The sequence below is a fragment of the Tinamus guttatus genome, unplaced genomic scaffold (assembly GCF_059628265.1).
Source record: "Tinamus guttatus ecotype Peru unplaced genomic scaffold, ASM5962826v1 Tinamus_guttatus_pri_ptg000546l, whole genome shotgun sequence".
Taxonomy (NCBI): Eukaryota; Metazoa; Chordata; class Aves; order Tinamiformes; family Tinamidae; genus Tinamus; species Tinamus guttatus.
In genome coordinates, this window is record NW_028289080.1 from 3,064,880 (window position 1) to 3,350,545 (window position 285,666).

At 45.8% G+C, this 285,666-nt stretch overlaps 9 protein-coding genes, 1 non-coding gene and 4 pseudogenes across 11 annotated transcripts; 12 read left to right on the forward strand and 2 right to left on the reverse strand.

Moving 5' to 3' along the window:
- The first annotated feature begins 465 nt into the window (after positions 1 to 465).
- On the forward strand, positions 466 to 41,303 carry PRMT3 (protein arginine methyltransferase 3). The gene is made up of 15 exons (XM_088534181.1): positions 466 to 567; positions 1,229 to 1,311; positions 2,178 to 2,227; positions 3,290 to 3,392; positions 5,023 to 5,176; positions 7,100 to 7,241; positions 9,291 to 9,356; positions 13,515 to 13,636; positions 15,647 to 15,746; positions 20,415 to 20,493; positions 24,756 to 24,943; positions 28,247 to 28,333; positions 35,059 to 35,109; positions 35,312 to 35,399; positions 41,144 to 41,303. The coding sequence occupies exons 1-15, from the start codon at positions 479 to 481 to the stop codon at positions 41,251 to 41,253; spliced, it is 1,512 nt and encodes a 503-aa protein (XP_088390307.1). The 5' UTR covers positions 466 to 478; the 3' UTR covers positions 41,254 to 41,303.
- A 16,946-nt stretch (positions 41,304 to 58,249) lies between these two features.
- Positions 58,250 to 83,417, forward strand: SLC6A5 (solute carrier family 6 member 5). The gene is made up of 16 exons (XM_010215615.2): positions 58,250 to 58,435; positions 59,529 to 60,059; positions 60,598 to 60,736; positions 61,655 to 61,786; positions 62,042 to 62,215; positions 62,755 to 62,896; positions 63,290 to 63,422; positions 64,287 to 64,421; positions 66,239 to 66,342; positions 68,926 to 69,050; positions 73,374 to 73,486; positions 73,751 to 73,882; positions 74,987 to 75,086; positions 78,412 to 78,512; positions 81,281 to 81,448; positions 83,248 to 83,417. The coding sequence occupies exons 1-16, from the start codon at positions 58,433 to 58,435 to the stop codon at positions 83,401 to 83,403; spliced, it is 2,388 nt and encodes a 795-aa protein (XP_010213917.2). The 5' UTR covers positions 58,250 to 58,432; the 3' UTR covers positions 83,404 to 83,417.
- Positions 83,418 to 102,535: 19,118 nt separating this feature from the next.
- CCDC32 (coiled-coil domain containing 32) lies at positions 102,536 to 105,810 on the reverse strand. The gene is made up of 3 exons (XM_010215609.2): positions 105,567 to 105,810; positions 104,402 to 104,558; positions 102,536 to 103,982 (listed from the first exon to the last, which is right to left on the reverse strand). Exons 1-3 carry the CDS (start codon positions 105,808 to 105,810, stop codon positions 103,844 to 103,846), a joined length of 540 nt encoding a protein of 179 aa, XP_010213911.2. The 3' UTR covers positions 102,536 to 103,843.
- A 903-nt stretch (positions 105,811 to 106,713) lies between these two features.
- On the forward strand, positions 106,714 to 111,189 carry LOC104568712 (protein-L-isoaspartate(D-aspartate) O-methyltransferase). Of its 2 annotated transcripts, XM_010215611.2 has the most exons (8): positions 106,714 to 106,879; positions 107,781 to 107,885; positions 108,515 to 108,546; positions 109,058 to 109,162; positions 109,815 to 109,935; positions 110,317 to 110,402; positions 110,659 to 110,828; positions 111,109 to 111,189. In XM_010215611.2, the coding sequence occupies exons 1-8, from the start codon at positions 106,765 to 106,767 to the stop codon at positions 111,119 to 111,121; spliced, it is 747 nt and encodes a 248-aa protein (XP_010213913.1). In that variant the 5' UTR covers positions 106,714 to 106,764; the 3' UTR covers positions 111,122 to 111,189. The 2 variants fall into 2 exon arrangements, with proteins under 2 accessions (XP_010213913.1, XP_010213914.1); XM_010215612.2 differs by having other exon boundaries at positions 110,659 to 111,189.
- Positions 111,190 to 111,737: 548 nt separating this feature from the next.
- RPUSD2 (RNA pseudouridine synthase domain containing 2) lies at positions 111,738 to 114,371 on the forward strand. The gene is made up of 3 exons (XM_088534264.1): positions 111,738 to 112,106; positions 112,551 to 112,847; positions 113,586 to 114,371. The coding sequence occupies exons 1-3, from the start codon at positions 111,738 to 111,740 to the stop codon at positions 114,369 to 114,371; spliced, it is 1,452 nt and encodes a 483-aa protein (XP_088390390.1).
- A 2,117-nt stretch (positions 114,372 to 116,488) lies between these two features.
- On the reverse strand, positions 116,489 to 116,570 carry TRNAS-GCU (transfer RNA serine (anticodon GCU)). The gene has a single exon. It is a non-coding gene; the product is annotated as a tRNA-Ser (tRNA).
- A 1,584-nt stretch (positions 116,571 to 118,154) lies between these two features.
- On the forward strand, positions 118,155 to 134,881 carry KNL1 (kinetochore scaffold 1). Its single transcript, XM_010215613.2, has 25 exons — positions 118,155 to 118,215; positions 118,635 to 118,674; positions 119,588 to 119,647; positions 120,164 to 120,225; positions 120,491 to 120,546; positions 120,984 to 121,029; positions 121,681 to 121,724; positions 122,066 to 122,118; positions 122,831 to 125,842; positions 126,565 to 126,700; positions 127,378 to 127,445; positions 127,569 to 127,667; positions 128,155 to 128,270; positions 129,067 to 129,157; positions 129,463 to 129,579; positions 130,060 to 130,147; positions 130,883 to 130,960; positions 131,280 to 131,319; positions 131,447 to 131,551; positions 131,972 to 132,072; positions 132,374 to 132,442; positions 132,596 to 132,705; positions 133,258 to 133,376; positions 134,082 to 134,204; positions 134,317 to 134,881. Exons 1-25 carry the CDS (start codon positions 118,181 to 118,183, stop codon positions 134,420 to 134,422), a joined length of 4,974 nt encoding a protein of 1,657 aa, XP_010213915.2. The 5' UTR covers positions 118,155 to 118,180; the 3' UTR covers positions 134,423 to 134,881.
- A 1,603-nt stretch (positions 134,882 to 136,484) lies between these two features.
- RAD51 (RAD51 recombinase) lies at positions 136,485 to 141,808 on the forward strand. The gene is made up of 9 exons (XM_010215608.2): positions 136,485 to 136,571; positions 136,901 to 137,038; positions 137,808 to 137,925; positions 138,484 to 138,575; positions 138,801 to 138,895; positions 139,993 to 140,106; positions 140,409 to 140,538; positions 140,797 to 140,918; positions 141,220 to 141,808. Exons 1-9 carry the CDS (start codon positions 136,485 to 136,487, stop codon positions 141,341 to 141,343), a joined length of 1,020 nt encoding a protein of 339 aa, XP_010213910.1. The 3' UTR covers positions 141,344 to 141,808.
- Positions 141,809 to 152,253: 10,445 nt separating this feature from the next.
- On the forward strand, positions 152,254 to 157,172 carry LOC148592668 (uncharacterized). Its single transcript, XM_088534265.1, has 3 exons — positions 152,254 to 152,396; positions 153,087 to 153,567; positions 157,104 to 157,172. The coding sequence occupies exons 1-3, from the start codon at positions 152,254 to 152,256 to the stop codon at positions 157,170 to 157,172; spliced, it is 693 nt and encodes a 230-aa protein (XP_088390391.1).
- Positions 157,173 to 157,736: 564 nt separating this feature from the next.
- LOC148592669 (endogenous retrovirus group PABLB member 1 Env polyprotein-like) lies at positions 157,737 to 162,806 on the forward strand. The gene is made up of 3 exons (XM_088534266.1): positions 157,737 to 158,474; positions 162,415 to 162,466; positions 162,790 to 162,806. Exons 1-3 carry the CDS (start codon positions 157,737 to 157,739, stop codon positions 162,804 to 162,806), a joined length of 807 nt encoding a protein of 268 aa, XP_088390392.1.
- Positions 162,807 to 166,607: 3,801 nt separating this feature from the next.
- On the forward strand, positions 166,608 to 167,911 carry LOC148592670 (uncharacterized; annotated as a pseudogene).
- A 4,944-nt stretch (positions 167,912 to 172,855) lies between these two features.
- Positions 172,856 to 176,853, forward strand: LOC148592671 (olfactory receptor 6E1-like; annotated as a pseudogene).
- Positions 176,854 to 182,832: 5,979 nt separating this feature from the next.
- LOC148592672 (uncharacterized) lies at positions 182,833 to 217,220 on the forward strand (annotated as a pseudogene).
- Positions 217,221 to 236,297: 19,077 nt separating this feature from the next.
- LOC148592673 (ATPase family AAA domain-containing protein 2-like) lies at positions 236,298 to 259,728 on the forward strand (annotated as a pseudogene).
- Positions 259,729 to 285,666: the final 25,938 nt, after the last annotated feature.

Sequence of the window (285,666 nt, forward strand, 5' to 3'; positions counted from 1 at the left end):
CAAAATGGCGCCGCCAGGGAGCGCGGGGCCGCCGCAAGATGGCGCCGCCAGGGGGTGCCGGCCCGCGCCGCTTGGCCCCGCCCCGCCGCGCTCCGCCCGCGGTGACGAAAAGGGGCGGGGCGCCGGCCCGGAAGCGGCGCGCGGCCTTGTGGGTGTTGGAGGCGCACGTGGGGCGGCGGTGGGGGGCGATGGCCGAGCGGGGCCCGGCGGCTGCTCCTGCAGGTGGGTGCCCGCGTGACGTCACCAACGGTCGCCGCGCGGGTCCTGCGGGGACCTGGGCGCTTCCTCCCGCCTCTTCTGTCGTTAACGGTCCGTGTCCGACCCACTCCCTCCACGCCCCTGTCAGCAGCGGTCTTTGCCCGGCTCCCGAGGGTACCTGGGCGCTTCCCCCCGCGTCTTTTCCGTCGCTAACGTTCGCCTCCTGGGCTTGGCAGGGACCAGGCGGCCGCCTGCGGAGGAGGAAGACGAGGACGAGGAGATGCCTGAGCTGTCCGACGGCGAGGAGGCCTGGGAGGAGGAGGAGGGCTCCGCAGAGCGCCCGCAGGCTCGCTGCCTCTTCTGCGACCGGTGAGAACGGCGACGGGAGCCCTGAGGGACTCTCAGCCCCCAAAATATAGTCCGTATAAATGCTCGAGTTCGACCTGTAAAGGCTAAGCGAGGTAGAAAAGACATCTGTGGCTATCTTGAAGCTCTGTCCTCTTTTGTAGTCTTCAGGGTCAAAGCTCTAAAGATTCTGAGCACTTTAGGTGCTCCAAAGTCTGTTGAATCTAAATTAAAGGAGGGAGAAATGTTAAGAAGAAAAAGGAATTTCCCCTTCTGCATCCTGAAACAATATAGCAGCTTATCTCTTGATGTCTGTTGTTTTTTCTTATAGTCAATAAGTAGCAGAGAAGATTTACTTCAATGCTGGTAAACAAATTTGTGTGTGCAGTTTTTATATCTGGGGTGTAGCCTTTACTGTGAAGTATTCTGGGAGAGTTAAGAGGACCTCAATACTGTTAAACAAAATTAATGTGTTTCTTTATCATGTTTGGTCATTTTTTCTTTGGGGGAGGAGGGGGTTGTATGAATAGATAGACACCTGCTCATTCTTTTTCATAAATAAATAAATAAAAGTACTGTGAACTCCTTGCCAGCAAGTCAGAGCAGAGTATAATAAAACTTACAGGAAAGTTACAAATTCTAAATGCTGCCATATTAATGCTGTTTATTGAATAATTATTTACAGGTGGCTTAGTTCTGCTGAAGATGTATTCTGCCATTGCAAAATAGAACATCAGTTTGAAGTTGGTGATGTGATCAGGAAGAATGGTAAATTCCTTCTGTGATTTTCTGGGGTCTTTTTCACATGTGTATTGGCATCTTTTTTAAATAAATTATGAAGGAGAGGTTTTTTTAACAGTTTTTCTAGTTGTTGTGGCTGAGAAGTCAAAGATTGAAATGGCAAGTTATTATGGAAAAATGCTTATCTTTTTTTTTTTTATCAGAGTATAAAATACACAAGCAATGGCAAACAATCTCCACTATTGATAGGAGTGGTCTCTGCTGGCTTGTGCTGAGTCCCTGCCTTCTCTTAGATTTACCTGAGCCAGTCAAACATACAGGCCATAGAGGAAAACTGGGAGGTAGGAGAACAAAATTGGAATAGAAGAAATACTACTTCAGAAGTGTGCAGTAAAAAGGAGAGAGAGATGAGAGGATGGGAAGCACACAGAGGGTTTAGGGGAAAAAAAAAGTCTATATGTTTGTAAAGTTGGTCTGTTTCCAGTCTAAAATCCAATGGAAAATATTTTAAAGGTATGTGGTAGCTGCATGGTGGAGTGCTCGTTGCTGTTCTTGAGGAAAGTGCATATTTGAAAAAGTAAATTGATTCTACTTAAGTAGAAAGCTGAAAATATAAATGAAGATGCGCAACAGGAGAGCAGTGATTAAGGTTGCACTATAGTAGATGCATGTGGCTGTCTTGATGTAGAGTTGTTTGCTGAATAAAGGAGATGGCTGCCAAGTTTGCATGTGTTCAATTATTAATTTGTGACAAGTATATTCCTACTAACTGAAAATTTCGTGTTTAGAGCTAAAGAGAGAAAAGCCAGAAAAATGCCATGTAAAACATGTGGTTTCCTGTGACATAAGCTGCTTTTTTTTTTTTTTTTTTTTTTTTTTTCATTTCTTTCCAGGACTCGACTTTTATGGATACATTAAACTAATAAACTTTATTAGACTGAAGGTAGGTATGCCACATATTCCATGGTCTGCATTTGCAGAATGAGAAATCAAAATGCCCTGCTTTAAAATTACCTTTTTTTTTTCCTATGTAACTGCATGAAATTCTGTATTATACTTCTACATTTAAGAAATCAAGGAAACTTGTTTAAAGTAGTTGTTTGGTTTATAACTATTAAAGTAGTTGTTTGGTTAGTATTTTAGCTGTGAAATTGTTTTAAATGTATTCAATTACTGGAGGTTTTCTTGATTTCAAAAGAGCAATTTTCAGGCTTAGAAAAAGCCCACACTAGGTAATGTCATGTTGTTTTGTTAACTCATCTGTGACCTGTGACTTGCCCATCTGGTTCCAGCACTGGATTTGCTTCATGGCAGCTGAAGCTTCATAGCTCTTGTACGTGTCCTGGTACAGAAGAGTCTTCCTTCCCTGGGGGTCTAGGCAGGACAGAATCCTATAATCTTGGTGGAAGGGATGACACTTGGACCTTTAGATGACACGCGGTCCTTTGATGAACCTAAAATTTATCTTCAAGAATCAGGAGAGCAAGTGGGAACCTAAAGTTAGTTAGACCCGAGTGCACCTTGCGTATACTGCAGCTTTGAAATTTATTGTTCCTTAAATGTTTAGATTTAGACTGAATAGCATCTTACACTATTAAGTGTATGTACGCTATTTCCCATACTTAAACTTTCAAATAATTGTTTAAGGCATAACTTCAAAAAAAAAAAAAAAAAAAAAAAAGGCGGGGGGGGAGAAAAAAGAAGGTCCAGAATATGACTTCTCTCCCTAAAAAGTATTAACTGGGAGGACTCAGGGAAGTCCGGACTTTCCAAGTTTCTGCCTAAAGCACTGTTGTTTGAGAAGTTTGCACAGTTTGGATCTTGGCCTTATTGTTTCTGTCATGATCTACGGGCCTGCTGTAGTCACACACCTGAGCAACCTTGGTTCCCGATAGGAAGGTGGGCTTTACTTTCTAAGAGTCTGCTCTGCCTGACCTGAGCTTCTTGGTCTTTAGCTTCTCAGATGTCAGATTTTATTCACTTTTTGTTTTTTTGCTACATCTAGAAACCAACTGTGGCATATTTGAATTCGCTCAGCAGCCCACTCCCCTGGGAAGGAGAGGAATACTTAAAACCTGAGCTGGAAGATGATCTCCTACTTCAGTTTGGTAAAATGAATACTGCCATATGACTGTATTGTGGTATGGGTGTCAGCAGATTTCATGTTATACGTGATAAATAGTGATGCATTATAACTAATAATGTTAGATACATATTTAATGCTGTTAGTTACCGAAGTAATGATATTAAGTCACTTTCAAGGCACTTTTTGAAAATTTTGCCAGAAAATGACATGGTAGCTTTTAATGACTGATATTTCTGGAGTCCTGTGTTATTATTTGTGTTTGCTTAATATAAATGGGATGTTCATAATTAAGTTAAGCAGGTCAAAGAGGGACTTTATCCAAAATCAGTTGGAAGATTTTAGCTTAAACTTTTAGTAATCTACAATTAGGTATCAAAAGTCAGAGGCATTCAAGAGGCAGTAGTAAATAATTTGTCTTGTTGAAAGTGTCTTCATCTTTTAGGCAGGTTGTCTTTTGGACCAGCCAAGTATAACATTCCACTTCAGTAGCACTGAAAACTGTTTTTTTTTTGGGTGATTCTAATTATCTGCATAAACAACTTGACATTTTCTTTTGTGATAATTCCTCAGAAGAGTTTGAAGTCCTGAGAGAGTATAATACGACTTTTGTACTTGTTTTTGCTGCCCATGATCCTTCCACTTTCTTATGATTTGGCACTTGTTTGTGCATTCCACACACACCCCTTTCATGTAAAACAGTAGCCATTTAGGAGTGGAGGTTTCTTCTTGGTGCAGCTGGGAATGCGGTTTGGTCTTGCTGCATGGTAAAGCAGACAGATATTGCTGTTTGTTTACTGCAGGGATTTCATATTTCATTGTCCATTTACAGCTTAGACAAGCAATACACGCTAGAAATGCAGAGACATAATCTTAGGTGCTCGCTGCTTTCGGTTGCATTGGAAATTGCCAGGATTTGTAGATGCTCTCAAGATCATATTGTAAGCTTTAGTACTTTGTTTCTGTGCAGTGGGCGAAGTTGTCTTCCATTTAAGTGAATCCTTTTGCCTGGCATGCCCAAAGCAACTTCTTACTTGATCCAAAAGCACACTAATGCTATTTTCTAGTCCACTGGTTTCTGTTGAAATCGCTAGCCAAATTTAGCAAGAGATGAACTAGACTCAGTGTTGAGTCTGGATTTTGCTGATTAAAGGTGTTAGCTCAAGTAGAATGGAACTATGATGAAATCTTTCGTGTTTTTTGTGTTCAGAAGCTTTGTAATAGTCCAGGAAGTTGGTTTGAAAACCAAGAGTTAACATGAAATTACTAAGAAAGCTTGACTTTTTTTTTTTCCTCCTTGCATTTTACAATAAACATCCTTTTCAATCTTGGTACAGGGTAACTGGAGAAGTAGAACATAGTATCATATTTAGCTTAAACTCACCCTAGTATTTTAATCATCAATTGGGGCAAAGCTTATTAAAACTAGTCTCTGGGTTTATTCAGCTGTTAACTTTGAACTCACATCCAGAATACTTGGTTTTACCGAGCAATGTTGTACTCTGCAATTAGTTCTTTCAAATTCAGTAGTTTGTTCTAAAGCAGGCTACGCTGCAAAATGTCTGAAGACAAAAGCAGAAAAATGGCAATGTTATATATGAGCTGCTGTGGAGCATCACTATTAACTGGCAGGTATTTTTGTTCCATTTCATCAGATATAGATGATCTCTGTGAACCTGCAAATGTTTTGCGTTCTAATGGGTTAAACGATATCACAGTGCTCCTTGAACAGCTACGACATGCGGAACACAGAGCAAAACTTGCAGAAGAAGCCTTGGTTAGAGCCCAGGATGACCTTCAGAAAATGAAGTAAGTGCTAGAAGCTATTTCAGTTGAAAGATTTTAGAGGAGATGAAATGTTCGTGTCTAAAGACCATGTAGAAATTCAAACAAGTGGTAGAATTTGACTAAATAAAACCCTTGTCCTGTGTTGAGGCTGTCACTTTAATTTCTGTCTTGTAGATTTTTTTTTTATAAACCTACAAAACTATGCTTAGGAAAGCTTAATATGGTCCTAAATTTCAGTTTGTTGCTAGTAGCAGATTCCAATTTCAGCTTGGAGAAACCCTCAACAAAATTAATGAGTTGTCTTTCTATTTGTTGTTACTTCTGGTTTTAAGCATAGGTTCTTCAGTGTATTAAAAGCAGGAACATTATTATTAATGGAACATTAAAGCAGGAACATTATTATTATTATTATTATTAAGGATTATTAATGATGTACATAGATAAAAGGGGAGATTTAAATTTTTGGAGAATCACACAATATAGAATCCTTTCAAAACATGTTATTTCGTGATTATAGCCCCAGCAATCAGACACTGAAAATTTGTATTTAATAAACTTGGAAAAATGAGTTGTGTTCTTTTGTTGGAAGATAAAGCTGCAAAAGCTCGTTTTGTAAATTGGTGAGTCCATTGTATGTCTTGAGCGTGCCTACTTGTTATTAAGTAGGTATCCCAAACTCCAAAATCATATATTTGTGCAAATTCTGACAGCTATGAGCAGTTATGAATGTCAAGAATGGACAGTTTTGTCCAACTTGCCTAACTTTACAGCATATAGTACTGTTGTTATATAACTGTCTACCTTCTGCATTAATTCATTAGCATCAAGTGATAAGAATGGGAGAATTTTGCTGCTCTATTGGAAAACCTGTGTTGTTTTTGTTTTGTTTTTATTACTGTTTTATTGGTTTGTTTTATGTTGCTTGTTGTACTCTTGCACCCATAGCATTTAAAAAATATATGTATTTTCAAGCCATTGGCTGCAATTTTTTCTCAGGTCTCAAGGTTTCTTATGTCTTTGAGGATTAATTTTCCAAATTGTCAAGTTGTTGTGAAAGGGAATCTTTAATTATTCTTTATCAGCACAGGCTTCTAACTCCAGCAGAGGTGGGCTGGCAACAAAAGCAGGTAGATGTAGATCTGATGGAACAGCCCGAAATTAGGGGCAGAGGAAATAGTTGCATAGAGGTAGCCTACAGGCTGCCACTCATGGTGATACTCTCACCACCTTCTCTCTCCTATCCAAATGAGTTCAGTTCATATCTCCATATCTGCATGGCAGACTTGGGTATAGAATCGTTGTGGTTGGAAAAGACCTTCAAGAGGATCAAGTCCAACTGTAAGGCCATGGCCGCCCTGCTAAACCGTGTCCCTAAGGGCCTTGTCTGCGTGGTTCTTGAACGCTGCCGCAGATAGTGGCACCATCACTACCCTGGGCAGCCCATTCCAAGTCTTCACCACTCTTTCCTTGTGAAAATTTTTCCTGATGCCTAACCTGAACCTCCCTGACACAAGTTGTGGCCATTTCCTCCTGTTCTGTTTGGCCATTGTAAATTTTGATCACTGTAGTATGGCTTTTATAAAAGAAAGTTTGAAAGGGACCAATTTAACAAGCAGAACGAAGTCTGAATTGAGTAACTGGGTGGCACATAAATACCATGAATGCTTTGCTAGTGGTATTTAGTGCTTAAAATAAGAAAGAAATGTGTGTGGTGAGTAACACAGAGAGACTCATTGCGAGGGAATCATCCTGCAGCCGCTCTGGAAACCAGCAGAGGGAGATTCAGCACGTTTATCGCCTAGGCCAGCTCCGTTACCGTAAAAGCCCCCGCTGCAGTGGGAATTCCTTATCTTTTCAAGCCTCTTCCCACCCCTTACCCTCCTGCCTCTTCCTCTTCCTGGTGCCATGAATGTGTCTCGAGGGTGTGTTTCAAATTGATTACAGGCAATTTGCTCGGGATTTTGTGGTGAATGCAGATGTCAGAAGCGGCTCATCAGCCAGCGCCGTGGCAGACCTTCACGAGGATGAGGATGGTGTTTACTTCAGCTCCTATGGGCATTATGGGATACACGAAGAGATGCTGAAGGTTAGAAAGTGAGCTCAACCCCAACTTACTTGGGCTAAGCAGTAAAGATGGAACAAAGTGGGCTGCGTGCCCATGAATATACTGCAGAGCAGCTGCATTTTTAACCCTTTCTGTACTTAGTAGTTTTTATCCTAGGAGATGGGCTGATTTTTTTTCCAGATTCTATTTCCTTTGTTCCTAATACTTCCTGTAAAATATAAGTTGTTCACTGTACGCGAAACATTAGGAACACTTAATCATGTACTCTACAGATATTCTTGAAGGAAACATAGGAAAACACCAGTTTTATCGTGTGTACATTGCATTTTTAGCTGTGTTAGGTGTTCATTTTTAATGAGACCTGTTTTTATATAAATATAATGATTTGCTGCATGGAAAGCTTTACAAAAGAAGACCTGCCATCTGGATTTTGAATCTGTTTCTGACACTGTCTTGTTTCAACCCCCCCCCCTTTTTTTCTTATGCATGTTACTGGCAGAAACTTACAGTTTCTGTTGCTACAATTTTCAAATGTGGGGAGAAAATTGTAGACTAAATGGTTAGTGTTTCACTGCTTCTCTCTGAGGGCTTCTTGAATATCATCTTCATAAATTTCCTTACATTTTTCTCCTAAAACCAAAGGAAAAGCTTTGTATGGAAATGGTGAGGGAAGGGTATTGATGAATAGCGAGACCTCAAGTGAATGACTGAGGGCTGGCTTGAGCAGCAGTGCATAGAGTAGAGGCAGCAGTTGGAATTTTATTGATTAAGCTGGGGCAGCGCCAAGGCGATCAGAGTGGGCAGGGTGTAAGGTTGAAGGCTTTCCAGCTCACTGCCTTCTCGATTGATGCTGAACCTTCTGGGGTGTTTTGGTAGCTTCAGCAAATTCTATTATGTGCTGCAGCAGAGGTGAAGTGCTAAAAATAGTTGCTCTGAACATATCGTTATAGTAAACCTGTATAACTTTAAATGATTCAGGACATCTTGGGTCACACTTATTATGCATACTTCTGCAGTACAATTTTCTAAAATCACTTATACCTTTTTATTACAGCTTATGGGGAGATAATCCCCCCCAAATCTAATTTTGATTTTAGGATTTTAAAGCTGCAAAATAACTTGATTTCTTTCCATAATTTGTATGAACATGTCTTTTGTTCTCAATTTTTGATTTCTTTCTCCCTTTTTCTTTCTGGTGAGATAGACTTTGCTCTCCCTCACTAAAATAAGTATTTTTTTTAATACTTACTGTTTTTGTAACTTCTTACCTGCCGCATTATGCTAAGTTAAATATATGCTCTTGGTTTTTATACTTCAGAACTACTTGTAGATGACCTTTACGAGGTAGGAGTATCTAACACTTGATGTGCAGCAGGGATTCCAAAAGCTATAGTTGGCTGTCAATTTATGTACCTGCTGATATGTATTAAGAGGACCAGTTTATTACTGTGCTGGTGGATTGAGATATGCTGCTAGCTTTCATTTCCTAAGATACAACAAATGATTTGTCACACGCTTTTTTTTTTTTTTTTCTTTTAGTTTGGCTTCATAGGATGGGCTATACAGCTTCAACTACTAGCTTGTTTGTGATGTTGTAGTTTATGCAGAAATAGAGCAGGTTTTTGTGATCCATAGCTGTTTTGAAGGAAGCTCTGTGTCAGGCAATTAATATGTATTAAAATGATCAAAAAGATGTTGCAAACTCGTGACTCAAGTTGTTGCCATGATATAGAAGGCTGTTTTATGTAGCTGATGTAGTGTTGGCACTTTGCTGCTATTCCTGAGAGATTTAAATGCTTTGAAACATCCAAAATGAACTGCTGCAGGTTATAATGGTGTTAAGGTAATTTTTTTTCTTTCCTTCAGAGGCTTAACTGGCTTTATACACATAGATGAGAAATTCTAAAAGACTGAAAGTGTAGAATATGTCAGAGTTGCAGAATCCTTCTAAGTACAGTAGCCAGAAAATATCTACTTGGGTCAAGTTAAAAGCAGGTTTTCATCTTTTTTGAACTTGATTGTGTAGATAAATAAGCAAAGTGAGCTTTGTTTTTATTCTTTAATTCATAGGATAAAGTGCGTACAGAAAGCTATCGTGACTTCATATACCAAAACCCACATCTCTTCAAGGACAAGGTAGGTTAAAGAGGTCAAAATATCTAGTCATTTCTGCAGGTTTTTTTTTTTTTTTTCCCCTTTTTTCTTTTTTCTCAAGTGATAAAAATCCTTGAGGCTGGCTGCTCTGTGGTTTTGGGAGTGGACTATCACACTGACAAGATTTGATTTAACATCCCCTGGCTTTATGAGGTGGTAGAGTGCTGTTCCACTGCTGGAGGGTGCGAAGTGCTGATAACAGAAGTGCTGATCAATGCTGTCATTATTCTTTGTGCCATGTTGGGGTGGTCATTAATTATGGTGGCATGGTTAAGCCAAGCCTTTCTTGTCCAGTATTTTAAGCAGAACGTATTTCAGAGAGACTTTCCTGTGATCTATCTCAAATGATGTGAAATCAGGAGCTACTATTCCATGTACCATGGGGAGAGATGAGTGCTGTCTTTGTTCATGATATCGATGTGGCTATGACCCATACCCAGACAGGATTCTCCTCTTCTGTATTTCTCTTGGCTGTTTCTAATGAATTTGCTGTGTTCTGAGATGCACTCTGAAGCCTTCTGTTCTGTGTTTTCTTTTTCGTAGCTTTCCGCTGCTGGCTGCTTACTGTTTTTCAGCTTTGTGTAGATCATTTTAATGGGAAAACAGCATTTCATGTTTTACAGAAATAAATCACTCTGGGTTGTAGGCTTTTCTTTCTTTTTCCCTTAATGACCTGAAGTCTTTTTAATTCAAGACTTATGACAGTTTTGAAAGTAATACATATACACCAATTTGGTAGTTTCTGAGCTACTCATTCTCTTAGGCCTTTGCAGTAGGAGGTTTATACTTCATTTCATGGTAGATAGCTCTGTTTCTTTTGATTTTTGTGGGTTTTTTGATTTCCTGGCAACTAAAAAGGTATCAGGAAGGGAATTTTCTTAGCTTTTACTTCTGTCCTTGTCACAAGTGTATTTCTGTTAAGGATTGCCAAACTTCTGGTTCTAATGAGAGAACCAGCCAAAGCATTTCAGAAACATTATGCTGCCAGCCATGGAAAAACGTGAATGATGTCACAGCTGAGCTGGTTGTGCACCAAACTGCATAGGAGGCAGCAATGAGAAATGCAGAAAACTATCTTGACAGCAAGATAGTTTGAGATGCCCCTAAACCTATAGCTAGAGGTTTTCCCAGGACAAGGCTTAACTTGGAATGTACTATGGAATGGAATGGTAATTTTCTGAGTGTTGATTATTTCTCCTCTATTATGTGAACATTTTGATAGACATTCAAAACAAAGTGCAGGTGACCTGCTCTAAGCCCCAGCTATTCAGGTGTTTTGCTTAAGATATTTTACTTATGTGTAACATAAGGCTTTGCCAACCTTATTCATAAGTGAAACTTTGAAGTTGAAAAAATGGAAGAAGAGTATTCAAATGTGGGAATATATGGGATAACAGGTTAATAAAAGTGACCTGTTGAAGACTGCAAAACTAGGCATGAGGAACTGCTGATGAAGCAGAGGGAATTCACTTAAATCCAGGATTGTCACCATGTTGCAGGTGCTCCAGGATTGGTGGGCTGACATGTGAAGTCAATACCCAAACCCTGGACTTAATAAGGCCTTTGGCTGATGATCACTGGCCCCTGCTCTGTCAGTTACCCTACATTCAAATATTATGTTTCCTAGATTCCTGCAGTGTTTCATATGGGAGTTCCTAGAAGCCTGTATTGTATTTCTCCTTACAAAATACACAGTGGTTTTTTTCTTGTTGGTGTTTCCCAACCTATTCACAGCTGTTATTTTAGAGGGATATTTGAAAGAGGTTGGTAGATCTTACTAGCGTTTAATGAAAATTTACCCAGAGAACTCCAGTTGTGCAAAATGGATGACAACAGAGTATTAGATGTTTGTTCTATATATTTTATGCAGGACCAACTAACTTTTTTTTCTTTAGCTCTCAGCTTTCAAAATATATGATTAAAAACTGGAATAAATTCTGCTTGCTGCTTTTGTTACGAACCACTCAAATGTACTTAGGATGGCAAATATGACAATTTAGATTACTTAGCAAAAAAGGCTAAAGTGATCTTGCTCAGGAAAAAAAAACATAGCAAAAAAAAAGTTCAGATTTTTAAAAATGTATTTATCTATTTTGACTGGAAAGAATAATTGGTTAGGAAAACAATGTCGCTGTCTGAGTGTTTTTGTAATATAGAAGCCTGAGGTAGGCATCAATGCCATGTTGAGGGGAAAATATTTTTTCCGTATTAAAAGCTCGTGTATGGACTAGACTGATTTGGCTGAATTGCCCATCTCGTGCTTTACGCAGTTGCTGAAAGCAGCGTGCGAGTGTGGCCTTGCGGTGCTGCCGCGTCCCGTGGTGCAGCCAGCTCGGCAGCCCGGCTGCGCAGAGTGTGTGAGCTGCAGAGCTCTGTGCCTGGTTAGCTGGGAGTCCTTCTGCTTGGCTCTCCCTTTCTCAGAGGTGTGCCAGCTCGTGTGATTTTCCTCTCCTGCCTTTCTGGCCACCGGTGTCTCCTGGCTCAGGTTAGATGAGTTCCATCTGGGTTTTTAAGTGACTGGGGCAGCTGTCCAAAGTGGTGCCTGTTTTAATTTTTTTCTCATTTGTGGTGATTGCTCTGCTTTGTGCGACTGTACATCAAGACCGTTCTTTTGCAGAGGTTTATTTTTGGCTCTGACTTCCAGCTTTCATGGCTCAGCAGTTCTGTTAACTATCATGGGTAGGGTGTTAGAACAGATGATGCCGAGGGGGCACGAGATTTCAGCAGCTGCAAGAGCCCTGGCTTTTATTTTCTATTCCTGCCTCCAGCCTGGGAACTGCTGCTACACACTGAAATCTCAGTGCAAAAGGGTCAAAGAATTGACTCCTGCAGTGTAGCTGTGAAGTGTTCAAGTGGAACAAGTAGCTCCGTGTCTGGAACTTCTCATGTTTATGCCTTCTTGCAATGTGCAGAAAGAACATGTTACTTTTTAAAGCCTGATTCCAGATTGTAAAGTACTCTATGAACGCAGTCAACTTGCTGCTTTGTACCGGTGGCTTCTCCAGCACAATACAAGCCAGCATTGTGCTGCTGCTTTTAGGCTGGCTTGAGTGTTCTTGTGCTGTATCCATGATCAGAATGTTTGGGCTGCAGGTAAGCATGCCTAATGTGCAGAGCATTCAGGTACTTAGACTGATGCTGTGTGTCAGAGGAAATTTAAAAGTGAAGTGCATCTGCAAGTTCCTGTTGTGCCAAAGCAGGACTGCTAAATAACTCATAGGCTGGGGAGTTTTATCAGCTGGGTACATTATTGCCTGGGAATGTTTTGTCAAGTTTGGTTCTAACTGTCAGTGGTTTGTGGGTTTGATTCTACAGGGATCTGCCATTCACAGGGGCCTTGACAGGCTGGAGAAACAGGCAGGCAGGAAATCTAGGCAGTTCAGCAAAGGGAAATGCAAAGTCCTGCACCTAGGGAGGGGAAACCTTGTGTGCTGATACAGGACTGTGGCCAACTGTCTGGGAAGCAGCTCTGCAGACAAGGAGCCAAGGTCTGCGATGGACAAATTGGACAGGAGCCAACCATGTGTTCTTGTGGCCAAGAAAGCAAACAGCTTCCTATTTTCAAGTGTTAAAGCTCTCCAGGCCACTACTTTGAGATGCAATCATCGGATCCATGGCTGTTCTGGGGCACTGTGGCCATTTCTAACAGAGGGTTCCTGAATTCTTTACAAAGAACATAAAATGAAAATGTGTAGATTTTATTCATGAGCAGTAAATAGGAAGAAATGTTCCTCAGCCCTGTTCGCTTACAATTACTCCCACATAATAGTTTGTATTTAATTGTTAGCTTGAGTGATTCACTGGTACTATGAGTTTTTTTTCTGATCTCTGACTTGTGATCTTTCTTATACATATAACTTTTTAGTAGTTGCCCAAATAAATGCTTTTTTCTTCTGCATGTGAGTAAGTTCATGTGCAGCTAGAGCTAGTCTGCTTCATTTTTTTTATCTGTAAAAGGCAATAAAGTATTTGGAGTTATATATAGTTTGACTTGTGAATAGCTTTGGACATAATGGTAAGTTTTGCTGCTACCTTTTGTTTCTTCTGTTAGAATAGGGTATATCTCTGTATGAAAAGGTATGTAGAAAAACCTTAGGGAAATAAACAGCAGTAGAAATAAATCTGTGTTACTCTTTTCAGGTGGTTTTGGATGTTGGCTGTGGAACTGGAATACTCTCCATGTTTGCTGCAAAAGCAGGTGCAAAGCAAGTGATCGGAGTTGACCAGTCTGAAATCGTGTACCAGGCAATGGACATCATTAGGTGGGAAAGCTCAGAAAATATCATACTAAATGAATATTGCTTTAAATAGTTGGGTTTTTTAATAATGCTAGTTAGTGATCAGCTGACACTTCTTTTTGCTGGTGCTGTGTGAAACGATACATTCCCTAACACAGGTCTTGTTGAGCAGTCGTGTTGGATGCTGTACTGAGGGAGGCGATTTAAACAGGGCTCTAATTAAGACAAAATGTTTCCTTGTCCTTCCTTCTGATTCCTGTGTGCCAGCTGACGGAGCCGTGCTGCAGCAGCTCCAAGTGGCTGCTCCCAGGGCCTTTCTGTTCTTAGCCTTAGACATGTTCCTACTGGTAGAATTTAGAAGTGGAAATAAAGGTTGTAAATTTTGAGGCAACCAATTCACAATGCAGACTTATTCCTAGAAGAGGTGACTGAAACTTCAAGTTCTTATTAAGATGAATCCAGTGAAAGTTACTCAGTTTTCTAGATTTTTTGTAGGTCTCCGTGTTAGAATTGTGTATTTTAAGGTATTTTTCATTCTTATATTCATTTTTAAATGTAGCTTTGCTGACTGACAGGTTTTATAATTACATGGTATTAACTTCTAGAAAACCATTTCCTAGTCTAGTTTCTGAACACTGTTCTGTTTAAGGGATTCTCTCTTTGCTTACGCCTGTATTTTGTTTCTTTAATAGAGAAAGAAACATACTGTCAATTTGCATGCTAGTTGGAAAGTGATTGCCATTGCACAGTAGTGTTTTTGTGCATTAAAAAAAAATGTAAGCATGTGAATATGCACGCGCACACATGCACAAGCATGAACACACATTCCGCAGAGTCATTGAGAAAAGTCATTTCCAGGAGAATTCCGAACTCCCATGCTGCACACCATGTACTCCTCGTAGTAAAAAGGCTCCTCTGCACAGCGCTAAATATGCTAGTGCTGAATTGTTCCTGCTTTAACAGAGGACTGTTGTGTGTAGGGAATATTTAATTGATCTTTCCAGTAGCCCACATGTTCAGGTGGCCCTTTGACCCTTTCCATCCCCTCCCCTCATTCTGATCTTTCTGCTGTTGTCTCTGAGATTGCATGTTTAATGGGGTGACTGGTCTGCACTGCGAGTCAGGCAGGTTGGGAGAGTAAGATATCAGGCTGGGAGAGAGGGGATAGCGATCAGAGCTTCAATGGAGAGAGAGATTTCTTTGGGAATGCTTCCTCTGCCCTCTCTCACAACAGCTATTGTGATAATGGTACGTGCAAAAAAGATTGATGTGGTTTATCGAGGGAGAATGGTTTCAAGGACTCGAGTATTCAGCGGTTTTGTTGTCATGTAGTTTTTATTTCCAAAACCATAATCGCATCATAGCGTCTTCCTCCTCATGCAGATATGCTCATACTGCATAAGAGGTTATACGGGATTGCTGCGGTTACCAGGCATTGCAGATGACTTTGGCTAGGTGCACAACAGGGAAGATGCCTTTATTATGGAATAACTGTAATATTGATCTAAGGGGAACGTTTGTTCTCTGTGACTTTGCAGCTGGTTTTGTTTAATAAAAAAACAAATCGTGCAAAACATCTTTGTAAGGAAGCTAATTTCCATTGCTATCCTAGTGTGATGAGTAGACTCTAATCACTATAGACTTGCTCTACAAGGGTCAGAGGAGGAGAACTGGGAACTAGCAACTCTAAAGAGGAGGAGAGTCATTTTAAATTGCCTTCTACCTTCACGTTCTACTGTCTACACATTTGCATGCACAGCGCATCAGAGAGGTACAGATCTGCTGTCTGCCACATTTCCCCGGCAGTTCATCTGCCGCAGCTTTTGGAAATGTGAGAATATTCCCTCTGAAATATAACTAAGAAATACTGTAGTGCTGTCTAGATTAGGGGGGTCTTTTCGTTGTTTTTGATTTTTCGTAGATTGTTTTTGAAAGAGGAAGCATTGGGGAAGGAGTGCAAATGTAAACATTAATATATCTCTCCTGACAGTAAAATGGAAATACAAACTAACTTGTTTAAATTGTGACTTTCAGGTTAAATAAACTCGAAAATATCATTACATTAGTCAAAGGAAGAATTGAAGAAGTAGATCTGCCTTTGGAAAAAGTGGATGTAATTATATCTGAATGGATGGTAAGATATATGAATATTCTTTTCAAAACAGTTACTTTCAGAGGAAAGAAAATGCAGTGCTGTATTTCATTTGAAAAATGATTCTTAAAGTGTTGCTACTTCTACCCGAAATTTGTTCTGCTTGCAGAAGCATTTTTGAAAACACGGGAGATGTGATGACAGTCCTGTAGATGATACTGCAGTGTAGTTTCTGTTCCCTCTTGTTCCTGTTGTTTCAAGTACGGGTAAGCTGTTCTGGGAACAGCTTTTTATCTCTGGAAGGTGGTACTTTTGGCTGAGCAGCTACAGGCTCTGGGGCGGCCTCCCCAGCGCCGAGCAGAGGGGCAGGATCCCTTCCCTCGCCCTGCTGGCAACGCTCCTGAGGCGGCCAGGAGCCCGTGGGCCTTGGCCACGAGGGCACAACTCTTCAAAACTCTTTGTTTTCATACTGGTTCCCACTGTTTGAACTTAAAGATTTTTTTTTTCTTATTTAAGATCAATAATGAAAACTTTCATTTGAAGTGGTGTGTTTTTTTTTTTTTTTTTTTTTTTTTGGTGAATTTGGGGTGTTCAACAATCTGGGACCCATTAGATACGGATTCCTAGTATCCAGTAAGTTGCCAGGCAAATATAGAACTACTTTTTTAGCTTCATTTCATCTATGATTTTTATATTACCTATTTCAGAAGTGTACTAATGTTATGCCTCAGTTGTCTAAAGCATCTTATTTGAAGCACGAGCTTGGTATCTACTCTTGAATTCAGCAGTTTCAAAGCAGGTTTCAGTCATTGACACTGGTTGTTTCAAAGCAGTGCATTGTGCTTGGGGATTTCAGAGAGCAGAGGCTTTTGGCTTTTGAAATGTAACTGCAATTCTTACAGAGAGTTTTCTCCTCAGTTGCCTAATGTGTGCACCAAGGATTATGTCCCCCAAAACATCTTTCTTATTCAGGAGCCCAAGATCTGACTTTAAAGCTTTTAAGAGCTTAAGATGCATTGTAAATCTGTGCCCCTCATGATGAAATAGAGGATTTTGAAAAGCAGCTCATGTAAAGAATGAAGTGTTTAACATTCCCTGTTTCCCATTTCTGTGCTAATTTACCTTTAAATATCTTAATTATATAGCCATGTACATTCAACTAAATTAGGACTTTTAAATATTAGGAATTATTAATTAGGACCGTTAGCATTTTTATAGGTTGCTGCAGTACAGAGATAAAGAGGACAATGCAACGGAGGTAAGATTGATAGTGGGACACTGTACAAACTATTCCAGCACAGCCCGAGCAAAGCCATATTTTTGTCTAGATGCAAATAATTTACCTTTGTCTGGGTTTCTAGTGCTGTCCATTTTCACTAGTGGGTGAATTTCCCTTTGTCTTTCCTTTCCTGTGTGATACGCACTGGAGTGAAATCGCTCGCTAATATGAGAAAGCGCACGCTTGAAAATTGGTTGATTACTTGGTTGAGTGTTGCAAGTGCTAAGTGTGGGCGCCAAGAACCACCCAACATTTGTCCCCTTTCAGTTCTTCATTTAGAACAACATTCAGTAGGTGATTTCTGAGGATCATCCTCCTGCTTCTGTGAGTGCCCTGCAGCTTCTATGGACCTCTCTTCTCCCTTTTCTTTGACCTTTTGATTTGTTATCTAAAAATATCCAGGAGTGGGAGAAGCATCTCCAATATCACGTAGTGTGTAAGTATGTGCAAGAATCTACATACACATACAAAGCCAAATCATACTTAAAACCTATATATGCTCTCTCAGTAGGTAATAACTATTTGAAAGATGAGGAAGATGTGATGAGCTGCAGGTGATTCTTTTTTGTATCTGAAAGGCTGACTGCTAAAGATTAAGGTCCCCTTTTTAGACTACAGAGCCACCACTACCTGGGGAGCCATGTTGCCTTAAAAAAAAGGAACACACGGAGGCTAAACTGCAGCCTGTTCTTCTGTTTTTAATAATAAAATACTTCTGCTTGCTTGTGTTGTGGGAAGTAAATCTTCCCTTTTTTTTATAATTCAAATTATAGAATTAAATGAGTTGTGTGTACAAGCCAAGGTACAAATAAAAAGAAACAAATATTTGTATACGCTGCCTAATGGCAATCTCATGCAAACACAGTTCTGAGTACACATCAGTAATTTGTTTTTTGCCTGTGTGTAATGAATAAAATCCTTTCTCGCATAGTGATCCAGTCTACAAATGCCTTGGAAGTGTGCAAAGGCTGGGATTTTGACTGGAATGCCATGTTACTTGTATGCTTAGTGGGCAAGTACTTATGTTAGCATGACTTGGGCATACAGTAGACTTGTTCACAGGCTTTTTCACACTTATGCCCCCTCCCTGGAGGTATAGAATTTAAAGAAGCAATGATGTTTTGCAGTAATTAAGCAATTCTACATCCAGTACTTAAGTGTGAACGGAGAGCTGCTCTGCAAAGTGCTAAAACAGGTGTTGAGTGAAATTATTCGATTTTTACCATGTCAGGAGAAAAACTGTAGCTCTCGGTGTACACCAAGGTGGTTGTTTTATCATGTATATGTTTTTTTCTAGAATGCTAGGTGTTTTTTCCTCTTATGTAGCTAAGAATATAAAACTTAGTTGAGTTTGCTTGAAAACAAACTCTTTTTTTTTTCCAATTGGATAATTTTGAAGTGGTATCTTCCAACCCTTCAGGATATTTCTGCTGCTCAGGAGTAGGAAATGAAAATGTGTGTGTGTGTGTGTGTGTGTAAAATAATGGCAAATCTTCCCTCCTTTCTCTCCTCCCTTCCTTACATATTTCCATGATGGATAGAATGCAGTGATGCTTTTTTAACACTTATTTGCTATTTTCCCTTCAGTCCTGACCTTCCATTAACATTTGGAGCTGCAGTTGATGTATTTTTATAACACAGTAAAATATTTTATCTAGGAATTGAGGTATTTCTGCTTTTTTAATGCTGCATAGAGAGCGTACTGAAGTAGCTGAATACATTAGTTTCTTTTCAGAAGAGTAAGGGAATTATCTTTCATTGCAGGAAAATATTCATACGTTACCATTCACTATGCAGACCAGTGGAGGCAGCAGCTTCATTTAAGGAATTTCACCCCATTTTGACGCGGGTGAGGGGCGATGCTGGTGCTTCTGGGGCGTGTGGTGGGTTTTGGTAAAGCTCGCAGTATGGGCCAGTTGTTTGCCAGCTGCCTTGCATCTTGCAGCGGATTCAATATTGTGCCTTACTGCACCTCAAGTACCAGGCCACATCCAGTTGTGTAGGAAGAAAAATATAATAAAATGTGATTGCTGAATTAGGTATGTATTGCTTCTTAGCTATATCCTTACATGCTAAAAATTGTGCTGGTTCTTCAGACTGTGAACATGCTATGTCCCTTTTTTTCTCTATGAAGAATAGTACGCTGAATACTGAAGTGCTCTTGTTAGAAGTTCTTCCTATATGTAGGTTTTGCTCTCTTTGTAAAATGTTTCTCCATGGTTTCTGAATTAAAATAGCAGTGCATGATATGAAGCCAGAGAAGCTTCGTGAACCTTTTACAATACTGTTAAAACACACAAAATACAGAAATAGGGATATGTAATGGTATTGGCATGCCTCTTGTCACTGGACTCATGGGTATTTTCTATCGCTTGTTCCGACTTCTGTGCATTTCTGTTATTCTTTGAATATGTTTACATGGTTTTTGGCAGCTGGAGTACACTCCCCATAGCCTAGACCTTGGAAAGGTAGAAGTAAGAAGCCTTTCGTTCCCTTTGTAGGGAGAAGCAGTTAGCTTTTTAGCAGCAGGCGCATCGCATGGTGGCGTGACCCTTGAGGCGCACTGCGCAGCGAGGCTGCCCTGAGGATGTGCTGCCTTCCAGGTGTTTAGTTTAGCCATTAGCGAGGTGGAGTTGGTAATGTTCTGCTGGCCGGTTTGTCTGGTGGCCTCTCTTGGCAGCAGCTAATTGTGAGGGTGCTGATGCACATGGAAGAAAACCCCCAACTCGGAGCAGCGTTGGTGGGAAGGTAAGAGAGCCCCATGGCCTAACGGGGGGCAAACATGAGGTGTAATTCTCCTTCCAGATGGCACCCCTACAGGTGAGGCAGTGGCCTGTGAAATTACATTCTGAATTACACTGCAGATGAGCACAGCACAGGGAGCAAAACGCTTTGGTGTAGGTAATAAATGACTTAATTCACTACCAACGACAGTTTATATAATTTACAGGAACGTTGCAGAGCACTGAGGGGAATGGAGGACTAAGGAGTGAAGAAAACCCACAGTGCCCCAGTGGAAAGGCTAGGGAAAGCGCAGGGATTTAAGCAGTGTTTCTGGTTAGAAGCTTTGTTTTTGAGCTATACTACTTCGATTGACAAACATGGTGGATGACAGGCATTTTAGGCAGGAAAATAAATAATCTTTAAGATATCACTTATTATCTGCTAATATTTTTTTAATATATTGTTTAATAGGGAGAATTATGCTTACGTAGCTGTGCATTGCAATTTGTTTTAGCAAATCCATTAGGCACTGGCTCTTATTAAGATTTACAGGCAAATAACTTCTTAAACTCTTACATTTAATTGTATGAAGCTTTTGAGACAAAAAAGTATGGATGAAGTTTACGTGTAGATTGATTAGATATACTGCATGGATTAAAAAAATACAATGATTTGTCAATTCTTTCTCTTTTATTGTTCTGTTACAGGGATATTTCCTTCTCTTTGAGTCTATGCTGGATTCCGTTATTTACGCAAAGGACAAGTACCTGGCAGAGGGAGGCTCAGGTTGGTGTGCCTAATTCTTTTTAATAAATTTAGCTCTGGGGGAAAACTAAATGAACAGAGAGACTTAGAATACGCTATGCATGGATGAGGAAGCTGCCAGTCTAAATGAAATACGTTTCCATTAGTGGGAGCTTCAAGGCATTAATTTGCTCTGTGGGTAATAGAAGAGCACTAGCTGGGGCATCAAGGTTTCAGGATGATGGTATTTTTCAGAATAAAGGATATCTTATTTATTTGGAACTGCCATCTAAATATCTTTCCTACTTCTTCCCACAGTTCTTTTTGCCGCTCCCTCCCGGCAAAGAAAAATCTCTAGCAGTAAATGGAGGAACTTCACATTTAAAAATAAATACTTATTTTCCAAGACATTGTTTTCCTTAATGATAGTAGTTAGGGTGTAAACTAAAAGTGTTATTACTCAATTTCCAGCTGGTAACATTTGGAATGCTGACTATATTCTTCCTAGATCCTCTTACCAGCTTGGAAAAGAGTGTGTCTTGCCTAGCTGGGCCCTTAAGGATTTCTGGAATTGTTTTAACCAAGGTGCAGTGCTGGTTTTCAAACCTTTCCAAATCTGCAGGACTGCACAGCAGCTCTCAAGAAAGCTTTAATTCCCCTTCACCCCCAAATCCCTGTCTCTGCTTTTTTAGCTCCCAATGCTTGAAATGGAGTTTTAGTATCGATTTTTAAAAATCAATTCAGAAAGCTAGCAAATAGCAAATACATGTATGAATCAGGTTAATGCCTTTGGCCAAAGGACTGAGCTGGGAGCAGTAGGAGCTGCGCTGCCCTTCGCAGTTGGTTTCACACCTCCTTACTGCGCATTTGTTCCGAAATGGCAGTACAACAACCCTCATTTCCCTCAGGCTTTCATTTACCCCACGGAGTGGTGTAACTTAGCAGTTCTTACACTTGGGTGCGTTTCCTGGCCTGCCTGCGTCTTCAGGATGCCTTGGCAGACTCGGGTGCCTTCAGGAAGCCAACCTCAGTCTTCGTTTCCTTTCTTCAAGCCCTGCATGTGCTTAGTGAAACATGTGTTGCCACCTGGTTGTGCAGCAGTCCGTGTGTGCACATCCAAAGTGTCATCCAGAGAACCCAGAAGAAAGTCTGAAGGACGGTTTGCATTGGCAAAGCATTGACATGGTGCTTGTGATCTTGGATTATATTGACAGAGTTCAAGTTAGTGGCGTATGGGGAGTGTCAATGCTTCAGAAGCAGCTTAAATGGAATTATGCACATGCTGAAATGGATCCAGATCTGTGTGTCGGGCTAGCTTGTTTCATTGCTGATGGTTACCAACGTTACATATGGCCTCCAAAATATATTGTTTCCCCCCCAAAGTATGTTTCTAAGCTAGTAAGCGGGGTAGTATACTTTATTTAGAATTACAATATAGATTTTGGCTTAACATATTGAACTGTGAATTCTAGTATTTCTTTCCAGTTCTGAAGTATTAAAGTGTTTCAACTTTTACTGAGCCTTTTGTGTATTCTGACTGGTGAGTGGTGGAAATGGGTATTGTTCAAGATAGGAGGAGGATCTTACCATTAAACAAAAAAAGTTGAGAGATCTGTTGAGATTTTTTAAATGTATTTTAAGGGTTGATAGAAAAAGGAATTTGAACTGCATACCTAATATTGCTGGCAAATAACTTCCCATAAAATCACTTGCATTGTAGATGGATGCTGTACCCTAACACATTGGGTTAGGAAAGGAAATATGTAAATGGCCAAAGAAGATAAAGGGGAAGGAAAAGCTGTCAACAGAAAGGAGAACAATTTTTATTCATTCCATCTCTGAGTAAGCTACTGCAGAGAGAGAAGACTGGGAAGGAAATGGGTTGGGTGCTTTGGACCTGGAGAGAAGATGCATGCGGAGGACACATGAATTCAAATGTGGGAAGCCCCGTTCCTTAACTAGGGCAGTGGCATTGCTGCCGCTCAGCGTGTTTGCTCTATCCCTGTGGGAATATAACCTTTCTCTGCATGGCCAGAGAAGTGAGGAAGAGGCTTTAACTCTGTAGCAGTGCGTTTTACCCTTAGGCAGCTTAGGTGGCTTCGTCTTAAGCAGTGCACGAAGGGCCGTAATTATTTATTACCTGCGTGATGCTGTTTTCCGCACTGCTTCTGCGTGGTTTTTCGTTTTGCTGTCAGTATTGTATTTCACGTGGACTTTTCCAGTCGCAGTCGTCAGGGTGTTTCTGCCTTCCTTTGTGCTAACCCTGCACGTAGTTAGCTTCGCTCGGCTGCCCTAACGCTGGGATGAAGTACCGCGTGCCCGCGCTCCACGGTGCTTCCCAGCGAGCGAGAACAGGAACTGTTTCACATTGGCTTGTAAAGAAGCCACATATGCAAGCAGGGTAGCACCGTTTGCATGCTAGAACCCTTAGAAAAGCCCTTGAGCAACATGATGGGAGTGTTTTGCTTTCAGCAGTTAGAATACTCCAGTCAGGTCTCGCATGCAGCTGTGGTGAGCCCTGCGTAGGGGTGTGCCTATCCCAGTGCAACAGTCACCCTGTGAGGTTGTAGGGAGGCATTTTATGTTTATTTCATTTTGTTTAGCTAGATTTTTTTTTAAACCTCTGTTGAAACTGACTGGAGCTTGTGCTTCTAGGGTCCACTGGCACCAGTGCAGGTTTGCTGGTGCTACAGAGGCATGAGCTAAGTTGTTTTTTTCTGGTTTGAATTCTCTGCTGGGGAGCAGCCTGCTGGCTCTGCAGCATATTTAACTGTTTGTGCTCTATGAATCATCTAATGCTTTATTTTTTCCCCCCACCTTTTTTTTTTTTTTTCCTCTTTTTCCCCTGCCCCTCTGCCCTTCCACAAAGCACACAGTCACTGTTTACCTGAGGTGCTGGCAGTTGCTACTTTTGTTCCAGCTTGCAGGGCAGGTAAATACCTGTCCCGGAGACTCCTGCCAGAATTGCCCAGGGATCAGTTGAAATTTAGTCAGACAGACGCTTTTAGGGTATATGTGAATAGCATCAGATCTGTGGGCATGCCCAGATCCTGCTGAGTCGGATGGAAAGCTCCTTCCGAGGTGAAGTCTGCCTCCTGCATCTGCTCTCAAGTTTCATGTTGTCACAAGCCACTTGGTACTGTCTCACAGTAGGGACCATTTAAAAGCTGAGCAAGTCGAGAGGAGCAGCCTTTCCCTGCGCAAACCTTTCAGGGACCGAGCTGGAAAGAGAACCTAAATACCCACGTTTGTGCCCCGTCCATCCTATCGTGGCTCCTGTGACTTAATCTATGACACAGTGACGTGGGTGATGCCAAACTGTGTAGCGTTATACCGTAAGCAGTATATAACAGTTTGATTTGGGAACATCAAACCTAACTGTTCTTGCTTGTTTGCATCAAAATATTGCCAATATTCACCTTGGAGTTATTTCTGTGCATCCAGAGGCTTGTTGAGTAAGCCTTTGGTCCTGAAGCCTGAGGCATTACGAAGGGGTAATGGGTTTCCCAGCTTATTCTGGTTACCACGTGAGCTGTTACTAGTGACAAACGATTTCTGGGCACTGAGTCGAGAAGGACACAGATGTCAAAACTGGGAATCGGTGAAAGCATGGCCGACTACCTGCTTTTGTCTAATCAGCATTTTCCTCATTTAACCCGTGAGGAGGAATAGTTACTGAATTACAGCTTTAGTCAGGGGTAAAAAAAAAAAAAAAGGTGACAAGTTTGTCAGGACAACAGTGTTGAAAGAACGGGGGGTGCTTTATTATTTCCCCCCCCCCCCCCAAAAAAAAAAATTACAAAATGCTTCTGTATTTAGATGGTTCTGACAGATACCTAGATCAACATATACATTCTAGTCAAAAATCAATATGATGTAGATGTCTAGATGCATTTGGGTCTATAAATGGAGAATTTGATACTCTGCTGGTTGTAGAAATCGCCTTTCTATCTCTGAAGTCAGAACAAGCTTTGGATTTTTTTTGCTGTTGATCAGTATTGATCCGGGGTATTTGTATTCGTGACACCTTCCGTGGTGACACCTTCTCATGAACAGTGATGCTGTTACCAGAGTAGAGGGCAGAAATTAAATTCCAGTGTCTACTCTTTTGTGGAACTCCACAACTAAAGAAAAATAAATAAAGAAAAATAAAGAAAATAATCGTCTTTTACCAGAGCAGAAATAAACTCTTTTATTTGTTCTTTTAAGACACTAATCACTTAAAAACAAGAAGAATAACTCTTAAATCTTTCCTTAGGTATGTCAAAAAGAAAAATTTGCTAATCTATTTCTTGTTGTTACAGTTTATCCTGACATGTGCACCATTAGTCTAGTAGCTGTGGGGGATATGAATAAACACATGGACAAGTTAGTTTTCTGGGAAGATGTATATGGCTTTGACATGTCTTGCATGAAGAAGGCAGTAATTCCAGAAGCTGTTGTGGAGGTGCTGGATCCAACCACGATTATCTCTACAGCCAGTGTCATTAAGGTACCATGCTTTTAAAACTGATAGTAGTAAGATTTTTTTAAAGTTTAATTTTTTTCCATTCCTTGTCTAAAATACATGCTTATTCAGTACAGAGAAAATGTATTTAACTTGAGCATCTTCCAAGTGAAAGAAATGTGATCAGGTACTCCATGTGAGTACTTTGACTTGTGTTTGTTACTTTTTAACCAAGGTTTAGTTCATAATGAAGTAGACTCTTTTCCTAACATGTCTCTTCTAGATTTTTTTTCTATCCAAAACCAGATTTACCTGTTTTTTAGTGACTGGAATGATGCATAGTTGAAACTCCTACAGGAAAAACTCTGGAGCATACAGTCTGCCCTCCTTTCCTTCCCCCTTCTCCTGAGCGAGAACGCTGAGTTACAGGAGAGCTTATGTATTTCTGTGTAAAGTTGGCTGATTTTTAGAGATCTGTTGCTGGAAGATCATTCACGTCCTTCCCATAGCTTCATCAAACAGAATGGCTTCTGGGACTGGAAAAACAGCAGTAATCACGGAGTTCGTTTTTATGCTGACTCTGTGTTGTCTTTCCATAGCAGTTCATCTTAGGCAAGAAGCTTTTCTCTGTGGCCAGGGTTTCTCTTTGTACACGAGTTTAAGAACACTGAAGTGATGAGATTCACATCCAGAGCACTGATTTCAAAGTCCTAAGAACTTTCCGCTTAGTAATGGCTGGAACAGTTCAGATCACATGAGAGATTGTATTTTCTCACCGTCAAAGTTATCCTCAGATATTTGAACTCTTAAAGCGATGTAAACTTATTCTATAATTTCTTTAACCTACAACTTCTGTAACCTGATTGGTTAAAATAATATGCCTGGAAATTGATGGTCATAATTACAGGAGTTGTCCTGTGAGTGTTAGTCTACTCAGGAGGAATTTGCTGGCATCTGCCAAGTTCTTAAATTAAGGTTGGATGGTAGAGCAGCAGTGGCTTAGTTTTGGCTCAGAGGTATTGTGCTGCAATGGCATTTTAGCTGTTCATATAGTTACCCTTCTGCATTAAGAAAGTTAGGGCTGTTGCCCTTCGGTGGGAACCGCTGCCTGTTAGGTCAAGATTTAGTTTGTGATTAGATTAATTCCTGTGCTATTGTGTAGAAGGAAACGGTGTGTCGTAGCTCGCTGCCCAACCCCACACCATTCTGAGGTAGGTCCCGTCTCCCAGTGCAGATGCTGCCTGTTGTGGTCGGTTATCACCCTGCCCGCAGGAGCAGCAGCAGCTCAAGTGCAGTTTTTTCTTAAAGCAGTCCGTCCTGATGCAAGTTACTGTTTAAGCTTTTCCAGTGGGTGATTGTGTTCCAGAAAAGAGTCAAAATGGTTATTGGAAGTCAAACATTCAAACATAAGAAATACACTGATATTTTCTTTATTTGGATAACCGATTTGGTTGTCTCAGGCATCTCTCATTTTTGGGGGGACTTTTTAATTCTTAAGTAAGGAATAAAGAATCCTAGACAACTTTTTCAGGATTCCTGAAAAAAATGGAGGATTTCTCAGGACCAAGATGTCTTTTAGTCTCACTTCCTGCGCATCGTTTAAAGTCTGAACGCGTATCTAGAATTTTTCTCTAAACTTCCATGGGCATCTGTCATTACCAGTGCTTTACATTTTATCATCCTAACGAGCTGATGAGACTTCCTTTGTGGTTAGTGGAAAGAAATGCATACTATGGGACTGGAAATATTAGGCCATAAAGAGCCCTGTTCCTATGAATGTATGGAATCTATACTTGCCAGGTAATGCTTTATGCCCCTTTTATAGGTGCATGCTGTTGTGGGCCCAGTGCAGGTATGTGTGCTCTGTCATCGTGGAGCAGTGCAACGACCTGCTGTGTTCGATGGTTTTGTACGTACTTGGTTTCAGTAACAATCATGTTTTAAAATAATCAAAAGCCAGCGCATCTTGCTCGGTTGTACTGTAACTCTAGCAAACTATGAAAATTAATGAGTGGAACAATAATAGTGTTATAGGGTAAACAGTTTTAATCAATAACTACTCCACATAACAAATGGGTTGTATTTTGAGGGAAACTTCTAATATGTTCCAATTTATCATCGGTTTGTGCAGAAGATAGTTGAGTGTGCTTGGTCAGATGAGATGCTCCTTGTTCTGAGTAGTCTGTGATGTAACTGCGGGATGTTATTCCCTAGAGAAAGAAAAGGCATCATAAATAAATGACAACATGTATACGATGTTTGCAGTGTTGTCTGTCAGTGCTTGAGCTGCAAAGATGCTTCATATTCTGACATACCAGAAGGTTGTGTCTGCCACCGAGGTACTTGGAAAGGCTGGAGAAACAGGAGACAGAAAACCTAGGCAGTTCAGCAAAGGGCAGCAGAGAGTCCAGCGCTTGGGGAGCAGAAGCTGCGTGCACTGATATGGGACCATGGCAAGTCGTGTGGGATGCAGCTCTGCAGAAGAGGAGTCAGGGTTTTTGAGGGACAAGCTGGCCACGAGGCAGCCATGCGTTCCTGCAGCAAGGAAGGCCAGCAGCCTCCTGGACTGCATTGGGAAGAGCATTGCCAGCAGATCTAAGGAGGCTGGTTCCTGTGCCGGGATCCCAGCTGGAGTGCTGCGTCCAAGCCCTGCGCTCTCCTGGCCATAGTGCAGGGAGCCCCGAGGAGGGCCGTGGATGTGAACGAGGGGTTGGATCATCTGGACGTGAGAAGAGGCTGCGAGATCTGGGGCTCTTCAGCCCAGGTCAAGGGGGATCCTCGCAGTGCGTCAGGAACTGCTGGTAGGATGTGAGCAGGACGGAACCAGACTCTTCTCAGTGGTGCCCAGTGTCAGGGAATAGGCACAAATGGAAATACACGAAACACATAGGAAAGAAATTCTGTTTAAACATAAGAAAACTTATGTTTAAACCCTGAGGGCAGTTAAATATAGGGAAAGTTTGCCCAGAGAGGTTGCAGAGTCTCCCTTTATGTATCTGTGTAAGACTTGAGTGGGCAGCAATCTGCTGTAGTTGACCACACTTTGAGTACGGGGCTGTGTGATCTTCAGAAAACTCTTTCAACCTGGCCCATTCTGTGACAAGTAACCATCTAACCTGGCGAATTAAAGAATCCACTATTGGAGTGTCTGCTTATTTGGGGATGAACCGTTTTGGGTGCCTGGTCGAATCATATTTAAGGCTCTTCTCCCCACTTTTGAAGGGCTGAATTGGTACTGCCTTGAAAAGTTTTTGTTGAATCTCAACAACTTAGGAAGCTTAACCAGCCAGAGATCTGAATTTTAATTTAGCAGTTTTATTGAGAGAATTGTATTATTCCTTTCAATAGCGTATCGACTGCAATGCTGCATCCATCCCCGATTTGGAATTCTCCGAGGAATTCACTCTAACAGTTACCACGAGCACAAGGTGTACGGTAAGGCAGTTGCTTTTATATATGATCAGCGTGACGTTGGACTAACAGACAGTGCTTTAATTAAGCTTCATTTATCATCAATCCTTTGCCTCGAAGTGCTTTTCTGCTTTACAGAGGTGTGCAAGCTTTTTTTGTAAAGACAAATGATTGTAAACCACCATAATAGTAGTATGATACAATACAGGTAGATGGGAAAGGGCCAAGGTCTTGCTGTTGGTGTTACTGTTGGTATTTTCCCTTGTTCTCTGTCCCAGTCTGAAATGCAAGTTTTTTGTTCAGACATATTTTATGCTTGCATTGCTCAGTTTGAATTTAGGTAAATACACACTCATGCTACTCTTTTTTTTTTTTTTTTTTTTTTTTTTTTCCCTGATTGTTCAGTATCTGGTAGCAATAAGAAACTAGAGAGGAATGTTGTTTTTTTGGATGAGTAGAAAGTTTCTTCTGTTTCTTTCTGCAAATGCCTATGCAATTTATATGGAATATTTTCTGTTTCCATTTCTGAAACATAAATCGCTGAGTGATGGAGGTTGGAGGGACCTTTGGAGATCATCTCCAGCTCCTCTGTTTGAGCAGTGTCACCTAGAGCAGGCCCAGGAGTGTCTGGACAGTTCTGAACACTTCCAAGGTCACTTCCGAAGTCACAATACTTCCTTTACCTCTTCTCCCCTCAAGACTGGAATTTTTCCAGCTGTTTTCTTGGGTAGTGTAGTAGGGCGAGTGGATTAAATGCCTCAATTTGTATGAAACTCCCTGGAGGAGCTATCACGCTTTTCCTTCCCGCTTGTACCAATCTGTCCTACATTTTACATATATGCTGTGTTTTAAGGACTTCTACCCATGGGCACTCATCCAAGGAAGCAGGTTGAATCTGGATAAACTATCTCAGTTACTTGAGGAAACATAAAAATATGGGCAAAATATATTGCTTTGTTTTTAAGGTCTGTAAGAATGTGGAGGATCTCTAAGCCACAGCGCAAATGTAACTTTGCAATTCAAAACCAGTGAAGCTTTTCTTCCATTTAATATCACTGTGGTCTTATTTTAAAAAAAAATGTAGATACATAATTAAGGAAAAAAGTATAAGGGGGTGAGGTACAGATGTCAGTCTGGTGGTGGGGGAGACCAAAATAATAATTTGGCACAATTTTTAACACTATATCCTAACATTAAGGGCAAGATGGCCTAATTTTACTAACTTTGATTGCACTAATTTGCTTTTACATTCAATACAAACTATAAATACTTTATGTCCACTGTTAAGAATATTGCCAAATTTGGGAAAAGCTTACATTAAGCTTTGAGATCTGTAACACAAAAAAGAGATTCTTTCTTAATTTGACCAATTCTGAACAGCTGATCAGTGAATGGAAAATGCCTGCAAAGTCTTGATAATGTCTTTGATGTTAAGGTAAAGGAGTCTGTAAGTATAAATTCCCCTAACACCGGACCTTTATTAACTTCTTGTTGGGGTTGTTTCTCTGATTATTATTATTATTATTACAATGTCATTGGTGTAACAAGTCCTAGCGGCATTTTACACCAGTGTGTGCGGAGTGCAGGTCCTCAGAGAACCTCCGACCTCGGGGACGGTTTTGCACTTGATCATTTAGGATTATTGACTCCTGGACTGAAACTTGCACTCTTTTTGATGATAGATTGCCCAAGTTTCGGTGGAGGTTGACGTTTCATCCATCATATCAGGCTGCCTAACCTTGCAGTAAATGAACAATAAAAGCCCATTATTTATATGGAGAATTTTTGATGAGATGCTCTCAGATTGCAATTCATCCTCTGGAAAAAATATTTGGTGTGTTTTTCTTCTTGGTTACACCTGTTTTTTTTACTGTGTTTTGTTGTTTTGTGTTTGTTTTGTTTTGTTATTTATTTATTAACAAAAAGAGAGAAGCTACTTATCTTTCCCCAAGACTTAACTTAGATGTATGCGACTGTGCTGATTTTTGCATTTTTAAAATAAACATTTAAAAATATTTTAGTTTTTTTAGAAAAAGAGTAGCCTTTCCCAAATACAGCGATTGGAAAACTCACCTTTATCTGCCAATATATGACAATTTGTTTAGTTCACAACTTCCCAGCCCAGACAGTGTGAAAAGACACTCGTCCCTCCATTCCCAAATGGTGCTGTTGAAGGAAAGCCGAGTTCAGAGCAGTCTTGCCGTCAGGAATTGGGCTCCATCCGTAAGTAGGAGAAGCCAACGGCAGTCTCGAGGGTGCTGGTGCCGGTACCGCTGCTGCCACGGGCCCGCTGGACCCTGCTGCACCTCTCCTGAGGTGTGCAGAGCAGTCCACAGCTGACCTTTTCCCTTAGAAACAGCGCCAAAGCCTGGGCGGCCTTGTCGTTACTGCTCACATTTGGGTTTTGGCTTAATAAAACCTGCCACTTCGTGAGAAATCATAGTGCAAGGGCTGGAATGTTTTCCTACATGCAGTCGCTGTCCCTGATCTCAGAAGGCCTCAGTGCCCACCTCATTATCAGCTCGTGTGCTAGTGGCAGCTAATTGCAGCGGAGCTGCCTTGGTGGAAGCCATCAAGGCAGTGGGCCGAACTGTTCCGGGCTTTAAATAAATGGAGCGAGTCGGAACAGAGGTGCCCACGGTTAGCAATGAGCTGGAGAGCACTGCTGGAACTGCAGTTCCCCGGACCCCGGTAGGAACTGGAGCGTATCGAGTGTGAGCCTGTCCTCTAGCCTGTAAATACATTCAAATTACTCAGAATTAAAAAAAAAAAAAAAAAGTGCATGCTACGTATATTGCAGATTATCCTGTGATGTGTTTTTCAGTCTCATCCTCCAAATAAAATGAGTTTAATCCTTTAGATGGTTTCCTTTTCAGGTTTTCAAGCCAAGTGATGAGTCTTCAAGAAAAAAAAATCCGAATTAACTGGAAAAATATGGAAAAATTAATGAAAATAAATATTTAAGCATATCTTACATATCTTGTATGTGCTGCTTAACTTTTAACTTCTTTTGGAGGAAAGCATTTCAGGCCTTTCCCCAGAGCAAGTAGTATTTCTGCTAATTCTATTTCCTCCTATGTCTCACCACTGAGTATTATCTTTTAGGATCTAGCTACTTTATTTAGCACTATAACTTCTGAAGATGGAAGATTTTAAAGTCGCAAAGCAGTTGCCTGGAGTCATTATATGAAGTTGACTCAAAGCAACTTTAAGGCAGGTTGTCTTGATTTCAGTCTTACGAAGAAAATGGCCAAAAATAAATGTAATTAGATTGCAAAAGTGCGTTTTCTGGGAGAGAACCGGGATTTGTCACTGCTGCTTTTAATGAGACATCTGGCTAATATCAGTTAGTAGATGCTGTTAGGAAAATATTCCATTAACTGTATTCTAAATTGATCACTGTGTGAGCTTTTGAGATAAAATATAATGGTGATTACCCTCGGTGTAAAAATCCATTGACAAATCTTCTCTTTTGTTTGCGAGCGTTTCCCGTGCGAGTCCATGGCGGTTCGTCCTTCCTAGCTGAATAGCAATATCCCACGGGAGGAACACGGCCGAATCCCGTCATTGCTCCCAGGAGGACGTGTCGAGGAGCAGGGGATGTCTATAAAAACGTGGGAGGGAGGAGGGGAGTGAGGGAAGGATAATGAACCACGGGCCGTGACTGAGGTATTAACATCTTGAGTAAGAGAAAAGAAATGGAGTTGTGCTGGAGAAGATTATTTTCATTAAAAAAAAAGCCCAAACTTTGCTTGTTAGAATCTTCTTACTTGCTAAACAGATTAATCTGTTGATTATTCCTTGCCTTTGGGAGCAGAATTTAGTTGTTAACGTGTGAGTATTTAGTTCCAACTTGAGGTGAGAAGCTAAATGTTGCTAGATAAAAGCTGGAAACCCAGCTCTGGGTATCGTGAAATATACCAGATTTCTACTTAAAGGCAAGACATGTTACAGAGCAGGATTTGCCCTTCTGATCTCTATAGTTATTTATAGCCTTCTCTACAGCAGTCTTCATATAGTGATTCTTTTTAAAAAAACAAAATTGTTAGTTTTTAATAACAATTTTTAATGTTATTCCACTGTGGGAGTACCCCGTTCCTCTGGTGCATGGATGACAAGCATTCCATCTCCATGCTTGGATAAACTCCATCAAAAGCACATTATCTTCCCACTTCTGGGGCCAGCTGTCTAATTGGATTTGCTGTAGCCACTCGCTGTTGGAACATGATCCTCGCAGAGCGCAGGAATGATGAATGACCCACCGTGGGTGATGGTGATGATGATAATTTTTAATTTCCTTATTCCTAAGTGAATCACTAGGTTAGCCTCTCCGAGTTCTCATAAGGGTTCAGGCAGGCTCATTTGTTTTGTCCTGTTAAGATGCTCCATGTACAGACAGCCATTTTCCTTAGCAAAAGCTTTAGTATTCAGATTCATTTGAATTAAAATCTAATTTCTTCTTACCATGTCATCTAAGGCCTCCGAGAGGAAGATTATAAATAAAGAATACATACTAATACTTGCTTATTACATACATGTTACAGCTTTTTGTGAACTTAATGTTTTTAGTACATATAACATTAATGACTGAAAATAATTTAGCCCCCAGGTAGTTTATTTATAATTTATTTAGGAGGGAAGAAAAATAGTTAGACACATCCTTTTGAGGAAGAGGGGAGCTGCAGTTGCAGCTTTTGATGTTTGCAGCAACACTACTAACCCTCCGTGATATTTTTATAGATACTGAGGATATTTTAAATGAACTGTTAATCAAAACCTGGATTTGACAAAGTCAGCTAGAGCCAGAACTTAACTTAGGTAAGCTGCAATTTAACTTCAGGAGTGTTTTATTCTTGCTGACGTTTAAAGGATGCTGCTTTGCAATCTGAATAACACAAATCTGTTCCTAATATATTTTTCTCCTCCTTTAATTAAACTTAGTTCCCTGGGTGAGTGTGAGGTATTTGTCCTGGGGTGGTGTTGGGGTTGTTTTTTCTGGCGGGGCTGGGAGACGACAGGATTTTTTGTCCTAGCAAGTCTGCTTTTCTCTAGGCAATTTATTTATTACCAGCAGGGAAAACAATATTGCTACAGTGTTCCATAATATATAACTTTTGAGGTTAGAGCAAGTGTTGGGCTAGAGTTCCTGTTATTTATTACTAGTTTAGAAGTCGTTATTTTTGTTCAAGTCATTCATAGTTTTCAAGGGGGTAGCACTTGGGGGAAAAAAAAAAAAAAAAAAAAAACACCTAGAGGAGGCTCTAATACCTGTGGATCAGTCCTGGGCGAAGCTCTGGATGAGCTGTCAGCGGAGGAGCAAATGGCAGCAGAAGAAACAACAGTGGTGTTATGCTTAAAACCAACAACCAAACATCCCATGACAGTAAAACGTCATCTTGGGATCCGGGGAGGGGGTTGTTTGCTTGTTCCTTTTCATTAGTTTGAATTCGCGTATGAAGATTGCTGCTTCAGCAAAGCTCTGACCAGCTCTGTTCCCTCTTGACATGCTGGTGTCCGCGTGGTGGCTTCCAGTGTGACCTTGTAGGGCGTCTCCTCTGCCCTCTTATTTTGCTGCTTAGCGTATGCGCTAGATTTTACGACAAGAAGGGAGGGCTTGGGCTATAAAACTTTGCTTTTTTTGTAGTATTGGATATTTAGGAACATCCCCTTCGGCTGTGTTTGCCTTTTCTCTTGCGTAATGGTGTCTGCACTTGGGGTTTGGGGCACTGATTCAGCTTTCTGGGATAAAATGTAGTTTGACTGCCTTGCTTTCTCGGGAAGCCAGTTTGCCCTCAACCCTTAATGTATTTTTAGTGTTTCAAGCTTGTCTTCCCTCTCCCCAGTAATCATATCCTAAGTCTTACTTGCAAGCAAATCAACAGTATTGACCTGCTGACTGGAAAGTGTTTTTGTGACTTAGATCTCTGACTAGTGTCCAGAAAAGATCGATAAAACTAGTCTGATGGGTCAATAAAACTCTGTCAAAACCTTCTCAATCTTAACTGCAAAAGGTGTATCAGAGGCAAGGCTGTAATTCGCTTGGGAATGGGATTCTCAGCATTGCGGGATGGGCCTTGCTTCAGGGATGCAGGAGCTGCTGTTGCAGCATGTGGTGCTCGCCCCTCATGAAGATCCATAGTGTGTCCGAGTGCCTGTTCCTCATTTTCTGAAGAATATTTTGCACCCTGCTGGAAGCTGGAGCTTTCCAGGCCTCTCTAGCATGCCAGGAGTTGAAAATAACACAGGTAGGAAAAACTAACACAGACTGATTTCCTCTAGGGCACCGTGTTCAGGATCATGTTACCAGTTCAGGTTTTAGACTAGCATGAAAAAAATACCAGCACCGTACTACATAATACCCCCGATAAAGCCACGTGCCATTCAGATGTTGTAATCTTATAAGCTTATTTAACATTTTTGTTCTCACAATCTGTCAACATGAAAAATGTGCTACAGAACTTGTTCTTTGTAACTGCTCAAAATAGCTGGTTTCATAGATTTAGTAATATAACAAAGATATAGCAGACTAAATATTTTTCTGAAAGTACTGCTTTTTTTGAGTAGGGCAAAGTCTATTTTTTTTTCTTTTTTTTAAATGTTTTCTAGCATACTTAAGAACACAGATCAAAGCACGTTCCAATAAGTAAAGGCTTAAAAAGGAAAAGAAGTCCCAGTAACTGTACTCATAATGGGCTTTTTCTTGCGTGTCACTGTTATTTATCATATTTCTGTTTTCCTTTTCACTATAGGCAATTGCTGGTTATTTTGATATATATTTTGAGAAGAACTGTTACAACAAGGTGAGTATTTTGGGCTGTGCATGTTAAAAATGGCTTTGAAAGCTATCTCTATTCATTTGGGGGGTTGGTTTTTCTGCCTCGATTTTCAGCAGCGAGTCTGTTTTGCCATTGCAAGAGCTTCATGTCTATTTGGTAATTAATTAATGTAATGTAGTATTAAGAATGTTGTTCTTAATCAAACTCTTGAACTCTTCCAATGCAGGTCCTGTTTTCGACTAGTCCATTTTGTACCAAAACACACTGGAAACAAACAGTTTTTCTCTTGGAGAAACCAATTCCTGTAGAAACAGGTATATTTCAATTAAGTTGTGGCACAGCATTAGATGTCCTGTGTTGCTCTTGCCATTAAATTTGACATTTAAATGTTTGAGTTATCTATATGTTAAAGTGGTTACTAAATAAATCCTCAAACTACCTTTTTTTTTTTTTTTTGGTCTAAGCAGGGCACGAGAAAATACCCATTTGTATTCTGTAAAAGGTTTCTGAAAAGTATTCATAAACCTCTGTGTACTTATAGGCAAGTAAGGAGGCATACATATGTACTTACATAGCTCCATACTGTAATTTGCTGAGAAGACTTGTGTTTTAACATATTTCTTTCTGAGGCAAGAAGATGCTATGAACCCTTTTTGTTTTAACGTTAATCACATTCTCAAGTGTTATATTGGTCTAGCGATTGCATAACATAGCTTAGATGTGGCACAAAAGCCTTATGTTTGTCATATCAAGCATGAATGCCTATTTGGATGTTGGATTTGATTTTAATGCTGTAGGCTCATTCAGTAAATAAGAAATAATTTCAAAGAATTTGCAAGCGAAGTGGTATTTGCTAGTAGTTTCAGCTACCTTTGCTTGATAAGTCTTGCAAATGGATTTCTGTGCAAGTAGTCAAATATTGCCTGCTTAATGGACACAAGATTAGAGAGGGTGGTCATGCAACAGGATGTTAACAGCAGGATGGGAATTGTAAGTCTTGCCCTTTTATTTCTGTAGAGCTACACTTTATCTATCTGGCTGTATCATACTACTTTAATCAAGACCAGTTAAAGCTAAGGAACTTTTAAGAGGATATTTTATGTTGTAGGAAGGACGGTTTGCTTCCTTGTCCATGGGCTAGGATGGTTCACTAAATATTAACTCACTCTTGTTGAACTCCTACCAACATGTGAATTAGGAATACTTTATCGTGCATGACAAGTTGTTGGGTTTTTTTTTTTTTTTGGCAAATTAGTAGGACCTAAGAACCAACTGGGAGTGAGGCTCCATTCTGCTTGTCACTTAATAAATGCACAGTAATAGATGCCCCCTTCCTGAAGAGTTTGTGTAAATAGAGCAGACGTGGTGGGGACAGTCGACTAAAGCCCATGAGGTGAAGAGGTTTGGAGGTGAGATGAAGTGTTGAGGCAGCAGGACACCGTGTGCTGTTGACAGCCCTAGTGACCAGCGTGTGGTGGTGGTGCTAGTGTCTGGGCCCCAGTTACGCTGCGCTGGTAGGTGCCACGATGGCGTTGAGCCAAGGCCTTCTTTCCTAGAGGCACTGTTGTCTGTGGTATTTCACAAATAGGATCTCCCTTTTTCATGGTTTGACTTCACAAGGACACGCTGGTTACGTTCTTGAGTCATTCTTATTTGTTCTTATATCCTGTGGCCACGTGGGCTACCCCTGAACGTTAGGGCCCTTGGGCTGGATTTGTCCTGGCCAGTTGCTCTCTCTAGATGAGGCTGGCTAAGGTCTCCTTGTTGCAGCTCATTCAATTTCAGTGTCATAGAGTACGAAGCAAGTTTTTTCAAGTGCAGTGGCATTTGTTAGAATGTGCCCGTTATTTAATATTCATTTGACATTTAGCATATGTCCGGAGTCACTGGGAGGTGTGCGGGGCCCCAGAGCTGCAGCCTGCCCTGCTCCGGGCAGGGAACCCCACTGAGATGACTTCAAGGTCACTCTGACCGTAACTCCTTCCTTTCGCTGTATTAGCTGCTATTTATTACAATTTTTCCCTTTCTTGATGCTATGCTTTTTTTACTATTATTATTATTTCTTTATTTTCTGCTTGGCTCCTTTTCTTCCTGATTGTTTAAGTTGCTTTTTTCCATCCTTTTGCCCATTCGGTCTATTTATATCTTCTATGAAATTGCCACTTCAGGATACTACCACTTTACTGTTGATCATGGTACTACCTATCATTTTAGCACAAAAGAAGGTTCTGAGAAAAGTCCTGAGGCTTTTTCTGGGTAATCCTAATGATGAGTTCTGGGGGGTGCAAGCCCGCCAGGGAGGAAGTTGTGTCCCGATACTGAAACAGGAGGGTTTGTTTTATTTCGGGTTTTGTGGGTGTTTTGGTTTGGTTTTGAACTGTTCTCTCTGACTTTGGTTCTTCATTGCTCAAAAAAAATCTTCTGTTCCCCTCAAACCATATTACTAGAAGTAACCCTATCTCTACATCTCAACTTTAACTTTTTTCATTTTTCTTTCAAAGTAATCACTTAATTATCATAGTAACCTGCAGCTAACTGTTTGATTTCTCCAGTTTTTAACTTCCAATTTAGCAGCTAAACAAGCTGCTCCAACAGCTCCTGCCGCATATCTAAAGTTGCACTTGCAGCTATTTCTATCTTTGACTTTAATAAAAATCAGTACTGTATGTTACCATTTTGCTTTGCACTATTTCTGCCCTGGCACAATGAACTGAACTGAACTTTAAGAACTTGGATTTTGATTTTTTTCCGAAAGGTCTTCTCTTGATGGAAGTTAACTGAAGAAAAGAGTAACTTTATTAATTTAAACACATTTGCATCAGTTGGTGACTTCATTCTTTATTCCTGTGCTTATCCATATTCAACTGGCCTTTTGCGTAAGCTCTTTGAATATGAAATGTTTATGTGGTATTGGAAGAGGCAAAAAAAGGAAAGAAAAAACCAACAGTGAGATATGACCAAATGTAGTATTTGAAGCAGAAGAAATTCTTTCACTGCTAAACGCAAGAAAATAAATGGAAAACAGTGTGTTTTGACACTTAAACCACCTGAGTCTGGTACAAATCTGATTTTAAGCTAGCATAGTGTCATAATTAAAGCAGTTAAGGAAAGCAGAAGAGGAGAAGTGACATAAAGAGCGTACTACTGGCTCCAACTTTAAATTTTGCTTAGTATTCGAAGCCAGTTTCATGACAGAGTTGCCCATTTAGGTATTTGGCCTCAACACTGACTAGTGTATCCATGATGGCATTTACTTGCTGTATATTTACAGGCTGTGATATAAAAAGTAGAATAAATATTTTTCTGCTTTGAAAATGTGTCTTTCGGATAGTTTTTTCCACTGAAAAAAAAATGATTCCTTCAGGGTACAACGATAAAACTGACTTTAAATTTCAAGTTTCTACCGGTTGTTTTATAGCTCTTGGGGATCTGCCTAACTTGCTTATAAAGCTAGTGAAAGCATCTGTACCTGTGGGCCTATACAACAGAAAAAGGCAGCTTTAAGCCATGTCAAAATTATTTTGCTCTGTTTTGTGAACTAAGAAATGTTTTCAGTTGTTTGGTGCCAGATTATTTGTTGTAAAGGAAGATATATTTATTTTCTGAAATAGAGTAAGTTAAGCCTTGTTAATATTTTTGATTTGCTGCTGGATTCCAACTCGATACGTGTCTGTGATAGACAACTTTGCATGGTATGACAGTGAATAATTTCTGTTGGTTAGGTTTAGATCTACCATGTCTCTGGAAAGCAATCTTCTAATATATTCTGAAAGGCTAGTTCTCCTCACAGGTTGTGAGCACAGACTGGAAACTGTTATAAAGTGAAATAAAACAACAGCATCAACAACACTTAGCAATGCAGGAGAACTAAAAACACTAGAGGAGGAAGCCAGGTGATGTGTTATTGTCTGCAAAACTGGTTTATCCTAGGCAGAAGAGTAGTGTGTTGCGGACACCCTGCAGAGTACAAGGCTTTACTTGGCAGCCCTTGCAATAACCTGAAAATGCCTTTATTTTGGAAATTGAAACTGAGATGCCAGGGTGCTATCGTTTTCTTTATTAATGGCTCAAACATAAACCTTTTGCTATTGCTGTTTTGTGATAGTATGCCTGCTAAACTTCACAAAAAGCAAATCAGGAACAGAGTATCTGCTCAGCTGTTCAGGCTCAAGAATTTACCCAATGAGTGTAATGATAACAAAATAATGTTAAAGGCCCCACACAGAATCTGTTCAGTAAAAGTGCGTCAAGCTAAAACCCAAATCTGTGTGCAAGCAAATGCTATCAGCCATAAAACAGCATATAGTCAGCGTTTTGTGTTTGTGATTATTTGCCTTGCTGTGGAAATAAAGCTTTAATTTGTTTTCCTTGGGGCTGAAGCGCTCTAGCGTTGCAGAACTGAAGCAGCGCTCGTACGGCCAAGCTCCTGTGAAAGCCTTGGTCGTCCTCAGCTCCCCAGTTCCCGTAACCGGGCATGCTAAACTGGATAGCTTAAAACCTGCAAAATGGTCATTTGTCCACCTAGTGAGTTTTGTTAGAATTGGGAAAAAACAGTGGTACAATTAGTCTGTTTTGATCGTATGTTGTAATACTGCTCCACTGTGCATCTCACTTGGGGAATTTAATTTGCAGATGAGATTTTAATGTCTGTTGAGCATGTCTGCGGTTGCAGCTTGGTGTCTCGGTAACACTGCTGCTTGCTTACTGCCGAGCGATGTCTCGAAATATACTCCCTTTACAAATTTATAACTGTTAAAATCTAAATTTTGAGGTAGGACTAAATGTCCCCTGTTTATGGTGTATCTTCTGAAATCTGCTATTTGAAATAATTCTGCAGGCGTTTCAGAACCCCCTGTCAGTGGGGCAGCACGCGAAGTGGCACGGCGCTGCTCCTTGCGCTGGCAGGTTTGTGCAGCGGTTGTGCTCCGTTATTCCCGTTATCTGGGCGAGGAGGGGAGCAAACTTGCAGACTCACCAAGGCATAGCAAAAAAGCTGGAACGGGCCTTAATGCATTCAGTTTTGTCCTAATCAAGCTGCAGTCGTACTGTGCTCGCGTCCATGTGAGCATGATAAGAGCAAGGTGACACAGCTGAGCCCCTCCTGCAGGCAGCTCCTAGGACCCTGGCGCTGCTGAACGGCACCACTCGTTTGATATCTGCGTGACATTGATTAATTGCTCAAAAGGGCCTTTCTGTTCCTCGGCTGCGCGGCTGTTGCTTGGTTCATCCCTCGGAAAACACTGTTTAGAAAGGCAGATTTCATGTGGATGTTGCGTCAGGAATAGCTGAAAAGGATTGCTTAGCTTCATGAAGTTTCTTTATAAACAAAATCTGGGTGTTCCATTCTATGAAGTCAGCTGGAAAATATTTATAAAGTTTTGTTTAGATTTGTGTTTGTTGCCTTGTGTTAAAATGTTTGAAATGGTGAGGCCTACAAATGCATAGAATGACTTGTGTAGTGTTAACGCTGCTGTTGTGAGCTTTACTTTTAGTCTTTATAATTTTAAAAACACTCAGTGTTATAGATTATCGTGATATATTTGACTGATTGGTTTTGCAATACAGTTCTGAAAATCAGTTCAAAATATGTTAAACTTCCTAACTGGAGAGAAGCTGCCTTTTCTTGTCCCTTTTTACCCAGCAAATCTGTCTCTGTTTAAACTATCCATGAAACCGTTACAGCAATTCTTTACAAATGGCATTGTATTGTATCAATCATTTGAGTCCTGATAATACAGCTGCACTGAAATGAAAATAAAGGAACACAATTTGAATCATTTTCAGATGGCAGGTAGAATCAGCATGCCAGGATGGATCAGTTGGGGGGTGACACTGTGACTTCGCTGAGCACCTCACCAGGTTGAACCACAATGACAGAAGTTCATTGTCAGGACAATTGGTTACTCCTTGGAAAACTAAGACACCTTCACAGACTTGCTTAATTCCACTTAACTGGGAGCAATTTCTCATGCAACATAAGGAGATTGAATGCATCCCTTATTGTTACTGTTTATAATTCAGTAATGTAAGCATAGTAATTTCCTTTTTATTCTTGCAGGAGAGGCCTTGAGAGGAAAGATAACTGTCTGCAAGAACAGAAAGGATCCACGGTCCCTCTTTATAACCCTCTCACTGAAGGGCACAAAACAGACCTACAGTCTTCAGTGAAAATACTGTGCATGTAACTTTGAGAAACGGCGGGTGTAAAGGTTTCAAGTAATGATTGATATACTTTTCTAGATATACAAAGATAGTAAAAGCTTGGATTTGTGGATGAGTGTGCATACCTGTAAGAAAAGTCTCTGACTGAGAGGTTGCTGCTTGGTTGGGTGGTTTTTTTGTTTTGGTATAGAGAGTGATGGCAAAACCAGACTCTGCTGTGTTCTGTGTGTGTGAGGAAGGATGGAAAAGCTCATCTGGGATCAGATGAAGCTGCAGCGGGTGAGAGCATCGGAGTGAGGGACAACAAATTCGATCTGTGCCAAGACAATTTGAGTAGTTGGAAAGTCCTAGCAGAATTGAATTTGGAATTTGGACTGCAGTATTGCAGCAGAAAGGACTTTATTTTTATAGCTAAAATGTTTTATCACATTTCAGTTATACTCATCTAAATAAAAGATCTTTTTGTGTTATATAATGTAGTTGGCTGGGGTTTTTGCTTTGTTTTGTTTCCTGTTTAACTGAAGATTTTTACAACTGTCCAGTGATGGCTCATTTATTTGTGGCTAAGTGGTTTTTTTTTTTTTTTTTTTTACTGTACTGGCCTGTTGGAAAATAAGTGGTTGCAAGGATGTATTTCAGCAATTTTAGGAGGAGGGGAAAAAAAGCTATTAAGAAACGGCAGTGATTGCTGCAACAGTGGATTTGGTTTGCCTCCTTAGAGACACTAGTTCTAAGCAGTCAAGGATTGACACGTGTGTCCTGATGTTTTAAACACATGAAACCAAATAGAATTTGATATCTGTAACCTTTTGAACTTGATGTGCCTGTATTATGTATATATTTGTTTTGAAAGTTGTTCCAAAATTCACTTCAACAAGCAAAGAAGGGAGTATTTGCCAGTAACCTCGGACCTTTTGCTAAAGCAGCGTGTTAATGCTCCTTCCCAAGGAGGACGCGAGTGACTGCTGTGCCAGAAAGCTGCAGAGGACTGGGCTGTCTGCAGATGCCTTTGAAGCCGTCTCCTGGCAGGGTGACACGCCGATGGACGCAGGAGGACGGGAACAGAGCCGTGTCCTTGCTTTCCTCCTGAGGAAAGCACAGGTGACAAGAACTTAGATACAGTCTGTTAGAGAAAGTGTTGCAAAACTTCCTGAATTAGGGGCACAAGGAATTTTAAAAAGCTAAATAAAATGTTATTGGGAATAATTTTTTAAAAAAAAGACTAAAACCTGAGAGGGTAATTCCTTCCTTTGAAATCTGCTCAAGGAAGTTTGCATAACTATATATTGTACCATGGCATGAAATGCTTTGTTCTTCTGCCTGTAACGAGAGGTTACTAGTACTGTACTTTTTTTTGCCTGTCTTCAGAGTTTGGCAGAGGAGTAGAAACTTGTATTTTGAAAGGTGAAACTTGCCTTTAATGTGGCACTATGTTTTCAGCTGTAAACCAACCCACAGGTTTGTGTTTCAGCTTGTGTCACCCCTTGTGGAATGATGTCACTTACTAATTCGCATCCAGATAATTTGTTAGCCTTTTTGCTGGATGGAGGGGCAGCCTTTCCCGTGTGAATGGCCTTGAATGAGCATTAGACCTTTAAGCGTCCTGATCACCATCTAGATATTCATGGGTCTGGTTCACATGGACTGCACGGTAGGAACGTTCTGGTGCTGAGCACTTCACCTGCTTCACTCGTTTTGATGGCCCGAGCGACTGCTGAAATGTTGGAAGGATCCAGACCCATATTGACACGCTGGCTGCTGTGTTCATCTAACTCCGAGTATGGATTGAGGGATGTAAGTGCTCCGGTTTTATGCAGGAGGCCTCACCGTTGAGAATTCTGTGTATTTTCAGAATTTGGTTTTCAGGGTAAACTCTGTTGTGAATAAGCAATAGCAAATGAGGTGACTGCATTAAAATGCCAAAGATGCAAGGTTTAGTTCGTAGCAGTACCTGACAAGGCTCTACAGCCATGCAGTTGATGTACAAGTCCCTGACTTTGTTTTCCTGGCTTAGTGTTGTGTCTTCCTTTCCACATTATGTTGATTAACTTGGGCTGGTAAAATGATCAAACCTGGTTATCTGAAACTCAAACTGTTTGTATAGAAATGGACCTTGCAGATAAGATGTGAGTAATGTGATTAATGCAGTTTGTGACGTGGTTATTAGTATATGTGCGGGCTGGTAGGAGGGCTGCTAATTTCACCCTTGGCAGGAAAACACTGCAGAAATATGAGGACAGGCTAAGAGGAATGGTGATATTCTCACGTTTGCAGGGCTGATCTCACTACTACAGTGAGCTGGAGCATCTGCATCCTGAGTCTAGCTACCTGATACGTATTTCCTGAGAGCCCCATGTGTCTTGAGCATAGCTGAGCATATTTGAAGATAGGATTGTTGAAGTAGATGATCTCTTGAGGTCCCTCCCAGCCTGGTTTTTGTTAAATCTGCTTCGGGTGCTTATATAGGTTCAAAGTTGAAAAGGAGAAAGCAGGAAGATGAACGGGCAAGGAAAGCAGTGTAAGGCACATACAGAGCTTGCAGAACAGAGGAGGATTAATGAAGAAATGGTAGAAAACCTGTAAAAGAAGAGAGGAAATTCTAGCTATAGTAAAGACAGTGAAACAAGAATAAGGGATGTGATAGATGCTTATATTTGCAGGAGAGAACAAGCAGGAGATGTAACAAGGAGAAAGGGAAGCCTGGATGATGGACTAACGCAATTAACATATATATGCACGAAACCAAGAGAAGCAATTAAGCCTGGCTAGGAATCCCTCTGGATAGAGAAGATCAATGATCAATGGCTGTGCTTCAGCAGAGCGGCATTGATATTTTTGATATCAATGTTTTTGATATTTGAATTCAATAAATCCAGATGTGAGGAGGTAAGAAAAACATCCACAACAAAAAACAAACCAGAAATGCCGCTTGCCAAGGCTGGACAAGGGGTGGGGAGAGGTGGAAGATGCTCGGGAAGCGGAATAGCGCTTCCTAGCCCATGGTGAGACTTGTGCGAGGGTTTGTATCGCAAGGAGGCGGAATGTGATTTTCGTGTCTCCTACCAGTACTCGCCTTTTAGACCAGCTGACACAATCCTTTTCACTGGCTTACACGGCTGCTTTCTCTCTCTTAATAGCGTCTCCTGTTTGTCCTAGCAGGACAAAATCTCTTCCCAGCTAAGGAATATGAGCTCCGCGTGTCCCGTGGGTTATCCCTGAAGTTCACGCCTGGCACTTGCTTACCTGGCTCCTGTTCCCTGAGGTCTTTTTTTCCTCCCATGCTGTCTCTCCTCCTTCCCGCACGCTCCGGTGTCCTGGAGCAAACCCCACCTGTGCTTGGCTGCTGCCCCGTTCATACCACCCATTGCTCCTCATGCATTTTTTGTCTGACACAACATGCAGATGTTTGCTCCTGCCTCACTTTCAGTGCATATCTCTCTGTTTTTCCTGGCCTTCATTCTGTCTTTTTTTTTTTGAGGTTGTTTTGAATTCATTGTGCCAGGTATTTCCTTATTTCTCTTCTCTGAAGGCTCTCACTTAGCTCAATGTCTCCTTACGCTGCTTAATGTGTTGTCAAATCCGCTGCTGGCTAGTGCTTTTGTCAGTTATTAAATGTAATTGGTATGTTTTAACATCTCTAGAGAATGGCTTGATATTTTTAAGCAAGATACTTGAGAAAATCATCATTAATGATGCTTGATGATTAGTTTGTAAGCTATTAACTCAAAAATGCTGTGGGTCATTAAGGATAGCAGATTGATAGCTATAGACCTGGAAGAAAGTTATCCTGTTATCTATAGTGTTCTACAATTGTACTTACTTTATGGAATGGGAAATCACTTGACAAAATCCTATTTTGGTATGAGTAACTATGGGTGAAAATAGTGAGGAATATTGAAAGCACAGCAGAAAGTACACATCTAATCCACTAGTGTCATCTTTTTCCAGGAAATATTTCAGATTGTGTAACTATACGATGTGAAGGTCTCTGCCCAAAGTCCGTGACTTTTGGCCTTTTTTTCCCCCCGTTCTGTAGTGTGTTTAAACATTTGCCCAGTTGAGCTATAAAAGTAATCTGGTTCTACCTATCAAGGGGTAACCAAAAAAGATTAAAATATGCATGGAAGCTCCAAGTCCTGGAGTCTCTAATAGGATTTTTAGAAATATATCAAAAGCTTGTTTTCTCCCTATGTTTCTACATTCTGTTCCCTGATGTGTATTAACCCGTACTGAATCTGGATCTCCTTGGCCACTTCTATAACAGAAATGAACTTTTATTCCTTCTGAAGGGCAAGAGTGTTGCTCTTTTTCTTTGATCACCTACTCATGCTTCCAGATTCACTTAATGCCTGGACTCTAGAACAAGACTTGTCCAACTGAGGGGAAAAAAAAAGTCCACATTCAACTTGCAGATTTATAACATTCCTATTGCTGTTCCTGTGATGATTAGCAAAGTAAAATAAATGACTCTTAATGACAGCAATAACAAATTAAAGAAGAATAAAGCTTACTCAACATGTTAATTCTATTTTCCACTTGGGTACTACTCAAAACATCCGTGGAAACAGAGTGAGAGCAAATATGTCCCATGGAAAACAAAACAAACCAAAAAAGTTAGCCTGTTACAGCGAAAGCTACAGCCCATGAAAAATTATTCTCATTGGGTTCGAATGACAGATACTAAAATCCTGACTTACATTGAGGTTGAGAGGTCTCTGATTTGTTTTCTTCCAAGAAGAGCTAAGCAAAACTGGAGGTGCCCGTTTTTCGTGTTTTTCATACTAATTTGGCATTTTGAAAGACGGTGCTTTTCTATACAAAGTAAGGACAGCAGTGTGACTTTCCTTAATCTGAACTGTACACCATAATAATGTGAAGTGAACAATATGGACAAGAACATGGGAGATTCAAGTGCTTGCAAGGAGTCTACATTTGGGAATAATACGATGTTACCAGAATATAATCCATGCTACGTTTGTTTCTCTATATTTCACCACACCTGGCTTAATTTTATTCGAGCAGATGGTATTCAGACTGCAGAAAGTATTGCTTGATACACTTAGATTTTAAAAAATGGAGCTGTAAATAAGAGAAAGCTTATCTAGAACTGCCCAAATAATTTACATTGCGCATATACACATTCTTCTTGCTCTTAAGTTCCCTTGCTCTTCAATACCGCTGTTGGCAACAGCTTCATTAAAAAAAAAGGAATTAACAGCTTCTTCTGCTTAATATTTCCCCTGGTGTTGCAGTCTGCCTGGCTGAAAGATGCAATCTGAGGATAGAAGAAAGAAAGGTCAGTTGGTAGAAGGATGCCCTGAAACTTGAGGCGCTCCATGTCATGTTCCATAAATTGAGAACGCTTGAAGGAGTGTTGCTCTGGTTTGGATAATGATAGCTCAGATAATTAAGCCTGAAACACAAGTAGGTTTCGGCAAGTAGAATTGAACTTTGATTAAACCTTCTGATGGGTTATGCAAAGAGAAGAGCTCTGAAGAGAGGGTATTTCCTAATAATATTGACTTATGTCACAACACTGGCCGGTGTTGACACGAAGTCTGCTCAGCTGGAAAATTGGATACGAGGAGAAGGAGCTCTCGGAGGGTTGATGCAGAGCCTTTCGCTGGAAAGAGAGGACAGAGCAAGGCCCCGTCTGGCTCGTGCCTGATACGCGGTGCTAGCTCTGCTGTCCATTGGGAAGCTCTGCGTGTTCAGAGCATTCACAGCGCTCAGGCCTTAAAATAAGCTTTGCTTAGAGAACACTAATACTTTGTGGGAGCAGAAGCAGGGGAGGAGGGAAGGACATTGAAAGGAGCCGTCTAGCTGGAGATTGGTGTCCCCTGTCTTGTCTGTCACTTAGAGAAGATCAGCATCTCTTGCGAAGCAGGTTTTCAAGGTTTTCAAAGCGCATTTTAAGCCATAATTTTGGACTTCTTGGTTGTTGAGAGGTAGATACGATATCTAGCTAAGAAATAGACCAGGGAGCACAGACGTGGTTCAGACTCTTCCTTAACTGCATTTCATCTTTTTCATACCTAGGTATTATTTGAAACAGATGCTTTTTTCCTGATTTATTCGTCCATTCAGTGGTTCATTGCTCTTCACCTAACCGTGTCAGTATTGAAGCAAGTGGGTGAGAGAGAGCTGTCAAAAGAAAAATCTTAGCAAAATCAACAGTCAGATCATGTTGTGGTTAGCCTTTATACTTGCCATCTGAAGCATTTGATTCAGTCACGGAGTAAGCAATGGCTGTGCTCCTGTGACTGTTCCACAGATGGGAAGGCTGTTTCTCTGTGCACCTGGATTTGTAACTCAGAAGAAATTGTCCTGATAGGCAACAGAGATGGGAAAAGGCATTCAGTACAGGGGAGTTTCATGGTGTTCCAATAAATTATTGCTCTTTCACATGCCTGTTAGTTGCTTTTGCTGAGTTCTACCATTGCTCCTCTGGGATCATTCTGTGCTTGAATGTTTTCAATAACTTTGCGTGTTTGTACATCTTGTTACAGCACTGCAAGCAAGGCAGAAGGCGTTTGCGTTAGTCAAAATGCCTTGTTAATGTATTACCAGTATTTCTAGTACCCATAGTACTAGGAAGTATATTTCAAGTAGGTCACTGCTACTCATTTTGTTTTTTAGCAAATTCTATTATAGCCGGCTGTGTTTTTTAAAGCACTGGAATGTACAGATTTTGTTTGTTTGTTTGTTTTGGCACAGGATTTACTAGCTGCCTCACCCAGTCACTCTGCGTGTTGTGTGCATTTTCACTCTTCATGCGTATGCATAGGCAAACCGGTTGCGGGAGGATATTTTGGGAAGGGGGCAGTATTTATCATACTTAAGCATATACTTAATCTGCTTACAAAGATGATGACGGGCAATTTAAAGGAAGGTTATAATGCTACGTGTTTGGTCCTATGAATATGATGAAATGGGACGTTGCAAGACCCCCAAGCTGAACATACTAATGAGACATCAAGAGACAATGATATATCTGGTTCCTGAACTCTGGGCTCACATAGGGTGATTAAAGGAGAGGTATTTGCTTGTGGAGAAAGGGAGGGAGGGAGGGTAGGGGCTAGGTATTTTGTTGTGTCTTTTTGTGCATAAAATACTTTAAATGTACCAGCACTGGCCCTTCACTCCAAGAAAGACATGGAGGCACTGGGAATATGTCCAAAGAAGGGCAACTACCTATAGGACAATAGGAGGAAAAGGCCTCAAGTTGCGCCAGGGGAGGTTCAGGTTAGATATTAGGAAAAAAATCCACATGGAAAGAGTGGTGAAGCCTTGGAACAGGCTCCCCCGGGAAGTGGTGGAGTCACCCTCCCTGGCAGCGTTCAAGAAACCTGTAGACAAGGCACTTGGGGATGCGGCTAAACAGATATGGGGCTGGCTTACGGTTGGCCTCAGTGATTTTGGAGGTCTTTACTAACCATAATGATTCTATGGTTCCCTTCCTTCTGAAAGAACATCATCTCAGATGGAGCTAGGGAAGTGCAATTTGCCCTTCCTCTAGAACTGAAGCTGATTTAAAGAAATAGATGCTTAGGCCAAGCTAGTAATCAGGGTATATATAGTAGAGAAGATAACAGGAGGCAATAAAATACTATGTGAAACTGAATATAGTAATTGCCCAAACTTAGAACTCTGGTTTGAGAAGATGCCAGCAGACTCTGTTTAGAGAGGCCTCTCCAAGTTGAATTTCTTTTTCTTCTCACTCCCAACCAACCTCTTATTAGCTTACACGGAAGAGTTATTTTTCACAGAAAGAAGCGTGGAAGCAAAAGTGAAGGCTGGAGATATCACCTGGAGGATCTTTACAGGGGTTTACCTGCGGGTCTGATGAACAGCCAGCTGTAGATTGTTTAGATGACACTTCATCTTCTTGAGGTATGTCCTGTGGGCTGCAGTTTGCCTTGGCTTGTCTCCCTGTGGTTGTGTTGGACTCTTCCAAGTGATATAAAAACCTGCCATAGGTATTAATAGTATTCTGTCTCTAGGTATAAGCTCACTAGGCTCAATACCTTCAGCACTAATCATGGAAAAAATAAAGATGCTGAGTGTTAACCTACTTATTCCTCTCTATTTTGCCTGGCACTTAGTGGCAGCTGTATGTGGGGTCTGAGTGCCTGTTGCCACAAAGCCTAAAGTATTTGCAGAGGCTCTTGATGATCCTAATGGGTCTAAAGGAGTATCAGATTTAGAGCTCTAAGTTATGAGCTTCTGGTAGCATCTAGATCATCTCTGCAGAAGGAGCAGCGCTGCCTTCTAGATCTGTTTGCTATCGTTCCTTGGGCTGCAAATGAATTTTCAGGCTGCAAGCCTCTGTTGTCTATTACTCCTGCACCTGAGCCACATGCTTCCAAATGTTACTTCTGTTGAAGTCAGTATGATGTTGAAGTGTGTGCTTGCACGCCTCTTCACTTTCCTTGGAGGTTCTTCAGCTTTCCTTGGCATAGGGGCTGTGACACCTGGAATCTGTCCCTCAGTATGCTACAGATCAGAAAGACTTGGGGTTTTTTTTGCCTGAAATGACATGGTTAATAATCAATAACTTCGGCAGGAAACCGGAGAAAAGAATGGTCACATTACATGAAACTCTCTTCAGGTTAAAGTTTCCTGAAATCAATTGAATTTGTCTTTCTAAATGTTATTGCTTGAAGTTGAGTAATGTTTGCTGCTTCAAGACACAGAAATTTCATAGAAAGAGGTAGGAACCTTCCTCTAGATAGTGATATGTTGTGTAATTATTTCTATAAAGAAAGGTCTACTGCTCTGATGCATTTCCTCTGCCATGGGAGAGATGAGAACACTGCCATTGAAGTAATGGGTTTGTTTGGGTGGATATAATTCATGATAATGCATACACCTGTGCAGATATGCATAGCTTCATATATACATCCACAGATACGTGTATATACTAGGGATTATATATATATATATATATATATATATATATATGCGTATCTAATCCCGGATCAGGGAGCAGGTGGCTCTCCCTACCAGTTGAGCCCCTAGCTGGAAAGCCTTGGTGGCCACGTCCTTTCAGACGATGGGAGGGTTGGTGGCAATGCAGCCTCCTCAGTCCTCCTGTACGTCTTCACATCCAGCAAATTCCACAGCTGTGCTGAGGTGGCGGAACTGAGCACAAACTGCCTGAGGAACAGAAATACCACGGTCCTATCAGTTACACAGTCATAACAAAGCAGGATACAGCTAAGGTGGTAAGAGAGAGATTATTGATACAACTGGAAGGAAAAAAGATACGTGAGGGACGTGAGAGAAGGTTTGGAATAATTTAGGCTACGTCTCAGGTGGCCAAAGCTGCAGTTCAGTCATAGAAGGAAGCGAGTAGCGTGTTTGTCATGGCAAAGGGGGCTCTCCTTTCAAAATGTCAGGTAACGTCCCCATTTTTTTCCAAATTTTCATCATAAAAACTAGTATGAAAGAACCCCAAGGAAACGATTGTGCCAGAGCTGTGGGAATGAGCTTGCCGTTTGGATTTCTCGGGGGCTTTCTAGTTAGGTCATAACTTTAAGTTTCAGACTAGTAAAAACCCCAACATATGGAGTCATGAGCTACCATGGTGCTAAATCATATTTTCATGATTGGTTTTAATCCATTTTGCTGGCGCTATTGCAAACCACCCCTTGACTAAGCTGAGAAATTAAAGACCACAAGAAGCAGCAGATAAGCAAACTGTATTTTTCCTGCTGCTAACACCTAATTTCAAATCTGGCAGTTTCTCCCTTTATTTCTAGTCCCAGGCAGGGTTTTGGAACTGCTTTTGGGCTGTAACAAACCTGTTTCCAGGATGAAGCCAGTCTTTCCTCCGCAGGGCCTTGCTGGCTTCATTGTAATTGTACGTGACGGGTAGAGTTGGACAGTTGCTCCCTTGGACCAAGGTGAGGGCCTCTGCCTCGTGCTTTGCACACAAGGCAACTGGTTAGCTGTTCTTGGGATCCTTAAAGAAGTGGCTGCGGGAATACTTGCGGTTTTGTTTTTGTTTTCCCTGTAACTGATAAATCTGATTTTGTTGGTTTTTATTTCTTCTTAGTGAAGTCCAACGGGATTTTATGGCAAAGGGAGAGAACTCTTAAATCCATATCAGTTTGTGATACATGCAAAGGACAAGAAATAAATGAATTGCCAGATTGGAAGGGACACTTTTAATACCAATGTGGTAAAATTGCTCAAGTTTTCCGGGGAGATTTCTAGCAGTGCGATGCGATTTGGAAAGCGCTGTAAGGATTATTAGTTAAACTATTGCACGGTGTCCTCACGACACTGTCATGCTGCAGTGTCCTATGACTAGAGATGATGAGATACGTAATGAGAACTGATTCATCCAGGCTGATCAAGTGGCACAACACCAGCATGAGGCCTTGGAGACAGACGTGTCCTCTCCAAGAAATGCGTTGCTGAACAGGAGGGGAGAGAAAGGCAGTTCCTGCCCGTGTTCACACAGGTTCTTCAGCAGTGACCAGCCCAGGGTCACCTGAAGGGTCTTGCTCCCTGGCAAGATTCCTCCCTCATCTGCTCTCATGCATGGGCTGTCCATACTGGACCCATTTACACCTCTTTCTTTAGCTAAAAAGACAGATTATATTTATCTGTGTTTTGTCACGTTTGGATGGAAGATTAATAATAATAACACTTGGGAGATATTAGTGCTTGACATATCATCTGTGGTGATCTTTTGTGTGCGCATGTATGTATCTCACCGTCTTAATGACATTTGAGTGTGGGAGTGAACTGAGGAGTTTAATGAGAAGGCAGTCCTGACACTGAAGTTATCAGGACATTTGAACATGAGCATTTAAAGAAAGTTTGTACCTTAGGAGAGCAGGGTCATGGTGGTTACTTTGAGATTATCCTCAAAGAAATGCTTGAACGCTTTCAATATGTAGAAGCTTTTTTTCTAAGTGTTTTAAAGCAGTTCAATGGCTTTGGTCCTAATCTAATACCCAAAACACAACACAGAGATTGTTCTGGAGAATCACAGAATCACAGAATGCTTAAGGTTGGAAGGGACCTCTAGAGGTCATCTAGTCCAACCCCCCTGCACACGCAGTCTGAATCTCTGTTTCAAATATTGTTAGAGTTCTCTCCCCAGAATTAAAGCGGAAAGTATACTACAATTCAAATGCAGTTCAGCCTAACCAAAAGTACAGTGGGATTGCGGAGCATAGGTCTGTGTTTAGTGAAGGGCAGACGTTACAGGATGGTAAAGCTTTGCCTATCAGCTGAGAAGGCTTTGAATAACAGCCACATGCACACAAGTTGCAAGCCAGAGTCTCTGCTGTGATGCCAGCCCCTTCGAGCCATCTGACAGTGCAATGGAGCTGAAAAGTGGCTCTGTGATATATCCCCGTCTGCATTTCCTCCTCCATGGGGTGGTTCCCAGCTGCTGCAGTGCTGGTGTATCAGCCTTGTTCTGACCCAAAGTTTTATGCCTCAGAACAGGGGTTGAGTCAGAATTAGATGCTAAGCCTGTTGAGGAGGGTGTAACTAGGTGCAGCACTTCCACTAGAGAGATCCCCATTGGGCTGTTGGGAAGGGTGCTGAAGCCAGTTCAGTTAGGAAGGAGGAGTTCCCTACTGCGTTCCCACAGCCAGCTGCACACAGGTGCCCACGGCTGCGACTGAAAATCCACCCTCATTGTTTACTCTTCAGCCAAATAAAGGAAAGCCAGATTTAACCCGGGACTTCGGGAGTTCCTTGGAACCTAGGGCCTTGCAAGGAGCTCAGTGCTCCTGTGAATGTCTTACAAACTAGGCACTGATTCAGATTTCATCTCAGCGTCGGGTTGGCTAATCAATGCTGTATAAACAAAGGGATGTATTCATTTTTCACTCTTTAAGATGAAATGTGGGTTTTTCACATGCTGGTAGAGGGATCAGAGTTGAGTCATTATGTCTGTGTGGTAATTATGGTCTAATCCAGTAATACAGTTGGAAAGACAAAAAGAAAAAGAACAGGAAGCATAAACTGGTTTAAGCAAACCCACTATCTGCTATGGGGGGAACAGAGAAAATGTAGGTGGAGGAGGATTAGGGTTATTTTCTTTTTCCAGACAGAAGTTAAAGGGTCCAAATGACTACCATGATGTGCCTAGTGAGACAGTGAACTACTCACGTTAGCGCAGTTGGAGTCTGCTTGTTTTAAAGGGGGACCATGTAGTAAATATTGCTGCTATGGGAGCATTCCCACAACAATCCTGACGAATATTCATGCCACTGTTTTTCATTCTTTATTTCTGAGTCAACAGGCATAAGTTATAGCAGTCATGAAGCGTTAAACTGAACTGGGAGACTGCTGGAATGGGCTGCAATCTCTCTGGGATGTTTGGCATCCTCCCATGATAGCTGAGCAGAAAATCTCTTTTTTTTTTTTTTTCTTCTCCTTTTCAGGGGCAGATATTTCCTCTCCACATTTCTGAACAGGAGTTCAGGCCTAAGTGTGACACATCCACATGGTAACTAGATCTAGAGCTTACTGTTGCACTAGAAAAACTATTCCTGACTTGATTGCACATGAATATATAAATGGGAATATACCTAGAGTTCTGGATACCTAATTAATTTTTTTATTAAACTTAAAAACAAAAGGGTTTTTTATCTGCTTTTTGGGGCCTTTTTTTCCCATGGCAAAGTGGAAAGTCAAACCTGTGTTAATTATGCCCTATATTGAGATTATGCCCTGTGGTTAAGGGAAATGTCTGACCAAATGAAGAAACGTGTATGTATGGGTTAAATAGCTGTTAGGAGTATAAATGCCTGGCCAGTGGGGCAGAAATTTCCTCCAGATGCTTCTGGGATTTTCCCCACCTGATCCCCCTTTTCCTTCATTTGCATTATTGCAGTGGCCTCCACTGAAGAAGTTAAATCTCCCTGGGAGCTGACTCTTATTTTTGCAGTTAGCGTGCCTGATTTTGATAATAATCGCCAAATCCAAGGCCATCCAGGGGGTCATCCAGATTAAAGCAGAGGGGGAGACAAGCACATCAGAAAATGTGCAGTGGAGCCAATAAACAGCCAGAGGCGTTTCACGGGAGGAAAATATACAGGTAATTATCACTTTAAAGATTTTTGCGCTCTCCATTATCTGGATATAATTGACTGAGAGGCAAAATATCACTGCCTGATCAGGTGGCTCTTTGGTTATATAAAGAGTCCATACTCTGCGTGGGAACATTCTGTTCAGGTAACTGAAGGCTATAAATATTCATATGCACTGCTAGAATGAAAGGAGCAAATACATATATATATATATGTATATATACACACACACATATATATATGAAGTGAGATGTTACTTTGCAAGAACTGGCTTTTCAGTATCTGCTTTTGGTTGGTTTTGTTATGTTGCAGCTGGATGACTGCAATGTTTTTCATACCTTTGCATTGAGCTTCGTTGTAGTCAAACGGTTATATCGGTTAAAACTATAAGATATATATATATATATATATAGTGCGTACAAATACTCAGTATTTCTGTGTTGCCCCAAGCTTCTCAGCAAGATCTCAAAGCCCTAGATGGGGTAGGTTTTTTATACGTATATACTGGGATTATTTCTATAGCGGGAGAATTCCTATGCCCGAGCACATCTGTGCACTCGCATCGATCAGGTCAGAGATGAGAGCAGGAAAGATTTTCTCACACTCGCTAAGGACTCGTTTAAATTCACCCCCCTCGATAGCCCCGCTAAGTCTAAAAGTCGAGTGCAAAGCACATTTGCGGGTCTTATCTGCAAAGCGCGCATAAAGATTAATCAATGTCTTTCATGTGCAGTATTTAAATGCATCTTCCTGACCTCTTTACTCTTAAAAAGAAAACTCGCAATGCTAACGGAGCGTTTGCGATAAGACAAGCGGTGACTCGAGAGCAGTGCGTTTGCGGGGGCAGTGAAAGCTGCTAAAAGCTGCGGCTGGGACTCCTGGGGAGGCGGCGCAAGTTTTGTGCCCGCATCTGTTTTAGCCCAACTTTGCAGAGGAAGGAAGGAGAAGGGAGGCAGGTTTAAACCCAGGAGTTCCACATCACCCCGCGGCAGGGAGGGAGCCGAGGGCGGGCGCTGCGGCGGGGGTGCCGCCGAGCTCTGCGCTTTTTTTAGAGCGCTTTCGCTGCTGGCTCGGGGGCTGACTCGGCTTGTCCTGGCTTTTTTCGCAGGAGGAGCGGGTTAGACGTAATCGGGGAAAGTGCGTGTTGCTGCGGGCGGGCAGCCCCTCCTTTCCCCCGCGTGGGCACCTTTGCGAAGGAGAGAGGACGGGGAAGGAGGAGGGGGGAAATCAATCGCTATTTTTCATCCTTGACAAAGTAATTAAGCCGGGGCTCGCTCGTTATCCGCTCCGCGGGGCTGCGGCGGCTCCTCGGAGCGGGAAAAGGAGCCGCGGGTCCCTCCGTCCGTCCGTGGGTACCGGGCAGGGCGAAGGGTCCCGCCGCTGCGCGGGAGGGAGCGGGGCGGGTGCGGGGGCAGCGGCAGCCTCGTCCTCTTTGCTCGAGCACCTCGGGGCGCTGCAGAAGCTCGCGGTGCCATAGACCCCTGGAAAGGGCTGGGAGAAACCCAGCAGAAGCTCAGAAAAAGCCGCGTTAACACGAGCTCACCGCTGACTGGGAGATCCACCTTTGTGGGCTTCGTTTTTGAAAAGAACAACACCTCAGAAAAGACAAAAAGAACGAAAAAAGAAAAAGAGTAACGGAGCGTAGCTTATTGCCGCTGGTATCAAGGGCAGGTGGTGCCGCCTGGGACCTCGTGTGTAACAAAGAGTCGGTTTGGAGGAAGGTTGGCTTTAGGGTCTCGATAGTATATCGGTATATTAGTAAAGGGGAGAACACTTGAAACCCGAGTTTCTGTGTTTCTTTGTGGGTTCTCCCCCGTGCCCTGGGCTGGAGCCTCTCCACGTCCCCCCCAGCGCGATCGGGCTGCGGCGAAGACTGGCATTCTGGGGTCTTGTGCAAGTAAAGGAGATAAATTCCTCTTTTCGAAAGGTGAAACCTTGATTTCACGTTTCCGTGCTGATCGGAAAGACCGTTGCTTGGACAGGAATGTGAGGGATGAATTTAGCCAGTTTTCATAATAATGTAATCCCTGACAATCCAGATGAGGCTTTAAGGGTCTTTCTGACCAAAATACTTATCGAATTCCTGCCTCGTCACTTTTAATTTGCCGCGTGCCTTTAGAGACGCAGGCTGAAAGGCAGCGTTAACTGCTAAGGACCCTGCTGCATCCGCTGGCTGTAAGCGGGTTGCCCTGGGCTAGGGTACGGCTAACAAAGAACCCTCGCAAAACACCGGCGATTACCCCACACCTGCCCCGATAAATATCTCTCTACACGTCTCGCCCTATTCCTGATAGTTAAAGGGCTGACGTATCGAAAAACACGGCAAGAAGAGGGTATTTGAAAAGAGAAACCCACAGCGATCCGTATATGGAAGTGCGCGTATGTAAAAATACATATATATATTATACGCAATATAATTATTTATCTAGAAAGAGAAGGTAGGCACACATGTTTGCCTGAATACGACTGAAACAACAACGGAAAAAAATAGCGTTAGCTGTGTTGTAAAAACGCCCTGAACCTCTGCTGTAAGGCAAAGACGTTTTACAGTCATGAGAGCCAGTGATCTTTTCGGAGAAACAAAAACAAACTCCCCAAACCAACAAGGACAAAAAGATTTTCTGTGTTCTGCTTTGCTTTAGAAGACTTTTTTTTTCCCCTCTTCCTCGCAGGTGCTTTCGATGCTTCTCTCCGCAGTGGCCAGGTGTAAGGCGAGGAGCGGGCGCCGGGCGCGCTCTGCAGCTACGCGCCGCGCCGCAGCCTGGCGCGGCCGGGACGCGCTCCCCGCCGCGGAGCGAAGCCCCTCGGTCACCTCGCGAGGGCAGCAGGCACCGGGGGGCTGCGTAGGAGTATCTAGGTGATTGGATTTATTATCGTTATTATTATGTGTTCTGTCCATTGAAACACGCTTTGGCAACCCCTAAGCTCAAAGACGTAGTAAGGAATGTGTTTGGTATTGGGGAGTTAAACATTTCGGACTTTCCCAACAGACTCTCACTTCATATTGTTTATGTTAAAATATCATTATATATATGTATATATATATTTATATACGCATATATACTATACGAGGAGAAGCTGACGCTAGTAGTGTGTGCGTGGAAGGACAGCAGCGCTTTGACGCTGAGACAACGGGAAGGTGAATTAGGGAGCATGCAGATTTGCCCATGGGTCTTTTCTTTCTTAAATGCGAACAAAGTTACCCTGTGCCCCAGAAATCTGCGGGAAAGTTCCTCCTGGCAAAGAGCGCTTCTGAAAGATCGTTATGGGTGGGTGGTTTCATTGCAAGAATGAGTCCAGTCAAATTAACGCCTGACTTTTAATGAGCATTTCCTCCCCGCTTCTCAGAGAAGAAGAACATCTGCCTTCATCTTTGCTCGCTCTTAGTGGTTCTTTGGATAACCTTGACGAAGGAGAAATTTGATTTATTTTGTGCATCACTTCGGTTTACTTACGATTGGGGTTCTCCATCGCAAACCACCTTAAAATGAAGATGTTAGCTTGGAGTGTGATGGTACAACTGGTGTCAGTCATAATTAAAATGTTTTTGTGTACTATCCTCGCATAGCGAAATACTTTATGCATGTATTTATTTGTTTTTATATATTAAGTATCCACTGTGCGCTGCAGAAATGCAGAGGTGACGCTACAGGGAGCTTAATCGCACAGCGTAATAAGGAAGGGGTGAGGTAGAGAGGTAGAAATGGAAGGTTTCTCCCCCCAGCTCTCTTGCCTTGGGTGCAGGAGGACGTGTTTCCCACATGTCCCCCGCCCTGCTTACCAGGGAGAAAGTTGTGCCGTGCTCTGGCGGGCTTGGTTTAGTAGTCAGCCCCCATATGAGTCACCCTGACCACGCAATCCCGCTCCCGCGCGACTGACAGCTCGGCAGCGCTCTGGCTTCTGGATGTCCCTTTAAAATCTGAATCCAGGGGTAATGATTTATCAAACTCTTATTATCACGAAAATGTCAAACGAAGGGCACCTTGCTATGCACTGACGCAAACCCAGTCTTTCCCAAGGAAGTATAGAAAGCTTAGCTCTGGAGTGAGCAAAATCCAGTCTGCCAACTGCCTCTACTGCTGTTTTTACCTCTACCCACCCAATCTGTTGCTATTTAAGGCATGGTAAGTGCTCGCTTTCCTTTCTTGGAGACTTAGAAAAGCTGTCGGGGAATGTGTGTGGAGGGGGAGTCCTTGTTTGATTAAAAAAAAAAAAAAACTTATTTTTGGGGTACGTTTTGGTGCGCTCTGGGGGAAGCGGCGCCGGGGGGAGCTGCCCGCGGTGCTGAGCGCGGAGCCGCTGCCCAGCGCGGGTGCGGAGGTGGCCGGGAGGTGGCACAAGTGGCTACCGAGCCCGTGTGAGCGGCTCCTACCCCCGGGACTGCGGCTGCGGAGGCTGAGGAGAAAACCTGCAGCAGCAGCAGCGAAGGGCAGTTTGTGTAGCCTCATCCCGGACAGGTTTGGAAAAAAGATAACTTTAAATTTATGAAAAAAATAAGGGACGAGGCTTCAGTAACTTATTTAACCTAAAAGGGAACGTTTACAAAATTTAGGATTTAGAGTTTTGGGGGTCGAAAATATGAGATAGGAGATAGTAAGGCAGCTATTAATTACTGTAATTCAGCCGTGGCGCTGCGGTTATTTCCTCTTCTCAGTGTCAGGTTTTAGCAGATAACAACTAGCTCAGAAATGCTCACTGGCACTATTTCGTGATTCTTTTTTTCTTTTCCTTTTTTTTTTTTCTTTTTTTTTTTAAAGCATCTTCGACTGCCTACAGGGCAGCTTGTCTGTCTATCGCCTATATGGAAGGAGGAAAAAAAAAAAAAAGCGCCAATGTGCATTGCTGAATGACAGAAAGGAAATGGGGCGTAAAATTAAAGATTCTTTCTACACTGGCGATAGGGAAGGGAGCATCCTGCAGCCGTGATGTGAAATCTAACGAGGTCTGGCGGCGCAGTGCCATAGGAACATTTATCTAAAACTCGAATTACGGCGTTGAAGCCACTCTTCCTTACTGTTTTCTGCCCCAGAAAATTAATGCTGAAAGAGGAGGCAAGGGGGCTGAGCCAGGGCACCTCGAAATTAGCCAACACTTTTCTATCCCCATTTCCTAGTGCAGGCGTTTTGCGCACAGGAAAATAAATTCGTAAAATCTATGCGGTCCTAACATATTTATTTATTTTTCTTTTCTAAAAAATATGTGACGTTGTTATTTTAGGATTACGCCGGTCAAAGGGATATGAACAAGCAGATTGTCAACAGCCCCGAAACAGTCGCTCCTGGACCAAACGAAGGTGCGGGAGTCGTAAGAATCAACCCCGAAAATGAGCCGCAGAGCGTCCCACCGCAAGCCCTGGCCGCGACGCTGCCCAGGCCGCCCTGCTCGCTCTCTAGCGACAACAAAACTCTCGCCTCTGAAGAAACCAAAGCAAACGATTTGGAGAGGACCAAAGTCGGGATCTGCAAGCTCAGCAGCACCCCGGTGCAAGCCAACTCCCCCCTCCGCAGGGAATCTCTAGAGACCTTTCCGTACCAGCTCGCCCCGGGGGCAGGAGCCGCCGGGCAGGCTATTATCCCTCACTGCAAAATTCCCGCTTTGCAAAGCACAGGCGGGGACGCTACTCTGAACCTTAGCAAGAACACGCTGGAGCAAAACGACGCCAAAGGCGCCTGGGCGACCTTGAGCCAGAGCACTGTGGTGCTGGGCGCAGATGGCAACACTTCTGTTCTCCCTGGCAGAGTCGAGGGGGTAAGTTGGCTCCTTATACTTTCTAATCCCCAATCCTCCATCTCGTGCAAACGAGAGATCCTTGCCATGCAGCACCCGTTTGTGGCTGAAACTCGAAAAAAAGTAGTAATTCCTGAGCGACCCCAGAGCAGGTCGATGCTGGGGTGGTTCGGTGGGGAGGGCGGAGGGGAGAAGAGGAGAGGATCATAGCTAAGGGGGGCGCTTGCTAATAGTGTAGTATCAGTATAAAAGCCGCTCAGGAGTTGCCGGCTCGTTGCTCCGCTCTCGCCCTCGTAGCTGGGGCTCGCTGGGCTCGGTGCGCATCAAGCCCTGGCGCTTGGATGCCTCGGAGCCTGTAACCAAACGCAAGGCGAAATCCCCGAGCCATTGCCCCTCACCCCGCTGCGAGCGCTGCCCTGGGGTCCCCAGCCGAGGCGGGGGGCGCGGAGGGGAGCCCCAGGCGGGTCCCCGGTGCAGAAGCTCCTGCCTGCCGCCCCCGCACGGTTTTGCAACCGCGGCCGTTTTGCGACCTTTCTTTTCTCCCCTCTCCCCGCTTTAGGAAGACGATGCAGGGGATGAAAATAAAGCCCGAGGGAACTGGTCCAGCAAGCTGGATTTCATCCTCTCCATGGTGGGTTATGCGGTGGGGCTGGGCAATGTCTGGAGATTCCCGTACCTGGCCTTTAAGAATGGGGGAGGTATGCCAGCTTTTTCCTGTCTCTCTTCCTGTGGTACCGCAAGGGGCCGAGCACAGGGAGGTGGAGAGGGAGATTCCAGGCGCCTCCAGCTAAACCCTCGCTGGGATTTCTGTTAAATAACAATGGTCAAATAGCACAGGGAAGTTGCGGAAAGAGAGAATTGGCAGATAGTGCTTTTCCTAAAAACATCTATGGGCTGGAGAGGGAGGAGCTCGAAGAGCTTCGGGGATGAAACCCAGCTCTTTCTCCCGCCAGCCGGTTTAAACGCAGTCGGGTCTGAAGCGCAAGTGGGGGAACGGGGGCAGCGGGAGGGAAGAGAGGGAGGGAAGCCGAAAGACTTTTGATCCGAGACGTGTGTTACTTTGAGCAATGGGGGGAATTTCTTCCTAACCTCGTCATGATAGACTGGGAAAAAATATCATTTGAAACAGAGCGGATTCTGCTCAGCAGAATAGAGGAGGAAAAAAGTTGTGAGAGGAGATGGGGCATTAATAGGTTACAGGCGGAAAGAAAAGAAAAGGAGAGAGAGGAAAAAAAAGGAATTTATTTGCAAAGAGCCTCTCAACATCGGCTCTCGTTAAACTTGTGACACGGGTGGGTGCGACCTCCTTGCGCCTTCTGCGGCAGGGAGACGCTGCGGGCATTTTAAGTAACAGTTGCGCAAGGACCGCGCCAGAGAGCTAGTGATTTACAAAAGGACTGGTCTTTTAAAAGGAAACAAATCAAACTAAAAACAAACAAACAAACAAAACAAAACAAAAAAAAACCCCAAAAAACAAACAAACAAAAAAAAACAAGCAGGTTGTCTTTTCTTATCGAAATACGAAACTACAAAGGGGGTGTTTTAGATACGGGGGACCGATGCGCGCAGCGCCGTAACTCAGGTCGTTCTCTCTCCTCTCGCCCTCCCGCCCCAAGGTGCCTTCCTCATCCCCTACTTGATGATGTTGGCCCTCGCGGGGATCCCCATCTTCTTCCTGGAAGTCTCCCTGGGGCAGTTTGCCAGCCAGGGGCCCGTGTCGGTCTGGAAAGCCATCCCCGCCTTGCAAGGTGAGCGGCGCTGCGGGCTCCGCGGCCGCGCAGCTGCGGCCCCTCACTGCGACCAGCGCTCGCCCTTCCTTTAACGTCCTTTTTTCTTTTTTTCTTTTTTCCCCCCTTCCCTTCCTTTCGGAAACACACTTTGTAACTGCCCCAAACAAAATCACTCCTTGGCGGCGGCCGTGACTCTCCGTCCAGAGCTCTCTGTGCAGCGATTAATTGCGTTCTTATCTCCCCTTCTCTCTTTTCTTTTCCCTCTCCCCGTAGGCTGTGGCATTGCGATGCTCATCATCTCTGTTCTGATAGCCATATATTACAATATTATCCTGTGCTACACTCTTTTCTATCTTTTTGCATCCTTTGTACCCGTGCTACCTTGGGCTTCCTGTAACAATCCCTGGAACACTCCGGATTGTAAAGATAAAAACAAACTTTTATTAGGTGAGTCGGGTTTTTTTTTTTTTTGCCGGGCGGAGGGGGGGGGGGGTGGGTCTCCCTCTGGAGCCGCCTTGACTGCCCTGCGCCAATGCGGAAAATCTACGGAAATCAGTCGGTTTTTATTAATCATCGTTCTCACCGAGGCTGAATATGACTTTAAAAATAAATAAATAAAAAAAAAAGAACGAAAACATGTTTTATGGCCCGTCAAAAGCGTATAATAAGCTGCAAATCGGCAAGTGAAAACGAGTGCTACGTCCTCCCCCCCTCCCGCCCCGCTTCGCTAAGGCCCTCGGGGAGGGGACTGGGGGGACCCCGGTTTCCCGCTCCCGGTTTCCCGTTCCCGGTTTCCCAGACTTTTTTGACCATGTGAAAGAGATTTCGCGGATTAGTGCTCTGAGCTGCTCGCAGCTTTTGCAAGAGAGGAGTTGCAGGACCTTAATGCAGAACAGCAGTTTAAGCGGATCTGCATTGCACAATGCTGTACACTATCATTTACCCGCAACCAGGTATTTTTCCTCTTTGCTTTATTTTCTTCTTAGATTCTTGCATTGTCGGTGATCACCCAAAGATACAGATCAAGAACTCCACTTTCTGTATGAGCGCCTATCCCAACTTGACCATGGTTAACTTCACCAGCCAAGGAAACAAGACATTTGTCAGCGGAAGTGAAGAATATTTCAAGTAAAATCTTGCTTTGTTTGGAGATGCCAGGCTACTTTTCCTTTAAAATCTGCAGTGATTGACACAGTACTTAGCCATTTGGAAGATTAGGAATACTTAATGATAGGATGCCTGTTTAGGCATAGGAACCTCAAAAGCTAAATTTCTAGAGATGTGTTATTTTTGTTCTTGTGCTTGGCACAGCTGGGGTGCTGGCCCAGGCTTGGCGTTTTTATCTACTACTGCAATGCAGATAAATAAAATAATACATGGTGCACTTCACTGGAAGCTTCTAGAGAAAGCACTCGGAGATATAAAGCAATGCACTGTCTCTACCACAGGAATTTGCAATGAACTGCCTGCAGTTTCTATCATTATTATTTTTTAATTTATTATTATTATTATTATTTCTAGGTATTTTGTATTGAAGATTTCAGCAGGAATTGAATATCCTGGTGAGATTAGATGGCCCTTGGCGCTGTCTCTTTTCCTAGCATGGGTGATTGTATATGCCTCTCTTGCTAAAGGAATCAAGTCATCAGGAAAAGTAAGAAAAACAGTTGCAATACTACTGAATATTTCAGATATTACTGAAATCCTTTCTGTACAAATATTGATCGGAGTAACTCCATGAAATGCCCCTTGAAGCAGCCAGGAGAAACCTGGGAAAGCAGTAGCAAAAGTCACTTAAACAATTTTGGTTGCTGTAAGACTGAGGCTAAGATATAACAGACTTTACAGGCTTGGGGTAGAGTGTCCTGCCTAACAGACGATAACTCTGCCATGGTGTCCAGCCTCAAAGATGGCTCTGTGTGAGCTTATTAACTAATCAATGTTAAACACATACCCTCATTAAGATGATTATTAGGTCTATCTGGATATTTTCAGAGCCTTTTTGCATTGTGCCCGTAATTGTTTTCATGGAACTACGTGATCATTAAGAAGTACAAACGAAGCCTAATGAGACCTCCACCGACTTAGTTAAGATAATGAATGAGTTAAGAAGAATGATACAGATAAAAACCAAACAAACAAAAACCTAAACTTCAACAAGTATAGTATGATGTTGCTCATTTCTAGCCGTTTTATCTTATTCTAGCTACTTAGCTCTAAATTCCTGCCATTTCTTCTCTTTTGCTTATTCTTTATGTATCTCTCTAGAATCTCATTTCTTTTTGCTGTGTCTGTTGACACACAAGAACAGCTGTGAACAATGTCAACTCTAACAAGTTTTTTAGGAAATAACCTTGCTGGCCAGCTGGTCTTAATCCCTAGCTCCTGCCTCTGATCATGGGTTATTGCCTTTTCCAGGCAAGAATGTAGCACTTGCATTCTTTTTTTTTTTCACTCTTCTTACAGATCCAAATAAGTGCTTTTGGTAACTATTTTTTTTCCTTTTTGGTTTGCTCAGGTGGTGTACTTTACAGCTACATTTCCCTATGTGGTTCTCATTATCCTGCTCATAAGAGGAGTAACCTTGCCAGGTGCTGGAGCTGGAATCTGGTACTTCATCACACCAAAGTGGGAGAAGCTAATTGATGCTATGGTGGGCTTATTACTGCTTTATAACTCTGATAGGGCAAATAAAAAATAAATGGGTTGTGAATTTGATTTAGTTTAATCTAACTCCTGCCAACAGCACTTATATAGACCAGCTGTGATGATTATCCTAGCTGTGCTATAAGAAATGACACCCATTTTTACATGGCAGCTAGCTCTGAGTTCTGGAAAACACTGTGATCCAGAATTTGAACTTTGCAGATTTCAGCCTATTTCTAAATAAAATTAAATGTTCCAGTTACCCCAGGAAAAAAAAAATGAAAATATGCATGGTTTTGTGGTTGTATGGTCATGAATCCACAAGGGTATCTCATGTTCATTCACCTGAGCACCTGTATGTCGTCCTCAGGGGTCCCTGGGCAGTATGATGGAGGCTGAATTGAAACCACAGCTGTCACCTTTGCTCCATTAACCTTTAGGAGAGAATTTTAGCAACATTCCAGGAAATAACTGACTTCTCCAATAAATTTCATCATCTAGCAGTAACAGTGTCATATCTCACCAGTAGTTTGAGAATTAGAGCTGGAAGGAGTTTCCTGGCTGAAATCTGCAGACCTTCATTTTCCTTAACATCTTTGCAAATACTGGGTATTTTAAGCTGTTAGTGCTTCAAGTATTAAATCTTTTGTAAGCAGCGCAGTAACTTATTTTGCATTTAAAATGGCTTTTGGGATCTCGTGTTGTGCAACGAAGGAGGTGAAGAATATTGCCTTTTAGCTAAATGGGGCTGCTTGAACATGTAAGTACCTATCTAACCCTGCGTATCTGCTTGATAATATACAGGTGAGCTTCTGGTTTTAATTTCCTTTGCAATATGACATGAATTAGCAGCTGTGTAGTGCTCAGTCAGATGAAACTATGGCTGCTTGGTGGCTCATGTACTTTAAAGTGGCCTTTAAGTAATGTCATTCCACCAGTTAATGTGGGTAGGAATGTCTAGGTATGTGTACACATATATATGCATCTCCATTTCTTCAGCATGGATTTTGTTTGGTTGAAAATCAAACTTTGCAGGACAGCTTGTAATTAGAAATACCCACGCTTGGAACATCTAGGAAGTTTCATATTATACAAGGCCAAGTTTTTTTTTTTAAAAATGCTCAGTTTTAGAAATGTTGTTTCTAAATGCATTTAAGGCTTTGAAGAACTGTGAATAGGTTACAGAACAAACAATACTTTTTTTTTTCCCCCCTCTCCTCTAAAAACACTAATTTTGCCTGTGGAGCAGACAAGTGAGGAAACTGGACATGGGTATCTAAATGGGCATAACTTAAACCATGTTGCTTGAGGTGCACCTTAGGAAGGAAATTTACTCAAATTTTAATGTAATCTCATAAGGTGTACCTCAAACAATGCCGAGTTTCTTGCTTTCATTAAGAATATTAGGTATTATTTTCGCCAGTGTTAGATAAACCATCAGTTTTTCTGGATATAGATTTTTTTTTTTTCGATTTGCATTTGCCGTGCTCAAAGTATTAAATTGGTGTGTATCAAACACCTTAGCTTGTTGAATATTTGTGGCTTCTGTATATGGCAAAAGTTATCTTGTCTTTTTTTAGACTGGCTGTATTGTATAAATATAATAATACTCTAAAGTCTAAATCAGTTAGAAATCAGTTAGCATTACATATTTCGGGGCAAGATTTTGCTCTTAAATTGTATTTTATTGCTCTATAGTTCTTTTGAGCTATTTATGTGTTAATTCCCTATAACAGTAATATATGCTTGATAGTGTTATTGATCTTTCTAAAGTTCTTCTCTGAAGCTGATAAGCTGATAGTATTTCCTCTCTCTTTTTTTAAGGTTTGGAAAGATGCTGCCACACAGATTTTTTTCTCCTTATCTGCGGCATGGGGAGGCTTAATTACTCTCTCTTCTTACAACAAATTCCATAATAATTGCTACAGGTATGTGAGAGTGAAATCCATCAATCTGATTAAAGTGGCCTTGACCAAAATCACAGTCATCTTTGAACTTGCAGAAATCTGTAAAAAGATAGAAAAGAGAACCTCTATTTTTTTCTTTTTTCTTCCCTGCATTCAAATCTTGTAGATGAGGCTTGGGCTTATTATTGTTGCTCGTGGCTATCCATTTTTAGAATCAGCAGTTTTAAGTTGAAAAGCATTATGTGAGGCTGTCAACAGCTGTGAAAAGCGTAATGAAATGGAGCCAGTTGGCAACCTCTGTGGAAGAACAACCCATGTGCAGAATGAGCTCAAATTTGTCATTGTGTGAGACAAGCAAGAGTGTAATCTGCAATTCCTGTGTGCATGATTCTTGTGTCTCCAAGGGAAAATATTGCTTTTGCAGTTGTACTTGTTCTGGTTTTGCATGCACAGAGCTATCTCTGGTTGTAATTTTTGAAATGACTTTATTTGAAATCAGCAAATGCGTTATTTCTGCAAGGAAAACCATTGTTCTGTTGGCATAGGATTTTTTTTTTTTTTTTTTTCAAAAAGTATGCAAAAGAACATTTGCAGGCAGGAAAAAAAAACAGAAGTTTTTCTGCTAATCTGCATGCTCCCTCCTCTTCCTTTGCTTCATTCATATATTGCCTTTAGAGCGGGCCTGGTACCTGCTGAAGATACTTTATGGCTTCCTGTAATGTCAACAGTTCCATTTGAGACAGTCTCCAGCACATGCAGTGACTGTCCCGCGGAAATGACTGCAAAACTTCCTTAATTTAAGACTTGGGAGAATGTTCTCCTTGGGTTTTGAACCTCTGTATCCTGTGAGGTTTTGAGTACTTGCATTTTTTGCCACTGTAGACAGAACAGATTTTGATATTGTTAGAAAATGTGGATCAGGATTTTACAAGAGAATCACTCAGACATTTCCGATTAGTTTTCAAAAGTCCTTTAATATAATTATCTAGAGATATGGATGAATGGATAGCAGTGCTGTGCCCTCAGTTATTCTTACCCTGCAGTCTTTTTTCTCCTACTTTTAAAAATGCTTGTCCTTTGTTTTGCTTGGTTGCTGACGAATGGAAACAGCTAGCCTAGGAAAATCTGTTTCAGAATATCAAGGCGGGAATAAAAAAAAAAAGGACAGTCATCATGCTACCTTTCTGCATTAATTTAGTAATGGTTTATGGGGCTTGGAGATGTTAATAGAATGTTTGAATGAAATACATGGTATTGAAGCATAAAAATCTTAAAGGTCTAAAACTAAATACCTTCCTTAAGTATAGTAGAGGCGAATTTGGGGGACTGAAGCAGAAATAATTAGAAAAGCTTAGTTGGTTCTGATTTGATTAATCTTACAAGACACCTTCCGTACTTAAATGAAGCACAATTATTTTCCTTTTCAATGTTTACATTCTTTACTTTCTAAGATTGCAGATATAATTCTGTTTGTTGTGTCCTTTTTAAACATAATGAAATAAATTATAATTAAAAGTTTTTTAATGAGTTCCTTTCCAATTATGCAGACGTGTGTGTATATGCATGTATATATGTGCAGGTACATATATGCATGTGTGCATATATATGTGGATATATGTGTGTATATGTATATGTAATTTAAAATTTAGCTGGATTTTGGAAGAAGATTAACACATGCTGATTGCAAACAGAACGTTGTCATTTCTTCTATAGATCTGAAGAATCAGGATGTCATAAGATGCTCCATTAGAGATTTCCAAAGCTCACAAATCTGTGAGGTTCTTGGCAGGTTTCTAGGTCGTATTTCATTCTGTCATTGACAAGAAAATCACAGTAAGAAGGTGCAAAATGCTGAAGATCTTTTAAACTAAGTGAATGGTTTGCTCCTCGGGCATTAGCAATTTAAGGGGAAGTCTTATGGCTTTTGGAGGACAAAATAAAAATCCCACCAAGACTGTAACAGTTATGGGCAAGGATCACAATAGCTTGTTTCTTCTGAAGTTACCCATGCCAAAACAATTTTAGCATGATATTCACGTAGGGCTTTCTTGAGGTTCCCATAATAATGACAGCTGAAAATGGTACCAGAGAATCCTTTATAGGAGGATTCCAGTTATACTGGAGGGTGCTAAAGGAATGCCACAGAGCGTAGAAAGCTTAACTATGAAAGGCTGCATAAATATAAGAAAGATACAGCAATTTTTGCCCTGTAACTGGGCTGTAGTGGTTAGCCTGCATGCCATACCATGAGCACCACAGGCAAAAAGCAGGATGGCCTGTTACAAATGGTGTCTTCACTGCTATCTTCTTTGGAAATGCCCAGCCTCCGGCTTGGCCTGATGGAAGCCTCTGTATGGTAAATGGGTGAAGGAGACCTGTACAGTGGGTTATTGCAGGTACGGTGAAGACCTGTCTGCTCAGATTATTGTGGAATGCACTTTAAATGTGTAAAAGGATGTGGTTTGGGATGGTGTACCTTCAGCTGCACTCCCATAGAGTGTGTGCCCTCGCTCGAGGGAGTCCTGAGGCAACTATGAAACCCTTCCTTGCATGTACTACAACAAAGTGATGAGGATTTGTTTTGTTTGTCTTGTTTTTTTCCAGGGACACATTGATAGTCACATGCACCAACAGTGCCACAAGCATATTTGCAGGCTTTGTCATCTTCTCGGTTATTGGCTTCATGGCGAATGAACTGAAAGTAAACATTGAAGCTGTAGCAGACCAAGGTACAGTATTCTGCCCTTTGGGTGCCTAGGACAGATTCTGAAGGGCCAGGTGAAGGTGCATGGTGGCACTTTCAGCTGATAACACTGGTGATGGAAATGGGAATAGTGGCTTCAAACTGGATTAGTAAATCTCTTGTCGGCATCTCTGTACTGCTGAATTGTTGTATAGCAATTACTGTCACTGTGAAGTCAAGAAGGCCTCACTTAATGCCTCCTTATCATTTGTTTGATAAGAGTAAGTAGCCAGTTGAGTGTGATTTCTATTTTCTATGTAAATGACTCACTGTTTTGGGGTGAAATCTCCCTTTCATATACTCCAGCAGTCACTGGGCCCTCTTTCTTGCCTCTGCTGCTGCCTTGTCACATCCACTTGAAGGTAAAAAGTGTCCTGAATGGTGAGAATCTTGGATGAAAAGGCTTTGAGATGTGGGCAAGGGGACGAAATGCAGTCTAAGTGGTGAAATGAGCTTCTGAGCTGTGGGAGCTAGGAGTTGCCTCAATAGGGAAACAAAAAAAGATGAGCAGAACTGCTATTGCAATCGTGCAGATTTGAAGATCCTGGTTGGCAAACTGAAACCGTTATAAGCGGGTTTGGTAAGGTCCTAACTGATAGAGCTGAATGTGAATGAAAAGAGTGTGACAGATGGATAAATTGGTGCTGTTACGTGGTATGAAGATGTGTGAGATGGAAAGGGAGGAGTTTTGGGGATAAGAGTTGGAGAAAACTAAAGAGTTAAAAAAAATCTGATGGGATAATTTCTGTAGTCCTGCCTTGTTCATAAAACCTATTGATGTAGAAACAGTAGCCAGTGATGCAGCTGAAGCTTCCTTCTCCTTCTTCCATGAGAGCGAGAGGGGGGAAAAAAGGCTCTTAATTCATGTTTGTCTGTTCCTTCTCCGAAAACTGAAATGTGCGTCAACAAATGGACTCTGCCGTGTGTCTCCTGACAAGAGAGATACCAATAAAGACATCAAGTCATATTTAATCCCAGTATCAACTGGGGTTGTTAAAGTGCAGCACAAATGCTGGTGAACTGCAGCTCAGCTCTAGGAAGTTAGTCAGGGTCCTGCTGTGCTGTGGACCCAGTTCAAGGGTTTGAGAGGCGAACTTCCTAGGATGGATGGATGGCAAACTGCTGCCTGTAACAAGTAGTTAGGGATACTGCCCTTGCAAGCCAAAATAATGTCACTTGAGTCTGACAAGGCAATTTTTTGGTCCAGAAGTCTGGTAAGTATGAATAGAAAAGGTTTTAGTGCAGTTTCTGACTTCACTAGGTAACATAAGTGTGCCTTGGTCCTTCTAGCATCCTCTTCCATCCATCCTTCCCATTTTCTAGCATCTTCTTCCCATGAATTTCCCTGCTCCCTAGGACAGTCTCCTGCAAAAGCTAAGAAGACATCAGCTGTTTTGGAGCCCTTTGTTTATGGCCTCTTTTCCTACTGGATGCTGTAATTGTCCTCAGAAAAATTATTTGGTGCCCTCCGAGTCATTAGGAATTATTTGGGCTACAATGACATGGATTCAAAAAAGCAGAGGCCATTCAAAGTACTAACTCTGCTTTTTGGTGTGGATTGTTGGACTATTAAATGTCAAGAAAAATCTGTAGTGTATTTCTAATTCAGACCTTCTTATTTTGATTCAACTCTCAAAACTGCTTGTATGCATATTCTCATTCACTCTATTGTGGTAGTTTCCCAGTCTTGATCCTTTCACTTTGGTGAAAGTGCTAGCAAAGTCCTTGCTATAAAATCAAGTGTGTTAGGAGTAATGTTTCCATTAATCTTTTTAGCCTTTGCTTCAGGCCTGAAGCAAAAAATCTCCCCACCACAAATCCAAACTGCATTGCGGTTACAGAAATTATTGTGCAGTAATTAATTATGTTAACTTCAAATTTAAAAAAGAAGAGGAAAAAAAAAAAGAAGCATGTGCTCAACTGAAGATATAATGGAAACTCCGAAGGGACTGATGGCATGAGGGATGGAGAATTGTAGCTGTTAGAGATGAGGTAGAAAACATCTTGTTAGGCTCATTCATCTCCCTGGCCATTTCAAGTGAGCCAAGTTCCATATTCTTCTCTGTGGATTGCTTGTTAGAGGCCTTTGAATAAGGGAGTGCTCACATGGTGGATCTCTGTTTCCAGTTGTTCTGGCAGTTATTCAAGAGTAAGAAATTGTAAGAAAAGCTCTCAGCAGACACATCTTACTGTGGGGCCGTTGCTGCAGTTGTATGACCCGTTTAAGCCATTTAAAAATGCCTCATTGGCTTTTTCAGTCCACTTCCACAGAGATAGGGGAATAAAAATTAGTCCCCTAATAGAAGAAAACTCTACACCAGGAGGACAGTGACAACTGGAAAAAATGTTGACTGCATTAGCATGTTGAAAATAAAATTAAAAAGTGGACACAGCAAGGGGGGAAAATGAGAAACTCCTTGTCCCCATCCTCCTGGCTTTATTTTAAGTTTTAGCCACTTTTTGATGAAAAGAAGAAAATAGCAAAACTAATGGCTATAGATAACCTAATTTATTAGTTATTACCATAACCAATTATTAACATATCCTCGTTTCCCAAACTTTGAGTGAAATAGTTAATAGAAATAGAGAAGTTTTTTCTTGTTGCTGTTGTTTTTTTTACCTACTTTTTCTAAAGTATAAATCAAAAAAAAATCTCATATTTTATATATATATATTTATCTTTTGGGAAACATTGTATACATTATAAAAAAGGACAATTTTAATGATGGGACAGACAGGAAAATCTATTTCTCTTCTATTCTAAATCTCATGTTTTGAATAAGGACCTACTGCTGTTGAAAGTTTCTCAAAATCTAGAATAAAAGTTTGAAGTAATTAGAATTTTCATTGCGGGACATGTAGAAGTCTTAGACAATTTCTCTGACTTTTACAGCCTTTTAGCAGAAGATTACACGCACCCTAATCTCCAAAAATGTTTATTTTGCAGAACTGTGCTTGCGCAGAGGGGTGAGGGCCAGGCAGGGAGCGGCTGGTGCCGGCTTGCCTGTGCTTGGATGTTGTGGGCATTAACTGGCACCGCCTGTTTTTGAGTTATGAGGGGTCAAGATGGAGAGATGTGCAATTTCATTTTGCATAATTAAACCATTCCGAAGGCTGTGATTACTGGCAACTGATTTAAGACTTGATTTAAACTTATAAATAAAGCTAGTGCCAGGAGAGCCCCTTTCTCTAACAGTCATGAAGATTTTTTTTCATGAAGAAATGAAAGATGTTTGTGAACAGGCAATATTTCCATATGAACCTGTCTATTCCAAAAAACTGTCCGCAGCAAATTTTAAAGACAGCAACATTGCTGAATCATGTATAGGTTTTTGCTTTTAACAGTAGTGCTAACCTGTGGTTGTCCTTATTCAGAAGGATTCCCGTGTGCTTTATGAATTACCTGTGGACAAGTTGCTAAAACTGTGTTTTCTTCTCAGTGCATGAGAAAGCAGCAGCCACCTCTTTAACAGAAACAACATGGGGAGCAGTAGGAAATGGGATTTTATAACCCAGATTAGCAGTGGCCAGGACAGTGCGATTTTGCACCTCCTCCCGTCAAAGAATTTAATTTAACTCGCATTTATGTCTCACCTGAGCCATTGTGGTTGGCATTACTTTAGCTGGTAAGAATAGGGAAGAAATGCCATCTGCTGTTATCTATCACCAAATTCTTGCAGCATCTTCCTCCCCAGCAGATCTAAGTATACTTGTGAAAAAAGCATAAATTCCATATCCTTTCTGCTGTGCATTAGTTTGGTATTTTTTGTGGTTTCATTTTAGATCCACAGCAGTTATTGCCACGTGCCTGAAATTAGCTCTGTGCCTTTGTTACCTGCTGTCCTACTTGTCTGGTTAGGTGCGGGTGAAGTGGAGTGCTTTCTTTTCCATTAATCTTTGTAGTACTGAGCTGTGGAGGGCTGCCACGTCCATCTGATGTCCAGGCTGCAAACAGGAGTGGACCATGGCGGGCTGGGGGCAATTGGACGACAGAGCAGGAAAGAAACGTGGGCCCAATGCAGAATTTCTGTTGGTTTTTCTTATTTGTATCAGCGTGGTAAGGGTAAACATGTATTTTGCTGCCTGGAAAGTAGGAGTGTATGAACACTGTGAAATTTACATCCAAAATAAAATGAATCATGTAAGGCTAAATTCTACAAATTTTGGAAGAAATAAAAGAACTTTTTTCAAGCACAGTGATATTGTATTCTATTTTAAAACATGACTCTTCTTATTTCTTTCTGTTCCACTTGGCTAACAATATTAATGTGAGGCAAGATACCCCAGCCTTTATTCTTATCATTTCTAGGTCCTGGAATTGCTTTTGTGGTTTACCCAGAAGCCTTAACAAGGCTCCCCCTTTCTCCCTTCTGGGCTATAATATTCTTTTTGATGCTTCTGACGCTTGGACTGGACACTATGGTAAGACTTTTCTTTCCCTTGTCTTTCCTCTCACTCTATCGATTTACTTGTCCTGAAGATCATGAGCTATGTGTTCAATCAGATGCTTCTGTCAACAGAAGAACGAAACGAAGCCACCAGTGTTTCGTTCCTTTAGATGAAGTTCAGCATTAGCATCCGAGCATTTAGTGTTTCAGTCTCTAAACTCTGTCTCATATTTCAATGTAACCAGTTAGACTATTCTGTGCATGTAATATGCATTGATTCTTTTATTTTGTCTTTCAGTTTGCCACTATTGAGACTATAGTGACCTCTGTTTCGGATGAGTTTCCCAAATACTTACGTACACACAAGGCACTGTTCACTCTTGGGTGCTGCGTTTCCTTTTTCATTATGGGTTTTCCTATGATTACTCAGGTAATTCCTCAGATTTTGCCTTTGAGCAACGCTGGCTGTCCCCAGTCCCCCTCTGGTGGCTGTCCTAGTCTTGTGTAAGAAACAGCTGCATAAGATTAAACCTCTTTAATGGCATTAAATGTGCATGGACAGTTTTGAAAGCTGTGTTTTTTTGCAGGTTCTGAGAGATTTGGCTGCTCAAATCTTTCTGAAAATTAGGCTGTTAACCAAGTATTCCCAAACTAGGCACATGAAATATCTATTCTCTGTGGTTTTATTTATTTAAGTTTATATAGTGTATAAAACTGTACAGCATTTCTGGGTGCCTTTTCATATATGTACAAATTGGATATACATTGATATTCCTAAAAAAAACTGTGGAGTTTGGCCTTCCCTTTAATCCTCACCCACAGGCTCTTGACCCGTGCTTCGTCCTCCCTTATGCCGACCTCCATACATTGCAGTTGTTCTCTCATGTGAAGTGCAGCTCCACCACCTCGCCTTCCTGGCCTGTCCTTCCTGAAAAGTGGAAAGCCATCCATGGCCACATACCAGTCATGAGAGCTGTCCCACCGTGTCCCAGTAATTGCAATGAGATCGTGGCCCTGCAATCGCACATGCATCTCCAGTTCCCCTTGCTGTGTGGTTGTCCTCGAGATGATCTGCTCAATAACTTTCCCCGATACCGACGTCAGGCTGACAGGCTGTAGATTCCTCGATCCTCCATTCGACCCTTCTTGTAGATGAGGGTTAGATTGGCAAATCTTCAGTCATCTGGGACCTCCCTGCTGACCAGGACTGCGGATAGATGATGGAGAGCGGCTCGGTGAGCGCTTCTGCCAGCTCCCTCCGCTCAGGTGGATCCCATCTGGCCCCAGAGACTTATGAGGGAAGATCTGGTTCCAGCTCATTCCCTGATCTGAAAAGACAGAAAACAATTTCTCCCACTAACTGAGACTAGCTATCAGATTAAGACATATCCTCTGCTTTTTGCTCCTGTTTGTTTTGCCTATCTCAGTGCTATTTGTGGGCTGGGGAAATTGTGGTATGTAGGTACCACAAGAAAAATGGCAGGTACATGCCCTGAATAATGGCTTTTTTTTTCTCTCCCTTTTTTTCCTTTAGGGTGGAATGTACATGTTACAGCTTGTGGACACTTATGCAGCTTCTTATTCTCTTGTCATCATTGCCATCTTTGAGCTTGTTGGAGTTTCCTATATATACGGTAAGAAAAAATACTGTTATCGGACAGCCCATGTAAAAGGGACACTTTCAAAAAGGGACGCTTTCATGTACAGCAATGTAGATGTTATCGTGAAAGTCTTAACAGGTAATATTAAAAAAAAAAAAACCCAAACACTAAGAAATAAGAATTCAGAAACATCTTTTTAAATTGATGAGTTATGAAACCGTATTACTATAGGGTTCCTCTAACTGTATGCATATTTAGCTTAATGTCCTTTTTCTACCTGTAGTTTAAAGCCAGTGTCTAGAGATGAGTATAAGAAAAGAGCAAACCATCTTCAGAGGCTTATTCGGAGGCTTCAACAGTTTCACGGCTCAGAGAGTTTCTGAACTGTCATCTTTGAAGTTAACACCTTTAAAAAATATATGTATATCTATATCCAGTTCTGTGCACAGAGTACAGAATTAGCTTGAATTTATGATCCTACCAAGCACTTCATGTCAGTCTGGTGCTTGTACTGACTTCCTAGCTTTGCTGAGATTGAGTGAATCTTTTTAAGAAATGATTTGAAGTACTCAAGAAGAGCATGGGTTTGGGTTCTATCTTTTCTTTTTTCTCATATATATATTTTCCCTCAGCACATGTGTGAACGGTGCTTGGTTAAAAGCATTGCATTATGTCACCTTTCCTTGCCAGCATTATCAATAGCATCACTAAGTCATCACTTGTGTATGTTTTTGAATGCACATGAAGGTTTACATGGAGAAAATACTGGATCTATTCCTCCTTTGAACACTGACTGGCAGAAGTGCCACAAACCTGCCTTTATGGAACATTTTATTGCACTTGTGAACAAAATTGCATTCATTTTCTTCCAACAAATTCATTATCCCTTTATATATATATATATATACATACATATATATATTCTTGAAAGAAACATAATAATGCAGAATAGTCAGAGTGTTAGTAAGAATTTGAATAGATGAGACAAATTTCTAGTTAGGACATTATTTTCATGTGATTAGGCTTGAAAAATATTGTTCCCCCCCCTGCCCCATGTTCTGTCTGTACCAAGCAATTGGTAAATCAAAGACTACCAGCAAATGTTGATTAAAAAAAAATAGAAATTATTCCCTAAAATCAACATTTTGTTAGACTAAATAGCATTCGTTCTTTCAGCACCAAAAATCAAGATTCGTCTTACAATCTTTATCTTACAACTCTTCTTTCTGTAATGCACTGCAGCTACTTTTTTGCATCAAGGCTACTTTTAGGAGGATTTTGTTCACAGGAGCGCAGATTGTGTATTTGCAATTTGCATGTTGCAATAGAAATGAAGCGGCTGTTCTTGTTAAGCTCCTGTGCTCCAGTGCTTAAAATGGTCTAATATATTTTTAGTCTCAGAGAATGGCTTAATTTGCATTCTGCAGACACTTTTCTCTGTATACTTGTGCTCTTCATAGCAAGCAGGCTGGCATAATACTAGTAGGTGCTTTTATGAGGAAATAAATCTGTTTTTAGTTCTTTTTACATATTCTGCTTGCCGAGTTTGTTGAGATTTTTTTTAAATTGGGGCACACTTAGTTATTTCCTTGCAAGCCCTTGTTCTTCATTAGAGCTTATGCTACGTAATCCAGTCAAATGCTGCCTCATGCTGGCCTAGATTTTTATTATCCAGTTGTTGAGATTATGATGCGTGATTTGTAAAGAATAATTTAGAGCTCTGGATACTAATGCAATCATCAGCCTAATTCCCAGTGGTGTATTCTGTAACATGAAGCCAGATCCATAGATAAATACAAAGATTCTTATGTTTGAGTAAAATATTGCACAAAACTATTTGAAATTAAAATGTATTGATGTATATTATCTTGACTTTTTTCACATTTTTTTTTAAGCGTAAATGACACTGATTTAACTTTGGGATTTTTGCCCAAGATGACTTACTCTGTTCTCACTGTCTGAGCTCAGCCTCATTTTTAATCCAGCCTAGCCTTTCTTTATTTTAGAAGTGACTATGTAACACAGATGCACCCAAAGAGAGGCAATATTGAACTACTGCTTTTTTTTATATGCTGGGCCATCTTTTCTCAATGTTGAGAGCAGACAGACATGTGGATAGATTAAATTCTCCTCCATATCAACAGAAAGGCTTCAAAATTAGGTGGATCAAGACTAGGGATTATCTCTTCTTTATGTTCAGCAGCTGTTGTGGTTGGTTTTAAGGACAATAAGCATAAAGCAGCTTATTACTCTTTTGCAAATTCTTCCCTCCTCACTCAGTTCCCTCCAGCATGTCAAGCCCCATCCTGTCTCCATATGGTGGCTGAGGAGGCAGCCCCAGGTTGGAGATATTCTCAGATATGGGCACAGATTCTTAGTGAGTCAAAATAGTGAACCTAGGTTAATTAATAAGACAGGGCCAGATGAATGAACTTGGTAATATGTTCACTTTTGCAATTACAGATCAATGCAAAATACAATGGGTGGTGGTAACCGGATTCGGCCACAGAGTATGGCTCCTCAACACTTAGGAGGTCCAAACATGATCTACATATTTTTGTTTAAAGCAAAAATAATGTCTTTGAGCTCCAAAAATAGAGTTCTATAAGAGTTGTATTTCTGTGACAAATAATGCAGGACTGAGTATTATCCATGGATGTTGTCATGGCACTGAGCTCACACAGAAGGAAGAAATAGCAGAAATATCTTTTTCGAATCTTGGGTTTTTTATTTATTCAGGTAACTATATAGGTGCAATCAATACAACAACCTGAAGAATGAACACTAACACATCTATCAATTTTGTTTGATCTGACTACATAAGATAAAAATCAAAATCTTTATAGGTGCTCTCTAATAATTCAAAGTACAGCTTATCTATCAATTGAAAAATAGCAGGACATTATCAGCTTCAATGCTAAAGGATATAGAGAAGCTCAGTTGCTGTCTATGTTGAAATAGGTATTCAGATGATAATCTTTAATGACCATGCATTGTGTTTTTAAGAAATATGATTACATTTATGAATAAAAGTTATCTTTATAGCAAAAAGCATCAAATAGGATCAGAATTGCAGCTAACCAATACATTCTATTAATACATTAATATGAAACACTGAATGCTTAATCTCTATGTAGCAGCTACATTTTTACAACCTTTACGAAGCAAGTATTTGATTGGAATTATTTCCACCATAATATTCTCACTTCTTGTTGTGTGGTGAGCACATCCACTGAAGTTTTCAAGAAGAAAGTCAGAGTTTGTTGTTATAACTAGACACTAGGGAGATCTCAATAGCCTTGTTACGAACTGTGGCTGGTTTCTTTCACCCCAACTGTATTTACGCTTGCTATTACAGGATTGCAAAGATTTTGTGAAGATATAGAAATGATGATTGGATTCCAGCCAAGCAAATTCTGGAGAGTCTGTTGGGCATTTGTGACCCCCACTATTTTAACAGTAAGCAGAAAATTTCCAAGTGTCACCTTCTAAGGTGTTTTTGCTCTTGTTAACATAATCAAAATTGTTTCTCAGGGAATCATGATGCTTCCAAACAGTAATCATTAGATCTTGGTTGTTGATCAACTAGATGCCTAGGCGTACACATACATGTGCATGTGTCCCTGCATGTGTAGGGTAGGTAAAATAGAGCTTAAGTAGTGGGATTTTGGCAGAGAGGGATGGTGTGTTTCCAAAGGTATTTGTCCCCTGCCTGTACAAAATGCTGGTACAGTATCCTGCTGCATACCAGTATGTTTTAACTGTTGTATATATGTGTGTTTGATCTGTGTATGTAAGAGAAAGAGAGGGAGAATTGTATGATTCTTCTGTCTGTTCTTACATTCAGTGAAATGTTTTTCTGCAGCTCAGCCCAAGAGACATATGCTTTAATGCTCTGGAAAGGCTTGAATGGAAATGTGAGTGACAAAGCTTTAGTTAGAAAGATGGAGATGTTATTGCAAAGGTTGAAATGGCTATGTCAACTTCTGCTTTTTAAGGAAAAAAAAAAAAAAAGTAACTTTGGTTTCCAGTTTTGGGCTGGCAGGGCCTGGAGGCTCTGCACCGCTCAGGACAGCCCTTTTCTCTCGTGATGTGGCCCCTGGTGGATGAATTTTACCAAGGAAACGGGCTTTGCGGGAGAGAAGCAAGGATTTTTTTCTGTCGAGGTTAATGGGGAAACAGGACTTCCCTGCACATTCATCATGTTTACAAAAAGAAAAGCAAAATTAATACTTTTAGAAACTGTTTTTTTTTTTCTCCCTCCTACCTGGAGTACTTTCGTGTTATGCTTCTAATCTAGTTCACTATTTCATTTAAAAAATCGAGTGCTCTCTGTCTTACAGTTGTTGAATGCACATGTGCACAGGTCAAAATGCTACTGCTATATCTAGGTTGAGCATCTGACTTTGAAACACCAAGTTTCCTTGGTAATTTAACCTAAATTTTACTGGGTGCTGTTGTCATGTTTTCACATAAAAATCAAATCGTTTATCCCAGTAAACTGAATAGCAGTCAGGACAGGAAGAATGGGCCTTCCTCAGCCAGGGCTGTGTGTTGAAGGGAATCTACTCTAGGGCTGAACGTTGGAGGTGGCAAAATTATCGGGATGTATTTTGGGATTTAACAGCTTATTATTTTACAGTAATACTAAATAGTTCACAGTAGTGTTTCTATCGGGAAGAATGGCTACTAGAATTTCTGAAAAGTCACACATTTTGAAGCAATGATAATATTGCCCAGGTAGGTGAAGAAGCTGTCTGTAGTCATTTTCAGTTTCTGCTTCTAGGGAAGTATCATTTCTGCTTACACCTGGACAAGCTCACATTTCTACTGATCCTTAGTAGATAACCTTGGTAAAGCTTTTTTGAATTTAATTTCTGAAAAAAACAAATGCAGCTTCCCAGATGAAGATGATTGGTAAACTCCTTTCAGCTGTTGTTATTTCATAAATTAGGCTTCTTTTTGTCCCCTGAAAATTGAAGAGGGTTTTTTTGTTTGTTTGTTTTGCAGATAGCAGTATATGTGTGGAGGAAGTAGCTAGTTTTGGTTAACTCAACAAAATCTTCAGTTTCAATGAGAAGAAATTGTCTAAGATGAAGGCAATTTCTCAAAAAAAAAAAAAAAAAAAAAGGCATAATGAAGATAGCTTACCTGCCTTCACAGATGTTCTTTACCAAATGCCTTAATTGAAATGTAGTATTTAACTGCATTTCAAAGCAGATAAACCTCTCCTGTTTAGCTAGTGGTAACTATTGTTTGGTTATGACAATATGTAGCTATGGTTGATAAATCCATTTTTGAAAAGTTAAAAGTAGTCCAGTTCAAACAATAGTAGCATGATGTATAAACAGGCCCATGTATTTTATCTTGAGGGCTATTTTTGAGGTCCTGTCATAGAACCACTGATACACTTCATGGAATTAAAACGCTTTTTTGCAAACAGCTTAATTTCTCTACTGATCAGACTTGCTACTAACAGTAATCAGAGCTAGGGAATAGGAAATTTTGGTCTCTTATGGAAAGCAAACCAGGTCATCTCCAATCTGCACGTTCTGTTGCTGCTCCCTCAAAACATCAGCTTATAGTGAGAAACCATTTGATGTTGTGATCAGTCATAATTCAGTTTTTACACAGTGGAAATAGACAAAGAAAAACCAAGTTTTTTTTTTTTTTTTTGTATTATTGTCCCTGCAAAGCTAGTATTTGTTACCTTTGAATAATCTAATATTAGGCTTTCAATTATTTCACATCTCTGGAAATAAAACTGTTTATTTTTGTATGTGCTTTCACCCAGCTATATTGCTATTCATCTTCCACAGGCAATTATTGCGAGCATAGGCATTTCCCAAAAGTTACTGAATTATGCACAAATGTAAGCAGATATATTGCTATTTATATGGCAAGTCAAATGGAATAAGTTATGATCACATTATGATCACACAAGCTGCCAATACACCGTGTAATAAAGCATACTACTCTAGGGGTGAGATTTTAATTTCAATTCTTCTGGCATAAATACAGTGATTTTGGTGGGGTTTTGCAAGTTTTACATGAAACTCAGTAGATTCTGACTCTGACCCGTTTATTACAGTTGTGTGAGGAATCTGCCTCAATGTTCATCCTTTTATTTTTCTTATATATGCACCAAACCTGTGGATACTTACCACTAGTTACACAGCAGGCTTGTATTGTTTGTTGCAGCATAACTTTTCCTTCTTTGTTTCCAGTTCATTCTCTGCTTCAGCTTTTACCAATGGGAACCAATGACTTACGGAGCTTACCACTATCCAGCCTGGTCCATGGTCCTTGGGTGGTTGATGCTGGCCTGCTCGGTTATTTGGATCCCAATAATGTTTGTAATAAAAATGCATCTAGCCCCTGGCAAATTTATTGAGGTAATTTTTCTGTCTTTTCTGCTTAGAAGTATGGTCACAGGAGGCTCTTTTACATTGATTTTTATAATATTGAATGGCTAATGGTGCTAAGACTACTTTCTGGTTAAATTGTTTTTATGTTGCAAAGATATACCTGAGTAATTTGAAACACAGCCCTTCTGTTCCCTGCTTCTCAACAAAATGCTCCTAAATTAAGTTAATGTTTTCATGAAAACAAGGAGGAGCTGCAGATCTCATAAGCCCTGGAATGGTGTCACAGCTAGAAAGTGTATTTTTCTAGCTCTATTGGCCCCTTTTGCAAAAGCAGCATGCAGAAGTCTCAAATGTTTGTGCATACCACACGTTAACAAGCCTGGTGAGCTGTGCAAGCTGAGTTAGCTGATTGCAAGAAGCCAGACCATCAGGTATCTGAGATGCCCTCAGTGGCTTCCAGAAAGTTTTGCCGCTTCATAAAGTTCAACAGTGAGAAATACAGAAAGGCCTCATTCTCAAGGTTGTAAAACTTAGCTGACGGTCTTTGCTTTCTCCCCTCTTCAAGTCTTTGTTTTTCTTAAACAAACTGGGCTTTAAAATGCCTTTTTTTTTTTTTTTTTTTTTTTTGTCTCTTGGTGTGTCACACTGCCTGTGCCTAAAGGAAAAGGCCACACTTCTCTGTTTCATATAGAGCAAAGGAGTTAACATTAAGTGGTAGGACATTGGCCCCAGGCAACGAGGCCACTTGTCTAAAGGACCATTCAGTCCTTGCACAGAGCGTGTTGGAGTGCACAGGTCAGTAGAGATAACTGCTCCTGATGGAAACAAGCTAATAAGAAATTAGACTCACTTGCTCTTCATCTCTTAATTTTCAGGTGATGTCTAGACCATGGGCCCTGCTTAGAAATAAGCCCTATTAGAGTTGGCCTTCTGTTTCTTTGTTTGCAAAGCAGCAATTCTAATTTATCTAGGTGGAATTAGGATGTCTTTTGCCTCAAAAAATAGGATGAACTTGCTACCGTTCCTCTGGCAGTGCACCCAAAGAAATGCCCAAAGGTTGGATCTATTCCAAAGGGGGTTTTGCTGAAGATATTTTGGTTATAGCCCAGTATTTCCAGACCACTGAGTCTGCTGCATAAGTTTATTATGGTTGATTTGGGAGGTAAAGATTGCAAACCAGTAATTAAGCAGAGATTAAAATAACTGATATAGAGGCCTGATTCAATTTTTTAGGTAATAAAAGTATAAATGTTCCCTCTCAAGCAGCCAGAAATATGCTTTCTTTCCTTTTTATCTACAAATGTTTCAGTCAAGTTATATATTTAACAAAGAAATCAGTGGAAATATTAGATGATTTTTGTTGTTTGCCAGGTTAACCTTCTCTTTTTTTCTTCTTCCTGTGGAAGTGAAGCATTTTATCGTATCCAAGTTAAAATGCTTTTTCATTCATAACAATGTGCCTCTTTGGTCAATTGTATACTTTTGGGAGATATACACTAAACAGCAATCCAAACAGTTTAGTGCAGTTACCCACTGCTTAGACAACTGGACTAAGTCACTGAGCACAAGTCCTGCAGAAAGCAAGGTAGGCAATCAGCAGAAGTGGAACTCAGTTCCTTCCCTTTGGTATGGGGAAGAATGTATAATGAAAACCAGGGCATCTTATCCGCTATTAATCTTGCAAATTTAGTGCGAAACAAGCACTCAGCGGTGGAGCACTGCAGGGCTGCCATCGATGAATACAAGAGAGCCCAACCTTGCTTCAGCACTGTGATTCCTCACTGTGATCTCCAATGAGACTCTCTCTTGTCTCCCCCACGTTGCAGCGGCTCAAGCTGGTGTGCTCTCCACAGCCCGACTGGGGTCCGTTTTTGGCCAAGCACCGTGGTGAACGTTACATGAACATGATGGATCCACTGGGAACCTCCTCCCTGGGACTTAAACTGCCAGTGAAGGATATAGAACTGGGGACCCAATGCTAACAATTACCACATCAGTGGCAATAACGTTGCCAACCTTTCTGGATACTTTTTTTTTTCCCTATTAATTTCCCAGCATTTTTTCTTTTCTTTCTCACAGTGCCTGAAAGTGGTTGCTTAGAAAGTAAAACTTGCCATTGCATGCTGTAATCAAGAACTAGCTAGACCACTTTCAGGGGTAAGTGATGCCCATGACATATTCCTGAGAAACAGCAAGAGCCTGTTGCAGAAGAAGGTACATCCCAGTTTTGGTCAGCTGGTGTAAAAACAAGCAAATAAATTCCCTTGAAATTTTTTGCTTGTTTAAAGGGGCAAGCAAAATTTGACCAATTTTACACAAGCCTCCTTGTACCAGAGGGCTATGGTGGGGCTAGGGTTATGTTGCCAGTATAAAAAAAGTGAAGTTCAGCCCTTGAATAGGGTGTAAGTGAGGAAAGTGTTGGGGGGGGTCCAGGCCAAGCGGGGGGCTCTGCAGCTCTGCTGTGAATCCTGAGCACGGGGGCTCTCTCAACACCCAGGAAGGCAGGACTTGGTTCCCAGGCCCTGGCGGCTTGTTTGGTTGAGCACAGATTATACCGAGCTTGAGGACTGGTTGCCTAAACAAGGAAAGCACCTTCCAGCCTCACCTTTGGACATAGCATGTGCACTTGGAACAGAAATGTAATACCTACGGGCTCTTTTTGAGTAGAGAAATGGAAGCAAATCTCAAAATAACCTTTTGAGATGGGAACCAAGCTGTGTCTGAGTCTGGAAATTGTTTTGAAATAGTGCCAGACTAGATGGGCATCACACTTTTAAGTACTTTCATCTGCCTCTATTAATCTGATATTTGATTTTTCAATTAAAAATGCCTCGGTTATACCAAGCATCTAAAACTTTGCCCCATTGGCAAACTACTTATGCATTAAGTGTAAGCACAGTTTAATATAGTTTTCCTTGTTTCTCTGCTTTTGTTACAGTATCTCCTCAAGAAGCCATCATATAATTTGTGCCTAATTTTGTATTCTTACAGTGGTAAGTGTAGTCTAGTTACCACCTGACACCATGTATTAGAAGCTAGACGTGCTGTTCAACTTTGTGACTCCCCAGCCATTCTCCTGTAAACATCTTTCTATAACATTTAGATGTATTCTTCTCTTTCAACCAGTAGGGAAATAACAGAACCCTGGTTGTCCATATATTATATATAGCACACAAATTCTACTAAGCAGTATTCTCTCTAGAATGAACATAGTTTAGCTTTTCTTTTTGCATTTAAAGCATTTTCATTAAAGAAAAAAAAAAAAAAAAGCCCGACAATTAACCAATGTAATCATCCACGTGGATGCATCATTGGATGTACAAAATGCGAAGGCTGGGGAAGAGGATGACTTGGTAAATGACCATCACATTGCAATAGGACTTTTTAAATCATTACCATTCAGATATATGTGTGGCAATTCAAGTGTTAGACTTAAATAGTTTTATTACCTATTGGGCAGGGTAAAAATAGAACTTTTAAGAATAAGTTTATTTAACTGAATAGAAAATTAGCCCAATTTATTGTAAATGCACTAGAATGAAGGAGAAAAATATATCATCAATAATTGGCAAAAATGTAACCTTTTATTATCTTGTTATATCCTATACATACATATATGATATTTTTAAAAGTGATCCGTGTTCACGTAGTGTGTACTAGTGATGTTCTATGCCCCTCTAAGTATCTTATTGATCTGTGTAGAGATGGTGAACTTATGGTAGTTTAGCTTGATTTTCCCCTTCCCCCCTGTCACTCTAGTAGTAGCCAATAAATGTTCTTTCCTTTCAGGGGACTGTTTCTACCCCGTTCTTTTATCTGTCTGTCTGCATATTACAGGGTCTCAGGTAACTCTTCAGTTCATGTGTGTCTGTAGATCAGTAGATGTGTTTTCATCCTGTCAAAGAGAGGAAAAAAAAAAAAAACCTTAATGTAACACTTCCACAGATTATTACCTTCCTTTCTCTATGTGTGTGTATATGTATGTATATTAAATATATTAATCATTTTGCTGAACTTCCTCTTCCACGGGGCACTCTGTGCTGCCAGCCACAGGCACTGCTGGAGATGTTTAATCCCAGGCAGGATGAGCGAGGGGCCCTGGCCGAAGCCAGGATGGACTCGGCCGCGTTGGCGCTGCTGCCCGGCCTGGTGCTCCGCTCCGCCGCCGGCTCCCAGCGGGAGCGGGACTGGGACCCTCCTTCCTGCTGCACCCGCTGGTTTCAGCCGCTGTTCTCCCTTCTTGCGGATTTTGGCTCTCCAGGCAGGGCAGGCTGGAGGCACCGCGCGTTGTTTGATGTCCTGAGGTTGGATACAGACAAGCTGAAGGTTGACGTCCGTGTCCCAGCGAGGGCGAGGGGACTGTGTTGCCCAGGGAAATGAATTCCAGGCGGCCTTTCTATCTGCAGAGGTCGAGAAAGGAACCTGAATCAGGGAGCACCATCTAGTGGGATTTGTGTATTTTGTCAGGATAAACAGCTTTAGGGGTCTCTCCACCACTATTATCTCAAGTCTTGGTTTGTTTTTTGGAAAGCAGTCCAGTTTCACTTAATTACTATTGTGATTAAAAATAAAAGAAAAACAAAGAAAAAAAACCAAAAAAAACCCAAAAAAACGCAAATGTCCATAGAGTTTGTTCTCAAAAAGCAAACCAGCAAAGAAAACCCTTACTTGCTTAATAATTCTCAATCCTTTCCCTTCCTAATTGGTTATGTCAAGACATGTATTTGAATTGGGATCAAATATTTGCAGTAAAATTGCCTTGGTGTAAGCACGTGTCAACTACTGCCTACTTTAAGTACAAAAGGGATATTATTTGGAGGACCACTGCTAAGTTATATCTTTCCTTTGGCTTGGGTAATGAGAACAGAATGCATGTGAAAAACTTGAATTGCTTTCTGTGATTTCTGTAATTAATCTGCTTGCAATTTCATGCCGATGTTGTGTCTGTAGAAGTCACTAGCACAAGATTTGGTTTGAATTTGAAACTCTGAAAATGGATGATGGTTTTAATTTTTAGTTGATTTTTATCTTCAGCTTTAACATCTAAAATGGGGCTTGCAAAGGCATTTGGAGCAAGAGAGAAATGAGTACAAAAATCACAGAAGAACTGAATTTTTTCACTGTAAATTAAAAGGAAAAAATTTCCTATTAGGCTTAAAAACATATATTTGAGTGGGCGAATCTGTATGTTGAGATTAAATTAACCAGCAGTGTCTTCTTTAAATGAGAAGTAACCTTGCAGCTTGGGAACGCACTTTATTTACGATATTCTAGAAAAGTTTGCATGTACTTTGATAACTTTCTAGAAATAAGCTTAGTATCTAATCAAATTCCAGTAAAGGTCTTTTTAAAAGAAGGAGAGGAAAAAGCCATATTAGTAGAATTGTGACATACGTACTTGCAGATCTATCTATCTTGAGTAAAAAAGATCAAATATGGTGAGAATTACTTCTGTTGCATATTTTTTCTTTGAAGTGAAATTGGATTTTGGGATGAGTAAGATGCACTATTGTATGCATTAAAAATTGCACTTAATGCAAATTCTTGCCATCTTCAAATTCTTCTGACTCTTCACAGCATTTTTAATACAGTGTTCAAAAAAATCTGTGTTTCAGCTAGTCACGGCAGCACTTGTTTCTAAAAGAAGAGTTTAACAAAATGATATTTAATTTGAGGAAGACTTGCATTGTCTTTATATGATGTTTCCATTTAGGCAAAGTGTTCTTCTGCTTACGCTCTGCTCTGTTGACCGCAGTAGACGTGCCTCAGCACCGAAGATCACCACCTCTCATGTGCTTTGGCTGCCTCTTGCCATCGTATTAGAATCTCAATGTGTTTTAAGTACCTATGGTCTTCATTTTGAGTATGTGTGCCGTTGTATAGATAACATTTCATACTGTCTGTGATGAAGCAATCACTTATTTGTGCCTGGTATTGCTTTCCTGTTGGTTTCTCATCCTGCAACGCCACTTCTTGCAATCAAGGCTGCAGGCAGGCTTGGAGGGGTTGGGGATTGCAGGCTGTGCAGCCATGGCAAGCGCTGGCCCACGTTTGTTAATGCCACGCTCGTGCCTGGCATGATTGAGACACTTCTTAGTTTGGTGTTAAATGTGCGCGTAAGGTTTCGGTGAACCGGTCAGAGCTTGAATCTTTGGAGGGGTGCAGGATGCTGGCTACAAGGTGAAAAATTGGAGCTTTGGGGTTTCTGCCTTTGCCACATTTTGGCAGGCTATCACCAAAGACAGGAGGTTTTCTTGACGGGTTGACTGTAAAATGTGAGAAATAGGCTGGACCTTATTGCTTGCAATATTATTATTTGCCCATAGCATTTTAAGGACATCTTCAGGTAGCCATTTGCCTTATAGGGACCTTCCATTGTTGGGAAAATACTGATGGACAAAAAAACATGCTGTTATCTGTCCTTTATATTATGTAGGGTACCTTGTAAGGTAGATGCTTAGCCGGTATAAATTGTCACAGCTTTGTCTGGAGCTGTGTCAATTTACACCAGCTGAGAATTTGTGCCCTGTGTCCTATGGCACTTTATTACAGACCCATCACTGATGGGTTAAATCTTAATTACTTGCGTAATGTCATATATAAATATATATATATTTACAGGCATTCTATGGGGTACTGCTGCCTATGGATAAAGATTTGTACCCTAACAAGGTCATTATATTTTTTTATCCATTAGCTATATGTGGAGAAGATATATTACATTACAAAGGATGCATCATATATATCTCATGTAGTGCATATTATAATGCTGTATGTGTTCATTTAAGAGGTCATTATTCTTGAGGCCCTACCTCAGATTTTGTATTTATGTGTACAAATGCAATTTATTGTATTATATATTTGCCTATTATATTTGGATGTGATAAATTAAAATTATCCAATAACATGTGGGCTCTACACACAGTAAATAAATGTCCAGTGCTTAAAACATAAAATAAGTTGAAAGCGCGTTTGTGACTAGAGTTTCTCTTTTCCCACCATCTCCTACCCTACCCAACGCATGCCATAAACATCGTTCTTAATGTACAGCCCTAAGGTATCTGCAGAACTGCTCTGCTTGACTGCTGGAAACCTTGAGCTGCAAGGGAAACATCCCTCTCAGGACCATGAGCTATTGCAGGGCTGCAGAAACAAATATCAGCTCAATGGTTGGGTTCTTAACCAGGAGACTGCCCATTTTGCTGCCTAGTGAGCCTAGGAAGACAGAGCCCAAATGCCTGTGCAGTTGAAGGCTTTCTGGGTCTTGTCAAGGCTGTCTTGTACAAGAAGAAAACTGAAGGGCATGACATGGAGCTCTGAGGTTAGGAGATTTTTCTTCTTTGTGTGTGTGTGTGTGTGTGTGTATATATGTATATGTATATATATGTATTTCCCTCTCCTTGTCTTAGTTTAGTGTAGGATATGTAGGTGTCCTCATTTTCCACTTCTATCTTTTGTTAATGAGTAATTTTCATGTTTTTTTTCCTGCTTTGATTTGGCCAGCAGTGAAGGTCAATGTGGGACAATGAAGGAAAATGGGAGGAGATGCAGATGCCTCTGAGAACTTCTCTCGAAGCTCCACAGTGAGCCAGAGCCCTGGAAAAGTTAAGTAGAGTGACAGAGGACACCAGGGTGTCTTTTCCCTATGATTTTGTATTTTCTGTGGATCGTAGTGCAGCGGGTCCTTGGATACGAGTGTTGCATGTATGTTGGGTGCAGCAAGGCAGCCCCGTCAGCAAGAGGGACAGTGGGAGGCTAGGCAGCTCCAGCTTGTCTCTGGCTCTGGATAGCCTGTGGTCTTGGTGTTTAGGAGCTGCTTTTTCTTTTGGTTGGCTCCTGATGTCGCTGGTGTTCATTGTTGTTTATTTTTGTTTTGTTTTGTTTTTTCCCCCCTGCTTGGTTCCAGCTTGAGCTCTTTTCTGGCCCACCCCTTCCTCAGGCTTTGGCCCTTGGCTGTCACAGGCAGTGGCATCTGGCTGTTTTCCAGAGCAATCCAGAGTGTCAGAGTTGCCCAGCTGTGGCTTTGTAGGCATTTCTGCTCCTTGGTGTCTCCCTTGGCTTAGGGCTACATAATCCTTTTTCCTGGGGCTTTTTCCTGCTCTTCCTGCTCTTGCTTTTGCAGAGGGCTGTGACTTGGGAAGGGTTTTGGCAAACTAGAATGTTGACAGTTAAGTTCTCCAGCAACATTTACTCCTGCCTTTGGACAAGAAAGGCTGTCTTTGTACAAGAAGCCCACTGAAGGGCATGATATGGAGCTGTGAGGTTAGGAGTTTTTTTTTTCTTTTTATGTTTATATTTTATTTCTCTCTCCTTGTGCTAGTAGTTTAGTGTAGGGTATGTTTGTGTCCTCAGTTTCCACTTGTATGATTTGTCAACGAGTAGTTTTCCTTTTTCCTTCTTCAATTTGGCTGGCAGTGAAGGTAAATGGAGGCGATCAAAGGAAAACTGGAGGAGATGCAGATGCCTCTGAGAACTTCTCCTGAAGCTCTGCAGGGATCCAGAGCCCTGGAAGATGGGAGGCTGGGCAGCTCCATCTTGTGTCTCTGGTTCTGGATAGCCTGTGGTCTGGGTGTTTCCGAGCTGGTTTTGGTTTTCGTTGACTCCTGAAGGGAGATGGTGGGGCTTCCCATGATTTCATGAGGTCTCTGTGTGCACAGGGGCAAGGGGGCCCTAGGGGCTTTCGTGTCGTCTCCCAGGTCCTCTGTAAAATGCCAGTGTTTCATATATATGTTTGTTTTTGTTGTTAGTGTAGCCTAGGAGTAATTTTGGTTTGTATCTTAACACTGTGAAGTTTAAAGCTTGGTTCCAGAAGACTTCAGAAGAACCTGCCTGCTTCAAACCAGCTATGTGGGGGATGTAAGCACGTTGTTTTCGAACTGTCATAGCAGTGGTGGTGGTTTAGTAAAATAAAGAAGCTAGACGTGCTGGAAACCAGAGCAGTCTCGTTGCTGAAGACAGATGCCCCGGGGGTGCCGAGGCGCATGGGCCGGATGCAGCCTGTGCCGCGCGTGCGGCCAAGGGGCCGATCGGGGCCCGCGCGCAGGGGGCTTCCCTGCTCGGCCTGGACGTGGCTGCCGTCGCAGAGGGCGGCGGCGCCGCGTGGACGCGTGCGCCGTGCGCCCCGAGCGCTCCCCATCGCCGTCCAGGCGCTCCGAGAGCGCTGCCGTGGGCAAGGCCCGCGCGGGCCACCGCTGCCCCTGCGCTCAGCGCGGCTCTTGCGTCCAAAAACGAGGACTGCGGACGGGTGGTGGGCATGCCCCTGTGTTCCCACCCCCACGTGCTGCACCTGCATGTCCAGAAAGGGAACCTGCACGGGAAGGTAATAAATTTATTACTGCGAGTAATAAATCTTTTTGTTCCCCCAAGAATTCTTTTCCTTGCTCTCTAATAATCTTATTCCTATTATCCCAATACTTCTCCTGAACTTCAGATAATAATTCTCCTTTTATTCCCTTCCTTGCCCATTAGCAAGTCCTTCTGTCTGCTCATAATACTTCTCATTCTCTCATGCTAATAATTTTATTCCTTTTTTCCTCAGAATTCTCTTTCACTCTAGGTAACAATTCTCTTATTACCCTAGGAATTCCCTTCCTCTCTTTCTCATTATTCCCTTCCTCTTCTGCTAATAATTCCCTTCGTAATTCTCCTAATTCCTAATGCAATTTTGATAAAGTTACCACTTCTTTGTTCCAGGTACATCTTTGAAATCGTTTCCACAATGAAAGGTAAGATGGACAGGCTCAACGTGTCAACAGTATCTGAATGTGTTTTCATAGCTCTTTCTGATGCTCCACAGGTACGTTTTCTTCTTTGTGCTGTTTTTGCTCATTTATTTGGCCACCCTGGCAGGCAGCATCACAATCCTTGTTGCCATTAGCACAGATACTCACTGGCACAACCCAATGTACTTCTTTGTCTGCAACCTCTCTCTCCTAGATATCTTATGCCCCACTGTAACTGTACCAAAGGTGATAGAGGCTTTGCTGTTTGAGAACAAGGTAATTTCATTCACTGGCTGCATGGTGCAGCTGTTCTTCCTCATTGGTGTTTGCACATGTGTATGGACTTCCTCCAGCTATTCAGCCAATCGGGACAGGATCATTTCCATGCTCTATGGGATCTTCACTGCCCTGCAAAACCCCATGACCTACAGCCTGAAGAATAAAGGAGTTAAAAGCACCCTAAGAATAATGGCCCAGCAGGTTAGAACTGCCTTAACAAGATGAGAACATCTCTCCCAGCTGTCTCCCCTGGAGACCAAGCAGTTGGGTAGGTTCTGCAATTTATGATTTCCTCCTGTGAGGTGATGGACTCATCTCCTCTAACTTTAGTTGCCATAAGCTTAGCTACCAGGATCAGAACTCCTTGCCTTTGCTTCCTTTCCATGTAAAGGTGTGTGCCTCTAAGTGTGGGTCTGTTGTCAAGGAACAGGGGCTAAAAGCTCATGGCCAATAGGATCTTTACTGAGTTACAATCTTATATTTATTTTATCCCAGGCAAGTAAGCATACCACTACCTGTGTCCTTCACGTGCCCCGATAGCCAATCCAGACCTGTCCAAGGTTTGCATAGATTGACATATCCAGACACAAAAAGGCCAGCTTTCATAATTTGCTCTTGTGACTGATCAGCAACCCACAGTCTAGTCACCAACCCCCCAAAACCGTCTCAGGATGGTTTTGTGGTTTTTTTTTGCTAGCTGGTACCTTTTTACCCTTTTGTCCTTTCCCCTACACTAAGCTTTTGTGGTATGGAGTCCATGGGTACCTTTAGAGCTGTTCTTTGGAACTGCAGTGCCTGTATGCACAAAGTAAAGGGGTTTTGATCAGAGTTTAGAAAAATGAGTGTTAAGTGCTCCAGGATAGCCCTGAAAGTGCACTCCCTTCATCTTTTTCACATTCAAATACTTTCACAGGTGGTGGTGTGATTCTGAAAGAGAATATTAAAGGGGTGTGTGTCTGGGGGAGAGGGAATAAATCTGATGGATTCTGGTAGTTGTCCTGGCTCTTTTGATGTCTCTCCCTTGTACCAATACTCTCATGTTCTTGCCACCTCTGTGATGGGTCTGCTGTGGTACTGTCTCCTTGATGAGAGAGGATGAGCAGCCCTGAGCGTGTAGAGACTGGAACTGTCACCTCAGCAAGGGTAACTCCGGTGGGTAAACACCTTGCTGCTAGCTGTGTGCTTCCTCCCTCATGTGAGGGAACAGCTCAGCGTATGCAGAAAAAGGGGTCAGGATTTAAACTTCATGAAAAGGGTTCCTTGTAAAATTACACTGTGTATAGATTTTCCTCTGGTTGTTGAGCAGAATTGCTCCATCATTTTTTGTGTGTATTCTCATACAGAAGGACCCCAAAAGCCAAGACAGTTGGATAATGAAGGGCCGGAGATGGGCACGAAATAAAGGCAAAAGGCATTGCTGGCATTGCAATAGATCTTTTGAGTTCAAGGGGAAATAAATAAATAAATAAATAAATAAAAAGGAAAAAAAAAAAAAAAAAAACCCAGCCCTGCCTCTGATATTTCCATGTGGCCAGCCCTGTGCTCTGCAGGAGCGCATCTAAGCAGCTGGGGTATAAAGACATGAGCTGCAACCTTGCATGCCTCCTTTCCTTCTCTTTTCTGTTGCCTGAAAAGGTTCTGCTATATTTGTTGAAGGCCCTGCTGTTCCCAAGAGTTAAAGCTATGTGGCATGTTTGTGTATGTGGAAAAGACCTGTTTCCTTTCTGGGTGAGCTCTGCTCTCCTACTTCCACCCTGCCTCCTATTTAACACAAGCTTCTCCTCTTGGGAAGAGACTTGGACACCTCCTGCCTAGCTCAAGGGAATCCCCTGAGCAGATAACTGAGCTGATTCCTGCATTAAACAGGGGCTCTAGGTTGCTGCTCTGCGCTGGTGATGCACCGTGCATCCAGGAGAATTTGCATAGGAAATTTTAAAAGACTAAGAGTAAGTTCTGCTAATGTGGTGGTGTATTCTAAGAATGTACTGCTTGATGGCAAAAATCTCCTGAAAGCAGATGTGAGCCCCTGCTGTGCCTGCGAGGAGCAGGCGGGGAAAATGCAGGTCTTTGAGAACCAGAGGGAATGTGAAAAGAAGCAGTTGTCCTGGGACTGGGACGCACTTTGATCCTGGACAAAAAGAGACCTCGGACCAAAGATCCCTGTAAAAACCTGAGAGCACCTGAAACCATCTCTGTACAGGGGATGCTGATGACTCCTTTTCTGTGCTTATTTTTTGGAAAGTTTTTTACATATATCCCTGAAAACACATTAAACAAGGTGGGGTTTTTTTGTTTTGTTTTGTTTTTTCAAAGAAGCTTCCTTGTGCATGCTTCTAGCTTCCTTATGTCAACAGGTCTTTAATGGTCTCCTCTGATTGCTCCTCGGGAAAAATGAATGCTATTGTTGTATTTCTTCAGGAAAAATAATAATATGGAACCGTTGCTTTCTTCGTGGTAGCACTTGAATGTCAAGTATTTGTTAAATCCCCTTCTTACTAACAGACAAATCGTTCTTTATGTTGGATGGTTTTGGTACATGAGAAACAAAACTTGAGAAGTATAAATGTTACTTGGAGACAGAATGAATCTCAGCAGTAGAACCCCCAGCCCAAAATAGACTTTGTTAAGAATGCCAATACTGTTTCTTTGCACTGTAATGCAAGAGCATCTTCTGAATGCATCTTGTTTGTTTATATGTCAGTGATGCATCTCTCCCTTAAAAAGCTGATTATTTGGTCATGCAACGCATTCACGCAACTAGGCGGTGTAAGATTAAATAGCCCTGAGCTTTCTGGACCATGGTTCATTAAGTCTGCCTGCTATTAAAGAAACTTTCCAATTTATTCTCCTGATTAACGTGTTAAAGTTGGGTGGAGTCAGGGTGTGCTGCACCTATTTGCTTTCTCTTTCCCCTGTGAGAATGACTGTCACTAAGCTTCATTTTTGGGTAGGATTTTATCATAGATGTCAGGAATTAAAAAAAAAGAAATCTGTAAATTCTTATGGGATAATTAATTCAGATTTAAAAATTAGTTTCTCTGAAGAGCACTAAATAGGAAAAGATGTAGAAATACGCTTTTAAGATTGTTTATTCAATATTGCTGGGAAAGCTATGTATTCAAAATGCATTCAAATTTGCTAATCCATCAGCAGAATGTTGCCTCAGCTTTCTGCTAACTCAAGAGTGATCAAGTTTATATAGTAAAATAATCAAATTGCTAGAGTGTCCAGTGAGTTAGCAGGTAGTTTGTGGTGTTAAGACATCATTTAGAGAAGATACGTTGTATTTTCTTACCCTTTCTCTTAGAATCCTAAAAATAGCCATTTCTGTGGAAATTCAGAGAGATAATATTGCAATTAAAATACAAGAGGGCATCAGAAAGGATGCTGAGGAAGGGTGAACGTGTTAGCTGCTTAGGAATAAAAAAGGTGCTTCATTACAGCGCAGCATCTTTATGAGCTCTCTCTTTCTATTAGGTAGGGTGGAATTGTGTGATCTGGTCTGTTTTACGGCGTGGAGGAACCTCCGGGTGCAGCCGGCGAGAGATCTCGTGTTGCCTGCGAGGGTCGCACGGGGCTGCCGAGCTGCTTCAGTGAGTCTGTAACCCGGCTCTTCCCGCTCCCTCCTCTACTTCCCCTCAGCTCTGCCTGTTGTGCCGCTCTCAGCGAGAGCTCCAGTGAGGAAACAGCTTCACCAAAGCTGTTTTGGGCCAGAGGATTCTCTCTTGTGTCTGGAGCCAGGAATCCAGTGGGCCGAAAAGCAACGTTTAATCGGAGGAAACTGAAGTTACCTCCCAGACTTCAGTACCCCTCAAGCAAAAATAGTTACAAAGCAGCCCAGGTGAGTACTTTTAAATCACTTTAGTGATGCAAGAATATATATATATATGTTTTAAATAAATACAGTATATATATATAGAGAGAGTATATATTAAATAAATACAGTTCTGAGCTGTTTTAAGATAGTTGTCAAACTGCAGAGAGTGTGTTTGGGTGCTCTTGGTGGCTCACTTAGATGCCCGCACGTGTGTTTAGGTCATGAACTGGCCCGAGTTCATATGACATGTGCAAAGCTGTTGCTCTCATGCCTTGCCAAGTGACAGTCAGACAGGGGAAGGAGGAAGAAATAGGAAAACTCAAAGCCGTTTGCCAAGAAAATGGTCTTTTTATCAGAGGAAAGATATTTTCTCTGCGAGGGCAAGTTAGGGACAGCCGAGCAGAGGGTTGCTTCTCCTTGGCTTTCTCCCAGGCCAGGAGTTAATGTGCGTTTTCCCGTTCATGCTGTGTCAGGGTGTTCACTGAGCTGGACCAGCTCCCATCGGCTGAGGCTGGGAGCAAGGAGGGCTCCTGGCCGGGATTTAAGGAAGGGGAATCCAGGGAAGCATGCCGAGTCTGGCAGTGCTCAGCTGCGCCGCTCGCGCTCTGCTCCCGCTGGTAAGCTGCGCTCGCGGGTACCGTTTCCTCACCTGTGGGTTTAGTTCCTCCTGTAACCTGGCGTGGGGGAACTGTAGGGTCCTGCAAGAGGAAACATAGGAGGCTTTGTTGTCACATGGATGGGAGGTCATATATTGACTTAGGAGACTCAAGTTGGCCTCACCAGAGCCAGAGTCAGGCCTTTGTCTGTTGCCCTTTGATCATGCACCATAACGCTAAAATTGTCTCTCGGCAGGGAGGACCGTCCCTTCAAGCTGCTAGGACTGCGCCGAAGCAAGCCAGTGAGGTGCTGCTTGTCACCAACGTCGGGGCTCCCTCTGCTGAGGTTGCAGAGCAGCGTCCGCCTGTTCCTGCCCGGAGCCGCCCGTACATCCAAGACTTCAGCTGCCCGTCAGGCAAAAATAGTTAAAAAGCAACCCAGGTAAGCACTTTTAAACCATTTTGGAGTTGCAAAAATGAGAGAGCAGTTGTTTGTTATTCAGATGTGTTCAGTAGAAGTCAATGGGAAAAATAAAAATGAAACATGCTCTAGAAATCTGCTGTTGTCTGACTCAAAGTGAGTTATTGCCCAAGACCATTTCTTGATGGATTGGCTTTCATGCTTTTACATATTCTAATTATGACTTTTTTTTTTCTTTCCTGAACTGTCATTTGTCATTAAATAACATAATTTATATAAAGATCAAGGTCAGTTGAGCTTCAGAGAGTAGCAAACCAAGTAAAGTTGGAATAGGGAGGATGTCCCCCTTGCGCGGTAATTTGACATATTGCTAACGTTTACGTTTGTTAAGCAGGAATGCTAATTGGGCTTCTTCTAAGGGGTTATGGCGAAGCGTTAGGCTTGGAAGGAGATTTCCCTTTTCAGTGAGAGACAAATTAGGGTTTAAGCAAGACTGAGGCACCAGGTCCCGGCCTAAGGGGAGGGTTTTGATAAGTGTATGAAATGCAACATTTGCCCTATGAGGAGAGGCTGAGGGAGCTGGGCCTGTTCAGCCTGGAGAAGAGAAGGCTGAGAAGGGACCTGATCAGTGTCTGTAAGTACCTCAAGGGAGGCAGTGAGCAGGATGGGGCTGGCTGCTTTTTAGTGGTGGCCACTAACAGAACTAGAGGTAGTGGCCACAAACTGAAACACCAAAAGTTCTACAGGAACTTAAGGAAAAATTTCTTGACAGTGAGGGCGACAGAGCACTGGACCAGGTTGCCCAGGGCGCCTGTGGAGTCTCCTTCTCCAGAGATCTTCAAAACCTGCTTGGACGCAGTCCTGTGCCACGTGCTGTAGGTGACCCTGCGTGTGCAGGGGGTTGGACTAGATGATCTCTAGAGGTCCCTTCCAACCTTAAGCATTCTGTGATTCTATCCCAAGCAGTCTACACTCCTTGGAAACCAGGAGGAAAAAAAGCTAGCCCAAATGCACAGAAGCAAGTTTTTAATCCAAATCACGTATTTGAACAGCTAGATGCTCATCCCAAAATGGCTTTCCATGGGCTTTCTGCAATTATTATTTCCCTGCAACAAAGGGGAGCAGGTGGAAAGAGACTGGAATTACCGTTGGGGTTCCAACTCAAGCGAGAAGTGTCCTTCCTGTATTGAAAAACCTGCAACGGGTTAGGGAGGTGCCAGCCTGTGCTTTTCCCGTTGCTGTGGGACCAGCGTGGTTGGTGCTGAAGTCAAGCCCAGAGTGCACTGCTTAAAACCCACCGGCATGATACGAGCTGACGGCCAACGGACGGCTCGACAAGGGCCCCTGTGAGAGACGTCTCTGGCTGCGGGGGTGTGGGGTGACCCAGCCATGGCTTTTACTAGACAGAGAAAAAAGGGAATTCAGCTGGTTTTATCAAAAGGAGAGGATAAAGCAGAAAGCGTCACTGGGGGGGGTGGGCACCCAAGCCCAATACTCCCGCGCGGCATCGCAAGCTCCGAGGCTTGGCAGCAGGTGCCCGCGATGCCATCGCTGGAGCACGGGGACAAGAGTAGCCTGGTCCTGCTCGGGGCGTGCGGAGGGACACGAGCGGCAAAGGCTGCGGGGATGCAGGAGCTACAAAGAGACTGAGGGTTGGGGTAGTGTGGGGCAGAGCGGAACTGACCCGAATTGTCCTGTGTCCCTCAGAGCACTGAGGGGACCAGGGACACAGAGACACAGATGGGGTCTGGGTGGGTGACAGGGGGTCACCTCTGCTAGCTCTGATGGCTAATTCGTGACCCCAGAGCCCTGATTTATGGCTCCCTTTGGCCTCTGGTTACCCCGAGGGCAAATTCGTGACCTCAGATGACTTTATAAGGCCTGATTTTGAGCTCCCTTGGACCTCTAGTAACCCCAAGGGCTAATTGGTGGCCCCAAGCGAGCTCAGAGGCCCTGATTTGTGGCTCCCTTTGACCTTTAAAAACCCCAAGGGATAATTGGTGACCTCAGATGACCCCAGAGGCTCTGATTTGTGGCTTCTTCTGATCTTTAGTAACCTGGAGGGCTAATTGGTGACCCTGAGTGACCGCAGAGGCCCAAATTTCTGACTGTTTTTGACCTCTAGTTATCCTGAGGGCTAATTGGTGACCTCAGGTGACCCCAAGACCCTGCTTTAGGTCTCCTTTTGACCTCTAGTAACCCCAAGGACTAATTGGTGAGCCCACGTGACCCCAGAGCCCCTGATTTGTGGCCTCTTTTGACTTCTAGAAAAACGAGGGCTAGTTTTTGATCCTAGGTGACCCCAAGACCCTGCTTTAGGTCTCCCTTTGACCTCTAGTGACCCCGAGGGCTAATTGGTGACCTCAGCTAACCCCAGAGGCCCTGATTTTTGGCTCCTTTTGACCTCTAGTAACCCCTTGGCTAAATGGTGACCTCAGGTGACCGCAGAAGCCCTGGATTGGGGCTCCTTTTGACCTCTAGTGACCCCGAGGATGAATTGGTGGCCTCAGGTGACCCCCAAGACCCTGCTTTAGGTCTCCCTGTGACCTCTAGTAACCCCGAGGGCTTAGACCCCGAGAGCTAATTGGTGACCTCAGACGACCCCAGAGCCCTGATTTGTGGCTCCTTTTGACCTCTAGTGACCCCGAGGGCTATTTGGTGACCTCAGGTGGCCCCAGAGGCCCTGATTTCTGGCTCCTTTTGACATTTAGCAACCCGGAGGTGTAACTGGTGACCCCCATTGAGTGTGAGGCCTTGCTTTGTGGCTCTCTTTGACATCTAGTAACCCCAAGGGCTAGTTGGAGAGCTCAGGTGACCATAGCGGCCTTACTTTAGGAGTCCCTTTGACCTCTAGTTACCTGAATCATAGAATCGTAGAATGCTTAGGGTTGGAAGGGACCTCTAGAGGTCATCTAGTCCAACCCCCCTGCACACGTAGGGTCACCTAGAGCACGTGGCACAGCACTGCATCCAAGCGGGTTTGGAAGATCTCCAGAGAAGGAGACTCCACAGGCGCCCTGGGCAGCCTGGTCCAGTGCTCTGGCACTCCAACTGTTAAGATTTTTTCCCTTAAGTTCCTGTGGAACTTTTGATCCTTCAGTTTCTGGCCGTTTCCTCTAGTTCTGTTGGTGGCCACCACTAAAAAGCAGCCAGCCCCATCCTCCTCACTGCCTCCCTTGAGGTACTTATAGACACTGATTAGATCCCCTCTCAGCCTTCTCTTCTCCAGCTGAACAGGCCCAGCTCCCTCAGCCTCTCCTCATAGGGCAGATGTTCCAGGCCCCTGATCATCCTTGTGGCCCTGCGCTGGACTCTCTCCAGCAGCTCCACATCCCTCTTGTACTGTGGGGCCCAGAACTGGACACAATACTCCAGATGCAGCCTCACCAGGGCTGAGTAGAGGGGCAGGATCACCTCCCTCGACCTGCTGGAGACGCTCTTCTTAACGCACCCCAGGATTCCATTGGCCTTCTTGGCCACAAGAGCACACTGCTGCCTCATGGTCAACTTGTTGTCCACCATGACACCCAGGTCCTTTCTCTGCAGAGCTGCTCTCCAGAAGGTCAGTCCCCAGCCTGTACTGGTGTCTGAGGTTATTCCTCCCCAGGTGCAGGACTTTGCACTTGGCCTTGTTGAATTTCACAAGGTTTTTTTACCGCCCAGTTGTCCAGTGTGTCCAGGTCCCTCTGGATGGCAGCGCAGCCCTCTGGGGTATCAGCTACTCCTCCCAGTTTCGTATCATCAGCAAACTTGCTGAGGCAGCACTCCGTCCCTTCATCCAGGTCACTGATGAATAAATTGAACAGGACTGGACCAAGGACTGACCCCTCGGGGACACTGCTAGCTACAGGCCTCCAAGGAGACTCTGTACCACCAGTCACCACTCTCTGGGCCCTGCCATCCAGCCAGTTCCTAATCCACCTCACTGTGCACTCATCTATCCCACACTTCTGGAGCTTGCCCAGGATGTTGTGAGGGACGGTGTCAAAAGCCTTGGTGAAGTCAAGATAGACGACATCCACTGCTCTCCCCTCATCTATCCAGCTGGTCATTCCATCACAGAAGGCTATCAGGTTAGTCAAGCATGCTGACTATGAGCACCTTCTGTCCTCCATGTGCCTGGAGACAACGGCCAGTATGAGCCGTTCCATCACTTTTCCGGGGACGGAGGTGAGGCTCACTGCCCTGTAGTTGCCTGGGTCCTCCTCCTTGCCGTTTTTGAAGACTGGTGTGACATTGGCTTTCTTAATGTTTCTTCCACACAGAGAGTCCGTTGATTAAAAAAGCAGGATGGAAGGGCAGAATATTATTAGCCTTATTATGCAGTGCTGCCAACACACTCTCTAATCAGGTTACCTTCATCTGAGCAAGTACACGGTGAACTGCCTCCTTTCCACGCATTAGTCCATAGCAGTTCTTGGGAAATAGTTATGGGAGACCTGGGGAAATTGCACGGCCAGTATATTTATCAGCACATGTCAAGCACAACAATCGCCCTTCGCTTCTCCTCCTTCCGTGCATTTCTTTCCTTTCCTAAAACGTGCCCTTTTGCATTTCACAGCAGAAATTGCCTTTGTGTAACAGGCTGAACACACTGTTTTCAGCCAGCACCACTGCAGACCAGCCCATGCCTACTGATAATTTGCTTTATTTCTCTGCTGTTCCCCAGTTATCAACTGCTCCTCTCTGCTGTTTTTGTTTAGCCTGGCACATCTCGCAGTGTGTATGTTATTCCCACATGCAGAAAGGCTGGTGTTGCTGTGCAAGCAAAAAGTCCCTAGTGGAAATGCTGCTTATGCCAGCAAGAGCTCTTTTGATTGACAGAAGCTAAACAGCTTTCTTTCCCTAAGAAAAAGAAAATCAAAAGGAAAAAAACAGTAATTGCTTAAAGTAATTTCTTTGCTGGAGTAACTACATCCAGCAGTCTTGCACCAAGACAGACCAACACGTGTACTAGCCCATACCAAGCCCAACAAAGCCTGAATGCATCACACCTTTTTTCCATATCCATGGATGCAGCCATCCCATCAGAGTTTTTAAGGGTTCGTAGGTGAATTCTCATCGCTCTTAGGACAATTTAATTATAGAGCAGCCCCAAGCCTACGCGTCCCAAGGGTGGACTTACATGAGTGAGTTACCTGCATCTGCCTTCAGAGCAAGACTCCAGAGAGGTAGGACTTCATGCAGTGCTTGCTTTGAGTGCAGTCTACAGTTAAATGCCAATCTCTAGATACTCAGGTTTTGGAAGGTTTAATTCTCTGAAGAAAATATATATATATATACATATATATATGTACATATGTACATATATACATATATGTATATATATATACATATATATATATGTATATATATATATATGTTCTGCAGTGCTTTAGGAGGTAATTTAATGTCTCATGCTGAGCTTGTTACTCGAAAGCCAGGAGCAGACAAAACTGGCCTTTCTTCCTCACTCATGTCCATCAGGACAGCTTCGCCAAAACAGTGTCTTACGCTCGCTTGGCTTTCAGTGTGGCACCAAAGCCAGGCTAAAAGCTGTTTAAAAAGATCTTCCAGCACAAGAAGATACCCAAAGGACAAAGTCTGACATTTTGGATAAATCTAAGCAGATGGCCTTCCCCTTTTTTCAAACAGAGATCTCACTGATTTGCGAAGGACCTACATATATCTTGACAGGGTATCAATGACAATGCAAAGGTCTCAGTTTTGTATTCCATATTGAGACAATTCTTCCCAACCATTTTTCTTCAGTTTTCAGAGCTGTTTTAACATGAGAGAGTCACTATTGCTTTCTCTAAACTCCCTTTTTCAAAGGCAGCAGAGGTTACGTGGCTCTAAAATGCTAAGTGTTTTGATAGTGTTATTTTGAAAAGTTTTTTTTTACCTCAGGCAATTTTAATGGGAAGAGACAAAATAGCATAAAGCATCTTCACATCCACTTATAATCACAAAGGGAAATGTGTTGACTAGAAAACAGCATGGTTACAGGAAAAAAAAAAAGAAATTGCATTTTTCTCTCTCTGCACATACTATTTCTGGTACATACTCAGAAGCGTCTTCATTACAGCTTGACAACGCAGTGGGGGCTAGGGTATATACAGCACTGTATTTGAACATACAACAAATCAGGAATCTTAGATAACTTAGCATGGACATTTAAAAGAAGATAAAAAAGCCCTCCGACAAGACAGAATGGCTGACATTCAGATGATTCATCATATTTCTCAAATCTCAAAGCATATATTTGCTCTAATGAAGAAATATACTTGGAGAACTATATGAGTATAATTTACTTTGTGAATAGTAAGGTTGAGGTAGGCAGTTACACTGATAAAGAAGATCATGGGGACAAGCACCAAGTCATAATGCTGAAAATCACAGGCAGAAGCGGCCATAGAGTCAGAGCAGTCAGTGAATGAGACAACAGCACTATCTGTGACTGCACAGAGACAGAAATCAGTGAAAACATATCAAGGAGCTAGTTTAAAAATGTATTTTCAAACAGTTATATATTGAATGAAATATCAGTCTAGTCCGCCTAAGCTACCAGAATTAGCCCTACAGGTTCTGTCTAAAGAGCTTTACCCACCAGAAGACGTAGGTTGCTTCCCTCTACTGACCCTTAGTGTCAATATTAAGAGGGAAAGCACAGCTTAAAAAAAGAGTCAGTCCTAGACCACTTTGTAATTACAGATCTTTTGATTAATAATGGGAACCCTCTGTAGAGGTAAACAGGATGACAAAGAAATATACATTGCTGCACATTTAAAGTCAGATAATTCTCTGCAAGCCTGTGTTGAAAGCAAGTTATTTGTAGTGCCTTTGGTTAACACATTTTTCTGAATACAGAATCTCATCTGTCCCTTTCTTAGAGAGACTGAAAGAGAAAAAAGCAACGGACAAAAAGTGACAAGCAATGCAAAATTACTCCCCCTCCAGTCTATTCTGTTACAGAGAATTTGGATGACCCGAGAAGTGGGATGTTCCAAGAGGATACGGTACAAAGAGAGGAATGTTCAATAGCCTTCTGTAGCCTTCAATAATAATACCTGTTCAATTATTACAATGATAGGTTCCTTTAAGACTCCACATTCAGACAGATGAAAAATACCTACCCTACTGCAGACAGCTCAGAGCCAGCCCAAACACAGATACTGAGTGCACCACTGTGTCCTCTGCAGGAAGGAAAAATGTGCCCAGTATCATAACAAAACAGGAGGAAAAACTAACTCCACAGTTTATCTGTTCTATTCTAGACCACAGTATTTTCTGATGCTTCTCAACAACTGCTTTTTTTTTTGTTCAATATTTCTCTTGCTGATTTACACACAATTCACATTGAGACTGGAATCATTAGGTTGCTACAGGCTTGGAGTAGATCAATGTAGGATTTCAGTTCAGTACACACTCTGTGTCACAGGCATTTCCCTCTTACAAATAACAACCATCAGTCACTAGCTCTGCAGGCCCACAGATTTTTTTTAACTGACCAATACTTGGCACTGTCCCTCAACCCCACCTTGTTTTTACTGTAACTGCAACAGGATTTGGACAAGAGGCAGCTGTGTGGCATGACTGGCGTGCACCTCACTGCTCTGCTGCTGGAGATTCTTCCTTGGTCTCCTGCTTCTCCACCTGTGATTCCGGAGGGATGAGGCACTGAACTTCTTCAGTATTGATCGCCACTTTATCAGGCTGCAGCCACCGCTTTAGGTGTTCCAGTGTGCTAAAAAAAAAAAAAAAAACAAAGACAAGGACATTGAACATAAAATAACTATAAAAACTTGCAGGAGCATTAAAAACAAAGTCAGAAGAATCCTTCAGATATACTTCTTTCAGTTTTGTAGACACTTCTATTGCCACACACTAGATGGACCATAAAATCATCTGTGTGCTGGAGAAGCAAGCAGGCACACAGAAGCCTCATGCTTGACATCTCCCTGCAACACTGTCAGCAACATATTTAAAAATCAGGACACTGCTCATAAAGAAAACATTTCCAAGTGTAGGAAGCATCTTGAAATAGAACTCAGACTGTTTTGTTGTAGCCTGGCTTTTCAGCTACAGTTGGAAATGTTTTATTTTCTCTTGCTGGTTTTCTTGATGAACACAGTGGTTGTCCTTTTTTGTTAATTTGCTTATTACCTCTCATCAGCTTCATGTTCCTCTACATAAAATTCAGACTCAAACTTCTCCTGCAGGAACCTGTCCCAGCATTCCTTCCTAGCCTGGGAAAGAGTACGCAGCATATCCTTGGAGGTCACCTCTTGAGACAAGCCTTTAATTGTCATCAGTCTTCTCTCTGCAAAGAAGCAAAGAAAGGGTCTTTTTTTTCCCCCGTTTTTCTGAGGGAAACTCAGAACTTTTCAATGGAAAAGGTTAAGTAAACTCTTCAAGATTAATTCATATTTAAAATTGAATTACTTTTGCAGAACTTCAGATCTGCATGCCTGTATTTCTTGTATACAGATATTTATATTAGGGACACATCTGAGGAAATAAGCCTTAGGCAGTCAATTCTCCCCAACTACTTCCTATTAACTTCTGCCTGAAAAACTCAGCTTCAATGAAAACACACAAAAGGGTAGAGAACTCCAAGGTTTAAAGTTCCCAGATTTCCATACAAACTGGCATGAAGTATAAACGACCCCAATAGTGGTGTAAAATCCAAATCATGTGCACACAGAGGGAAAAAAAATGCAGTGAGTACAATAGTGTTATTAACTGGATATCCCACAAGAGGAGCAACTGGCGTCATGTTGCTGTGGCACCTTTGATCTGATATTAAGAGCTCTACTTAGCACTCACTGAAATGACAGTCTAAGACAAAAACTGAAGCAAAATGGAAGCTTGGTAGAAATAAAAGCTTAGAAGACCACGTCTGACATCCCTTTCCTTGTTACCTGGGGCCTGCATGACTCTCTGCACAAACCAGTACAACCACACTGCAAAGGAGATTGTGAACTGACCCAAACTCAAAATAACTCCACAGGAGGGAAAGAAAAGGAGAAATAAAAGGGATGTAAAGATGGAGCATTGTCTTGCGAGTAGAGGGAGTGGCTGCCTTGTGTTACCCTCACACAGACTCAGTTACGTGGAGGTGTAAAACCCATAAGTTTTATAATTAGGAGTATAAAGGAGTTCACTTAGGAGCAAGGAGCTCACTTCTGTGCCTCAGCTGGAGATCAGAATCAACCACTGCTGCTGCTCCCACTTGCAGTAATGGACTCCAAGGTGTCCCCAGAGAGGAAGCACCATTGCAGCAGGCACCTCAGGAAGCGCGGAAACCAGAGCCTTCCCGGACACCTACCTAGAGAGGCCAAGTAGACCTGCGAGTCCTTCAGTGGGGCCCAGGGTTTGAGGCTGGCTCGGGAAGAGCTGCCGGACGATGCATCCCCCGGGCCTCCTGCTTCGGCGCAGGCGTCGGCAAAGGAGTCTGCGAAGGCGTCGTGAGTGCCCGTGTGCTCGGGGCTGGGCAGACACGAGCAGATTTGGGCCCAGAGGTCCTCGCTGGACGCAGCCGCCACAGGCTCGACGCTCTCGATCATTCTCATGGCAGAGCCCTGAGGGCAAGGAGAGAAACCGTCAGTGCCCCCAGGCCCGAGGGGAGGACGCGCCTTCCCCGCCCTTGGCCCTCCAGGCTTCCTAAGGGGCCCTTCGGGCCCTACCGCGGCGTCCTCTCTCGCCTGCCTGGATCGGGACCCTCCTCCACGGATACGCGGACCCGGACCTTCCTCCACGGATACGCGGACCCGGACCTTCAACCCGCGCTGTCAACACAGGAAACCGCCCTCACCACAGGCTCTCGCCGCGAGCTGATTGACGTCCAGGCGCGACCAATTGTCGCGCTCCACCGGCAACGGCGAAGCTGCCTATTAGCCGCTCCGCCCACTGGGGGCGGGCACACAGGACTGGGCAGGAGCGCTCTTGATTCCGTCAGGCACCATCTTGGAAAAGGGCGGAAGTGTTGCTGTGCAGCCGCTACCCGTAATAACGGCTCGCAGGGGCGGGTGGGGGCCCTCGTGCGGCTGCGCAGGTGAGGGCCGGGGGCGCGCGGGGCCCCTACCCGCCCTTCCCGGAGGGGTTGGTGGCTGCTTCGGGGAGGAGATCGGCGGGATCTCGCTCACGGTGGCCGGTCTCCCTGCCTGGGGCTTGCGTTGGCCTCGGGCCGTGTCCCTTCGGCCCTCCTGGGAGGTTTTCAGGGGGCTCCGGCTGGCCACGAAGTAGCTGCCTTGAACGTGGAGAGCTGCGGCTGGCTGGTAATCACCTCCGATCCCTGCGTGTAATTAAGATGAAAGTGCCGAATCCCCGGGGCTGATAAGGTGTCCCTTCTAGCGTGGTGAACGCTGGTGTTTTGGATAGCGCAACAGCTCCGAACTCAAGTGACTGCTGAGGAAAGGTGAGGCTTTGGGGTGTCTGTCAAGCCACAGCTTATCTATTTTCTGTATTTATTTTTGTAGTGCCTCTCTGTAATAGACAGGCCAGGCCTGGAAGGCCACGTGTGTGGGATGAGTTGTCTGCTGCACTGGGCCATCTTTGCGCTCATGGGACTGCTTTTTGCGAGAACGATGGCTTGGACTTCAAGTGGGAAGACGCACCCCGAGCTAGTCAACAACCTGTACAGTGAGTAGCAGCCTGAGGCTCTGTTCAGGGCAATGTTTAAAGCTGCTGATACTTTCTTGGTATTTATAAGGATATTTAATGTCACACGGTGGCGGATTATAATGCTGCTCCTCTGAAGCATCTGAGCTGGTATCACATGAATGTCAGTGCTTGTCCCAGTTTGAACTTATTCTATTTATAGTTGGAAACAAGATGTTATGCCAGAAATAGCAGGGAAGACTAACCATGGCCTTCCTTCCACTCCCCCTGAAATGATAAACGAATGACAACTCTTTAAAATGCTGCAGAACATCATTGTCAGCCTCCTGAGTTTCTCTGCAGTCTGTGTCACCTCTGTGTAGATGTCTTGAGACTGAAGCAGTGCTTGGTGCTACTGTAATGTTCTGAACAGCAGTCTGGAGCATACTTCAAAGTAGCTTTAAATTTCCTCTGCTGCTGAAGTCATGGTGGTTTTCCCCCTGCAAGAGTTCCCTCAAATCTGAGAAATAAAGGAACGATGAATATTTCTGTAGTCATTGATCTTAACTTCAGTTCCTTTATCCAAAGTGTTCTTTAAACCTGGACTGAAGCTTCCATGCTCAGGAGTGAAAGTGAGACTCTCTAGTTACTGTTCATTGCGTTGGGCAGTTGCAGAAATATTGTGGTTGCAACTAACCTTCCTCTGCAGGAGACTGTGCTAATGGTTGAGATTATCACATGATTTGATTCTGTTAACCACAAATTGAAAAACACACTGTTTTATTTGCAGTTTTCTGGGTTTCTCTTTTTTGTCTGTTTTCGAATCACTTATTTAGGGACTCTAAGTTTTACTGCCAGTTCCCTGAACTGTGTGCCCTTCTAGATCTCTTCATGCTATAATCCTCATGGCTTTGCCTTCTCTTTCTTTCTCTCTCTGCCACAGAAAAAGGCATAATTAAATCCCAGCAGGTTTTTGATGTATTGCTGGCTACTGACAGAGGTCACTACATCAAGTATTTCCCATACATGGATTCTCCTCAGTCTATTGGTGAGTAACTTAAGGCAGGACATATTCACTTTTAAGGTGTTTGCATTGACTGTGCTAGTCCCAGTAATATGGGGGCCTGAGATGGATTGTCAGGACTGAGTTGCTACATTTTCTCTCCTTAAAATAGTGGCCATGTTTTAACATGAGTCAAATAGATGAATGTCCCTTCCTGTTTTAGCAGTGCAACTGCCTTGGATCAACTTGTGATCTACTTCACTGGAGGAACTGAACATGCATCTGCCTGCTAAGGGCTGAACCTTGCACTGGATTCTTACCACTAGACAGCATTTCCATATTCAAAATCTTCACTGCTTGCTATGAATTATGCTTATGGAGCAGAAACAAAATGTAGGCTATGACAGACAGCTGAAGAGCATTTTGGTGAATGAGCCAGGAGGGCCCTGGAGATAGCAAGAATCAGCTGCCCTGCTCCCATTAGCAATCTGATGGGGGCAAATTCTAGGTCAGGGAAGTGGATTAGTGAGGTCAAAGAGTCTTCCGATACTTTTTTAGAGGCCTGGGGAACAGAATAAGATGCTTTTCACATTGGTGGTGATGATGATAATTAGTTGGATATTGTCACCTTCATTTCTTACCAGCATTTAACTTTGTCACTTGTTTCCTTTTAGGATACAAGGCTACAATCAGTGCACCACATATGGTGAGATGGCTCTTTCCACTTGTAGTGGAAATGGAGAAAATTGTTGTCATATATATATATATATATTTTTAACTTGAATATTACAGTATGAAGGCAAAACAGGTGGCCTGTGCATGATTATTGTGCTTATTTCTTTAGGTACTGTATATGTGAGGGATTTTAATTTTTTTTTTTTTTTTTGCTCAGACAACATTCTGTGTTACTGGTTAACCATTAACACTGTTGTGTTTTTGTGCAAGACCTTTCTTCTATTTCCTATTCAATTACTGAAATGCTTCCCAAATGCTCTTCTGCAACAGATGTTTCTGATTGAGCACTCAGGCTCTGAATTGTCAGACAAAATGCAGACCTGCTGTATTTAAATCTGAGCAGATAATGCTTAGTGTTCTAAGCATCTGAGTAACTAACAGTCTGGGGAGGAATAACGGTGTAAATTGCATTTACACAAAGCTATTTCTTTCTCACATACCCTGCAATGTTACACACTTGCTTGTCACTCTGGTCCATGCAGCATGCCCATGCATTGGAGCTGTTGAAGGACCAGCTCGTGGAAGGTGGTAAGGCACTGGATGTTGGATCTGGAAGTGGATATCTTACAGCTTGCTTTGCCAGGATGGTAAGTTGAGCACAGAGTATCCCTACTAATTAGTAGTGTAGGTCAGGATAGGTAGCTTGATCATGCTGTTAATTCTCCCCACACTCCCCTTTTTAAAACTTCTTCCTTCTTTTTGCGTGTGTGGTTAGCTCTTCTCTTCTCTGACCAGTATGCAGTAAAAACAAAGTCATTTTGGCATCTAAATGTCTGTTGTATCTGTTGAGGGATGTATATTAACAAAGTGTAGATTGAGAAGAGTCTGTTAATCTACTATGTGAGTTTGTAGGTTGAATTTCCTGTTTTGTTTCTAAAGTACTTGTAGTCTGTTCTCTAAACTTCTCTGTGTATTTTTGTAATGTCTTATTAAGCAGATTGAGTTATCCTTCTTAGGAGGCTGCTTGCTTAATCAAGAACTGGTCCTGCCAAGGAAGCTATAAGCTTTACTAAATTATTGCTTTGGAAATAAAGGATTACTAGGAATCCCCATAGGAAATGCTTGTGTATTCCATAAGTAGCTTGGGCTACTCGACCTTAAAGCCTAGGTAACACAGGATTTGCATCTTGGTCGGAAACTTGTTTCTTCCTGAATTCTCCAATACTTATGGTAGGTTGCCCTATAAAATGTGTTCCTGTACATATAGGATAATGTTTGTCTGCTCTTTCTTGTTTTCAGATGGGCCCAACAGGGAAAGCTGTGGGTGTTGAACACATTAAAGAGCTGGTACATGAATCCATCAGAAACGTCCAAGAAGATGATCCAACTTTGCTTAGCTCTGGCCGTGTAAAACTTGTGGGTGAGCATGTGTCTTCCCTTCTGTAAAGAATCATTAGCTGTGGCTGTCTGCACAACTCTGCTGCTGAAAGTGGTAGTTCTGTGTGTTAGGTCTGAGCTGCCCACCACAACGTTGCCAGAAACCTCTGGCTGAGTACTGGTCAAGAATGCTGTAAAATGAGCAAGACCTGTTTAATATTAAACCTCTGGCTGAGTACTGGTCAAGAATGCTGTAAAATGAGCAAGACCTGTTTAATCTTAAGGGTAATCTTGCTAAATATCTTATTGTGGAGTGAAGTGTGTAGTGACTGTCAATGCAGGAAGAGAATCCTCTTCAGGGGGTTATACTGTGTGTGGGTGTATCAGAACAGGGCTGATCCTGCCTGCTTTTTCCCACTCGTAGTTGGAGATGGCCGGCAGGGATACCCTGAAGAGGCTCCTTATGATGCCATTCATGTTGGAGCAGCGGCAGCGACTGTACCAAAGGAGGTGAGAATAATTGTGCCAGATGGCTGTTGTCATTGGCTGCCTTTATCAGTGGTTGCAGTTAAAACTGATAATTAGGGAGCCACAGGAATCTCCTTTTTCTGTCTGTGTGCCAGCTTTTTATGTGGAGCTGTCAACCTTGTGCCTTGGAAGGTGTTGTGACCTTAAAAACTTCCAGCTCATCTTACTTCTGTTGCCTCTGTTTTGCGGGGCAGGAAGGTGATTTTGTTGTGACTCTGCTGATTTCTCTATTTGGCAGTTGCTGAATGAATTGAAGCCGGGGGGCCGTCTAATACTGCCTGTTGGTCCTGAGGGTGCAAACCAAGTCCTGATGCAGTACGACAAAACCAGCGACGGGCAGATTGTTGAAACCCAACTGATGGGTGTCATCTACGTTCCTCTCACAGACAAGGAAAAGCAATGGCCTCGGTAAAAACTTCCTCCCTCGAGGAATGCGTCTCCTCCCGGCTATCCCTGTGACCTTGCTTTCCTTGACTCTCGGCATTACTGAAAGATTTCTGAAATCTTAGCAGATGCTGTTTGTAAGAGAAGGAAGAGGCTTGGCTGGTAAGGCCCAGAAGGAAAGTAGTTAGATAGGGATCACAGACTGACTGGAATCCACTTTCACAAGTGCTCTATCTGTGTCCATTTTTGTCACCGAGCCCCAGGCAAACCTGTGATAGTAACTCTTGGTTTTTCTTTGCCTCAGGGATGAAATCTGATGGATGGATATCTAGAGTCACCTCAGAAAGCTCATGAAAGGGACTTGAGACTGTAGATGCACGTGTGGGGTTTTTTTTGGGGGGGGGTTGTTTTTGGGGGGTTTTTGTTTGCTTTTCTGGAAAGTTTATCAGTCGGCATGCTGGCAAAGGCAAGTCCTGCTTTTAAAGAGCTGGTTGCAGAAGGATGGAGAGGGAGCGCTTGTCCCAAGCCCATGCCTGCTTCTACACAGCGAGTTGATTCGGGGAAGTCCAGAAATCCTCTTCTGATAAATTACTAGCAACAGCTCTTTGCAGAGAATTTCCAAACCAGACTGAAATACTTAAAACTTCAAAAAAAAATCTTTAAAATACTGACTGCTTCACCTAATGCTTGACGAAAAAAGACATAACCGATTTACCAAAACCGCCTTGCGAGAGCGTGTTTTATTCTCGGCCGCTTGAATCGCAGCGCGCGCCGGGATCCCAGTTCCTCCGGGATTTGGGAAAACCCGCCTTTCTCGGCCCCTCCCGCCACCTTCCCGCGCGCGCGCCGCGATGGGCGGAGCGTGCGGCGCGCGCTTGGTGCGTCACGGCGGCGCTCGGAGCCCATTGGCCGCGGCGAGGCCGCGCGCGCGGGATGGCGGCGCCGGCGCCGCGCGGCGGGGACGGAGAGGAAGAGGCGGCGGCGCCGCGGAGGAAGAAGCGGCGCGTGGCGGGCGGCGAGCGCCACGTGCCGCCGCCGCGGAGGCTGCGCAGCGGCGTGAGCTTCGGCCCGGAGCACTTCGCCGAGACGAGCTGCTACGTGGAGGGCGGCCTGCGCAAGGTGCGGCCCTACTACTTCGACTTCCGCACGTACTGCAAGGGCCGCTGGGTGGGCCGCAGCCTGGCGCACGTCCTGGGCGCCGAGTTCCGCGCGCGGCCCCTCGCCGCCTTCCGCGCTGCCGCCCGCGCCGGCCGCCTGCGCCTCAACGAGGAGCCCGTTCACGACCTGGACACCGTGCTCAAGGTGGGCGCCTCTTCCCCGGCACCTACCCGTGCTGGAGTGCCATAGGCCCCGCTCATTGACAGAAGGCCGTGATGTTTGAAAGGGAATCATGGTGGTTCCCCCCCCCCCCCCCCCCCCCCCACACACACAGTTTCCCTGTGTTCTACCCTATTGCACTATTGAGCTGGAGCCCCCCGTGGTTTCTTACTCGGCCCCTGGAGGACATGTCTGTCACAGGGTTGTCCCTTGAGGCAAGCTTCCAGTGCAATGATCGGCCTGGTTTAAATCATTGTTTCTAGGCTGTTCTGTCTTCTCTTTGCTCCATCACATCAAATGCCCATTGCATGTACCAAAGCATGGTTGTTAGGTTGACCAGATTCCCTCTAATCACAGAATGGTTGAGGTTGGAAGGGATTTCTAGAGATGATCTAGTCCAACTTGTCTCTTTCCTTCTTTTCCTCTCAGAATAATGACTTGATCAGGAATACAGTGCATCGCCATGAGCCTCCAGTGACTGCCCAGCCCATCCAAATTTTGGTGGAGAATGATGAGGTCGTGGTTGTTGACAAACCATCCTCCCTACCGGTGCATCCGTGCGGCAGGTTTCGTCACAATACCGTCATCTTCATCCTGGGCAAAGAGCATAACCTGAAAGAGCTGCATACAATTCACCGGCTGGATCGCATGACCTCCGGAGTGCTCATGTTTGCCAAGACCGCAGAGGTATCCAAGAGGATTGATGAGCAAGTTCGGCAGAGACAGGTGAGAACCGAAGGCTCCTGGGGTCTCTTTCATGACAGCTTCTTGAAACAGGTTTGGTCAAAGGTCAGTTAAATCCTTAATCTCAGCAAGACCAACTGTTCAGCAAGAACAGCCTCTGGTCATCTTCATGTTCTTGTTGCACAAGGTGTGAGAGGCCTCAGGATGGAAAGACTAGGCAAAAACTTGCTTTATTTTGGTACTGCTGAACTGAATGTGGCTCCCTTCCTAAAGGGATTATGCTATAGCAGTTGGAGATTAGTTTTACTTATTATCAGAAGCGTCAATCACTTTTTTCAATTTTTAAAAGATTTAGGAGTGCAGTGCTTCTCCCTATCCTCTCACTTTGCAGTTGTTCTTAATTGAAAAGAACTGTAACTGTTGGGAACTGTCCTCTAGGCTCCATTTCAAGGTAATGAAACAAAGATGACAATAAGACTGATGGAGATGAATCTTGAGTTGAAAGTGACAAAACAGGTCAGACCCTTATGTTTCCAAATTCTGTTTGGTTGGGGAACAAAGAAAAAATGTGGAGGGAGAAATGCTTAAACAGCTATTTTTCCTCCCTTCTGTTCAGCTCTAATAGATCTCTGGGAATAGCTTGCCTACATATGTGTCTCAGTGAAGAAAGAGACAACTCTCTAGCATGAGATAGGATGTAACTGAGGCAGAGCTGAGTTTCTGCTTTCTAAGGAGCTTGTTTGTTTGCTTTTAACATCTATTCTTCTTCTCTCCCCATAGCTGGAAAAAGAGTACGTCTGCCGTGTGGTGGGGAAGTTTCCAGAAGACGAAGTGGTCTGTGAAGAGCCTGTTCTGGTGGTTTCCTATAAAGTGGGAGTGTGTCGTGTAGACCCCAAAGGGAAGTCCTGCAAAACCATCTTCCAGAGGCTCAGTTACAATGGCGAGACCAGCGTGGTCAGGTGTCTTCCATACACGGGCCGCACACACCAGATCCGGGTGCATCTGCAGTACTTGGGGTATCCTATTGTCAATGACCCTATATATAATATGAAAGCATGGGGTCCTGAGAGGGGCAAAGGTGGCAAGATTGATAAAACTGATGACGAGCTCTTGGAAGCGCTAGTAGAGGAGCACCGTTCCAAGCAGAGCCTGGATGTCCTGGATATTTCGGAGGAGGACTGGGACCCCAGCACAGACAATAGAGAGTGTGGTAATTCAGGTGACTACAGGGAATCCGTTGACCCTGTGAACGGAAACTCCTGCCCTGCTGAGGATGCTAAGGATCCAGCGAGAGGTGAAATCCCTGCTGGTCTCCAGAGCTGCGCTACCAGGCTGGGAACCCTTGAAAGCAATAAACAAACTAGCTCATGTGAGGGCTTGGGTGGGTCAGTGGAAGAGGAAGGTGTGGAAGAGAAGGACCCTCTGTGCCTGGAGTGCCAGATAACCAGGCAGGACCCCTCTCCGAGGGAGCTGGTGATGTACCTGCACGCCCTGCGCTACAAGGGAGCCGGCTTCGAGTACTGCTCCAAGATGCCCCCGTGGGCCATGGAGGACTGGCAGGAATGAACAGAGGAGCTTTGGCCTCCCCGGACACTGTTGCAGCATGTCTGCAGAAGTATGTCTTCTAAAGAGCTAAGCTTGTTTGATGTGAAAAGCAATGGCCCTGTTTGACTTTTCAGTGTGGCTGAGGTGAACAAAATGCCTGTGACTTTGACGGGGGGTGGAAAAACTTGTGCTGCTGATGGGTACTTAAAAGATGAGCGGGAAGTCAGGGCTGCACCATGTTTCCAGGTGTTTCCCTTTAGTTAACCAACACTTCTGTGCAACACCTGGCTTGGCACAGGCAATTTGAAATCTTCACCTCAGTGTGTTCTGGGTCTGCTTTTGGTTCCACACAGATGCAGGGCAGGCACTTAAATTCAACAGCTTGCTTCTTTCCATCTTGTATTTAATGTTCTTTTATCATGGAATAAAACTGCTAAGATGATATCCAATATGTTAACATCTTATGCAGAGAAAAACTTCTCTTTTGATTTTTTTTTCGGGTTGGTTTAAACGCAAGGTATTAAAACTGAGAACAAAACGAGCTAAAACCCAAGCCATGTAGAGCTGATCCATGCCTGGTGAGATACTTTTTGTTACGCTCTATGTAACCATACACCTGTTCTTCTGTTAGTGTTTCCTCTTTTGATAGACTTTGCTTTGAAGTTACACTTGCAGAATTTCACACATTTGCTGAATTTAAGATTACTTAGTAACTGCAGGGTCCCTTCTGTGCTTCTGTGTGAGCAGTTTTAGCAAGAAACAAGCAGTTTTATAAATCAGATTTTTTTTTTAAAAAAAAAAAGGAATTTTGTTTTTTTAGTAAGAAAGGAATATAGTTACTCTTTTGGTCTATGTTTAGAGAGTTAGGGGCTAGGTTCAGCATTTCTAAAATGTCAAAGAAACATTTTTAAAGATGATGGAGGAAGGAGTCCACATTTGTTAAGAAGGTGTGACAGGAGCCTTGCCAGAGTGTGGGCTAGCTTGAGATGCTGTTTCTGTGCATTGCTGGGTCCTAGGGAGCTCTAGCCTTCTCTTAGCCCAGTTATATGGGTTTTTATGCATGTTTTCCACTGCCAGCTTGCAGTCAGTCTCATGCAGACCCCTGTAAAAGCTCGCCTGCCTTTGAGAGATGTCATGAAACTCAGTCCCTAGTTTTTTTTGTCTGCAGTTCATGTGTAGGGAAAGTTGGGCCAAGTAGGAACCTGGGGCCATTCAGAACATAAAGCTGTGTGCAGCTCTTACCAGTTCTAGGCACCAGAAATCGTGAGTTTTGAGGCAGATACTGCTTAAGTTAGGCTGTGAGGTACATGGTGATGCATCCTCAGCCATATTCTCTCTGTAGGGATCAAGTGTCTGGATAGGATTGAATCAGAATTATGCCACAAAACACAACCAGAACGTTAATAGGGTCATATTTGACAGCCTTATCTGACCAGACCATTTTAAGTATTTTAACCAGACCATGGCAATCATTTGCTTGGATAAAGAAGGGAGGTCTGAATGGGTTTTTAGTAAAAATCTAGTTTCTGCAAGGATTTAATTGCAGTTAAGACTGCCTGGAGGGCTTGCAGCACTGGTCCACTTAGTGGCATATGCAGAAGGCTCTTTTGAATAGCAGTAATTCTGTTTTGAACCTGTTGACCAGAGGAGTGTTGCAGGAGTTCTTTCATTCCTTTAAATTCTTGGTTGCAATTTTTAAGGAAATAACTATTGATGGATTATGTGATGAGGAAGAGCTGCTCTGCTCGATGAGATAGTCATTCCCTTTAAGTCTTCTTCATGTCAATAAAAATGAGGCCATCTGCAGTGTTTGCATAAACAAGCCTTGATGAGACTTCAGAGAGGAGCAGAGATTAATTTGTCTGGAACCCCCTCAACTCTTGATCTTGCAGACAGTATTTATTTGAGATCCTAGTAAGGACTAGGCTTACTGGGGGCTGCAGAAGAGACTTGTAAATTGTTTATTCCCCCTTCACTATTGCAATGTCAGTGTGGGGCAGGTTTCTCGGGGGCCAGTTTCTTAGAGTGGGGTCTGTTTAGTGTAGAAAACCCTGTCTGAAAGATTAAGCTGCTCAAGTAAATGCTTGAATTCTGGAGGGGAAAAAAAAATAGGGTATTGAAAGCAAAAAAAGTGATCCCGACGAGGATGGGATTCGAACCCACGCGTGCAGAGCACAATGGATTAGCAGTCCATCGCCTTAACCACTCGGCCACCTCGTCACGAGAACTCCCTTTCTCGCACAGGCTATAAGAAACAGCACCGGCTGCTCCTGCGCAGCGGCCCCGTGCCGTGCGGCAGCCCCGGCCGCTCGGCCTTCCGCGGGTACCTCGCGGGCTGGGGCTACCGCGCAGCGACTCAGCGGCCCCGCCGCCGCTGATCGCCGCCGCCGCGGCCCCTAGGTTTTGCTGAAATGGCAGAGGCAGGGCCTATACTGCGAAAGCCGCTACGTTGTACGGCGCGCTGGGGGGCGCCATGTTGTACGGCGGCCGTTTGGCGCGGGGCGCACGCGCGGGAAGCGGCGGTTGGGTTTGAATTGTGAGGCGGCGGCGCTCGATGGGAGCGGAGGGCTGGAGGGCGCTGAGGACGCGGAGTCGTGAGGGCCGGGGGTGAGCAGCCCGGAGGAAGAAGAGGCCGAGCTGTGGGGTGCGCGAGCGCGCGAATCGGCTGAGGCGACGATTACCGGTCGCCGCTGGTTAACGCTCGTTGACGGCTGTGGGGGCGAGAGACAAAGGGCGGGAGGGAAAAGCGCGGCCTGCTGGTGCAGAGGCCGGTGTGTGGCGGGCCGAGGTGAGGTCAGCATCGCCACAGGGAGCAGGAGGCTCCGGGTAAACCGGCTGATAAAGCCCCGTGTTGGCCAACACGAAAGATTTGTTCCTGGGCAAACACTGGCATAAGTACTGGGGGGCTGTTAACTAGTTTTGGCGGGTTGCTGAGGACTGTACCTCTTAGTGAGGTGTGTGTGTGTTTGTGTGTGTGTGTGGAGTATCCAGTGCAAGGAAGGGTGAAGAAAAATTGGGATCAAAACAGGAAAAAATATGTTGACTGTGTATAAAACCATCATAGACCTGTGCTCGTGTGCGGGTCATCCTCATCTCGAGGTGGCTACCAGAAATCCTTTTAACTGATCTAAATTTCTGCTATGCCTTTGGGAGTTATTTTGCAAAAATAACACAAAAGAAACAAACAAACAAAAATTGCTTTTGTCAAGCTAGCTTTGTGTTTACAAGTAAAGTATGGGCCTGGAAATTTTTCTTTGTTTCTATGACTATTATTATTTGCATGCTTAATACTGCCTTAGGTACAGTTCAAAATCTTATGGGAACAATGTCCTGAGCAACCTGTTCTAGTTGACCCTGCTTTGAGAAGGATGGGTTGGACTAGATGATCTCTAAAGGTCTCTTCCAACCTCAGGTATCTTGAGGTTTGTCTTTGAAAGGCAAAAGCTGAGAGATTCTGTGCAGAGATCTGTTTTCTGCAGGTTTACAACTCACTTTGTAAGGCCAGGATTCTTATGATGCTTTTTTTGCTGTGTAAAATAAGGTAATGATACATGCTATTGGTTTAGTGCCCCCACATAGGTATATTTTACATAGTGATAGAAGGGGAAATGCATATGGATCAATACATGCTGAAATCTAGGGAAAAAAAGCACATAAAACTGCATGTATTGATTTTTATAGTACTGATTCCATGATACTCTGGTTTTTTTTTTTTCCTGATTGTTTGTGAGACTAATATTCATCTATAATTTGTGCAGTTTTCTTACTAAGTTCATTAATATTTTTGTGTTTCAGTACTGTATGTTATAGGAAAGGCACGTCCTTCAGCAATGGACAATACTTATTTAGACCCTCACATGGAAAAGTAAGTTGAAAGTTTGTAAGATTCTTATGGTATAAATTCTGTTGTCTTTTAGAGGTGAAGTGTTGCTTAATCCAAATATACTCTTCAGCACCTCTGGAATGCAATGCATTGTCCTTTGTAAAGAAAAATAGCAGAAAGTTGCTTTTATTGTATATAGGAAATCTCTGAGAAAAAATTATAGCAGTGCTGGAGACTACCCAGCGTGAGGAATTGAGGGGAACCTGCTGAATTTTCCAAATCTTATTTGTTTGGAGTTAGTGCTGGACTTAACTATTCCAGGCAAGCTTGGCTATTTTTTTTTTTTTTTTTAATAATAGAGCAATCAGTTTACTTTTAAAAACGTGGCAATATTGTTCAAGAAACACATCTTGATGCACAGTTGTGGGTTAATATTCACTTCTGTTTTTTTTCTCCTACAGTGATAATACAGAGCGTATCAGAGGGAAAAGGCTTTCGTCTGTGAGTAGCTTGAGACATTTCCCTAAACAAATCCACGGGGGAGTTTGAGAAAAAGAAATGGAAGCTGTGAAGGCAGACTCAAAAATTTGTGAAGAAGACATGCTTTTATAGCATGATCTTTTAGTGTAATTTTTGGTAATGGGGGTCAAAATATTTTTACCAATTAACTTACAGCTGTGTTTTTTTTTTTTTTTTCTTAATCTCCCTTTCTAAATGTTTACCGTGCAGTTTCCCCTTTTAATGTTATCTGTTCATCCTCCCTCAAGACTGAATTCACTTTTCAGAGCTTACCACAGTGGAAAATTTTCTTTAGTTATTTAAAATTCGTTTATTTAAGGCTATCCTTCCCAAATAAGGCATAAGGCATAAACTCTGGGGTACATTGTTATTAAAAGTAGGAAAGAGGGTGGCCTCTCGTGCTCTTTTCCTTTTCTTTTGCCTTCCCACTGCAGTTTACCTCCCAAAATATGATGCAACATTCTGCCTCTCTCTCACTTGCTTCAGTTAAAATCTTTGTGGTAGAAAAGATTTTTCTGCAACACTTTGCCTGAGACTTCTCATTCTTTTATGTTAGAGCCCCCTTATCTGAGATGTCAAATCCAATATCTCTAATCTTTGACTGCTCCTATAACATCAGAAAAAGTTATAATTGCAACAGAATTTCTGTGTTTTGGTGCGAGGTTCGTGTGAGGTGAGATAAGTCTGGGACAAATGCCCAGTGGAAAAGCCTATTATAAGTCATGCCAGATGATGGGCAGTGGGTTTTTTTTTTTCTGCACAGGTGATACTTGAAATACTTATACTTGAACTCCCTGTAAGAAAACTGCAAATTACTATTTCATCTGCCTGGTGCTTGGTATTTTCTTTGGTGGCACTTACGACTCATGTTCTCAACTATTTCATTTCCTTTTAGATTTTAAAGGCTCCACGAAGTCCTCTTCATGATCTTGGAAGTGGGAATGAATTCACTCAGGTACACCTGTAAATCCTTCCTTGTTGATGCTCGTAACATTTTCAGCTTCTCAGTTGTTGCTGAGTAAATTGTGTCACTAGAACAACACAAGAAAAAACACTTGTAGTAATAACTTCCCATAGAATAATATTTGAGGTATTAAAGGTTACCAAAAATACACTGAGTAGTAATGTAACTAATGTTTTTGTTGTAACGAATACTCATAATGTGTTTTCTGCTAAGAAAAGAGGAATAACCAGATAATTTGCTTCTGCTACATTATAAAGCCATTATAAAAGATTTATAAGATGATTTTTTCTAGACCTTACTTCTGAGATGGCAATCTATAGAGCAGGAGGAGAGAAGCTGGGGAAATATAAAGTAGTTTAAGGAAGTTGGTAAATTAAAATATGTACTTGTTGGGCTCTGATGTGTATGTGCGCACATGCACTTTTTTAATGAAAAGCTGTGCCTGTTTTGGCTTGTGAAATAGTCTGATATACAAAGGACAGTTCCTATTTTGTTCCCTATTGTCAGGACATCAATGTGGAAAGACGTCGGAAAAACTCTCGACGTGTCAGCTTTGCAGACACCATAAAGTAAGTTTGTTCTAAAGCATGCAGATATACATCCTTTATTTAAGCATAAAGTGCAATTTATTGGTATTAACCTGGTGTCATCTCAAACTGCTGTTTACAAAAATGTGTGGGTATTCAAGGAAAGAAATTGTTAAATTATATTGAAATTCACATATTCTGAGTTCCAAGAGAGCCATAATTCATGTTTTTCTTCCTAGCTCTTTTTGTTTGTTTGTTTTTTAAAAAACTTTCTTTACTAATCACAACTGATTATTTTGTTTTTTAGCTTCAGAGTCTTCCAGAGAGATCATAAGACTGAAGTGGCAGAGAAAGAAAATACAGGTAAAACTCCTTCCCCTCCTCCTGAGGGGATGCACAGACTGTTGGCAACAGGATTTCAGCCTGAAATTAAGAAGTAGGCTTGTTGGTCACTGATAGGGAATGATTTGGTCCACTGCTTATGATGGACTGGTCAAGAAACTATTAGTTCCTAGTTCTGTAGAGATTGCATCTCAGAGCAGGAATTACAACTACAAATAGAAAAAAAAAAGTTATTTGGGGTTTTGTATCAAACAAGTGCTGAGCAGAATGGCATGATCCCTCCATCAGAGATTAGGTAGGAGGGATCTGAAAGGCCAATGCAGTTTCAACTGCTCTGCTTCTTAGGGTGATTCCTTGATAGAAAGGCATATCAACAGTAAGAACTGTAGAATTTTTGTTTGTTTTGTCTTTGGTTGTTTTGTGCTATTTTTCACATTCTAATGTCTATTTTTTATTAGATTTAGAGTGTGCAGCAGATACAAGGAAACAAGTCTTGCTTAATCAGTAAGTTTGGAAAAAGATTTCCCATGATTCTAGAGCTCTATCCTATAGATACATTTCTTCACCTGACCTGCAACTGTTAATGCTTTTCCTCAGAGAAACATGCAACAATTCCCTCAAATGCAACATAATTACCTTAGATATGAAATTGTTGAGTACTTTTAATTAGTGAGAGAAATAATACTTTAAAATCATATATGCATATATATATGTGTGTGTGTCACTCACAAAAAGGCAGAAATGTCTTAATAAAGGTGACAGTTAAGTTAGGCTGAAAGCCATTCAAGTTGGTCAGTATATGCAGCTTTTCATTTTACAAAGAAGCCAACTTTGACTTGAGGGGTCAGCTTCAGTTCCCCAAAGAGAAAGGAATAACCGACTGTGGAAGATTATAGTTTAAAAAAAATGCTACTGAAGAAGAAAATGTCAGCTATCATATTGATTGATGGCTTATAGAATACTAAGACAAGAGGATCTCCTAGGTCAGTAATATTGTAGCTTCAGCCAAAATATATTGCAGAGCTATTTGCAGTGTTTATTTTTGCCTAGTTGCTTAGGACCTATGCACCTGGATTTTCTGCCTTTCACTGTGCTATTAAAGCTCTCTGGTTGGAAGTCTCTTAACAACCCATTTACCTAACTCACCTTTTGCAGAAATGAAGAACAAGAACCTGAAGCTGTTGAGTGTGAGATCACTGGTGAGTTTTAAAATAGTTTAAATAACAAAATGATGATTTTTTTTTTATCCCAAAGTACTGACTCTTTTAGAATATTTTTAATAATCCTACTGTGGCAAGTGTTACATGAACACACTTTGTCTCATAAAGCTGTCTGCAAGCATTGTGTTGTAGAAGCGTGGGTAGTTTCTGCACATGCTCAATGGATTACTGAAAATGTATCTTGGGGTGCATTTGGTTTTAATTGTGCTTATTCTGCAGGTGATATTTATAAAATGAGCTCATAGGACTTCAGTTTAGTGGATTGAAAAATATTAAAATTAGCTCAACAAATGGAGGGTTGTTTGTTTGTTTTTTTACAGGGATGGACACTTTGCTTCATGCCCCTATCCAGGCATTGGTGCAGCAGGCTGAGGTATATGAAGGCTTTTATTTATCTATTATCCTTTACCTAAAAAGAGAAATCATTGTGGTCATGTAAAATTCCTTGGAAATGGAATCCTCTATATTTTGAAATATTTCTCAATCTAGTAAGCATTATACTGCCATACTGAGAAACTTTATTTTTAAAAACGCATGCTGAGTTAGTTGCTCCATTCTTTCCAACTCTAGATAAGAATGCAGAGGAGTTTATGGTTCAAATAGGTCTGGTTATTAAAGCTTAGGTGCTTTTAATTCCACGATATAGAACAATAAATTAGCCCTTCTTAAATCATATTTAAAAAAAGATCTAGTGTAGCTGAGAACATGTATTCTGCAAGGCTGTAATGGTCAAAATGAAACTTTGTCTCTGCTTATTTTATGTAATTCATAAAGCACACTATAAAAAACCCACAACTGTATTTCATGCATTAAAACTATATGCAGTTTGAAGCAAGAATGAAGTTGGTCTTAAGCAACCATTGCCATATAAATATATTATGCTGTAATAATTGAATCTGCCATCTTTCTTTGAATGTTTTTACTACTGCCTGTCTAGGAGGAATCAAAGCAATGATTTTCTTTTCTTCAAAGAAGATAGAGCTTAACCTTAGGGCTGCGTTAGTTGAACTTTGCTTTAAGCAGAATAAACTATTGTATCACTTGCGATAAGTATCAGTAACTGTCATTTCTGGTCCCTTTTTTAGTGGCACAATGCAGACAACACCATTCAAAGAACAACTAGGCATGACACAACAGTTATCTTTTCAGATGAAAATGAAATGGATATGACAGCTCCTCACACTGCAGTGATTACACATGGCCTGAAAAACAATCAGACTGACACAACTGAGAATATCCCAGCATTTCTGGCTGGGTTAAAGTCTAACGATGGAAAGTCAGAAACGAACAAAGAAATTCATTTTTTCTGTGATCCTTCAAATAATTCATGCCCATCTTCTGAAGAGAAAGCAGATGTTATGACAGGAAAAAAATTAAATTTCGATGCATTTTTGATGAGCCTGAAATCAAATAAAAAGGTGCTTAATTCAGTTGAAGGACCTGAAAAAGAGAATCTTTTTTTTGGTCCTTCACAAGTTTCAGAAGACATGGCACAGTCATCAGCGGGATACCTATCTTCTCAGGAACCAGAAACCACCTGCAATGTGACAAAAATCTTTAGTGGGCAAGATGATGGGATGGAAGTGACAAAATGTCAGACATCTGATGTTAAGACTGTATTTCCTGGCACTTATGAGGCTCCACCAGAGCGATTGGTGTGTGCGGATGTTACTGAGGTGTTTGCAGATGATGGTATGGATATGACAATTAATTATACTGCAAAATTGTCTTTTCCCTTCTCCAATATTGAGAATCTAAGTCTAAACTTCAAAAAGGATTTTCCAGCCACAGAATTAGATAATAGTTCTATATTAAAGAGAACACCTACGCTGCAACTGCCTATTCAGGAGAACCCTCAGCTTTGTACAGACAAGGCAATGGTAAATGCTGAAAACAGGCTAGATACTACAGTGCTGCAAGCCATTGATCAACAGCCCCAAACAATGTCTGTGATTCCAGGATCTATTTCTTTTGACACTGTCTTTCAGTGTGATAAAACTGTTGCTTTTTCTACAGGCGATGACATGGAAATCACTGGGAATTATACAGGCGTAATCAACAATGAAAGTACCAAGGGACTTGGCAGTTTATGTGGTAAAGCTATGGAAAAAACAGCTAATACAAAGTCTTTGCCTGCAGAGCATTCACACCCAGCATGTGATGATGATAGGGGCATTACAAAAAATCTAGCTGATAAAATTATCCCAAAAGTTCTCTGTAATGATAAACCCAACTTGGATAGAGAGGCTGGACAGGAGGTTCTTTCAAATAGCAGAGCATCCATGTTTGTTATGGATCGTATGGAAAACACTGAAACATATAACGGAGCTTTGCAAAAAAATTCTGTGCAAGGTAGGCAGCATGATCAGTCTATTCCTTTAACTTCCATTGATAAAACAATTATGTTTACAGGTAAACAGAATGACATGGAAATGACTGTTGATAACAGTGTTGAAAGAATCTTATCTCAGGACAGGTTAAACCTAGCTAAGCAGGTTGGAAAGGAGGCTGTTTTAAATGGCAAAACAGTTATCTTTGTTTTCCCCGAGGATATGGAGATCACTAAAACTCATACAGCTATATTAAGTGGTGAGATGGATTTACAGGATAGACCATCCATTTCTTCTCTTCCTGCGGATAAAACCATTGTGTTTACAGATAACCAAGAGGATATGGAAATAACTGCACCTCATAGTGTTGCTCTTAGTAATGAGGTTAAAGAATCCAAAGAACTGTCATGTAAAAGCACTTGGCAACCAAGCTCGCAGAGTGTGTTGTCAGCCTCTTGCAGCGAGGGAACGTATTCCCCTTGTGCAAGAGACCTAACTGATGAATATCCTGCAGAGTCTAAGGATAAGCCTGACCATTCCGCTTCATCAGCCTTTCTGTTTCCTAGTGAAAAAGAAACTTTTAGAGACCACAGTGATGCAATAGCAGATTCTGTTTATATGGTCTCGCTTCCAGGAGACATTTCGGATATCTGCACACCACACAGTCCCACAGATAATTCTGTTTCTGTAAACGAACAAGATCTAGGAAAACTGAAGTCAAGGAGAGTCTCTGTCAAGCTTTCAGGTAATGTTCTCATGGATTTCAATGAAGGAGGTGAAGATCTGGTGTCTCATGTTTCACTTCCCATCCAGCAGTCAGATTGTCTGAAGAATGTTCCTGAGATGCTTAGTACTCAAGGAAACCAAGTCTTGAAAGATGATTCATCTAGACAGGAAGATCTAGCTGCAGAGTTAGTCACGGATGGCTCGAGAATTGTTCCAGTTTCTGACAACAAATCAAATGAAAATGATGTGTTTTCACCTGAGGGGGAGAAACTTCCAGAAGACTTCCAAAAGAACTCTGAACAGACTGGGCAACTTTCAGTCAGTGACATTCCAGGAAATCAAATAGATCCCACTCTGGTATCTAAATTAACAGATATTTTAAATACTTGTTCAAAACTGGAAAATATTAGAAGGAGATCTGCACTTGTGTCTGTTTCTGAAGTAACTTCTGTTGACCCCTTTCCTGAATCACCAGCTCCATCAGAGGAAACTTTGAGCACAGGTAAAACTACTGCTGAGGAGGAGAACGTGTGTCTTGAATCCGGAGCTGCTCCAATACAAGCAAACTTGGATATGGCGCTTAAGGACAAATATCAGGGAATAAATGTCCCTCTAGGTATCTTTCTGCCTAAATTACCAAGTAGAAGAAATCCTTCTGTTTCTAGTGAGAAAGACATAAATGTAAAATCTTCAAACAAAATAGAAGCAGTGGTTTCTGAAGTAAGCCCAGGCGCTGCAGAAAGCCCAGATGGCAACAACTGTAGTGGGCAGAACCTAAACCTTTCTCATTTTATAGCAGAGGAATTTCTTCCCGTCTTCCTAGAAGAAATGGATTCACATGAATCTGTAAATTCTGAACCAGACGGAGACTCCAATGAGATGAACAAAAGAGAAACCCCTTACAACCAAAGGACTCAATCTGAAAAGGCAAAAGCCTCCAACAGCCCCAAAAGAGCTTTGGAACATGATGAAAAGCTTTCAAAGCTAAAGAAGCTCAAAATGGATGAATCTTTGGATGGTGAGGCCTCCCAAGACTTGCAGGTGAGCCTAATCCCTCATTATCAGGGAACACTAACAGGGCTTTTGTTTGAATTTTGCAGTGCAAACATCTAAGATTGTCTTGTTTGTCTTAACCATATGTTTGTAGTGTTTTTCACAATATTTCTCTTGTTTTGCCATTGTGAAAACTAGCTGCACAAATAAGTAAAATTTTCCTTAACCACTAAAAACAGACAGAATAAGAGCTATATCAGTACTATGTTGCTCTCTCTGTAGTACCCTGTTAATCCTTCAGGATCTAATAATCTTCAAAACTCTGAGCTGTTTCGTAGTTGTTGCTAGGTTTGCTAGGTATAAGCATCTAGAAAGTCCTAAAGAATTATTTAAAGTCCAAATATGACCATTAATTTAAACTAGATATATTCTAGACAGCACAAATAGCCATGGAAACAAGAAAATCTGGGCAAATGTTGATCATCATCAAAATGTTCCAAACTTTCTAGTTCGGAAAGCTAGGAGAATGTGCTGTGTTGGCTACTGCTGCGATTGAGAAGTGAATGAAGGATTTTTGGAGCTTCACTTCCTGTAAGCCAGGGTAGGAAATGGCTTGAGTAGCCATACGCAGGTTTGTCATGCTAAAAATGAAACAATCAGCTATATAAACTATTGCTTGTCATTCTTTTTTTTTTTTCCTTAATATAACCATACTAATTTATTTCTGTTTTGGTGTTATTTGTTTTTCTTTTCAACTTGCTTAATTTTAGGTTATCTCTGCTGCTGTCTCTAAAAGCCAAATAGAAATTCACGAAGATGAAGACTCTCCAGCTAAAAGCCCTGAATGTACGCAGGCCAACACCAGCAGCTCTCTGGATTCTGTTAAGGCCGACACAGAATTAACTAGTAAGACGTAGCAACTGTAAATGAGACTTAGTTCTCTCTTTAGTTCTTTTGGCTTAATCAAGTTGGAGCCTCCTCATAGCATATATTTCAATTTGGAAAGTTGACATCTTTGTCTTACTATGGAACTCTTTCGTCAGACTTAAACGTATGCATCATGGCTTCTACATTCTGGTTGTACATACTGAGGAGCCATGGAAACTTCCATCTTATCCTAGGGGAAGGCGCACGTTTAATGAGGGACTAGCTCTTGCTGCCTCAGAACTTGAAAACCATGTTCTTACCCTGAAAGGTATTGGCAGCTCAGCTGCTATTGGATCTCTGTCTACCTAAAATGCCATAAATAAATTGATTGGAGTCTGTTTCTCAGACTCCATTCAGACTCATTATTGTCTAGTTTATTAATCATGGGGTCCACTTTTCGAAAATTGATCTCTTATTTCATTACTAGTCTGACTCAAATTTATATTCCATCCATTTATATTTTTCATCTAGTCCTCGCTGTTCATCAACTGAGTCCTGAGTAGCTGTTTCCTCAGTAATTTCATTAAGCATTGGAAACAGATGAAAGGGTCAAATGTCCCATTAAAATTGTGTTTTTCTTTTTTCCTGAGCTACTGAGCTTATATGTATATTTCCATATAAGTACTTTTAACTACAGCAATCTCCTTTCTGTCTAGCTCAGCGAAGCAGCCAGATGGAATCTCAGCTTTTCATAGACAGCATTTGTGAAGATAACTTATGGGAGGTATGTAAATAGCTGAGACACTAGCTTCTTGTCATAACAGGAACAGTATTTGTTTGCGTGTATGCAAGTAAGTATTCGTGTTTCAGTAACGTATTTACTGACCATTTGTACTGACCTTTGCAGAAATTTCAAAGTGGTGTTATCACAGTTGGAGAGTTTTTTACTCTTCTTCAAGTCCACATTCCAATTCAGAAACCCCGACAGAGTCATCTTCCAGCTAATGTGAGTAGCAGTCCTCTCAAGTGCATATCATTGACCTTACCAAAAAAAAAAAAAAAAAAAAAAAAACTGTGAAATTGAAAGAATTAAATTTCTTAGGTCTGCCTTTTAAGAAGTTAATCACTCACAATTTAGATTTTTGAGTATCAGTGATGAAGCATATGTCCCAACAAGAAATCCGTATTGAAACATGAGGAAACATGGGGCATAGAAGTCAAATGAATTATTTAAGCTGTGTTATTGTCTTGGCTCAGAATGAAACAAGACAAGTGCCCAATGAAGAAAATGGTTTTAGTGGGACAGGTTGCCTCCATTTGTGTGTTTTTGTTTGGTTGGTTTTTTTAATGCTATTCTGCACAATAAGGCTTCCAAGTCCCTTGAAGGCTTCTGTGCACAAATTGATTGGAAGGTAGTGTTTCTGAGAAGTATGCATTTTTTTTTTCCTTTACTTGTTTCTTTTCCCCCACAATTTTATCCTTGTTTCCCCCAGTACACAGCGAGCACACCACCTACTGCAGAAGACCTGCTTTACAGCCAATACATGTATCGGCCCACACTGCGTATTTATGAAGAAGATTGCCAGGTCCTTTCTCAAATGATAGATGAGTAAGTCTGTTGGATTTTTTTGATTGGTTGTTTTTTTTCATTCGCTTCATATATTTGTAATTTATCCTTTTTCAGCTCAGGTTGCAGGCAGAATGGCTTGAGGAAAGTTAGTACATTACATATGGAGAAAAACAAAAAATGATAGGTAACCTAGTTTATGCGAGCACCCAGTTTGTTGTGTACTTATAGGATATAGGGAAAATCTTGAAGAATCTTGTGGAGATAAATTATTTGAGAAAAATCAAACTTTAATTATGACTTAGTTACATAGCAAATGGGTTAGAGTAAAATTTGAGTTGTGTCAAAAATGATCAAATATAGGAAGCAGAATAACAGGTTATGATTTGTTGTTGTTTGCTCTAATTTTTCACTATTAGACTGAAGTAAAGGAAGCATGATTTATTTTCTCATCTGAAAAATGCTTCTAGTCTGATTCATTATGCCTGCTACAATTTAAGTATCAAATCAAAATTTATGAAAAAAATGCAAAATCAATAGTAAGATATTTTTTCCCTAATTTGTATTCTCACTTTCTGCTTCATCATTTGCATCTCCACCAAAAAGCCTATAGAAAGAGGAGCTTCATGCACTGGAGTTAGGCAAACATGGTTCCAATATAATCCAGGCTATGCAGGGCCTCTCTAATTTGTGAGACCCTATCAAATGGAAATATTTACATTCCCCTGTTTTAATTAGAAGAGGGGAATGTGTGCAAATACCCATGTGCTATTTAAGTGCACAATGTGTTTGTAACTAACCCTAACCTCACCATCCCTGTCTTTTCTCCGCGTTTTAGATTAAAACCTTACGCAAGTGTCCAGAATCAACTCTTGGTGAATGTAAATAGGAGCTTGTGGGAAGTGATGAGAACCTGCTCCGATGAAGAGGTAATACAGCCTGAAGAGATAATGTTCACAAGTAACATGTTACAAGCCAAAGGTTTGAGTGTGAGGGCATATGTCCTTTTTCATATATTGGAGAGAGAGAGAGAAAATGTTGCTGTAAAACAGCAAAACTTAAATTGTCAATTTAAGTTAGTTTGAGTTTGTAGTAGCAAACACTGCTACTAGAGAACTGGGACATAGGGGCAGGAGGAGTGGCGGCAGGGAAAAAGAATATAAAAGGTTGTTTGAATACATTTTGTTTCACATTCCTGTTTGCTTTCTCCTCTTTATTTTTCCTTTCACTACAGCTGAAGAGCTTTGGAGCAGAATTGAACAAAATGAAATCCTCTTTCACCAAGGAAAGTAAAATCCTTGCTCACAATGGGAAAGTGACATTGTACAGCAAATTGTTGCAGAGCACACAGGTAATGTGGCAGGTGACAGAGGATTGTTAGGTTCATAAGTGGAATCTACCATATTTCATCCATATAAAGATAGTATAAGCCAAGCCTAACAAGTTTAGAAGCATAATTAATGTACGTAAATGTACATCCTCCTGATAGTTTCCCTCTTATTAAACATGTTTGCCTTTTGTGTGTATGCAAATGTAAAGCACATTAGGACAGTGACTGTCTTATGCTCAAGCTGTAAGCATGTTCTGCCTAAGGGCTTCCTGGAGTAAAGTTACAGGGGAGGAGAAAAAAGGAGTGTTATGGGAAATACTGTAAGAAATTAGCTCCTTAGATTGTAATGATCTGTCAGTATTAGTAACTAACAAAGGATGATGCATTGTGATAGGTAACGTTTGAAAACTTTTATTTAGTCACATGTATCATCTCATGCCTTTGTAAGGACAATGGGAAACTTGTGAAATATCCTATGCTTTCTTATTTTTCACATCTTAGGAACAATGGGAGAAACTACAGACAAGAATAACACAAATGGATGAAATTCTCACAGAGGCAGAGAGCTGTCTTGCTGCTCTGGAAGGAGGTAAGTGTTTCCAAACTAGTAACTGATCTGCTGCTTTCTTGTCCACTCTCTTTTGTTTTCTATAGTGCTATTGTTTAAAGAATCGCTTCAAGATCCTGTGTTTGGTACTGGCTTGTAATTTTAAAATTCCTGTGTTTCAAGTAATCTCTTAGGGCTTTATCAGCTTCATTCATGGCTACAAGCTTGTCTTTCAGAAATTTCTTATACAGTATGCAAACACTAGGAGTCTCTCTATGCTGAAATACACAATTCTAACTGTAACCTATGAACATGTAACCAGGTTGGCTAAACCTGCTAGTGTAGCTGCAAAACCTGCCGGCGACCCTGGCAGAGCATCAAATCCTGCTGGCCTGCAAAAGTGATCTCTTTGCAGTATCTAAGCTGGTTAAAACTTGTTCAGCTAAGTGTGCAAAAGTTTGCAGTCAGTATTTGGGACTGCAGCTTAGCAATGCCCTATGTGTTTTTCTTTTTTCTCTAACAAATTTTTTCTGGTGCCTTAAGTGGAAATCAAACTGTGCTATATTGACTTTGAAAGCGTATAATAAAAACAAATCATTTTCTAGTTCTAAATTTTCTGAAGTTTTTGATGGATACCCTTTTCGGCTTCTTGTACACCTTTTTTCTTGGCTAGTTTTCAACTTCTGACAATTACAGAACCTGGAGATAAATAAAAATGGAATCTAAACATTGAATCCGGGAGTTCTGCTGAGACCTTCTGACATTTCTTTCCCATAGATTCTGGCTGGGATGAATTTGAAGCAGAATGTGATGAAAAGGCAGGGTGCGAGCCCAAAGGGAGAAAAATAGACGAAGGTAATGAATAGTAACTGCACTTTGTTTATAAGTTTTGGAGATGGTGATGCTCCACACTGCTGCTCCCACTGCCTTCCATTTTAAGTTTTGAACTTTAAAACCTGGAACAGGATGATTTGAAGAGTGTGCTGGCTGTTATACCCAACACTTAGACCGCTCAATAAGTAGTAATTTTTGTTGATAACCTATCTATATATAAGAGGATGGGATTCTTTCATATTGTTAAAAACAAGGACAGCAGAGCAAGTTAGGATTTTCTCTGCTGCTCTGGTCTGCAGTATGCAGTCTGGTGTATTTTTTTTTTTCTTCTTTCTTTTAGAATTGGAAAACCTAAGAGCTCAAGAAGAGGAACTTCAAAGGTAAGACCTAAAAAGGAACTGAGGAGCTTAAAAGTGACTGCACATGCAAGTTCTAGAGATTTCTTTTTCTTAATCAGTGTGGTTTGCTCTCTCAGGAGCACCTGAAGCAATTGTTTTCTCTTTGTAGAGAACTGTCAGATCTTGAGACTGAGAAGGAGCAAGTGCTTGCTGAGATAAATCAGCTACAGAAGAAAGAAAAAGGCTGTGAGGAACTTCTGAACACATACAACAAGTAAGGACCTTTGAGAATTTTTGTGTTGTTTTTTGAGGTTGGGTTTTTTTGGATTGGTTAGTTTTTTGGGGGAAGGGGGGGGGTTCTTAGTCCTTATGTTTGTACATTAATGTTTTTGTTCTGTTTTTTATTTAATTTGGCACATCTTTGGATGCAGATGAATAGAAAGTCTAGGATGAGGAGTTCAGTAACTTCCATGTGTTGTCTTTATCTATTCTGTTATTCCAAAATGAACACTTTAAAAAATGTTTTTGGTTCTGTCAACAGTGTTATGTTCGTATTTCCCATAGATTTTTATGTTCTATTGGAAGGTGAGCTATTTAGTATATTATGTAATAGTTGCAAGTGCACTTAATACACTGACCTTTGTCTTTCAGTTAATTTTGGTTGGTTGATTTTTTTTTTTTTTTTTTTTTTAAGCTTCAATGAGTGGGAAATTAGTGAATGGAGTGATCAACAGGCAGTCTTTACTTTTCTTTATGATTCTGTTGAATTCACAGTAGTCTTTGGATCACAAATTGGTAAGTTGTAAAAGTTGTAAGTTTTTGTTTTATGTGTTTGAGAGTTTCAATAGTTATATAATAGAAACACAAAGGCTCTTAATCTGTGAAGACATCAAGGGGAAATTGAACAAAATATAGTGGGAATATGTAAACTAAGATGTGATCAATTGAGGGTTGGATAGGGGTGTCCCGATGGGCTTTCAATAAAAAAAGATGAAATGTATATATTAAGTAGCTGTTGCTGAAGTAGAATTTGAATAATTTAAAGGGTTCCATAGCTAAGTATGGAAATAACTTTTTACTTTTTTTTCCTTCTCAGATGGTGATTTTTTTGGCGGCATTCCCTGCAGAAAGATAGTGAGCATGAGCTTTGAATCTCTACTGGATGGTAAGATTCTTTTCGAGTAGCTCAAACGTAGCTGCCCCGGTTAACTGTTCTTGGGATCATATCTATAAAATTGTGGGGTTCTTTATTCCGCCGATGTATTACTACATGTCTTTAAAAAGACTGCTAGCAGCATGTTTATCTCTTACCTTACAGAGGAAGAAGCTCCACTTTCTTCATGTTTAGTCCAAAGGCTCATCTTCCAGTTCATTGAAAGTAAAGGATGCTGGCAGGAAAGGTGTCCCACACTCCACTACTTGCCCCAGGTAATGTTCTAGGAAAGCCTGTGACACTTGAGAAAAGTGTGGAATTTCTGTCATGCAGAGTAGGGCTAATGTTGAGGAAAAAAGTGACTTTGAATGCTTCTTCAATGCAAACTGTAATTTAAGTATTCTTTTGGCATTCATTGAGAATATATTTGATTTACTTGAACATATATTCTAAACTATGTCTTCTTCCTTCTGCGTTATATTGATGTCTGCCTGCCTTAGTGATTTCTAAAATTCATTTTTGTGACTGTACAAGTGGAACTAAAGAATCGTGTTGAATACCATTCTGCTTTAAGTGATTTAAATTGCCAAACCAAACTTTGCATTCCTGAATACCTGTGTACCCCTCTTGACAATGCAAAAGGGAGACGCTTAGGGCAATAAATATTTATTCTTATACTTGTACAATTTCATTTTAACATCCAAATTGAAATAGCAGGTAAACTATATATATATTTGTATACTTTCCAGCATAAACTGTATTTTAAAGTGTCATGTTGTTTGCCAGCCTGATTTCCAGTGTGATTGGTTTTCTGATTATCCCCTTAGGTGCTTCATGACATCTCTTTGGTTGTGAGTCGTTGTAAGGTCCTAGGAGAGGAGATTGAATTTCTGGAGAAATGGGGTGGAAAATTTAATCTTCTAAAGACAGATATCAACGACACAGAGTAAGTAACTTAGTACATAGTTTGCACCAATCCTTCAAAAAGTTTCTGTAGACAATCACAAAATAAACCTTTGAACGATTTTCAAATTCATCTTCCAGAGACAGAGATTTTTAGGTAATTATTTTTAACAATAATGTATTTTTTTAATAAAATTGAGAAATAACCTCCAAGTGCATAGGCATGGAGCTCAGCCAGTTTCCACACTATTACATAATCTCTCCCTACTTGGTGCTTTCCTGTTTCAGTTAAATCTCTCACCTAGAGCATTGGGCCAGAGTGTAGAAATTGAGAGGAAGCAGAATCGCTTTTTACTCCAGGCTAAATTTTCAGTTTGCTTCAGCAAAGCAAAATTGGTTTTGAAAGGCTGAATATCTCTTTGCCAAACTAGTTCCTCATCTTGTGTCATTCCCCAGGGAAATATGATAAATATTTCCCCTCAGAATCTTTTCGTATCATTGTATGCATCCTGTGTTCAGGCAGTTGTGGGTTATTCACTTGGAAAAGACCTCTTGGATGTTTGGCCTGCTTTACAGTATGCACAAATAATATGTCCTTGCTCAGCATTGTGTACTTAGTGACAGTTTCTCCCTTATTTGCAATAAGACTCACTTGTTTTTCACATTTGGAACCTCATTCCAAAGAGGCAGCAGTACATTTGAACATTTCTGTATTGATTTTGTTGCTGCTGTTTTTATTTTCATACAGAGTGAAGCTTTTGTTCTCCAGTTCCACAGCTTTTGCAAAGTTCACATTGACCCTGTCGTTGTCTGCCAACTACCCTTCAGCTTCACTGCCTTTTACTGCCCAAACAAAAATTGGGAACATTGGGTGAGTTCAGTGAAAAGAACCACTCCGTATAAATTAAGTTTCTAAGCTTATGGGCACTGGATTAAATGTTTTCTGCCCTTGCAAATTAATGTGATAATTTTATCTTTCCCAGCGAGGAGGAAATTTCTGCTGTTCTGTCCAAAGTACCAACTGGTTACCACTATCTGCGGAGAATGGTCAGCTCAATTCATCAGAATCTGCTCCAAGGTCCGAGATGATTCACGTGCTGGACTGAAGCTGTCAAACTGGATATTCCTTGGCTCCCCTCTTACAAGAATTTACAGCAGCCTCACTGAACCATGAACTTTGTTAGTTGCTCAGCTTGCTATGAATTTTGCCTAGTGGCTGATATCTGGGATGCTCAGTGTAAGTCCCAAGCTTCTCTTTTAAAGCAAAGCCTAAATGGAGATGTCTCTAAAGTGGAAGTGTTTATGCCTCTTATTAACCCAGCCTGATGCTTTTGGATTCCCCTTATAGTCTCCCAGGTTGCTGTTGTATAGTCTGTAACATAGGTTGAGCCTGGTGCTACTGAGCTAATCCAGAATGATTTATGATGCTGAAGCGCCCTAGCAGTTCTTAACTCTCCCTTTGGTGTAGGCAGCTGTCAAATTTTTGTATCTCTGTAAAATATGTTGATTTTTAAAATATTTTCATGTATGTGTTTATAGATTTTTTTTTTAAATCTCTTTTCATTTTTTCCTTCTATTTGGAGGGTAGAAGTTCATCTAAAAACTTGTTTTTCCACTTGTGATAACTGTTGTATTTAAAACAAATTTGTGACTGAAAATTTGGCTACTCCTCTTGGTAACAATTTAAGAGGATTCTTTGAAATATTAACTTGTATTTTTTACTCATGTTTCCTAGTGTTAGTCTTCTGTGATCTGATGCTCAGGGGAGATTTTTATTTCTGAAACTAGTGCCAAAGTTGCAACTAAATAAAGTCCCTAAATACTTAAATACCTAAATTACCTTTCAAGTTGCTTAAGGTTACTATGTAAGTATTATTAACAGGTAGAGGGTGCTCCAGTAGTTCATAGGTGTTATCCTCTTCTCTGAATGTTTTGTTTCACCTTGCTTCTAAGTGTACCAGATTAAGCAAAATAAAAATGGACCAACCCTGCAACTGCAATAGAAAATGATTGTGGCAGTACTAATGTAACTCCAATTTTACACTTAATTTAAATTCTATGGATGTTTTTAAACTCCTCAGGCTTCAGGAATTCAGTCTTACAGCATCTGTCATTTCTTAGTTCCCTTCCCCTTTGTAGTGCCTCAGCTGTGATCCATTACTGTTAAAATCTCTTTAGAGATTATCTGTTTGCACAAACAACGAAATTTTGCAAATTAAATTTTGTTGGACTCATTTTTTCAACCTTTTTTGCACACAGAGTTACTATAACAACCCCTTCTCCCTCGGTTCTTTCAGCCCCCACTGCAATTCAGGTTGTAAAGTTGGGCTGCTTTATAGCCCAGGAACTTATTTAATTCTGTAAAATTAATTTACGTGCTTGGGGGGGGGGGAATACAGATAACAATACTTATTATATTACCCCCAAAAAGCTAAATAAATATTAGCTGTGAAAGGAGGAGCACTGTGATGATCAACAAGCAGGAACGGGCGCGGCGGCGCCTTTAAAAAGGGGCGTGGCCCTGAGCGCGGCACCCGCGGCCCCGCTCTCGTCCAGCTGCGCGTGCGCGGCAGCGGGCGGGCGCTGCGCGCGCCGTCACGTGACGTCGCGGCGGGCTCCTCCGAAGTGGCCGTGGCCGCGCGCGGTAACGGTCGGCGGCGGCGCCGGGCTGGGCCCCGCCGCGGGTGAGTGACCGCGGAGGGGCGGCGGGGGGACACGCAGCCGGGGGCCCGAGCGCCGGCTCCGCCTCGCCGGGCCGCGGTGATGCCGCCCGCCTCTCCCCCCTCTCGGGGGGGGAGGGGAGGGTCGTTGCGTGAGGCGAGTCTGTGAGGAAAAATGACGGCCACGGAAGTGACGTGGGAAGCAAAGGTGGAAGGAAGCCCCCGTCTGGGGGACACCCCGTCTGCGCCCCCGTCCCTCTAGTTGAACACAAGGACGTTGGGGGCTTCTCAAATGCACAGGGCAAGTCTGAGGGTGCCCGCCACGAGCGGGAGAAAACGGCTGCATATTGCTCTAGGCGATCTGTTAATGCATTCTGCAACAGGCAGCAAGTACATATGTATCCCCGATACGCGTTTGACGGGCATGTGCAGCATCACAAAGTTACCTGGGCTTTTTCTTGCTGCCAGGGCTGTGCTGAATAGCTGCTACGATGGCCGTGCAGATGCAGTACGAAGCAAATGCAGACACGTCAACAGAAGAGGAGAGCTTGGGGCCACAGCTCATATCTAGGCTAGAGGTATGTCCAAAGTCAGCTTGAGAATGAGTTTTCGAGAAACTTTGGTCACCTTCAATATCTATTAAATCCGAGAGCAATATCTGCCTGTTCTATATTATCTGGGTGGTTAATGGCTCCTGCAAACATTGCGCTGGTAGAGGGACATTTTTTTCCATGCTTCCATGTTTACTTCATGGTATATAAATTGGCAGGGAGTCTGCAGCTTTGTAATACTGGAGCTTGATCCAGATCTCCTGAAGCCAGCTGAAGGTCTTCAGTGGAAGGGAGATAAAACGTATGTCTGAGAGTTTCATGTGTCTTCTTCTCTCCCCAACCTGCCTTCCTTTTAGCAATGTGGTATAAATGCCAATGACGTGAAAAAGCTGGAAGAAGCTGGATTTCACACAGTTGAGGCTGTTGCTTATGCACCAAAGAAGGAGTTACTAAATATTAAAGGTATCAGTGAAGCCAAAGCTGACAAAATCCTGGTAAGGATATTTTGTTAAAAAGAAAAAAAAAAAAAAGCTTTAATTTCAACCTCAAAATATCAGGAAGTCTTATAGTTGCTGGCTCAAACTATTCCAGATGCCTTTAAGGTCTCAGTTAACAATATCCTGAGAAGGGCAGTAAGGAGAACCAGAGATACAAACTCTCCTTTTCATGGGAAAAGACAAATTAGCCTAGGACTAACTTCAAGAAGTGCAGGAATAACTAAAAAGGCCTGTAAAGATTATGGGAGGTTTGCAGAATATGGCCAAATCATTATTTTTCGTTCAGGATTTACTTGATAAGAGTCTTATGATAGGCAGGCAAAGCAAGTACTTTTTGATGTAGGGTGTAATTGAGGGGTGGAACTCTTTGTTCTAAGACACCTTGGGCCTCTGTAGCATGAATTGGTTAAAAAGGAACGTGTTCATAAAGATACATCCATAGCATTATTAGAATGGGCTTCGGGCTTCCCTGTTATCAAGTATTTCTGTTTTCACATGGACAGAACTGAACCCAAAGGTTGGTTACGGGAAGGGGCATTTCTATAAAATGTACAAAATGGGTGTGGAAGCTTTTTCTGTGAACATAACTTCAGTTCTGTTAAATAATGAAGCCAAATATCCCAATAATCCATAAAAGCAAATGTATGCATTGAATTTTATAGCTGCTTCTTCATTTTCACAAAGCAGAAAATTACCATATTAATTACTAGGGAGATTAAGTGATCAGGATGAACGTTCTTTACAATACTTAGTTTGTTTTCTTTAGGCTGAAGCAGCTAAACTAGTTCCAATGGGTTTTACTACAGCAACAGAATTCCATCAACGGAGGTCAGAAATTATCCAAATCACCACTGGATCCAAAGAACTTGATAAACTTCTTCAAGGTAATAACTTTATTTCTTTATGGATTAAATTTCATTTTCTTTTTCCTTCTATACAGGACATGATACTTGCACAAAAAAGAACATAAGACATCTTTTGGTTGAACTAAAATAGTTCTTAGTACTTATTTCCTGTATCATAAGCAATTCTCTTTAAGGAGCTGCAGCAATAGTTTTGAAAGCTTTTGAAAGCATGAATCCAGAGTTGATCATTCACATTTAGTCCATTCTCTAGTTAGTTTCAAGAAAACCAAAACAGGTGTCATTATCTTCCCACTCCTAGCCATAGTTATAAAAACAAAACAAAAAAGACATCTCAGCTCTTCAGTTTGTTCAAAAATGCACTTACCTAAACTGCAACATGAAATGCAACTTATGTGCAATATGAACAAATCTCAGTGTCAAAACTGGTTTAAACAATTAGAGTTTGGAAGCTTAGATGATCATTTTTAGCCAAAGTGTAGCTTTAACTGTCTTTGTAAATACACTATCCTCAGTCTATTTGTTTAAAGTATGCGATCAACTTCTGGTTTGTTTATTTTTTTTTCTTTCATTTTTAAGGAGGAATAGAAACAGGATCCATAACAGAGTTATTTGGGGAGTTTCGTACTGGAAAGACACAGTTGTGTCATACGCTGGCAGTAACCTGTCAAGTGAGTAGTCTGCTTTACTAGTCACATATTCTGATTTTTAATCAGGTATTGATTTATTTTATTCTTTCTCTCTCGGCTTCTCGCATTTTCCAGATAAATGTGACTTTAGTCTCTGTAGGCTTGGCATGTTACTTACTGTATTAATATCAGTTGAGGGCACAAAGAAATAACGGGCTTATTTATTGTCGATCTGTTCCCTGCTCATTCATTTGCTCTTTATTTTAGCTTCCCATTGACCGAGGTGGTGGTGAAGGAAAAGCTATGTATATTGACACAGAAGGCACTTTCCGCCCAGAGCGTCTTCTTGCCGTGGCTGAAAGGTCTGTACATACATTTAGAAATAAATTGTCACTAACTGAAAAACAGAAATGTGTTAATTCATGATGGGACAGCTTAGTTACTTAATGAGGATCACAGTATATGTATCTCGGCTCCTTAAATTAGCTGGACTGTTGTAAGAATTGTTCCTACAGAAGCTCTCCTCATCCTAGTCTACCTTGCTTGAAGAAAGTAAATGTCCCTCCTGTCTGCAAGAAAGGCAGGAAGGAGGATCCAGGCAGCTACAGAGCAGCCAGCCTCACCTCAGTCATGAGGAAGGTGATGGAGCAAATAACCCTGGATACCATTTCCAAAGATGTGACAGTCAAGAAGGTTATCATGACTGGATAGGATTTATGAAGGAGACAGCATGCCTGATCAACCCAATACCCTTCTATGATGATAAAACTGGCGTGGAGGATGAGGGGAAAACAGTGAATGTTTTTTAGTGAGGCTTTCGACACTATCTTCTATAGCATCTTCAGAGCCATCGTAGGAGGTGCAGGTTAACTGAGCATACAGTGAGGTGGCTTGAAAATTGTGTGGCAGAGCTCAGAGGGTTGTCATGAGTGGTGCCAAGTCTGGCTGGGAGCCTGTTGCCAGCGATGTCTCTGAGCATCAATAGTTCACCAACCGAAAGGCATTTTCATCAGTGACCTGCTGAAAGGGGTGCCTGTTCAGTACTGTTCCCTTTTGACTTCAGAGCTCCATATCTGTCCATAAATCTGCTTAGAGGTTAAAAGTGCTTTATTATACAGTACTGTATTCAGAATATTCTGTTTTTTCCTGTTTGTAGTTTTTCCTGTTTGTAGTTTTATTCTGAGGAAAACATGCCAGTTTACAGTTTTATGGCTGGACTCAATGATCCTGAAGGTCTTTTCCAGCCATTATGATTCTTTGCCTGATAGTCTACTTCACTGCTGTTCCTAGGCAAGAAAATATTGTTGGAAGGTGGTTTACAGTCATTCTCTGCTGTTACTTTTCTTTATAACCAAGCTGTGTCAGGAATGTGGGTTTAATCTAGTCTTCAGGTACACCTGCTAGATAACTACTATTAATGAAGTTGTCGCGTTAAGACTCTTCTCACTGAATTCTGCAGGTACGGCTTGTCTGGCAGTGATGTCCTTGATAACGTGGCATATGCTCGAGGTTTTAACACAGATCATCAGACTCAGCTCCTGTATCAAGCATCTGCAATGATGGCTGAATCACGGTAATAAGATTGACTTGGATGGAGTGATTTTCCTGCTGTTACATAGTCATCTTGTAAAACTACCTGTAGCCGACGAGCAAGTAGAAGAATATAGATTATGTAGTTGTGAAATGCCAGGTCTGAACACTGCAGATCAAGTCCAGGATGTTAAAAATAATAACTTCTGCTGGCTGGCAAGTGAGAAGAGCTGGTATCCGCATCTTTATGGAGCCTTGCAAATAATTGGGCACTGCCAGGTTCAAACAAAGGCGTCATTCGTACGTGGCAGCGCCTAGAAGTACTTTGTAATTTGTCTTCTGCAGTTACGCGCTGCTGATAGTGGACAGTGCCACGGCGCTTTACCGAACAGATTACTCCGGAAGAGGCGAGCTGTCAGCCAGGCAGATGCATCTGGCCAGATTTCTGCGAATGCTCCTGCGACTTGCAGATGAGGTACTGTGCAAGTGAACGCTCTCCCTTGTGCCCTCTGCTCCCAACAGAACTGATCGTTAGGTTTCTTTCTCTCAGTAGTTTTATACAGATTGTTTTGTGCTTGCTCAATGTCTTGTCCCTGTTTTGTTTTGAGATGCATGATAAGAGTGGTAACGGACAGTCGTACTTGGGAAGGGAGAAGTGTTAACATTTTTTTCCCCCTCTTTCTTCAGATTGTGGAAAATAAATAAATTTTATTTCTTGATTCTCTCCTTACAGTTTGGTGTGGCAGTTGTGATCACTAACCAAGTAGTTGCGCAAGTAGATGGAGCTGCCATGTTTGCTGCAGATCCCAAAAAACCTATTGGAGGAAACATCATAGCACATGCTTCCACTACCAGGTATGAGAATAGTTATCATTTTCTGGCAGCATTATTTTGGAAGATTGTGTGAGATTTAAGTACCTATAAATACTTTTTTTTTTTATGTGAAGTGTGTTAACAGGTTGTCTGGTCTACTTTTTAAAAAGCAGGAACATCTTTGAGTGTGTAATTTATTCTGCATAAAAATTAATGTAGCATTTTTAATAGCTTAACAGCAGCGTGTTGTATTGTACTAACCTAATGTTTTAATGCTTATGGTCATGATTTATAGAAAATAAGCTATACATCCTTACTTGTTTTGTTTCCTTCTCCCTACTAGACTGTATCTGCGAAAAGGCCGAGGCGAAACCAGAATATGTAAGATTTATGACTCTCCTTGTCTTCCTGAGGCTGAAGCCATGTTTGCTATTAATGCTGATGGAGTGGGAGATGCCAAAGACTGAAGACTCCTTTCCATTTCTCATGTAATTTGAGACTAGTGGCTGTAAAAGGCTGCTTTTCTGTGGCACCTTACAGATGCTTTCCCAGTGCAGCTGCTGTTCAGATAACCGATGGAGGAACCTGTTCATTTCAACATTAATATACATCAAGTGGATATATTTTGAGACGCATCTGGAGGTGCAGTTGGAAGAGATTTTCCTTCTTTGGCTTTAGTCACTTGTTAGAATAACATGGTTTCCTGAGAAACTGCCTTTGTATTTTTTCCTCACAGCTGTGGCTACAGCTGCATTCTATCTATGGACGCAGTGCAGTAAGATTGTAATATGTGGCTGTAGTTTATAACTTGGTGCATTCAGAGTGAGATTGATGGGTTTGTCAAATATGAAAAGTGATGACTTGAATACTTAATGGATTGTTTTAATGATTAATTAGAAAATAAAGCAGAATGGTATTCCGCAATAAGGATATTTGCAGAGACTATTGCAGGGATTGATAATTTCAATCCATATTCTTTATGTTAATTTTGTTTTGGGTGCTGTAGCATCACCTGGGTTTGTTTGTTTTTTGTTTTGTTTTTGGTGGGAGATGTTGATTTACATGTGAATTGCTTTTTTTTTTCTTTTTCTCTCTTTTTTTTTTCCAATCCTCCATGGAAATCTGCCTTTAATAAAAGGACTATGAGAAGCATTGATGATATTGCAGATTTCTGGGACTCAGCCAGGTGATAATTCAGACTACACCATTTCTGATGCGCAAGTAGGTAGAAAACCCATAAATCTTCATAGGTGGCCTCTGATTTTCAAACAGAACACTTTTTTTCTAGGTTAATCTTCAGTCACTAAAAAAATGCATTTCCTCCTCTGTCTGAGAGATATGTGCAGTACTGCTGTGTTGTAAGTGCCCTGTAAATGTCTCTTAAGAGTCTTTTGAAAGGTCTTAACAGTGTAAAAGTTCTTTTGTATTATGAAGTATTTTTATATTACCTGTTCTCTCTAAACTTGATTAAAGATGATAATATTACAGTGGAGGTTGGCAGTAAAATGTATTTTCCTTGCCAGCAGTCTTTCTTGCACAAATAGTGAATAATATCACTCTCAGTTGAGTGGGACTCAACTATGGCTTATAGGCTAGCAGACATTAGCTGAATTTATTCAGGTAGCTACATTGCACTCTGCTAACTATTAAATCTCATGAAATGCTAACTTGTCTAGTGATTAGTGATTCATTCAAAGCTAAATGCCTTCATTCCACTTTGGACAATACTATGTTACCTGTTGAAATGTATTTCTCTGCATTTCCTTTCTCTTCAGTTTTACAAATCTGATCGGCTATTTAATGCGGAGGCTTCACAGCAAAGCTGCAAGCTTGTGTGCTTTTGTTTTCAGCAATCAAGCATGTTTCCTTAAAAAAATCCACCATGTAAACAAAATATCATTTGGTATCATTTAGGTATAAATAAAAAGGAGCTGGGGGCAGGAAACGGTGGGTTTTGGCTGTCAGTGTAGCAGAAAGCTGTGATGTCACATTAGTTTTCTGTGCTGTTGCTTCTCTTTAGTGTATTTCTGAAGGGGCCCTTTCGATCCTTATTTTTCTTCTCTCAAACTCAAGAACCCTTTCTTAAAATCTTCCCTAAGTTATCCTTTGCTATTCCCTGTAGCAACTGCACCAATATCTCTATAGAGGGTTTGACACTGTGCTATGAAACATTAACTGAATTAAGGTTATTGTCAACTTGGCTCTGACCTCAAGGAGGCACAACTAGCTTTTTTTTTTTTTTTCAGTGAACATTTTTTCTTGCTTTCTCTGCTTTTCTTTCTTGACATTTAAAAAAAAAATCCCCACAAAGGTCCTTTCAAAGCAGCAGAATATCACCAGAAATAATATTAATTTATGAATTCTTAAGAGCGCTTTTGTGTCTGCCTGTGCTCATTTTTTCCGAATGTGAAATGATATTTGGATGCAAAGAGCAATATATTACTGAACATGGCTTGAGTGTATAGAAACGTGCATAATTCTGGACTGGTAGTGATCTCATTAGAGCATGCTGGAGAGAGGCTAAGCGGTTGGATTAATTACAGCTACGCAGATGCAGCGTGGGGTATTTTATTTTCTCCTGGCTCTTGGGTTGCAGCTGTTAGTATTTTGCTGCCTGGAGCGCCGTAGCACTTTCAGCAGCAGTTATTCACCAGTCACAAATGCTCTGCCTAGCCCCTGAAGGACGACACATCTGTTTTGGATTGCCAGAAAAGTTGGCAACACTATTAGCTGTGAAATTTGCAATTTGTACGGAAATTAAAATCTCCCATAATTTGAATACGAAACGCAAAAGCCACAAGGGCCAGGGAACTAAGTGAGTCCAAAACACAAAACACGGTATCACACTGGGAAAGTTTCTTGGTGCTTTCTTTGCCAGAGGAATAGCCACATCTTGTAACTTGTTGCATCCTGGCGGGCACAGAGCTGGCTGACCTTATACCCTTGTGTGTGGTCAGTAAAATTTTCCCAACTACCCAGCTTTAGGAGCAAATTCTCCCAGATGCAGCTGTGGTGGTGCAAGTGCAATGAAAGAGCCTGTGGCCCTGGTTCTCCCTTGCTGTTCGCTGTGCAAAAACCCATGCTCACTGTGTCACCGCAGAGCTTTCCCTGCCATGCACTTTTAATTTCAGTGCAGGATCTTTGTGCAAAGAAAGGACTTGGCCTGAAGTGGATAACACGGTTGCACGTGGTTTAGATTATCTTAGTTCAACGCTGCTAGTGCCTAGTTTTTCCCACCAAAACCTGAGGTTGCAGCATTTAGGACAGGGGAATGGAGCAACATGATATAACCCCCCTTTAACTGCAGAGGAAAAAAGGGAAGAGAAGGGAAGGGAGAGAGGAAAGGAAAGGGAAGGGAGAGAGGAAAGGAAGTGGGTCCCTATGGACTTTGCTGCAGCCTCCTGGGGCCTCCGTGCACCCTGGGCCAGGGGGCCCCAATGGGTTTTCGTGCGGCCTTTTGGGGCCTCTGTGTTCCCTGGGCCAGGGGATCCCTACAGGCTTTTGTGCAGCCTCCCGGGGCCTCTGTACGCGCTGGGCCAGGGGGTCCCAATGGGCTTTCGTGCGAACTCCAGGTTCCTGCACACGCCTTGGGCTAGGGGATCGCTATGGGCTTTCGTGCGGCCTCCTGGGGCCTCCGTGCGCCCTGGGCCAGGGAGGCCTTACTGGGTTTCGTGTGGCCTCCCGGGGCCTCTTTGTGTCCTGGGCCAGCGCATTCTTATGGGCTTTCGTGCGGCCTCCAGGAAACTCCATGTGCCCTGGGCCAGGGGCTCCCTCCGGGCTTTCGTGCGGCCTCCCAGGACCACGACACTCCCTAGGCTGGGGGGCCCTAAGGGCTATCGTGCAGCCTCCCGGGGTCTCCGTGCGCCCTGGGCCAGGGGGCACCTAGGGGCTTTGGTGTGGCCTTCGGGGACCTCTGTGCGCCCTGGGCCAGGGGGGCCCTACGGGCCTTCGTGCACCCTCCCGGGGCCTCCGTGCACCCTGAGCCAGGGGGCACCTAGGGGCTTTGGTGTGGCCTTCGGGGACCTCTGTGCGCCCTGGGCTAGGTAAACCCTACGGGCTTTCATGCAACCTCCCAGGACCTCCGTGCACCCTGCGCCAGGCAAGCCCCATGGGCTTTCGTGCAGCCTCTCTGGGCCTCCATGTGCCCTGGGCAAGGGGGGCCCTACAGGTTTTCGTGCGGCCTCCCAGGGCCTCCGTGCGCCCTGGGCCAGGAGGGCCCTACAGGCATTCGTGTGGATATGCACAGATGGGGTCTGACATGCCTCACATGGAGATGGACTCTGGAACGGGTACGCACGAGCTGCAATGTTCAGCTACAGGAGGGGAAAGCAGGTTGGCTTGAAGCAGAGGGATCCAAGCACCCAGCAGCTGATGAGGAAACTGGCAGTACTGGGGAGATGGGCAGGAAGTTTCCACTTTTAGGTCTTTTGTCAGGAAAAAATGCCTCCATACCAGCAACCCTGTTTCTCACCCGCACCACACAGCGGGCAAAGCATGAGGCTTAGCACAGCTCCGCACGTCCCTTAGCACACTCCCTGCAGCCCTTGGGTTGCACCCCCGCCTATATTTATGGCTGTGATGAGCAGGGCCCTCCCTTTGCGAGGGCTGCTGGGTAGGGCAGCAGGTAGGGTTAGAGCTATATAAGCCCAGGGCCGGGGGCTGAGGAGCTCATGCTGTTCTTGCTTTGCTGTGGGTGTCCAGCGCTTCAAGGGTCCAGGAGAATAGCAGGTGGCGAGGGATTAAAGTTCTCCAAGAGTATTTATTCTTGCTTTTGGAGAAAAAAAGAGGTGTGCTCTCCCTTCGTATTTTGCAGGTTGTGCTAAGGTTTTTTGAGAAGCTGTGTGGGTAGGAACCAGAACAGATGAGAAGGGGTGCTTCCGTGTGTGTCTTCGGTTATTTGTGTGCAGTGGGGTGTTGCCAGGCTGTGTCTTGGTGATTTGCTTTTCTTTTTCTTTCAGGTGCTGTGTAGGCCTTTAGCATTTGTAGCCGAGGTCTTGAGGTGAGGCAGACTGACTGAATAGAATAGTGTGTGAGTAGATTTAGGAGCAGTTATCCCTGCCTAATGGATGAGTTACTTGGTACTTTTGTTTGTTCTGGCTGTCATGCATGTTGTTATAGCCCTGATACCGGGGCGGGGATCCAGCACAGTGCAGGTGAGCAGAATGAGAGCAGTACTTTGGGGTAGAGTGCTTATGTGGATGAGGCAGGAGCTGGCTGTTACAAGGGTGACCACTCGTGCTCTGGTTTGACAGGTGATGGTGGTGAATGGTATACCTGAAATAAGATGGGAGAAGATGTTTCTGCCAATTGAGGATGGCTCCTGAAGTTCTGTGGTGACCCAGAGCCCCGCCAAAGCTAAGTGGGGCGATACGAGGTGTTGGGCTGCCTTGACTATGTGTGCCTGTGTAGTGCCAGCTTGTCTAATACAGATGCCTCTTTTGTTCAAGCCTTATGAGGGTGGCGTTTTGGGTGCCACACAGGAAAAAGCGGAGGGTGCCCTAGGGCAGGCATCTCCAGCCTGTGTCTCTGTGGTGTGTTGTAGCTGTTTGATGCTTTGCTCAGCTCCTGAGGGTTTTTTTTTTTTTTCAGTTCCAGACCACATCTGACACTGAACAACAGTAGTGCTGTAGGCTTCCTGTGTCTTTCTGCCTCGCCCGAGTTGTTGTCATTGTGCCAGTAGATCCCATCTTGTGCCGCAAATGCAACTAAGAAGCATTCCGTTCCTTTGGCTCGGTATCCTGGCTGTTTGAGGTCTGTCCTATTGCTGACTGTCTCGGAGGCTTTGTTGGCCCATGGTCCTCTTTAGCCAGTCTTGTTTTGTTCAGGGCTGTCTTTCTTCCATTGTTAGAACACTGGATCTGAGTGTCTGTGTTGTGATGGATTAGGGCTCTCCACCAGATCGCGTGTCTGTGTGCGTCTTGTGCTTTTTGTGCGGTGGGGTGTTGCCAGGCTCTCTCGGTGATTTCTTTTTCCTTTGCTTTTTCAGGTGCCGCTTTGGCCTCTTGCATTCACAGCTGAGGAGTTGAGGTGAGGTGGCATGACTGGATAGAACAGTGCGTCTCTAGATCTAGTAGTCAGCCCTGTCCAATGGATGAGTCCCTTTACTCCTGTTTGTTCTAGGTGTCATCACAGCTTTGATACCGGAGTGAGGATCCGACAGTGCAGGTGAGCGGAATGACAGCAATACTTTAGGACAGAGTCATTTTGCGGATGAAGCGGGAGCTGACTGTTACCAGGCTGACCACTTGTGTGGTGGTTTGGCAGGCGACAGAGGTAAACAGGGCATCCGAGATAATAAGATCAAAGAAGATGCATCTGCCAGTTGAGAACAACTCCTGAAGTCCTGAGCTGATCTGGAGCCATGTGAAAGCTAAATGAAGGGATAGAAGGTGTTGGGCTGTCTCCGGTCTGTGTGTCTATGTGCTGCCAGGCCATCTGGTACGGCTGCCCCTTTTGGATGAGTGGTGTGCGAGTCAGCTATTTCAGGTGTCGCACAGGAGAAAGCGAAGGTGTGCTAGGGCAGGCAGCTCCAGCCTGTGTCTCTGGGTGGGAGGCAGCGGCGGGTTGTAGCTGTGCATTGTTTTGCTCAGATCTTGAGTTTTCTCTTTTTTGTGTGTGTGTTCTGGAACATCGTAGACATCCTTTGTCTTTCTGCCTGGCCCGACTCGTCATCATAGTGCCAGTAGATCCCATCGTATGCTGCAAATGCAGTTAAGGGGCATTCCATGCCCCCATCTCTAGGTCGTGGCTGTCTGTGGCCGATCATCTTTGCTTCTGTCGTCGAGCCCTTATCAGCCACGCTTTCCTCCTCTGAGGCCAGTCTTGTTTCAAAGATTCATGGCGCTCTTTCAGGGTCATCTTCCCTGCGCGGTCACATCATTGGCCCTTTTCTGAAGGCCCCATCCGCATTGCTCTGTTTGGCTTTGCTGGCGCCTTTCCAATACCAGCGCCCGAGTTCACCCGCCTTCTGTGCTCGTGCCAAGCATCGGGGACACACAGTTGTGTTGCAGGGCTCTTGTTGTTCTTGGTATTTTCTGTGCAGTAATAGTTCATTTTGCAAGGGACTTTCTTCTGTTTGTCCGATGTTGTTTGTCTTCATGACCATTTGTGTGGGGCTGGAGCTACCTCATGCGTGGGATATGGCTGTAGTAATGCGTGGAATGAGGCAGCGAGATCTTGGACTGGTGATCGGCCAACCTGTGTTTCAACTGCTTGATGTACTTATTTCTATTTGAGGGGCAGGGATGGGTCTGTCACACAGCCGGGCGTTGATTTGTTTTTCAGATGTAGAGCAGTGTTTGCAGGTTTCTCAAAAGAGATGAGGGGACAAGGGATCCTGCCGTAATAAAAACTTGAGCTAGAGAAGAGGTGAAAGGACCATTGTGAGGTCGTCCATTGTGAGGTAACCAGATGTCCATTGTGAGGTCACGAGAGACCCATTGTGATGCAGTCCATTGTGATGCAGTCCATTGTGAGGTCACGAGAGGCCCACTGTGATGCAGTCCATTGTGATGCAGTCCATTGCGAGGTCATGAAAGGCGCATTGTGCGGTCATCCATTGTGACGTGACAAAAGGCGCATTGTGCGGTCGTCCATTGTGCGGTCACGAGAGGCCCATTGTGAAGTCATCCATTGTGAGGTCATCTATTGTGAGGTCGTGCATTGTGAGGTCAGGAGAGGCCCACTGTGAGGCGGCCCACTGTGAGGCGGCCCACTGTGAGGCAGTCCACTGTGAGGCAGTCCCCTATGAGGTCATGAGAGGCCCGTCGTGAGGCCATCCGCTGTGAGGTGACGAGAGGCCCATTGTGCGGTCGTCCATTGTGAGGTCAGGAGAGGCCCATTGTGAGGTCGTCCATTGTGAGGTCGTCCATTGTGAAGTCACGAGAGGCCCATTGTGAGGTCGTCCATTGTGAGGTCATGAGCGGCTTATTTTGAGGTCGTCTGTTCTGAGGTCAGGAGAAGCCGGTTGTGAGGTCGTCCTTTGTGAGGTCGTCCGTTGTGAGGTCACAAGAGGCCCATTGTGAGGTCGTCCATTGTGAGGTCGTCCATTGTGAGGTCAGGAGAGGCACATTGTGAGGTTTTGCATTGTGAGGTCACAGGAGGCGCATTCTGAGCTCGTGCATTGTGAGGTCATCCATTGTGAGGTCACAGGAGGCCCATTGTGAGATTGTGCATTGTGAGGTCCTCCATTGTGAGGTCGTCCATTGTGGGGTCCTCCATTGTGAGGTTGTCCATTGTGAGGTCGTCCATTGTGAGGTCACAAGAGGCGCATTGTGAGGTCATCCATTGTGACCTCACAAGAGGGGCATTGTGAGGTCGTCCATTGTGAGGTCGTCCATTGTGAGGTCGTCCATTGTCAGGTTGTCCATTGTCAGGTCACAAGAGGCGCATTGTGAATTCGTCCATTGTGAGGTCGTCCAGTGAGAGGTCGTCCATTGTGAGGTCACAAGAGGCGCACTGTGAAGTCGTCCATTGTGAGGTCGTCCAGTGAGAGGTCGTCCATTGTTAGGCCACGAGAGGTGCACTGTGAGGTCATCCATTGTGAGGTTGTCCATTGTGAGGTCACAAGAGGTGCATTGTGAGGTCGTCCATTCTGAGGTCAGGAGAGGAGCATTGTGAGGTCGTGCATTATGAGGTCACAAGAGTCGCATTCTGAGGTCGTCCATTGTGAGGTCGTCCATTGTGAGGTCATCCATTGTGAGGTCAGGAGAGGCACATTGTGAGTTTTGCATTGTGAGGTCACAGGAGGCCCATTGTGAGATTGTCCATTGTGAGGTCCTCCATTGTGAGGTCCTCCATTGTGAGGTCACGAGAGGCGCATTGTGAGGTCCTCCATTGTGAGGTCGTCCATTGTGGGGTCCTCCATTGTGAGGTTGTCCATTGTGAGCTCGTGCATTGTGATGTCACAAGAGGCGCATTGTGAGGCCGTCCATTGTGAGGTTGTCCATTGTGAGGTCAGGAGAGTCGCATTGTGAGGTCCTCCATTGTGAGGTCGTCCATTGCGAGGTCACAGGAGGCCCATTGTGAGATTGTCCATTGTGAGGTCCTCCATTTTGAGGTCACGAGAGGCACATTGTGAGGTCGTCCATTGTGGGGTCGTCCATTGTGGGGTCGTCCATTTTGAGGTCGTCCATTGTGAGGTCACAAGAGGCGCATTGTGAGGTCGTCCATTGTGACCTCACAAGAGGGGCATTGTGAGGTCGTGCATTGTGAGGTCGTCCATTGTCAGGTCGTCCATTGTGAGGTCACAAGAGGCGCATTGTGAGGTTGTCCATTGTGAGGTTGTCCATTGTGAGGTCACAGGAGGCCCATTGTGAGATTGTCCATTGTGAGGTCCTCCATTTTGAGGTCACGAGAGGCACATTGTGAGGTCGTCCATTGTGGGGTCGTCCATTGTGGGGTCGTCCATTTTGAGGTCGTCCATTGTGAGGTCACAAGAGGCGCATTGTGAGGTCGTCCATTGTGACCTCACAAGAGGGGCATTGTGAGGTCGTGCATTGTGAGGTCGTCCATTGTCAGGTCGTCCATTGTGAGGTCACAAGAGGCGCATTGTGAGGTTGTCCATTGTGAGGTTGTCCATTGTGAGGTCAGGAGAATCCCATTGTGAGGTCGTCCATTGTGAGGTCGTCCATTGTGAGGTCACAAGAGGCACATTGTGAGGTCGTCCATTGTGAGGTCATCCATTGTGAGGTCATCCATTGTGCAGTCACGAGAGGCCCATAGTGAGGTCGTCCATTGTGAGGTTGTCCATTGTGAGGTCGTGCATTTTGAGGTCAGGAGAGGCGCATTGGGAGGTCGTCCACTGTGAGGTCGTCCATTGTGAGGTCACAAGAGGCGCATTGTGAGGTCTTCCATTGTGAGGTCACAAGAGGGGCATTGTGAGGTCGTGCAGTGTGAGGTCGTGCAGTGTGAGGTCGTCCGTTGTCAGGTCGTCCATTGTGAGGTCACAAGAGGCTCATTGTGAAGTTGTCCATTGTGAGGTCGTCCAGTGCGAGGTCTTCCATTGTGAGGTCAGGAGAGCCCCATTGTGAGGTCGTCCATTGTGAGGTCAGGAGAGGCGCATTGTGAGGTCGTCCATTGTGAGGTCGTCCATTGTGAGGTCAGGAGAGGCGCATTGTGAGGTTTTGCATTGTGAGGTCACGGGAGGCGCATTCTGAGCTCGTGCATTGTGAGGTCCTCCATTTTGAGGTCACGAGAGGCGCATTGTGAGGTCGTCCATTGTGAGGTCGTCCATTGTGGGGTCCTGTTGGGGCCTTAGCGCTTTTGCAAGAATACGAGGAGCTGAGGCGATGAGAACCGAGGAGCTGAGGCGGTGAGAACCGAGGAGCTGAAGCGATGGGAACCAAGGCCACCCGGAGAAGATAACGCCTGTTAGCAACTTTTTAATGAATTAGGCCAGCCATAACCAGATAAGCATCCGGGAGGCCCAGCAACAGAGCATCGGGAAAGAATGCCAGTCAGCTAAAAGCTAACTATGCATGGACATTATAGCTTAACCAATGGGAATGCTGTTGCTTAGCGCGTGTGTGTGCTTACGGGTGATAGAATTGTATAAAGCTACATAGTAGACAATAGTAAAGCGAATTGAACCTGCTTCACGTTGAAGTGTCGTTCATTCCGTCTCGTGGAGTCGGCATCGGCATCTGGTGACCCCGACGTGATATGATCGTGGGTAGAGTGGAGCCGAGAACGCGAGGGATCCTGCAGCCAGCGGAGAAGTAGCTGGGCGCCCAAAGAAAGGCGGATCGTGGCCACGGCTGACCTAGTGAGTCAGGACTGACCTGGTGAGTCAGGGAGCAGGATGGGAATTGCTGCATCAGCAACTAGAATGGAAATTGCTGCATCAGCAACGGAGCGTGCTACTATAGAAAGTTTGTTAAAGCTCGCTCAAAAGACTGAGACTGAGATCTCAAAAGACGATTTAATTGACTTACTGCTTTTTTGTAAGCAGAAAAAACTCATAGAGGAAACTTCTCAGGTATATAAACTCGAATCCTGGGAGCGAGTGGGAAAAGAACTGTGGGATGGTGTGCAAGTAGGCTCAAAGGAAGCTCGGCGACTTGCGAAAATATATCGTCCCGTGCGGTTAATGCTTGAACAATTGCACGGGGAGGCTCAAGTCGCTGCTGCTTTGCGAGAAGCACTCTGCGGAGGAAAAGGGGAGGAGAGTGGTTCAGGAGACTTCGAGTGGACTGAAATTACTGAGCCGAGTCCATGCGAGGAAATGGACAATAAGGAAAAAGGGGTTTCACTTCGGCAGGCGTGCCCAGTAACTCTAGCTGAACGAGAAATGTAGGGGGGAGTAGATGAGTATCTTCCACCGTGGGAGGGGGAGGAACGACCACCCCCGGAACGACCAGCTCCCACAGCGCCCGAAATGGACGTGGATCCGGTTAAAGCACCGTTCCCGGATGGGTCGGACGACGATGACGGCATTGTCCGAGGAATGCGACGAGAACTTCGGGAGCAAGCGGAGAGAATGACAGAGTTATTGGGACAAATGCAGCGATTGGACGGCGGGTCCAGGGCAAGGGATGTGAAGGCAGCATATAAGGCTGCCCATAAGGCTATAGTAGAGGGGTTGGAGAATGTGGATAAACAATTGGGACAATGGGAGGCGCGAAAAGGTACTTCTAGCTTGAGGGCGAGTGAAGAGGTTATGAGACAGAAAAAAGAGTGGGTACTGCAAATGGTCAAAGAAGGGAGTATGACAATTGATGAAGCAAAAAATTATTTGCAGACAAAGTTTGGCCTGGAGGGCTGCCTTTTGGGCGGAGAGGTTGAGGAGTTATGGAAGATTCAAAAGAAAGGAGAAGCAGCTGGAGGAAGCGATCCAGCTGAGGAGGGGTTGTTGTCGTGGCTCCGAGCCACTGTAAGTGGAAATGATGGTGGGGGAAAGTGTAAGGATGTGGCGCCACCTATTGATCCAACTTTTAACGCGGGAGCGCGGTATAAGGGATTGATAGAGAATGCTCGGTTACAGGGGGACTTTATATTAACTCCAATAGCAGCCCCCGTAGTAGTGGGAGCCCAGGGCCCCAAGTGGGAGCCTTTAGATTGGAAATTGGTGCAAGGTTTACAAAAAACAGTGATGCAATATGGATATGATAATAAGCTAGTTCGAAACCAAGTCTCTGCTTTGTTTAAATATTCTAGTATGATTCCTGCAGACAGCAGGGCTATAATGGAACTTCTGCTTTCCTCTACTACCTATATGCTCTGGCTAGCAAAGTGGCAAGAAAGGTTGGAAGAAAAGCAATTGGAAAATTTAAATTGTAGTATGGATGATCCATTAAGGGTCGCCACTCTCGACCAACTGATGGGAAATGGGCGTTATCGGGCACCTGAGGCCCAAGCAGCACTTCATCCTAGAGTATTACAACAATCAAAAAATGCAGCTTTAGCAACCTTTCTTGCTCTGCCACAGATAGGAACACCTCAATTACCATATACTAAAATAATGCAAAAGCCAGACGAGCCTTTTTTCGGCTTTGTCGACCGGCTAAAAGATGCCCTGGATATGGCACCTAATGTGCCTCCAGAGATGAAAGCGATATTGGCTAAGGAATTAGCAATACAAAACGCGAACCAATCCTGTAAACAACTGTTGGCTACTCTGCCTCCAGGAGCCTCAATTATTCAAATGATAGAAGTATGTTCCCGAGCACCAATGGTTGAAGAAGAGCAGAAGGTTAAAATACATGCCGTGGCTTTGGCCACAGCACTTAAGGAGGGGAGAATGTCTGGAAAGGGGGATAAAAGAGTGTGTTTTCAATGTGGCCAACCAGGACATGTGAAAAGGAAGTGTCCCAACAAATTTAGGATTGAAGGTGTGGGCCCGAAAGGATTTAATGGAAACTGTGCAAAATGTCAAAAGTTTGGACATAAGGCAGCAGAATGTCGGTCACGATATTATAAGAACGGTACACCGTTGCAGGGAAACGGGAGCTGCCGCGTTATGAGGGACGCGGCGAACAAATATCCCCGAACGATGGCTGCCTCTGCGAGCTCTCCTCCGCAACTTGCGGAAGTGCAGGAGTCGATCTGGCCGTGGCAAAATCCACAGTAATTAGAGATTCTGATGTGCACATATTAGAGTCTACGTGCACTGGTCCCCTGGGGAAGGGCTTATCCGCTTTGGTGATTGGCCGTTCCTCAGCTTCAAAAATGGGCATTTTTGTTCTACCAGGGTGTATTGATGCTGATTACTCTGGAAATATTGGTATAATGATTAAAATTTTCAATCCTCCTATTACTATTCCAGCACTGAGCAGGATAGCCCAATTGATACCTTTTCGAGCCATAGTTCCTAATCCTGGACAGGCCCAGCGTGGAAACAAAGGTTTTGGATCTTCTGGAATCCCCCAGGTCGCCTTTTGTGAAAAGATAACTACTCAACGTCCGACAAGACTCGTGAGTATGGTGGGACCAGATGGTGTTCGTCTTACTGATGTTGCCATGATGATTGATACAGGTTCAGATATCACTATCGTTCCCAAGTTTGCATGGCCACCTCAGTGGGATCTGCAAGAAATTGATGCTCCTGTGACAGGTATCGGAGGGCAATCTCCTACGCAGGTTAGTCGATGTTTTGTAACAGTCATGGATGAAGAGGGAAACAGAGCCATGATAAAGCCTTATGTGATGTGTACATCACTGTGGCTGCTGGGAAGGGATGTTCTGGCCCAGTGGGGAGTCATCTTGCAGACACCTTTTCCCTAGCGGCCATTGGGGGCAGCTTCCGCCCTACCTTAAAGTTAACATGGACCACGAAAGACCCTGTGTGGGTGGACCAATGGCCGCTGCCAGAGGAGAAGCTGCATTACCTAAAGGAACTAGTCAAAGAACAGTTAGACCAAGGTCACATTAAGCCGTCAACAAGTCCTTGGAATACCCCTATTTTCACCATTAGGAAAAAATCAGGAAAGTGGAGGTTATTACATGATCTCCGAGCTGTTAACGCATGCATGGAAAACATGGGAGCTTTACAGCCAGGGTTACCTTCACCTGTTATGCTCCCACAGGCATGGAATTTGCTAATAATTGATCTGAAAGATTGTTTCTTTACAATACCCCTCGATCCAGAGGACAGTGAAAAATTTGCCTTCACGGTTCCTACAATTAACAGGGAAGGCCCATCAGAACGATACCAGTGGGTAGTTCTTCCCCAGGGAATGAAAAATTCGCCAACCATCTGTCAATGGTTTGTGAATTTGGCCCTGAAACCGTGGAGGGAAAATCACCCAGATTTGATTACGTACCATTATATGGATGACATTCTAGTAGCAAGCCCTGAAGTTTTACCAGCCGTGCAGGAAGAGGAATTAATTAACTGTTTAAAAGAATTTGGTTTGGTCATTGCCCCTGAAAAGGTTCAAAGGCAAGCTCCTTGGAATTATTTGGGTATGGTTATCACAGAGGCTAGAATTAGACCCCAAAAGCTTAAATTGCAGACAAATATTAACACTGTTAACTGTGTGCAAAAATTAGTGGGAGACATTCAGTGGATCAGAAATTTTTGTGGTATTACAAATGAGGAAATGGAGCCGTTGTTTCAACTGCTCAGAGGAGCTAAAGAGCCTGCGGAAAAGCGGAGCTTAACTCCAAAGGCTGCCACAGCTCTAGAACGGATTGAGGAAAAGATAGCCGAAACAGCTGCCTACAGATTCCAGGAAGGGTTACCAATATCTTTAGTGGTTTACAACCGAGAAAGGGAAGTGGCGGTAATCATTGCCCAGATAAATGAGAAGGGAATCTTGTTTGTACTCGAATGGGTTTTTCTCTCAAGTCATCTACGCCGCACTTTAACTCAGAGGCATGAAGCAATTGGAATGGGAATTTTGAAAGCTCGGCAACGTTTACGAACAATTGCCGGTAAAGAGCCTGACAATATTATCCTGCCTCTAAAGGCTCTGGAGCTAGTCGAAGAATGGTGCTTGCAAAGCGTAGAATTTGCCTTAGCCATTCAGGGAATCAGAGTGGACAATCACTATCCTAGGCATCCTCTCTTCCATACCTCTTTGGAGCTGGAAGAACGAGAGATCCAGAGCTCAAGACCGTTATCAAATGCGATTACTGTGTTCACGGATGCTAGTAGCAAAACTGGAAAATATGGGTATGCTTTCCGAGAGTTAGATCTTTGGAAAACACAAATTCGGAAGGAGACTGCATCCGTGCAAGTCCTAGAATTAAAAGCTGTAGTTTGGGCATTTCTAACCTTTCACGATCAGCCCATAAATATAGTCATTGATTCCTTGTATGTGGTAGGTATTGTTCAACGAATTCATAGGGCAATTATAGGGCATGTAAACAACCATAGTCTCCAAGCTTTGTTTGTTCAGCTTTGGAACATCATACAGCAAAGGAAGCATGCTTTTTGGGTATCACATATCCATAGCCATACTGCACTCCCTGGTCCTTTAACAGAAGGCAATGCAGTCATAGATAGTGCCGTGTCAGCAGCAGGCGTTCCTTGTTCGGTGGAACAGCAGGCATCAACTTCTCACTCCTTTTTCCATCAATCTGCTCGAGCGTTACAACGCGAATTTAAAATTTCCCGAGCAACAGCTCGTGCTATTATTGCTGCTTGTCCTGATTGTGCAAGATTGACCCCTTTACAGGAAATGGGTACTAACCCGAGGGGATTGCAACCAAGGCAGATATGGCAGTCAGATGTAACAGAATTTGCACCCTTTGGGCGATTAAAGTATTTACATGTTACTGTGGATACCTGTTCGAAAGCTCTATGGGCAACTCCAGCCACTTCCACAAATGCCAAGTCAGCCTGTAAACATTGGGCTCAGGCAATTGCTGTCTTAGGAAAGCCTGACATCATAAAGACAGATAATGCACCTGCGTATAAGAGTAACACCTGTAAAACCTTTTTCCAGCAATGGGGAATAATCCATCAGACGGGCATCCCTCATAATTCTGGTGGTCAGGCCATTATCGAGCGTCACCATCAAAATTTAAAACAATTATTGTTTGCTTTGAAAAAAGAGGGGGAGAAGAGTCCCTACGAATTAATCAGTAAAGCATGTTATGTTTTAAATTGGCTTAACCCTCGAAATGATGATAACATACCTATTTTCACCCATTTTTCTAAAAACTCAGCTGATTTTTCAGGAAAAAAGGTGCAAGTAGAAGTTTTCTGGCCGCAGAAACAGATCTGGGAAGGTCCAGTCGAGTTAATTACGTGGGGATGGGGTTATGCTTGTGTACTTGCAGGAGACGGAACGACTTGGGTACCAGCCAAGTGGGTACGACCGTGGTTACGGAAGAGACAGGAACAATTAATGGACCAGGATGTCAGAATGGATCAGGTTCAGCTGGTTGGTAATCATATTGATAACGGTGACAGGGATAGTGCAGGGGAAATGGCAGACAGAAATTCAGCAGAGGGAGAACATTTGGGTCACCATAGCTAATCAGACAGGCCAAAATGCCTTCTGTCTTAGCTTGCAACGTCCAGGAGACCCTTTCCGCACTTGTTTGATAGGTGTCCCCGTTTGGCAACCTCAAGAATTCAATGGGTACGTAGCTAATTTTGCTGTGCTTAATGATACTCTATTAAATACTACTATGTGCCCTTACCAATCAAAGCGAACAGCAGAACAGTTAGACGGGTGCTGGCAGTGCGAAATCATCAAAAGTCTGAATGGCACTTTGACTTCCCCGCCGGAGGAATTAGACTTGTTGGGAAGTCTGAATGCCACAAATGCCACCCGAAACGGTGGATGGGTTAGTTTTGAACCACATGGCAAAGGTGCACTTGAAGAAAGTACATCGCAATGGGCGACAGTTAACTCGGGGCTGAAAATTAACGATGTTTATCTTCACACATATACCCAATGTAAATTAATGAGCTTCTCTGCAAAACGGCTACCACCAGGAGTGTTTTTAATATGTGGAGATCGAGCGTGGAACGGAGTACCGTCCGGTCCACAAGGAGGTCCATGTTATCTGGGGAAACTGAGCTTATTTCATCCTAATATATCCCAAGTGATGACCTTTGTATCCAAAAGGAAGAAACGATCGATACATGAGTTAGACTGCATGAAGGTCGGGAATCCAAGGTTTTGGTCAAGGGTCAAAACTATCTTTGTGTCCCTGCTTGTCCCAGGGAGCACTGCTGCACGAACAATGACTTCCTTAAAACAGCTAGCATGCTGGACAAGGAATGAGTTAAATTTAACATCAGACATTTTAGACCAGCTATCGCAAGATGTAGCTAGCGTAAATCATGCAGTACTGCAGAATAGAGCTGCAGTAGATTTTTTGCTATTAGCACACGGGCATGGGTGTGAGGATTTTGAAGGTATGTGTTGTTTAAACTTATCCGATCATTCAGAGTCTATCCATAAAAAGATTGCACTCTTGAAGGAAGGGCTGCACAAGTTAAAGGAAGAAAGTTGGGGATTGGAAGATTGGCTCAAATCGTTAGGCTTAGGACCATGGATTACAGAAATGTTATACCACTTGTGCGTGATCGGAATGGTTATACTTGTGCTTCTGATTATGTTACCTTGTTTTTGCCAATGCTTGCAACGCTTGATGCATAATATTGCTAATTCTGTTTTTGAAAAAAGAGGGGGAAATGTTGGGGCCTTAGCGCTTTTGCAAGAATACGAGGAGCTGAGGCGATGAGAACCGAGGAGCTGAGGCGGTGAGAACCGAGGAGCTGAAGCGATGGGAACCAAGGCCACCCGGAGAAGATAACGCCTGTTAGCAACTTTTTAATGAATTAGGCCAGCCATAACCAGATAAGCATCCGGGAGGCCCAGCAACAGAGCATCGGGAAAGAATGCCAGTCAGCTAAAAGCTAACTATGCATGGACATTATAGCTTAACCAATGGGAATGCTGTTGCTTAGCGCGTGTGTGTGCTTACGGGTGATAGAATTGTATAAAGCTACATAGTAGACAATAGTAAAGCGAATTGAACCTGCTTCACGTTGAAGTGTCGTTCATTCCGTCTCGTGGAGTCGGCATCGGCAGGGTCCTCCATTGTGAGGTCGTCCATTGTGAGGTCGTGTGTTGTGATGTCACAAGAGGCGCATTGTGAGGTCGTCCATTGTGAGGTCGTCCATTGTGAGGTCAGGAGAGTCCCATTGCGAGGTCGTCCATTGCAAGGTCGTCCATTGCGAGGTCGTTCATTGCGAGGTCGTCCATTGTGAAGTCGTGCATTGTCAGGTCACAAGAGGTGCATTGTGAGATCATCCATTGTGAGGTCGTCTATTGTGAGGTCAGGAGAGGCCCATTGTGAGGTCGTCCGTTGTGAGGTCGTCTATTGTGAGGTCACAAGAGGCGCACTGTGAGGTCGTCCATTGTCAGGTCATCTGTTGTGACATTGTCCATTGTGTCGTCACGAGAGGCCCATTGTGGGGCTGTGCATTGTGATGTCACAGGAGGCGCATTGTCAGGTCGTCCATTGTGAGGTCGTCCATTGTGAGGTCACAAGAGGCCATTTGTGAGGTCCTCCATTGTTAAGTTGTCCATTGTGAGGTCACAAGAGGCCCTTTGTGAGGTCATCCATTGTGAGGTCACGAGAGGCCCGTTCTGAGGTCCTCCATTGTGAGGTCCTCCATTGTGAGGTCACAAGAGGCCCGTTTTGAGGTCCTCCATTGTGTGATTCTCCATTGTGAGGTCACAAGAGGCCCAGTGTGAGGTGGTCCATTTTGAGGTGGTCCATTTTGAGGTGGTCCATTCTGAGGTCGTGCATTGTGAGGTCAGGAGAGGCCCATTGTGAGGTCCTCCATTGCGAGGTCGTCCATTGTGTGGTCACAAGAGGCGCATTGTGAGGTCGTCCATTGTGCGGTCACGAGAGGCCCATTGTGAGGTCGTCCATTGTGAGGTTGTTCATTGTGAGGTCAGGAGAGGCACATTGTGAGATCATCGATTGTGGCGTCTGGAGACGTCCATTGTGAGGTCGTCCATTGTGAGGTCATCCATTGTGCGGTCACAAGAGGCCCATTGTGATGTCGTCCATTGTGAGGTTGTGCATTGTGAGGTCATGAGAGGCGCATTGTGAGGTCGTCCATTGTGAGGTCAGGAGAGGCCCGTTGTGAGGTCATCCGTTGTGAGGTCGTCAATTGTGACGTTATGAGAGTCGCTTTGTGAGGTCCATTGAGAGGTCACAAGAGGTGCATTGTGTGGTCATCCATTGTGAGGTCAGGAGAGGCCCATTGTGAGGTGGTCCATTGTGGGGTCGTCCATTGTGAGCTCGTGTGGAAGAGCAATACACTGCTCTTGATTTTACAACCAGAAATCAGATTGCGAGATGGAACTAAAAGGGAGTTGAAAAGGTCAGCTTGCACTGCGTACTTTTGGTGAACCATGGTGGGGTCCGAAGAAGCTTGGTAACACGCAGCCCCATGACTCGCACCAACCAATCACCTTCTGCTGCGTCAAGTGAGGGTACCCAATCGCTGACTGTGTTAGTTGCTGTTGCCATGTGTAATCTCTGTATAAACTGTTGCGTTGCATGCAATAAACGGAGTCATCTGTAGCTCACATTGAGTCGTCTGATGATTTCCCCAAGCCTGTCTCCCGCATTTGGCGCCCGAACAGGGACGCTGACCCGCTAAATCCGGAAGTTTCTGGACGACTGAGAGCCCTTGAAGGAGGAAAGGAGTGGGAGAAAAGGCCGGTGTGTGTGCCGAAGAGCAGGGTAACGCTCCGGGTGCCGGTAAGCTGCAAAACCTGTAAAATTGGAGAAGGAGGCAGCACAGCATTTATTAACCGTTTTCCTCAGCCAGCGTGAAGCCACAGTCTCAGCTAAAAAATTGCTGCGGCTGCTGGAGTGGGCTCGTAAGGCTGGCTTTTTAAAACAGCCCTCTCTCGTGTTCAGAGAGCAGGAGTGGCGTGAAGTGGGGGATTCGTTATGGCAAAAAACTATTGATGGTAAGAAAGAGGCCATGGAGCTGGGACCAACATGGCGGGAGGTGATAAATACGATAAAAGAGTATAAAACAGAGAAAAAGGTGGTCCTAGCAGCACAGCAACTAATGGATGAAGATGGGGAAACTTCTAGTGGTACTAGGTTGTTTGGATCTGTACCCACAGCAGCGGGGGTGCAGCTGCCTGTGTCTGAGACTGCACAACAGGTAGCAGAGGCAGCGGGGGCAACCGCACCGACCACGACAGAGGTGCCTGTGGCGACCAGAGGACCCTCCTGCCATCCACAGCGAATGCAATCCCCATCCGCAGACCCCCATGATGACGCTGACGCCCACTGGAAAGAACCGATGGGGCGACCAGAGGACCCTCCTGCCATCCACAGCGAATGCAATCCCCATCCGCAGACCCCCATGATGACGCTGACGCCCACTGGAAAGAACCGATGGACAAGATTAGCAGGCCACCAAGTCTGAGGCCTCCCCCACTACTGGATTCGCGGCCCGCGCCATCGGTGCCTTCTCCCCCGTATTCGCCACCCTTGGACAGTTTGGTGCACGCTATGCGAAATCTTGATTTGAGGAAGAATGTGGTCATTGAATCTAAGGGTGGTATGACAATACGACCTAAGAATGGGGGGCAGTGGTCTGGAGTTATACGAGATGTGTTGTTAGAGGGGGATTGGTCGGCAGTGGGAGCCTTGGAAGGGCATTTCGGGTTCTCAGTGGTGCAAGCAATTAATGCACAGGGACAGGCTGTTGCCGAGCATAAGCCTTTTGAGTGGAGGCTCAAAAGTGGAGGCCACTGTAACACAGTATGGATTACACAGTGAGCCGGCTAGACAAATGTTGGGATATGTGTTTGGATCGGAGTTGTTAAATCCTAACGATTGCATGGCCTTAGCAAAGTTGTTATGTACCCCTGCACAGTATCTGCATTGGGAGAGGATTTGGGAAGCTGAGTGTCGTAAGATTGTTAATGTTCCTCGAGCACCAGCAGATGTGTTAAATGGAATTCAACTGGATATGTTAATGGGACGGGGACCGTATGTGGTAGTCCAAACACAGTTGCAGTTCCCAGCCGATTTCCATCGGGCATCTGCTGAGGCAGCGCATACAGCGCTTTTGCGGATACCGAGCGAAAAAAGGGGTCCAGGATGGGCCAATATAAAACAAAATGATAGAGAAAGTTATGAGAGTTTTGTTAACCGCTTGGTTGAAGCATTGGAATCGGATGTGGATTTGCAAGGGGATATGCGAGACAGCTTGTTAAAAACCTTAGCTTTTGAAAATGCTAATAGTAAAACAAGGTTGCTGCTAAGTACGCTGCCCAAGGAGGCCCCACTCGCGGATATGCTAGGACAGAGTGGCGCACGCTCACGCACAGCAACAAACCACCTTTTTAGCAGACACAGTGGGAGCTGTGGTTAGAGAGCAGAACAAGCCTGTGGCGGAGATGCTGCAGCAACTGCCTTTTTTGGTAGCGGCTGCAGCCCAACTTCGGGCCACAGATAACTGAAAAAGTAATAGAAAGCTCCAGTGTTTCCGCTGTGACAAACCAAGTCATATTCTAAAGCAATGTCAGGCTGGTCCCGTATGGTGTCCCAATTGCCAGAACGTGACGCACTCTTCTGAGGCTTGCAGGAGATCGGGAAACGGGAAGCCGAGCGCGAATGGGAGTCGCGCGGAGACAACAGTAACTCCCTATACACTGAGTGGGGCACTTCCGCCACTGCAGGGAGCCAGGGAATCGACTTGGTAACAACAATAGCTGTAACTCTGGTTGATACCAAGCCCCGGGTGGTCCCCGCAGGATGGTATAAACCAAAGGATAATTTGGGGGCTTTGTTGCTTGGCCGATCCTCAGCGGGGCTGCAGGGTCTAATTGTTATGCCAGGAGTTATTGATGCAGACTTTGCTGGGGAAGTAAAAATAGTACTATATACCTTGCACCCCCCAATCGTAGTTCCCGTGGGAAGCCGCCTTGCGCAACTTGTTCCGTTGACCAATCTTTTGCAGACCCTGCCCTTGAGTAGCCAGGTTGGCAATGTTAGAGGGGATAAGGGCTTCGGCTCAACCGGTCCGGCAGCCTGTTTGTCATTACAGTTGCGCCAACGCCCTACAATTAAGGTAAAGTTGTGCTCCCGGGGTGAGCAGATCGGTATCCCGTTGTTGCTGGATACCGGTGCTGACGTTACTATGATTAGCCTGGAAAAATGGCCCTCGCATTGGCCTTTGAACACCGCAGTGGGAGACATTACTGGCCTGGGTGGAATGGCTGCTGCTCGATTGTCCGTTCACCCAGTGCAGATTATAACTGATGAGGCAGTGGCTTCTGTGCATGTGTATGTATGTCTGCTGCCTCCAGGGCTTGCAGAATTGCTTGGAAGAGATGCAATGACATAGATGGGCATTACCCTCTCTACTGTGGGAACAGTTTTTTCGCAGCGGCCATTGGGCAGCCGCCACCACCTAAGCCACTGGTCTGGGTCATAGACACCCCTGTATGGGTGGACCAGTGGCCGCTGACGAAGGAGCGGCTTGAAGTTGCCCGCCGTTTAGTAAAGGAGCAGTTGTTGCAAGGTCATTTGCAGTCATCTGTTAGCCCATGGAACACTCCTATTTTTGTTATTCCTAAAAAATCAGGAAAATGGCAATTGCTGCGTGACCTGCGTAAAGTTAATGAACAGATGCAGGCTTGAAGTTGCCCACCGTTTAGTAAAGGAGCAGTTGTTGCAAGGTCATTTGCAGTCATCTGTTAGCCCATGGAACACTCCTGTTTTTGTTATTCCTAAAAAATCAGGAAAATGGCAATTGCTCCGTGACCTGCGTAAAGTTAATGAACAGATGCAGGCTATGGGGGCCTTGGCAACCGGGGCTGCCTAATGCTGCCTTTCTCCCGGAACGTTGGCCCCTGCTTATTGTGGACCTGAAGGACTGTTTTTTCACAACCAGGTTACATCCACGGGATACTCAGCGCTTTGCCTTTACCCTTCCCGCTTTGAATCGATCAGAACCTGCTCAACGTTTTGAGTGGGTCGTGCTCCCACAAGGAATGAAAAATAGTCCTACCTTATGCCAACTTTATGTTGCTGCCGCCCTAGCCCCGCTGCGGGTAGCCTGGCCCAGCACTCTGATATATCATTACATGGACGATATTTTATTTTGCCAAGCCAGCCCTTTTACCGAGGCTCAGGTTAGCAAGATTACTAGAACACTGGCTGCTTTTGGTTTACAGATAGCGCAGGAAAAAATTCAAATGTCTGGTCCATGGAAATACCTTGGGTGGACTATTTCAGATTCAGTGGTTAGACCTCAGAAACTTTCCCTGTCCCCTTCCTTGCATACGTTACATGATGCACAAAAACTCTTGGGGGACTTACAGTGGGTTCGTCCTATTATTGGCCTGAGAAATGAGGAAATAGTGCCCTTACTGCCATTGCTGAAGGGCACGGACCCTACACAGCCTGTTTCGGTCACAGTAGAGCAGGAAACAGCTCTAGCTCAAATAGCCGAGAAAATCCAGACTGCCTGGAGTCATCGTCTAATGCCCAGCATCCCATTCTCTATTTTTGTACTGCTCCACACCCCCTTTGTTAATGCAGCCATTGCACAGCGGCAACAAAAACACGGGGGAAAAACGGAGGAATTATGGGTACTAGAATGGGTTTTTGGATCAATGGTTCCGAAAAAGACCATGGTACCTATACTGGAGGTGATGGCCAGTCTAATCACAAAAGCTCGAATGTGTTTGGTAGCTATTACAGGCAAAGAGGCGGACCTTATTCATGTGCCTGTGACACCCACAGAGCTAGAATAGGTATTAGCAAACTCAGTTCCACTACAACTCAGCCTTTTGGAATGGCCAGGTGTGCTTTCGACTGACTTCCCAGCTGGAAAAATGAAAATGAAATTGAAAACTCAGAGGTGGGTCGGTATTTCCCGACTGTCGGAGGTTCCATTACAGAACGCTGTAACAGTGTTCACTGACGCCGGAAAATTATCAAAGATGGCAGCGGTGGTATGGCAGGAGGAGAATCAGTGGCACAACATGTAATTAAGGGCATGGGGACTGATACTTTGCAGACGCTGGAATTAGCAGCAGTCTGCTGGGCTTTCTGTAATTGGATGGCATGCTGTCTCAATGTGGTGACAGACTCATTGTATGTTACTGGTGTTGTACAGCGCATTGAGGACGCTGCACTCCGACAGACCGGCCGACCTAGGCTGGTGCAGCTGTTTCAACAGCTACAGCAGGCTTTAAGGCAACGTACTGAGCTGTATTGTGTTATTCACATTCGAAGCCACCAATGGAGCTTAAGCCTCGGCCAAGGTAACGTGCGGGCAGACTCATTGGTCTCTGTGGGCTTAACGGTACGATGCCCTGTAAACAAGTTTGAGGCGGCATGAGTGGCGCATGATCAGTTTCATCAAAATGCAAAAGGACTGGCAAGGCAGTTCAAATTGTCCCATGCAGAGGCAACTGGAATAGTGTGCACATGTCCGGAATGCAGTCGACATGGTCCGGGGATAGGAATTGGTGTTAACCCAAGGGGACTAAAGGCACTGGAAGTATGGCAAATGGATGTAACGCATGTTAACAGTTTTGGAAGATTAAGGTATGTGCACGTTACGATTGATACCTACTCGCATTTTGTCTGGGCTACCGCTCAGGCTGGCGAGAAGGCTTTGCATATGAGACGTCACCTCACGCAGTGTGTGGCTGTCATGGGGGTCCCAGAAATGATAAAGACTGATAATGGACCTGCTTATACCAGCCAAAGTGTGCGTAAGTGGATGATGCAGTGGGGCATCCAGCATGTCACGGGGATCCCGCATTCACCTACAGGTCACGCGGTAATTGAACGAGTTAATCGGACCATGAAAGAGTATATTTCTAAATTCAGGTCTGTATCGGATGTTGCGGAAAGATTATGTAAGGTATTGTTTGTAATGAATCATTTATGTGTTTTTGGGGCCAGCGCCGAACCTCCGGCCCTATTGCATGGACAAGCTCTGCCAAGACCACAGGGAAATGAGGCAGTGACAGTGCTCTACCGAGACCCACAGAATGGTGAATGGAAAGGCCCTGCTGAAGTGTTGTTTTTTTGGGAGAGGGTATATCTGTGTTTCAACCCCAACAGGACCTCAATGGATACCAGCAAGATGGACCAAGGCAGTAATAAAGGTGGGGTCGAGAGGCTGCGAAGGCAACGAGGACAGCGGATCTCAGGATGCAAGTCCAGACAAGGATCCTTAGGAGCACCAAAACTACTTGCGGGAATTTTGTTAAGTTTGTTAAGTTTGTGTGCTTGTATTACTGTTGTGTTAAGTGATTCTGAAATAACCAGAATAAGAGAAAGAGATAACATGTGGGTCCGTTGAGCAAAGAAGTTGGGCAAAGCACGTTCTGTTTGGGCATGAAGAGTGCATCCGACCCCTTTAGAACGTGCTTGTTTGGGGTACCATATTGGGATAGTGACGATTGGAAAGGTTGAGTACAAGACCCGCAAACCTTAAATAGCACCCATGTCCAAAAGGAGTGTCAGGAACATGTCCCCCAAGAACAAGCAGTCTATGGCCATAGGGTAGAGTGCTCCCCTGAATTTCCAGGGAACTCTACCTTTTTAGGAATGGCCACTGCCTTGGCAATCAAGGCTTTAAATACCACTTTGCCTGCCATTCCCCAGCAGCTAGATCTGAGGGATTCTCTGCCGGGAAAAGGTAGTTGCATATATTTTGCAGCACCTTTACAGAGTCGAGCAGATTTACGCCGCTGGACTCAACAAGGCAAGGTTACTCTTGCAAGCTGGACGAATGCCACAAGTGATCGAACAATGAATGGCACTGTTTTCTATAACTGGCACAGTGCCACCCCGCAGCAGGGACATAGCCTTTATTGCGATGGTGCGGTCGGCTCGGCCTCATGGGGATGTAGCCTCCGGCGGTCTAAAGAACAAGGTCCTTTTGGCCTGAACTTTAGTATTTGGAACAATGGCACAGCAAGGGCATTGCCCCCCGGATATTTTTTATTCTGTGGGGATCGGGCATGGCAAGGGGTGCCTGCCGATATAGTGGGTGGCCCCTGCTATGTTGGAAAGCTAGTACTGTTTGCACCTCAGTCAAAAGATGTTCAGGCTTGGATGCGTGGCAGCAACCGCTCCCGACGAGCCTTAAAGGATCTTGGGCCTGACTGTGATTTGGAGGTTGATCTCTATAGTCAAACGAGAAATGCATTTTTGAGTTTCCTACTACCACAAGTTTCTGTTGCAGGCGCTCATGCTAACCTGAGAAAGCTTGCTTGTTGGGCAAGAAAGGAGTTAAACCTGACCTCTAGCATGATCTCTGATCTGGTCACAGAGCAACAGGGACTTCGACAGGCTGTGCTGCAGAATCGGGCGGCCATAGACTTTCTACTCTTAGTTCATGGACATGGGTGCGAGGATTTTAGTGGAATGTGCAGTATGAATCTAAGTGATCATAGTTCATCAATTCATAAGCAGTTAAACAGCTGCAAGATGCATTCCATGATCTCAAAATTGATGAAGGAGGTCTAGATGGGTGGCTTAGAAGTTTTGGTCTGTCAGGATGGCTGAAAGATTGTGTTAAGCAACTATTGAGTGTTGGTGTTGTGCTGTCAATCTGTTTACTCATATTAATCTGCTTTTGTAAGGTAGCTGCACGTGCTGTTAAAACAAACGGGGGAAATGTGGGAGAGCAATACACTGCTCTTGATTTTACAACCAGAAATCAGATTGCAAGATGGAACTAAAAGGGAGTTGAAAAGGTCAGCTTGCACTGTGTACTTTTGGTGAACCATGGTGGAGTCCGAAGAAGCTTGGTAACATGCAGCCTCATGACTTGCGCCAGCCAATCACCTTCTGCTGTGTCAAGCGAGGGTACCCAGTCGCTGACTGTGTTAGTCGGTGTTGCCATGTGTAATCTCTATATAAGCTGTTGCATTGCATACAATAAATGGAGTAATCTGTAGCTCGCATTGGGTCGTCTGACTCCCCCCAAGCCCGTCTCCCGCATCTCAGGGACTTGCATTAGAGCTTTTTGTCTGCTTTTGTGCAGAAGCACAGAGAGGTCTGTGATTGCCAAGAGCAGCATGGCCCACACCACGGCCCAGGACGCATAGGAGTTGTGTGGCTCTCCCATTCCCACATGTCCTGCTTAAATTGACAAGTTCTAACGTGACCTTCACAGCACACGAGGTGGATATTGTAAAGCTGCAGGATTGGGAATCCTCCCATTACTCTTTATTCACTCAGCAACCCAGCTGCAGAATCGGGTTTAAAGTTTGCTCTGGCAAACTTTAAACAGGGAGTTTAAAGTTTGCTCTGGCTTCCAGGAGCCTGTCCCCCAGGTTCTGCTTATATCTAGCCTGACCTTTCTCTCCAAAAGATATCCAGTAAGGCTCTCCCCTGTTAGTAAGGGGACCTCATTGTTGGCGTCTTAGACTTAGCCTACAGTCAAAGAGAATATTTACACTTTGTGAAAATATTCACACTCTATTTTTCTTTCTTTGCAACTGAGAAAAATCCTGTGCCTATTTGCAACTAGTTCTCTAAGGAAAGCAAGTGGGAGTTGGGGCAGATGAAGTGCAACCTTTGATTGCAGGAAGAGTGGCCATACAGTGCCTGAGCTGCAGGACACACTTTTCCTCTATGTCCAGACTTCATTAGGAGTCACTGTGGATTGACACCAACTGGAGAATATTGCTGTTATTTACTCTGAAAACTTAACAATAAAACCCTTGAAAAGCAGAAATACCAGTCTATTAATGAATATTTCCACCTTTTAGCTACACTCCTGAAACCTCTCCAATTACCCATGCAAGACTTGAAGAAAATTACAGAGAGAGTCAGACCTTTTTGCCTTTTCAATGAGTCCCATGGCGTGTTTGGTGCTGAGCCCATGGACCTCAGTTACTGAGAGAAGACTGAATAAAACACTGAAGAATTCAAAGTTAGAAACAACCTCCAAAGTTCTGTAGAGCATTAATGGGTCCCACTGATATTTGTTAGCATCAAAGACTCCCCAGGGGCTGATTAGAGCAGAAAATTGTAATCATTGTTAACAGGTAGGCAGAGGAAATGTGCAGGTGGCTCTGATGCCACGTTAACCCTTGATGTGTTTTATCAAGGAAAATAGCCAAGCTCAGCCACTGAGCTTCTGGCAATGGAGATGCTTTCCCCTACATGTTTTCCAGGTCCTCCTGGGGACAGTGTGTGGGTGGGGGTGTGCAGTGCTCAGTGCAGGACAATGATATGGTACCTTTCAGGGTGTTGCCAAGGGGGCAATGAGGCCCCGATATCTTCCGGTAGGCCTTGGTGTCGGAGATAACAGCCGTAGGTAAGAAGATGCCCACCTCCTTGGGGTCTGCAGGCCTGGACACTGCCTTTGGCTGTCTCCACGCAAGGCTGTCCTATGTTGGTTCAACCCTGTGGCTGTGTCCATGTAGTCCATGTAGTCTCTAGACACCCAACTTCCCTACTTTTCTGTCACATGGGGCCTCCTTCCTTTCACTGATGTCTCTCCATCCTTACAGCTGTTCCTTGTAGCACAAAGCCATGGGATGATGATTGCCTCCTCCTGGGTGTACTGTTGCACCACATCACTAGCCTTCTAGTGACATTTCTTCATATTAATGTCCAGTCTGAAATTCTCGAGATGGGGATATTTCAGTCTGTTTCATCTTTTCATACTACTTCCCACTCTCAAGGTGTCAGCCTCACAATGTTGGAAAGAATATAACCTGTCTATCAGGAGAGACTTGAACATGAGGAACTGAGTACAGGAGGAGAAGAGCCAGGGTGTTAGGAGGGACCACAGAATCCCAGAATGGTTGAGGTTGGAAGGGGCTTCTAGAGATCATCTAGTCCAACCGCCCTGCTCAAGGATGTGAGCCTGTGGTGCAGGCTTATGTGAAAATAGACATATACATATGGGGCTGCGTTAGCAGTAGGCTGGCTACGCAAATGAGGGGAGCTGTTACTCCCCTCCAAAGGGGACTTGGCCTGAATTCAGTGGTGGGACTCAATTCTAGGGGAGGAGGTGTGAGATGTCCTAGAGTGTTTGCCCACTAATCACTTCCAAAGGGACTGTTTTTCCTCTGTGTTCACTGTTGAATATGCTAGAAACATGGTGCATACCTCAGGCATCTGACATGGCTGAGTAGGCCTGTTGTCACTGCATAAAATCAAGTGTCGGCAGTGAATTATGAAAGCTTCTTGAACTGCCTGGGTTAGCAGAATTCTGAGCTGCTAAGCAAGTGGAGTTGTACAGGGTTGTAGACATTGAGACGTCAGATGGCCAAGACCACCTGGCTAATGCACTAGGTGGACATGGGTCTCCTAATTCCTCTATCAAAGCAAGCAGTTACATGCACATTTTGTGGCCTGCCTTGGAGAGATGGAGGATTTGTGCATATAACTGACTCCTTTCCCCCATGTCCGTTCACTAGAGTGACTTAGTCTCTCTCCATGGCTTACAGAGGGACCATCCGTGGTCATTTTAGATGTTCAGTGGACATTTGCCAGGGATTACCCTGCTGCCTTTCAGGAACTGCCAGCCCTGCAGCCCTGTGATGATCTCGAGGATGCACAGGGGATGGAAAATGTCCCATCTTCAGCTGGGTCCCTGCTCCTGAGCTGGGCCTGGCTCCTGGGACTGCAGGAGCCCATGGCAACCTGGCAGGTGCTGCAGAGAGACAGCTCTGCCCAGGAGCAGCTCCTCCTAAAGGAGTAGCAAGACTTAGGGCACTGCCCACAGGCACCAGGCTGAGAGGAGTCACTCATAAGTGAAAGGAGGAGTAGCAAGACTCAGGGCACTGCCCGCAGGCACCAGGCTGAGATGAGTCATTTATAAGTGAAAGGCAGTTGGGAGTGGGAGGACGGCTGAGAGCTCCTCTCGGGGAATCCTTCCCAGCCCTTGACATGGTAAGTGTCTGGCACAGGGCAACACTGCTGTAGTTTCCACAGCTGATGGGGACTGTCAGGGTGGCTCTCCCAGCTTCTCCTGTTTGGAGAAGGTAGTACTTTAGATCAAGGATTAGGTTCCACACCATCACAGGGACAGGGCATCACAGCTACCTCTCCCAGGGAAGGTGCAGGGGTGTGAAGCCAGCGAGTGCACCCAGGTGTGCATGGGCTGCAGTACAGAGCAGTGTCCCTGCACCCTGGGGCACTGTGCGCCCCGGGCACTGACTCTGTCACCTGCAAGGATCAGTATCCAGCCTTCCTGGGCACCTCCATACAGTGCTATTGGGAGAAGCTCTGGGTGGATGCAGTGAGTCCAAGCTGGGCCGGTTCTTTCTCCTTGGTAGGGTGCTGCATGATTCAGGGCTGCTCTCAGGACATTTTCTGAAGGGGAGGGTGAAGTTAGAGGATCATCATAGCTGAGAGGGAGCTTTTTTCCTGAGTCTGTACTTAAGCCTTCCTGCTTTTGACAGTGCCAGGAAGGAAACAGAGTTCGTGGGTTTGGACAAGAAATGGAGGCTCCTAAACTTAGACATGGAAGAGGGTCTGTGAGGGAACCCTCAAATCCCTTCGGCTTCCCCTTTGCCTAGGAGCAGCACCATCTCCTCTTTCTTTGACTCCTGTTACTTGCTCTTTTTTACCTACAAACCTGGACATGCCTCTGGGACAGTGCAAGGCAGCAGACATATGATGCAGGAAAGAGACGAAACTTGTTACAGAAAAAGGCTATGGGAGGATGGATTTGGGCAATGTCCTGGCTGTTCCCTGAGTGCCTTCCTCTCAGTTACCATCCTATGTCTCCTCTCCCATGCAGCAGAGCCTCTGCCCTCCAGGCCAGGGAATCCAGGACATGAGGCAGCTCCTCAACCTGCACTACTGGAGAGGGATGCTCGACACAGTTCCTGAGAACAAAATCTCTTCTGCAAGAGGCACAGCTGGGTAAGATGAAGGCTTTCCTGAGTGCCCATCTGGAGGTATTTGCACAAGAGCAAGGTATCCAAGACCAATACCAGGGTGTGGGGCTTTAGGCAATGCAGTCTGTAGGACTGAGGAATGCTCCAGGTCTCCCTAAGGACACATCCTCCTCAGAATAGTGCCCTGAGCAGTGGGTTGGATCACCCATGGCTTTATGTGCCTATGTTCCTCCCTTGCATGGAGAGATAGGAGGGGATGATTGATGCAGATATAGAGGAGAAGCTTTAAAAACAGCAGGGAATTATGCAAGTGCCGAGTGGTCATGTAGATAAACAGACAACTGAGTCAGAAGAACTGACAAATAAAGTGTTTTTTTTGAGTCTACTCCAGTCCATCTGACAACAGTGTTGTGAGAATCCTTTGCTATCAGACCATAACTGTTTGGGGAATATGACTCTGAGCATCTGTATAATAAGCATGTCTGACTCTTCTGGCATCTATAAACAAAGGACCCTGCTACTTGCTACCCGCAGCATGCTCAGAAAGGAAAAATTAGAGCTGAAGCAAAGTCCTCCAGGTAAGGAGAGAAAAAATGTGGGGATTTGCTATGAGGAAAGATGTGTTTTGTTCAAAAAACCCTTGCCTTTTCAATGCATTTTTCTCCATGGTCTCTCCAGCATGCCTAAAGAAACCACATGTCCAACAGCAGCAATCTCACTGAGTTGCTTTTCCTGGAGGTCACCAGCGGGAGCTGGTATGACTGATTCCAATACAGATACCTCTGTTCAAGACGACAAGGCTGGGGGGCAGATGAATGCCTCCCAAGGATCTTCTCCTTATTCTTTCAGTAATAAGTAGAGAATGTTCCCACTGGGTCACTGGACCAAATCCCCTTCACTCAGTTGACAGTGCCTATCTCCAGGTCTTCCCACTGAATACATTCAGCAATTTGATACCTCCATTTAGACCCCCCAGTAAACCAACACTGTCTCCCCTTGAGCCCAAGAGCAGAGGCTGACCACAGTCACCCAGCACCAAGCAGAGGTCAGGAAAGGGAGCTGAACACAGCAAAGGAGAGAGGCAATGTGACGAGTACTGTGAGGAGTGAAATGAGTTTTGCTCAGAGAAGTGTGTTCTAACTTCTTGGTATTTTTTACTCTTTGGACAATGCCCTGAACCAAGAGCAAATGTCCAACAGCAGCTCCTTCAATGAGTTCCTCCTCCTGCCATTCGCAGACACGCGGGAGCTGCAGCTCTTGCACTTCTCGCTCTTCCTGGGCATCTATCTGTCTGCCCTCCTGGCCAACGGCCTCATCGTCACAGCAGTAGCCTGTGACCACCGCCTCCACACTCCCATGTACTTCTTCCTCCTTAACCTCTCCCTCCTTGACGTTGGCTCCATCTCCACGACTGTCCCTAAATCCATGACCAATTCTCTTTGGGACAGCAGGGCCATTTCCTACTTGGGATGTGCCGCCCAGATATTTTTGTTTGTCTTTTTTGCTTCAGCTGAGTATTTTCTCCTCACAGTCATGGCCTATGACCGCTATGTTGCCATCTGCAAGCCCCTCTATTATGGGACCCTCCTGGACAACAGAGTTTGTGTTAAAATGGCAGCAGCTGCCTGGAGCAGTGGATTTCTCACTGCTCTCCTGTACGTTGCGAATGCACTTTCCCTATCATTCTGCCAAGGCAATGAGGTGGAACAGTTCTTCTGTGAGATCCCCCAGATCCTCAAGCTCTCCTGTTCAGACTCCTGCCTCATGGAAGTTGGGGTTATTGCAGTTAGCACAAGTTTAGCTTTTGGATGTTTCATTTTCATTGTGGTGTCCTACGTGCAGATCTTCAGAGCTGTGCTGAGGATCCCTTCTGAACACGGGCAGCACAAAGCCTTTTCCATGTGCCTCCCGCACCTGGCTGTGGTCTCTCTGTTTCTTGGCACACTCATGTTTGCTTACCTGAAGTCCCCTTCCGTGTCCTCCCCAGCTCTGGATCTGGTGGTGGCCGTTTTGTACTCGGTGGTTCCTCCAACAGTGAACCCCCTCATCTACAGCATGAGGAACAAGGAGCTCAGTACCGCCCTGAAACGGTTGATTCAATTGGTAACAGCTCGGCTACGTGTCCCTCTTCACAAGTGATTTATAATTCAGACGATTTCTATACTTGGGGAATTCTCACTTGAATGATGCTGTTTGTGCAGAAGTGTTTCAACTCATCCCACTTCTCCAGAGGTGTTCACCTTATCTATCACACAGGCCTTCCGTGAATCTGTCTGTCAATGTGTCAGAGCTCTCCTTCTGCTAATAAAAGTGGATTTCTTCAATTGAGTGCTTGTGGTTTGGTCTGCTCTTCCTAAGTTAGAGCAAGCAATTTCCTTAAGAACTTTCACCCTGAAGGGCTTGTTGTTTCTCAGGGGGTCTTCATGGGCTCAGGGCAATGAGCTCCTGGGGTGATTTTTTGAGGATTTTGGCCTGGATTCAGCTGTTACTTGAGGATACTCAATGCTCCTGATAGCGGTGAATGGTCAAGCAGTATCTATCTGGGACTGTCTCCCACATAATGGGGCTGGTGGCACATGCCCACTGTGTGAACCTTGTGGGCATAGGGAATGGAGCTGCAAGAGCAGTTCAGGACATTTTATATGTCCAACTCTGATCTGGATCTCGGGACACACCTGAACACAGTGTGAGCCATTTGAAATGCCCTGTGATCGCTCTGAGAGTCATTCACAGCCACAGACCCCTTGGCATAGGGTTGTTAAGTGCAGTGATACCCATCCAGCTGGGTCTGCTTCCTGCCTCACTACCCACGACCAGTGCAAAATCACTCCACAGCCCTGGAGCACCTCAGCCCACTCGCTCTGCAGAGCAGCCCCACCAGCTGGAGGCTCTGTGGGGACACAGGAGAGAGCCCAGGAACAGCCGGGCAGGCCATCGCCCAGGCACTCACCTGGGGAAAGGCTCTGCAGGGAGCAGGGACATCCCTTGGGAAGAGCAAAGCAGCAGTTGTGGGCTGGGAAGGAGGAAGAAATGAGAAAAAGGAACGTGTGTGTCAACTGAGGGCAGGCTGCCGTGTCCCTGGGGCAGCAGGAGCTGCCAGAGGAGCCCCAGGGCAGGGCCCCTTGTGCAGTGCTGGAGAGAGGGTCTGACCTGGGGGGCAGCAGGGAGTCTGGGGTAGGAAATCTCCGAGATACAGAAACAAGGGACACAGAGAGTCACTCTGCTCAAGTGTCCTTGTGCCACTGGGGCCAGTCCCAGCTTGGAGCCTGATGGGGCAGTGGCCGCACACCCAGTCCTGCCCCCTGGAGCTGCTGTGCCCACAGTGGGGCTTGGGCTGTGGGGTGAGTGCCTCCAGCTCTGCAGCCCCCTGTGGTGGGCACTGCTGTGGGGCCACCCCCAGCCTGGGCTGCTCTACTGGTTGCTCTGGAGAGAGGGCAGCGGAGGTGGGAGAGTTGGGGAGGGTCAGGCTAGGCTAGAGAGGGCCCAAGAGAGGAAAACGACGTTTGCTGAGCTGTGTGTCCTGGGTTGCACGGATTGACTGTGAAGGGCATTTGTCACAAACTGGTCTCTCACTTTGACCATTTCTAGCACTCATCCAACACTGGACATTTGCAGGACTCAGCAGGGGCAGGTTGCTGAGTGTGGCTGCCCAAGCAGGAAGGCTGTAGTAGGCTGAGACACCAAGGGTTGTTGCTGAGTCCATTCTGGGGAGACCTTTCCTCATCCTGGAGTGCACCCTGCTCCATGCAGTGCCTGCAAAATCAGGACCATGGTGTGCAGGGCACCAGGGATGGGAGCCACAGGGCTCCTCACTGCTCCACTGCAAAAGGGCAGCTCTCCCAGTGCTGCCCCACAAGCTCTTGCCCCTGCTGCAGACACACCAGGGTAAAGGGTAAAGACCAGAAGGTCCCTCAGGCAAAGCTGTGCCAGCCTCGGGGAGCTGCCCTGAGCACCAGGACAGGCAGAGCGTTCTCCTTGTAGAGCCCTGTCCTGCTGGGAGGGTGGCACGGGCACCAGGGGAATGGCCTGCGTCTGCATGAGCAGACTCGCCAGCCGTGACCCCTCACTGCAGCCCCCACTGCTGTTCACCCCTGCCCCTACTGACCTGCCACCACCCCCACATTGCCCTGGCTCCTGTCACGTGTCCCCACACCCTTAGAACCAACAGTACGGCAGGAGCTGGCACAGCCCTATGGCCACTGCCTGACCCCCAGGCCTCCCCCCGCGATGTTAACAACCATCTTCCAGTAGGCCAGGAAAGAGGATCTGGGGAGTGATGGGCTGATCAGTGCCACCTCAGTCCCTGGGAAGTAAATCATTCTGTGGGCTAGTTCCAGCTACATGAAGGGACACAGAACTGCCAAAGCATCAAGGGCAAAATTCTGCCCTGGCAGAACTGGAGAATCAAGATGATTTTTTTTTAATCGTGTATGTGAATCACTGCCTGCAAAGTCCCATGTACATTTTCATCATCAGTCTGGCCTTCCCTGAAATCTGGTTTATATCCTCTAAAACCCTCACACTGTTGGTGATTCTGAGTTCTGGGAGAACAATTTCCTGAAGCATCTCTTTTGCCCAGTGCTATTTCTATTTTGCCCTAGGCTGTACAGATTTTGCTCCCTTATTATCATGTCCTTTTACTGCTACCTTGCCCTCCACCAGCCTTTGCATTGTGCTGCCATCATGAAGCAGTAGCTCTTCACCCACATGATTATTGCTCTGTGGGTCACAGGCTTCACTCTGTTGAGTTACCATCTGGTCCTGCGGCCCCAACAAGATCCACCATGTCTTGTGGGACAACTACCCCTTATTCAAACTGTCCTGCTCTGATACTAGCCTGCTTTTGTTTGTTGTGCTGAGTTCCTTATATTGAACCATGGTGTCCTACATGTGCGTTCTTCCACTATATTCTGCATGTGCCCTCAGTATCTGGGAGGTAGAAAGCTTTTGCTACATGTTCTTCCAATCTCACCAGTTTAGCCATAACATAGGGAAGCTGCCTTGTTTTCCATGCTTGGCCCTAAGACAATGTTTCCCTGAAAATCAGCAGACCTGTAGCATTGCTGAACACAGTCTTGTATCCATTCTTAAACCCCTTCCCCTACAGTCTCAGAAAGAGGACTGTTAAGTTTGCCCTGAAGGAAGCCATTGGCTGCGCAAAGGTTTGGCTTTTTCCCCACTCGTGATGCCTTCCATGACAGCAGTTCTAATTATGTCCCATATATTATACCATGCACATCATATATGTAGCAACTAAAGCCACGTAGCTCAGGAGATTTATGTTCTCATTGGATTGTGGTGATGAAAGGAAGGAATGCGACTTGTGCCTCATGCTTACAGGAAGCTATTATAAGTGACATCTGGAGAGATATTACTACAATTTTGAATACACAATTTTTTGGACTGGGACATATAAATGAGACACTTAGGAACATGGTTTAGTAGGCATGGTGGTGATGGGTTTATGGTTGGACTTGATGATCTTAAAGGTCTTTTCCAACCATAAGGATTCTATGACATACTGCCAGTGCATGCTGACTTGGGGCAGTTTTCTTATATTGTTTCCGGAAATTCAGCTGCAAATTCTAGGGATCTTTTCCAAGCGTTACTGAGGAAAGCTCCACACACCTCCTCATCCTGAATAACAGAAGATTCTAAGAACAAAAATTAAGCTCAAACATTAAAATGGATTCAGATTCATTGGATTCAAATCCATAAACCACTTGCCAGTTTCAGTGCCATGATAAAGACAAAAAGATAAGCATGTTCACAGTTAGAAACCCTGCTTTGTCTATGGCAATCCTGTTTGGTGACTCTACGTATTTCTTCTTGGACAACTGGCTTTTTCTACAATCTTGTTCTTTGCTGAAGGAGTTCTTCATGAGTGGGAACTATTTCAAATTATCTCAAATACTGTCACTAGAACTAGAGTGATAGTTCTACTATCCTTATTTTTTGATCTTGTCCATCAATAAAATTATATATCCCTTCATGCATATCTTGATTGGTATGTACTGTTGACAAGGGGAATAATCTCCTTTTATCCCCTTTTCCCTTTTATCCCCTATCTCTCTTTTATTTTTATTTTTATTTTTTTTTAATTCCATGGGGGTAGAAGGAAAGCACAGAGGAAGAGAAAGCACACCTTACCAACTTTTATAAATTGTGTTGTGGCCATGGCATTTCTGGAAGGAATTCTACAAGTGTGAACTCTTTATAGCAAATGTATTTCTCCCCTGTGATTAAACCTTGGAAATACCAGCTCTGTGATCTTCACGGTGGAGGAACAGTGTGTGAGGAGCCATGCTGGGTCTCTATGGTCATCAGGAGGAATGACCATCTGAACCCTCTCCCGTTCTTTGTGGCCAGTGACTCCTCTGGGCCCGCTTCCAGCACTTCTGCCTGGGCTCTTGGCAGAGGGATGCTCTGGGATCCCCAGATTTCAAAAATCAACACCACCCCCATTTCTTTCTTGCTCAGATACTCACATAGTGATGGTACCAGCTGGGTTTTAGAGCTTCAGAGAGGAAAACTTTTTTCTTTTTTTCTTTTTTTTTTTTTTAGTCAAAGGGTCCTTGCAGTGTCTGCTGTTCTCTTGGAAATGAAAAGAGGAAAAGAGAGTAAAGCAAACAAATGAAACAACAACAAAATTGTGTTTACTCTCTGTTCCCGAAGTTGACCTTTTCACAAGATTTCCTCTTTGCCTTAGCTGATATAATACTTAGATCCTTACTAGTTATTTAGTGGGCAAGTATGCAGCTGGGAAGTTTTGAAAACCTCATTCCTGAGCCCTGCTTCAGCAGTAGGTTATTCAAGTGTGGGTATGAGCTGCTTTTCCCTCTTTCATTTCCTTGCCACCTCAGGCATCCCCACCCTAGGTCTGAGTGTGTTCAAAGCAGAGGTCTGCAGATCGCCTTTGAGTGTCTCTTGTTTCATACAGATGGGTCTTGCGGATCTTTTGAAAAGTTTGGGAGCTTGTGTTGATCTGCTAAGTCCCTGCAGCTGCTCCCTCCCTGTGCGAGGGTCACCACACATGTGGCTTCAGGGCCCCCATGCTCCACTTGTTCTGCTGGTTGTGGTGTTTGTGGTGTGATAAGACCAGTGAGGCTCCTGCGTTCAGTGATCTATCTGGGGCCTGCAACTCTGCAGGAGCTGGCAAGGGAAGGACCCGCTGGTTGGAGCACCCAGGAGAACATTTGGGTGGTTGCAGGAGCTGCTGGAGCTGCTGCCACAGGTTTTGTGGTCTCAGTGGCCAGCACTTCCTGCCCCAGCGGCAGCAGCCGCCCGCGCTGTGTGGCCATGGGGCGAGCGCGCTGCGGTGCCTCTGCCCTCCCTGGCAGGCAGGTTCCCCACGCGGGGCCGTGGCCGGATGAGCACAGGCTCAGTGTGCAGCCCGGCCGGACCCCATCGGGGGGATATCCCTGCGACAGAGCCTGCGTGGGGCAGGGGCAGCCCCAGCGCCCCTCGCAGCCCCTGCCCGCTGCAGGGCCAGCCCTGGCCAGGCCCTGGGGGCGAGGGGCCCGGTCCCCTCTGTGACATGGGCTGAGGTCACAGGAGACATCCTGTGTCACAGCCACAGCTGCCCTGTCCCGCGCGGCCCAGCCTCTCCCCACACGTCGCGGCAGAGCTGGGAGAGCGCAGGCACTGGGGCTGCTCTTGGCTCTGCTCTGCTCCAAAGAGCTGCTGGTTGCTAGCGGGAGCCGGCGAGGGGCAGTGTGGGCAGCCTAGTGCTGAGCGACGTGTGTGAAGGAAGAGGAGGAGAGGAGCTCTGTCCTTATCACCTCCCTCTGCAGGGCGACCCAGAGCGAGGAGGAGAAGGATGGCACTCTGGAAGGGTGGCCACGGGACACAACGTGGCGAGTTGGTGACAAAAGTACCCCCAGAAGGTGAGGCCTTCAGGAGATCTTTTCCAGGAGATGTCACAGAGATGATGAACTGTGAACATGGCTGTGGAAACCCTGGGCTTGGGGGGATTGGAGGGGCTGGGGGAAGCAGGCAGAGCCCAGGCTGATGGTCCCCTCTAGCTGTGGTGCCAGTGTGACTGCCAGGACTCCTGGGTCCAGCCCTGACGCTGCCCCTGTTGTCCCAAGGCCCCTGGGCAGTCGTCACTTTCCCAAGGGTCCCTGCTGGCCTCACAGTGGGGATCACCCACCCGAGCTCCTGGTGGGGGAAGGAGCTGGAGCAGCTCCGGTAGCTGTGTGTGTGCAGGGATCCCGTTTGGGGAAACCGCCCACGCAGCGGAGTCCCTTGGGAATGCCCTGAGTCCCCACACTGCCACGGGCTTCTCCATCCCCTCGCTGGGTGAAAATCCAGCACCACCTCCCTAGGGAGAGGCTCACCCTGCGAGAGCTGCTTGTGCCAGGCAAGGAGAGCTGGTGAGGAAGGCCGAGGGCTCCTGCAGCTCCTGCTGGGCTCTGCAGAGGCTGCCGGCCCCGCATGTGCTGCAGAAGAATCCTCACGCTGCTCCGCAGCTCCGCAGGGATCTCTGCGCGGCACCCCGGGCGCTGCCTCTGCTCCTTCCCTCCGCGCTGCCCATGCCTCCAGGCTGGCAGTGCAGGCTGTGAGCTGGAGACAGCGTGGCTGTCCCGGGGCAGCATCGCTGCATCCTCACGCCTGTGCCAGGTGCCGAGCGCTGCCGGGCTCAGGGCACAGGTTCCAGCCTGAAGGCAGTGCCCACCTCAGCGCTGCGGCCCCTTGCAGCAGGGGGGTCATTTTGGGGAGGGGGTGCTGTTTATGGGTGCCTGCTCCTGACAACTCCTTGGTGAGGCATGTGCTGGATGGCTGTGAGCTGCCCAACCTGGAGCCTGACAGGCAGCCCTTTCCCTTGCTTTTCCAGCGGCTGTGCTCATCTGGGACGGTGCTGCTGAATATGTTGTAGAGAAGCTGGTGCAGAACACGGTGGGTCTGCCCTGCTGTCCCTCCCCTCCAGCCCTGATGGTTTTATAAGTCATAGCATCTCTGTGCCATTGGATGCAATCGTTCTGCCCCTCCTCGAAAACAAAAGGAAATCCCTTGGAGAAGGACACTGCAAACAGCAGCAGTGCCATGGATAATGTATCCCTAAAGAAAGACGGCATATATCCAGTCCAATTTCATTCTTGAGAGTGTCTGGAGGCTTTCTGCGCCTTCTCCACACCCCACTGGCAAAGGAAAACAAGAACGAGATTATTAATTTTGTCATTATTAATGTCTTTTTTGAGGAGGAAGGGGATTGGGGGTGGGTTCAATTTTAGGAACCTTTTCTAAGGATCTCCTGGATGTGAGAGATCATTTACATGTACTTCTGAGATCTAGGGGAGGATGAGGAGGAAACCTTAGGATTATAGAATCATAGAATCGTTAAGGTTGGAAAGGACCTCTAGAGATAATCTAGTCCAACCCCTCTGCACACACGGGGTCACCTAGGGCACATAAACCTCTGGAACGTTTTTCCAAAGGACCTCTCCAAGGCTTTCCAGAGGGCTCCATCTTGTCCCTTTGTATGCCAGCAGTGAGCAGAGCCCATCACACCATGGACATGTTCTCACAAGACCTGGGTCTCTATTCCCCTCACCTGCTTAGAATTCTTCCCTTCCCTTCCCTTCCCTTCCCTTCCCTTCCCTTCCCTTCCCTTCCCTTCCCTTCCCTTCCCTTCCCTTCCCTTCCCTTCCCTTCCCTTCCCTTCCCTTCCCTTCCCTTCCCTTCCCTTCCCTTCCCTTCCCTTCCCTTCCCTTCCCTTCCCTTCCCTTCCCTTCCCTTCCCTTCCCTTCCCTTCCCTTCCCTTCCCTTCCCTTCCCTTCCCTTCCCTTCCCTTCCCTTCCCTTCCCTTCCCTTCCCTTCCCTTCCCTTCCCTTCCCTTCCCTTCCCTTCCCTTCCCTTCCCTTCCCTTCCCTTCCCTTCCCTTCCCTTCCCTTCCCTTCCCTTCCCTTCCCTTCCCTTCCCTTCCCTTCCCTTCCCTTCCCTTCCCTTCCCTTCCCTTCCCTTCCCTTCCCTTCCCTTCCCTTCCCTTCCCTTCCCTTCCCTTCCCTTCCCTTCCCTTCCCTTCCCTTCCCTTCCCTTCCCTTCCCTTCCCTTCCCTTCCCTTCCCTTCCCTTCCCTTCCCTTCCCTTCCCTTCCCTTCCCTTCCCTTCCCTTCCCTTCCCTTCCCTTCCCTTCCCTGTTTGCAGGATGTGAAAATTTGTCCACTTGGGGTCTTCAGGCTTGTTAGAGAAAAAGTCCCTGTTAGTGGAAAAGGTGGCAAGACTGCCCTGGTGACAGGCTACAGACCCGTGTTTTGCATCGCGGAGGAGCTTGCAGAGTGTCATGGTCTCAACCAAGAGAAGGATGATGATGCTGGTAAGAGGACAGGTTGAAACTTTTGCTTTGCCTTGCAACATCAGTGGGATGTGGATAACTGCTGTTCTGCAGGGGCTGTTTGAAATCTGTAATTCCTTCATTGGGTGCTGAGAAGAGCTTCAGGTCTTATTTAGTTATTTATTTATTTGTATTGTGGTATGACATCATAATGCAGAACTGAAGGGCCCTCTCTCTCTCCCTCTTGGACTTGCTTTTACAGCTGTCTCCAATCAAGTGTTTTGGAGCTGCTGCTTCTAATCCTATGTGGTTAAAACTCCTGTTCTTTACTGCTGCCTCAGCAGGCCTTGCAAGGGTGAAGGTCAGCACTGCTGCTGGCTCTTCCAAGCTGCTTCTGCTCCAAAGCGGGTTCAAGACAGCCATAGTGTCTGCTGGCAGAGCTAAATAGTGATGGGAACACTAGTGTGCAGGAAAACCCCTCCGAGGCCAGCTGTGCGGTGATTGCTGGGCAGTGCTGGCAGCAGTGCAGCTGCAGTGTGATGGGGGTGATGGCCGTGGGCAGCAGGAGCTCTGGGCTGTGTTCCCAGTGGGCCTTTCCTTCCCAATGACTCCATCTTGTTGGTGCTATGAACATCAGTCTGGCATTCCTTGGGGATGGGCCTTGGTCACCCAAAACAGGGCTGTATACTGAGCAGTTCTTAGGGCCAGGGTGTGTCCACGAGGAGTAAGTTAAAAATGACAATTCCTTAACGTTCTTTACTAGGGAAGATGAATGAGATTCAGCCTCTAAGGTGAAGGGCCGTTGTGCAGCGCATGTGTTTTCCTTCTTCACTGCAGCCACTGTGATGTGGCACCACTAAGTCTCTTCTAATCTGTCATGTCCTGAGGGCACAATGACCATCAGCGGTATCTTCTTCTGGGAACTGGCTCCCTTCTCTCCTTGTGCTGCCATCCTGCCTCATGGTCATGCGAGTTAGCCACGAGCCTTTCTTTAGTTTCAGCAGGAAGGAAGCATTGCTGTACATCCTTGCCTGTGACGCTGTGGAGTGCCAGGAATTTCTCCCACAGGAGGAATGCATCGACCTCCTTTATGGGTTTCCAGAGGGTTAAAGAAGACAGCCCTGTAGCACTGTCTTGCTGGAAGACCTTCCAGCTGCAGATACTCTTGTTTGTTTTCGCCTGCTGAAGAGCTCTGCTAGTGACTGTGTTGCTCTTCTGTTGCTGCCTAGGTCTTAAGGGATATGTGCTCCTGCGCTATGATCACATAGCATATTACACCAGCTTCCCTTCCAAAGTAGCGCTGAAGTGCGTACTAGAGACCGTGAACCAGCTCTCCTGTTGTCTTCAGAGTGGGACTAACGTTGCCCTTGTTCTGAGGGACATTGGCATCCTAGTCATTGAAGACAAAGTTGTGAAAATGAAATTTTACCGAAGTCTTCTGGAAAGAATGAATGAGTCTGACGAGGTGATAACAGCTCTTCTTGGGGTAAGTAAGTTCTGCATTTCTGCAGTGCTACCTCTTGCTTTTTTGCAGCCCTAACCAAGCCCAAGTGAATGGATTTCTCCTGGGCTGCCACAGCATGTCTGGGCATGGGGTCACTCCTGAACTAGAAGAATGGCAGATTCCTGCACAGTGACCTCTCCTGCCCTTCCCTGCACTGCTGGGGGTATCAGACATCTCTGCCAGCTCTCTGGTGATCTCAGCCCTCTCTCTCTGAGGATAGAAGTCATCAGGGTTTTTCATCCCTCCTGTGTGGCCGGGGGTCATGGTACCTTTGATTGCCCTTGGTGCTGTTGGAAGGAGTGGTTTGCTGTAATTCCCTGTCCTTCTGCTGTGACACCAGCCAACTGCAGCTTGTGGATGAGCTGCCAGCATTCCTGAGGTTGCCTGATGAGCGGAATGCTCAAGTTTCTGTATTCATCAATAAGGGGGTTTCTCCACAGTTTGGCTGAAGAGCAGGACAAAGGGAGGGGAGACTGAGTGGAGCCATGAGCCCAGAAGGACAAAAAGAGCCATCTGCAAGGAGATGGGGCCTTTACAAAGGAGGGAAACAGGGCAATTGCCCCACATTCTTCAGCAAGGGGGACAAAGGAGTTGGTGAGCTCAGGTGAGAACAGATGGCGGGAGGCTGGAGTTCGGTGTAGGCGGGCCGGGAAGGCTGTAACTTCTGAGTACCTTGGCCAATGGGGAAAAGGAGAGGGCGTCCCTCGGTCGGGAAATTAGGATAAAAGCGGGGCTGCGTCCCCCAGCGTTTTGAGAGACCCCACAGGGATATGCCCGGTGGACTCTCCCTTTATTCGAATAAAGTTTTAGGACTCCTCTGTCTCCTTTTTGGACATTCAGTTCTTGACAGCGAGATTTTCCGCACAACTGGGGGCTCGTCCGGGATCCTTCCACCTTCCGGGAACGTCAGATGGCGATTGGAGTCTACGGCGCGCCTCACCATAGCTTTTGGTGATCGACTCCCTTCGACGGCAGCCTGCACCGGACGACTGATTGGGTTCCCGAGACTGTCCGGAGACAGACGAGAAGCGGATCGGGGGATCCGCAGGTAGGACCAGGAGGGGGTCCTCAAGGGGTGTGACGTAACGGACTAGGTCTGACAGAAGGGACTAGGTCTGACAGAAAGGACCTCCGGGTAGCGCTAAGCCCGACGGAAAGGGCTAGGTCTGACGGAAAGGACCTCCCGGTAGCGCTAAGCCCGACGGAAAGGGCTAGGTCTGACGGAAAGGACCTCCCGGTAGCGCTAAGCCCGACGGAAAGGGCTAGGTCTGACGGAAAGGACCTCCGGGTAGCGCTAAGCCCGACGGAAAGGGCTAGGTCTGACGGAAAGGACCTCCCGGTAGCGCTAAGCCCGACGGAAAGGGCTAGGTCTGACGGAAAGGACCTCCGGGTAGCGCTAAGCCCGACGGAAAGGGCTAGGTCTGACGGAAAGGACCTCCCGGTAGCGCTAAGCCCGACGGAAAGGGCTAGGTCTGACGGAAAGGACCTCCCGGTAGCGCTATAGTCTGACGGAAAGGACTAGGTCTGAAGGAAAGGACCTCCGGGTAGCGCTAAAGTCCGACGGAAAGGACCAGGTTTGACGGAAAGGACCATTGAAATCTCACTGGTGAGTACTATGGGACAGTGGGGAACAAAAGGGGTGGCGACCCCGACATGGGAGTCCAGGGAGAGCAGCGAAGGGAAGGCAAAAGAGGGTGCTGGGGAAAGGAATGATGACCTTAACTTATCCCCATATAGTCCCTTGGGGAGACTTTTGAGGGTTTGGGATAACTTACGCATTCCCCTAGAAATAATTAAGGAATTAATGATAAAATATTGTTGTTTTGTTTGGCCAGAATATAAGTTACCAGGGGGATTTAGGTGGCCCCCTGTAGGGTCGGACGACGATCCTGGTCTTTGTCAGGTTTTGTGCCAGTATCTCAATGATACCGAGAAGGGTCTCATCGAGAAAGAATGTGCGTCAATATGGTTAAGGGCAACATCTAGAGGAATCTATGTAACAAGAGAGGTGGGGGGGAAAGGGAAGCAGGAATCTGAAGAAGGGAAAAAAAAAACAGATAGGGAGGAGTGGGATGTCCTCCAGTACCTTCCCCCACCTTATCACCAAAATTCATCAGGAGCCACAGCTCTTGTCCCCTCTGCACCTCCTGCTTCTAGTGACAGTGAAGAGGAGGAGGAACAGGACATTTTATCCCCTTCAAAAACAAGAAAAGGAACCCAGTACGAGGTGCCAAAAACTTCTAAAGTTCCGACAAAAATTCGGCAAATGCCCCTACGACAGGTTCCATTGGGAGGTCAGGATGGGGGATTTGGATTTGTAATCGTGCCACTGACCACCCAAGATATAAGGGGATTAAAGAAAGAACTACCTCCTTATTTAGATGATCCCATAGGAGTAGGGGAAAAGATAGATGAATATCTAGGAAATGCAGATTACACTTGGAAGGATTGGGATTTTCCTTTAGGAATCTTATTTGGATTCCAGGAAAAGAAAATGATCTTGCAAAAAGCTCGTCAATTATGGGAGGACGAACACCCGCAGGCAGGCCAAAATGCGATAGATGCACCCACTGTGGATGATATGATCCCAGTGGGAGACCCCCATTGGGATCCAAATGATCGAGTCAGTTTGACCCGTCTTCGAGATTATCGAGCATACATAATCAGAGCCATTAAAATGGCAGTCCCCAGAACTAATAATATGTCAAAGGCTATGACCTTGGAACAGGGAAAAGATGAGAGCCCCTCTCATTGGCTAGAAAGAATTAGAGATGCTTTGAGGAAACAGGGAGGACTGGACCCTGAGGGACCAGCCTTTGACACATTACTAAAAGTACAGTTTGTCACTAAATCTTGGCCTGATATAAGAAGGAGGATGCAGAAGGATGAAGAGTGGCAGGATAAACCATTAGAGGAATTGGTAAAGAGAGCACAACAGGTGTATGTGAGAAGGGATGAGGAAAAGGAAAAGACAAAGGCAATGATTATGGCTCAGTATATAAGACAATCACAAGGATCTGTGAGGCCCCCTGAGGGACTCCAAAGGGCCAGAGGAAGGGGTCGATCTCAAGGGCGTAATCAAAGGCAGAGCATGGGAATGGTCTCTTCAACAGAAGATATCCAACTAAAACAAAAATTGGGAAGAAATCAGTGTGCATTGTGTAAAGAGGAAGGACATTGGAGAAGGGAATGCCCACAGAGGCTAAGAGATCCTCAGGAAGAGGAAATTCACCGACTAATGGAAATGGATTGCTAGGGGTGTCAGGGGCTCCCATTATACCAAGGATCCACCACACGGGAGCCCTTGATAACATGTAGGGTGGGTCCGGACCGAGAGGAAGTGTGTTTCTTGATAGATACAGGAGCCTCTCGATCCACCTTGAATTTTATGCCAAAAGGAGGGCGATTGTCAAAAGGCTCCTTGGTTATCCAAGGGGTAAGTGGGAAAGACGAACGAGTGCGTATTATCCAGCCACTGGTAGTGGATGTGGGAAATAAATTTGAGATGCATGATTTTCTCTTTGTCCCAAATTGTGATTGCAATCTGCTGGGGAGGGATTTGATGGCTAAATTGGGAATGCAAATCAGTATTGTAAGAGATGATAAAGAAGCTTGCATTACTGTAACTTTGTGCAAAATGTCTGACAAAGCTTATGCTGAAGTGAACCCAGAAGTGTGGGCAGTTCCAGGAAAATATGGAAAACTAGACATGGAACCTCTCCAAATTACTTTAAAGCAACCAGGGCAGATAGTCTCTAAAAAGCAGTATCCTATTTCACGAGAGGGAAGGAAAGGCTTACAACCTACTATTGAGTCTTTGCTGGAAGCAGGACTTTTGGAGCCGTGTATGTCTCCATACAATACTCCCATTCTGCCAGTCAAGAAGCCAGATGGAACCTATAGAATGGTACAGGACTTAAGAGCAATAAATGAAATTATCAAACCAAGACATCCCACAGTTCCAGATCCATACACTATTCTAAACCAGATCCCCTCTTCACATCAGTACTATTCAGTACTTGATTTGAAAGATGCATTTTGGGGATGTCCTCTCACAGAGGATAGTAAGCAATATTTTGCCTTTGAATGGGAACAAGAGGAGGGAGGAAAAACAATAAAACAACAATTGACATGGACAGTTCTCCCGCAAGGATACACTGAGGCACCGGTCTTGTTTGGACAAGCCTTGCAGAAAATACTGAAGGAATTTACCCCACCTCCTGGAGTTAGGTTATTGCAGTATGTGGATGACTTGCTCCTATCAGGGGAAGAAGAGGGGGTAGTAGAGGAAGCCACTGTGAAATTACTTAATTTCTTGGCCCAAAAAGGGCTTAGGGTGTCCAAAAAGAAGGCACAAATGGTGGAAAGAAGGGTCAAATATTTGGGGCATATTTTGACCGGAGGTTTACGATGCCTTGACCCAGAAAGAATTCGGGGAATTTTAGAAGTGCCATTACCCAGGACTAAGAGAGAGCTACGGCAGTTCCTAGGGCTAGTAGGATACTGCAGAGCCTGGGTTGAAGACTTTTCTGCATTAGCTAGACCACTGTATGACTTTTTAACCCAAAACAGCCCCAATGTTGTGGTATGGACACAAGAAGGAGAACAGAGCTTTAGAAAATTAAAAGATAAATTGAGCAAGGCTCCGGCCTTAGCTCTTCCGGATGCAGAAAAAGAATTTGAATTATATGTGGATGTCAAACAGGGCCACGCCAAGGGAATTTTAGTGCAAGAATATGGAGGCATGCCAAGACCAGTAGCTTATTTTTCTAAAATATTAGACCCAGTAGCTAAGGGGTGGCCTTATTGTCTGCAGAATTGTGCAGCTACGGCCCTAATGGTAACTGAGGCCCGAAAGCTGACTACAGGAGGATCCCTTGTTGTCAAGGTCCCACACCAGGTCAAGGCATTACTAACTGAAAGGGCTTCCAAATGGATGACCAGTGCCCGATTATTGCAGTATGAAACCTGTTTAATGGAGCAGGAAGATTTAAAATTAAGAAGTGGGGGAGGGTTTAACCCAGCTTCTTGTCTAACTGGTCCTGAGGGAGAAGAATCAAAGGAAATCCATGACTGTATTATATTTAAAGCAATATGTAGCCAGAATACTTTTTCTTGTGAAGTCTCTCCGACAGGAAGCCCAGCTCACACAGATCCTCCCCTTGGATTTTGCAGTCCATGATATCCAACCAGGGGATTGGGTCTTGGTACATCAGTCAAGACAGCTGAGCATGGATGGACTCATCACACCAGAGTTAAGATTTCCAAGACTCCAGAAGCCTGGACTTCTCAGTTGATCTGTACCGCTGACGGGGAGTGGGTCTGGAAAATAAACTCTGGGTTGCTGGGTCTGTGGGAGTTCAGGAGGATATGAAGACTACTGATGGGTACTAGACATACTGAACGCAGGTTGTTAGTTAATAAGCTAGTTTGTAAAAACAAATATTGTCCAAAGGAAAAAAAAAAAAAAAGAAAAAGAGGAGGGATTGAGCGGAATGCTCAAGTTTCTGTATTCATCAATAAGGGGGTTTCTCCACAGTTTGGCTGAAGAGCAGGACAAAGGGAGGGGAGACTGAGTGGAGCCATGAGCCCAGAAGGACAAAAAGAGCCATCTGCAAGGAGATGGGGCCTTTACAAAGGAGGGAAACAGGGCAATTGCCCCACATTCTTCAGCAAGGGGGACAAAGGAGTTGGTGAGCTCAGGTGAGAACAGATGGCGGGAGGCCGGAGTTCGGTGTAGGCGGCTGGGAAGGCTGTAACTTCTGAGTACCTTGGCCAATGGGGAAAAGGAGAGGGCGTCCCTCGGTCGGGAAATTAGGATAAAAGCGGGGCTGCGTCCCCCAGCGTTTTGAGAGACCCCACAGGGATATGCCCGGTGGACTCTCCCTTTATTCGAATAAAGTTTTAGGACTCCTCTGTCTCCTTTTTGGACATTCAGTTCTTGACAGCGAGATTTTCCGCACACTGAGCACATCCTCTTCAGTGGTGCTAGGGCCAGAGCTGGTGGCAGGGCTTACCCCACTGTAAGCAGCCTGTAGCCCAGACCAGCTCCTCACTTTGTCTTTTTTTTTTTCCACCCCTAGTCCTTGCACCCTATCAGGCCATTCTCTAGGCCAGCGACTTTTCTTCTGCCCTTTCTTTGTGGGCTTTTTTTGGTTTGTTTGCTATTTTGTTTTGTTTTGTTTTGCTTTGCTTTTTATTTTGCAGTGAGTACCACTCCAGGACCCTTAGCTACGATTCTGCTGAATGCAGGGTCTGCTGTCACCAGTGGGAGCATTGGCTGCCCTTGTGAGCAGTAAGACCACTTTCTTAGCAGAATCTCATGTGTTCCTCTTCTTTGCAGATGCCACAGATGAAGGGTACAGTCATCTCGGAGAACACAAGAGCTGTTTCACTGACCCATTCAGGATCTGTGATGGTCTTTCCAAAGTGAGTGATGCTCTGCAGAGAGTCCTGCACTATCGTGCCTATTCTGCATATTCTGCTCTCGAAAGGATGGCCTTCAGAGGGGCTTTGACGTGTGTCTTGGTTCCCATAGTCAGCATATGCTGCAAAGGAAATGTGGAGTCCTTCCATCAGAACACTGTCCTTTTGCTGTTTGCAGGCTGGAGCTGGAGACTTTTCCCAGCCAGCCACTGGTGAGACCTCCACCTGGGAGACCTCCCACTGGGAGAGGACCAGTTCTGAAACATCGAAGGGTGAGAGCTCTCACCGTGGAAGAAGAAAAGCTGGCTTTGGAAGAGGAGAAGGAAAAGCCTGTTGAGAAAGGTAATGGAGCAATTGATTCCTGGTGGGAGGTTGTGCCTTCTCCTTCTCTCCTCCTTGATGCCGGGTGTTGAAGCCAAGGTTCCAATGGGATGTGTGAGATGTCATGAGGCACTACGTGTGCTGCCTGTCTGCCCTGATGGCAAATGTCAAGCGACTACTGAGGAAGGAAGAGCTCAGGCCGGCCCAGCACTCCTACACGCAGTTTCTCCCTCTGAGTTAAGCTTTTCCCACTGGACTCTATGCACCAGTCAAACTGCTCTTCCATTTGAGGAGGTCAGGAGGAAGAAAGACAGAGTTCAGGATAATTTCTGGGAATCATCCATTCTGCTCCAGGCAGAATGGTAATGGGAAGAGTGCCCTATCTCCTTACCTATCCCATGGAACCCAAGTAAGCTGCTCAGAATGGTCAGGAGGGTGGTAATGGGCACCAAGATTTCACTGGATTTCCGAAACAAGCTGCTCTGCCCTTTCCATATGAGTTTCTTCTACAGATTCCCTAAGCACAGCCTTTGGGTTGACTGTGTCACCAGAGGCAACACAGGCCTCTGAGACCTGTAGAGGGATCCCAGGATCTGTTCCTCTCTTGTGGAGAAGTTATTGCCTCAAAGAGACACTCTTAGGACAGCAACACATCCTCACAAGTCAGCGTTTTCATAACATGGCCATGATAGAGCAGGAGCAAAGCCCCATGTCAAGAAATGACGTTGCAGAGAGAAAAAGCAAAGAGTTGAATAGGAGTCAATGTGAAGGACAGGTCACAAATTACCTAGGAAGCCTGGATATAAAGATCTCCTATTGAGGCCCCACACTTCCATCCCAGCAGGGAGCAGATCTCCACGTCACTCCTGTCCAAATGCTTACTGTGGTTCAGTTCTGAAGTGTTTTTTTTTTCCCTCCTGCTTGCAGAAAAGCTTCCAGCCAGGAGCTACCTCTTACAGGAGCCCCAACCACCCCTCAAAATGGTGCCTCAAAATGGTGTGAATGTGGGAGAAGCAAAGGAGGAGAAAGAGGAGGAGAAGAAGCATCCTAGAAGGTGAGTGACTTGGGGCAATGGACATGGAGAAGTGTCCATAGGGCTGACGGCCTAAGGCCCTTTTGTGAAGTTGAGGAAAATTCTGTGTTCTTCCAAGGCCTCTGAAGGTGGAGAGGTGTGTGTTGGGCTTACCCCAGCATGAGAGCTCTTCCCATGAGGCCAGTGAGTCTGTAGTGAGGCAGGGTTAAACACAGAGGAGCTCTTTCTTTGCCTTAGCAGCAGCTAAAGCACTTTGCAGGACAGGGTCTAATGGTGTGTCTTGGAGTGTTTCCTTGTAGGTGACCCTGATCTCTCACACGCTGCATGGAGAGCAAGCCTCAAAGTGGGCACTTGGAGCTTTCCTCTGGGCATGTGGGGTACCCCTGGGTGTTTTGGAGAGGGGGGGTTGTTTTCTCCATTGATGTCACTGCATCCAGGCAAGCCTGGAGCTTCTCCTGCAGAGCTGCCTTCTGCTGCAGAAGCAGGTGCCCAGCATGTGAGCAAGGGCTGGAGATCGAGCTCCTCCTGTGCTCTTGCGACTCCTTGTTTTGTGTATTTGCAGTGTTCCCCCCCCATATACCAAGGGCTGGCAGGCAGGTGGTACCACAAGATGGGAGGAGACCATCAGCTGCAACCGGTCCACCAGCTGCAAGGACAGGGAATGAAGTCCCTCAGGAGGTAGAAGAGGTAGGTGCTCCTGATGTATGAGGTGCTTCTTGTGCCGGCCTGAATTATGCAAAAGCATCAGCATATGGGCAGCAACTGTACAAGAAACCTCCAATGTGTTGCTTTGAACCCTCACTTCCTGTGCCAGGGCTTTGCTTTCAAATAGACCCATTGTGCTCTGCTTTTTTAATGCTTCTGTTGCTACTGTGTTTTCCATGCACACCTCAAAAGTCCCTCTTGGGGCCTGTTTCTGGTGGAAATGTCACTGCTGCTTCTTCCTGGGCTGGAGACAGATATTTTCTGTTCAGCTCTGTGATTATTTAACTGACTGATCAGAACAGAAAAGGGAGGTTCAGTCTTGCTAGGATTCACTGTGTGGCACAATGGTGCTGACAGGCTGTGTCAAGGGCGCGGTCAGAGGAGAATGTGGGGAATGGTGTTCACTGCATGGAATAACAGACCTGCTGTCCCTGTCCTTCCCCTCCCTCCCTAGCAGGAGTGCTTTGTCCATTCCCTATGTTTTGGGGGATGCCTTCACCTGTGCTCTCCTGCAGAGGCTTGTCTATTAGGCAAGAACTGGTCTCCTGCCCAGTGAGGCTCTTGATCCTTGCCCTTGCTGAAAGCCTGGGAGTGTTACTACCCATTCTCCTGTGTTCCCCTGCAGCTCCTCTTCTGTCAAATGAGGGGCTGCTGTACAGAACAGCAAAGACTGTTTCAGAGCTTCTGAAAGTCAGTGGCTTGTATGAAGGGTGGAAGGCTTGGCTGCCTGTGAGCAACAAGACCATTTTCTTGGCAGCATCTCACATGTGTCCCTCTCCTTTTCAGCTGTCAGCGAAGAAAGACTCAGTGCTGTCAGGCACTCAAAGAGCTGGCTCTGCCATCAACCTTCCAAAGTGAGGATGTTTGTTTGCTGGCTGGTCATGTAAGCATCCTCTTAGTATGTTTTGGGTTGTGATGCATTGCCAGGGCTTGTGAAGGCACTCTGGAAGTGATTTTGGAGTAACTCTTTCCAGTGGTTGGAAACCAGTGAACTCCAGGCTTTTCTAGCTTTGTTCAGGCTCTGCAGAGCTCTGTCCAGGGGCTTCTGGAGAGCTCTGTGCTGGCTCCCAGCTTGTGGAGGGTTTGTTCCCTTAGCGACCTGGAGGCTGGAGGCCGTTCTTTTCAGGTGCAGTGATGCATGTGTAGGAGCAACAGCCAGGGGTGCGCAGGGCAAGACTGGGATTTCAAATGGTGGTGGCAAGCGGGAGGAAAGGAAAGGAGGCCAGTCTGTCCTGCCTGGACAGCAGCATGGAGAGCAGCTGGGAGCTGATCTCCAGAGGTAGCCTGGGTCATATGGCTGGGAAAGCTTCAAAAAAACTTTCTTCTAGGATAGGGACTGGAAGCCCTGGAGCAGCCTGGGGAGGAAGTTTATGTGCTGGAGCTCTGTGCTGGGTCACTGCACTTCCCAGGACAGTCCTGCAGGATCGGGGCTATCTGCACATTCTGCTCTCGGAAAGGATGGCCTTCAGAGTGGCTCTGACGTGTGTCTCTGTCCCCGTAGTTAGCAAATGCTGCAAAGGAAATGTGGAGTCCTTGCTTCAGAACACTGTCCTTTTGCTGTTTGCAGGCTGGGGCTGGAAACTTCTTCCCACCAACCACCGGTGAGACCTCCACCTGGGAGACCTCCCACTGGGAGAGGTCTAGTTCTTCCACATCGACGGCTGAGAGGTGCCACCGTGGGTGAAGGAAAGCCTCTTTTGGAAGAGGAGAAGAGAAAGACTGTTGAGAAAGGTAATGGAGCAGTTGAATCCTGGTGGGGGGTTGTGCCTTCTCCTTCTCTCTTCCTTAGTGTCATGTGTTGGAGCCAAGGCTCCAATGGGATGTATGAGATGGCATCAGGCACTAGATGTGCTCTAGGCACACAGGCAATACAGGACAGTGAGACCTGTAGAGGGATCCCAGCATGCATTCCCCGCTTGTGGAGAAGTTATTGCCCCAAAGAGGCTCTCAAGACACTAACACATCACTGCAAGCCTCCCTTTTCATGGTGTGGACATGATAGAGCAGGAGCAAAGCCCCATGTCAAGAGATGATGTTGCAAAGAGAAAAAGGAGGAGCTGGGCAGGAGCCAATGTGAAGACAGGTCACAGACTGCCTAGGCGACCTGGCTTTAAAGGTCTGCAATTGAGGTTTCACAGTTCCATTCCAGCATGAAGTAGATCTGTATGTCACTCCTGTCCCAGTGGTGACTGTGATTCTGCTCTGAAGTGTTTTCCTGTCTCCTACTTGCAGAAGAGCTGCCTGCCAGGCATTGCCTCTTATGGGAGCCCCATCCATCCCTCCAAGTAGCATCAGGGAAAGTGGGAGAAGGAAAGGAGGGGAAAGCAGAGGGGACAAAGCCTCCTGGGAGGTGAGTAGCTTGGGGAAGTGGATGTAGGGGACTGTTTCTAAGGCTGGGGGCCTAAGGTCCTTCTATGAGGCTGAGGAAAATTCTGTGTTCTTGCAAGGCCTCTGAAGGAGGTGAGGTGTGTGTGCCCAGGGCTTGCCCCTTCCCCACAAAGGGAGCTCTTCCCATGAGGCCAGTGAGTCTGTAGTGAGGCAGGATTAAATACAGAGGAGCTCTTTCTTTGCCTTAGCAGCAGCTAAAGCACTTTGCAGGACAGGTGTGTCTTGGAGTGTTTCCTTGTAGGTGACCCTGTTCTCTCCATGCTGCATGGAGAGCAAGCCTCACAGTGGGCACTTGGAGCTTTCCTCTGGGCATGTGGTGTACCCCTGGGTGTTTTGGAGAAGGGGGATTGTTTTCTCCATTGATGTCACTGCATCCAGGCAAGCCTGGAGCTTCTCCTGCAGAGCTGCCTTCTGCTGCAGAAGCAGGTGCCCAGCATGTGAGCAAGGGCTGGAGATCAAGCTCCTCCTGTGCTCCTGCGACTCCTTGTTTTGTGTATTTGCAGTGTGCTCCCACGTATACCAAGGGTCTGCACACAGGCTGCAGCACAACGTGGAATGAGAACTTCCTTAGCAAGCCGACCACCAGCTGCAGGGTCATGGAATGAAGGCCCCTGGAATGCAGAAGAGGTAGGTGCTCCTGATGTGAGGCGCTTCTTGTGCTAACCTGAATTATGAAAAAGCATCAGCCGATGGGTAGTAGCTGTACAAGGCCCCTCCAGTGTGTTCATTTGAGCTCTCACTGCCTCTGCCATGAGCTTGCTTTCGAAGACATGGCTTGTGGTCTGCTTTTGCAATGCATCTGTAGCTTCTGCATGCTGAGAGCAGCTGAGTGGACTTGGAAGTGGGGCACAGACCTGATGGATATTTTCTTACAGGTCCAGAAAAAAGTACCAGTTCTTCCGGCAGTGTCTGTACACTACTTGGGAAGAAATAAGGGTGTGTCCATGACGTACTCCTTGTCCGGCCTAAAGGAGGAGGCCTGAGCAAAAGGGGACTGAATGGAAAGGGTACGTATGTGCCAGCTCCAGGAAAAGCCTGGGACGGCTGAGTAGCAGAGGTCCTACAGAAGGTCATACTGCCAATCCCAGAGGCACTGGGTTGGACAGAGCACTCTGAGGGTTCTCACAACATGGGATCAATCTGGGTTCCACTTGTACATTAAGCACCTCTCTCTAGCCCCAAACAAATGCCAAGCGCTCTTTTGCAGGGTGCAAATGGGACCAGGGAGGAGAAGCTGGGGGAGGACAGAAGCAGAGAGGTCTCTGACAGAGTGAGAGGTGCCAGTGCTGCTGTGGCCTCATTTCACTATGAAAAATCACGCTGGCCTTGGTTGAGACTTCCCTTCCACTCAAGTGGTAGCTCTTGACTGCTCAGCACAGGCTGCAGCTTTGGGACCTACAAGTCCTGAACAGCTGAGCACAAAGGGTCTCCTGGGGTTTGCCTGCACCTTTTCCAACCGCTCCCTGACGGTGATGCCCAGAGCCAGGACCACCCCCCAGTCTGGCCCCCAGCAGGCTCAGCCCCAGGCTGATGTGCTACAAGGGGGTCTTGTTTGGACACAGGGGCCTGTGTTAAATGATAGTGAGCGGGGAGATGCCATCAGAAGCACATCCAAGCATACATGTCCAAAGCTAGTGTGCAGTATTTCTCTGCCTTTGTCCCTGTGCATCACGCGGCCTCTTTCTTTCTCCGTCTTGAGCACTGGCAAGATGAGCAAGAAGAACAAACAGTGACTGTCTGTGATGCCTGGACACAGGAAGCTTTATTCTCTTGAATTAAAACATATCCCTCAACTGGTGTGGACCCTTTCTCACTGGGGTTGGAGGGGAATAACCCCACTGAGTTAGTTAGTTCAAAGGGCCAGAAGAGAAATCTCACAAGCTGGAGAGTTGGGGTCAGGAGGGTACATGGCAACAAATTCTAGCTGAGTGTGGATGCGTCACCTCTGTGGTGATAAAGGTGACCTGGCAGTCTGTCTGGACCCGCCAAGCCTCTGCCAGGGCACCAATGACGGCAGCGCTGCTGCCAAAGAGCCCGCGCAGCCGACAAAGAGCCTCTGCTCCACGGGAGCCCCCGAGCCGCTCCTCGGCCCTGCTGATGCCTCCTTTTCCCTTGCAGGCCAAGCTCCCCTTCACCATGGCTGCTGCCAGGAAGCGCTGGGCCCAAGGACTCCGGCCCTAAAAGAGTTGATGGATTTTTCTCTATTCAATGTTACAGTAGTATTTTGTGGTTGTTGATACTGTTGTTGATATTCTTGTTTTACTGTTATTGATATTCTTTTTGTTATTGTTATTCTTGTTATTGTTATTGTTTAAATATATATTCCTGTATCATTGCTTAAGCGTTGCATCTTGTTTCCAAGCGAGCTCAGGCACAAAAATCATCCCCACTGCAGGTTTTTGTGTGTGTAGCCCCAAGATTTCAGACCCTAGGGACAAGAGAGGGCCAGCAAAAAGCCCATCTAGGACGTCTCTTCACATGTGGCCCTTGGAGTGCCGCAGTCCCTTTCCTATCTTCTTCTTTCACTTCTTTTTTTTTCTCTTTTTTATCCTTTCATTTTCCTTCTCCTTTTTTATTCCCTTCTGTTCTTTATCTTCTTTATCTTCTTTGTTTATTCTTTCTGCTTCTTTTTTTTCCTGTTTCTGTTTCATTTCTTTCTTTTTTGTTTGTTTCCTTTTCTCCTTTTCTTTTCCTGTATCTATTTCTGTTTGTGCTTCATTGTTATCTGTTTCTCTTTTTCTTTTCCTTTTTCCTTTTTTGTATTTTCCCCTTAATTTTCTTATTTTTCCTTTCACTGTTTAGTTTCTTTTTTTTCCCCTTCCTTTTCCTTTCCTTTCCTTTTATTTATTCTTATTCTTTTTTTCTCCTTCTTTATTTTTCCTTTATTTCCTCCAAAGTGTATCTGTGGGAGCAAATTGTGGCAGAGAAAAAGAGTGTGGGACATCACTGAGCCAAAGAGCATTCCCCACAGGCAGCAGGGACCGCAGCTCTGCTCAACACTCAGGCGCTCCCCTTCTAAATGCCTGCACTCAAGCAGTGCCAAGAGAGGACAAGCTCATCTTCAGGAGAGCAGGCATTGCTCTCTGGAAAGGACAGGAGCCTCCAAGGCAAGGCCTGCAAAGGAACAATGGTTCTTTTGTAGCAATGTGTATCCATTGCAATGCCAGGCTATGGGATTTCTTGCTCCTTTCCGCAGTTGGGAGTGAGTGGATGGTGCTGGACAAAGCGGGACAAGCGAGGAGGACGACGAGGAGGTTGTTGGCAGATGAGCTGGAAGGCAGCAGTGCCAGGCCCAGCGGGAGTCGCCCGGCACACAGGGAGCAGCTGAGTGCGCCCAACAGCCTGGCTCATTGCGGCCAATGACCACGTGCAGGGACCAGCCCTCACGCACACACTCGCCCCAGTCCTCCTTCACTGCTTTAGCCCTCTCTTCAGCTTCCCCCAAAGGAGATGTCCTGCTTCTGCTGCATCTCTGCATGGCTCTTGCTCTGGGAGACAGACCAGGAGGGCATCCTCAGTTCCTGAAGGAATCACAAATGTCCTGAGCGGGGCACGATGTCCACTCCTTCCAGCAGCCTGGAACACAGGGATACACTGGGCCTTGGAAGCAAAGCACCAGCAGCACCTGACCTGCAGCAGCACTAAGGCAGGGGAAAGCAGGAGAGCAGCTTTGGCCCAAACTGCCCTCTCTTGGGACACCCCAAGCACAAGAAAAGAGTCATCTTCCTCATCTTCCACAGCTGCAAGGAGCAAGGGCCTCCTTTGGCCCCTTTGCGATGCGCAGCAAGCCAGCAGGGCTGCAGCTTCCCAAGCAAGGCCACGGCAGCCCTGCACGGACCACAACGGGCACCGCGCTCGCACCCGGCACCGAGCAGTCCTGACGCACAGTGCCAGCAGGCTCCTGTCGGCCTCTTGGCGCAGCTTGCTGAGCACACCTCTGTGCTCACACACCTCCTGCTCAGCAAGCATTTGCACCTGGATCCTCGCACCGTCTGCCACAAGGGAAAGAGCCCGTGCTGAGGCATTCCTCTGGCCATTCCTTCCCAGGGGGGCCCATGCCTTTGCAGCAACTGCCAGCTGCACCTGCGCACCCCCAAAGCAACTGGAGCTCTCGGGCTCTCCACACAAGACCAGCCTCCGCACACACTCACCTCGCAACCACCAACAGCCTCAACAAGCCCACAGACCTCCCATCTGCTGAGCAGCAAGCTGCTCACACACAGCTCATGCAGACTGAGCACACATGATTCAGTACCTCCGCTCTGAGGTAAAAGAGTGTGCTGAGACCTTTGTCAGCAATGCCCAGGAGACCATGAAGGAGGCCTTGGATCAAAAACGTCATGCCAAGACAAGAGCCTTACAAAACAGCTCAGCAGAAAGCACTGTGGAGAGGGTGCAGCAGCCAGGAGAGTAGCGTGAGTGGCCTCTGACTGCAGCAGCTTCAGCAGAGAACTGTGCAAGGTGGGTGGCAAGAGAGCCCAGCCCCAGACATGGGAGCAATGTGAGGCAGGACCATGGAAGGCAAGAAGGAAGGACAACTCCTCTGGGAGAATCCAGGGGGCGTCACAAAAGAACACGGCTCCCATCTATCATCCTTCTGGGAATGGCCAGGATTTCAGAGGGTGAAGTAGAAGTTGGAGAAGCTGCAGAGGAACATTCAGCTCATCTGCTCCCATTCCTCTGACAAAGCTACACGTAAGATGTGCAGAGCACATGGGAAGGCAGGTAGAAACCCCTTGTTCCCCCCTTACCACACACATCAGTTCCTTGTTCTCCAGAGCTGGAAACCCAACTTCAAGCAAGAGCAGGAAGTACATGAGACATCATCCCCTCCACAGCTCAGCAGGATTCCAGGCAGCTGCTCTGTCCATTCTGAAATTCCCTTCTCAGAGACAGACCATGAAGAGACCCCTGCATGCAAGGCTGGGGACGGACAAGCCAGAGCAAGACAAGTGCTCAGAGAGGGCGGTATCTTGGGGGCAGCCAGAATAAAGACGTTACTCAAAAGGGCCCTTGCACCCGAGTTTTGAGGCAGACGAGCTGCAGCTTCTCTGCAAGCAGCTTGCGTGGGGTAAGGGCTTCCCAGCGCCTTTCCTGCCGCCGGGGGCACTGCGCACGCCTGGGCTCTGCAGGCGTCACGCGCGCAGGCAAGGGGGCTCCCAGCACTGGCCCTCACAGCCACGGGGCTGAGCTCGCTGCCCAGCCCTCTGCTCGTGCCTCCCTGCAGGGAACACTGCTCTGCTTCACACTTCCCCTCCAGCATTCCCAGGGCAGCAGACAAATGCCTGCTGCCAATTCCCCGTGCCACCAGCCCTGCTTGGGAGCCACCCAGAGCCCTCCACGCACCTCTGGCGCCAGCCCCTTCCCAGCAGCTGCGCTCTGCCTCGCAGGGGCACTGCGGCATGCCAGCAAGCAAGCTTGGCCAGCAGCAAGAGGCTCCTCTGGGCTCCAGCACTTTGGCGGCAGGGATTGCACTGCTTGCTTTTGGAGGGTTTTCCTCTGCGTGAGGGAAACACTTGATGGGACCGAGGCCATCTGCTGCTCCATCTGCCCTTGGCTTTCCTGTCCTTACCCAAGGACTGGGAATGCACCTTCATTTGCAAGTGAGCATTGTAGCCCAGTGCTGGGCAGAGCTGCAGCAGCTGCAGGTCCCTGCTGCTGCTGAGGGCACATTTGTGCCTTCTCTGCCCTCTGCAGCCCTAGGAGGCCGTGGCAGTGGCAGCAGTGCAGGAGCTGCACCAAGGCTGCTCTCAGTCACAGCACATGGCTCCTGCAAGGTGCATAGCAGGACAAGAGAAGGAGCCCAGCAGCGCACCAGGGATGCCCAGGCCTCCAGCAACTCACAAGGGCTCTGCTGAGGACATGCATGCCTGGCCCCAGGGCACAAGTGCCCTTGGCACTCATTGCGCTACCAAGGAACACGTCTCCACCATGGAAAACAAAACTTTCTTGAGTCCATCGGGCTGTAAGGGCAGAAGGGGAGCAGGGAAGAAAGATCCAGGTGTTCAAGGCTGCTTGCGGGGGTGGAAGCAGAGCCCCAAGGGGAGCCCGGCCTCTGGGCAGGCAGCCGCCAGCAGCACCATGGGGCTGCGTGAGGAGACCTCCTTGGCACCCAGCAAGCCCAAGGCCACGCACTACTCTCTGCCGCCAGGCTCAGCAGTGCCAGATGGAGTCCAGCACACGCAGACCCTTCCTCACGGCGGCCCCCCTGGCCCCTGCTGCTGCCCTCCTCCCCCCACGGAGCAGTGGAACATCCCAGAGGGGCAGTTATCGCCACGGGAACACGGATGCTTCCCAGGGCTGCGCCTCACAGTGGCCCCAGTGCTGGCCACGCAGCAGCAAGGCCAGGTGAGCAGCAGGGCCGCGCAGCACCAGGGGCCACTCGTGGTACCCATGAGATGCAGGGGAGCTGCGGGGCTCCAGGGCAGCCTGCGCGATGTCTCCCAGGGGAGGCCCCAAAGCTACCGCGCGACACTTGGTGCTCACACCTCTCACGTTGCCCTTTTCTCTCCTCCACTTGGCACTGGACTCCCCGCCTGCCAAAGGGGCTGCCAGGGGCAAGGAGGCTGCTGCAGGCAGGTCCAACACTGCCTGCTCCATGCCCCACCGCTCCCGCGCATGGAGACGCCAAGAGGCTCCTGGGACAGACACTCCTGCTCTCAGGGCTGCAAATGACGACTCCTTTTCTCTTGCAGTTGCTGCAGACATTAAAAATGGAGAATTCAGTAGAAGAGATGGAGTGGGAGAGCTCCATTTGCAGCATACAGGTACTGTGCGCACAGGCAGAGGCTGCGCGGGGACGGCTGGCGCTTGGCTCTGCAAGAGCAGCCGCAGGGCTGGTGGCAGAGGTGCCAGGGAGCTCTGGCAGGCCTGGGTGCTGGGGCAGAGCTGCGCCAGGGCCAGGAGCGGCCAAGGCCTCAGGGGCTGCTGCCTGAGCCTGGCGCCCTGGCTCTGTGCACCGCCTGCCCCGTGCACGCAGGGGACACGAGGCCTCGTGCACAGAGCCAGCGCTGCCACCATGACTGTCCCTCCAAGCTCTTTTGCTCTCTTCCAGGCTACCGGCATCCATAGCCAGGTCGGCTGCATCAGTGAGGAGGAGCCTATGGAGTGGGAGAGCTCTTTCTGCAGCCTGCAGGTATTGCCACTGCTGCCAGGTGCATGGGTAGAGCTGGGACTGGACCTGGCCCCTTCCCACTTTCCTGCTTCCTCCTGGGACCAGAGTCTCCCAGTTCTGGGATCTGCCCTGTATACAGCTCCTTCTTTCTTGCAGTCTCCACATATGGATAGGGGATATGCAGGAAGCCAGCCTGAGCCTATGGAGCGGCTCAGCTATGGCAGTAGCCAGGTGTGACCTCGGGAGCCACTGGATGCGCTCGTCTTTCCTCTTCCCCACGCACCATCCCCACCAAGGTCTCCTGCTCTCTTCCAGGCTGGGGGCACCAATGGCCTGTTTGGCTGCAGCACGGAGGAGCCCATGGATTGGGAGAGCTCCGGCTGCAACCCCCACGTATGGTCCCTGCTGCCGGCTGCACGGGCAGAGCTGGGGCTGTGCCTGGCCCCTTGGCGCTGATCCGCGCTGCCTTTGGGGAGCAGCCGCGCGGGGGCCTGGCCCAGGTGTGCGGGCTCTGGCGGGCCGCGGCGCCGGGGCAGAGCTGCACAGGGCACAGGAGCCCCCAAGGCCTGGGCACCTGCTGCCTCAGCCCCTCTGCCGGCCTCTGGGCTGCGCTGGCCACGCCAAGCCTTTGCCAGGGCACCAATGACGGCAGCGCTGCTGCCAAAGAGCCCGCGCAGCCGACAAAGAGCCTCTGCTCCACGGGAGCCCCCGAGCCGCTCCTCGGCCCTGCTCACGCCTCCTTTTCCCTTGCAGGCCAAGCTCCCCTTCACTCTGGCTGCTGCCAGGAAGCGCTGGGACCAAGGACTCCAGCCCTACAAGAGTTGATGGATTTTTCTCTATTCAATGTTACAGTAGTATTTTGTGGTTGTTGATACTGTTGTTGATATTCTTGTTTTACTGTTATTGATATTCTTTTTGTTATTGTTATTCTTGTTATTGTTATTCTTTTTTGTTGTTGTTTAAATGTATATTCCTGTATCATTCCTTCAGTGTTGTGTGGTGTTTCCAAGGGAACTCATGCACCAAAACCATCCCCACTGAAGATACGGATTTCAGACCCTAGGGGCAGGTGAGGGGCTGCGAAAGGTCCCTCAAGGATTTCCCTGCAAATGTGGCCCTTGCTATGCCCCAGCCCATTTTCCTTAACATTTGCTTTTTTATTCTTTTTTCATGTCTTCTTCATAGAATCATAGAATCATAGAATGCTTAAGATTGGAAGGGACCTCTAGAGGTCATCTAGTCCAACCCCCCTGCACACGCAGGGTCACCTAGAGCACGTGGCACAGGACTGCATCCAAGCAGGTTTTGAAGATCTCCAGAGAAGGAGGTCCACAACCTCTTTGGGCAGCCTGTTCCAGTGCTCTGTCACCCTCACTGTTAAAAAATTTTTCCTTAAGGTCCTGTGGAACTTTTGGTGCTTAACTTTTTGTGGCCATTATCTCCAGTTCTGTCGGTGGCCACCACTGAAAAGAGACCAGCACCATCCTCTTCACTCCCTCCCTTGAGGTACTTATATACACCGATTAGATCCCCTCTCAGCCTTCTCTTCTCCAGGCTGAACAGGCCCAGCTCCCTCAGCCTCTCCTCATAGGGCAGATGTTCCAGGCCCCTAATCATCCTTGTGGCCCTGCGCTGGACTCTGTCCAGCAGCTCCACATTCCTCTTAAACTGTGGAGCCCAGAACTGGACACAGTACTCCAGATGTGTCCTCACCAGGGCTGAGTGGAGGGGCAGGATCACCTCCCTCGACCTGCTGGAGACGCTCTTCTTAATGCCTCTCAGGATCCCATTGGCCTTCTTGGCCACAAGTGCACGCTGCTGCCTCATGGTCAACTTGTCAACCACCATGACACCCAGGTCTTTCTCCACAGAGCTGCTCTCCAGAAGGTCAGTCCCCAGCCTGTACTTGTGTCTGGGGTTATTCCTTCCCAGGTGTAGAACCTTGCACTTGGCCTTGTTGAATTGCTTGAGGTTTTTCACTGCTCAGTTGTCCAGTCTGTCCAGGTCCCTCTGGATGGCAGCGCAGCCCTCTGGGGTATCGGCTACTCCTCCCAGTTTGGTATTATCAGTAAACTTGCTGAGGGAGCACTCTGTGCCTTCATCCAGGTCATTGATGAATAAATTGAACAGGACTGGACCAAGGACTGACCCCTGGGGGACCCCGCTAGCTACAGGCCTCCAGCCAGACTCTGCACCGCTGAGCACCAACCTCTGAGCTCTGCCGTCCAGCCAGTTCCAAATCCACCTCACTGTGCTCTCATCTATCACACACTTCCGGAGCTTTCCCAGGAGGATGTTGTGAGGGACGGTGTCAAAAGCCTTGGTGAAGTTGAGATAGACGACATCCACCGCTCTCCCCTCATCTATCCACCCGGACATTTCATCATAGAAGGCTATCAGATTAGTCAAGCAAGATTTCCCCTTGGTGAATCCATGCTGACTACTCCTGAGCACCTTCTTGTCCTCTATGTGCCTGGAGACAATGGCCAGTATGAGCCGTTCCATCACTTTTCTGGGGACAGAGGTGAGACTGACTGGTCTGCGGGCACAGGTGCCTGGGTGCAGGCGCTGTCCTACAGCCCTCGGTGCAAGGGATGTTGAGGGCAAGAAAGCGTGCGTGTGGGTGCAGGGGATGAACCACACTCCTGGGAAGGAAATACCACACAGCGGCGGAGGAGGGGAAATCCGTGCTGCTTTTATGTCTCCGTTCTTGCAGAGTCTGCCCCTTTCTGCATGCTCTGGTGCTCCTCTTCCTCCAGCTCCAGCTCCAGTGCCAGGGCCGCTCCACAGACGCTGCAGAGCATCATTTGGGCCTGGTGCTGATGGAGACAGAACACCTGGAGCTGATGCCACAGTCCTCCCAGAAGCAGGATCCCAAGGCGAAAAAGTCATAAATCGTATGGAGATAAGAGATCCCAGTCTTCCCAGAGACAGGATGCGGAGGCCAAGGAGTCGTAAATTGTATGGAGATATCCCAGTCCTTGCAGAGACGGGATGTCAAGGCGTCAAGTGTCTAGAGATAAGACACGTGGAGCTGATCAATGGGAGGCCTGGGTCAAGAAGTCCTAAAGGGTAGAGCAACAATGTGGAGCCTAACAGGATGCAGGGCTCAAAGCAGAGCCCCGAGCGGAGCCCGGCCTGTGGGCAGGCAGGCGGCAGCCGTGCCAGGGCGCTGCCTGAGGAGCCCTCCCTGGCAGTCAGCAAGGCTGAGGCCGTGCGTTGCTCTCTGCCACCGGGCTCATCCGTGCCAGGAGGAGCCCAGCACAGCAGCAGCCTTCCTCACGGCGGCCTTTGCCCTGTTCTCTGCTCCGCTTGGCACTGGGCTCCCCACCTGCCTGGCTGCCAAAGGGGCTGCCGGGGGGAAGGAGGCTGCTGCGGGCAGGCCCGGCACTGCCTGCTCTGGGCCCCACCGCTCGCCACAGAGAGACTCTTGGCACAGAGAGCCCTGCTCTCAGGGCTGCGAATGCCAACGGCTCCTTGGCCCTTGCAGGCCACGGGCCCCTTCACCCTGGCTGCTGCCAGCAAGCGCTGGGCCCAGAGACGCCGTTCTGAACCTGGTATGGAAATGTTTCATTCTCGATTTTTAGAGTAGTGTTTTTTGTTGCTTATGTTCTTGTTGATGTTTTTGTTACCGTTCAGGATATTGTTCTTATTTGTAGTCTTGTTGTTCTCTTTCATCTTCTTTTTAGCCTTTTGGTTTCAGCCTATATTCTGAGGTGACGAGAGGCCCATTGTGAGCTCCCCCATTGTGAGCTCCCCCATTGTGAGGTCACAGGAGGCCCCTTGTGAGGTCGTCCATTGTGAGGTCACGAGAGGCCCATTGTGAGGTTTTCCATTGTGAGGTTGTCCACTGCAATGTTGTCCATTGTGAGGTCACGAGAGGCCCATTGTGAGGTCGTACATTGTGAGGGCATCCATTGTGAGGTCACAAGAGGCCCATAATGAGGTCCCAAGAGACCCGTTGTGAGGTCATCCATTGTGAGGTCGTCCATTGTGAGGTCGTCCACAGTGAGGTCACCAGAGGCCCATTCTGAGGTCGTCCATTCTGAGGTCATATATTGTGAGGTCACCAGAGGCCCATTGTGAGGTCGTCCATTGTGATGTCGTCCACTGTGAGGTCACAAGCATTATAGCTTGTCTTGAGTCAAAAGGCAGAGGCCGAACCCCTAGTATTAATAGATTAAGGCAAGTGACACTCCCTTTTTAAAGCACCACACACCAGGTCTTCAATCATGCCATGGTCTTTGCTTACATTTTGAGCCTGCATATACTCAAGATTTTATTTTTACTACTTAAAAAAAAAATGCCCAAGTTTAAACCAGGTAAATGGTTTGCTACCTCCAGTAGGAAGGTAATAACATATTTGTACAAACGCCTTTCCTTGGCAAGTTGACAAACCTCTCTCTTCCCACAGTTTTCCAAACATATGCACCATCCCATATGCATATTTAGAACCTGTAAAGATATTCATTATGTTGCCTTGGTGTAATTCACAGGCTCTTATTAGAGAATACAATTCTGTGGTTTAGGCTGACCAGGTAGATGGCAGCTTTCCTTCCTCTAGCAGCTCCCTTCCCTTAATGATAGCATATCCTGTGGCCCGTTTCCCTTCTATTACTTTTGAAGATCCATCAATGAATGCATTGTCCCCATTTGGCCAAAGGGTAGCTCTCAAATCTTCCCTCGCCCGAGTCTGGAGATCTGTTACCTTCGATGCTTTTTCCTCAGGACCAGACAGGCAAGAAACTGGGTTAAACCCTCCCCCGCATGTTAATTTTCAATCTTGTCATCCATGTAGAGGCCTTTTCAGTTAGTAATGCCTTGACCTGGTGTAAGAGACGGTTGTGTTTGTCTCGACACTGTTGTTGCACCGTTTACCTCAGCGTCCTGTCTCTGGGAAGATGGTGAGATCAGCACGAGACCCAAACAGTGCTCGGCAGAGCCTGTGGAATGGCGCTGGCAATCAAGTTGGGTGCAGAGGAGCCCCTGAGCACGCGCCATATACGACACAAACACCATGTACCAGAAAGTGGGCGGACTCTTTGAGAACGGGGACATGAAGGGACTCGTATTCCTCCCCCGGCGTGCAGCTTCGTCCCCTGACTTTGGGACAGCAGAGAAAACTATAATAGCGTCGTCATTGGCTCTGGGGATCGCTGCTGCACAAGCATTGACCACGCTGCACAGACTGGGTTGCTGGCTAGCAACGTCCAGCAATGCTGCAACGACAGCTCTGTCCTCACTGTAAGTAGATGTAGACTCTGTTCGGCACGCAACTGTACAAAACCGTGCTGCGTTAGATATGTTGCTTCTTATGCATGGCCACGGGTGTGAAGAGGTAGGAGGCGTGTGCTGTGTGAATTTAAGCGACCACTCCAAGTCTATACATGCCCAGATCCAGACCTTGCAGGATCTGACTCATCAACTGAGAGCTGATGATGGCTGGAATCAATTCAGACAGTGGAAGTGGGGTTGGCCATGGCTACAGAAACTGCTATTAGGGCTATTATTTCTATTCACTGTACTTGCCTGTATTATGTGCTGTATCCCTTGTGTAATGATGCTGACACGAGGTGTGGTTGAAACTGCTGTGAAAATGTTATCTGTTCGGGTGCTTTGCTACTGTAGGGTACGGCGCTCGGAAGATCTCGCGATGTACGGGAAGAATAGGGAACTAAGGCATATGCCATATTAGGTAAAGAGCAACGCTTATTGGCTATATAGGCATGCTTCCGCCTTTGCTACCTTTATAAGATCCAGCCTGCGTATATTAAACGCCATTTGCAGCATCCTCATATTGGTGTCTGTGCTCTCTGGCCCAGGCACGGGTGGGACGTGCCTGGCCGCCTCGGCAGACGGAGTCGATTGCCAATGTCAGGCAACAGCTACAATAGATTGACCTCTACAGATCAGGAGGTGGCATGTATAGGAGGTGGAAATTTTTGTGATTGTTTATGCTCTGTAAGGTCATAAGACTATTGTGCGAAACAGAATCTAGACCTCGAGAAAGAAGATGTTTGCCCACCTGGGTGGAACCATGAGGAACACGGAGACTGCTGCTCGCCCACATTCACAGCCGACTCCCTCCAACAGCAGTTGAAGGTGGCTGCTCGACCGGGCTTGCAGCCAACTTAACCACAGACGTCCTCTAAACCAGGTGAAGGTCAACCACACCAGGAGGAGGAGGAAGATGAGGAAGGCAGGACCCTCAGACTGAGGGCTGGGACCCCCCACCGGCATGTGCGCACCCAGGAGGGAAGGTTATGTGACTGAAGGTGGAGTTTGTCCGCCCCCCGGTCTGCCTCCTGGTACGTGCTGGCCCTACGGGGCAGGAGGCACCGTGCGTAAAAAGACAGCACGGGGAGGGGAACAGGGAGACTCCTAACACCGAGGCCTACGTTGTCTCCACGGGGACGCCCACCAAGTTGGGAGCCTGTCAGCAACCCTCCAATCCACTAACTGAAGAGGATGTTCACTCTCAGTATCCTGCTGGCAAGTATTACCTCGTGAGTAAGTGTCCATACTTTGCTCCTCTGTTTATGTGTTTTTACCTGAATAAATGCTTGATGTAGCCACCCTCTTCGGCATGAGTATTGACGAATCCCAGTCCCATCTGGAACATAATTGGCAATGAGAATGGGATTTGGCAATTGTTATAGTGGAGTGCACTAGTGGAGTGCACAGCTAGATGAGATGCAGAGAAGTGGGATGGTGATATTTGGGATTCCACAGATTCTGATGGGGCTGGTTTCCCAAAAAATGTGCTTGAAGATTTTACTCAGCACCAAGTGGCTGATACAATTGGAAGATTTAAGTGCAGGTCAGGGGAGTCCCTGCTCTCGTGGATGGTGCGTTTGCATGAGCAGGGAGCTGCAGGAATAACCCTAGATGCAGAAGATTCTCAGATGCTTTTTTATTTTGAGCTCAGAATCATTTGTGCAGGATGCATTTAGAAATAACATTCAAGACCCAAACTTGTTGATCCTGGCTGCTCAGAGATGCAATACTAAATACCCTGCAGAAGATGATTGGCCCGGATCTGAGCGTCAATAGCATACTTTGTGAGATTGTACGCAGTGAACGAAAGAGGACAGAATGAAGCTGGCCATTTTTGTGGGGAACGCTGATACTTTGATGCACAATCCCCTGCATGTGACCATGAGAAACAGACTGATTAGAACTGCCCTGCCAGCATATTAAAAATGTGATTATGACCTTTCTGATTAATCAGACAGGGAATCCTTTAGTTGAGGTAATTGAAAAAATAAAGCAGCTGGGTAACCTTGGGGAATGGGGCCCCCGAGGAGGCGGGGGCGAGAATCGAAATAATCCCTGAGGTGACGAAAACAGGATTTCTTGAAAAGAAATGTTTACCGCTTCATTAAGAGATGGGGTGTCTTGTGATAGGATTGATGGTATCTCAATCCTTGATTTATGGAAGATATATAAGCAGAGAGGGCCAAATAATCCCAACAAGAAAGTGCAGAATTCTAAAACAGGAAACCCAGGAACAGCTGAGACCACGGCCCGCACCGGAGCCTCGACGAGGCTTCACATCCCCTCGCGGAGGGTCCCCCCGAGTGGATCAGATGTTCCGGGGGAGAAGGAGCATTGGGAGTCGTACTCTGACTCATATACTTGGAAAGAGGCTGGGGAAATAGCTCAGCGTAGGGAACAAGAATGAAGCGACGTCCAAGCTCCAGTGTGAGGAGCACGGAAGGACCAACGACCCCATGTGGAGCTTCGGAGAAGTCAAAATGCCCCCTGTGCAGGTTCCTGCTGCAACTAAATTGGTGGCCATGAAATAGTACAAGATTCCGGTGGGGCAAGAAGACATTTCACAGACAATTAAAAACTTAGTAGGGGCAGAAGTTTAAAAACCCACTACCTTGGAATAACCCGGTCTGGCCCGTCAAAAAGAGCCTCAAGGAATCTGCTCTTCTGAGACAGTCTCAACAGGGTCTTTGCTTTTAAAAGCCTTCAGAAAGGTTTCTTGGTGGAATAGAGATGATATGGCAGAAAATAGCAAACATGCCCTTAACACATGTCTTCCTCCCTTCCAGAAGGCTTTATACAGGCTTCCTGCCAGGCTCCAAAAGCATGGGCCAGTCCAGGTAGCAAATGTGGGGAAATTTTTCCAGACCCCATGTCTTTTGCCAGCTTTACTTTGCTTGTCCATGAGGAAAGCCATTTCTCATCTCGGACCTTACTTAGTCCTTGGGCTTTTCCATGACGCTTTCAAGTAGTGTTTCTCCTCTGGGTATAGTTCCTGGCAGCTACCACTCTTTGGCATCTGCAGAGCCCTGGCACCCTGGATCTCCCGCACTTTTGACCCTGGATGTCTCTGGTCATGGCCACACACTGCAGCTCTGAGAGTTGCATTTCAGCTTGTTCAGAAGTTGCTGAGATGACTTTCTCCCAGATCCTCTACTTTTGAAGCTTCCAAAAACTAACTTTCCTCTTTCCATAGTGTTTGCACAGTCCTAGGGCCAATCTTGCAGAGGCGAGACACCCTCCCCCTTGAAGCTTGTCAGAGATGTGGCTTTCCAGACACTGAAAAGCAAAGCACGGCTTCACTCCTTCCTCTGGGTTGTACATTCAGTCTCTGGTAACCTGTCTATGGCAGAAGGAGGCCCACTCTGCACCCTGGGCTCTCTCTCCTTTCTCTCGCCTGTCTCCTCCATGTCTGCTCAGTCTGCTGTATGCACTAGAGTCATGGGAAGTATTGGTTTAGGGAGCTCCCTCGAACCTATCAGAAGCTGCGGAGCTCAAGGCCTGATGGAGGGGACGTGGCTGTTTCCCCTGCTCTGTCCTGCTCCCAGCCCAAGGGTTCAGGAAGGTCCAATGCTTTTGGTGTTATTGGGCTGGCTTTCCTTTGACATCCCGGAGTCCTGCTTGGCTCGTTCTGAGCAGCCAGGAAAAATCCCTCTTCTCTAAGGTCTTGCATCAGAGGTTTTTCCCTCCTTTTGTAGGGAAGCGTAGGCAGGACTGGGATCTCCAAAAGCAGCATGGCCCACACCACGACCCAGGACCCCCAGGAGCGGTGTGGCTCTCCCATTCCCACATGTCCTGCTTAAATTGACAATTTCTAACACCATCTTTACAGGACACGAGCTGACCATTGTAAAACTGCAGTATTGTGACTCCCCCTGTTAATCTTTGTTCACTCAGAGACCCAGCTGCTGGTTTGCACTTCCAGGGTTTAAAGGTTGCTCTGTCTTTCAGGAAGACTGTCCCTTGTGGTAAGGAGACCTCATTGTTGACATGATGGACTTAGCATACACTCAAAGAGCATAATTAGTATTGATGAAATTACTTCATGCTTTCTTTCTGTTTCTTTGCAATTAAGAAAAATCCTGTGTTTATTTGCAGCTAGTTCTCTAAGGAAAGCAGGTGGGAGTTGGGGCAGATGAGCTGTTACCTTCAGCTGCTGGCTTCAGAGGAAAGGTGAAGCTTCTAACAAGAAGGATGGAAGTCCCAGGTGGCTGATGAGAGGAATGGTAGGGCTGGGGAGGAAGAGTGTCCCTAGAGTGCTTGAGGTCTGGGACACTGGTTTTCCTGCATGTCCAGGCTTCATTAGGAGTCATTCTGAATTGATACCAATTCCAGCATATTGCTGTCAATTACTCTGAAAGCTGAATATTAATAGTAAGAATAAAAGCCTTTGAAATCAGAAATACTTGTATATTGTTGATGTCTGCACCTTTCAGCTGCACTCCCCAGAATTCTCCAATTAGCCATGCAAGACTTGACAAAAATTGCAGGGGCAGACATGGTTTGTGAGAGAGCTTTTTGTATTTTAATGAGCCCTGTGGTGAATTTGGTGCTGAACCCCTGAACCTCAGTTTCTGAGAGGAGAATTCGTAGTCAAGATTAACTTCCAACATTTTGTTGAGTTTTAGTGGATCCCACTGATAGTTGTTAGCAGTAAAGCATCGCCAGGGGCTGATTACAGCAGAAAATTTTGATCACTGGTAACAGGTAGGCAGAGGAAATGTGCAGGTTGCTCTGGTGCCACATTAACCCTTGAGGTATTTTATCAGGCAAAATGTCCAAGCTCAGCCACTGAGCTTCTGGGAAGGGAGATCTTTTCTCCCACATGTTTTCCAGGTCTTCCTAGGGACAGTATGTTTGGTGGGGTGTTCAATGCTCAGTGCAGGACAAAGATACAACACCTCTCAGGGTGTCTGAAAGGGAGACAATGAGGCCCTCCTGGCAGGCCTTGGTGACAGAGACAACAGCCATACCCAAGAGGATGAAGATCTTCTCTGGTACCTTTGAGCCTTGGCAGTGCCTTTGTCTGTCACCACCAGAGCTTGTCCTATGCGGGTTCATACCTGCAGCTGTGTCCATACATCCTGTAGACACTGAACCTGCTTCCCCACTTTGCCCTCACACAGGATCTCCTTCCCTTCACTGGTGTCTCTCCATCCTCCCTGACTGTTCATTGTAACACGAAGCCAAGAAATGATCCTTAACGCCTCCTGGGTGGCCTGCTGCACCACAGCACTACCCTTCAAGTGTCATTTTTTCATCTTAATGTCCAATCTGAAATTCTCCAAATTGATTTTTTTTCATCTTTTTCATTCCGCTTCCCATTACCAAGTAAAGCTACTGGCAGCACCACAATGTTGGGAAGAATATAACCTTGTCTATCAGGACAGACTGGAACATGAGGAACTGAGGACAGGCCTGAGGAGAAGGGCCTTGTTCTTATGAGGAATGCCATATGACACAGTGGTACATGCTCGAGTGAATAAGGCCAGATACCTATGGGGCTGTATTAGTAGTAGCATGGCTACCCAAATGAGGGGAGCCTTTTCAAGGGGGATTTTGCCTGAAGGCAGTGGTGGTAATCAACTTTGGGGAGGGAGGTATGTCCTAGTGTGTTTTCCCAGTAACCACTTCCAAAGGTCCTGATCTTCCTGTCGCTTTCCCCTTGAATATACTAGAAACATGGTGCTTGTGCTGGATAGCTCAAGCTTCTTCATGTCATTGCATGAAATCAGGTGAGTGCACTGAATTAAGCTCTGCCATGTCTATATTTCCACAGGTCTGATCTTCTAAGCAAGTGCAGCTCTAGGGAGTAGTAGTCATTGAGAATGGCACACGTGGATACTGAACGGGCCCCAAGGTATACCATTGCAGGAGCTGGAACTGTTGGGATCACTCCCTGCAGATAATTGTACATATTTTAACTATATTAACTGAAATCAAATAACAGGATGGTGGGGAAATGCAACCCATAGTGTATGGGCAAATAGCTCTAGCTGGTGCAATCACACTCAGAAGAAGTGGACCATGTCTGGGTACACATCAGTGAGTTTTCCCCCAGGACACTTCTTATTATGTGGGGATCGAGCATGGGCGGGTGTCCCAGCTGGTATAAAAGGTGGACTATGCACCGTGGGTCGGCTTACCATCTTACAACCCAATGTAACTATGATACTACGCAAAATGAAGGAGCAGCATCGTGTTGAAGATTCACTAACGACTACAGGAAGGACTGTAATTCAAAGGTAGACTTCTGGACAGCGAAAAAGACTATAATAGCATCCATCCTTGCTCCAGGAGTCGCTGCTGCGCGAGCTCTAGCTACGCTACATAAATTAGGTTGCTGGTTAGCAAAATCCACTAATGCTACGTCGCTGGCTTTGTCATCACTGTTAATGGATATAGGTTCACTTCGACATGCTACTTTGCAAAATCGTGCAGCTATAGATATGTTGTTGCTTATGCATGGCCATGGATGTAAAGAAATAGAGGGCATGTGTTGTATGAATCTAAGTGACCACTCCAAGTCCATGGTGCTGGTGCGGACGCACCTCGAATACTGTATTCAGATTTGGACATGGGAAAAACGTTGAGATGCTGGAGTATTTCCAAAGAAGGGCAACGAAGCTAGTGAAGGGTCTGGAGCACAGACCTTGTGAGGAGTGGCTGGGGGAGCTGGGGTTATTTAGTGTGGAGGAGGCTCAGGGGTGACCTTATTGCTCTCTACAACTGTCTGAAAGGAGGTTGTAGTGAGGCGAGGCTGATCTCTAAAATACTCATAGGAAAAGAAGAAATAGCTTCAGGTTGCACCAGGAGAGGAACTGGTTCGATATTAGGAAAACTTTCCACATGGAAAGAATTGTAAAACATTGGAAGAGGCTGCGCAGGGAAGTGGTGGAATCACCGTCCCTGGCAGTGTTCAAGAAACGTGTAGATGAGGCACTTAGGGGCATGTTTAGCAGGCATGGTGCTGAAGGGTTTACAGTTGGACTTGATGGTTTTGAAGATCTTTCTCAACCATAATGATTCTATGATTCTATGACCTGGATGCTCCAAGGCCCACATAAACCCCACGAGCTCTGTGCTGAGGGCAGAGAGCAGGTTCAGGGCAAGCACAGCCGGGCCGTGCTCAGCCAGGAGGTTTCCTTCAACATGAGGCTGGGGTTTCCTGTGCTAAAGAGCTGCTCGTACCAACACAAGCACCCCCATCATGGGCATCCTTCTCCCCACAGGTGGGCCAGCAGGAGCTGCCCGCAGCAGTGCAGCACAGATGGACCCCAGCTTCATCCCACCGAAGGGACCGGCTGCCGCCACTGCCCGGCCCTCAGGGCTCACGCTGCTCCAAACACGGCGTCGCACAGGTACAGAGCTGGGCGGGGGGGCTGGCCAAGCCTCTGCCTGACTCCCCATGGGGCCGAGAAGCAGGCGGGACGTGCTGGGAGACACCAGGAGCTCTCTGCCTCCAGCAGGCCGAGTGCTGCTCTGCATGGCAGCCTGCATGCACCTGCCTCGGGTCTGCGAGGAGCTGCCTTTGCCCATCTCTTGCCATGGGGACGAGCCCTCTCCCCAGGCAGCCTTTGGGAGCAGGGAAGCAGCCGTCAGCGTGGCAGAGCGCTGCCTTCGTCAAGGGTGTCAGAGGCTGCAGGAAGTTTCCAGTTGGGAAGGATGGGGGGAGGGAGAAGGATGGCAGTAACCTGACCTTTGTGGTGGGCTTTGATTGCAGATGGTGGAGGACACGGCCAGCGATGTCTCCTGTGCGGTGCAAAATCTGCATCCCTCCACCGGCCCTGTAAGAAAGAGTCCTTTAGGACCCAGCGGGACATGTCTTGGCAGGACTTTTGGAAGAGTGGGGACATCAGATGTGCCCAGCTTCCCACCTCTCCCAGCCAAGGCAGCTTGGCAGGCACAGGGAGGCCTGGAGGACTCTGCAGTTAAACCAGCAGGATCTGCAAGTCGAACCAAGCTGCCTGCTCTGGAAACGTCCTGCGGGTCTTCTCCCAAAGGCAGGACCTTTGCACTGGACAAGGAAGGGGTGGCCAGGAGAGTCCTGGAGAGAATGAATAAGGCATTGGAGACGGTGGCTACAAATTCCAGCAAAGATGCTGCCAGGGAACACTTCCCACCTGTTCCTGGTGCTGGGATGGGTCTGGACTCAGGGAAGAGAAGGAAAGAGCAGAAGCTAAAGGCATCATGTGTGGCCTTTCCTCCACTTCAAATACCCAAATGGGAAACCCATGCTCTCATCCAGGAAACTCAAGAGCATGTGCAGTACTTGCCTTGATCTAGGCCTGAGCCTTCAGCATCATCAGTGGGAGAAGCCAGGATGTTGCAAGGGGGTGGTGAGAGGACAAATCTTTCCCTGAAAAACCAGAAGTTCTCAGAAAGCTCCTCCTTTGTCCCGGCAACACAGACTATTCTTCCTGAACAGCAATTGCCTGCCATGGCAAATCCTGAAGATGAAGTGACATCTTCTGCCCCGGATGATCCCGAGCAGGGTGCGATGGCAGCTGAAGGTGTTTCGGAGGAGGCTGGACTCAGCAGCTCCTCCATTGCAGTGGTGCCACCCAGCTCTGCACAAGACGTCACTGCCGGGTGCTGCGGTGAAATGGCCCCCCTGGAATCCCTATCCCCCTTCCCACCTGAGCCTGTCAGCCTTGTTTGGAGCACTGCTGGAGAAACTGGCACGGAGCTGAGATCTGAGAGCCAGGGGCCTGTCCCACATGGCCCCACACCCGCTGCTGTGGGTCTGGAGGATGCAGGCGTGGGGCTGGGGTCTGCCCCCTTGAGCCATCCTGATGACGCGAGCCCTGCAGCCAGCCAGCAGCCAGCACAGCCTGATGCCTTGGCACACACCGTCGATCAAGGCACACAGGCAAGCTCGTGGCTGCTCCAAACCATGGAGTGTGACCAAGGAAGAGCCCCTGCAGCTGAGGAAGGGCCGTATCTCTGTGCTCAAGGGGAAGAAAGGGAGGTCAGCAGGGCTGGGACACCAGCTTCCCCAGGCAAGGATGGTGGGACAGGGACACCACGACGAGCACCAGCAGGGCAGGACCCGAAACAACAGCCTGTGGGCATCACCTGCCACGTGCAAGGAAGGCCGCTGTGTGTGCACGAAGACAACACCGCGCGGTACCTGGAGGTGCTCAGCGTCAAGACAGAGGCCCTGGAGGAGCTCGACAGGAGCTGCCTGGCCCGCACGGGGCAGAGCTTGGCGCAGATCCGGGAAGTCACTTTCTTGAGGAAGGAGCAGAGCCTGCAGGAGAGCCAGGGCGAGGAAGAGGAGGGCCATGGGGAGCGTTTCTCCCTGTCAGCATCAGGATCCCTCAATGTGAGACCCAAGGAGGTGAGTGCAAGGGAGGGCTGGGCCAGGTGGGAGCCCTCCTGGTGCTGGGGCCGACCCTGGTGCCACGCTGTGACAGCCGGGTTGTCCCAGCACTGGTGAAGGAGCCCCAGGATACCTTTCCTGTTGGGAAAAGAAGCTCCCTTCACAAATTCTGCCTCTCTTCTCCTAGCTCCTTGCCAGAAACTCCTTCCACAACCTGTGGAAACCAGAGATCACGCAAGTGGAGCTCCTCAAGGATGCCAAGGGCAAGTGGGAGGTGCTGGAGCGCCTCTATGCTCATGCCCCCCAGCAGAACATTGTAACATGAAGGAGAGACCTGGAGGAAATAGCAGAGCAGAGCGATGATGAGGAGGATGGTGATGAAGAGCTTCTGCCAGAGGGGGAGTTGGAGGAAAGTAGCTCCTTGGCCTGGATTAGACCCAGCCTTCGCAGCCTGTTTGCGGAAAGGGAGATGGACCTGGAGAAGGTGACCTGCTCGTGCGACCTCAAACAAGCAGACGCTACCAGTGAGGGACCTGGTGAGGTGGAGAGCCCCTCTGTTGAGCTAGCAATGCCCAGAGGAGCTGAGGAATCTCTGCTGCAGGAAGCAACAGCAGCAGCTTCTCTCCTGGCTGCAGGCCCTGCTCCCCAGGTAAGCATGGAGCATGTCACCTGTCCCCACGATCCCAGGGAGCTCCTATGTGAGCTGTGTGTGTGTGGGGGGGGGTGCAGAGGGCATGCCCAGAGCTGCCCCCTCTCACGGGATCCCCCTGTCCACGGAGCCCCACTGTCACTCCCAGCCATTTGCCCCTTGCCATGGGGAGATGCTGAGTCCTCTCCATTTCCAAGTGCCAAAGGTACAGGGCTGAAGTCCCCTCTACCCCTGGGCCACGTTCAGCCCTGGGGCCTGGATGCTGAGTGAGGAGGGAAGGGGCAGCCCCAGCAGCAGCCCCCTCCTCACCCAGTGCACGAGCTCCCTTGTGCCACACACACCCCCGGCTGCCTCCGTTCCCCCTGTGCATCACGGCCCCAGCCCAGCCCTGCTGCTATGGCCCCACAACGAGCCGTGTCCCATTGCCGTGCCAGCCGCAGGTCCCTTCCCTTGGGACATGCAGCCCTGAGCAGCCTTCCCCAACCTCAAACCCTTTCCCCCATGCACCGCAGGGCACCGGTACCCTGAGCAGCCGCAGCTGATGGCTGACAGGTGAGTGTTCTTGCTCTGTCCATGCAGGAGATCTCGGAGCCCCAAGAGGAGAAGTCATCATCCTCCTGCAGCCCCACGGCAGACGCTGAGCCAGGTATGTCCCCGAGCGCGGAGCCCTTCTGGGGATGGTGGGTCTGTCTGGGACAGCGAGTGGCACCGAGGCGGGCAGCAGGAAGCGCTCAGGGGCTGCTGTGCTGAGGCCACAGCCCCTTGGGAAGCCCTTGGTGGCAGGGACAGGCAGGTGCAGCCCTGCGCCCTGCAGCCCATTGCTCACAGCTCTGCTTCCCACCGCAGACATCGCTGCCCTCCCGGACGTCGCGACTCCCCGGCGATGGCGCTCGCGGCTCGGGACGGCGCTTCGGGCTCTGCGCAGAGCGTTCTGCTGCTGCTGCATCGCGGGGCAGCGAGAGGAGCGGCGCAGCTGAAAGAGCCCAGCAGGATCCTGAGAGCGGGGCTGGCGCAGAGCAACAGACACTGTGTCCTGGGGGCTACAGAGATGCTGCTGCGTCGTGCCCCATAGCAGCCATGTGCCCACACAAGCCCTAGGTGGCAACAGCTATTGCCAGCTCCAAATAAACCCCTCAGAAGGGTTTTCTCCCCTTGTCAGTTGTTGTCAGAAAATCTCCAGGGAACGACTAGTGGGGTTGTGGCACCCTAAGGCCATGGGTGACTCCTGACTCCGCACTGGCCTCGGTGGCTGGGTTGGGAAGCAGACCTGGCCAAACAGGGCTGCTCACGACTGACACGCCTGGCACGTGTCTATGGTTCTCAGAGTGACCCCAGGGCTCTTGCAAGAGTAGGAGATGTTTTCAGGTGTACACTAGCTCTGGCCTGTGCTGCTTCTCTGCGAGTGCATGAATCACTCTCCAGTCCTCCTTTCCTGCGCCTCCTGGGTCCCCCCTGCTTCTCCAGGGACTGCCGAGCCCTCCTTTCCCCAGGCATGCCTGCATTTGCTGCGTGGTCTTTGGGGGACTCTACCATGGGCTGCCCCATGTTTGGTGAGACTACACTCACTGCCACCCCTAGGCATCCCCGGGGTTCCCCTGAGCTCTCCTGGAGCCTCAGGTTCCCTTCCACAAGGATGGGCATCTGTCATCAGCACCGTCACCTGTGCCACAGCCCCAGGCATTCAATTCAGAGACCATTCTGCACCTCCCATGGCAGTGCTTCCAGGGACATGAACCCCGAATGCAGCCCTTGGTCCCTGAAAGACCATGCTGGGCCTCTGACCTCCTCCCCTGGAGCCCACAGAGCGCACAGGCAGAGCAGAGGTCCTTTCATGCTGCAGTCCCTTGGGTGCATTGGTGTACTGTTGACCCCAGCTTCAGAAGAAAGACAAAAACTTAGTGTTTTTCTGGAGGCTAAGTCTGGCGTAAGGCTGCCCATTGCCTTGTCCTGCTTTACTTAGGAAACACATGGAAACACAACCCCACCACCACTCTGTCCCTTCAAAAGTCCAAAGGTGTCTGTGTGTGTCCAGCTGCCACCCTCTCTCCATCCCTATGGATTACAATGGCAGCTTAGACAGGAAGCTCCTATGCAGAGACACATAAAATTTAGTCAAGGGGAAACCTCCTGTGAACTTGTGGAGCACAGAGGAGGGAACTGAATCGCGCTGCATCCCAGGAGCTTCTCCATGGGCATTTGGTGCATGGATTAACTCCCCGTGAAGAGTCCATGGAGCAGGAGGAAGTGAACCAACTTCCTGCTCCTGGGCAGGTGTCCTGTCCTCTTACGGGACGGGAGCAGAGGCTTCTGCAGTGGGACATTTCCAGCCCACAGATGATTGTCCCCTGCTGGCACCAGCCGCAGCGCTGGGCTCCAATGTTACCGATGTTATCGAATATTCATTAATCCGCAGCCAATCAGGTGGTGGCGGCGGGGCCCGGGGGCGGGGCAGGTACTGAGCGCCCGTGGCAGGTGGGCGAGGCAGCGGCAGAAGCAGCCAATGAGCGCGCGGCGGGAGGCTGGGGGCGTGGCGGCGCGTGCCGTGGGCGGGGCCAGCGCGTGACGCGGCCATTGGGCAGCCGCGGCTGCAGGCGGCGGGGGCTCCGGGGCCGTAGCGAGGCGCGCGGCGGGTGGCGGTGGCTGCGGGCGGCGCGAGTCCCGCACGACCGATCCCTGCGCGATTCCCGTGCGGGCAGAGGCGCTCGGGACCGCGGGAGGCGGTGGCTGGAGGCGGCCCGAGGCGCGAGGGGCCGGCCGGGGCCCCGTGGCCTCGCAGCCGGAGGCTGGGGCCATTGCCGGCCGTTGTGGGCAGCGGCAGTTGGGCTGTGCGGAAGCGCGCGGCAGGCGGCGGGGCCCGGGAGCTGCGCGCGGTTGCCATGGGGAAGCGGAGCTCGGCCGGCTGCGTGCCGAGGTGAGCGGCGGCGGGAGCCGCCCCGTGGGTGCCGGCCCCGCTGGGCCCCCCTGGGTGCTGCCGTCCCCCTGTGACACCCCCAGAGCCGCCCCCTTGGGGCCGGGTGCCCCCCTGCGTTGGGTGACAGACACCCCGGGTGCCCCTTCCCCCCAGTGCCTCCTGTGACACGTGTGTGCTCGTCAGCACACTCGCATCCTGCGTGTGCAGGACACGTGTTCTCATGCATATGGTCATGTCACCCGTGTGTGAGACGCTGGTGCTCATGCACATGCCCATGACACCTGCTTGCAGCACACACGTGCGCTCGTGCGCACCCTGCCCGGGGTCCCCATGTCTCCTGTTGGGATTATGGGAATGGGCCCAGGCTTCCGGGCTCCCACTCTGTCCGTTGACCTGCCCCCATCCTCCCCAGGTTCTTCAGAGCCTTCCTGAAGAGGCTGCGGATTGTTCGCAAAGTGGCCAAGAACCCTGACGCCACCACTGCCGAGCCCCAGGTGAGACCCAAGGGGGTCCTGTTGGTGGGAGAGCCAGGACTGAAGGGTTCCTACCCCCGGGGGGGACACCAGGGGATCTGGGGGGCTCCAAGAGGTCTGTGGGGAAGGTGCCGAAGGGGCCCCTGGCACCTGAGGTCTGGAGGGTCCCATCGCTGTTGCAGGGCAGAGCTGGTGGAAGGGGGTACCAATGGGATGGATCGTCGGGGCTTTTGGTGAGGGTCCCAGAGCACTGCGGGGTCCAAAGGGAACAAGGGGTCCCAAAGGGTCCGAAGGGACCACGGGTCCTCCAGGGTGCACACAGGGGGTCCCAACAGGTCTTGAGCGGCCCAGTGGTACCCCCAAGCATGGGCAGGATGGACCCAAGGGGTCTGGGAGCCCCAAGGATGCCCCAGGATGCAACAGGGGAGCCGCAAAGGGTCTGGGGGGCTGATGGGTGCGGTGTCCCAAGGGGTCAGCAGTGTCCCGTGGGTACCCGGGTTTACAATACAGGGATTCCAAGGGATCTGGGGATCCCATGAGTGTCCCAGGGTCCAACATGGGGGTTCCAAGGGGCCTGGGGTTGCCATGGTGCAACATGGGGATCCCAATGGGTAATGGTGGCCCAGGATGCAGGCAGGGGGATGTCAGTGTGTCTGGGAGGTTCCAAGGGTACCCAGGGTGCAGGAGTGGGTCCCAATGGGTGTGTGTGGGGCAGGGGGGCAGGTCAAGGGTGCCCAGGATGCAGGCAGGGGGTTACGAGGCATCTGTAGCAGGGGGAGGGTTCCAAAGGTGCCCTGTGGTGCAAGAGGAGAATCCCAAGGGGTTTGTTGGGGTCCCATGAGTGCCTCAAGGTTCAGGCAGGGGGTCCTGATGGGTCTCTGGGCGTTCCATGGGTGCCCCAGGGTGCAGCAGGGGAGTCCCAAAGGGTCTGGGTAAGCAAGGGAGTCCCAGGGTACCTGGTGGGGGGTCCCAGTGGGTCTGGAGGGCAACAAGGGTGTCTCAGGGTGCAGGCCTGGGGGTGACAAGAGGGCTGCAGGGGGGCAACGGTGCCTTGTGCTGCAACAGGGGGTCCCAAAGGATCTGGTGGAGTCCCCTGGGTGCCCCAGGGTGCAGGCAGTAGGTTGCAAGGAACTGGGGATCCCCAGAGTGTCCTGTGGTGCCACAGGGGGTCTGAAGGGGCCTGGGGGTCCCATGGAGCCCCAGGGGCAGGTGGGGGTGCCAAGAAGTCTGGGCAAGACCAAGGGTTCCCCAAGGTGCAACAGGGGAATCCGAGTGGGTCTGTGGGGTTCCCAGGCTTCCCCAGGGTGCAGGCGGGTCCCAAGCCACTGGGGGCTCCAGTGGTTGCCCTGGGGTGCAGACATGGGTCTGGAGGGGATCCCATAAGTGCCCTGTGGTGCAGCTGGGGGTTCCAGTGGGTCTGGAGAGCTGCCAGGGGCTCCTGGGGCAGGAGGGAAACTCCATGGAGTGGCTGGGGCTCCAGGGGGAAGGGGGCCCTGCCCCCCTGCACTGCTGGGTGCCTCCTGGTGACACCGAGCCCGGCACAGGGCTCCCTGCGGGTGCTGCACTCCAAGGAGCTGGAGGGGGCCGTGGGGCCCAGCGCCCCCCTCACGCCGGAGCTGCAGCTGCAGACGGGGCCTGCGGCCCCGCGAGCCCCCGCACAGGTGCCCCCGCACGCGGCGCCCCTCGCCCTGCGGCCCCCGGCACCCAGTGCCCCTGGGGCGCTGCCACCGGGACCCGCCACTCTGGGGGTCCCAGCACGAGGAGCCCTCGCTGTGGGGCCACCTGCACCAGGAGCCCTCCCTGCTGGGTCCCAACCAGCTGGACCCGTCACCGTCGGGCCCTCAACACCAGGGCCCCCCACGCAGGGACACTTCGCACCTGGGCACCTCAACCTTGGGCTCCCAACCCCAGGCCCCTTCATCCCCAAAACTTCCGACCATGTTTGTATTGTTATAGAACCCCCACCCACAAAAGCCCCCACCTCAGGCCAATGTCCCAGTGACCATTCACCCGTGGGAACAAGTCCCCAGGATCCCTCAGCCGCCTGCTCTAAACATCAGGCAGCTTCAGGCCCACAGCTAGGCCCAGGGGACCCTTCATCCATGGGACGGCCCCCCCAGGACCACTTCACACATGGACCCCCATTCCCAGGAGCCCATCGACCCCCACCTATGCAACCCATCACCCGTGGGCCCTGGTACCCGGCACCATTCATTTCTGGACCTTCACCTCCCGGCCCCTTCCCCCATGGGCTCCCAACTGTCAAACCCTTCACCCATGGGCCCTGCTTCCCTGGGTCCTCCTTCTGTAGTGCCCGCTGCCCTGGACCCTTCACCCGTGGGCCCCCACCCCCAGTAACCATCCCCTGTGGACCCCAGATCCCAGACCCCACAGCCGGTGTTCCCCAACCTGCAGGACCCAATTCTCACGGGTGCAAAACTACAGCACCCATCACCACGGGTCCCCCCCCATCAGCACCCTTACCCCGTGGGCCTCCACCTCCCAAATACTTCCTCTGTGGGCCCCGTTTCCCTGAACCTATGACCCGTGGTCCCTGGTTCCCTGACCCCTTCATTCACAGACCCCCAACTCTCGAACCCGTCGTCCCTGGCCCCTTCTTCCCTGCACCCGTCCTCGGAAGGGTCCCCTCCCCTGAACCCTTCACCCGAAGGCCCCAACCTGCAGGATGCTTTACCCGAAGACCCTGTTCCCCTCGACCCTTCATTCGTGGACCCCCGCCTCCCGGCCCCTTTCCCCATGGGCCCCCAACTGTCAAACCCTTCTCCCGTGGGTCCTGCTTCCCTGGGTCCTCCTTCCGTAGTGCCCGCTGCCCTGGACCCTTCACCCGTGGGCCCCCGCCCCCAGTAACCATCCCCCGTGGACCCCAGATCCCAGGGCCCACAACTTGTATTCCCCAACCTGCAGGACCCAATTCTCATGGGCGCAAAACTCCCGTACCCATCACGAACGGTCCCCCCGCATCAGCACCCTTACCCCGTGGGCCCCCACCTCCCAAATACTTCCCCTGTGGGCCCCATTTCCCTGAACCCATGACCCGTGGTCCCTGGTTCCCTGACCCCTTCATTCGTAGACCCCCAACTCTCGAACCCGTCGTCCCTGGCCCCTTCTTCCCTGCACCCGTCCTTGGAAGGGTCCCCTCCCCTGAACCCTTCACCCGTGGGCCTCCACCTCCCAACCCCTTCCCCCGTCAGCCCCCACCTCCTGAGCACTTTCCCCATGGGCCCCGCTCCCCTGCACGCTTCTCCTATAGGGCCCCATCACCTGGACCCTTCCCCCATGGGCTCCCACCTCCACGTCCCTTTATCCATCGACCCCCGCCTATGGAGCCCGTCACCCCTGGGCCCCGGTTCCCTGAACCCTTCATTCGTAGACCCCCACCTCCTGAAGCCTTCACCCCTGGGTCCCGGTTCCCAGAACCCTTCATTCGTAGACCCCCGCCTCCTGAAGCCTTCACTCCTGGGCCTCAGTTCCCAGAACCCTTCCAAAGGGCCCAAACCTCTGGACCCTTCCCCCATGGGCCCCCACCTCGTGGATACAGCACACGAAGACCCCAAGCCCCTCCACCTTTTATTCATAGGGCCCCAGGCCCTGAACACTTCATCCATGGGCCCCCATCCCCTGGGTCCTTCATCCGTAGGTCCCCCTACCCTGGGCAATTCACTCATGGACCTCCACATCATGAACACTTTACCCGTGGACCCCACTTCCCTAGACCTTTTACCCGTGGACCCCGCTTTCCTAGACCCTTTATCCATGGGCCCCGTTTCCCTGGACCCTTTATCCACAGGCCCCGCTTCCCTGGACACTTTACCCATGGGCCCCACTTCCCTGGACCCTATATCCGTGGGGCCCATCCTCGCGGCCCCTTCCCCCATGGGCCCCCACCTCCCGAGCACTTTCCCCATGGGTCCCGGCTCCCTGGACCCTTCTTCCATAGGGCCCCGACCCCCTGAACACTTCAGCCACGGGGTCCCCATCTGCTCAGTTCCCCCCCTCCTGGAGCCACCACCCATGGGCTCCCACCTGCAGAACGGTTCCCCTGGGGGTCCTTGTCCTCAGTGCCCATCCCCTGTGGTCTCCCCTCTAGCACAGTTGATTCATAGGCCCTATGAGCCATCCCCCTTGTGCCCCCACCCCCAGGACCGTTGACCCTTGGGTTCCCTTTCCCCAGCGTGATCCTCCCCCCAGCAGCCGCAGGGCCCTGTTGCCAGGACCCCCCACCCCCAGGACACTTCCCTCCCAGCCCTCGTCCAGGACCCCTCCCCCTTGAGCTGCCCCCAGCCCCCTTCACCCACAGACTCCGGTGCCCAGGACCCTTCCCCGCCTGGCCCTCACCCCAGCACCCTTCACCCGCACAGCTCCTGCCCCCAGCGCCCCTCGCTCCCCGCAACAGCCCCCGATCCCTCCTGCCACAGGCACCCAGGACCCTCCAGCCGCCCTTCCCCTGGCCCCTTCACCCACAGCAGCCTCCCCCCTGCAGCCTGGATGCCCAGAGCTCGTGCCCGAGCCCCTGCAGCCTTCAGGGCAGGGGTGCCCACATTGTCCCTGCAGGGCCGTGTGTCCCGAGTGCCCTGCACCCCTGGGTGCCCACGTGCCGGCGGGTGCCTGCCGGCTGCCCCAGCGCGTGCGCCCCTTGGGTGCCCTCAGTCTGGTGCCCCGGTGCCTGGGTCCTGGGGTGCGTGTGGGTGCCGGGACACCTGGGTGCGTGGGGGTGCCTGTCCCCAGTGTGCCTACAGGCCGGTATCTGCAAGCTTGGGCCCTTGGGTTCATGCAGGCGCCCGGACGCCTGGGTCCTCGGGTGCGTGTGGGCGCCTGCTGGGGGGCACCCTGATGCCAGGGTCCTCGGGTGCCTGCGGGTGTCCATAGTGAGCAGCGAGCTCACAGACACCCAGGTCTGTGGTGCATGCGGGAGGCCAGAGGCGAGCGTGGAGCTCCTGGGTGCCCAGCGCCCAAGGTTTGCAGGTGCTCGCGCAGAACGTGGCAGTGCCCCTCACCGAGATTCGTATGAAGTCTCAAGCGGCACATGGACAACAAGGACAAGAGCAGGATGCCAGTGAGGCCCCCGAGGCACCCACGGGTGCCCCGAGTCCCTGCTGACACCGCTGGAGTCAGAGGGGAAGAGCAAGGAATGGGGACGGCCAGGGGCACAGGGCAGCTCCCCCAGCAGGGGCAGCACCTGCCGAAAAGGGGCACGGGAGCATCCCCAGGGTGGGCAGCCCAGCCAGGTGCTCACCCATGGGTGCCCCCAGATGACTCTGCTGACGTGGACAACTGTTCAGAGGAGGAGAGCATCTACTTGGAGCAGGAGGGCAGCGACGATGCTCTGTACGGCAGGTCGGTGCCTGACGGGTGTCCCACTGCCTGCGCAGCACCCACAGGTGCCCCCAATGGTGCCACCCTGTCACACTGTCCCCCAGGACCTTTTCTACAAGAAAGAGGAGCTGCAGAAAGTGAAGAAGAGGAGGAGGATGCTCCCAGGCTCTGCTTGGACCCAGGTGAGCAGGTGCCTCTCCAGGGTGGAGGTGACAGGGTGCCCAGAGGGTCCTGCTGCAGCCTTGGGTGTTGTGGGTGACGCAGGAGGAGCTGGGGGCAGTACCCAGGATGCTCCCCCACGTGCTAGGGTGCCAGGTCCTAGAGTTGTCCCCAGGATGTCCCCAGCGGTGCTGGGTCCCCAGGCTGCCCTTGCCTCTGCCCTGACCTACCCCCTCTCCACAACAGCAGCCCAACATCAAGCAGAAATTGTTGGCCTTGCTGAGACACTTCAAAGTGTTGGGTGAGGTAGGGTGTCCCCCCAGGCATCCATGGGTGGCCCTGGGCCCCCAGGCTCCCTGTGGAAAATGGGGTTCTGCAGATGGTCCCAAACACCCCCAGCTCCCTCTACTCCCAATATTGAGGTGTCCCCAACCTCTCCCAGACACCCCTGGTATTGGGGTGAATCCACCTCCCTTCACCCCCACAGTATTTAGTTCCCCCAACCTTTTCCCAGACCCTGCCCAGGATTGGGGTGCCCCAAGCTACATTTTCAGCCAATATTGGGGTGTCCCAGTTCCTCCCCAGGATTGCAGTGCCCCCAAATCCCTTCACCCCCAATACTGAGGTGCCCCAATCCCTTCACATCTAATATTGGGTGCCCTAGGACCCCCAGCACCTTTACTATGGATATTGGGATGCTCATCTCCCCCCCAATATGAGGTTCCCCTTTATCCAACATTCTGGGGTACCCCAGACTCCCCTCACTATTGAGGTGCCTCCCATCTCCCTCCCCCCAGTACTGGGGTGCCCCAGGATCTTCTAAGTCCTGGGCTGGCCTCTAATGCCTTCCTCCCATATTGGGGTAGCTCAGACTCCCCCAGTATCGGGGTTCCCTCAGCTCCCTTTAACCCAATAGAAGGGTGAGACCCTCCCATAATGGGGTTCCCCAGGTTCCATCTCCTGATATGGGAGGGAATTGCCCCACTTCCCACTCAGGTTTGGGTTGCTCCCAAATCCCTTCATCCACAATTTTGGGCTACCCTGGGCCACCTCTGTAATGGGATGCCACCAGAAACCTTCATCCCTAATATTAGGAGTCCCCAGAGACCCCAATATTGTTGCCAGACCCTCCCAGTCCTGGTGGTTCCCTCAACTCTTTTCAGCCCTGTCCTGGGTTACCGCAGAGCCCTCCAGTTTTGAGGGTGCCCCCCAGGTCCCTTTCCCCTCAGTTGTGGGGTGCCACAGACCCCCCCCAGCATTGGTGATCCCCCCCAACTCTGTACACCCCTAGTGTTAGGGTGTCCCCAACTTCTGCCAGGCTCCTCCTAATATGGATCTGCTCCCTGCCCCATTTACACTGGATATTGGGGTGTCCCAGAGCCCTCCCCAGACTCCCTTCAGCCCAGGTATTGTGGGCCCCAGCTACTTGCACGGCCAATACTTGGGTGTCCCTGACATCTCCCAGACCCCTCCCTGTAGTGCAGGTGCCCACAGCTCCTTTCACCCAAAATACTGGGGTGCCCCAGATCCCCCCAACATTGGGGTGCCCAAAGCACCCCTGGCTGCCAGTATTGGGGTCCCCTGGAATCCCCCAGTATTGGGGATGCTCCCAGCTCCCTTCACTCAGAAGTTGGGGTGCCCTGACTCTTTTGCCAAGTATGTGGGTGCCCCAAATTCCCCCCCCACACACATATTGGAGTCGCTCCTAGTTTTTTGAGACCGTACCCAATATTTCTCCCTCAAAACAAACAAACAAACAATATTGGGGTGCCCTAGAGAATTTCACCCATAATATTGGGGTATTCTGGACTCACCACCCCAGGTTTGGGTGCCCCCAGCTCCCTTTTCTCCCCAAATGGGGATGCGTAATTTCTCCCCCGTATTGGGGTGCCCCAACTGACTGCCCTAACCCCCCCAGTGACCTTTCCCTGCAAAGGCTGCAGGAGGAGGACCATAAAAAGCTCATGGATTCTGGAGGAATCCCCAAAAAGTTGAAGACCCAAGTGAAAAGCAGCCAAGAGGAGCTGACATCAGCCAGGTAAGGGGCAAGTTGGGGTGGAGGGTGCCAGGCAACCGAGGCTGGGGTTTGGGGTAGAGGGGGGGATATGGGTTGAGTTGGGGTCCTTGGCTCCTGAGGTGTGGGGACATTGGGGTTGCAGGAGGAATTTGGGGTCCCTAAAGTGGGATTTGGGTTCCCCGAGTGGATGAGGGATTTTGGAGTGCAGGAGAAAGAGGGGAAACTGGGTTCCCAAGAGGGCTTGGGGGTCCCTGTCGAGGAAGCAAGAAGGGATCTGTGGGGTTGGGGGGATTTTGCATCTCAGGACAGGAGTCATCTCAGGCCCCTGCATGTCCTGAGTGGTGCCCTCATTGTCCCAGAGCTGCCAGCGCAGGACAGAGGTGCTCCAGGCGGTGGAGGTGGTGGTGGTGGGTGCACAGGGGGGCACAGCCCCCTGTTCCCTTGTTTCCTGCGGCGGCTGCTGCTGGGCACCCGCCGTGCCGAGTGGCCGGGCTGTCTGCGCTGCCTCCTTGTGCTGCAGGTGCGTCACCTTGGTCGGGGACAGTGCAGGGACGCGGGGGGACACAAGGCATTGGGGGCCACGGGATATTGGGTGGACACCTGGGGCATGAGGGACACATGGAAGATTGGGCACAGATGGGATCAGGGACACAGGGGGCATGTGGGATTAGGGATACAATGGACAGGGGAGGGAAACATAGAGAACCGAGGACATGCGTGGCATGAATTACACAGGACATTAGGAACACAGCAGGACCTCTGTTGCCTGACATTGGCAATCGACTCCGTCTGCCGAGGCGGCCAGGCACGTCCAACCCGTGCCTGGGCCAAAGAGCACAGACACCAATATGAGGATGCTGCAAATGGCGTTTAATATACGCAGGCTGGATCTTATAAAGGTAGCAAAGGCGGAAGCATGCCTATATAGCCAATAAGCGTTGCTCTTTACCTAATATGGCATATGCCTTAGTTCCCTATTCTTCCCGTACATCGCGAGATCTTCCGAGCGCCGTACCCTACAGACCTCGAGGGGACAGGGGCATAGAAGGCACACAAGGCTTTGGGGACACATAGGGCATTGGAGAAACATGGGGAACAGGAGGAGACATAGGAGATCTGGGAACATGCAGGGCATTGAGAGACACAAGAGCTAATGGAGAGTACGGGACATAAGAGGACACAAGACACGTGTGGACACATGGAGCATTGTCAGGACAGAGGCCATGATGGGATGTAGAGAGCATTGGGCATATGGAGGACATGAGGCACAGAGCATATTAGGGATACATAGGAATTGGGGAGAATTTGGGTCATAAGGAACACATTGAGACGCTGGGTGCACAAGGATGATGTGGGGCACATGGGCCATCAGGGGGACAGAACATCAGGGGTTCACAGGATATTTGGGGCCACACAGAGCTTGGGAACACGTTTGCCACCAGGTACATAGCACATTAGGGACACCCAGGGCATGGGCAGACACATGGGGAATCAGGGGGACACAGGACATAAGGGGACAGCCAGAGCATGAGGGACATGTGGAGCATTAGGGACACAGGACATTAGGGACACATGGGGCACTGGGGACGCATGGAGTATCAGGGACATGTGGGACATTGGTGGGCCACAGAGAACATTGGGGGACATATGAAGCATTGGGTGGACATATGGTGCATCAAGGAGACATGGCAAGGTAGAGACACGCAGGACATTCAGTAACTTGCCAGGGGAAGGGGACACGCCAAGGATGCAGGACGTCACAGCAGAGATCGGGGCAGTGGGTCTGTGACAAGACAGGGACAGCCCAGTTTCCCCTGTCCCAGCCATGGGCACTATGGTGGTCCCTGGGGTGGTGACACCGGTGTGGGCACAGTGTGGGGACACCCTGGGGGCCACCAGCGCTGGCTTCCCGGTTGTCCTCGTCCCCCTGGGTGCCCCCACGGTTGCTGAGCGTGTTGGGGCCCCCACAGGCCTCCCGCCAGGTGCTCCCTGAGCAGCTCAAGCAGCTCTGGGTGTGAGACAGCCCTTCCCGAGAGCATCGCTGTGGTAGAGACGGCCGAGCGGCAGGGCCAGGTGAGTGTCGGGGCACCCCTGGGTCCTGCTGGGAGCAGGGGGACACAGGGACCCTGCCAGGCACGTGCTGACCCCTCTGCACAACCACCCCTGTCTGTCCCCAGCTTGTTGGGGACCTGCTGCAGGAGCAGAAGAAGCCACTGGTGGCTGCTGTCAAGATGCAGGCCAAGCTCTCGGACGTCCTCACCCGCATCCAGCACCAGTGAGTGTCACCGCTGGGTCTCCAGGATTACTCCAGTCACCCTCAGTAGTTTCCATGTCTCCTCTGTGCCAGGCCTGGGGTGTCCATGTCCCCTCCAGGTCTTCGTTGGGGTGCTCGTGGTCCCCAGGTCCCCCCTGTGCCATGTTTTGGGTGCCCATGGTCCCCATGACCCCATTGGGTGACTCCACCCACCCCAACATGCCCCAACGCTCCATGGGATCCCCAGTGGGTCTCCCCCAACCTAGTACCCCCCCGCACACAATGGGAGCCACTTTGGGTGCCCACTCCCAACCCAACATGAGAACCGCTGGGTTCCCCCGTGACCCTGCTCTGGGCCCAAAGGGGACCCCGAGCGTCCCCTGCGTGTCCTGAGTGGTGTCCTCGTTGCCCCAGAGCTGCCAGTGCAGGACAGAGGTGCTCCAGGCGGTGGAGGTGGTGCTGGTGGGTGCACAGGGGGGCACAGCCCCCTGTTCCCTTGTTTCCTGCGGCGGCTGCTGCTGGGCACCCGCCGTGCCGAGTGGCCGGGCTGTCTGCGCTGCCTCCTCGTGCTGCAGGTGCGTCACCTTGGTCGGGGACAGTGCAGGGACGCGGGCGGACACAAGGCATTGGGGGCCACGGGATATTGGGTGGACACAAGGGGCATGAGGGACACATGGGAGATTGGGCACAGATGGGATCAGGGACACAGGGGGCATGTGGGATTAGGGATACAGAGAACAGGGGTGGGAAACATAGAGAACCGAGGACATGCGTGGCATGAAGAACGCAGGACATTAGGAACACAGCAGGACCTTGAGGGGACAGGGGCATAGAAGTCTCATAAGACTTTGTGTGTGGGAATATATAGGATAAAAGGTTCATGAAGGGAACCTGTTGAAGATTGCAAAACTAGGACTGAGGAACTGCTGGTGAAGCAGAGGAGATCCAGGATTGGTCACTGGGATGCTGACACTCCAGGATTGGTGGGTTAAGATGTGTGAAGGTTATATAAATACTCAACCCTGGTTGGGTATTTATACCAACCCTTCAGCCTTTGGCTGAAGACCACTGGCCCATCAATTACTCTACAGTGCTTATAACCTACTTTCCAAAGGAACTTTGTAGCATACAACAGTTTTCCTCTGCCTGAATTTGTGATACTTCTGAGGATCCTCACCTCCCTCAGCATCACAAACCTCAGCTACTTCTGACGATGATGATTCTATAAAATGAAATAAAATGGCAGAAAGTGATGTTTCACCTGTTTGTAACTCCAGAAAGCAGTTTCAAGTGTCTTTTCTCAATGCATAGTACAAGGGAAACACACACATTAGTTTTTTCAGGACACAAAGTGACAAGAGGGTAAGAGTACCATGTTGGGTTTATGACTTTTCTTTGAAGGATATGTACATATATCTTTTTATACTTCTCAGTGGAGACCTTTAAATTAAAATCAGAAACTTTGGATATGGAAATAAAAAAACTTAAAGGTTAAGTTTTTGATAAAACAGTGCAATGAAAGAAAAAAGTCATTATAAACTAAACTACAAGTAGAAACAGATTTATAAAAAGTAGACCTTCCGAAGTGACCCTTTAGCAGCCCATTTGTAATGGGACATTGACAGAAATGGCAGTGAGCAACTGAAGTGGCAAAGAAATGCAATGTACACAGGTTACATGCATGCAATAAATGCAGCAAAATGCACTTGCAGAAGAAATTTAAATCAAAGCTGAGTGTGTGTGTGTATATAAATATATTCAAGAAATTGTATCTCATTTATATGCAATCATTTAGCCCTGGAGAGTACCTGTGCACATAACCTACTTTCTAAAGGAGCTTGGTAGCGTAAGACAGTTTTCCTCTGTCTGAGGCCGTAACGCTTCCAAGGATCCTCACCTTCCTCGGCATCATGAACATCAGCTGCTTCTGATGATGATGATGATTCTGTAACTACAGCAGGAGGATACACTTCAGAGGAGCTCTCATGCACATCTCCCTTCCTGAAAATTCTTGCTGTGCTGCACAAAACCAGGAAAACTGCTCCACTATTGCTATAGCAAGAGCACTGTTTCCCATGCTGAATAATACTGCCCATTTACTTGACTTCCCATCTGTCTGTGGCATCTGTTGCCTTTTATTTGTGTTTGGTTGTGAGCATGTTGTGAATGTGTTCCTTTACTTTTCTGAGCATCTGTCCTGAGCTCAGCCCAGCCCTGACATCCATCCCTCTGGCTTGTAACCCCAATGGCGATAGAGAATTCTGCACACATGGAAATTATCCAGTAGTTAGCTCGCTTCTGTGAGCAGTAAAGATAATTTAAAGCCAGAATTAACCTATCACCTGAGTTGCATAAGCTTTTTCAGCAGCTTCATTCTTCTTGGAAGCATACATCAAGTTTCTCTGCTTAAAAGAACCAAGAAAATCAATCACAAATATGCAAAGCACCTGACATGCATGTACTTTGTGCCTGTATAGAAACTTTATCAAGGCACTGCATATACACAAAAGATCCAATTTTTCTGCTCTACTTTGCAAAAAAAGGAATTTGGACCTAAGCAGGAAGCTACGAAGGCAACTTTCTAGCCTGCTCACAAAATGAAGTGTTCAGCATCCCAAACGAAGAATTCCAGTTACCAGCAAAAGGAGGCAATAAGGATTGCTGTGTGCTTCAACAGCAGCTCCTCCAGGGGCACAAGACTACTTAAGATGACGTGCAATGCAGGCACAGCAACAAATACACAGAAAGCAGCCAGCAGGAAATGTGGTTTAGAAATTAGAAGGCTTCAAAACCCTAAAAAGGTAACTCTGGAAATGGCTTTTAATCAGTGAATATTCTAAAATGGGCTTTAAGTCGACTTAGGAAAATGCTTACATGCTACATTTGCCTTTCACAGCTGATTAAACTACACGATACGGGACATTCTTTGTAAAGTGAGGAGATTTTAAGAAAAAAATACAGGTCATGAGGAATCAAAGTTTGAGTCACGTCACACTGACAAACACACGGAGGCATTCTACAGTGCATTTTATAGGCTGTAACTTAACTGAACTTTCCAAACTCCCCCCCCCTCCCCCCCATGATCAGAAACTTAACAATTTTCACACAATTTTCAGTGAGTTTTGAAGTAAATACCCAAGTCCTAGTAAGTCTGTAAACAGTTTGTCCATTCAAAAATCACTAAAAAGCAATTCAGGAAGCATGGTGTAAGATGTATATGGTGGCATTTCAGTGCAGCTTCACATTTTCTAAAGATGAAATTTCCACCACCCTTGGAGAATACTTGTGGGAATACTTGTGTTGTGAATGAAGTTCTTATTCCACTGCTATAAAATTGATCTTACTAGTGTTTATTTACGCATTCAGTTTTAATATCCTTCCCTTTCAGTTTTTGCATTGTAACAAAAATTCTCAGCTCTGTAATTTCGTTCCAAGTTAAACCACTGAAAATCAGTGAAACCTGCCAAACTCCCATGTTTCATTTAACAATCTATTCTCACAACAGCTTCAGCTGACTTTGACCAGTGAATTCCAAACTTTGGGGGCTAAGTGCAATAGAAGGGCAAGCGTTGACCAAGTGCGACCCTCATCTAGAAGCCAGCCTCAATGGAGATCCTGGAGATCCTTCAGGGTTGCTGTTACTCACCTTCTTCCGCTTCCTCATTGCTTTTGTCCTCATCTGCTGTCAGGTCTGGGGATTGCGTCCATAAAGAAAGAGGATGCGGAGAGAAGGGAGAAAAGAATCTCTGCATTAGTTTATCGAGAGTAGTTTATCACTGCAAATGCACAAGCATGAAGATAAGATCTCAGCAATCAATAGAAAGAGAGATCCCAAGACAGGTCGGAAAAGAGGTAGGATTTTTATAAGAGCGGATGACCTTCTCTGGAAAAGTCACTCTGCTTCTAGAGTGCTGACATTAAAGTTAATGTAATCATGGTTCCTTTGTAGAGTTTTAGCTGCAGATGTAGCATAGCACTGTACACTGTATATGCTATTACACTTCCTTTTTAAAGGTTTTATTTGACCAGACAGAGGAAATATAGGATTATACTACCTGGGAAAGTTAAATTCCATATCTAATGAAAAGGATAGAAGCACTTCACAATGGCCGGCCTCACAACGGCCCTCTCGTGACCTCACAACGGCCGACGTCACAATGGGCCTCTCGTGACTTCACAAGGAGCCTCCCGTGAGCTCACAATGGATGACATCACAATAGACGACCTCACAAAGAGCCTCTAGTGACCTCACAATGGAGGACCTCACAATGGACCTCTCGTGACCTCACAATATAGATTGAAACCAAAAGCATAAAAAGAAGATGAAAGAGAACAACAAGAATACAAATGACAACAATCTCCTTAACGATAACAAGAACATTAACAAGAACATAAGCAACAAAAAACACTACTTGAAAAATCAAAAAAGAAACATTTCCATACCACGTTCATGACGGCGTCTGTGGACCCAGCACTTGCTGGCAGCAGCCAGGGTGAAGGGGCCCATGGCCTGCAAGGGCCAAGGAGCCATTGGCATTCGCAGCCCCGAGAGCAGGGCTCTCTGTGCCAAGGGTCTCTCTGTGCCGAGCGGTGGGGCCCGGAGCAGGCAGTGCCGGGCCTGCCCGCAGCAGCCTCCTTCCCCCGGCAGCCCCTCTGGCAGGGACGCGGGGAGCCCAGTGCCAAGCGGAGCAGAGAACAGGGCAAGGGCAGCGGTGCGAGCGCCGAGGGGGGCGCGGGGCTTTGGGGCCTCCCTTGGGAGGCGTCGCGCAGGCTGCCCCGGAGCCCCGCAGCTGCCCCGCACCCTGTGGGCACCACGAGTGGCCCTGGTGCTGCGCAGACCTGCTGCTCACCTGGCCTTGCTGCTGCGTGGCCAGCGCTGGGGCCACTGCTCCACGGAACCCTGGGGAGCATCGGTGTTCCCGTGGCGATAACTGCCCCTCTGGAATGTTCCGTACTTGCCGGGGGGTGACAGCAGCGGCAGGGGCCAGGGGGCCGCCGTGAGGAAGGCTGCTGCTGTGCTGAGCTCCTCCTGGCACGGATGAGCCCGGTGGCAGAGAGCAACGTGCGGCCTCGGCCTTGCTGGCTGCCAAGGAGGGCTCCTCAGGCAGCGCCCTGGCACGGCTGCCGCCTGCCTGCCCACAGGCCGGGCTCCGCTCGGGGCTCTGCTTTGAGCCCTGCATCCTGTTAGGCTCCACATTGTTGCTCTACCCTTTAGGACTTCTTGACCCAGGCCTCCCACCTATCAGCTCCACGTATCTTATCTCTAGACACTTGATGCCTTGACATCCCGTCTCTGCAAGGACTGGGATATCTCCATACAATTTACGACTCCTTTGCCTTCGCATCCTGTCTCCGGGAAGACCGGGATCTCTTATCTCCATCTGATTTACGACTTTTTTACCTTGGGATCCTGCTTCTGGGAGGACTGTGGCATCAGCTCCAGGTGTTCTATCTCCATCAGCACGAGGCTCAAACGATGCTCTGCAGCGTCTATGGAGCAGCGCTGGCACTGGAGCTGGAGGAAGAGGAGCAGCAGAGCATGCAGAAAGGGGCAGACTCTGCAAGAACGGAGACATAAAAGCAGCACGGATTTCCCCCTCCGCCGCTGTGTGCTATTTCCCTCCCAGGTGTGTGGTTCATCCCCTGCACCCACACGCACGCTTTCTAGCCCTCAACATCCCTTGCACCGAGGGCTGTGGGACAGCGCCTGCACCCAGGCACCTGTGCCCGCACCCAAGCGCAGCCAGCGACACTCAGCTGCACTGGGGGTGGTGGCAACTACAATCCTGCTGCATCTCTCCCGCTTGCTTTTCTTTTCCTTCCTTTTCCCTTCTTTTTTGCCCAGGCCTATTGCGCGTATGAGAATAAAACAACCTTTTTTGACATTTGACCCAATTTGTGTTTTAATCTCGCTCTTGGAAGCGTATCAAAACCTGCCCTGACACCGCGGCTTTCATCTCTGCAGACACACGCACTCCCTCGCCCCCACGTTAGCCGTGGCACTGCTTTTACCACCGGCCCGGCCCTGGGTCCGCTCCCCCCCCCACACACACACCACAACTTTACTAGGTCGGGATGTTTCTTTTCCGCCAAAATGCCGTGGCGGGGGCCCTCGTCTCCTGGCGGGGCCTCGTCAGCTTTCCTTATCCTCGTACTTTTGGCTGTTTTTCGGTCTTTTTTGGCCATCTTTCGCGGTCGCTTCTTGGCTCGTGGCTGCGCTGGCGGCGCCTCATGGCGGAAGGGCACTGCGCGTGCGCTCCTGCCCACCGCACACAGGGCCTCCTGACTGCGGCTCCTGCCCACTGCACACAGGGCCTCTCGGTAGCCGCGGGCGGGGCGGGAGTGAGTCCTCCCGGGGTGGGGGGGCCTGCGCTCATGCGCAGTGCGCCCCTCCCCTCCATGCCGGGGCGGGGCGGAACCGCGCGGCACCGCGCGGCACCGGGAGGCCGTTGCCCGTCCCCCGCGGTCGCCATGGACACAGCGGAGCCGGTTGCGCAACGGCCTTTATTGTCGCCCTGGAAACACGGGCGGGAAGAGGGGAATCGGGAGGGATTTGGGGTGGATAGAAAAAGTAAAATAATAATAATAAAAAGAAGAAATAATAACAATAAGAAGTAATAATAATAAGAGGAAATAATAATAATAAGAGGAAATAATAATAAGAAATAATATTAATGTTAATAATAATAATAATAATAATAATCCCCAGTGGCCGCTGGGGCTGATTTTTGGGCCTGAGCTGGCTGGGAAAGAACACACGACACTTAAGCTGCGACACAGGAATGTAGAAAGAATGGGGACATAAAAGGAGCCCGGATTTCCGCCCCAGGTGTGTGGTTCTTCCCCTGCACCCACACGCACGCTTTCTTGCCCTCAACATCACTCGCACCGAGGGCTGCAGGACACCCCTGAAAGAAGAACAAAAATAATAAAAATTAAAAAGAAATAATTAGAAAAAGAAATAAATAATAATGATAATAATAATGATAATAATAGCCAGCTGCCGTGGGGATTTTTTTTTGGCCTGCTTCTTTAGCTTATTTAGAACGAAACCCACTCTAGCATGAAGTTAAAAATACAGAAAAAGCATTTTTGGTACTTAATATCTTTTAATATCATTTGTTGTATTAAGTATTTAGGAAATATGTTTTCAGGCAGATGTTTCTGAAATGCCTGTCTTTTGTTACACACATTTGCTTTCCAACGCTTAAAAATAAAAGTCTTCCAGCTATCCCTTCAGTTAGGAGGAGACTTTCTTTTTAATTCCAATAAAGTGTCTTCCCATTAATGTTTGGAAAGACGACTGAAAGGGAGTTCACGAGACTCGAACAAGCATGAGAGCAAGTCTGGCTGATGCCAGTGCCATGCAAATGGACAGGGCCATTAGTGATTTTAACTCATGTTAGAGGGATTTTTCCAGGGTTTCTGATGGAACCTTCTGTAGGCTGCAGCTTTCTTTAAGGTGTAAACTTATTCTGTTGACTTGATCTTTAGGTCCGGTTTGGTGTGGGTGGTCTTTCTGAGCACGTTGCAGTGTTAAAAGAGATGGTGATTTTTCCGCTGCTTTATCCGGAAATCTTTGAGAAATTCAAAATTCAGCCCCCAAGGTAACACACCTTTACAAAACGCTAATTCAGCTTTTTGGGGGAGGATATTACACTGAGGCATCAATATATTTTTTGTGCTTCAAACATTTGGGCATTGTTGAGGTTTTTTTTTTTTTTTTTAGTAGTAAAAATGATTTATTTAAAATGTGTAAAATCTAGAGTATATGGAGGTTCAAAATGTAAGCAAAGGCCTTGGCATGATTGAAGACCTGGTGAATGGTGCTTGAAGAAGGGAGCATATGATATCTCTCTAATTGAAGAACAAACTAGTATTGGAAGAATTGCAGCCCCCCAAGTTGGCTCTTGTTTGGCTCCCTTCTGCTATGGTCCCCTGTGGTGCCTGGGAGCAGTTTTGGACGTGTCCTGCTGGACACTGCCCTCTCTCCAGAAGAGAGTGGGGTGTGAGTTTGTTAATCCCCTTGGTTAATTTTGCTTATCGGCATGTGAAATTCTTTAGAAACACAAAACTCCCTCCTGTTCTGGCTTTTCTCACAGTTTAGCTGTATCCTGCTGGATATAAAGGGGTTTGGTTCAGAGGAAGGGGTTGATCATCTTAGGGATGGGGGTAGAAATGGGCTTTTTTGACAGTTTGTCCTATGTGAATTTCTCTATTACAGAGGCTGCTTATTCTACGGCCCCTCAGGGACTGGAAAGACCCTGGTTGCCCAGGCCCTTGCCAACGAGTGCAGCCAAGGTGGCAGGAGAATCTCCTTTTTCATGCGAAAAGGAGCTGCCGGTCTCAGTAAGGGGCTAGGGGAGTCGGAGCGCCAACTTCGTTTGCTCTTTGAGCAGGTAAGGTTGCAGTGTACTCTGGCAGAGCTGGGGTTGTAATTTTTGGTGATGAACATTTTGGAGGAAGACTTGCCTTTTTTACTTTTACTTATTTATTTATTCTGCCCCTTTCTAACACTGAAATGGGAACATTGGTGTTCTCTTTCTTAATGCTTCCGTACTTTGGATCAGGGAGCTGAAATCTTGGAGATGTGCTGGGGAAGATTTAAAAAAAACAAACAAAAAAAGAACCCCCCAAAATGCTCAAGCCAAGACTTTTTCCCCACCAAAACCACAGAAGAGGTTGCAAGAGATAATGGCTCAGATTCAGAGGGAAACAGGAGCAGGCTGAGAACATGTCACTCCATTAGCTCGCTTACTAGAGATCCCTGCTGCTCTAAAAATCGAGTTCCAATGATGTTGCAGCCACAGTGCATTTCATGCATTTCCTCTTAGAGCAGCACCATTTTACTTAGCTCATATTCCTGTATCCCTGTTTTGTTCCAGGCCCATCAACTTCGTCCTTCCATCATTTTCTTTGATGAAATTGATGTTCTTGCTCCCGCACGCTCCAGCAGGCATGACCAAACCCACAGGTACAAGATTTTTATTTTTTATTTATTTTTTGCATCTACATAGAATGTGCCTTATCATTGAGGAAAGAAGACCGAAACCTGTTTATATATGAAATAATATCCTGCAAACCTGTAGCTCAATTATTCTAACTTGTATGTCACTTCAAGCAACAGTTTAAAAGCATTCACTGAGCTTGATATTAGCATAACATTTAAGTGACCTTATCTATTTTTGAGAGCTTTCAAATGAGTCCTCTCGCTCACCAGCATCCTAATGAGCAAAAGCTTGTCCTTTCTCAGGGATCACTAGAGAAAATAATGCATAACTGAACAAAATTTACTAACCCAGGGAAGCAAAATAATATATATATATTTTTTCTGCTAGCTCAATTGTATCAACACTGCTGGCACCTATGGATGGGTTGGGCAGCAGAGGAGAAGTCGTCGTAATTGGAGCCACCAACAGGCTGGATTGGATAGATCCTGCGCTACGCAGAGCCGGGCGCTTTGAGCGAGAATTCCTTTTTAAACTGCCAGATAAAGAGGTAGGAACTTGTATTCAATCCTGGTGCTCATCCAGCAAATCTTTCTTGCTGACAAAGCCGTGTCACAACATGGTGTCGTGGAGCAGGTAAGCGGGAATGCAGCCCCGTGCAGCTCACACACAGGAGCAATATCCTGAGAGACCGTCCTGGTGCGGAGGGTGGACACGGTACGAAAGAAGAGGTACAAGCCCTAGGGAACTCCATTATCCCAAATAAAAATGAGTTTTAAAAGTAGCTTTTCGCTAAAATTGCCATCTCCAAGCAATGAAAAAATGGGTATATAGCAACCCAAAGTATTAAAAAAAGGAAAACTCCACGTGAAGCTGATTTTTGTTCTGGTTTTCACTAGTTAGCCAGAATATCTCAAATATTGTTAGGTTTTGTTTGTTTGTTTGTTTGTTTTAATTAGCACTTCTGGGGAAAAGCATAAAGTGGAGTATGACTGGAAGCAAGTAAGAATGCACCAAGCAGTGTATTTAACGAAACAGTGTATTTTCCATAAGCATTTGCCTCCTGTTTCCATTGCGTTTCTGGATCGGTGCTACTAGCTTGAATCACAGTTGCTCTTTGTAGCAATTGCAGCAATTGGAACCAGTGCTAGGACTATTTTGCTTGAATGAACTGACAGAAAAGCAAACTAGTGAGTCTGTCGTCATGATATCTTGCTACATTTGAGATAAGTTTTCTTTGAGGAAAAACCTTTTCTTTCCAGTTTTCTAATGTATCTTTCCCAAAATCATTAGGTCTCCTACTTGTCAAAACTTAATTTTTATAGAAGCTTTACTTGCCTTTTGACCTTAGGTCTGCAGAAAGAGTTTAATGGAACAAACAGAAATATTAAGCTTTGAAAAGAAGGGAGTGAATTCACTTCACTTCAAAATTCATCCAAGTTTAAATTAATCATTTGCCTTAATCTGTTAATGTGAGGGATTCTGCCTCTGCCCTTTGACTCAAGACAAACTATAATGCAAGCACTTTGTTTCTAGGCTAGAAAAGAGATTTTCAAGATTCACACACGAAACTGGACCCCTACACCACGTGACACGTTCCTTGACGAGCTGGCTGAAAAAGCTGCTGGTAAGTTCAAAAATGAAGCGAGTTCCTGCATGTGACTGAGTCTGCAGGAGTTTCAGCTCGTGGCGCACGGCAGGGGGGACCCAGGCGCTTGCACCTCGCTGCACAACTAGCCAGGGAGCCAGCTGCGTGTCCTCTGAGCCATCAGAGTGAGACACTTCCATCCACTTATTGCTTTACTTTCTGTCTCTCCAAACAGCGAGTGGCTTTTGGGGCAACTTCCTCGGGAGAAAAGTTTTGCTTAGAAGGTTCAGGAGAAAAGTCTGGCTGGTTTGTAAGCGTGCAGGGTGGCTAACAAAACTTCTGTAGTGCAGCAACACTTTTCACATTTCCTATTAGACTGTTTTAACCTGCAGGCAAAGTCTTTGCATGTTGCACTTTGGCACCTTGACCTTCCTGTGTTGCCAGAGCCTGACATAATGCTCCATTTGATGTTTTGTTTTATTAGGATACTGTGGTGCTGATATCAAGTCCGCATGTGCTGAAGCCGCCCTCTGTGCTTTGCGGCACTGCTACCCTCAGATATACAGAAGCCCTGAGAAACTGCAGCTAGATGTCTCCTCAATTAAAATAACAGCAAAATATTTTTTCATGGCTATGGAAAGAATTGTACCAGCTTCACAGAGGTTTGAGGCTTTGCCCGGACAAGCATTATCACCCATTTTTAAACCACTTTTTCAGAGAATTTTACGAGTCCTGCAGAGAGAATTTCCCCACGCAGAACTTGTCCTAAAGAAGGACCAGCAGCAAGGCAGCTGGTTAAAACTACTTGTTGTTTTAGCTATCATCATTTCACCTCATATGAATTGAAGCATTTGTGGATCACACTGGGCGATGTGTGAGATCACATGCATCACATTTCCTGGCAACATCCTGCTAGCTTTTCTACCTGGAGACTTGCTAGGTTCATTTTTATTGGTAGAACAGGCAGAAAGCCACAACAAATGCAAGCAGAGATGCTAGGTGATCCATAATTACTTCCCCTCTCTATTCTCTGCTTCTACCTTCTCCCTGAGTGATCTTGGAGGATCTTTATACAGAAGATGTGTTGATCTACACAACACATCTGGCTTAGGAGTCTTGAGACAAAGAGCCGTTGGTGGCCATCACATTCACTTAATTCCCATACTTTTACTGTGGGACACAGATTCCAGACACACAGCCTGGTGGGTTGTGTGGGTGTCTAGCAAGTACAGGAGTTGTTGCTAATAATCACATTTCTTTGTTCTTGGGGCAAAAAAGGGACTTTTTGCCAATAAAGAAATATAACTTTTGCAAAACATAAGACTTGGGCGAGGTTTGTAGAGCCTTGTGCAATCTCTTTAGACCTGTGGTAGGATCAAGTCTTCAAAAATAGCATTTAGTGTGAGCCCATCCAAGGGAGAAAGAGAGATAAGTGGGTTTGGGGGCTGCTTTGGAAGCTGTATTAGAGTGAGACATGCAGACTATCCAGGCAAGTTAACAAACCCTTCTTGTCTTCCAGATGATATGAATGCTACTTTACAAAGCGATTTCATCTGGAGTGATGAGGAGTCACTTTCAGCCTTTGAAGATGAGGAGACTTTTCCTGAAAAGACTTGTCGAAAGAAGAAAAACTTCCTTGACTTCAAGAGGTAAATGCCTGTCCCCTTTTAGGTTCAGAATCTTCAGCTTGTTGTGTCTTTGGAAAGAGATTATGCTGCTTGTGTCTTCTCTCAAGAGAAACTTGAAGCAGAACAAATTAGCATTTATGTCTTTATTCATCACAATGTGTTTTAAACTTGCTATTTTCTAATTTTGTTCCAGAAATGCTTCTCACCAGGCAACGTGTCACAGGCCAAGGTTCTTGCTCTCTGGAGAGCCAGACCGTGGGCAAAGCTCCCACTTGGCCCCCGCAGTCATACACGCCCTGGAAAAGTTTCCGGTTTATACCCTGGACCTGCCAGTTCTGTTTGCTAGTGCCTCATCATCAGAGGAAATATGTGCACAGGTATCTTTTTTTTTTTTTTTCTTTTCTTCTCTCTTTAATCTCATGAGATTCACTGTCTGTCTGTAAACTGCTCAAGTGAGGTAAGTGAAATTGTTAATGGAGGTGGTCTGCTTTTACTGTACTTCGTTACTGTATTATAGCATTTTGACCTTTGATGAGAGATGGACACGTAAGCACAGATGTTCTATTGAGTCGTGCGGCTCTTTAGAAGTTAACTTACATGTAAGCAGTCTTGCAGTCAGGCAGCAATCTGGATCTCTGTCTGTGTAGCTCTATCAATTTTTGAGTCAAATCAGAAATTTTACTCTACTATTAATAAGTTTTGCATGGTGAGGCTTTTCTTTTTTTTTTGGTACTTTGCCTTTATGCACTTCTATTTTATTAGGCGTAGCTATTTATGAGCAGCCTGTGCTCCTGGTTCATTGCTCTTACCAAAGCTTTCATTTTACTAGTTTAACCGAGAAGCTCAGAGGACAGCACCAAGTATAATTTATATTCCACGGATCAATGCGTGATGGGAAACAGCTGGCATTACATTGAAAACTACCTTTAAAATGTTCCTAGAGAGCATTCCAGAATTTGCTCCGGATTTGTTGCTTGCAACAGCAAACGTATCGTACATGGATCTCCAAGATGAGGTATTTCTATCAACACTTTTCCCAATTCTTCACTTTAATTTTATGAATCCTTTAAGTATACGAATACTGTCCTCCCTCAAGCAAATGGATCCTTTTATTACTAGGGCACCCTTCTGAATCCTGTAGATTTGCTTAGACACAAAGCAGCGCTGAGAACGTTTGTCTTGGTTGTTTTGTGAGTCAAGGGACTCGCTTCCATTTCAGCACGAAACCTCAAAGGTGGGGGATGTTATCACTCTGTCAGTGCATCCTGTGCTCGTCCATTCGCTGAGCTTAAATTCTAGAGCTTTTCGTCAAAGAAGATATTTTATTTGCCATCCTGACCTAAAGAAATCTAGCCTTTGACCACCAGGAAGATAACATTTATTTTAATATTATTTTTCAGATCATTATTAAGCTTAATTTAAAAAATCCTCTTTTTGACGTAGTGATCTTGTACCTGAATGTCTTTCCTTCTCATGCCATAGATACAGGAGTTGTTTATCGAAGATTATGGAGAAGTTTTCGATATCCCGTTGCCTACTAAAGAAGAGAGAAGCAACTTTTTTGAGGACTTAATTTTAAATCAAGCTGCTAAACCTCCTGCATCTAGAAAGAAAGCAGGTGAGCCTATTCTATAGATAAAAATTTGCTAACTGTATGTTAACAGCCTTACAGTATTTGTTTTGGTAGTGGGTTTCCTATCAGTAACTCTGTGTGTGCTCCTATTTGAGTGCTCGGCAGGCCCTGGAAGTGCTGCCGGTGGTGCCGCCGCCTGAACCTCGGGAACCACCATGGGGAGAAACGCAAGGGGCAGAGGAGCAGGAGGAGGAGTCCCTTGGTGCACTTAGCGTTTTCTTAAGGGATGTTACTCTCAGACTTGCTGCTGACGGACGTTTCAAGGCCTTCACAAACCCTGTTGATGCAGATGAGGTAAACTGCTCTGGGTCTGTAATACTGTACTGTCTGGGTGTATTTTTAAGTGCCCAGTGTTGGTGTGCTCTAGCGAAAGGCTTATCTTTAGCACTGCACTAAAAGGATTTCTTTTTGGAGGAGCAAAAAGTGTTTTATATTTTATTTTGCTGACTCCCTGAGGCTCTTCAATGTCCTTTTTTTGAGTAGTCACTGAAAGCCCTGGTTTCCTCCTAGAAAGTCAGACCAGCTACTACCAGAGTTTGCCTGGGGAAAGACTTTGATATGTGGGTATGCTACAACTCTGAAATAAACAGTCAGATTTCTTTGGGGCTGTTTGAATAAAGCCTAAAGCTCTCGCCACGTGTTTGTTGGCTGTCAGTGGTTCCTCTGGGAACAGGAGAAGAGCAGATGTTCGAAAAAAAATTCAAGATTCCGCCTGCCATTTTGTCTCTGGCTTCCCAGTACAGGATCAGCCATAAATGACATGTGGTTTCATCTTCCCCCAAAACTTCCAAGTCCCTCTTTTACTCATTTAATTTACTGACTGTGCTCCCATCTTAACAGACTTATACTTCAGAGTTAGTTGCAATTTTAATACAGCTGTGTATCAGCAAGGGCCCTGTTCCTCTGGGCATCCCTCGTCTTGCCCTTCCAGGCTCTTGACATGTGAATAGTCTAAACAAATAGAGGTGTCCTCACCTAAACTACCCTTGAGGCTCCTCTCACGCTCCCAGTAAGGACATAATTAGCTCTGCTCCAGATATCTCCTCCTAAGGGAGATGCCTAGAGCAGCTGCTTCCAAAGGGCAATTCCGGCAGCGGATTTCCTGCTGCCCAGAGCAGAGCCTGGCTCGGGTGGCTCAATCCAGTGTATTTACTGCGATGTCCTGAAGCTGAAGGAAGCCAATCCTGCTCTGCATGTCTGTTCCCTTCGCTGTCCCACACACACTCCCCAGCTTCCTGCTGCCTTTCTTCTGCCTTCCAGTGTGTCTCTTCAAAGCCCTTTGAAAGAGCCCTTCCTTTTTCAAGCAGCTAACTGGTTAATTCCACTATCTGCTCATAATGTCACAAATATTCAGGGCTTTTAAGAAGTCATTTACTTGAATTTATTAAAATAATGTGGGTAGATACTGTGTAAGTCTAATAAAACCTCTGAACCCATCTATTTAATTTGTAAGTACCTGATTATATCACAGTTATTAAACAGTCAATGGACCTTTCAACAATTCTCTCTAAAATTGACTTGCACCAATATATAACTGCAGGAGATTTTCTGAAAGATCTTGATCTAATCTGTAGCAGTGCCTTAGAATACAAGCCAGATAGAGAAGCTGGAGGTGAGGATAGCTCTTTATCCCTCATTTAGACAACATTTAAAATGCATAGATTGAGAAGAGTTGTCTCTTTACAATGGCCTTGGGATTAGCTCCCTTGAAACATCCACAGAGAGCATTTCTTGCCACTTTAAAAACTGGTGTAGTGTTAAATTATTTAGAGATGAAATTATGTGCAATAGGTGCTAATGAAGATGTAGTGCCTCTGCCTTGATTATTAACTTTTATGTTCTTCTGCCAAAACTATTCACTGAAATAGCTTGCAAAACCTCTTTGGGAAAAGAGTCCATCTTTTCCATGTGATCCAAATCAAGGATTTCACTTGGCTAGTGGCAAACACTCAGTTCTGACTGTCAACTTTCAGATCGTCTCATTAGAGACAAAGCTTGTGCTCTGAGAGATGCTGCCCATGCCATAGTGAAGGAGGAAATGGATAAAGACTTGGAACAACTTTGTGAAGAAATTAAAGAGTTTCGTGAGAAAAGAGGTATGTATTCCAACCCTCGGGATTTGAAGACTTGCCTCAGTATTTGTAAGTAGAAACGTGAGACCAACTTTTTTACTGTCTGTTCTTCATTGCAAGGCTGCAGCTCTTCACAGGATGTGCCATCTCACTACGAGGTGATGCCACAGCAGCCCTCTGTTTCTGGATGTAATAAACAAGATAACAAGTGTAACGAAAGAATAGAGATGCCAGTGATGCCTGGAGCCTGCCCTACATCACTGCCTAATGGCAAGTTGCTTTTTTTTTTTAGATTTTTTTTTCTTTTTTTCTCCCCACCAACAGGCTTTCTGGGTGATATTGCTAATGCCATTGGTATCCTTCTTGTGACAAGGTTTCTGCCGGTGGAAACTTTGCCAAGGATTTCACCCATCTGTTTTGTGCAATATTCTGTAAATAGAAAGAAGGGTGGGTTTTTTGTTTTCATTTGTGGAAGGCATAAGGACAAAGACTGGTTTAAACAGGTTATCTGAATCATAAAACTTTACTGAGAATTTTCTTTATCCTTCAGTTACTTTCTTGAAATGGTCTCTTTTTAACTCTTCCCAGCATTCACTCTGCTTTTGATCTTTACTGGTTTTATAAGAGATTTGAAGAAGAGCTTTTCTCCAAAGGCTTTTTTGCTATTCATCTCTATTAGTTCATGTAATGAGACAGTAAGCAACTTTACCCAATAGGCAGACAATAGGACTGCAAAGCAAGGCTAAAGTAGGAATTTTCTGGGCTTAAAAGCTTCAAATCTAGTTTAAAGTCTTGAATAAATTTAAAAATCTAACAGCAAATGGACCACATGAACTTGCAACCTTTTCTTTAGACCTACATGTGTAGTGAGATTTGTCAGTACTTTCAGTTCTTTGATTGTTTTACTTGACATATGAGGAAGATAAGAAGAGCAGGTTTTAAAGGAGGAACTTCTTTGCTTATATTTTGGGTTGTTTTTTCTAATATCTTATTGCAGTTCCGTCCAAAAGAAAACGCAAAAGGAACAATTGCACTTCCAGTGGTGAAACAAAGAGGAGAAAGATTTTGCAGTGGAGTTAAGTGAATAGAAGTGGAGAAGACCAAGAGGAAGTAGAGAGTGAGGGAGAAGAGTTCCTGGAAAACGGTGTTTCTAGCATGCACCAGACTGAAGGTGAGTTCATAGGAGGTTCTCGTGTGGAAGAAAGCCACAATAGTCTTCCACGGCGACAGACAAATGTCTATGAAAATAAACATGAGACAGAAAACAAGAGATTTTTCCTCTGTGACTAAATCTGGCTCTGAAAAGAAAAGAGCCCAGTTTTCTCCCAATTCAGGGCTAAGAAATTGAAATGAGACTTTGGATTCCCAAAATACAGCAAGTTTCCAAGAGGGTGATTCCAAAGGTAAGCGAAAGGTCCAGCAGACCAGTTAGCTCCATTTTGTTGTTGAGGGGTTTACATTAGCCTCCTTTAATTTCATTCTATTATTTCTTTACAAATCACTGCACTGTGTTGCTTCCATTAAGATTCTGTCCCTCTGATTATGCCACCAAAGTCATTTTTCTTAAGCTGCTGCTCTTCTGATTCTGAAATCAGTTTTGTAATTCTATCTCCTCGCAAACCAACAATCATTTGCTTTCTTTTATGGCACGTGCATCTTTCTGATAAGGAGCAGCTTGGGATAAGGAGCTGTAACTCGGCCTGTGTAGACTTAGTCACGATGTGGCAGAGATGACTCACATCTAATGCTCGCTTCAAATGGGAGATGGGTTTTCTTAACATTCAACTTCCTTAAGTAGGCACTGCTGTAATGGCAACGTTTTGACTATTGCTTTTTTCTCCTCTCAACCCTGGGCTTTTCACTCCCACTGCTTTTTGATCTTGGTTCCTATTTTTTATGGAGGAGAAAGTAGAAGGCAAGTATTTCTCAGTGAACAAATATCAGGGAACGGTAGAGAAAGATTGGATGCCACTTGTGGGATAGCTGATGGATAGCCATGTTCTGGAAAAAGAGAAATCATGACTTAAGAAATTGTTTTCATCCCAGAGACTTACATGCGTCATGAGAGTCTGGCCGGACGTCATGAGAGTCCAGTGGGAATTCCTGAGGAGCCGGATCCCCCCGTTGTGGTGGATTACAGCAAGCTTGTGGTATGTCTGTTTTCAGTTTTCTTTAGAACAAGGTAGGGAACTTTCTCCCCTCACTGCTGTGAGGGAAGTGGAGTTTGCTGGGCAGTTGTGGGCAGTATTTCCACTTGCCTGGTTGCTGTCCACTCCGACAGCCTCACTCCACGCACAGCTCCTGGACAGTGTTGGCAGTCAGTTGTGCTGTGATGGGACTGTTTAGCTCCTGAAGCCTTCAAGAGCTTTTGCAGAAGGTCTCATGCTATTTTCAACTCGTGTTGTCTCCATTTTGTTTTCAGCATCTGCTGGATTCTGTCACTAAGAGGACAAGGACCTTCAACATCTTTTACCTAGAAAACAATATACGCTCTCCTCTGCCAGTGCATTTACAAGCACCGGAACAATTATGACAAAACTAAACTCAACTCAATATGGTAAATTTTATATATGTTTTCTAATGGTTATATATAGTATTCTGTCATGGTTACACAGTCTGCATGCCCTCTGGATATCATGCTTATTTCATATTCATTGCTTTAGTGCTTAGCTGTCATGTTATAAGACTTACTCATTTCCATTTGGAAGACATTTACCCATATTGCAAAAACATTGTTATATTTGGCATAACTCTTTTCAGTTTCAGCAGGAAAAAGAGATTGGACTTGAAGACAACGGTTCCACCCACCCAGCTCCTTCAAAGCAATTAACCTTGGAGACTGTGGATAGCTGGTCTTGCTATCCACAAGTGTATCCAAGGTGTAGGGGGACCATGAAAGGAGGGTGCTCTTCTCAGTCTGTTACTTCCTCTTTCTCCCCCTCCTACAAGCAGGCAAACATTTGGAAATGTCTTCAGGAGGCATCCACCGCCCAAGCTGGGCAATCCCAGTGTTCATTTGGTTTAGATATGCTGGAAATGGAGTGTTCAGGTCCAGAGAAGCCATGAGCCCACTCGTCCCTGAGGCGCTTGTGTGTGAGAATAGATAAAATTCTTGGTCCCTCTGCAGTTTACCTTGAAAAGAAGGAGCCTCTTTGCTTAGGCACTGGTATCTCCATCTCTTCCCTCACATCTGATTGAGAGGTAGAACGGACGCTGTGTTCTCACTGTGCAAAAATGAGGATATTTTGGATTCAGGGAGGTCACGCCTGACAGACGTTCCCTTCTCACCTGGTATAATGCCACGTACTAGCTTGAGAAGGGAAAATATTGATGTTATCCCAGCACTTGTGGGCTTCTGGAACTTAACATTGGAATGCTCAAATTAAATGTGCCTGGATTTCTTTGTTTCCTCCCTTTTTCTTTAAAAAAAAAGGCATTGTGATGCTTTTAGCACATGATATAGCTAAATATCACCAACAGGGGAATGTATTTACAGATGCTTTAACTTTGTGTGAAGAAAGAATCTGTCAGGTTCTTAAACTATTATTTGTGCTTATTGATAATTTGTCTTTTCTTTATTATCAGGAAATGAAGAAAATCATTAGGAACTTCTACTGTGCTTCATAATGTGATCTTCAGAACACTTCACTTCTCCTTTATTTAAAATAAAATTTTAATTGCATTCCCTCGTTAGCTGTGTATAGTTCAGTAAAGAGTACTTGTAAATATATTTATTACATACATACAGATATGGATGTATAAGACATATACGTATATAAAATATATATAAAACAAATAAGATATATTTAATAGTTGTACTATAATTATATATATTACATATTTTATATGTATTTTATATATTTATATCTATTAAAATAAGTTTTAAGATATGTCTTTTACACCTCCATATTTATAAAGCGAATATACATTTCAAACAATAAAAAAATATTGTTTTAATAAAAACCTATTTTAAGTAAAACAGCATTTGAGTTTGTCTGTTTTAATTGTAGAATAATTTCAGCATTAGAAATCTTCCTTGTTCCTGGTATATTAAGTACATCATGTGAAAGTTTACCTCCTTTTTGGTTTATCAGTTATATAGCTGAGGCAAACAAGAAAAATGCATAGTGAAGAAAACAGGAAGCTCCCATCTTGCCTTGTCTTGATCTCCAACTTAGCTGGCTGCTGCCTTCGATTGACAAGATGGGTCTGTATGGATCTTAGAGAATAGGATGGCTTTCCATTTTTTAAAAAAATACAAAAGACAAACTGTGCAGTAGGGGTGAAGCTGAGAAATTACGAGAATGATGCCTGAAAGTAGCTTCTGAGAAGCCCGAGAGAGTACACACTGAACACGTCCAGTTTTGCTTCCCTCCTCGTTTGCTTTTTCTGTCCCCTCGTGTTTCTCCTCTAGCTGGGCTCTGCAGGCTCCATTGCTGGGATGCTAAATGGCCCACCAGAGCAAGCGTTAGCTCTGCTTCCTACGCTAATCTTAGGTCAGGACTGCCCATGTATAAAAGGGCAGAGTCCTGCATTATAGCAAATCTAGGCCTAAGGCCACCCAACCCTGCTTTTTATGCTGTGTTGTACTGCACAAAGCTTCCTTTTTCAGGTGAAACTTCTAATTGTAAACAGAGTGGCTGCATTAAGAAAGAGGTATTTCTTGCATTCTATCTACTCTATGAACAGTTCTTCTAGCGGTATTTATTTTTTTTCATATAGGGTTTTTTTTTTTGCTGTTGTTCCCCAGTTGTTCCCCTGAAAACACGGAGTTTATAACCCTCTACTCAAAGAGAAAAAGCAAGAGCCCATCCCCACCAGGAAGCATCAGGGGCAGCTCCATAACCACAGGCGGGCACCAAGAATCCCAGAACCACAAGCGGGCACCACTTGGACCCCCTGCTCTGCCCACCCTGCTCACACACCAGCTCTGAAACCAGCCTCTCCCAGCGGGAAGCGGAGCGTTAACTCCAGCCAGCGGCACCGCTGCAGGCCACGCTGGGCACTAAGTGCTGAGCTGAGCTCGCCCATGTGCACAGAATTCCCCGAGGCCGGACGCCTCGGCTAGGCAGCGAAATTAAGCGCACCCCCCCACCAAAAACACTAACAGGAACTCTTCCCAAAGCATGCACCCCTTTTACGCCTTACCTTAACAGGAAGAGAGAGACGACTTTTGCCCAAAAATTCTCCAATATTCACACATCCAATTCTTTGGCCCACTCTAAGGGGAGCCCCTGCCTCCCTTGCCCACTGCAGACCTGGAAGAACCTCTTCCCCGTGGGCTGGGGCCTGACCCCCACCGAGCCGTGCCCGGCTCTCACCTGCTCTCTCCTGCTCTTTGCTTGACCGGCCCTGCTGAGCTGGCGGCGCTCCACCTGCACGACTTCCTTTGGCATCAGCAGCAGCAGCTCAAACTGGGCCATGCGAAAATGAAAACGCCGCTAGTGAAGGCCCCAGCTGTGTCCTGGCACTTAGCAGGCCACAACGGCGCATTCCTCCCGTTCCCAAAGTAGTCTTCCCTGATCCGTTCTGTAGGAAATCTCCCCCGTGGAGCCTCCCAGCAGAATTTACTGGTGGCTAGAGGAGCTCTGTAAAGGAAGAACAAAATGACTCAAGGCACTAAGATTACTAACACCCTCAACATTGCTATTTAAACGGTGCAGTTGTGCCAGCTTTGCAAGAGGAAGCATTGGTATATTTTCTGCTTTTTCTTTCAAAATAGTATCTAGACCTACTAAAGGAAACACTTAAAGAACACTGAAGGCTAGCCAAGCTTCAAAGGTCTTCATTACCCTTTTCTTCATTAGAATTTCTGACACATGGGATTCAGTAATTCAAAGGACAAGGACAGGGAACTGTTTCCACCAACTCCTGAGGTTGGAAATACCATCTACTTCCTCACCAGAGCAATGCTGCCCTCCAGCCCTCATTTCAGGAGATCACACATTTGGGGTCTCCTCCTTAATTTCACTGCTTTGACACTCATTCCAACAATTCCACTCATTTCAGCAAGAACATAATGCTACCTTACAACTACAAGAAAGAACCAGGAGAAAGCTTTTATTTTTATCTGGCTCAGGAGAAGAACAGCAGTAGTTATGTTAGGTCCGGTTTTCGAATCGACAGAGAAAGAGGCAAACACCATCGATATTTTGTGCTTTTAATAATAGGAGAAAGATAATAAGTATTACCAGCTAGCTGGGGTCCGGGCTTTCCCACGCAGGGGTCACACCACGGACCCCGACTACTTCGGTCGTCCCTCTTTTATACCGTTTTCACCCCCAAAATGTTCCCCCCTCCCGTTTCTCTGTTCTACTTTCATGTTAATGTTATCTGTATTTTATTGCTAACCAGGACATCTGGACAGGCAGCCCCTCCATGCGGAACCTCCTGACTTGCCATTTTTCAGGAGTCGTCCTTGTAGATAGGCAACCCCTCCATGCAGAGCCATCTGTCATGCCATTTATCAAGAGTCCTTGCATTTTGAGACTAAGTATTGACTAGCTTATTAGTACACTCTACATTAACTATTTAATCCCCATTAGTACACTCTACATTAACTATTTAATCCCTACATTCCCCCCTTTTTCTTTTGCTAATATCAGAGAATCCTTTCTCGATCCTTCTGAGTTTGTCGCGTGAACATTATATGCATAGAATTAACTCGGTTTGTAGCTTTTTCCATTAACCCCATTACACATTTCCATATTATACAGATACACAGTAACAGTAATAACAGAATCACAAATATGCACAATCCTTCTTTTATCAGTCCTGATATCCCTCCAGGTAGTTCCCCAAACAACGACTTTAGCCATCCGTCCATCAGTCCTTCTTCCCGTGTTATCTTCTGAGTGTGTTCCTTGAGCCAGCGCAATTGTTGTTGAATGCATGTCGCAGGCTGTTCTGATCGAGCAGGAGTTGTTCCAATACCTCGGTTGTCGCATTTGCTTGCTTCTCACTCCAACAGGCCAACTTCGAAAGTTCCCTTAATGCATTTCCTGCTGCAGCTCCTGGTACAAAGATAGCTAAGGCGACCCGCGCAGTTACAGATATTAATTGTACATTATCATTGCATTCCAGTGTTAAACCAAGGGAACGCTTTTGCCTTCTTTGTTCCTGCTTCATAGTTAACAACTTAGCTCTGAACGGGGCTATCATTGCCAGTTGCCCTAAATAACACGGTCCCCCATAAGCATTCTTAGGTATTCCCTGCCACGCTCTATCCCCACAAATTAAAAACACTCCATCTGGCAAGGCCTTAGCGGTATCATTATTCCATAGTAAATCTGTACTCTTATGTACCTGTCCTGATGGATCCCCCCCATATGCTCCTAAGGGTAATCCCGCACGCAGGGAATCGTTGTTGTAACCCGTCGACTGTCCCATTTGTCCCACAGAATGTCCCGTTTGCATATATGGGACCGCTAGCACCTGGGCTGTCTCTCGCTTAGTGGGGAAGGCCTCCACCCACCCCAAGAATGTGTCTACTAATACCAATAAATCTCTATACCCATATTTACCTGGTTTTATTTCCGTAAAATCTACTTCCCAATGCCTTCCAGGTTCACCACCTTTTTTTTTTTCCTTATACCTTCATGTACCTTTCTGACCCTTGATGGTTTCATTTCCTGACACGCTTGACACCCTTCTATTATCTCTCTTAATATTTTCTTCTGATCTTGGAATCTCAGCCCGAACTTTTCTATTAACAGTCCCATTTTTCTTTCCCCCAAATGTGTGGTACTATGCAACTGCTGTGCCATTCTCTGTCCCATCCACTTGGGAATTAACATTCTTCCTCCTGTATCGTAATCTCCTTCTCCAGCACTTTGTTCTTCAGTTCCACTCTTTGAGACGAAGTGCCGTCTGGTAAACGCCGGCTCCAAACTATTTCTCTGTTCTGATTTACCACTGCAGCTCCCGCCCTTCTTTTTCCTTGGTCGACCAAGCCACTTCCATCTGTAAACCACACTTTTCTTCCTTGCATTGGCTCATCCTTCAAATCTTCCTGCACTGTTGTAGTTTCAGCTAACACCTCCTGACAATTATGCATAGGTGTTTCATACTCTGGGTTAGGCAGGAGAGTGGCTGGATTCAAAGTCATTGAGGATGTATACATAATTCTTCCTGGGTTTAAAAGCAAGGCTTGATAATGAATCAGCCTAGCATTTGTTATCCATCTTTCAGGTGGCTGTTTGAGTAATGCCTCTGCGTAATGAGGAGCCGTTACATACAGCTTTTGCCCAAATGTGAGTTTGTCTGCATCCTTAACCATTAACGCCACGGCTGCAATAATTCTAAGTCATGAGGGCCACCCTGCGGCAACTGGACACCACTATCCGTTTCCAAGGGCCTTGATTCTGCATTAACACTCCCTTGGCAACTCCCGCATTTTCGCTCACATATCTGGGTCCGGGAGTGCAAGTGCAGGGGCCTCTAGCAGGGTTAATCTCAGTTCCTCAAAAGATTTTCTCATAGTTTCTGTCCACTGCCAGTCCGGTTTCTCTCGACTCGCCTCATACAGAGGTTTCGCTTTTTCTGCAAACCCAGGTATCCACAAACGGCAGTATCCCACCGTCCCCAAAAATCCTCGAACCTCTCTTGGAGATTTGGGTTCCTGAATCCGAAGAACAGTCTCTTTCATGGCATCAGTTAGCCATCTCCTACCATCTCGTATCTTATATCCCAGATATGTTACTTCCGGATTACATAGCTGAGCTTTCTTAGCACTTACTCGGTCTTGCAACAACTTCCTCGTACCTTCCTCGCACTTCCTTTTTCATTCTTGCCGCTAGCAGCAGATTATCCACCTCTCCTGAATTCACTCAAATCTTCCTGCAGCGTTTAATTTTTGAACCCTTGTGATAATCGGGTCCAAGTTAACTGACCCTTGTATCCGCTCTCGGGATCTTCCCATTCAAAAGCAAACATTTCCTGGCTCTGTCCGTCAGGGGGATGGTAAAAAATGCATCCTTTAAGTCTAAAACCGTATACCATCCCATATCTGGTGGCATTGTACTTAACAGAGTATATGGATTCGGGACTGTAGGATGCACATCCTCTACTCTTTTGTTAACTTTTCTCAAATCTTCAACTGGTCTGCAATCTCCTCCAGGCTTCTTTACTGGAAACAGAGGAGTATTCCACGGAGATTTGCATTTACGCAGAATGCCAGCTTTCAGTAGCCTTTTAATATGCTTTGCTATTCCTTGTCGAGCTTCAGGGGTCATTGGGTACTGTTTAGCCCTAATCGGGTGAGCTCCTGGTTTCAATTCCATGACCAGAGGAATTTTACTTTTAACTCTTCCTACTCCCGAATTCTCTGCCCATACTTCTGGGATTTCCCTCATCCATTTTTGAGTTTCTGGTCCAATTTCTTCCTTCCTCTCTTTATACAGTCTGTATTCGTCCTCTAATCTAGCGGTCAGGACCTGTATCGGTCGTCCTTCCCGGTCATTGATTTTTATTCCATCATCCTCAAAATATAACCTTACCCCTAATTTAGTTAAGAGATCCCGGCCCATTAAGGGTACCGGACTCTCCGGTATATACAAGAAAGAGTGCATGATCTATCTATTAGCTATTTCTGATGTCCACCGATACCCCTTACTCCCATTAACCCCTTGTACTCAAGTTTTCCTTGTCGATAGTTTCCCCGCTGCTTTATTTATTACTGAGTATTCAGCCCCTGTATCTACTAGAAATTTTACACTTTTCCCTTCCATTTCTAATTCTATCTAAGACTCGGGGAAGGGTTCTGAGTCCTGGCCCCTTCGGTCGCTATCTTCTTTCGCCACCAGTACTCTAGGTGACCCCCTTTCTCCTTTTTCCGAACACTCATTTTTCCAATGTCCTTTCTTTTTGCAAATTGCACATTGATCCCTTCCTAACCGTGCCCCAACTCCTCTGGGGGGTGGTGGTCCCCTTCTTCACCTCCCTGATTTTTCTCCTGCTTCAAAAAATATCCTAGCCATCTCCCTTTGATTTCTCCGATTTTCTTTCGCCTGATATCCCCGATCTTCCCTTCTCACTCTTTCCTGTTTTTCTTCTGGAGTCTCCCCGTTGTTATACACCTTTTCTGCTACCTTTAAAAGATCTTGTAAAGCTTGTTCCCCCAATATATCAATCTTTTGCAATTTCTTTCTTATATCTGGGGCAGCTTGATTTACAAATGCCAAGATGACAGCTGCCCGATTCTCATCCTTCATAGGATCTAAAGGAGTGAATTGTCTAAACGCCTCTAATATTCTCTCTAAGAAAGCGGCAGGGCTTTCTTCGGCTTCCTGCCTGACAGCAATTACTTTAGTTAAGTCACGCGCTGCCGCCCGCAACCCTGCCATCAGCGTTTGCCGGTATGTTCGGAGACGCTCCCTACCTTCAGGCTGTTCAAAATCCCACGGTGGTCTTACCAATGGGAATCCCTCATCGATAAGGTTCTGCTGCCCGGTAGGTCTCCCGTCCTCTCCCAGCACCAACTTTTGTGCCTCGGTCAGGATCCTCTCACGCTCTTCGGTCGTAAACAGTACTTTTAAAAGCTGCTGACAGTCATCCCAGGTAGGGTTATATGTAAACAGGATGGATTCTAATAAATCAATCAACACCCGTGGCTTCTCGGAAAAAGAGGGGTTTTGACTTTTCCAATTACACAAGTCACTAGAAGAGAATGGCCAGTATTGATACGTACGCTGTCCCTGAGGCCCTGTTGTTCCAATTGCTCTAACTGGGAAAGCTTGAGAGGTGCTTGACACATCTCCCTCGCCTCCCCTTTGGTGCGATCGAGTCCCAAATGCTGGGCCCCTGTCTTCCCCTCCCTCCCTCCTTTGATCACTACTACTCACCTCCCTTCGTGCCTCGGGCAGAGGTGCGTAAGGGGGGGGATTGTGCCCACTTCCTTCATCCAGTATTTCTGGATATAAAGTCAAATCTGATAATGCCGCCTTTTTCCCTTCCTTTTTCATTAAGTAAATTGATCTGGGTGTCCTTCCGACCCAGGTCTCATTATAATCTCTTTTACTTTCTTTACTAATTCTAAATCTGTACTTCCCTCTCGGCCAGCCTACGTCAAAACTTGGCCATTCACTTTTACAAAATATCTCCCATCAGTTTTTATACACTTCTACAGATAAATCATGTGCCCGATGCTTAACATATCCAAAATGATTTAACATAAATGACAAAGGGGTGGATTTCCCTTGTCCCATTGTATCAAGCTCGTCGCTTAAAACCAAAATTAATACAATTGCCAGTAAACCAGTAAGGGCGATTATTAACAGAATTCGCCCTTCCCAAACCGGTCTCCTTTCGTTAAGGAGAAACGGTATACCCAACCAACCTAACCAACCACCCTTCTTTTTCCTGGGAGTGCGAGGGACGTCTCCCTTCGGGCTCCAGCTGACAATCCTTTGGTGCGTCCACCTGGATTACCGTCGGCTCACCACCACACCCTGAGGCCTCCCTTAACTTATTATCTTTCTCTATATTTTTCTTCTTTCTCGTATTCGAATCCCGGACGAGCCCCCAAATGTTAGGTCCGGTTTTCGAATCGACAGAGAAAGAGGCAAACACCATCGATATTTTGTGCTTTTAATAATAGGAGAAAGATAATAAGTATTACCAGCTAGCTGGGGTCCGGGCTTTCCCACGCAGGGGTCACACCACGGACCCCGACTACTTCGGTCGTCCCTCTTTTATACCGTTTTCACCCCCAAAATGTTCCCCCCTCCCGTTTCTCTGTTCTACTTTCATGTTAATGTTATCTGTATTTTATTGCTAACCAGGACATCTGGACAGGCAGCCCCTCCATGCGGAACCTCCTGACTTGCCATTTTTCAGGAGTCGTCCTTGTAGATAGGCAACCCCTCCATGCAGAGCCATCTGTCATGCCATTTATCAAGAGTCCTTGCATTTTGAGACTAAGTATTGACTAGCTTATTAGTACACTCTACATTAACTATTTAATCCCCATTAGTACACTCTACATTAACTATTTAATCCCTACAGTTATTGGCTTCTCTTTGACAACAGAGTTGCCAAAGGGAAAGAAATAAAACCCCCAAATTCTGATATTTGCCTAGTACATAGCAACAACTTTTAGGAAGAGTTATATATTTCTCCAAAATTATTTTGTTACGTTCACTTAAGTGGAGCGTACTTTAGATGTTGGGAATACAAAACAAAGCCGAAGAAAACACCATCTCCAAAAGAATACCTTTCCTTCAAAATATTATTTATAGAGCCTATATTATTTATATTGCCTTTACACACCCAAATATCAGGAGCTTTTTCTTAAACTTAATTCTCATTAAAAAAAAAAAAAACAACTGCACCAAAATTCTTCCCTCAAATAACCTCCCCCCACCAAAATAATTATCTCTCAACAACCCGCAAGAAAGTTTCCCCCAAACCATTTTCCCATTCCTCCTTTAAAAATTCCCTGAAAAATATTCCTTCCAAAAAATGTTCCCCCCCCAAATCTCTCCCTGTGAGTTGGTTTCCCTCCAAATATTTTATCCTCTGAAAAAGTTACCCACCCACTCCTATTTTCTTTCTCTGTCAAAATCATTTCCCTTCCAAAATCAATTTCCCCTCTAAAAGTCTTACAACACTAAAGTGCTTACTGCTTTTCCCAGTTAGCACTGGGCAAACAGCCCTTTTGGCTCCGGAGCTGCTGCTCGGATCTGTGTAAGCCCCATTCTCTGCTAGAGCAAACTCACTTTTGCAGCCACTGCCCTACGGCCGAGCACACTCCTCAGCACTAGCGCTGCCGACAGGTCGGCCCTTAGATGCTCGTGCGCTCCGTGGGTGCCGGCGCAGGGGGTTATCCCGGAAAGGCTGCGTCCTGCATATACGGAGGGAGCCGAGAGGCGGCTCGGAAGAAAAGAGCGACAATCACCCACGTGGCCCTGAACGCCAAACCCCAGCTTGCTCCGGAGGCTGAGGCCACCACTCCCCGATCTGCCTCCAAGCTAAAGGGCGTCCCAGGACCAGGCTGGATACCGCGCTGCGTTTCCTCAGGCAGCCCTTTCTGGCGCCGCTCCCCACGGAGCTCTAGGCTTTCTCCTGCTCTTAACACTAAGCCTGCCCGTCACACTGCGTCAGACCTCAGCTCGCTCCGGAGGCCGAGCACACGCCAGAGTCGCTCCCCTGCATGGCACAGGGCTGTGCTCCCCCGAGCCCACCCCAGGCGCTAACCCAGCCGCGTCACGCACATTCCTGTTCCTCGGCCTCTCGGCCCTGGGAACCAGGAGTCGTGGCCAGGCCGTGGCCCGGCCCTCCCAGCCCTGCTCGCTCACTGGGGGCCGCCCTGCCCACAGCCCCCACAGCGCAGCCAGGAGCTGTGGCCCGCGCGGCGCTACGCCTCACCATCGGGGCGCAGCAGTGCCCACGTCCCCGCCGTATGGGCATGCGGGCGCGCGGAACACAGGGCAATGGCAACAGGAGAAACGCCTCCATTCGCTTCACACATGACATCCTCCTCAGACGCGCTTCCACCCCCTTCATTTGGCATGGGAATGTGAAATGAAAATGTCGATGAAAGTCACTTTTCCAGGGAATATATTCCTGCGGCCACGTCCTCCACCAGCACTACCCCTGCTCTCACTGCTCCCCGGCCTCCCTCCGCCTCCTCCCGTCCCGGGGCCCGAGCGCAGCCCTCCAGGGACACCTGCACACCTGCCGGCCGCTGCGCATGCGCCCTGCGCCACACAGGGCCGCCCGAGGCGCTGCACACACGCACACCCCCGCTCCTGCAGCCCCTCCGCCCCGGCACGTGAGGGCAGCAGTGAGCCCGGCGGCGCGCAGGGCGCATGCGCGCACCCCCCATGGCCGTCTCGCTCCTTGTGCGCGGGGGGCAGCAGGGAGCCTGCGCAGCGCAGGGCGCATGCGCGCCGCCTCCTCCCGGCCGCTCTGCGGCACCGACCCACACGGGGCCCCACGCGCTCTCCAGCCCCGCGGGTGCTGCTGCCTGCGGTTGTGCTTTGGTCTCTGCTTCTGTTTCTTGAAAACAGTGGCTGCAGTCTAACAGCCAGTAGCGTCTCAATAATGAGATCCTGCGCTTTCATGTTGCTATGGCTGTTTCCCCCAGTCCTACCTGGGCTGATGCAGGCAGCATCTTCAAGGGCGGCTCCAAGAACAAGGCTGCCTCCCGCTCTGAACCTGCTGTTTGCAGGAGCTTCCCATGCCATGGGCCACCCTGGAGGAGCTGTCAGAGCGGCCGCGCTCCTGCCCCCTCCGCTCACAGTTCTGCTTTTTAGATGCGCCAGAGCAGCAGCGCTGATTTGTGGGCACGCGAGGGCAGCGCTGAGGACTGAGTTATGCCAATTTGTCTATGTACTTTCATCTAGTGCTCCTCCTTTTTGCAAGAGCCTCTCATTTGACAATCAAGTTCCCTGCCAGTAGGGTCTCCCTGGTTGTATATTCCTATTCTCAGCAGTGTATCCCTCTCTCCTAGTGGGTGAGCTAGAGAATCCTGCAGGTTCTCCTTTTCTTTTCCTGGAATGAACCCTGCCTACTCTACCAGCAGAACTCCCTCTACCATCTTGCAGTTGCTTTCTTCCTCCTGTTCTTGTTCTTCTTGCTTGAACCTGCTGTGGGTGAAATGGAAAGTATCAGAGGATGTGCGTACTAAAAACTTGTGGTTCTTTTTTATATGAGCTACTGAAGGCCCCTATCTACAGGGCAGCTAATAACATCAAGCATTTCATTTTTTTTAAAAAAAAACCCTATATGAAAGAAAAATAAATACCGCTAGAAGAACTGTTCATAGAGTAGCTAGAATGTAAGAAATACCTCTTTCTTAATGCAGCAACCCTGTACACAATTAGAAGTTTCACCTGAAAAAGGAAGCTTTGTGCAGTACAACGCTGACCCCAGCATAAAAAGCAGGGTTGGGTAGATTTGCTATAATGCAGGACTCCTCCCATTTACACACAGGCAGTCTTGACCTAAGATCAGCTTAGGAAGCGGCTAGATAAAGAGATATTAGAGATAAAAATAATAGATAGAGATAAAGACAATAGATAAAGATAGAGATAAAGAGATGCTAGAGATAACGATGGCATGACGACTAAAACTTACATGCAAAGATTGCACAGTTGGACATTGAGCATTGCTAGGTGTTATGTCCCATGCCATGTGCAATAGCAGCATGATACATGTTCTTTATTGTGCTTTTATATAATTCCGTTTTCAAAAAATGGCTGTCCCGTCACGAGTCCGAGATTGCAGCAGTTCCCCCGCGTCTGTCAGCAGGGAGGGGAGTTTGGGAGGGCCCAGGCCCACCACCCACGGCCTTTAACGAACTGGCCCAGAATTAAAGATTTAGGGTGGGAAAAGCCATACAGATCCAAAAAACATTTCTGTATATACCTGTTGAGAGCTGAGAGGACCTCTTCCGTCAATACGCACTCACAGGATGAGTTTTAGGATTTAGTTTAGGGTTTAGTTTTAGCTCTTGCCCCGCGCTCTTCCTGCAGTGATGTGCTTCTCCTCGCTGTATTTAACAGGGTTATGCGGTTTTGAGGTCAGACACCCAACTCTGGGAACAGCAGCAGAGGTAGGAAGAAACAAAGAGTGACTTTTAGGAAGGATCACCCCCATAGGAAAAGAGGAAAGACCACCGCTATTTGCCCATTTATACACATACACTTCTAAAACACCATAGCAACAGTTTCCTGCTGAGAGCAGCAGTACAAAAAAAGTTGAACCAAAAGTTTGAAGTGCAAAAGCTTTATCAGAAGATTGTTTCTGGGTCTGCCTTTCCCGCCCTGTCCCTTCTTTTTCAGTGTAAGAAGTTTCCCTGTTACCACAGAACGAACCAACAGCGACTCCCTGGTGAAAGGTGCATTTATGATGTCAGGATTTCAACACCATCTTCAAGGGCTAAGAAACAGATTTTTGCTTCTATAATTTTTTCCCTCTCCTCTCCCTGGAGATGCAAGGAAACCTTCCTGGTGCCCAGTGGTGCAAGCATGTGCAGGCCCGTGGCTTTCACACAAAGCACTAATAGACAAGAATTGTCTTCACTTAACTTACAGGCATCCACTTTAGAAATCTGGACATTTTATTTTCCACGCTTAAGTGAAGCCTGGACAAAGCCTGCATCTGCAACCCATCCAAGAAAACAACTGAGATATAAAACACAGAGCTTACCTGGCACATGCTTTGCCCTGATTTACCCAGAATATATGAGACAAGTAGCTCTAGTAATGGTTAAGAAGTGAATTTGTACACTCTGCAGGTGAGGCCTCGTGTCTCAGGGGTGGGAGAAGCTCCTTAGCTCGGCCTGGGAAGCAGAGCCAACGCTTGCTTGCTCTTGTGGGCCATTTAGCATCCCAGCAATGTAGCCTGCAGAGCCCAACTAGAGGAGAAACACGAGGGGACAGAAAAAGCAAACGAGGAGGGAAGCAAAACTGGACGTTTTCAGTGTGTACTCTCTCGGGCTTCTCAGAAGCTACTTTCAGGCATCATTCTCGTAATTTCTCAGCTTCACCCCAACGGCACAGTTCGTTGTCTTCTGTTTTTTTTTTTTATTATTATTTATTTATTTATTTTTTAAAAAAAGGAAAACCATCCTATTCTCTAAGATCCATACAGACCCATCTTGTCAATCGAAGGCAGCAGCCAGCTAAGTTGGAGATCAAGCCAGGGCAAGATGAGAGCTTCCTGTTTTCTTCCCTATGCATTTTTCTTGTTTGCCTCAGTTATATAACTGATAAACCAAGAAGGAGGTAAACTTTCCCATGATCTACTTAATATACCAGGAACAAGGAAGATTTCTAATGCTGAAATTATTCTACAATTAAAACAGACAAACTCAAATGCTGTTTCACTTAAAATAGGTTTTTATTAAAACAATACAATTCAAACAAAAAAAAATATTTGTTTTATAAATATGGATGTATAAAAAATATCTTAAGACTTATTTTATATGTATTTTATATATTTATATCTATTAAAATATGTAATATTTATAATTATAATACAGCTATAAAATATATCTTAATTTGTTTTATATATATTTTATATACATATATGCCTTATACATCCATATCTGTATGTATGTAATATATTTAGAAGTACTCTTTACTGAACTATACACAGCTAACAAGAGACTGCAATTAAAATTTTATTTTAAATAAAGGAGAAGTGAAGTGTTCTGAAGATCACATTATGAAGCACAGTAGAAGTTCCTAATGATTTTCTTCATTTCCTGATAATAAAGAAAAGACAAATTATCAATAAGCACAAATAAAAGTTTAAGAACCTGATAGTTTCTTTCTTCACACAAAGTTAAAGCATCTGTAAATACATTCCCCTGTTGGTGATATTTAGCTATATCATGTGCTAAAAGCATCACAATGCTTCTCTATTCTCTGTAGCTTCAGAGACATCCCTATGTGTGCAAAAGAGTAGAGGATACAGAGCCTGGAGCAACAGTTGATAAAACAGTTCGGAAGAGATCCTCCCTGAGCAACCACAGCTAAAAGCTGAGAACGTTACTTGGTGGATGCTCCATAATTAATTTACCTTTGCTACTTGCCCAGTGCACTCAGAAGAAGAGAGAACCATACTTAGAGCTAAAGAAAAAGGGAGGAAACAAAGAAATCCAGGCACATTTAATTTGAGCATTCCAACGTTAAGTTCCAGAAGCCCACAAGTGCTGGGATAACATAAATATTTTCCCTTCTCAAGCTAGTACGTGGCATTATACCAGGTGAGAAGGGAACGTCTGTCAGGCGTGACCTCCCTGAATCCAAAATATCCCCATTTTTGCACAGTGAGAACAGAGCGTCCGTTCTACCTCTCAATCAGATGTGAGGGAAGAGATGGAGATACCAGTGCCTAAGCAAAGAGGCTCCTTCTTTTCAAGGTAAACTGCAGAGGGACCAAGAATTTTATCTATTCTCACACACAAGTGCCTCAGGGACGAGTGGGCTCATGGCTTCTTTGGACCTGAACACTCCATTTCCAGCATATCTAAACCAAATCAACACTGGGATTGCCCAGCTTGGGCGGTGGATGCCTCCTGAAGACATTTCCAAATGTTTGCCTGCTTGTAGGAGGGGGAGAAAGAGGAAGTAACAGACTGAGAAGAGCACCCTCCTTTCATGGTCCCCCTACACCTTGGATACACTTGTGGATAGCAAGACCAGCTATCCACAGTCTCCAAGGTTAATTGCTTTGAAGGAGCTGGGTGGGTGGAACCGTTGTCTTCAAGTCCAATCTCTTTTTCCTGCTGAAACTGAAAAGAGTTATGCCAAATATAACAATGTTTTTGCAATATGGGTAAATGTCTTCCAAATGGAAATGAGTAAGTCTTATAACATGACAGCTAAGCACTAAAGCAATGAATATGAAATAAGCATGATATCCAGAGGGCATGCAGACTGTGTAACCATGACAGAATACTATATATAACCATTAGAAAACATATATAAAATTTACCATAAAGAGTTTAGTTCTGTCATAATAATTCTGGTGCTTGTAAATGCACTGGCTGAGGAGAGCGTATATTTTTTCTAGGTAATTCAGGAATTCCCACTGGACTCTCATGACGTCCGGCCAGACTCTCATGACGCATGTAAGTCTCTGGGATGAAAACAATTTCTTAAGTCATGATTTCTCTTTTTCCAGAACATGGCTATCCATCAGCTATCCCACAAGTGGCATCCAATCTTTCTCTACCGTTCCCTGATATTTGTTCACTGAGAAATACTTGCCTTCTACTTTCTCCTCCATAAAAAATAGGAACCAAGATCAAAAAGCAGTGGGAGTGAAAAGCCCAGGGTTGAGAGGAGAAAAAAGCAATAGTCAAAATTGTGCCATTACAGCAGTGCCTACTTAAGGAAGTTGAATGTTAAGAAAACCCATCTCCCATTTGAAGCAAGCATTAGATGTGAGTCATCTCTGCCACATCGTGACTAAGTCTACACAGGCCGAGTTACAGCTCCTTATCCCAAGCTTCTCCTTATCAGAAAGATGCACGTGCCATAAAAGAAAGCAAATGATTGTTGGTTTGCGAGGAGATAGAATTACAAAACTGATTTCAGAATCAGAAGAGCAGCAGCTTAAGAAAAATGACTTTGGTGGCATAATCAGAGGGACAGAATCTTAATGGAAGCAACACAGTGCAGTGATTTGTAAGGAAATAATAGAATGAAATTAAAGGAGGCTAATGTAAACCCCTCAACAACAAAATGGAGCTAACTGGTCTGCTGGACCTTTCGCTTACCTTTTGAATCACCCTCTTGGAAACTTGCTGTATTTTGGGAATCCAAAGTCTCATTTCAATTTCTTAGCCCTGAATTGGGAGAAAACTGGGCTCTTTTCTTTTCAGAGCCAGATTTAGTCACAGAGGAAAAATCTCTTGTTTTCTGTCTCATGTTTATTTTCATGGACATTTGTCTGTCGCTGTGGAAGACTATTGTGGCTTTCTTCCACACGAGAACCTCCTATGAACTCACCTTCAGTCTGGTGCATGCTAGAAGCACCGTTTTCCAGGAACTCTTCTCCCTCACTCTCTACTTCCTCTTGGTCTTCTCCACTTCTATTCACTTAACTCCACTGCAAAATCTTTCTCCTCTTTGTTTCACCACTGGAAGTGCAATTGTTCCTTTTGCGTTTTCTTTTGGACGGAACTGCAATAAGATATTAGAAAAAACAACCCAAAATATAAGCAAAGAAGCTCCTCCTTTAAAATTTGCTCTTCTTATCTTCCTCGTATGTCAAGTAAAACAATCAAAGACCTGAAAGTACTGACAAATCTCACTACACATGTAGGTCTAAAGAAAAGGTTGCAAGTTCATGTGGTCCATTTGCTGTTAGATTTTTAAATTTATTCAAGACTTTAAACTAGATTTGAAGCTTTTAAGCCCAGAAAATTCCTGCTTTAGCCTTGCTTTGCAGTCCTATTGTCTGCCTATTGGGTAAAGTTGCTTACTGTCTCATTACATGAACTAATAGAGACGAATAGCAAAAAAGCCTTTGAGAAAAGCTCTTCTTCAAATCTCTTATAAAACCAATAAAGATCAAAAGCAGAGCGAATGCTGGGAAGAGTTAAAAAGAGACCATTTCAAGAAAGTAACTGAAGGATAAAGGAAATTCTCAGTAAAGTTTTATGATTCAGATAACCTGTTTAAAGCAGTCTTTGTCCTTATGCCTTCCACAAAGGAAAACAAAAAAACCCACCCTTCTTTCTATTTACAGAATATTGCACAAAACAGATGGGTGAAATCCTTGGCAAAGTTTCCACCGGCAGAAACCTTGTCACAAGAAGGATACCAATGGCATTAGCAATATCACCCAGAAAGCCTGTTGGTGGGGGAGAAAAAAAGAAAAAAAAATCTAAAAAGAAAAAGCAACTTGCCATTAGGCAGTGATGTAGGGCAGGCTCCAGGCATCACTGGCATCTCTATTCTTTCGTTACACTTGTTATCTTGTTTATTACATCCAGAAACAGAGGGCTGCTGTGGCATCACCTCGTAGTGAGATGGCACATCCTGTGAAGAGCTGCAGCCTTGCAATGAAGAACAGACAGCAAAAAAGTTGGTCTCACGTTTCTACTTACAAATACTGAGGCAAGTCTTCAAATCCCGAGGGTTGGAACACATACCTCTTTTCTCACAAGACTCTTTAATTTCTTCACAAAGTTGTTCCAAGTCTTTATCCATTTCCTCCTTCACTATGGCATGGGCAACATCTCTCAGAGTACAAGCTTTGTCTCTAATGAGACGATCTGAAAGTTGACAGTCAGAACTGAGTGTTTGCCACTAGCTAAGTGAAATCCTTCATTTGGATCATATGGAAAAGATGAACTCTTTTCCCAAAGAGGTTTTGCAAGCTATTTCAGTGAATAGTTTTGGCAGAAGAACATAAAAGTTCATAATCAAGGTAGAGGCACTACATCTTCATGAGCACTGACTGCACATAATTTCATCTCTAAATAATTTAACACTACACCAGTTTTTAAAGTGGCAAGAAATGCTCTCTGTGGATGTTTCAAGGGAGCTAATCCCAAGGCTATTGTAAAGAGACAACTCTTCTCAATCTATGCATTTTAAATGTTGTCTAAATGAGGGATAAAGAGCTATCCTCTCCTCCAGCTTCTCTATCTGGCTTGTATTCTAAGGCACTGCTACAGATTAGATCAAGATCTTTCAGAAAATCTCCTGCAGTTATATATTGGTGCAAGTCAATTTTAGAGAGAATTGTTGAAAGGTCCATTGGCTGTTTAATAACTGTGATATAATCAGGTACTTACAAATTAAATAGATGGGTTCAGAGGTTTTATTAGACTTACACAGTATCTACCCACATTATTTTAATAAATTCAAATAAATGACTTCTTAAAAAACCTGAATATTTGTGACATTATGAGCAGATAGTGGAATTAACCAGTTAGCTGCTTGAAAAAGGAAGGGCTCTTTCAAAGGGCTTTGAAGAGACACACTGGAAGGGAGAAGAAAAGCAGCAGGAAGCTGGGGAGTGTGTGTGGGACAGCGAAAGGAACAGACATGCAGAGCAGGATTTGCTTCCTTCAGCTTCAGAACATCGCAGTAAATACATTGGATTGAGCCACCCGAGCCAGGCTCTGCTCTGGGCAGCAGGAAATCCGCTGCCGGAATTGCCCTTTGGAAGCAGCTGCTCTAGGCATCTCCCTTAGGAGGAGATACCTGGAGCAGAGCTAATTATGTCCTTACTGGGAGCGTGAGAGGAGCCTCAAGGCTAGTTTAGGTGAGGACACCTCTATTTGTTTAGACTATTCACATGTCAAGAGCCTGGAAGGGCAAGACGAGGGATGCCCAGAGGAACAGGGCCCTTGCTGATACACAGCTGTATTAAAATTGCAACTAACTCTGAAGTATAAGTCTGTTAAGATGGGAGCACAGTCAGTAAATTAAATGAGTAAAAGAGGGACTTGGAAGTTTTGGGGGAAGATGAAACCACATGTCATTTATGGCTGATCCTGTACTGGGGAGCCAGAGACAAAATGGCAGGCGGAATCTTGAATTTTTTTTCAAACATCTGCTCTTCTCCTGTTCCCAGAGGAACCACTGACAGCCAACAAACACGTGGCGAGAGCTTTAGGCTTTATTCCAACAGCCCCAAAGAAATCTGACTGTTTATTTCAGAGTTGTAGCATACCTACATATCAAAGTCTTACCCAGGCAAACTCTGGTGGTAGCTGGTCTGACTTTCTAGGAGGAAACCAGGGCTTTCAGTGACTACTCAAAAAAAGGACATTGAAGAGCCTCAGGGAGTCAGCAAAATAAAATGCAAAACACTTTTTGCTCCTCCAAAAAGAAATCCTTTTAGTGCAGTGCTAAAGATAAGCCTTTCGCTAGAGCACACCAACACTGGGCACTTAAAAATACACCCAGACAGTACAGTATTACAGACCCAGAGCAGTTTACCTCATCTGCATCAACAGGGTTTGTGAAGGCCTTGAAACATCCATCAGCAGCAAGTCTGAGAGTAACATCCCTTAAGAAAACGCTAAGTGCACCAAGGGACTCCTCCTCCTGCTCCTCTGCCCCTTGCGTTTCTCCCCATGGTGGTTCCCGAGGTTCAGGTGGTGGCGCCACCGGCAGCACTTCCAGGGCCTGCCGAGCTTAAGGGAACCAGAAAAGTTTATTCCATCGGCAGCACTCAAATAGGAGCACACACAGAGTTACTGATAGGAAACCCACTACCAAAACAAATACTGTAAGGCTGTTAACATACAGTTAGCAAATTTTTATCTATAGAATAGGCTCACCTGCTTTCTTTCTAGATGCAGGAGGTTTAGCAGCTTGACTTAAAATTAAGTCCTCAAAAAAGTTGCTTCTCTCTTCCTTAACAGGCAACGGGATATCGAAAACTTCTCCATAATCTTCAATAAACAACTCCTGTATCTATGGCATGAGAAGGAAAGACATTTCAGGTACGAGATCACTACGCCGAAAAGAGGATTTTTTAAATTAAGCTTAATAATGATCTGAAAAATAATATTAAAATAAATGTTATCTTCCTGGTGGTCAAAGGCTAGATTTCTTTAGGTCAGGATGGCAAATAAAATATCTTCTTTGACGAAAAGCTCTAGAATTTAAGCTCAGCGAATAGACGAGCACAGGATGCACTGACAGAGTGATAACATCCCCCACCTTTGAGGTTTCGTGCTGAAATGGAAGCGAGTCCCTTGACTCACAAAACAACCGAGACAAACGTTTTCAGCGCTGCTTTGTATCTAAGCAAATCTACAGGATTCAGAAGGGTGCCCTCGTAATAAAAGGATCCATTTCCTTGAGGGAGGACAGTATTCGTATGCTTAAAGGATTCATAAAATAAAACTGAAGAGAAGAATTGGGAAAAGTGTTGACAGAAATACCTCATCTTGGAGATCCATGTACGGTACGTTTGCTGTTGCAAGCAACAAATCCGGAGTAAACGCTGCAATGTTGTCTAATAACGTTGTAAAGGTAGTTTTCAAGGTAATGCCAGCGGTTTCCCATCACACATTGATCTGTGGAATATAAATTATACTTGGTGCTGTCCCCTGAGATTCTCGTATAAACTAGCAAAATGAAAGCTTTGGTAAGAGCAATGAACCAGCAGTACAGGCTGCTCATAAATAACTACACATCAAACTAGGCTAATAAAAAAGAAGTGCATAAAAGCAAAGTCCAAAAAAACCCAAAAGCCTCACCATGCAAAACATTAATAGAAGAGAAAAATTTCTGATTGGACTCAAAAATTTATAGAGCTACATAGACAGAGATCCAGATTGCTGCCTCTAATGTGAGGCCTCTAAAGACCTCACAGTGGACAACATCAGAATGGACGACCTCACAATGGACAACCTCACAATGGGAAGCTTGTGACCTCACAATGGAAGACCTCGCAATGGATGACCTCACAATGGACGACATCACAATGGGACGCTTGTGACCTCACAGTGGAAGACCTCACAATGGATGACCTCACAATGGGACGCTTGTGACCTCACAATGGAAGACCTCACAATGGATGAGCTCACAATGGACGACATCACAATGGGCCTCTAACGACATCACAATGGATGACCTCACAATGGACGACATGACAATGGATGATCTCACAATGGGCCTCTAATGACATCACAATGGATCACCTCACAATGGACGACATCACAATGGATGACCGCACAATGGGACTCTTGTGACCTCACAATGGAACACCTCACAATGGATGACATCACAATGGATGACCTCACAATGGACGACCTCACAATGGATGACCTCACAATAGGCCTCTACTGACATCACAATGGATGACCTCGCAATGGACGAAATCACAATGGATGACTTCACAATGGGAATCTTGTGATCTCACAATGGAAGACCTCACAATGGATAACCTCACAATGGACGACCTCGCAATGGATGACATCACAATGGGCTTCTAATGACATAACAATGGATGACCTCACAATGGACGACCTCACAATGGATGACCTCACAATGGGACTCTTGTGACATCACAATGGATGACCTCACAATGGACGACCTCACAATGGATGACATCACAATGGGACTCTTGCGAGCTCACTATGAAAGACCTCACAATGGACGACATGACAATGGATGATCTCACAATGGGCCTCTAATGACATCACAATGGATCACCTCACAATGGACGACATCACAATGGATGACCGCACAATGGGATTCTTGTGACCTCACAATGGAAGACCTCACAATGGATGACATCACAATGAATGACCTCACAATGGATGACCTCACAATAGGCCTCTAATGACATCACAATGGATGACCTCACAATGGACGACCTCACAATGGATGACCTCACAATAGGTCTCTAATGACATCACAATGGATGACCTCGCAATGGACGACATCACAATGGATGACTTCACAATGGGAATCTTGTGATCTCACAATGGAAGACCTCACAATGGATGACCTCACAATGGATGACCTCACAATGGACGACCTCGCAATGGACGACATCACAAAAGGCCTCTAATGACATAACAATGGATGACCTCACAATGGACGACCTCACAATGGATGACCTCACAATGGGACTCTTGTGACATCACAATGGATGACCTCACAATGGACGACCTCACAATGGATGACCTCACAATGGGACTATTGTGAGCTCACTATGAAAGACCTCACAATGGACGACCTCACAATGGACGACCTCACAATGGGCCTCTAATGACATAACAATGGATGACCTCACAATGGACGACATCACAATGAATGACCTCACAATGGGACTCTTGTGACATCACAATGGATGACCTCACAATGGACGACCTCACAATGGATGACCTCACAATGGATGACATCACAATGGATGACATCACAATGGATGACCTCACAATGGACGACCTCACAGTGGGCTTCTAATGACATCACAATGGATGACCTCACAGTGGACAACCTCACAATGGACGACCTCATAATGGGCCTCTAATGACATCACAATGGATGACCTGACAATAGACGACATCACAATGGATGACCTCACAATGGGACTCTTGTGACCTCACAATGGAAGACCTCACAATGGCTGACCTCACAATAGATGACCTCACAATGGAAGACATCACAATGGGACTCTAATGACATCACAATGGATGACCTCACAATGGACGACATCACAATGGATGACCGCACAATGGATGACCTCACAATGGACGACATCAAAATGGATGACCTCACAATGGATGACCTCACAATGGGACTGTCGTGACATCACAATGCATGACCTCACAATGGACGACCTCACAATGGACGACATCACAATGGATGACCTAACAATGGATGACCTCACAATGGATGACCTCACAATGGATGACCTCACAATAGGCCTCTAATGACATCACAATGGATGACCTCACAATGGACGACATCACAATGGATGACCTCACAATGGGACACTTGTGACCTCATAATGGAAGACCTCACAATGGATGACCTCATAATGGATGACCTCACAATGGATGACCTCACAATGGATGACCTCACAATGGGACTGTTGTGATATCACAATGGATGACCTCACAATGGACGACCTCACAATGGATGAACTCAGAATGGGACTCTTGTGACCTCACAATGAAAGACCTCACAATGGACGACCTCACAATGGACGACCTCACAATGGGACTCTAATGACATAACAATGGATGACCTCACAATGGACGACATCACAATGAATGACCTCACAATGGGAATCTTGTGACCTCAGAATGGATGACCTCACAATGGACGACCTCACAATGGATGACATCACAATGGATGACATCACAATGAATGACCTCACAATGGATGACCTCACAATAGGCCTCTAATGACATCACAATGGATGACCTCACAATGGACGACCTCACAATGGGCTTCTAATGACATCACAATGGATGACCTCACAATGGACAACCTCACAATGGACGACGTCATAATGGGCCTATAGTGACATCACAATGGATCACCTCACAATGGACGACATCACAATGGACGAACGCACAATGGGCGACCTCAGAATGGGCCTCTAATGACATAATAATGGATGACCTCACAATGGACGACATCACAATGGATGACCTCACAATGGGACTCTTGTGACCTCATAATGGAAGACCTCACAATGGATGAAGTCACAATGGGCCTCTAATGACATCACAATGGATGATCTCACAATGGACGACATCACAATGGATGACTTCACAATGGGAATCTTGTGATCTCACAATGGAAGACCTCACAATGGATGACCTCACAATGGACGACCTCAGAATGGACGACATCACAAGGGGCCTCTAATGACATAACAATGGATGACCTCACAATGGACGACCTCACAATGGATGACCTCACAATGGATGACCTCACAATAGGCCTCTAATGACATCACAATGGATGACCTCACAATGGACGACATCATAATGAATGACCTCACAATGGGACTCTTGTGACCTCAGAATGGATGACCTCACAATGGACGACCTCACAATGGACGACATCACAATGGATGACCTCACAATGGATGACCTCACAATAGGCCTCTAATGACATCACAATGGATGACCTCACAATGGACGACCTCACAATGGATGACCTCACAATGGGACTCGTGTGACCTCACAATGGAAGACCTCACAATGGATGATCTCACAATGGACGACCTCACAATGGACTTCTAATGACATCAGAATGGATGACCTCACAATGGACAACCTCACAATGGACGACCTCATAATGGGCCTATAGTGACATCACAATGGATCACCTCACAATGGACGACATCACAATGGATGACAGCACAGTGGGACTCTTGTGACCTCACAATGGAAAAACCTCACAATGGATGACCTAACAATGGACGAACTCACAATGGACGACCTCAGAATGGGCCTCTAATGACATAATAATGGATGACCTCACAATGGACGACATCACAATGGATGACCTCACAATGGGACTCTTGTGACCTCATAATGGAAGACCTCACAATGGATGAAGTCACAATGGGCCTCTAATGACATCACAATGGATGATCTCACAATGGACCACTTCACAATGGATGACTTCACAATGGGAATCTTGTGATCTCACAATGGAAGACCTCACAATGGATGACCTCACAATGGACGACCTCAGAATGGACGACATCACAATGGGCCTCTAATGACATAACAATGGATGACCTCACAATGGACGACCTCACAATGGATGACCTCACAATGGGACTCTTGTGACCTCACAATGGACGACATCACAATGAATGACCTCACAATGGGACTCTTGTTACCTCAGAATGGATGACCTCACAATGGACGACCTCAGAATGGACGACATCACAATGGATGACCTAACAAGAGATGACCTCACAATGGATGACATCACAATGGATGACCTCACAATGGACGACCTCACAATGGATGACCTCACAATGGGACTCTTGTGACCTCACAATGGAAGACCTCACAATGGATGATCTCACAATGGACGACCTCAGAATGGGATTCTAATGACATCACAATGGATGACCTCACAATGGACAACGTCACAATGGACAACATCATAATGGGCCTCTAATGACATCACAATGGATGACCTCACAATAGACGACATCACAATGGATGATCTCACAATGGGACTCTTGTGACCTCACAATGGAAGACCTCACAATGGCTGACCTCACAATGGATGACCTCACAATGGACGACCTCACAATGGGCCTCTAATGACATAACAATGGATGACCTCACAATGGACGACCTCACAATGAATGACCTCACAATGGGACTCTTGTGACCTCATAATGGAAGACCTCACAATGGCTGACCTCATAATGGATGAACTCACAATTGGCGTCTAATGACATCACAATGGATGATCTCACAATGGACGACATCACAATGGATGACTTCACAATGGGAATCTTGTGATCTCACAATGTTATACCTCACAATGGATGACCTCACAATGGATGAAGTCACAATGGGCCTCTAATGACATCACAATGGATCACCTCACAATGGACGACATCACAATGAATGACCTCACAATGGGACTCTTGTGACCTCACAATGGAAGACCTCACAATGGATGACCTCACAATGGACAACCTCACAATGGACGACATCACAATGTGCCTCTACTGACATAACAATGGATGACCTCACAATGGACGACCTCACAATGGATGACCTCACAATGGATGACATCTCAATGGATGACATCACAATGGATGACCTCACAAAGGATGACCTCACAATAGGACTCTAATGACATCACAATGGATGACCTCACAATGGACGACCTCACAATGGATGACCTCACAATGGGACTCTTGTGACCTCACAATGGAAGACCTCACAATGGATGATCTCACAATAGATGACCTCACAATGGACGACCTCACAATGGGCTTCTATGATATCACAATGGAAGACCTCACAGTGGACAACCTCACAATGGACGACCTCATAATGGGCCTCTAATGACATCACAATGGATGACCTCACAAAAGACGACATCACAATGGATGACCTCACAATGGGACTCTTGTGACCTCACAATGGAAGACCTCACAATGGCTGACCTCACAATAGATGACCTCACAATGGAAGACATCACAATGGGACTCTAATGACATCACAATGGATCACCTCACAATGGACGACATCACAATGGATGACCGCACAATGGATGACCTCACAATGGGCGACATCAAAATGGATGACCTCACAATGGATGATCTCACAATGGGACTGTTGTGACATCAAAATGCATGACCTCACAATGCACGACCTCACAATGGACAACATCACAATGGATGACTCACAATGGATGACCTCACAATGGATGACCTCACAATAGGCCTCTATGACATCACAATGGATGACCTCACAATGGACGACCTCACAATGGATGACCTCACAATGGGACACTTGTGACCTCACAATGGAAGACCTCACAATGGATGACCTCATAATGGACGACCTCACAATGGATGACCTCACAATGGGACTCTTGTGACCTCACAATGCACGACCTCACAATGGACAATATCACAATGGATGACCTAACAATGGATGACCTCACGATGGACGATCTCACAATGGACGACCTCACAATAGGCCTCTAATGACATCACAATGGATGACCTCACAATGGACGACCTCACAATGGATGACCTCACAATGGGACTCGTGTGACCTCACAATGGAAGACCTCACAATGGATGATCTCACAATGGACGACCTCACAATGGACTTCTAATGACATCAGAATGGATGACCTCACAATGGACAACCTCACAATGGACCTCATAATGGGCCTATAGTGACATCACAATGGATCACCTCACAATGGACGACATGACAATGGATGACAGCACAGTGGGACTCTTGTGACCTCACAATGGAAAAACCTCACAATGGATGACCTAACAATGGACGAACTCACAATGGACGACTTCAGAATGGGCCTCTAATGACATAATAATGGATGACCTCACAATGGACGACATCACAATGGATGACCTCACAATGGGACTCTTGTGACCTCATAATGGAAGACCTCACAATGGATGAAGTCACAATGGGCCTCTAATGACATCACAATGGATGATCTCACAATGGACGACATCACAATGGATGACTTCACAATGGGAATCTTGTGATCTCACAATGGAAGACCTCACAATGGATGACCTCACAATGGACGACCTCAGAATGGACAACATCACAATGGGCCTCTAATGACATAACAATGGATGACCTCACAATGGACGACCTCACAATGGATGACCTCACAATGGGACTCTTGTGACCTCATAATGGAAGACCTCACAATGGCTGACCTCATAATGGATGACCTCACAATGGGACTCTTGTGACCTCACAATGAAAGACCTCACAATGGATGACCTAACAATGGACGACCTCACAATGGGCCTCTAATGACATAACAATGGATGACCTCACAATGGACGACATCACAATGAATGACCTCACAATGGGACTCTTATTACCTCAGAATGGATGACCTCACAATGGACGACCTCAGAATGGACGACATCACAATGGATGACCTAACAAGAGATGACCTCACAATGGATGACATCACAATGGATGACCTCACAATGGACGACCTCACAATGGATGACCTCACAATGGGACTCTTGTGACCTCACAATGGAAGACCTCACAATGGAAGATCTCACAATGGACGATCTCAGAATGGGATTCTAATGACATCACAATGGATGACCTCACAATGGACAACGTCACAATGGACGACATCATAATGGGCCTCTAATGACATCACAATGGATGACCTCACAATAGACGACATCACAATGGATGACCTCACAATGGGACTCTTGTGACCTCACAATGGAAGACCTCACAATGGCTGACCTCACAATGGATGACCTCACAATGGACGACCTCACAATGGGCCTCTAATGACATAACAATGGATGACCTCACAATGGACGACCTCACAATGAATGACCTCACAATGGGACTCTTGAGACCTCATAATGGAAGACCTCACAATGGCTGACCTCATAATGGATGAACTCACAATTGGCGTCTAATGACATCACAATGGATGATCTCACAATGGACGACATCACAATGGATGACTTCACAATGGGAATCTTGTGATCTCACAATGGTATACCTCACAATGGATGACCTCACAATGGACGACCTCACAATGGGCCTCTAATGACATCACAATGGATCACCTCACAATGGACGACATCACAATGAATGACCTCACAATGGGACTCTTGTGACCTCACAATGGAAGACCTCACAATGGATGACCTCACAATGGACGACCTCACAATGGACGACATCACAATGTGCCTCTAATGACATAACAATGGATGACCTCACAATGGACGACCTCACAATGGATGACCTCACAATGGATGACCTCACAATAGGCCTCTAATGACATCACAATGGATGACCTCACAATGGACGACCTCACAATGGATGACCTCACAATGGAACACTTGTGACCTCACAATGGAAGACCTCACAATGGATGACCTCATAATGGACGAGCTCACAATGGATGACCTCACAATGGGACTCTTGTGACCTCACAATGAAAGACCTCACGATGGACGATCTCACAATGGACGACCTCACAATGGGCCTCTAATGACATAACAATGGATGACCTTACAATGGACGACATCACAATGAATGACCTCACAATGAGACTCTTGTGACCTCACAATGGATGACCACACAATGGACGACCTCACAATGGGCTTCTAATGACATCACAATGGATGACCTCACAATGGACAACCTCACAATGGACGACCTCATAATGGGCCTCTAGTGACATCACAATGGATGACCTCACAATGGACGACATCACAATGGATGACCGCACAATGGGACTCTTGTGACCTCACAATGGAAAACCTCACAATGGATGACCTCACAATGGACGAGCTTACAATGGACGACCTCACAATGGGCCTCTAATGATATAACAATGGATGACGTCACAATGGATGACCTCACAATGGACGACCTCACAATGGATGACCTCACAATGGACGACCTCACAATAGGCCTCGAATGACATCACAATGGATGACCTCACAATGGACGACATCACAATGGATGACCTCACAATGGATGACCTCACAATAGGCCTCTAAATGACATCACAATGGATGACCTCACAATGGACGACCTCACAATGGATGACCTCACAATGGGACTCGTGTGACCTCACAATGGAAGACCTCACAATGGATGATCTCACAATGGACGACCTCACAATGGACTTCTAATGACATCAGAATGGATGACCTCACAATGGACAACCTCACAATGGACGACCTCATAATGGGCCTATAGTGACATCACAATGGATCACCTCACAATGGACGACATCACAATGGATGACCGCACAATGGGACTCTTGTGACCTCACAATGGAAAAACCTCACAATGGATGACCTAACAATGGACGAACTCACAATGGACGACCTCAGTATGGGCCTCTAATGACATAATAATGGATGACGTCAGGATGGACGACATCACAATGGATGACCTCACAATGGGACTCTTGTGACCTCATAATGGAAGACCTCACAATGGATGAAGTCACAATGGGCCTCTAATGACATCACAATGGATTATCTCACAATGGACGACATCACAATGGATGACTTCACAATGGGAATCTTGTGATCTCACAATGGAAGACCTCACAATGGATGACCTCACAATGGACGACCGCAGAATGGACGACATCACAATGGGCCTCTAATGACATAACAATGGATGACCTCACAATGGACGACCTCACAATGGATGACCTCACAATGGGACTCTTGTGACCTCATAATGGAAGACCTCACAATGGCTGACCTCATAATGGATGACCTCACAATGGGACTCTTGTGACCTCACAATGAAAGACCTCACAATGGATGACCTCACAATGGACGACCTCACAATGGGCCTCTAATGACATAACAATGGATGACCTCACAATGGACGACATCACAATGGATGACCTCACAATGGACCACCTCAGAATGGACGACATCACAATGGGCCTCTAATGACATAACAATGGATGACCTCACAATGGACGACCTCACAATGGATGACCTCACAATGGGACTCTTGTGACCTCATAATGGAAGACCTCACAATGGCTGACCTCATAATGGATGACCTCACAATGGGACTCTTGTGACCTCACAATGAAAGACCTCACAATGGATGACCTCACAATGGACGACCTCACAATGGGCCTCTAATGACATAACAATGGATGACCTCACAATGGACGACATCACAATGAATGACCTCACAATGGGACTCTTGTTACCTCAGAATGGATGACCTCATAATGGACGACATCACAATGGACGACATCACAATGGATGACCTAACAATAGATGACCTCATAATGGATGACATCACAATGGATGACCTCACAATGGACGACCTCACAATGGATGACCTCACAATGGGACTCTTGTGACCTCACAATGGAAGACCTCACAATGGATGATCTCACAATGCACGACCTCAGAATGGGATTCTAATGACATCACAATGGATGACCTCACAATGGACAACGTCACAATGGACGACATCATAATGGGCCTCTAATGACATCACAATGGATGACCTCACAATAGACGACATCACAATGGATGACCTCACAATGGGACTCTTGTGACCTCACAATGGAAGACCTCACAATGGCTGACCTCACAATGGATGACCTCACAATGGGCCTCTAATGACATCACAATGGATGACCTCACAATGGACGACCTCACAATGAATGACCTCACAATGGGACTCTTGTGACCTCATAATGGAAGACCTCACAATGGCTGACCTCATAATGGATGAACTCACAATTGGCGTCTAATGACATCACAATGGATTATCTCACAATGGACGTCATCACAATGGATGACTTCACAATGGGAATCTTGTGATCTCACAATGGTATACCTCACAATGGATGACCTCACAATGGACGACCTCACAATGGGCCTCTAATGACATCACAATGGATGACCTCACAATGGACGACCTCACAATAGGCCTCGAATGACATCACAATGGATGACCTCACAATGGACGACATCATAATGAATGACCTCACAATGGATGACCTCACAATAGGCCTCTAAATGACATCACAATGGATGACCTCACAATGGACGACCTCACAATGGATGACCTCACAATGGGACTCGTGTGATCTCACAATGGAAGACCTCACAATGGATGATCTCACAATGGACGACCTCACAATGGACTTCTAATGACATCAGAATGGATGACCTCACAATGGACAACCTCACAATGGACGACCTCATAATGGGCCTATAGTGACATCACAATGGATCACCTCACAATGGAAGACCTCACAATGGATGACCGCACAATGGGACTCTTGTGACCTCACAATGGAAAAACCTCACAATGGATGACCTAACAATGGACGAACTCACAATGGACGACCTCAGTATGGGCCTCTAATGACATAATAATGGATGACGTCACGATGGACGACATCACAATGGATGACCTCACAATGGGACTCTTGTGACCTCATAATGGAAGACCTCACAATGGATGAAGTCACAATGGGCCTCTAATGACATCACAATGGATGATCTCACAATGAACGACATCACAATGGATGACTTCACAATGGGAATCTTGTGATCTCACAATGGAAGACCTCACAATGGATGACCTCACAATGGACGACCTCAGAATGGACGACATCACAATGGGCCTCTAATGACATAACAATGGATGACCTCACAATGGACGACCTCACAATGGATGACCTCACAATGGGACTCTTGTGACCCCATAATGGAAGACCTCACAATGGCTGACATCATAATGGATGACCTCACAATGGGACTCTTGTGACCTCACAATGAAAGACCTCACAATGGATGACCTCACAATGGACGACCTCACAATGGGCCTCTAATGACATAACAATGGATGACCTCACAATGGACGACATCACAATGAATGACCTCACAATGGGACTCTTGTTACCTCAGAATGGATGACCTCACAATGGACGACCTCAGAATGGACGACAGCACAATGTGCCTCTAATGACATAACAATGGATGACCTCAAAATGGACGACCTCACAATGGATGACCTTACAATGGACGACCTCACAATGGATGACATCACAATGGATGACCTCACAAAGGATGACCTCACAATAGGACTCTAATGACATCACAATGGATGACCTCACAATGGACGACCTCACAATGGATGACCTCACAATGGGACTCTTGTGACCTCACAATGGAAGACCTCACAATGGATGATCTCACAATAGACGACCTCACAATGGACGACCTCACAATGGGCTTCTAATGATATCACAATGGATGACCTCACAGTGGACAACCTCACAATGGACGACCTCATAATGGGCCTCTAATGACATCACAATGGATGACCTCACAATAGACAACATCACAATGGATGACCTCACAATGGGACTCTTGTGACCTCACAATGGAAGACCTCACAATGGCTGACCTCACAATAGATGACCTCACAATGGAAGACATCACAATGGGACTCTAATGACATCACAATGGATCACCTCAGAATGGACGACATCACAATGGATGACCGCACAATGGATGACCTCACAATGGGCAACATCAAAATGGATGACCTCACAATGGATGATCTCACAATGGGACTGTTGTGACATCACAATGCATGACCTCACAATGGACGACCTCACAATGGACAACATCACAATGGATGACCTAACAATGGATGACCTCACAATGGATGACCTCACAATGGATGAACTCACAATTGGCGTCTAATGACATCACAATGGATGATCTCACAATGGACGACCTCACAATGGATGACTTCACAATGGGAATCTTGTGATCTCACAATGGTATACCTCACAATGGATGACCTCACAATGGACGACCTCACAATGGGCCTCTAATGACATCACAATGGATCACCTCACAATGGACGACATTACAATGAATGACCTCACAATGGGACTCTTGTGACCTCACAATGGAAGACCTCACAATGGATGACCTCACAATGGACGACCTCAGAATGGAGGACATCACAATGTGCCTCTAATGACATAACAATGGATGACCTCACAATGGACGACATCACAATGGATGACCTTACAATGGATGACATCACAATGGATGACATCACAATGGATGACCTCACAAAGGATGACCTCACAATAGGCCTCTAATGACATCACAATGGATGACCGCACAATGGATGACCTCACAATGGGCGACATCAAAATGGATGACCTCACAATGGATGATCTCACAATGGGACTGTTGTGACATCACAATGCATGACCTCACAATGGACGACCTCACAATGGACAACATCACAATGGATGACCTAACAATGGATGACCTCACAATGGACGACCTCAGAATGGAGGACATCACAATGTGCCTCTAATGACATAACAATGGATGACCTCACAATGGACGACATCACAATGGATGACCTTACAATGGATGACATCACAATGGATGACATCACAATGGATGACCTCACAAAGGATGACCTCACAATAGGCCTCTAATGACATCACAATGGATGACCGCACAATGGATGACCTCACAATGGGCGACATCAAAATGGATGACCTCACAATGGATGATCTCACAATGGGACTGTTGTGACATCACAATGCATGACCTCACAATGGACGACCTCACAATGGACAACATCACAATGGATGACCTAACAATGGATGACCTCACAATGGATGACCTCACAATGGATGACCTCACAATAGGCCTCTAATGACATCACAATGGATGACCTCACAATGGACGACCTCACAATGGATGACCTCACAATGGGACACTTGTGACCTCACAATGGACGACCTCACAATGGACGACATCACAATGGATGACCTCACAATGGATGACCTCACAATGGACCTCTAATGACATCACAATGGATGTTCTCACAATGGACGATCTCACAATGGATGACCTCACAATGGGACTCTTGTGACCTCACAATGGAAGACCTCACAATTCATGATCTAAAAATGGACGACCTCACAATGGACGACTTCACAATGGGCTTCTAATGACATCACAATGGATGACCTCACAATGGACAACCTCACAATGGACGACCTCATAATGGGCCTCTAATGACATCACAATGGATCACCTCACAATGGACGACATCACAATGGATGACCGCACAATGGGACTCTTGTGACCTCACAATGGAAGACCTCACAATGGATGACCTCACAATGGACGACCTCAAAATGGACGACCTCACAATGGGCCTCTAATGACATAACAATGGATGACCTCACAATGGGACTCTTGTGACCTCATAATGGAAGACCTCACAATGGCTGACCTCATAATGGATGACCTCACAATGGACGACATCACAATGGATGACCTCACAATGGATGACCGCACAATGGGACTCTTGTGACATCACAATGGATGACCTCACAATGGATGACCTCACAATGGGACTCTTGTTACCTCAGAATGGATGACCTCACAATGGACGACCTCATAATGGACGACATCACAATGGATGACCTAACAATGGATGACATCACAATGGATGACATCACAATGGATGACCTCACAATGGACGACCTCACAATGGATGACCTCAGAATGGGACTCTTGTGACCTCACAGTGGAAGACCTCACAATGGATGATCTCACAATGGACGATCTCACAATGGGCTTCTAATGACATCACAATGGATGACCTCACAATGGACAACGTCACAATGGACGACCTCATAATGGGCCTCTAATGACATCACAATGGATGACCTCACAATGGACGACCTCACAATGGATGACCTCACAATGGGACTCTTGTGACCTCACAGTGGAAGACCTCACAATGGATGATCTCACAATGGACGATCTCACAATGGGCTTCTAATGACATCACAATGGATGACCTCACATTGGACAACGTCACAATGGACGACCTCATAATGGGCCTCTAATTACATCACAATGGATGACCTCACAATAGACGACATCACAATGGGTAACCTCACAATGGGACTCTTGTGACCTGACAATGGGAGACCTCACAATGGATGACCTAACAATGGATGACATCACAATGGATGACCTAACAATGGACGACATCACAATGGATTACATCACAATGGATGACCTCACAATGGATGACCTCACAATAGGCCCCTAATGAAATCACAATGGATGACCTCATAATGGACGAGCTCACAATGGGCTTCTAATGACATCACAATGGATGACCGCACAATGGACAACCTCACAATGGACGACCTCATAATGGGCCTCTAGTGACAACACAATGGATCACCTCACAATGGACGACATCACAATGGATGAGCTCACAATGGACGACCTCACAATGGGCCTGGAATGACATCACCATGGATGACCTCACAATGGACGACATCATAATGAATGACCTCACAATGGGACTCTTGTGACCTCAGAATGGATGACCTCACAATGGACGACCTCACAATGGACGACATCACAATGGATGACCTCACAATAGGCCTCTAATGACATCACAATGGATGACCTCACAATGGACGACCTCACAATGGATGACCTCACAATGGGACTCGTGTGACCTCACAATGGAGGACCTCACAATGGATGATCGCACAATGGACGATCTCACAATGGGCTTCTAATGACATCACAATGGATGACCTCACAATGGACAACCTCACAATGGACGACCTCATAATGGGCCTCTAATGACATCACAATGGATGACCTCACAAGAGACGACATCACAATGGATGACCTCACAATGGATGACCTCACAATGGGACTCTTGTGACATCACAATGGATGACCTCACAATGGACGACCTCACAATGGATGACCTCACAATGGGAATCTTGTGAGCTCACAATGAAAGACCTCACAATGGATGATCTCACAATGGACGGCCTCACAATGGGCCTCCAATGACATAACAATCGATCACCTCACAATGGAGGACATCACAATGAATGACCTCACAATGGGACTCTTGGGACCTCATACTGGATGACCTCACAATGGACGACCTCACAATGGACGACATCACAATGGATGACCTAACAATGGATGACATCACAATGAATGACATCACAATGGATGACCTCACAAAGGATGACCTCACAATAGGCCTCTAATGACATCACAATGGATGACCTCACAATAGACGACATCACAATGGATGACCTCACAATGGGACTCTTGTGACCTCACAATGGAAGACCTCACAATGGCTGACCTCACAATGGATGACCTCACAATGGAAGACATCACAATGGGACTCTAATGAAATCACAATGGATAATCTCACAATGGACGACATCACAGTGGATGACCGCACAGTGGGACTCTTGTGACCTCACAATGGAAGACCTCACAATGGATGACCTCACAATGGATGACATCACAATAAATGAGCTCACAATGGGACTCTTGTGACCTCATAAGGGAAGACCTCACAATGGCTGACCTCATAATGGATGACCTCACAATGGACGACATCACAGTGGATGACCTCACAATGGATGACCTCACAATGGGACTCCTGTGACATCACAATTGATGACCTCACAATGGAAGACATCACTATGGGCCTCTAATGACATCAAAACGGATGACCTCACAATGAAAGACCTCACAATGGATGACCTCACAATGGACGACCTCGCAATGGGCCTCGAATGACATCACAATGGATGACCTTACAATGGACGACATCATAATGAATGACCTCACAATGGGACTCTTGTGACCTCAGAATGGATGACCTCACAAAGGACGACCTCACAATGGACGACATCACAATGGATGACCTCACA

Excerpts from the sequence above, each read along its gene's own strand:
- PRMT3 (XM_088534181.1), top strand. The coding sequence starts at position 479 with ATGCCTGAGCTGTCCGACGGCGAGGAGGCCTGGGAGGAGGAGGAGGGC. Across the intron at positions 2,228-3,289 it reads TAAACTTTATTAGACTGAAG|AAACCAACTGTGGCATATTT; the intron begins GTAGGTATGCCA and ends TGCTACATCTAG. Across the intron at positions 9,357-13,514 it reads CACATCTCTTCAAGGACAAG|GTGGTTTTGGATGTTGGCTG; the intron begins GTAGGTTAAAGA and ends TACTCTTTTCAG.
- SLC6A5 (XM_010215615.2), top strand. Across the intron at positions 62,897-63,289 it reads GGAAGTGAAGAATATTTCAA|GTATTTTGTATTGAAGATTT; the intron begins GTAAAATCTTGC and ends TATTATTTCTAG. Across the intron at positions 63,423-64,286 it reads GAATCAAGTCATCAGGAAAA|GTGGTGTACTTTACAGCTAC; the intron begins GTAAGAAAAACA and ends TGGTTTGCTCAG.
- CCDC32 (XM_010215609.2), bottom strand. The coding sequence starts at position 105,810 with ATGAGAATGATCGAGAGCGTCGAGCCTGTGGCGGCTGCGTCCAGCGAG. Across the intron at positions 104,559-105,566 it reads GGTCTACTTGGCCTCTCTAG|AGAGAAGACTGATGACAATT; the intron begins GTAGGTGTCCGG and ends GCTTCTTTGCAG. Across the intron at positions 103,983-104,401 it reads GAACATGAAGCTGATGAGAG|CACACTGGAACACCTAAAGC; the intron begins GTAATAAGCAAA and ends TTTTTTTTTTAG.
- LOC104568712 (XM_010215611.2), top strand. The coding sequence starts at position 106,765 with ATGAGTTGTCTGCTGCACTGGGCCATCTTTGCGCTCATGGGACTGCTT. Across the intron at positions 108,547-109,057 it reads CAATCAGTGCACCACATATG|CATGCCCATGCATTGGAGCT; the intron begins GTGAGATGGCTC and ends TGGTCCATGCAG. Across the intron at positions 109,163-109,814 it reads CAGCTTGCTTTGCCAGGATG|ATGGGCCCAACAGGGAAAGC; the intron begins GTAAGTTGAGCA and ends TCTTGTTTTCAG.
- RPUSD2 (XM_088534264.1), top strand. The coding sequence starts at position 111,738 with ATGGCGGCGCCGGCGCCGCGCGGCGGGGACGGAGAGGAAGAGGCGGCG. Across the intron at positions 112,107-112,550 it reads ACCTGGACACCGTGCTCAAG|AATAATGACTTGATCAGGAA; the intron begins GTGGGCGCCTCT and ends TTTTCCTCTCAG. Across the intron at positions 112,848-113,585 it reads AGCAAGTTCGGCAGAGACAG|CTGGAAAAAGAGTACGTCTG; the intron begins GTGAGAACCGAA and ends CTCTCCCCATAG.
- KNL1 (XM_010215613.2), top strand. The coding sequence starts at position 118,181 with ATGGACAATACTTATTTAGACCCTCACATGGAAAA. Across the intron at positions 118,216-118,634 it reads TTAGACCCTCACATGGAAAA|TGATAATACAGAGCGTATCA; the intron begins GTAAGTTGAAAG and ends TTTCTCCTACAG. Across the intron at positions 132,443-132,595 it reads CTTTGAATCTCTACTGGATG|AGGAAGAAGCTCCACTTTCT; the intron begins GTAAGATTCTTT and ends CTTACCTTACAG.
- RAD51 (XM_010215608.2), top strand. The coding sequence starts at position 136,485 with ATGGCCGTGCAGATGCAGTACGAAGCAAATGCAGACACGTCAACAGAA. Across the intron at positions 136,572-136,900 it reads AGCTCATATCTAGGCTAGAG|CAATGTGGTATAAATGCCAA; the intron begins GTATGTCCAAAG and ends CCTTCCTTTTAG. Across the intron at positions 138,896-139,992 it reads CTTCTTGCCGTGGCTGAAAG|GTACGGCTTGTCTGGCAGTG; the intron begins GTCTGTACATAC and ends TGAATTCTGCAG.
- LOC148592668 (XM_088534265.1), top strand. The coding sequence starts at position 152,254 with ATGGACGTGGATCCGGTTAAAGCACCGTTCCCGGATGGGTCGGACGAC. Across the intron at positions 152,397-153,086 it reads ATGCAGCGATTGGACGGCGG|CTATATGCTCTGGCTAGCAA; the intron begins GTCCAGGGCAAG and ends TTCCTCTACTAC. Across the intron at positions 153,568-157,103 it reads TGGTTGAAGAAGAGCAGAAG|GAGACGGAACGACTTGGGTA; the intron begins GTTAAAATACAT and ends GTGTACTTGCAG.
- LOC148592669 (XM_088534266.1), top strand. The coding sequence starts at position 157,737 with ATGAGCTTCTCTGCAAAACGGCTACCACCAGGAGTGTTTTTAATATGT. Across the intron at positions 158,475-162,414 it reads TTGAAAAAAGAGGGGGAAAT|GAGATCGGGAAACGGGAAGC; the intron begins GTTGGGGCCTTA and ends TGAGGCTTGCAG.